The sequence below is a fragment of the Notolabrus celidotus genome, chromosome 1 (genome assembly GCF_009762535.1).
Source record: "Notolabrus celidotus isolate fNotCel1 chromosome 1, fNotCel1.pri, whole genome shotgun sequence".
Taxonomy (NCBI): domain Eukaryota; kingdom Metazoa; phylum Chordata; class Actinopteri; order Labriformes; family Labridae; genus Notolabrus; species Notolabrus celidotus.
In genome coordinates this window covers 9,854,740-10,141,511 of record NC_048272.1, presented here as the reverse complement: position 1 = coordinate 10,141,511, position 286,772 = coordinate 9,854,740, and the positions used below count along the sequence as shown (strand labels likewise).

General features: G+C 40.3%; 4 protein-coding genes across 7 annotated transcripts; 3 read left to right on the top strand and 1 right to left on the bottom strand.

Annotated features, from left to right (window-relative positions):
• The first annotated feature begins 67,085 nt into the window (after positions 1–67,085).
• Positions 67,086–250,561, top strand: cacna2d2a (calcium channel, voltage-dependent, alpha 2/delta subunit 2a). Its single transcript, XM_034673948.1, is given in 39 exon segments — positions 67,086–67,511; positions 72,484–72,565; positions 116,686–116,802; positions 162,940–162,999; positions 182,376–182,420; positions 188,142–188,258; positions 188,260–188,281; positions 203,684–203,815; positions 204,046–204,103; positions 215,341–215,391; positions 215,697–215,796; positions 217,170–217,331; positions 220,397–220,507; positions 221,299–221,377; positions 225,763–225,812; positions 228,021–228,110; positions 228,851–228,919; positions 229,518–229,592; positions 229,683–229,757; positions 229,899–229,970; positions 230,125–230,196; positions 230,380–230,441; positions 234,013–234,089; positions 237,306–237,366; positions 238,146–238,243; positions 240,447–240,537; positions 240,637–240,699; positions 240,887–240,990; positions 241,118–241,216; positions 241,437–241,528; positions 242,429–242,476; positions 242,568–242,639; positions 242,716–242,868; positions 242,991–243,043; positions 243,127–243,182; positions 244,606–244,729; positions 245,141–245,250; positions 245,504–245,586; positions 246,652–250,561. Coding segments are annotated over 39 exon segments (3,324 nt in total). The 5' UTR covers positions 67,086–67,395; the 3' UTR covers positions 246,775–250,561.
• abhd14b (abhydrolase domain containing 14B) lies at positions 250,297–256,353 on the bottom strand. Of its 3 annotated transcripts, none has more exons than XM_034674222.1 (5): positions 256,265–256,353; positions 253,974–254,188; positions 252,837–253,078; positions 251,601–251,776; positions 250,297–250,450 (listed from the first exon to the last, which is right to left on the bottom strand). In XM_034674222.1, exons 2-5 carry the CDS (start codon positions 254,185–254,187, stop codon positions 250,336–250,338), a joined length of 747 nt encoding a protein of 248 aa, XP_034530113.1. In that variant the 5' UTR covers position 254,188; positions 256,265–256,353; the 3' UTR covers positions 250,297–250,335. The 3 variants fall into 3 exon arrangements, with proteins under 3 accessions (XP_034530113.1, XP_034530130.1, XP_034530122.1); XM_034674239.1 differs by having other exon boundaries at positions 250,339–250,450; positions 251,586–251,776; XM_034674231.1 differs by lacking the exon at positions 250,297–250,450 and having other exon boundaries at positions 250,507–251,776.
• mst1 (macrophage stimulating 1) lies at positions 255,825–270,909 on the top strand. 2 transcript variants are annotated; one of them, XM_034674133.1, is made up of 19 exons: positions 255,826–256,535; positions 256,700–256,824; positions 257,217–257,361; positions 258,634–258,749; positions 258,835–258,949; positions 259,965–260,101; positions 260,734–260,854; positions 261,013–261,131; positions 263,336–263,510; positions 265,137–265,267; positions 265,389–265,491; positions 266,008–266,144; positions 266,266–266,298; positions 266,387–266,501; positions 266,596–266,673; positions 269,269–269,415; positions 269,505–269,611; positions 269,880–270,019; positions 270,612–270,909. In XM_034674133.1, the coding sequence occupies exons 2-19, from the start codon at positions 256,776–256,778 to the stop codon at positions 270,771–270,773; spliced, it is 2,130 nt and encodes a 709-aa protein (XP_034530024.1). In that variant the 5' UTR covers positions 255,826–256,535; positions 256,700–256,775; the 3' UTR covers positions 270,774–270,909. The 2 variants fall into 2 exon arrangements, with proteins under 2 accessions (XP_034529945.1, XP_034530024.1); XM_034674054.1 differs by having other exon boundaries at positions 255,825–256,824.
• Positions 270,910–274,474: 3,565 nt separating this feature from the next.
• Positions 274,475–284,215, top strand: si:ch211-161c3.6 (high mobility group protein HMGI-C). The gene is given in 7 exon segments (XM_034689054.1): positions 274,475–274,737; positions 275,933–276,058; positions 276,061–276,101; positions 276,277–276,360; positions 278,540–278,590; positions 278,740–278,778; positions 281,531–284,215. Coding segments are annotated over 6 exon segments (360 nt in total). The 5' UTR covers positions 274,475–274,737; positions 275,933–275,997; the 3' UTR covers positions 281,615–284,215.
• The last annotated feature ends 2,557 nt before the right edge of the window (positions 284,216–286,772 follow it).

Genomic DNA, 286,772 nt, shown 5'->3' with positions numbered 1-286,772 from the left:
ATGAAGTGGATCTCAGACGAAAAAGGCTTTTGTTATGAGTGTGGAGACAGTCGAGGTACTGAGGAGAGTCACTGTGGTCACCTCAGCAGGGAAAATTGCTGATTGGGTACCAGATTCAATCTTACACAGAATACTAATTATAATTTGTTATTTTTTTACAAAGTTGACATGGAGAAATGATGAGCAGGGTGGTTTTGAAAATGGGAATTAAAGGCACCGTGGATCCAAAGGTCCATTATGTAGTGTAGAGGATGATAAGATTAGCAACACTTGACTTCTGCTTTCTAATTTTTTAAAGACATTTTTTAAATTGTTAAAAGGCATCCGATTTTTTTTATGAACAATCACCTCGTTAGATACAAGAATGTAATCCTACATCAAATTATTTATTTCAAGTTTTATTTATAGACTGTTTAAATAAGATGGACTACACGACAGCACCCCTAGGCTGAGGCCAAAATCTTTAGCACTCCCCCTATTAAGTGACTGCAGTGTAGGTTAAAACCCTACCTCCTCCATGTTAACAGATGCGACATTTCAGTCACTGTTGTTAGTTCTTATCATACTAATTTATGTCAAATTGTTTATTTTATGAAAAACTTAGTTTTAATTAAAGCCTGGGTTGGTAGTCATGGAAAACTAGCATGAATTTGAATGTAGCATTTCCTCAGGACTCTGTCCTCCGTCAGAACACAAGGATTGACAGCTCTTTTGACAAATGTGAGCTCCCTCAGTGCTGTGTGCTCAGGATTTTAACAAAAAGACACTAAACCTTCCACAACCACAAATGTCCACTTTAAACTTGTACAATAATCTGTCACACTAATCGGAGGAATCTTTGCCATTTTATTGAATGTGTATTATAATTATTATTCTGGTTAGTGGGACATCAGTTTCACAACTCCACCAGCCAATCATACTCTACACCCGTACAAAAAGTCAGCACTGGTCACAATGGAAATTTTGGCTTCACTTTTGTACAACACAACTACAACATGAGTAGGTGGGGATGTGTCATCCTTCCTTACATATAATCAAACCAAATTTATCTAGAAACCTGAAGCATAAAATATTCAAAGACAGCACAAATACAGACAGACAGACAGACAGACAGACAGACAGACACACACACACACACACACACACACACACACACACACACACACACTTTGAAGCGAGATTTGGGTCAGTGTACATGCACAACGCAGGCATATAAGCTCACATGATTATCTCTTAAAAGTCCTGCATGCATGTAAATTTGTGCATCGTCTAAGTAGTGCATTCAGCTGGACTTATAGATGCACTTAGACTCATGTGATGTTTTTTTTATGCACTTCATGCCAGGTTTTATGGATGTAAATCATATTTTCATACAGTTCTTGTCAGTGCTGATAACCTCATGGAGCAGTTTTTGTTTTGCTTCAGATACTTTTTTATTTATTTTATTATTTTCCATAATGCATCCATTAATGATTAAACTTGGTCCACTCATAAAAATTAAAAACAATACAATCTGGAAGACGCAAATTGCTCAGTCTTAGGAACAACAAAATTTTGTAAACATATATAATATAGGAGTGAAAATATATCTCTTTTGTGAGGGCTGGGGAAAATACAATGGTAATGGATAGATACATTAGCTACTCAGCTAATGATAGCAAGCCCGATGTTAGTTTGTATTTGGGTGCCTTTTCTTTGTTTTTCGAGGGGTTTGTAGCTATATCACAGACAAATCCTCATGACTTTTGAAGTTGTATGGGGTGTGGTGGTACAGCTGTGCTCTGGTAGATCATGATTCAAGTCTGAGTTGGGGAGTTTTCAAATTTTTTTTATTCAACGTCATATGTTTGTTGTGTTTCATCAAAGGAGGAAGAACACTGTTACAAAGGAAACACAATTTGCTGTATTTATTTATTGGCACCATTGTGCAGGCAGTTGTGCATGTGCAGCACTTGAGTCCAAGAAAAAAGGTGTTACTGAACATAACGTAACGTAACGTAAAGCAACTCAACGTAACACAACACAACGGAACGCAACTCAACGGAACGGAACGGAACGCAACGGAACGGAACACAACGGAACGGAACACAACGGAACGGAACACAACGTAACACAATGCAACGTAACGTAACGCAATGTAACGTAACGTAACGCAATGTAAAGGCTGATTTATACTTCTGCGTCGCCCTACGCAGCAGGGGCTGACGCGGACATGAGCCCCTCATACTTGTGCGTCGGTGTATCCGTGTCGCGCAGCAATTCTCCTCCGAAACGCCTGAGGGCAGTGCGGTCTCTCTGATAGCCGGTCGCCTGCTTCCGGTCCCGCTACGATCTCTGTTTACTTTTCCACATCGATTCAGAGCGTGTTATGTTAATCTACAGCTGATACATGTTGCTGTTTATCATACAGACATGATTACATGAAGAATAGAGAGGAGGAGATGAAATACACGGCCGATGTGTGGCCGATGTCCGGGACCCCGGAAGTGCTGTGAATGCGGGAAAGACAGAGCCGTCGAGCGGACCAATCACAGAGCTTGCGGTCCGCGTCGGCTCTACGCGTAGTTACATTTTGGAGGAGGTGCACGTCAGCTACGTGCGTAGGCCTCTGCGTAGGTACGGGAGCTACGCGGACCTACGGCGTAGGTTACGCCGTCGATTCGACGCAGAAGTATAAATCAGCCTTAACGCAACGCAACGAATCGTAATGCAATGTAATGTAACCTAAAGCAGCTCAACGTAACACAGCTCAATGGAACACAATAGAACGGAACGCAATGCAATGTAACACAACGCAACTCAATGTAATGCAAATCAACGCAACGCAACTCAACGTAACGCAACTCAATGTAACGCAACTCAACGTAACGCAACTCAACGTAACACAACTCAACGCCACGCAATGTAACGCAACGCAATGTAACGCAACGCAATGTTTCGCAACGCAATGTAACGCAACATAACGCAACGTAACGTAATGTAACGTAATGTAACTTAATGCAACGCAAGAAACGCAATGTCACAACGCAACGTAACGTAATGCAACATTACGTAATGCAACATTACGTAATGCAACGTAACGTAACGCAACGTAACAAACGTAACACAACTTAACACAACGTAGCACAGCGTAATGAATGTATTATTAAGTCTCATTACGAATAAATCAAGTTAAACTAAACAGAATCCAAAATGATATCAATAAGGAAACACTTTCAGCATACCTATGATGTACAAGATGTATAAGGAAATAAATATCTGGCAGGTTCTGTAGGATGTCACATTCTAGTAACAGGTAAAATGTCATCAATCACATGGTAATGTAATGATGACAGTGCAACATGAATGGGCTTTGAACCTGAATCCCCCACAATCAAATCTTAAACTTCACCACAGAGCTACCAGGATATTTATTACATTAATAGAAAGCACCTGAAGTGAATATACACAAGCATATGTGCATCTGGAAGTCCGGCTGTGTGCACAACTTACACAGCACATGTACGTAGACACATGGAGGGCTATTTAAGAAATAATTCCACAGGCATATGTGTGAGTGTGTGTGTGTGTGTGTGTGGGTGTGTGTGTAACCCAAATCCCACTTCATAGACATATGACATGCAGGCACGTCAGAGACAGAAAATTGATGTTTTTGTAGTATTTCCTTGTGATTGAAATGAAATTTGAAAGAGCTAGGATGAATCTTAAAAAAGGAACAAAACCACCTTTCCAGACACCCTAATCTCATTTTTCTTTTCTATTTTATTCATATTACACTGAAGTGATTGACTTCTTATCATGTTTCAGATTTTTCTTTTGAAAGTTATCATGTGGTGTAGTTTTTTTCAGTAACGCTCAGATCCGAGCAGGAATCTTAAAGAGAGCAAGAAATAAACTTGTCTCTGCAAGGGGAAAGAAGCACAGATGTTATTTTCACAGATGATTTCACTTCTTTATATTATTATATGTTTGAATAAGGTCAACAAAGCAGTTTCAAGCCTCTGCGGAGTGTTTTGGTCTGAATTTCTTGGTCCAAATATCTGAATCTATAATACTCAAAGGCAGAAAGTGATTTAATGTGATTCATGACTCCTATTTCACTATCTTAATCGACTGTCTGTATTCTCTTGTTTTGATTCAGCCACTTTTATTATAAACAACTTCAGTATGGAGTAGAGAAACACAAACTCACACACACCTACACACACAGTTGTATGAATTGAAGATTAGTCTGCAGGAATCAGGGATTGTTGGCTCTCAACACAAATGTCATGGTGAGTCGTACCCTTTACTGGAGCACGTTATCTGCTCTGATAGCGTGGCCGAGGACCTACGCGACGCGATTGGATTTGAAAGGTCCCCATCCAAGTCGTGCCCGCCGGCTATCTTGCCTCCACAGTTCAGCAACACCAGCAACTATACGGCATGTCGCAAAGTTTCAAGGATCTGATCTGTCCCGCCTCATCTGCATCTCCTCTGCCCTAGATTAATGAGCTGTGGCTGGAGAAAGAGGAGCAGGGTCTCTTTGTGGTGGAGAGGAATCATGACACAGAATGGGATCATAATGAGAAAAAAAAAAAGGTTTACATAAGTAAGCTGCTCTTTTTTTGAAAGTTAAATAGTAGGAGATATGAAGCTAAAAGACGGATGTGGTTGGCAGTGTTCATGGCAGATGTATGAGTGTGCAGAAGTGCTGACATGTGTATCTGTCACTACAGGTCATGAGTTATGAAGCTGACAATGCCAGCTCCTTGTTCAAACCTCAGAGATCACAGGATGCCCTTGATGTCAGCTCGGATAGATGAATGGAGATATGCATTTCCTAAACTACACTGCTTTTAAAAAGCTGAAGGCATGTTTACTTTTATCTTATATATTTCTTACCATCTTTATTTTGAAAGGCACACTGTTATTAAGTTTATCCCGCATTACAAAAATGTCCCCTTAATACTCAGATTCTGTTATCACTGACCTACTTTAAAAGTATTGGCCTGAGGGGGGAATTTTCCTTGTAAACAGGTGAATCATGGATACATTATTATAAATTATAACAAAGAAGTAGAACAAGAGTCCCTTTGTTGAAGGCTTTGGATAGAACGGAATTAAGTTAAATTGTAAAATAGTTGTAAAATAACACACAATTACATTACTTTGACTATGAGCAGGTGCTCATTATGTGACTGCGTGAGATTTGATCTGCTTTGAATATAAATGTAAACACAATTTTAGCATATTTGCTTATTTTTCCCATGTGAATTAATACCTATCTGTTCATTATTATAGGTATCATGTTATTCTGATTTTAGACTGATGTGTAATACATGTGTGGTGTGGTCAAATTATAATTAATTATATTAAGAGTGTAGAGCCACATAAACAGCCCTGTGAGGCTATCTTGTTTGAGTGTGACATGCCAATCCCTTCCATTATCTTTGAGGTGTTTATGTTGTGTGATCTTATGAATGACACATCAGCTGTCATCCTCAGAGCAACCCGAACAGAGAGGCTAAAAGAGCCCATAAACAACAGTGCTCTTTATATGATTAACAGAACGTAAAACCTCAAGCACAACCACCTGACTCGTGAACTTTAAACAGTTTTAAAGTACAAATTATGCAACATTTTTACCTCCTGCAGGACCCCGCGCTTCTCCAATTTCCCATCAAAGGAAGAAAGCTCAAACTCTCAAATGAAAGTATAGGAAGGACACTCTGCTCTGAAGTGTGTGCAGCCTTTGGAATTCCTGTATTACTGAGATGTATCAGGTAGTTTACAGCTTTTTGGAAAGAACACTAAAAAAAAATCAAATCAAAGTGGATGCCCCTTACTTGCACAATTTTTGAGCGCTTTCATATAATAAATCATTTTTTAAAGACATGTTTTACAGAATTCTTTTGAAGGAGCTTCATTTTTGGGAACATTCCTAACTAAGAACAGACTGTCATCTCAACATTTCAGAGAAGGAGACAAGTTGGATTTCAGGGAAGAGAACACTGATGTCATATTTGACCTTTTTAATGAACTGCTTTTGTACTTACTCTTATTTTTGTCTGATTCGAGTGAGGTAACATCCTATTCTTCTACATAGGTGGGACATTGTCAATCTCCTCTGTCCACCTCAGATAAAAGTGTTCACAGTATGAGACACATTAGCATCCAGGTTAGCATTTGTCTTCTCAGCAGGGGGCAGTAGTGAATAGAGTTTCCACTGAGAGACACTGAACAAAGTCCACACCAAGATGTCTGGTTTCAATCAGGAGTTCATCAGTCTTTCTCTATTGTCCCCCCTGTAAATGCTTCGTTTCTTGTATGGGTAAAACTGGACTGTGATGGGTGGAATTATAGAGCTTCTATCTGCCAGTATTTCATAAAGCACAAACAGATGTGAGGCAGAGGTGGCCAGAATTTTACATTAAAGGACTGATGGAAAGTAATAATGTAATGTTTTTTCATTTCTCTTCCACTGTTATGTTCATCTGTTTCATGCATGAATTAAATAACATGTAAAGATATCATCTGTGAGTGTTTCACCACAGAAACCTATTTGCCAATTTCAAAACTATTTAATTTGAAGTATTTCCCTCTGCATGTTGTCGAAGTTTTACATCAACTTCACTTGAATTCTACTGAAGTTGAAGATTATACCATTGGGTGGTCTGTCTGCTGTGTTTCATACTCTTATCGTGCCAGTTAGCTTGATTTGCAGCTCTTCAGTGCTTCAGTGAAGCGGTGTGGCTCCACAGGGTGGCGGGCTGCTGTTGTTCCTAGGTGTTTCAAAACGGTGGCTCACAGGTTGCTCAACCACCATCCAAATCCTCCATTTCTGCACCTGTTTCCAAGACAACTGACATTTAAAGGGGCAGCTCTGGTTATTGACTGTTTGCCCTTCACGACACTCTGCTCGTACTTGAAAAATGTTTTGTTTTGACCTGTGACTGGCTTATTATTTTCCAGAACAGCTCAAACTGCAGGGGAACTTTTTCTCACGCAGAGGGGCAAAGGCTGCTGGAGGGGAGGCTAACAGGGACGTGACAACCCCCCCAAAAAAGAAAAAAGTATGGGATATAATACATTTATTATTAAGTTCAACTTTAATACGAAAACATACTCGCAACAATTTTATACTGGCAGTTACATTCAAGCTTTGAAATAATTAATCGTGTCATGGGTTGCTTTTGATAGTTTTGAATCTTTGTTTTAGTTTTCCCAGTAAATGCAGTTGTCATTTTTTTGTTGTGTTTTCATTCTTTCCCCTTGTGTTTTTGTACTCCTTGTGTGTGTGTAATGTTTCCCATTTTATTTTGTTCCTTATTTGTCTGGTTTAGTTTTACTTCCTGCCCCTGTATTACTTCCTGTGTGCTTCCCTCCTGACTGATGACACTAATTAGTTTCACCTGTGTCTTTTGTCACACCTATATTGAATACCCTGTATATGCTCATTTCTCTTTGCCAGTTCATTGAGTCTTTCTTACATCTTACCCGGTTCTTTCTTGAGAGTGTTTCTTGTGTGGATTATGCATAGATTTTGCTGGATTTTTAGACTTTGGACTTTGATTCAGGTAAGTTTCTGTTTTTCTCTTGGCTTTAAACCCTTTCCATTTTGTCTGCATCTTCATCTTCTTGTGTTTTGTTTTCAATCATGACGCATTGAATACAAAAAGTTCACGATCATAGATTGTGTGACTTCTGTTGTCAGTTTAAAATGAGAGGAAGTGGAAGATGTTAGCTGTTTATTCCGGCTGTGATGATACTAACAAGGTGAAGAACAATGTGGTTCAAAAATGGAGGACAATGATGATGAAGAAGAGGAAAGTAAAGGAGTCTGAACAAGCTGCTTTGATACCATGAGTTATAGTCTTAAACTGAAAGGAAGGAACTTCTGTCAACAGGCTAATGCTAGCTGCAGCTGGCAGGCATGTGTTGCTTTTTGGTCATTAACAAGCAGTGTTGTAAGTAACACATTACTAAGTAACGCGTTACTGTAATTCCACTACTATCTTCGGTAGCTAGTTGCATAATTATTTCCTTTTTATACTTGATAACGCCGTTACCGTCATGAACATTTTAGAGGACTCGTGTGCATCACCCGTTACTTTATGTCATATTTCCAACTGCTGATGAAGACAAACGATCTCTGTGGGCGGGGTTACGCTTACGTCAGCACAGTAGCATTGTGGGAGTAAAAAAGTGCAGTAAACAAACACAATGGCTAATAATGAGCATTCATGCGCGAGCTTTGAGACCTGGAAATACAAACATTATTTCTCCCTCCTCGAGACAAAGGAAAGGATATAGTTGTGAGTTGCCGTCTATGTGCAGGAAGGAAAACGTTGTCCAACCTCCAAGACGAGCAATTCCAACCTCACGAAGCACCTTACGAAACAACCTCCCTCGTTGCTGCCAGAGAGCCTGGTGCTGAACACACAGTCAACCCAGGTGAAGCTACCGTTAGCTTGGCAGAGCAGGGAGGACCCACTCCATCAAAACAGCCAAGGCTGGATCTTAAGTCACTGCCAGCGTCCCAGTACAGGGTTCCCACGCGTCCTGGAAAACCTGGAAAACCTGGAAAACAGTTGACCAGTTTTCCAGTACTGTAAAACACCTGGTAAATGGGGGAAAAAGTAAAATGTCCTGGAAAATCACATATAGTCCTGGAAAATGATTCCAACAATTTTACCTGACCCTATTAACAAAACACATCCCCATTCATTGAAAGTTGAGTGCACGCTGTGCTGGAAAAGACAGCGACACTGCGCAACTTTTTTCACATCTTTTCTCCTTCACTTCATAATCATGCATTCACAGAAAACAGGGGTATATTGTTTATGTTTTATGGTACATTTGGCTCAATTACCGTACTCAAGCTCAGTTGTTCTCAAAGTGGGGTCCTGGGACCCCTGGGGGTCTGCAAACCATAGCGTGGGGGTCCGTGAAATAATTTGAATACATTTCTAGTAAATCATAAAATTGTGCTGTGTCATTACAAAACAGCATATACACCATTGTTATGATACCATTTGGTGGCTCGAAGGGATATGTGAGTCTTGCTACTGTTACTTTTCAGAGAGCCAGCTCTTTTGACTCGGCTCCCAAAGAAGAGCCGACTCTTTTGACTCCCGAACGGCTCTTAATTTAGGATCTTTTGTAGCCGTATATTTTACCTTAATTTTGCAAAAACTGATGGTTTGTGTGTTGAAAACCCTTTTACGTACTGTGTTTTTATGAGAAGCCTTATAATTGCCAACTTGTGTGCATTTATTCTGTTACAAACCATTCTCACCCTGATCCTAGGGTTATGATTAGGGTTAAGGTTGTGATTAGGGTTAGGGTCAGGGTTGTGATTAGGGTTAGGGTTGTGATTAGGGGTATGATTAGGGTTGTGATTAGGGTTGTGATTAGGGTTAGGGTTGGGGTTAGGGTTAGGGTTGGGGTTAGGGTTAGGGTTGTGATTAAGTTTAGGGTTGTGATTAGGGTTAGGGTTGTGATTAGGGTTAGGGTTGTGATTAGGGTTATGATTAGGGTAGGGGTTAGGGTTGGGGTTAGGGTTAGGGTTGTGATTAGGGTTATGATTAGGGTTAGGGTTGTGATTAGGATTAGGGTTAGGGTTGTGATTAGGGTTATGATTAGGGTTAGGGTTGTGATTAGGATTAGGGTTGTGATTAGGGTTATGATTAGGGTAGGGGTTGGGTTAGGGTTGTGATTAGGTTTAGGGTTGGAGTTAGGGTTAGGGTTGGGATTAGGGTTAGGGTTAGGGTTGTGATTAGTGTTAGGGTCAGGGTTGGGGTTAGGGTTAGGGTTGTGATTATGGTTAGGGTTGGGGTTGTGATTAGGGTTATGATTAGGGTAGGGGTTAGGGTTGTGATTAGGTTTAGGGTTGGAGTTAGGGTTGTGATTAAGGTTAGGGTTGTGATTAGGGTTAGGGTTGTGATTAGGGTTATGATTAGGGTAGGGGTTGGGTTAGGGTTGTGATTAGGTTTAGGGTTGGAGTTAGGGTTAGGGTTGTGATTAGGGTTAGGGTTAGGGTTGTGATTAGTGTTAGGGTCAGGGTTGGGGTTAGGGTTAGGGTTGTGATTATGGTTAGGGTTGGGGTTGTGATTAGGGTTATGATTAGAGTAGGGGTTAGGGTTGTGATTAGGTTTAGGGTTGTGATTAGGGTCAGGGTTGGGGTTAGGGTTAGGGTTGTGATTAGGGTTAGGGTTGGGGTTGTGATTAGGGTTAGGGTTAGGTTTAGGGTTAGTGTTAGGGTTGGGGTTAGGGTTGTGATTAGGGTTAGGGTTGGGTTTAGGGTTAGGGTTGGGGTTAGGTTTAGGGTTAGGGTTGTGATTAGGGTTAGGGTTGTGATTAGGGTTAGGGTTGTGATTAGGATTAGGGTTAGGGTTGTGATTAGGGTTATGATTAGGGTAGGGGTTAGGGTTGGGGTTAGGGTTAGGGTTGTGATTAGGGTTAGGGTTAGGGTTGTGATTAGGTTTAGGGTTGTTATTAGGGTTATGATTAGGGTTAGGGTTGTGATTAGGGTTAGGGTTGTGATTAGGGTTATGATTAGGGTAGGGGTTGGGTTAGGGTTGTGATTAGGGTTAGGGTTGTGATTAGGGTTATGATTAGGGTAGGGGTTGGGTTAGGGTTGTGATTAGGTTTAGGGTTGGAGTTAGGGTTAGGGTTGTGATTAGGGTTAGGGTTAGGGTTGTGATTAGGGTTAGGGTCAGGGTTGGGGTTAGGGTTATGATTAGGGTAGGGGTTAGGGTTGTGATTAGGTTTAGGGTTGGAGTTGTGATTATGGATAGGGTTGGGGTTGTGATTAGGGTTATGATTAGGGTAGGGGTTAGGGTTGTGATTAGGTTTAGGGTTGGAGTTAGGGTTGTGGTTAGGGTTGTGATTAGGGTTAGGGTTAGGGTTGTGATTAGAGTCAGGGTTAGGGTTAGGGTTGTGATTAGGGTTAGGTTTGGGGTTGTGATTAGGGTTAGGGTTGGGGTTAGGTTTAGGGTTAGGGTTGGGGTTGGGGTTAGGGTTGTGATTAGGGTTAGGGTTGGGGTTAGGGTTAGGGTTAGGGTTGGGGTTAGGTTTAGGGTTAGGGTTGTGATTAGGGTTAGGGTTGTGATTAGGGTTAGGGTTAGGATTAGGGTTAGGATTAGGGTTAGGGTTAGGTTTAGAACCAGAACTAAACTTAAGCATACAGAACCAGAACCAAACTCATGCAAACAGAACCAGAATCACACTCAACCAGAACAGAACCAGAACCCTACCAGAACTGAACCAGAACCAAACCAAAACCGAACCAGAACAAAACCGAACCAGAAACGAACAAAAACCAAAGCAGAACCTAACCAGACCCAAACCAGAACCGAACCAGAACCGTACCAGAACTGAACCAGAACCGAACCGGAACCTAACCGAACCAGAACCGAACCGAATAAGAACCGTACCAGAACCGTACCAGAACTGAACCAGAACCGAACCGGAACCGAACCGAACCAGAACCAAACCAGAACCGAACCAGAACCGTACCAGGACTGAAACAGGACCGAACCGGAACCGAACCGGAACCGAACCGGAACCGAACCGAACCAGAACCGAACCAGAACCAAACCAGACACGAACCAGAACCGTACCAGAACCGAACCAGAACCGTACCAGAACCGAACCAGAACCATACCAGAACCGAACCAGAATCGAGCCAGAACAGAACCGAACCAGAACCATACCAGAACAGAACCAGAACCGAACTCAAGCAAACTGAACCAAAACCAGAACAAACTCAAGCAAACCGAACCAGAACCAACTCAGGTAAACAGAAACAGAACCAACTCAAGCAAACCGAACCAGAATCAAACTTGAGCAAACAGAACCAGAACCTAACTCAAGCAAACAGAACCAGAAGCAAACTCTAGCAAACATTATTAATGTCCTCAGGTTGGCATTGAGAAAAATCAGATGCCTCAGCTTGGATGGGCTGATCTGATCGCATCGGCTCTCAGAGCCGCAGCTTTTGATCATGACACATCACTAATGTGCTTAATCTGTGTTACAATTATGAGGGGGCCATGGACAATTTTCTCACCTGTAAGGGGTCCCTCGCTCCAAAAAGTTTGAAAACCCCTGCTCTACCTAGCAGGAGTGCAAACTCCCGATAGTGAAAACAAACAGAACAAAAAGAGCGACACAGCTGCACAGAAACTCCACGTTGTAGACATCGCTGATCATAAATAGACATCGCCACGCAGGAAGGCAGTTTACATTTTTTAATTCTCTGAGAGATCTTCAAATACAGAGTGCGTCTTTACACCGGTGCGATTTTTTCAGAGTTTACGGTAACTCAAATAAAAAAACGTGACATTTGCTTTGTTTTATATCGACCACTTAGCAGGATGAATATCATGATTAAGCAGGTATATTTTGAGTTTGAGTTGAGTTGAGAAACATTTGTGGCCATTTTTGTCATTCAGTTCTATTTAGGTCATTAAAGCACTGATCCTCTGATCATTATTATTATTTAATTATTTCAGTAAGGCAGCTTCCTGATTCTTTTGCAGGCTCTTTTGTTTTTTTCTTAGCTCATTTTGTATTTTTTGAGAAAAGAGAAAGCTGAGATGAGAGTTGCCCATCATTGTTACTTGGTTGCACTAATAAAGTGAAGTTCTGTACATCTGTGGTTGCATTATTCTATTATCAATTTGCCATCATTTTCATTGATAGCCATAGACTACATGTCTTTCAATGTAGACTTCCACTGAGAGGAACATATTAGGCTATTTAGGAACTAAATTAGGAACTAAATTTAGACGGTCATACCAGCTTGATCATCAATGAAAATGTCCTGGAAATGTCCTGGAAGATTATCTCTGGAAAAGAGTGGGAACCCTGCAGTATGTGGGTCAGGAAGGACTAAACAGACTTATTGTGAAGTATGTTCATTTTTTCACTGCTAATATAGTGAAGTTATTTAGGGCCAGAGCACCGCTGGTGGCGAAGGCCCTATTGTTTTTCTATATTGTTTTTCTAAGGATCGATTTTTTATTCTTTGTCTCGCGACTTCAAACGCATTTTTGGACTCCTGAACATGCATGAAAGCGCGGATATTTTTGCACACCCATCAGGCCTGGTGAAAAATTTACTAATTTATGGGTCTCACAAAACCGCTCGCTAGCGGCCCCTAAAATATTCAAAAACCCCTCCGTATTGGGGTTATTTTGAGCTACATGCTTAAATTTTTTTACGCATATTCATGGCATCAGGACGCACAAAAAAGCCTCTCACACCCATATCCGAAACTCAACAGGAAGAGCGCCACCTATTTTTGAAAATTAAAAATGGCTCCAAAAACGTCCAAATAAGGGTGCATACTTTAGCTATTATCTCCTAGAGCTTTTCTCCGATTCAGTCCAAACTAGGCACATTCTATAGTAAACCCATTTATGATTAATACAAAGTAAAGGCATCCCGTTCAGACGAAAGTTGTGGGCGTGTCAGACTTTGGGGCGGGGCATAAAAAAAAACCGTCGGAAAATGGATTTTTGTGACTTTAAAATGCACGTAATTTCACCTCATCCAACACACTCATCAGTCCTGGGAAAAATTGCGACATTTTATGGGTTTTGCAAAAAAAGTCGAAAAAATGTGCTCACTAGCGCCCCCTACAGTTTTCAAAAACCCGTCCCCATAGAGGTTATTTTGAGCTACATGCATGAAAAGTTCTACGCATATTCATGGCATCAAAATGCACAGAAAAGCCTCTTGCACCCATATCCCAAATTCAACAGGAAGAGCGCCACCTAGCTTTGAACATGAAAAATGGCATCCAAATAAGGTTGCATACTTTCGCTATTATCTTCTAGAGCTTTCCTCCGATTCAGTCCAAACTAAGGGCAACCTATAGTAGACACCTTGATGAGAAAAAACTTATCAGAACAAATTTTGATCAGACAAAAATTGTGTGCGTGGCAGACAAATTTTGAGGTTTTCTTGGCAATCTGCCTAAAACTAGGAACATTTGCACCACCCAAGCCAGCATATACTCTCAGATCTTGCTTTGACATCATGTGGTGGCAAATATCAGGCAGCGGTTTACATGTGGCGGTGGCTCGCGTAGGCGGCGGCTGCGGGTGTGCGAGGGCCCGTTCATCGCCGCTTGCGGCTTTAATTATATTTGCAAAACTAAAATAATTTAGTAATGCTTCAATTTAAGGTCTGTTGAGGCTATAATAAATATTTCAGAAATATCAAAAGTTTAAAACATTTCTTTTGTGTTTTATTGTTCCACTAATTACTTTTCATCATAGGTCTAATAGCTAAGATATCATGAAATCTGAAAGTTGTTTCCTTTCACACTGCCAATGCGACAAAATATGTACATGAATGAGAGGAATCAAGCGAAACAAAGTAATGCTTACGTTACTTTCTCAAGTAACTAATTACTTTTATAATGTAGTAACTCAGTTAGTAATTCAGTTACTTTTGAAAGTAGAAACTAGTTATTGTGACTTATTACTATTTTTTAGTAACTTGCCCAACACTGTTAACAAGAGATGAATCTTCTTAACTATAAAGAATCTAACCTGAGTAGTGCTGCAGTGGTGTTTGTCCACATTAAATCCACTGATGCTTTTTGTTGTGTCTAGTGTGGATTTTAATCCTTTATGGCTGTTTACCTTTTGTATGCAGCGATGTACGGAAATTAATGTGCTAGTGTTGTACATTAAGTGAGTTGCATGTCAATTACCTTCCATACCTAGGAAGTGAATCTCATTTTACTGTAGTTATATAAATTAATCATTTGTTGCACCAAATTTCATAGCTCTCTCAATTACATTTCTTCGTCTCATACATTTTATTTCTAGAAGAATTTGACAGAGGCTGTGTTTGAGTCATCCTCTCTGCTTTATGTGGGAAATCAGCCTAACTGGGGCAAGCCTGCCACTGTAGACTAACTGAGAAACAGGTTTATGTAGACGCAACCCCCCTACAGTGTAACCACCACACCACCAAATTAAAATGAAATCACAGACGATGAATGTAGTGAATGAGTTGTCTTCCCTCCTCTTCCTCTGATATTCTCGGTTGGAGGTCTCCCTCAATGCTGCTTTCAGTTATCAACACAGAGCCTGATGTCTCAACCAGACTCCTGTTTCCTTTGGGTGATGATGTTGAAATTATGCAGTAATAGGCGAAACTAGTCAAGCAAAAATAATGGGATTTCTCACCCCAGATTAGCAGCACATGCAGGTTTTGAAACTAGAGGAAATCCTTTTATTCTTAAGAGTGGCGCAAAAATGACAGAGTATGTTCTTTTGTTTAATAAAATCATCAAGAGTGAAGCTCTGCGGATATTTCAACAAAAATAGGTACGATTTCAGAACAAATCTTTGTAGATAATACGGGATGATCATCACTCTACCTGATTTAATCTTTTCGAATGTCTGATAGAAGATCTATATACACACTTTATTTGTGCTGTGTTTCAATATATTTTAAGCCTTAAGCCTGTCAGAACTTCATCAGACAGTGTGATACAACAATGGACAGCAGAATAAAGAACAAACCCATCCTGACAGGCCTTTACTTTTAACAGTTACTTGAATAATTTGCACCTTTAACATGAAGCTCCGCCTATTGGTTACATTTCTAGCACCAAAAAAACTCCCATGAAAGCCCACCTAGGTTTCCTGTTTATGCAAGTTGGCTGCTGACAGTACAACAGAACATTCCTATCTATCTGTTCCTATTTAGCTAGATTTAGACTAGCAATAGCTCAACCTACAGGTGTGATAGCCAAAGCTCTCCAAAGAGCTTCAGAGACACGGATTTATTTTGAAATAGCTTCAATGAGTATTTTTATCATTTACGTTATTATAATGTGAACAGGATGCCTTAATCTCTTTCCATTGTCAGATTTGAAGCCAAAATATTGTCTTGATTGTTGCTGACATATTGCTGTGATGGAGCCAAGGCTAGGCAGAAGCAATTTGGCTTGAAGAGCAGCAGGTGTCATGGGTTGCTTTTGTGTTGTGTTTTCTTTGTGGTTTTCTGGTTTTACTTTGTGTTTCATTGCTATTTTGATTGGACAAGCCTGGATTCTGTCTAATATGTATTTTTAGCTTAAATAACATAACTTCCTTTACTCCACACTCTATCAAGGAAATCAAGTACAGAGGTTATGCTTTCAAGAGGAACAAAGAGAAGGAGCAATTTCCTTTTAAATTTAGTTCTTTTCATAGAGACAAAGTTGGCTTTAAACATATTATTAAATAGATTGGATGGACACAGAAGCCTGGACCCAATTAAATTTTCTGAACTTTTAACTTCCTGTGAAATGTCTGCAGGTAAAGATATTTTTAGAGCTTCAAAACTCAGCATAATTCAAACTTTTATAAGATGAAGATTAGATCATATTTTAAAAAAGTACCTCATGCAACCTTAAGATCGATGTGTCATGCTTTACAGAGAATACATTTAGAGAACATGTTTGTGGTCAATATATATATATGTATATATATATATACATATATATATAAAGGACTAGTCTGTTTGTGACTATCCAAACACTCATCTGTGTCAATTTGCAATGTCATGGTTTTCCAAAATTGGGAGGGGCTGTTTTACAGTGGGATGAAGCACTTTTTATCCCCGCACTCAGCGTGTCAGGCAGCACACATCCACATGGGTCTTACTGTTACACCCAAAATAAACAGAAAGTGACATTTCACTGAGCCAGCATCCATTTAAGAATTTCTAATTAGAGCAACAAAAAAAAAATTAATTATCACAAAGACTTACAGCTGTATAGAGACGAGTCCCGCAGTTGTGACAAAGAGGCCTTATTTGTTCTGTCAGTTTATTCTGTCTCAAGCCACATCAGTCTATGAATTGCTGAGTTTAGTGGATGCTTTGCGTGTTGTTCCCACTAATGAGGCAGTTATAATGTCAAAACTCTGAATAGTGAAATCAAACAAGTGAATGAAGAGGACAGAACCAGATCATATACGCTGCTTTGCTGAATCTATTTCCATTTCCATTGGTTTTGTGCCAGAAAAACGAGCATTTTATCTGGTTAATGTCTTTCTGATGAGTGCAGACATCATATCAGAGACATTGTATCTGCAGGGCTTTCATTCTGTTGTGCATGATCCTCCAGAAGTTATATGTCGGAGGGATGTGTCCATTCAAGTCACTCCTTACAAAATGTCATGCTCTGTTACAATTTTCAAACCTCCTTTAGATGCCATGTGACATGTCTTATAAGGTCATGCATACAACATGTTGTCAGCTAGAAAAAGGTCCATGTGAAGTTAAGGAGAGACAGCTGAAAGCCAGGCAGACAGATACGAGACAGGCTAATTGAGCAAAAGACAAGCCACTTGATGCATATTCACCCCAACACACTTCTCCTGACAAGGGCTTGCAAGGTCACCGAGATGAAAAAGCGAAACCACAATCTTGAAGTCCCACTTTTCCCTCTCTGTGAGTTACACCAGCCTCCCTCCTCATCTCTTTGTTTTTTTTTTACTCTTTCTCTCTCTGTCTCTTTCACTCTCCTCTCCCTGTGTCGACTCCCTGATCGGGCGGCAGACAGCGTGTAAGTGCTCTAACCCAGAGAAGTCTCCAGGAGCTCTTGTGATTGGCTCTGCTTTGCAGCACAGTTCACAATCGATTAAGGCACGGTGAGCTCCCGTTAACAGCTTTTCTCTGCTGCTCCTGTGGCTTTGATACTGTCACAGAGACTCCAACTTCGCCCTTAACCCTTCAACCGCTGTCGTCCTCCTCTCTCGGTCTCTTTCTTTGTCTCTCTCACTCTCTCTCTTTACACTTTTCCTTTCATTTTCAAAGCCTCTGACTCTCTCACTCTATTGCCTCTCAAAGACATCCCTGACAACCCTCACTCTGGGCTTGTGCAACTCTCTCCTCTCTCTCTCTTTTTTTTAAGTTCTGACTGTTAAGTTACTTAAAGCTTCTTCTCCTCACACTCACCTTGTCCTGTCATCTTAAATTTCACTCAGTTTTGTGTCCTAAGGGAGAAAGAGCAAAAGACGAAAAAGAAACTGAGATATAAAAGGAGAAATGTTCTTTATAGCAATCATGGCATAAGTTGCCAAATAAAATGGATGATGTCTTGCATAAATTTGGATCAGGGAAACTGTATGCAAGGGTGTCACAGTCAAAGGGAATAGTGAAGCTAACCGCTCGATGCAATATCCCTTAGAATTAAACTCAAATTGGATGATTTTGCAATTCACAATTTGTGTCCAGTACACTTTACAGTGCAAGTGCAGGGAGTCATGAGCTTTTCATGTAAAAGCATGCAGAAAATAACAGTGTGGAAGGATTATAGTTATGCATATCAGACTTTATCAGACTTTATTTTTAAAGCGCTTTTCATACAATGACATTGTAACACAGAGTGCTGTACAAGAAAAACAACTTAAAATACAATAAATTAAGAAAAAGATCCCAGCCCCAGCCCCGACTCCAAACCCACCCCACAATCCTAAGGTTAACAACACAATATGCAACAATAGTATTAAAAACAATAAAAATAAAATAAATAAATAAAAAATCTAAATAATTTGCTGAACGAACTGAGGAAATGCTCTCATGTTATCTTAATGAGGAAACACTGGAGGTAAAATAAGATGTTAAAACTCAAAACAGGAAATTAAAATCACCAAAGAAAAATACATTTCAAAGATAATAAAAGACTAAAATATTAAACCATTAAAAGAAAATAAGATGCGAGACTTAAAATAAATAAATAAGTAAGTAAATAAATAAAGTAGAATAAAAGTGAATAAATTTGAAATAGATAATAAATAAATAAATAAATAAATAAATAAATAGATAAAACTGTTAAGAATAAAGATAAAACTTAGTTAAAAGCCAGACTAAAAAGGTAGGTCTTGAGTTTGCCTTTAAAAATATTTATGCTCTGGGCAGCCCTCAGATCCTCAGGCAGGGTGTTCCACAGGCGTGGGCCGTAATGATTAAAAGCTGCCTCACCGTGGGTCTTAGTTTTTACGTTTGGTACAATTAAATGTCCGCTACCTGAAGACCTGAGGGCTCTCACTGGCTCATATGATAAAAGCAAATCTGATAAATAAGAAGGTCCAAGACCATTAAGAGCTTTAAAAACCAATAAAATAATCTTAAAATCTATTCTGAAATATGAGTGTGTCATGAGCTTTGGTTTACCTTCCTGTCATAGACCTACAATAAAGGTTTACTTATTTGAGCTATAACTAAGTCTTTGGCTTGCCTTAACCATACCATGACCTGTACATGAAGTTTGAATTGTTTAATGGGTAAACAGTTTTTTCCACAGAGGATGGACCTTTATGGTTTTTGCCCACTGATTCAGAACATTTAGTTGAGTTCAGTTGTAAAATATTTGGTAAAAGTCTGAGTCTTCATTCAGCTTGGCTTGAGTCAAAGAACCTTGACATCACCAGACTGATTAGTATTTGGTATAGAGCTGCTCAGTCCAGCAATCAGCCATAACATTAAAACCATTGACCAGACATGCCAACACTCCAGATTCTCACGCTGTACTCCCGACTTGTAATTTCTCCCAATTCTGTTGCAGTTTGTGCCAAAGTTCTTAGACTGGAACCAAAATGCAGGAAAGCAGGCAGATGAACTATGCAGACCAAGGCATGGGTTATTGTGGGGTAAATGGAACCAGTTGAACAGATTGAATAGAGGCAGCTGAGAGGCTTAAATCCAGAAGGTCTGAGGCTGGGCAGAGAGTGGTTAGGCGCTGGGGGCTCAGTGGAGGAAGGCTCTGGAGATGGGGGAGCAGAATGTGAGGCACATAAATCCATAGACAATACAGGTAAAACACACAATGAAAAAAATTACGAAATAGGAGCTCACTAGACCATATGGTAAGCAGACACAATCTGGCAGCATGTGGGGAGAAGACCAGAGCTTAGGTGAGGCAGCAGGAGCAGATGAGGAACAGGTGAGTGAGTTGAGAGCCCAGCACCTAAAGACTAGACCAGCTGCTGTATGAATGCAAATGAATGAGATTAATTAATTAGATGAGATTAATTGATACTGATGGAGTGTCATCTGTCATCAATGTCTAAAAGTGGTGTGAATGGGTGAATGAGATGAGTGTTAAAGTGCTTTGAGTAGGTTGAAAGACGAGAGAAGCATAATATAAATACAAGTCCATTAACCATTACCAACAAGCCACTACACGCTACAGCCAATCAGAGCAGCCTGATGCAAAAAATGTATTCAAACTTGGCTTTGTACCTTGTTAATGATTCAGGTATTTATAAATGCACAGAAATGGATGTGTAAATAAGAGAGAGAGGCAACTGTGTGTGAGTGATTTGCATTGAATAGAAGTTGGAAAATGACCAGGGTCACCATTAAAAAAAAATGTCAAAAACTGGTTTAAAACTGAATAAAAAATTAGCATTTTTTTTCACAGACACTTTTAAGACGCTCATTAAATGGTTGTTTATACCACATATAAGCATGGACATCTGCTACTGTCAAAGTTGATTTTGAAGTCATATTTCATGTTTATAAGTTTGAAGTGCATCAAAGTCACCGTGAAAAAATTATAAATGAGAACAGAATTAGTCCCACGACAGCTGCATTGATGACTAACACTTACATTCGTCGGCCACAGTGTTCTGGTTGTGCTCCTCAAGCCGTCAGGTATTAACAAGCTGCATCAGCATCCAGAAGTTATTCTGCCATCACAGTCAGAGCTGCACAGCATGAGCACCTGCACAGTCTTCTTTTATCTTCTCTTGAGTGTGATGTTCAAAACGGCTCCTTTTACAATGAACCTTTCCTGTTAACATCACACAGCCCATAATGCACTGTAGTTATGGTCTTGTATGAAAAAAAAAAGCGTTGAAATTACATCCTTGCACAGACCGGATGTAACTGCCGCTAGAAAATTGCTGTGAAGGAATACCAGCTCAATACTCATTTGTTTTCCTGTCACCGCTGCCATGACCCGGCTCACAAGACATGACAAAACGAAGATAAATACACAGTCAACTAAACGGCGGAAGAGTTTGTTACACAAGAAAGTGTGGTTAACTCACACTGTAGAAAGAGGACGAGGTGTGTGTTTCAGTAAATCAGCGTGTTGGTTGTTGCTGAGTGGAAGGTGTGTGTGGTATGGTGTGAAAAAACGACCAAGACAGCCAAAGCCAACCAAGTTTAGGCGGTTGAAAAATGGTTGAAATTAAGTCCTTGGTGTTCTTGGACCTGTTTTTACCAAATTTTAAAGTTGTAAACCAGAGTGGGGATGTATGAGTTTTATGTCACTAGTAATTGTGGCAGCCACAATGGTTGCCTCTCAGCTTGGCCCCTGTCATGGGAAACTCCAGGGAGAACTGGCACACAAGCTGTAGGCTACAGTTACTGCAGATGGGGCCAGTTCTGGTTTAGATGCACACTGTACTTGGGAGGTTTTTCAGTACTTCACTTTGTCACCAGAAAGCCCATCTGCTTTGCACTCATTGCAGACGCAACAAAGACGTACTCTTCCGCCTGCAGAATTACGTTTATTACGTTGCAGAACTGACGATGTCTGCAGTAATCTTTAGCCTTGCTTGTGTGCCATTCCTCTCTGGAGTTTTTCATGACATGGGGTCGAGTTGAGCGGCATCCATTGTGGCTGTTACAATTAGTAGTGATATAAATCTCATACAACTCCAATAAAAAAAACTGAAATATCCCTTTAATGAGCATTTGAATCAGGTCCCAAGCACCATGTGTAGCTCACAGCTGTCACAGAACTTTTGAATGCTATGGCATCAAGAATCAAAGGGCAGTGCGAGTCATCTGTACATGTGCAAACCATAGACTGTATAAAATATGGATGTAGTATCCGTGACGTCACCTATCTGTTTCTGAAGAGCTGTTTTGAGGCGAATCGTTGGTGGCAGCCATATTGCTGCTGTCGAGCCAGTGTGACGTAAAGAGGCGGAGTTTGAGCCTCCTAGCCAACAGCTGCAGTGTTCCCACAGGCAGCTGTGCCTCTCATTGGAAGTGTTGCAAAACATGTTTATTTCTGCCATAAATATCGGCTTTTTCCCATTCATCTGTATGTGGTTTCTGGTACTTACGGAGCCAGCCTCAAGCGGATCCTCGATGAACTGCAGTTTTTAGGACTTCCGCATTGGACTCAAATTTTTAGACCGGATGTTGCCGCTTGGTGCAAACACAAGAAATAATCAACATCTACTGTGCATGATTTCCAGCTTGAAGAGGAAAAGAGAAATGGGTATTCAAAAGAAAAAGAAGACATGACCTCTTTGTGACTTCCCTGCTAGTTATAGCCTTGTGTTTGGTTCTAATTGTAAATGACACCAAGATAACTTTGGTCTCATTAAATCATTACCTTTGCTTTCATTTTTCCCTCTCTAGCAATTAAATTATTACTCTGATGCAGCCTTTCTCTTCCCAAAGTCATCCCCCCCTCTTTGGAATGACAGGAAAAAATATCTCTGTGGTTAGGCATGAGTTGAAATGCAACTCATGGAAAACTAAAATCAAATCGTGAAATTTACAGCTTTTTATGAGGCTGCTTGTATTGCATGCAGCAATAGAAGACAGCAATGCCTGAAGAAAATTATGTGTTTTTTCTCCCTGGTTTTTATTGTGAAAAGGCACTGAACCATTCTCTCAGAAACACAAAGGATGTGCAGTGAGAGGCCAATGGCTCGATCTGCCCAGACTGAGTGTTCCTTTCTTCTGCCTTTTTCTATTTTCTCTATTGTAGCTCACAGAGAGAAAAAAAGGAGCTTTAAGTGGCATTTAACTAGTGGCAGACATCGCCTGCAGCACCTAAACTCTCTACTGCTAGTTCTCTACATATGTCACCATATCTTCATACAAGATGTATTATCACAGATTCTGGATTAGTTCTGTTTTATGGGGCACATTTTTGAAAAGACTTCTGCAGTGATTCAACTAATTCCTTTCTAATCAGAAACCTCTGAAGAAAGTTTTTTAGTTTAAAAATCAAACTTTTACTTTTTCATCCTTCCTTTTTTTGTCGTTTGTGGACTCCATAAATCTACATTGTCCAACTCCCACTACAGACAGTGTTTTCTACGATATATTCACAGTGTTTCTCCCCTTTCAACAGAGGGCTTATTTACCTGAACATTAAGATGGCTGCACACCTGACGCTGGCATTTGTCTTCTGTGGACAGTCTCTCCTGTTACTGTTGAAAGCTTTGAGCAGAAACAGGCTTTCTTGATGCCTCTAAAGTTAAAAAACGGATGAATCATTCTGCTGACTCAAAATGTTTCCTTTGGTTCAGTTTGAAGAGTCATACTCCCATTATTTCTAAGCAACACCATCACAGTAAAGCACATTTTTAGTCAACTAATGAGCAATCACTTCCTTTAAATCTTACCCTGAGTAAAGGACCACTGAGCTTTCTCTTTATTATGCCCTCAGAAAACTAGGGATGTATACAAGTCAGACAAATTATCAGCAGATGATGGTCAATATTTTGTTATCATTTACTATTCTGATAACACAATGTTATCCAGTTAAAACAACTGATAACTGTATTAATTTACGTATAAAGAAACTTTCACATTCTGACACAGTAGCTGACAGCATGTGATCCACCATTAAACACAGAGAAGAAGAACAAGTGCAGCAACAAGAGTCAAAGTGGTGACACCAGCATGTTCTCACAGTTTCAGAGGAGGTTGAAACCACTGCAATCTGTGAAATGTGTGCCGCATATATGCAGAGAAGAGGACAAAAATTGTCAAATTTTGACTCAACAAATGTTATAAGTCTGAAAAGTCATCATCGCAACAAAGATGTATTCAAGGAATATGACTCAGCAAAAGCCGTAGCTAGCATTAGGGGCAGAAAGGTGAGTGTCATAGTGCTGATTCAACAGGGAATTTTGAAGCTGAAAGTTTAACCCAAAGCTGATGCAATTATTGACAAAACCACAGAAGTTATGGCACTTCTTGATGACCATCTGCTGCTTCGGAGATAGTTTATCCCTACCTGCCCTGTCTGATGTCCCCAAACGCATTCAGTCTGATCTACATCAACATAAGTGACACAAGGACCTCTGTCGTAAGTTCGATGAGTATGCTAAGTTTGACTGCCCAGTGGCTTGATGAAGACCCTTAACATGGTTCTCATTTTATTTTGAGAATTTCACCTTACTTTTTGGAAACCATCTGTGTTTCGTTAGCAAGTCAGACGTGACATATGATCTCGTTGACATGTAAAGTGACCGGTCCGATCTATAAGAGCTGAAGCTTGTTAGTTGTAAGTTTTCTGATGTGCTTTGTTACAGTATTTCTCAATTGCTAAAACACTAAACCCTATAGTCTGAACCAAATTCCTTAGCCTGAACCCATGTATTGAATCAGTCACTCTTTTGGCAAAACCATAAGCACTTTTCACCTGTTAGACACAACTTGCAAACACATTCTCAGTCACTAAAAACACATTTTCACTGTGATGCACTTGTGGTGCATAATGGTAAGCACAGGTAGCAAAAGTTAAACACATTTGAAGCACAGGTGTCAATGCTTAAACACAACCACTCAAAATTGATCACACTTGTGGCTAATGTTGTGAGGAAACCAATATAAGCCTGGATCTGATGTTTTTTCCCCCTGTTGCCAGGGAGAATGTGGCCTGTGATGTGGATAAAGTCCTGTGGCCTGACCCAGCACATAGTTTTGTGGATTACACTGTAATGTGCTTCTCATTTTTTATATTTGTTTTTACTTTATTTTCACTGGATATAGGTGCTTAATTCAAAGAGGATTTTTTTGGGCAAAATTCATTAGCCTACTGTGAACATTAAACATTACAGCTTCATGTCCTGAACATTGTGTTTTCAATTATTTTATGTAGTGTGTAAGACTTGCTCAGTATTATTTTTAATTTTGATTAACTTGGGGTGTGATCTGACAACATTGTTTGGTTTTGCAGGAAGAGTCAGAGGTTTGATGAATGTAGTTTGCAATTTTTTTTTGTGCTTATAGTGTTGAGAAAAGCGTGGTGGATGTTAAGAAACGTGTTTTAGCAATTGAGAAATACTGTAAAGTGAAAAAAAAATGACAATAGATGAGTCAGTCCTTTCCTTTGCTTATCTGTGTTAACAATAGAAATTTCAGTTAGAATTGGTAAGCATAGAATATTACTACATCTATCACTACACCTTAGCCTTTCTTTTCATCAGTAATGTATAAACTACCCATCATGAAATCAATCATAATGCATAAATCTGAGAAAATATCAACAATCATATCAGTATCCATCAGTAACAGGTTATTATCGGTTATTGGTATCGGCTCACTAAGATCCTGCATCTCTACAGAAAACCAATGCTAGTCCTGTCCATTTGTTCGTTCAGCAGCCATGGATTTACAAAATCGTTATCACATCATGATTTCTACCCTGGCTTTTGATCCCATTGGATTAGCTTTCAACAAGCTGAGCTGTCAACAGCAGTATGAGAGAAGCTTGAATATGAACTTCTGCATGTTCAGCATGGTTTCCATCCAAATGTAGCAAATAATTTAACCCTGTTTTTCTGGAGATGAGAAAGAATAAACAAGCTTATACTGAAACATAAGTATTAGTCATTTCACTATTTCACTCAACCGAACTGAACTATCACCAAATTGATTAATAATTTTGAGAATTTGGTGTTAAAAATGAATCCACTAATAATATAAGATGAACAAGTGGTGAGATTTTTTTTTATCCTACCTAGCTCAGGAATGAACTTTCAATCTAAACTCTAAAGTCAAATTGAAGAAGAAATCCATCATTTGCACAAAACTGTCACATCTACAATTTCCTAACAATACATGATTTGCTGCCAAATGGACTTTATGATGAGAACTCTTTTTTTCTGCACAGTGTGGTGATGATGATTGTGTTTCTTTGCTTGAATGTGTAAACCATGTTTCTACATCTCATGCTGTTACATGAGTCTGTCCTCCCCACACTGTGCGCTACACCCTGAATTCATCACAGAGAGAAGCTAACAGACTCGATGCCTCCATCCATGTCGTCACTGCCAAGATGAGAATATTTTCAGCTATCTCCTGAGAGATGCAGACTTGAGAGGGTTATAGCAGAGCGGCGTGTCTGCTGTGCTACAGGTGGTGAAGATCCTCAACACAGAATAACAGTGGACAATCAACCTAGTCCTGTCTGATTTGTGCCTGAAGTCCCCTGGGTGTTGTAGTTTGTACTGATCTCTTCATCGGTATGGCAGCTAAGCGCTCTTGATGGCAGGTGTAATGGAGGGATGCGGATATGGCGCTGTGGGAGCAGACATGACCTCCAGGGCCTCGCTCGCTGTGTTTGTTTGGAGATGGATCTTGTTGGGACCTTGCCGGTGAACGGTGTCCCCTGCCTGGCTCCTCTCTCCTCAGAGCTGTAATCACAGCAGACTGCATGTCACGGCGCCCTGCTCTAATTGGCCTGTCACTCTCTGTGTGCCGGGAGGGGGGGCGGCGCTGGCCTTTGTGAGGCTGCCATGGCGACTGGGCCATTTAATGAGAATGAGCACGCTGTGACTAATGACATCCCTGAGCCCATCGGATATACTGCAAATGGACAATTTGCTGCATCACTCACACACTCGCACAACAATACACAAATATAGAGGCACTCACCTCGGCATGGTCAAACCTCATTGAAGAGAGGACAGTTCTCAACATGAATCAATACATGACAAGTGGCCCTCAGTATTATGCTAAGGCTTCCATCCATTCTCATATAGTTTAAGCATTAATAGTTTTATCTAATATAGCTGCTGCTAATGTAATGTGGCGATATTAAGTACGGCTTAAGATACACATTAGCTATAACGAGGGCCATTGCTCAGGAGACCTTAATGGAAGACATAAGGGAGATCATCTATGACAGGGATATGGATTTCAAGCGAGCCGTGATAACACAGTCGGCCATGTTCGCAGGAGAGAGAAGGCAAGAGACATTTACACGGCAATCTTCTATCGCTGCATATTTTCCAGTTTATTGGTCCGTTAGTACATGGATGTCTATCAAGTACATCACTTCTTCAGCTGGACGGAAACCTGTCATTATGTTGAAACAATCTTTTGATTTATCAGAGGGTAACAACATGCATAAAAACAACAGCCATTCAAAGGTCAGAGACAGTCAAGCTAGCAAGGCTAACGCTAGCAAAGACTGAAGAAAATACTAATGATAACAGTTACCAGGTTTTTAAGTTTCAAATAGTCATAATTTTCAAATCATTGCAAATACAGACAACAGGTTGTCAGAAGCAGATATAACTTATCTCTAGAAATCGTAACTGTTGCTACTGTCTACTCTCACTATATCATTAGCATTGTTTTGTCTGCAGTATGCACCTGTATAGGTTTAAGAAAGTAATGTAGGCTTTATTTGAAGAGAGGACAAAGTATCAAAGCAAGCAACATCTAAATATTTTCCTTAAGTGGACCAAAAACACAATAAAAAGGAGGGTATATGTTTGACTGACCTTCAAGTGGCCAGAGACAATAGGTGCATCTCAAAGCTCTTAACTTCAATCTCCTCTCTCCTCTGCCGAACCGGAAGTAGTTACTGACCCGCCATTTTATCTTGCATCCCAAAGCTCTTAACTCAGCTGAAGGAGAGAGGAGAGAGGAGAGAGGAGAGAGGAGAGAGGAGACTGATCGGAGGAGGGATAATCCAGGAAACATGAGAGCAGGCTTAGCAGAAGTCTTTTCTCTGACAGACACGCCCCCTTATCAAATACCTCTCACTGATTGGATGCTGCAGCGACTCGGACTTAACTGAAACTTAACATCAGCTGAGTTTAATAACAGAGAAAAGATGGACATTTAAACAGTCACTAAGGATGCCCTGAAACGGATCATAAACATCCAATGGTGCTTGATGAGCTGAGATTTAAAAGTGTTTGATGTGAGTTTTAAAAATAAAATACTGAGATGCACCCAGTGACATCACATCTTCATTCCAAGCTTCAACCTCCAGTGTTGAAAAAAGAAGCTGATGCAGAAGTGCTAAAAACTGCAATTCCAATAGTTTCCTCTTCAGGCTGGCACTGGAAGAACAGACACAACATACACATGCATTCAAAAAAGCCCTTCTTTACAGCAGCAATAACCAGTTTAAAGCCTGGTATAAAAATGATTCTGGTCTGAATAGCTAATTTCCCCATCTGAGCACACTGTACGGGGGCTGGACTTTCTTACAACTCATCAGTTTTAAAAGTTTTAAGGTTATGAGTGTTGCATATTTAAGGACTGACTTGACTGACATGCAGGCACACTGTAGCTGTTAGTGAGGAAGCTAAAGATCTGCCTTACCTCCACCTCTTTGCCTATAGTTTGATTGTCCAAAGGTTTTGTAAAGTCAGCATTTTCAATATGGTGGATGCCGTTAATAAGCTTCAAAACTTAGCTTCAGAATCAAATGGTTCTGTCTATGATTCACACACACACACAGGCTGAAAACTGTAACCAACAAAATACATGTATCATTATTTAGCTGTCTTTGAAAGAGTAAATGTAATTCTTAACTGCAACCATTCATTGATTTAAAATGTAAATTATGTTTTTAACCTTAACCTATATATCCAACTGTACAATTTTTCATTTATTTACTTACACATTGCTGGTGTCAACAGTGTGGATTGCATACTGACACCTTCAGGCAATGTTGCCAACTCCTCAGTGAGGAAAATACCTATTGGCTGTCCTAAAAGTCGCTAGAAGTCGCTAAATGACGTCATCACTTAATTTGCGTGGTTTGAATTGTAATGGATGCTGCAGGAGGGATGTGTAATGTTGAGGGAGAGACAAAAAGAGAGTAAAAAATGGAGGGATGAACGCCTCCTGCTCTGAATGCAGCTATGAGGGACTCACAGCAGCATCCACAGCTCGTTGAGTAGAGGAAGAACGAGACATGCTCTCATGCCAGTCTCCAAAAGTCTCTAGAGCAGTGTTTCTCAACTGGTGGGTTGTGACCCAAAAGTGGGTCGCGGACTCATTTTGAGTGGGTCTTGGGCCTTTGGCTGGGAAAAACAAAGTAAATAAAAATTCCTGTGCTTTTATTTTGAAGGGCACTTTTTCAGCGGAGTACCGTCTACTCACACTCCTGGACAGTAGGTGGGTATAATGCCCTGTAATGCTAAGTGACACAGTGCATTTTACACTATAAAAGAAGACAATCAAAGGAGGTTTTTTTTCTTATGGGAAATAAGCATGGCTAAATGCAAATAATACAGTGACTACATTAAATATGGACTTTATCATATTGATAATAAAGGATGACAAAAACGTCAGTGTGTTGTGTGCACCGAGGTGTTGGCAAGTGACAGTATGATGCCATCAAAATTTGGGTCGCAGCTTATCGCTAAGGAGTGAAGGTGGGTTCCAAAGCCAGACCAGATGAGAACCACTGCTCTAGAGGGGTCTGAAAGCTATATTTAGTGAGTTTTCAGGTGGTTTCCTCCAAATGACTTACAGGAAATGACATATATCCCTAAGCCTGACAAACATACTCCAAAATAAAAGCTTTATGTAAATAAGTCTAACACCAATAATACTTATAGAGTAACCCATAGTTAAAAGCATAGACTGTAAAAAACTTAGTCGTAGTCTCTGATGTCACAATGGTGGTTGCCAAATTGGAAATGCTGACTCATCCTAAATTTTGGTCAAGCTAGAAAAAAGAGAGAGAAGCGGAAGGCAGCCTTTTAATCTACAACAACCCCACCTGTTAGTCAGCTAAGCAGTCAAATTACGCAAATTAATGTGTAACTCTTACCCATTATTTTATCTTAATTGATGTGTTGTGAAAAATTCCCTCTGGACAGTGCGCACAAATAAATAAAAGAGCTACATAACTCAAACCTTTTTTGAACTAGGCAGTAAACATGGTTCATTTTGCTGTTAAAAAAAAAAGGGTATTCCTCAACTTTTGCAGCAAATCTCAAGTGGTTACTTGAGGAACTACAGCTTTAGCATTTCTGCATTGGCTTCATAATTGAACAGTGGAAGTTGCCGCTTGGCTAATATGGTAAATGTGCATTAACAGCTTGTTATACTGCTCCCCAAAGACTAAAAACCACACCTCTGGTATTCTTGCTGGGTGCAGGGTGTGGCTGTATGTAATGCTTGCTCTCCCTTTAGCCCCATGTAGCCCCATCATAGGGCCTGCTTTGACAGGAGCTGAACTGCAGTACATTGGTTTAGACAGGCATATGGAGGAAATCAAAGAATGGGACCCTGCTGTTATCACACTCTGTGCACTTAGACTCATTATCATTAATTAGTGCCTTGGTGAGGCACCGTATCCACAGTTCAACATGCTCGCGAAATCAAAACATGAATCGAAATGCCAGGGAAAATCTGGCCCTCGCTGCAATCCCCAGTTAATCAGCAGTGATAATGTTTTGCTAAACTCTAATCTTGTCTGTGAATATTAATAAGGACTCTGAGGGATCGCAGCCGAGTGATGAGAGAGTGCTGGTGGCTCCGGTCTAAAAAATGGCCAAACCACCGAGACAGATTGTTGAACCACTCAACTCTCACTTTGGCTGTCTTTGTTTCCCTCAGTGGCTCTTCACTGTGAAAGTGGCTGTGTTTCACTAACAGCAGAGAGATTTTGTCAACAAACGGCCATTTTGCATGCAACACCAACACCGACATGAAACACACACATGGGTAAACACAAAAAGATGGCATGCATGAGATTAGAGAGTGCACCTCTCTGCATAGTGAAGCCTTTTTCCTCTTGAGCATCCCGGGATGATTAGGAGCGATATCTCTGAAGGGCATCAGGAATGTTTACAGCCCATGTAGCCTTTGAGAATCGATAATGACATGAAGACCCTGGGCAGGTTAATGGTGTGTGAAAGGACTATTATGTATAAAATCCAGATTGTTGCTTATAGAAATGGTGCATGCATCACATCATGAGTATTGAAGTCTGACTGCTGCGGCTGATCTGAGCCTGGCCTGTGACCCTCTTCGAGATGCAACGTCAAATAAGCAGAATCAATCATGGAGACAGCGTTCGGCCATTACGGACCAAATGAGATGACCAGTACAGTCATGCCTGTGGGTGTGCCTCGATTTAACAAGATTTTACAAACACACCGATGACAGTGGCAGATGAGTGTTCAGAAAGCACTGTCCTGGGTTAGGTAACCATAACAATAAACCATAGAGGACAAAAAGGGTAAAAGCACCCTGAGATCTGCACTGAGGGGCAGAGGCCGCCTGCTTCTTGTGACTAACCATCTATGGTTTGCTTTCTAGCAGGGGCATCCCAGGCTGATGGGACATGCAACCCCTTGGAGGTGAAATTTATTGGTATGGATTTTTTTTCTCCTGCTACTGGTGCATTGAATCAGTGTGACCAAGCAGGCAGGCAGAGGGAAATGGGGCTGTTCTGAGAGTGAATTATACGCAGTCACACACTCAATTTACCCCTGCAAACCTAGTTAGGTAGGGAGCAGACATAGCGGCGTACACATGCTGTGTGGTACCATGTATGTACGCTTCCATAAACACGTTCACTGTAAAATTAGTTAACATGATTAAGAACATTAAAAATTAAATTCAGTTTATCATTTCCATGATAAATTAAATTCTTTTGAGGTAATCTCCTCTAAAATGGGGGAATAGATGTGTTCAGAATTGAATAAAACATTAAAAATAGCTTTTTCAAATAAATCCAACCATTACTGATTTTAAATATAGGTATATGTTAGCTTGTGTCATTAAATTCTAGCGAGAACAAAAGCTCCTCATGCATATTAAACCCCGACTCGACGCCAGCCCACCACATAATTGACCGTGTTACAGCCGGCAGCCTCGCACACAGACAGAGGAGAACTAGGTTGCCAGGCTGTTGTGTTTGATCTAGATGACTGTGTTGAAACCTCTTAATGCCAGTTTATATAAAATATTCATCTTCATTTCGCAGGCCATGAATCATCAAGGTGTTTCTGGCCCTCCGCCCCCGCTCCTGTCCTGTGGCGGAGCAGACAGCTGTTTGAAATTAGACACCAGATTGTGTTACTTAAACCGCTAGCAGGAGTGATGCTGATCGCTCTCTAACCCAGCATGCAATCTGTTAGCACGCTGCATCGTGGGAATGTGATCATGAGTGTGCTCTTGTAGTATTTAAAGCCTGGCCTGCCTCCCAACCTACAACTCGCATCTAAACATGCCTACTGTGGTGCCACTGTGTTACAGCGGATAGAACAGACGCACTAAATAATTCAACTGACATGTCATACACCTCTTACTCAGGAGGCTGGGACGTTCACCTCTATCAAAACTGTCTCATGGCCACTGTCAGTTTTACCACTAATGTCGCTTTGTCGCGTCATTCTTCTGTTTATTTGTAAATCATTGCGTAAAGCCATGGTAGTGGCTCTGCAAGGCTGACACAGCAGTGCACAATGTGAAACACTAACATCAGCATGCTAGCGTGCTAGTGGGCAATAGATATTATGCTGCTGTGTGCAAATCTAATGCCGATAGAGATATCCTGAATTATGCCCCTGTTTGCTAATTCTCAAACCACAGTACTCAGAATTCAATTTCAATTTACCAGTACTGTTTATCTTATGATCTTGTGCTCTTTGCTTTGTTGGTATAACTTCAAGTGGAACTTCCAAAATGCCAACATTTTTAAGTTTATCTAGCATTTGAGCGTAGGACCGTTATGTTGAGATTTGTGAGTGTAGTTTGTGAAAGCTAATTAGCTGATAACAGACTGCTTTACTTCACTGTCCCAAAGAAATTTGAGGGAGTAAGAATGATTTCAGCAGTGATGATAACCCAACACCAAATTCTAGAAATGAGGATGCTAATTGCTAATATGGTGTAATCTGTAGATTTGAAGTAATCTGTGGATCTTTAAGGATATAATAAAGGATATAAAGTCTTTTACTGGACTTGGATTGTGAGGACCCTTTCCAGTGCAGCAGGAGGCAGGCATACCTTCAGACTTTCAATAATTTTTAACGTTAATGTTAACTTCTGTTAATTTTGAGTAGATTAACTGTTATTGGAGTTAACAGTTACCAGAGTTAAGTTTTTGATTATCTGTGCCCACCTCTGCTCAATATCTTTAACACAGATGAGTTGTACAAAAAATTCCCCCCTCAAACGGTGTGTACAAATAACTGTAAACTGTTAACCTGTTTCATTTTGCTGTGACGATTGGTATTTTAACATGGATGTTAATGGGATTCATTGACTTTGACAGCTTTAGCCAAGTCAAGTGGACACTCGAGGAACTGTTGCTTTTTGCACCTCAGCATTGGCAATCGGAGATTGGAGGTTGATGCTTGTGTGACTATTTGCTGTGACTGTGATATTGATTTAGTGATGTAAGTGAATTTTGTTTTTATGCATTTGATCCCATTTTTAATGTTGCAATTTGGTTTTTTTTAAGTCATAGTTTGGGGCATTTTTGCCTTTTTTGGATAGGACAGCTGAAGAGAGATGGGAATTGTCGGGAGTAGAGAGTGGAGAAAGAGACGTAGCAAATGGTAGAGGCCAACCAAGCGGCGTCCTCCGGTCTAAGAATGAGTCGAATGCGGAAGTGCTAAAAACTGCAGTTCATCGAGGATCCGCTTGAGGCTGGCTCTGGAAGTACCGGAAACCACATACACACCAATTCAAAAAAGACTATCTTTACAGCAGAAATAAACATGTTTACAGCCTGGAACAAAAGACGGGTGTAGTCTGGATAGCTCATTTCTCGATCGGCACACACTGTGAGGGGGTGAATTTTTTTCTAACGCGCCAATTTCGAAGATATTGAGATTACGAGTCTTCCAATGAGAGACCCAGCTGACTTGATTGACAGGCGGGAACACTGTAGCTGTTGGCTAGGAGGCTCAAAGCCTGCCTCTTTATGTCACACTGGCTCGACAGCAGCAATATGGCTGCTGTTGATGATTGGCCTCAAAACAGCTCTTCAGAAACAGATGGGTGACGTCACAGACTGTATAAAATATGGACGTAGGATCTGAGTCCAACTGCACTTAAACCGCAAGGCCAACACCCCCTAATGTTGCTGGATTCATTGTGCCATAATTTTTCCATTAGGATATGTGCATGACAATTATATGCTTGGGATCAGTGAAGTAATATAATTTGTTGTTGTTTGTTGCCTCAAAAATCTTTAAAAGTTGCACTGTTTCATAGAAGTAACACTTTTTATGTGAATAATGGTGTGAGTACCCGACTAAAGTATCCTCCTTAATGCATCCTTTCATTTTGTGCACACAGAGCTGAGCGGTTGTAATGCAAATCACAAAGCCCCTCGCTCTCTGCGGTCTTCTTATCGTTTTAGTGATCCTCACATAATGACGTTTAAGAAGAAAATGAATAAGTGTCCCTCGCTGACTGCCAGTTTTGGCAAGCATTTATTCAGAATAGATGAAAGGGTTTCAAATGACACATGAGCTAATCAAAACTGGATATTAAGTATTGAATTGTCGCAGGCCTCTCTCAACAGTCAATTCTTATAACGCTCTTTAATGTTTGGTTACATGAATCAAAACTCACATTAACCTTCAGCTCCTGTTTTCTCTTTCCCACCATTCACTACACATGCTGATTGTCACAGAACCTGCAAGCTAGTGTTTTTTACGACTAAATGTTTGTGCAAAAACAGACAGCGTTTTAGTATTGGTGAATGTGGCTTGTTTTTCCTTCAAAAGAAACCATTAGTCAAACAAACAAAGAGCACTGTGTGAGCAGACGTTACTGGCAGAAGCATTAAAATCCTCTGCAACTCTCTGCCAGGTTAGTAATTGCTCTTTTTATGGTGGTAATTATTTCCTCTAAGGTGCGCACTGTTGCACACTGCAATTATACATGTGCTGCTATCTCTGTGTGGAAGGGAATGTGGGTGGAGAGATGTGGGACGTATTCTGAAAATTGTGTGTGTGTGTGTGTGTGTGTGTGTGTGTGTGTGTGTGTGTGTGTGTGTGTGTGTGTGTGTGTGTGTGTGTGTGTGTGTGTGTGTGTGTGAGTGTGTGTGTGTGGGATGTGCAGTCAGAGAGAAAGGAAAAATTGAAGCTGCTGAGATCTGACTTAAAGTGCATTTTCTACCAAGACAAAACAAAAATCAAACAGCAGTCTAATGTGGCTGCATGTTTGGGATATATTTTGTGTATTCCTGTTTTCTGTGAAGTCCATGCTTCAGTAACACAACCCCGCTGAAAGGCATCGCACAGGACAACCAGCGTGTAAGCATGATAAGGCCAATAACCATGCAATTCATAATTCTGTTTCCTTTAACCCCCCTGTCCTCTCCCTGCTTCTCTTCCTCTGTTGTTGTTTTTCACTGTTTGCTCCAGACACTGTGACCCCTGCAGGATCAGGCTGCAAAACGCCATTACACACACACCTCTCACAGATAAGGTCTCCACAGGGAAACAGTGCAGACAGAGCTTCCTGATGTTTCTCAGACGCCGCGAGGATGTGGCGTGGGAGCCTCTGAGCAGGAGGGCAAAAATTCATATGGATGTTTCTGTGAAAATGCAGCAACAGCAGCACTCCCAGGTTACAGCTGATCTAAGGTGAAGAATGCATTTGCATATTATTCATTGAAATGTCTATCTGCACCTTTGTCCCAGTGAGTGTGCGGTAGGTTTCTCTTTTTTCCTGACATTTATTTATGAATAAATGCACAAGCACAATACCCTGCACTGCATAACACTACATTGTCAAATGTTCCCTACTGTTGAAGCAAATGGTGGGTTTAAATGCTTTTAAATGCTCTCGGATGAAAGGTTAGGACAAGGTTGGAGACAGTCTCAACTATGTCTAACAATCAAAAGGAATAGGATTTAAATTAGATAAAAGTGGCACAACTGAAACCAAATCGTATTTAGCTTCTTCCCTCTGATCTTGCAATGAAAAGGCATCCATATTTATATTTTCTCTTATGGAGGATTGGAAAACAAATATGCTTTTAATGAATATGACGTCAACTGTGGTTAACTTGAAAAAGACGAGCAATTAATTGACATTGAGCTGGTGATACAATGGCCAACTTTACGTTCAACTTCCTGTGTGAGTTGTATTGGTTCGGTTGGATAGTATTAAAAAGCTTCCAGCCAAGACATCCTTTTCTGTGTGATGCATTGTTTACAGTCCAATATGCAACATGTTTACACATTGGACTGCTGTTAGATTTGCCCCTCAAAATATGTCTGCATAATCAGCACAGTAATTTCTTGTTTTTTAACATCCCCTGCGGTAGCGCATGATCCTGTCTTATTAGTCTCAGTTACACAGTAAGCTACTCAGAGGCTTCACTCGTTCTTAAGTCAGCAGTATGAGACAGAAAAACAAACAATTTTTTATTGATTTGCTTGTAATCAATGGTTTTTTTTTTTTGCTGGAAGAACATCACCATGATGCTGAATTGAAAAGAGATAAAATGAAAACATTATCAGATTTGGCCTCAAACCGGGTTCCTTTAATTTCAGGCAAACCCATGAGAACTGGGAAGAGAGAACGAAAACCTAAAAAAACAATAAATTAAATGAAGCTATACAACACAGCTTAAGTAAAGGTAGTGCAACACATTGTTAGGCACATGACAATACAAACAATACAATGAAATGGACCAAAGTAGCTTTCAACACAAAGTAACAAATGTAACATTAAAACATACTTTGTGGGGTGCTTGTTATTGAAGGTGGCTTATTCTACGAGGATCTTCTTTTCTCTTGTCTTCTTTTTTCATTTCTTTAAAATAAACGTGCATATTTAAATAAACGTAACCCTGTCAACAATCTTATCTGGCACTTCTTCTAAAGTGCGTTCTGTCTGCATGCCGGAACACTAATAAGTGATCATTAGTTCAATACAACTAGATGGTAAACAAAACAATAGACAAAAGAAAATAGTGTAGACTGATGATAACACATGCTTTTCCTTACCTTAGGAAGAAGAACATTATTTTTTCAAAAGCTTGTTTGTTGAATAAAGATTGTGTCAATCATATCTGGTGCATTCCAGGGAGTCAGGAAATCTCATCGCTAATTTGCTTTTGGGACATGGTGTCAAGCTGATTTGTCACTCAAGTTGAAATCTACAAACTGTTGGCTGCGCTGACTGATTTTTTCCACATACACCAAAGCCTGTTGAAACATGTCTTTTCTGTATATGGCCCACAAGTACACAGTTTCGTTTGTTCACTCTTGCAGAAAGCAGCTGCTTTTACTGAACAGGCTCTGATAATCTGAAAATCAACATTTTGTTTGCAGTCATTTTAATCATGTGAAGCTGAAGTACATGTCCAACCCTGATGTTTTCCCTGTTGTGGAGTTGTAGTCAGCAGCATCTTAGTGTTGCAAATGAGTGAGAAAAACTGCAGGTCTAACTCCTCTGTGTTACAATTTTGTGAAAACTTCTTATCTTCATTCATTTAAAAGACTTTTCTTTGGGTCCCTGTACAATTAGAGCAAACTTTCACTTCTACAAGCCAGACCAATGAACCAGCTTACAGAAAGGTTATCACAAATGTTCTGTAGTCTGCATCCAAACCACGTCAGTGAACTACCAGAGATTTAGTTTCAGGTGATTTACAAGTGAAATCACATATTTTAGATTCCAGAGAAAGAGAAGATTTTTATTTAAAAGGTCCACTATTTGAGATAAACACAAAGTACTTGCTCTCTAATGAAAAGGAGAAGTGGTCAGTGAAGACACCCACCCCATCACACCCTCATATCTCAATATTTATGCTCTACTGATAAGTGACATAATCTACCATATGGCCCTTAATGTCCCCCACTTCTCAAACATTAAGAAAGATAGGGATGGCTGGGCAGCGAGAGCGAGCATATCACCGGGGTTATGAAGCATGCACATTCTTCCAGTGACGTAACATCGGGTTAAGCCTGGTTTATACTTCTTGGTTGACTTTACACTGCAGCTAAGCTGCAGTGACATAGGCCGCAGTGGCATACACCATCATCACCACTACATACTTGGGCATTGGAGTGTCTGCGTCGTTCTGCAATACACCACCTACACGCTAGTTGGCGGTGCGATTTCTATACTTGTCATATCACCAGTTACTAGTTCTGCAACATTCTCTGCTTTTTGTGTGACTGAATTAAAGTGTATTTTGCTGGAGTCAGATATGATAAATGTCAAGCAGCAATTGATTATAATATAATAATTGCAAAGCAAAGAAGAGAGAAGACACTGGAGGAGATGAAATGTACAGCTGCTGGATCAGTGCAGGCGGCAATACCGGAAACACTGTAAATGTAGGGAAATTCTGATGCTACTCGGCTGACCAATCACAGGGTTTGTGATTGTTGCACTTCAGTCTCCATACATTCTGCATAGGTACATGTTTACCTATAGGTATGAGGGCTACAGCGCAGATTCAATGCAGAAGTACAAACCAGGTCCATAGTACCTCAGGGCTCAACAGATAGCTCAGATAGAGAGGTGTAAGAAAGAGAGCAGTGAAGGCAGAGCCAGGGTAGAAGGCTGTATGGGCTGGAGCTCATCCCTGCTGGATTAGACTGTACACTCTACCACCCTCTACTCCCCCATTTTTGAGAGAAAATAGAAGACAGAGAACAGAGAGAATACTCTGTGGAGAGGTGCCAGAAAGAAAAAATATTTTTTTGATAAATAGATATATTTTCATTATTGTTTACTCAAACATGGAGCCCTGCAAGTGAAAAACTGAGGATAGGAGAACATATATAGTCACATTTTAAAATATGAGGTCAATAACCAATAGGATGTGTTTGACAAGTTGGAACTGAGAATTAGATGCATGTACAAGAGGAATCAACCCCTCCTCCTACTCTAGCTTTAAACATCATCAAAAAAATGACTGAGTCATGTCAGTGTTGGTGATTGAATGCTACGTTCACCCTTGACTTCTCTTCTGATCCTGGTGACAGCAGTCTGAGCCCACGGGGCTTTTATCAATCACTTAATGCGGTTGGATGGGAGGAGATGATATAATTGTCCCTTCCTCTATCTAGTACGGTATCATAACCTAATTCTGAGAGATAGCATCTCCTGGGAAGACTCTCTCTGTCGTCACACTGCTCCACATTCCCATTCATCTTCACTGAGAACTATATTTATCCTATTTCCCCCCCTCGTTAACATTTGGAGGATTTGTAATCATCATTCAACCTGAGATTTGCTGAGCAGCTGCCAATTAACCCGACTCCCCTCTCTCTTTGACCTCATCAGTATGCCATTAAACTCACACAGTCACCAGGGCCCTGTGCCGGATCACAAAACTGTACAAGCAGAGCGACGGAGGACAAATCTGTGCCAAAATTCCTCTTTGTATCCCTTGTTTGAAGGAACATGTAGCATTTCTGCCTTCGTTTTTTCAAGTGAATGTCCGCTTATGTGGGTGTATGCGTGAGACAGAGAGAGAGAGAGAGAGAGAGAGAGAGAGAGAGAGAGAGAGAGAGAGAGAGAGAGAGAGAGAGAGAGAGTTGGTGCAATGGAGTTGAGTGAGGTCTCGAGGTAATTCAGCCTTCACTTGACTTTATTCTTCAATGTATGTAAATTCTGTCCAACCTCTGTCCACCTCTCTGCAGCTACCTCTGTCTCTCTGATGTTCTGAATCTCATTACTCTGTGTGTGTGTGTGCCTCTGTGTGCATACATCTCAATGATGCGTGCATGCTGCATGTGTGCCTGTGGATTGTAATGCATTAGCTTGCTCCTCCCAGCGGAGTGCCAGTCTAAACTAAGCAGCGTGATGATGATGCTCTCTGTGAGCTGACACAACCCATTTGGCCAGCAGGAGTTGATCTACACCAGCGCTGCTCGTTTACAGTGTGGAAGGGGGCAGAGAGGGAGGGAGGGGAGGGAGGGGAGGGAGGGGAAGGTCTGTCTGTGTCCGCCTCACCCTCATGTCCTTGTCTGATAGAGGGAGAAAAAGAGGACACGACTTGATCATAATCTGTTGAATATTAAGCACACTGTATCAGAGCAGTTCTACTTGATGCTCTGGTATATACAGACTGCTTTAATAATGAAAAGGCCATATTTCACTGTTATTCAATGAGAGTCTTAGCAGTGACACAAACGGGTGCTATACTTACAAAAAAGAACTGCAAAGAACACCAGGAATTAATAAAATCTGCAAACAAGAAACATAAAGTAATCTTGTGGCGTATGCTGCTTTATGTGTTAAACTAGCCAACAATATAAACAAGTAGAGGTTAATGATGAGTCACTTTAAAGCTGTATTGAGGAGCTTTTAGCCAGTTATGAAACAGACTGAAATAAATACTGATGCCTCTCTATGATCTACGAAAGTAAAAGACACCATCAGGGGCAGAATTGATATCCATATCCTTATTTTTGATGCTTGTGGGTAAGGTGTTAGACAAGGTGATTAACAGCACCCTGTCAAAGGCAAATCTCATTTATACTTGCTCCATGACACAAATTTGCATAAGTGATTTGTTTGATTGTTAGAAAGACTGCAAGATTAGATTATTTTTGGTCAAAAACTCGACTTACATATTTACAAGCTAAGATCATTCCCCCTTGTCCACAGGGGGCACCAAAATCAAAACAAACTAAAAGTTCCTCACAGGAGCTTTAAAGTAGAATTATTCATCTTCCTTTGTTAAAATGTCCTTCAACAATTACCACTATGTTATATATTTGGTTCTAATTTACACAACACCCATAACACTCATCTGTAATCGGGTAGTTTAGACAGTGAAGAAAGAAGCTGGGAAATTCTTGACTCATCTAATGGTAAGCTACAAATCTATTTGTCAAGTTAGCTGAAGTTACATGTGGCTGTTTCATATGAATGAAATTAAATGACATAAATACACCTGACAAAACATGACTGACTCTATCCATGGACACATTTCTGCCCAAGTCATGTCAGAGATATGTGGTTGTGAATAAATTGTTTTTTTGTTTTTTTTAAGTTATATTTTTGGGCTTTTTGCCTTTATTTCATAGGACAGCTGAAGAGAGACAGGAAAGGTGGGGTAGTAGAGTGGGGGAAGAAATGCAGGAAATGGTCACGGCCAGGAATCGAACTGGTGACCCCTGCGATGAGGACTGTAGCCTCTGTATGTGGGGCGCTTAGACCGCTAGGCCACCAGAGCCCTTTGATTTTTTTTTACAGTGAAAACAACGATGGTGTTTCATTAGTCAAACATCATACTTATCAATAAGTACTGGCAGAGTATTGATTGAATTACTTTATGAACAATTTCCTGAATTTGTTACATACATAGATACTTGTATTTGTGAAACATAACTAATGCATACCTTTTTTTAAATATATATATATATATATATATATATATATATATATATATATATATATATATATATGGGATCTGAATATTGGCTTACAACTGTGAGCGCTCAAAAGTGCTTCTCATTTCACTGCTCTGGTAGGAGCTGCAGACCTGGTTTATATAGCTAACACCTGAGGTTGTTCTTTTTCCTCACTCCATCACAGCACAAACAGTAAAATCACCTATGCATGTCTGACAAAACCATTTTTCTGTGACTGTTTCTTCTTAATCTTAATATTGTTGTACATGTCAATACAGTAGTGTTCATGTATTTTTGTTATACTGAAGTGTAATGTCATAATCATGTATGGTTTTATGTTTTACTCCCATCCAGTCTGGGTTCAGATGCTGTACCATGCTACACCCACTGTGAAAATGATCAAAATATTACATTTTTGAAGTCATTAAATGTTGAATATCAGGGTCAAGTGTCATGAAGTTAATGCTGTTTATGGCAGCAGTACATTAAGAAAGGGCAGAGGGGTGATTTTATTGTTTGCACATAAACAAGGGTTCAGAGTATTGGAAATATGTCTGAATACAATTAATTCCAATACAACACCACTAACAACAGACTATGAACTTGGTGTTAAAACATAATTCAATTAACACCTTTATGACAGTGTCATCTAAACGTGAATATTACATGCATCATAAAAGACTTTATGGCAGATCTGTTGTGGACAATTGCACCTAGTGAGGAGTACACAGAGTAAAACTATTCATCAACACAAATAGACCTCCTCTGTGCCTCAGTAAACATGGTGCTGTGATGTATTTTACACACCTTAAACAATTTTTTTATACATCTATATATTTTTAAGGAATACGCATCAAATTTGTATCCTTTTTCTCTACCTCAGTTTTTCCATAAAGGACAATTGTAACCTTCAGCAAAACTAAAGGAAAAAAGGGTCCAAGAAAGAACATTGGGATTTTATAAGTGACTTTGAAAAGTATATAGAAAGGAAGTAATCATTTACCAAACCTTCATATTATGTAAATCCTTAGTTCCGATTTTAAAAATAACATGGTCAGTATGATGTTAAAAATCATATTTTTGTAACTTATTACAAATAAGAAGCAGGGAAAATAAACACTCAATGAAAAAAATATCTGAAACTTCTCCTAAGTTGTGCTTTAAATGAAAATAGGTGAATTAGAATTTGGGGTCATCGTGGGTTAAGATTATAATTTGTTACATGACTGAATAACTTAAAAGCATCTTTCTTATCGTTCCTGTCACTGAAGGCCGATCATCTGATAAGTTGACACCATAAATATTGCTGGAATCTTAATCTGACTCTGTTTATTTGTGTAATGACTCTTATCAAACACCAGCCGAGCAAACTAAGGCCTTAATGAGGCAATATCATTCAGGAATCAAGATCAGTGGCCCTGGAATCAATTTACCCCGCCATCTCTGCCTCCACGTCCCCCCTTTGCTTCTGCTGCTGTTAGAAGAACAAGATAAAGAAGGAGATGCAGAAACATAAAGAGTGCTCGGCTGGCTGCAGTTCAAACAGGACGACGGTTTCCCATTAGCTCTGTGAGATAAAATCCAGGTGGTGAAGTCACATTACGAATGACTCTGGCATCATCTGCAAGTTCCAGGCCATATCAGCTCAGGAAACTGTGTGGTATGCATCTTTTATTTATCATGAGGGTGCAGTAAGGGGAAAGGTGAATATATGAGGTCTGTCTATAAGGTCTGTCAGTCCCTGTTAGTTTGTACAGATGTTTGGAAAAATCTACTGGATGTTATTCAGCGCTTGAGCAGTGACATTTATTCATTTTTATCCATTGCAATTAAATGTTGCTTGGTCTTTCAACATTACAGCAGATCAGTATAATGTGCATGAATGTAAAATCTGTCAAAAGACAGACCGAGTAGAGCTAAAACGCGCTGGTGGAAAAGGGCCATAAGTCTTTTTCTTCCACTTTCCTTACATTAGTAGTTTGCTTTTTGGAGTGTATTAATGTAGCTCAACTGGATAGGATTATATGTTATAGCAGCAACATATATTGCACCACCAGTATTTGCTTGATCACAAATGATTGCAAACTAAATGGGGATCCATCGTAAAAGCATTGCCTTGTAAGTTGGTTAGTGGTCATAACACCAAAAATCCAAAACTAACTTTACATGTTGAGTTTGAGTTGAGAAAGTTTGTTAATATTCAAACGCAACAGCCATATAAAAGAACCCCTTCCCTCAGTGCTCTTTTAGAAGCTCAAACCAAAAACACATGGACATTTATTACCAGGAAAACAACATGAACATTAACAACTAGTAAAAAAACAAGCCATATTTTAGGATTCAGACAGCTGTGCGCAATAGTTGGTTCACAGAATTATGGGAAGCAATATTTATCTCTAACATGGTGTGTCTCCACTCTTGGATGTGGAAGAGGGCGAGTTCAGTGAATAAAAGTGACTTCACTGAAATCACATAAAGGCCTGCTCTGTGTGCCACTTGCCCTTTAGACATTAAGACTCTACCACATTGCCACAATGAAACTATACTGCTACCCCTTCATACTTGTACGTGGAATCTCAGAAGGGGCACTATTGGTGTCCCAGTGTGACTTTACATTGTGTAATTACTCAGCTGTTCCATCCTGGCAGCTTGGACATTTCCAATGATGCTTTGTTTTTTTTACACCTTTGTTATTCCCAAGGTGGCAGAAGAAGTGGATCCACTTCACCGCATCACTACACCTCTGTTTGTTGTGCATTTTTATACAGTCCTGTCTTGAACAGGCAGTGTAAAAGGAACTTTTGTATGTCTCTCTTTGACAGAACCAGTTTAACGACAGAGGAAGCTGTGCTAGTTCAGCTCAATTGAGGGGGCATTCACCCCTCGTACAGAGGCAAAGGCTTTTTGCCACATTAACACGGGTTTGACTCTGATCTTTGCTCATTTCTTGGATGTCAACCCCTCTCTATCTTTCCATAAATCAGCTCTTCACTGAAAGAGTGCAAAGGCCAAACAGAATAAAGAACCATCGAGTTAGATTTTTTCGGCTCTCACACAGATCACATGGTTTGGAGACCTTGAGGAGATATTTGTTAAATATCATATCAGAATCCCAAACTGAAGTCATAAAGGACTCTCTGTATTTGAGGAAAAATGAAATCAAGAAAATTGTTACAAGAAAGAGAAAACTCTTGCTTCACAGAAATCACCACTGCATGATTTTTCAGTAAAGTGATCATCTTTTTTAGTCGGTAGCTCTTCATAAGTCTTCATTCATCCAAATGTGTCATAAAGTAAAAGGCCACAAATTTCAGCAGAAACATCTGAACCCCAGATTAGAGACAGTCCTCTTTACATATCGACTCCACTTTCAACAACAATTCCACAATAACAACATTAAATAGTTTGATTAAATTTAAGCTGTGTGTAAATATTGAACTGAACATCTTCACAGCCTGGATAAGAAGTGGCCCTATACACTCCCACTGCAGCCACCTTTACCCAATCACCCCAACACTGCGGCTCCATTGTGTTCATAATTGTAATCCCCTAGACCGATGAAAGGGGCGAACTATGCTGGTTAATTAAAACAGCAATCAAATTTAGCCCTTAAACTGGCTGCAAAAAGGGACCTCATTCAATTAAATCATGCATCACTTTCTTTTCAATAACACAAACACACACACACTTACACACACACACGCACACGCACACACACAAATACAAACACAAACAAACAAACAAACAGTGAGGGGGTTGGAGTCGTGTAAATCCACACGCTTGTTGATTGCCGCCTTCTGCTGGGATTTTTTTCTTTTAATTTGGTAAACAGCAGCTGAGGTGGTATGGGGGCGAGTCCGGGGAGCAAAAGGGGGATTAAAGACCCTTCCTCTGGCCTTCTACTGGCACTTGTCATGCACTTAATTTGATGCTGTAATTAACTTTTGAAATCTCAAGGCGTTTTGCAGCATGTGTACCTGGGATTGCTTGCAGATAAACATTAAGCGGAGGCTAATAGGACGAAGTAGCTGAGTGCTGCAGAAAGATTTGTCCAACAAAGAGCGAATTCCCAGAGTCTCTCTGAAGACCAAATGATGGACAATACACATCGGTTGTTTGTATGTGACCATGTGCATTTGTGTGAGAGTAATTATATTGATGGAAAACCTTGTGTTCGTAATGTTACATTCCATTTTCAGCCTCACTTTGCAGAGCAGATGTTGTCCACCTGCTCCTTGCTATCTACCCGCCTGACTGAGAGAATATAAAACAGTCACAGACCTCCTGCGGTGCAGTCAAGGGTGTAAGGTTTTTTTTTTCCAACATATAGTTAGTCACATAAACATTCCCGAAAAGACACACATTTAGACGCACACACTCACACAGGTGAATCAATTTATTCACAAATCCAGCAGGGTTTAACAGAATGGAGAGAGTGGGCGACTTTTTTTTCATGTAGGCCAACCAATCATGCGATAATTGCTTTGAAATTAAGTACCGTCTGTATTTGAATGCTAATTAACTGATGAAAGAAAATACTCAATAAGTCATTAGCACAAAGCTAAAAGAAAATGTTGACCAAATGAACACTTTTTAAAAATGTGAAGGTCTTTTTACGTTTCCAGGCAGATAGATTAACTGTTTAAATGAGGGTAGTAATAAACTGCCATTGACCTTGATACGCAGTCACTACAGTGTTATTTAATCTATTTCTGCCCTGTTGGTTATTTATTGTTAAAGGCTGTAGATTCAATTTAGCCTAAAATTATCATTAAACATTTAAACAATTACTTTCAATCAAAACTATAATGTATTATAAGACATCTGGATTGTTACTAATGCAGATAGAAAGGGTTCTGACTAGAGAGCTCTCTTCAATACTGCAAGAGTACCATGTTTTTCTTAGTTCTGAGTTCCCTCTTTTTAGCAGCCCTTTGATAAGAAGTGTTCTGTCCACATCCTGCCTCTCTTAATGTAAGATGTATTTCTGACAATAGTGAAATAAATGTCCTCTTGAGAAAATGATTCTGTAAATGTATGGTGAGGACCCTGCTGAACTGTTGACATTTGAAGAAAGGAACAGAAGAGACACAACAGCAAGAAAATTGGCCATTTAGTTTGTTCATGATGTGTATGTTTGTGAGTGTGTGAGTGTGTGTGTGTGTGTGTGTGTGTGTGTGTGTGTGTGTGTGTGTGTGTGTGTGTGTGTGTGTGTGTGTGTGTGTGTGTGTGTGTGTGTGACAGTAACACAAAGGTGTCAAAAAGCAAAAGTGGAAAGTAAGAACTACTTTACTTGAGTACTGTATAATATAAAGGGTTTTTTTTAAAAGATGAAACCAGTTGCTTCCAGAGTTTTTGGCCTGCCGAACACAAGACCCAGCACATTAGCCACAATACAGCACTTTATTTTCAACCAGTCTTGTCCAAGCCACAACCTTTGGTCTTGAGAAATGAAGCTGATGCAGAAGTGTTAAAAAATTGCACTTCCTCAAGTGTCCACTTGAGACTGGCAACCCCATACACACCTATCCAAAAAAGCCCATCTTTACAGTAAAAATGAATGTGCTTACAGCCTGGTACAAACAAAGATTTTAATCTGTACATTGGTGATTTAAAAAAAAAACGTATCTTTTATATATATATATCTTTTGAAGATATTAGTTTTAAGAGTTGGCGAGTCAGTGTAGCTAGTAGCGAGGATGCTAACGCGGGACTTCCACCAGACCTGTGTCCAGTTCGTCTCTCATCTGTTGCAGTCCAGCTCTGTGCTCTCTCATCCGTCAACACCCACTGCTTGCGTTTTTGGAACGCAGCATGGAGGAGGACCACCAGACAGCTTGACTCATGTGACCGAGGTGATCCCGTGGTAACTGAATATCCTCCTCTCCTCATCCATGTTGTCTTTATCGCCCTCTAAAAAACCTCTGACATGATGATTCCAGGCCTGGCTCCACACATCATGACAGTTTGTTGTTGTAGTTGAGGGAAATAGTGTTTTATTCAAAAAATTAGCCGGATGTTTTAATTTGGTTTTGGTGCCTGACTTCCTGTCCCGCTCGATCTGCTCGGTGCTGATTGATGCATCATGCTCCGGCATCTGGCAAAAATAGAAGTATTGTGTATCTGATCAGTTGCATTCCGGCGTGCCAGATCAGAGACACAGCCGGAACGCAACTGAGCAGATCCAGTGGGAGTTGTCACTAGAATATAAAACCTATCGGAGCGGAGACAGACCGGACATGGATCTGGTGGAATTTGGCCGATCTGTTTCCGGTCTGTCTCTGCTCCATCATAGCATTGGAGCTGGGGTTTAAATCTAGTCAATGTGTTCACTTCCACTGGCTTCACTCCCCCTGCATCTAGGTCTGTTTCAGATCCGGAAGGCCGGAGTCCTCTGACCCTGATAGACAAGACTTCTATTTTCGCCTGATGCCAGAGCATGATGCGTCAATCAGCACAGAGCAGATTAAGCTGGACAGGAAGTCAGGTATCGAAAGAAAATTGGAAAATCTGGATGATTTTCAGAATAAAGCGCTCTGTGTTATCACCAGATCACTACAACAACTAACAATCATAATGAGCAGAGCCAGCCCTGGAGTCAACAGGTTAGAGGTTTTCACAGGCCAATGAAGGCAACATGCATGGGGAGAGGCTCATCATGGACTCGGAAAATCATTGATTCAGTAATTACTGCAGAAAAACACTGGTCTCATGACTCCAGCTGTCCAGTGGTCCTGCTTCGTGCTGTGTTCTGGAAACACAGCCGGAGGGTGTTGAGGGATGAGAAAGCACGGAACCGTAGACTTGAGCTAAGTTGAGTTGCTTCCACTCTAAACTCTCTTCTTTCTGTCTTCCTCTCAGGCCTCCATCAGCTGTTTTTGTAAAGCTCTCCTTGTGTTTGAACTCAACACTACTGTACACTCATTCATACACTGCATTCATGACTGATAATACTGACAACTATGTTTTGTATCTTCAGTTTACAATCAATAAAAATCCTTTAAATTTCATTTCAAGAGTAATTTCCTTTTTTCTCTTTTACTTGGAGCAAGTTTGTGACATTAGTTCGACTTGAACTTTCACTTAAATTCTGAGGAACTTTTGTTTGGTGACAACTTGAATAACCCCTGAGGACAGAGGGGACATGTTATCTGTTTGAGGCTGTAGTCTTGTACATGTGAGTTTAATTTTCTTCAACTAACCACTTACTTTATTCTCCCTTTTAATTGTCAAACACATCATTTTCATGTGGATCTGGCACATGAAAATGTAAACAAAGGCTCTTCTGGTCTGTGTGCTGTAAGTCGATTCGTTGAAGTGGTGACAGCCATTTAAAATAACAAAGAAAATTGGGTCCTGAAATGGGCTGTTTTCTTTTAATAGGCTGTGTTTATGAGTACAGTGAATTCCCTCCAGTTCTTAAATGTGTGTGTAGTTGTGTGTGTGTGGCTCTGTCTTTAAGATGGCTGTAGTGTCCCCTCTTCAGCCCAGTCATTAACTTGGGATTAGCCTGGCAGAGATGGGGGTCAGGGGTCAGCGAGTAAGTGAGTCCCCCTGCTGCACAGCCTGCTCCCCAAGCCCTGAATTGAAACTTAATGCTTCCCTCTTATACTTGTGACAGAGGAAAAATATTTTCTCCCCTTTACTCAAGGGTATTTGTGTGAGTGTGTGTTTGTGTCGTTGTGCACCAGTGCATCAGATTAGCTTCAGTGGGTTGAAGGTATTTCTTCAAGTTGTTAGCTTCTTTTTAATCTTCAACCTTTATTTGTTTGATGCTTATAAAGTGCACTTTTAAAAACTGCTGGAGAGCAGCGCAGCAATCTCAAAGTTTAAACAGAGTTGTGGCTATTTGGGCAGCAGGGAGATATATATTAGGTGGGGGAGTTGGAGATGGAGGAGTGGTTTTGGCTGGAGTTTCTGAAGGGGGCAGAATTTGTTTTATGAGGGTAATTGATGCTTTGCTGCAGGAGAAGAGGGCAAAGCAGGCATGAAATTGTGCAGAGGATCAGATCCGTATCGGAGCATACGGGAGAGCTGAGGGAGAACAACGGAGCCTGGCAGCCTCAGGGTGGCTGGATTAGGGTGCAGCGCTCAGCACCGAGGTACAGTTAAGAGCCAATTTTATTCTCTAGCAACCCAATCAGTGGAAAAGCCCTGTATCCTATTAGATTCAAGTTTAGGGTGGAGAAGCAGAGCTGCTGGAGAACAGCCATCAAGATGTTCATATAGCTGTCAGAAGAGTGAGGAGGAGAGATGCAGAAAATAGAGAGAAACCTGGAAATTTAAAGAAGGAACTTCACTCACTCTCAAAGTAACTGAAAGTGAAGCAGTGCTAACTTCAAGCTAGCATTCAGGGAATCTTCCAGCAATAAAGGCTAAGAAAATGAAGATCTAAGCACGGGGTCAGTTTGTCATTTTACCCCTGAATAAGCAGCTGATCTCTCATTGTGCTCAGGTTTACACCACATGAGCATGAGGCAGGGTCATTGGTTCAACTCCCTCTGTGTATTCTTGTAGCGCTGCAGTGTGATTGTGTTTGCAGGCAGTGTGGAGCTCGACGTTGACAAATGCATAGAGGGCACAGCTCATCAGGATTCTCCAGCTGTCCGTCTGTGAATAAGAAGAGGGAATTGGCTGTCAATCCCTAATTAATAAACTCTGCTCCTCTCCCCCCTCTCTGCACGCACTTGTCTGATCAATAACCATTGTGCAGCGCCTCCGATGGAAGCCATTCAGATTTATCTGCTAATATCCTGGGTGATAGCCTGAGCTAGACTGGAGATGACAGTAGGCTCAAAGCCTATTACCTCCTTATTTACTGTTTTAAATTCTGCTATAGTCGCAGCCCATCGCTGTCTCTCTCCAGTAACAAATAGAGGAAAATCTCTTCCCTCTTCCTGGGACAAGTCAAGGACAAAGCAGATGGAAAACATATGAGTGTCTCTCTTTGTTTTAGCTTGTTTTTGTTTGTAAAAACCTGTGTGTATGCAGATGGAGACATTTCTGCTTCAATATATTCCACAAAAGATTTGCAAGTTAAAATGCTGACCTTTTGTCCATAAACTGCAAAGATCTTAAATGAATACAATCACTCCTTGTCTCCTCTTCCCAACTTGAAATCAATGCTCTATCTCCTCCAAAAGTGACACTCCATTTTAAAACAAACCGATTAATTTCTAATTTATTTTCCAGTTATCCATCCTGCTGATTCCCCCTTTATTTTCAGTCCAGTCAGCACCAGTAGCTGTCCTCATCCCGTTCATCTGTCTGCCAGATTTGACCGGACAGATCTCCGGTTATTCACAGTGATGTACAGTTGTTGAATAAACCAGGGCTGTTTAGCAAGAAACCAGCTCAGAAGCACAGATGGAAGGCCTCACTTTAAAGAGCAGCTCTGGGCCTGACAAGCAGTGTTTACTCTGCTGTCATGTAGAGGGACTGAGAGTGGATTAATGGGGCTAAACCTCTCTCAGGTTTGCTGTTTATTTGAATTAAAAGAAGAATGACATCATGGTTGCACCTGCTGAATACTGGTTTAATCATTCAGTAAGGTCCCCTTCATAACATTATCTGAAGTGAGGGAATCCTCAACATGTTTAGAACCATGTATTTATTCAGACTGAAATATTGAATTTTTCCCCTGTATGTGTTTTTTTTGTACTTTGTTTCCCCGCTGCTAAGTTTAAAGGGCACTTGAGGTTATGACTCCACTCAGCATGGGAAAACATTTGTAAAATGTCTTCTGTGCCTCAGGAGGAGCTTCCACAACTTAAAAGGATGGGTTCCTTTTCTATTCCTACTTTGAAGTGGGGTTGTATGAGGTACTTGTCAATTGTAAATGTATTACCCACAGGGGATACTGGTCAGCTTGGCCCCTTGATTGACCCTTCATCCTCTTTTATCCACAATATTTAGCATTTTTGTTATCGCTGTCAAAATAGCCCATTTTTTAGTTTGGTTGTATTTTCTTGCCTTTTGAAGCCCATAGAACCAAACGCTCAATCAAAAACAATGTCTTTCAGGTGGTAAAGTAAAGTGTGATGGATTTTCTCGATATAGCATACACTTACACCACCACTATCATCTCTCTCTCTCTCTCTCTCTCTCTCTCCTCTCTCTCTCTCTCTCTCTATCTCTCTCTCTCTCTCTCTCTCTCTCTCTCTCTCTCTCTCTCTCTCTCTCTCTCTCTCTCTCTCTCTCTCTCTCTCTCTCTCAGACTGAGTCCTGTCTTTGAGATGGGACTGGATTTTACCTGTCTTGTTGTGTCTTTGTTAATAATTTAACATAAAGTATGTCAGCATTGTAGCCCAGTACTGTGCCGAAACTCTCACTGGTTCCTCAATAAGGAGCCAAGCTGACCAGCATCCCCTGTGGGTTAAACATTTATAATTGACAACCACATACAGCCCCACTTAAAAAAAACGCAACATACTACCCCTTTAACTTTGATGAAAATGTGTTATATCTCTCTTGAGTCAGCCAATATTTACGAACTTCAAGTGCAAACCTTTGGGATGAGAAGTAGGTTCCATTGTCATTCAACCATGGTCTTCTTGTCTTAGTTATTCCAGTACTAAAAAAAGTGATCATACTCATGTCAAGTTGCTCCCTCACATAATGAAACTCTTGACATTGCAGTGAAAAGAAGTCAAAGAGGATAATTCATACAACTCCAAGTTTGGTTAGGATTTTGATGATATACCAAACCTTGTCTGAAGGAGAATACTTAGTAAATGATCATTTACATTTTCTACAAGTTTAACTTCAAACATACACTAAATGTAAAGAAGTCACTTAGCAGTTGTGACTCTATGGATTTAGAATTACTACTTTGAAGCATTAGGGTTGGCATAAAGGCCATTTTGTTTGGCTTTCCATTTGGAGCCAGAAGTGACCATATATGGACACAAGGTTGGATACTCAAGAGGTAACGTTTAGTAAGTGGAGTTAGCTTAAATAAGCAGCCTGATTGTGACACCCACCTGTCCCTCAAAGTAGCCACTTGTAATTAGCACAACTTCAACCCTTATTATAATTTAGACAGGTAACAGTTTCCTTGGAGAAATATGATACAAAAACTAACACTATATTTGTCACATACTTAAAATATGTGCTGTATGTTGGGCATTTTAACATGGTACCAGTACTCTATAATGATGGCTCACTTTTAAAGCAATCATAAAGTTGTACAACTTTAAGTGTAATTTTGTTTTACATGAAATGACCATTTTAACCTCAAATAAAGAAGCTTTGATCATCAGGCCGCCTAACTTTTGCCTTGTGTTGAATCTGCTGATCTGACTCCTTTGTTTTTGGTAAAAGGTAAATGGACTTGTACTTATATAGCGCTTTTCTAGTCTGTCTGACTACTCAAAGCGCTTTTACACACTTGTCGCATACACCCATTCATACCCATTCACTCACTGATAGTAGAGGCTATTTAGTAAGGGACCATCAGTATTAGCCAATCTCATTCGTACATATTCACACAACGCTGAACAACAGCGGGAGCAATCTGGTGTTCAGTGTCTTGCTCAAGCTCAGCTGGGATCGAACCGCCAACCTTCCAATTGATAGACGACCGACTCTACCCTCTGAGCCACAGCTGCCCCGAGCTGTTGTTTTGCTGTGTCATATTAGTGCCATCATAACAGATACTAAAATATACAAAAAAGAACTCCAAAGTAAGGCAAAAATCTATCATTAAGGTCAGCCTAAAAAGACAGTCATGTATGACTTCATCATGATTAAATGCACAGTCATACGCAGGGCAGAGGGTTGTTGACAGGCTGGAGTGTTTTGTTCACTGCAGGACATGCTTCAGGTGGCCCAGACAGAGGAGTTTTTGATAAGCACTCTTCTACAATCATTATTCTTGTTCGATGGAGTTGAACAGCATTATCATGACATCCGAGAAGGCATTTGAATTCTAGGTGTGCCCTTGTTTATGCTCTATCACCCAATTTTCAGTGGAAAAACTTGTTGTTGGAGCCGTCCTGCAGAGTGAGTCCTCCTTGATGTTTATCTCTGCTGATCACTTGTGGATGATTACATAGAGCTGCCTGCGATACGACAGAGTCTGCACTCAAATTCTGTGTATGAAGGGACAATTGTGGCACCCAGGGGACGTATGCTCAGAGATGACATGCTAGTATCTCAGCAATCACTTTCACATTGATGTTGTAAGTTTTTTTTTAACTATCTGCAGAATCACAGTCTGTTAACACCCCAAGATCAATCTTCATCCATGTCAGAAGCTTGAAGTGTCATATCCGATCAGTATGTGATGTGTGTTGTTTGCTAAAGCAGTAATTACTGCTTATATCTCATCAATAACTTAGACATTGCAGCTAAATACAGAGCAGGTTGTTTATATAGACATATTTAGACTGTTGGATGATGTATAGTGGTTGAAATCATAAATACATACAACAAAAACATACATTCACATCCATTCATCCCCCCACACACACATCTAAACATACACAGACCCATTAATCTGCTTTTGATGCAGGTCTTAATCTCCTGTCTGTTACTCTGCTGGCAGGTCCCGCCTTCCAGCTTAGTCGTAACAAAAAGGCTAGAGATTCATGAAGAGGCTCAAACAGGATGCTAGCATCATAAAACCTGTTTGTATTTGTTGTAGCCTTGGTGACCATGCATGTGTGCACAGAGACAGGTGTTAAAAATGTGCCCAAATGAATGAATGAATGAATGAATTAATTAATAGAAGGTTATGTATGACATAAATACAAATGTAAGAAGATTTTTTTGACAGAAGTTACAAGAAAATAAAACACACAATTGATTCAGCAGAACCACTGTTATCATCTGAACTGCTTTGTTCCGTTTTCTTCTTGCCCGTATTACTTATAATTTCAGATGCAGACAGTTCTACCAAATGCTGCATTCAAATATTGTAATTTCCCAAACTGGAAACTGGAAGCTTGAAAGAGAATAGCTATAGAGACCAAAACAGTTTTTTTTTGTCTCAGGCTGTCAACATGTTTAATTCTGCTGTAAAATAAGGGCATTTAACAAGGACCCCAACAGGGCTTTCTTGGCTTTTAGAGCCATTCCCATGTGAACACTCAAGGAACTATAATTTTTTTTGCACTTACACATTAGCATTACGTTTTCTGCACCAGAGGTTGACACTATAGACTGTTGTTGACATGGACATAGTCTCAGTGACATCACCTATTGGTTTGTGAGCAGAGTTTTGAAGCCCAAATATGCTGGCCCCCATATTGGACATGATTCAACCTAACTTTTCAGTCAACCTTGCAAGCAAAGGGAAGAGTTGAGACAGACTTTCAGACACTTTTTTATACATTGCGCTCACCTGTTGATAGTGCCAGCCATGCCCCTAATTATGCCTACATTTGAAAAACGTGTGACCTTAACATAAACAAATGAGCTTTTCCACTTCAACAATTCACACAGGATTATTCATAAACGTATGTCTCCTTAAGATTTGATTTACACAACGTGTGGTAAAAGCTGGCTCACTGCATGTTGGATGGTATTGAGCAAATGACTCAGGCTTTGACATTGATCCAAAATGTAAAAGCCTGATGATTTGCTACTAATAACGAGGGACGGATTACTGAGGTCTGTTTACTTTTGCTCAGATGTCTTGATTACTGAGCCATTAGAGATAAGCTTCATCATGCTGCTCATGGATCCTGAATATCTCCTGCTTAAATAATCAGAGCTTAGTGGTGTAAGGTTAATAAAACATTGGGAAGGGGCTGGCAAAAACAGACAGCCCAGCAGACTAGAGGCAACACGAGAGGTGAGAGAAGACACCCGCCATAAAAGCTGTGGTGAATCATGTCTGCAGCCTCATGGGACCAGTGGACCATATCCCGGCTGTGATAGTTTGACGGATGATACATCACCATTGACTGCAAGATCTATTGTTATGACTGCAGAAAAGATGGTATCATGCTGCAGTAATATCCACAATATGACAAGCACTGATCCTCCCAACAAACTCTAGCTGCAAACACACACAAGCTCAAGAACAAATGATAAATTAACTTTTTTTCACAAAAAATTGTGTCAAGCAGATCAGATTAAATAAAGTTTTGTTCCCATTGTTTTAAAAATGCAATAGCTACATCTGATACTGATTCCTATCATTGTTGTTGAAGTACTTTGCATTCACCACTAGATGTCTCACTGCGTGCCTCTTTTCATGCCACAGTCCCGGGTGCACACACACGGAGTCACATGCAGGGTGCACATGGTGTGTTTAATATGACCAGCCTAGCCACTCTCCACATGTGTTGCAGTCTCCTCTGGGAGGACAGGAAAGCATCTGCCTCCCCCTGTCTGTCTAACACATTTTCTGGGAAAATAGCCCAAACCTGCAGCCCAGGAGGAGGGAGAGAACACACAGAGACACACATGCACGCACGCACACACACACACACAAGCGCACACACGCAAAGAGAGAGATAGAGAGAAAGAGAGATTCACCTATATGCATGAACAAAAAAATACAATCTTTTTTAAACTGTATGTTTGCACACTCATTTTTGCTGTATATTGTAGAGATTTTATTGGACTATATTGATAAAATGCTGCTCATCTCTACATGCTTAAAGAGACATGATAATAATACCAATAGCAATAACAATTTATGCAGAAAATAAGCACGTAAACAAACCATTAGCTGTAATAAGGGAAGACACTGCTGGCTTCATTAGGTGCTCAGAGGCAGCATCCTCAATAAGAGCTCAATGCTGTGTACCTGGTTGGTTAGTTTCTCTGTTTGTACTGATGTGTATTTTTATTTTGTTGTGCTGTGGGGAATAAATGCCCTTTGGACCATGGAGAGCAATGGATGTAATAAAAACAATTTGCTCTTTAGAACAGGTAAAAAACCATTGAAGGTACAGTACAGTAAAATATGTCATGTTCAGATAGTCAAAACATATGTTCTCAAGGTGTATTTGAAATACAGTTCAAGACAATTCTATCATAACAGACTGAACTTCAAAATTGCTTTGATGTCAACATAACAGCTGTAACAGTCACTGAATTGATTGACAATAATAATGTGTATACATTAACCTTCATCTTTAACCCTGAAATTGACAAAAAAAATCTCGTCCCAACATCTTAAATGTGAAGGTCAGCTGCTTATCTCTATATTATGTTATACTAATGTAAACACATTTGACTTTTCATCTGCTGGTTCAATAAAACACACAATGTAGATATATCATTACTTAGGTCTCTTGAAGATTTTGAAAGCCTTTTTCATTTTCCACTTTTGAGATCAACGATTCATAAATTAATTCTAAAAATATTTCCTTAAATGTTTATCATTATGATTAATCTTTTGCAACTTTACTCAATAAACATGTGATAGTCAAGGGATGAAACATCAGCTGTATGACTCTACATGATATTATAGTGACCCATAATAGAATGTAATTGTACACATAGCCTCATATACAGCACAGTTTTTCCAGTATTGTTGATCAATGTGTAGCAGCTGGTGACACTGGGACCTACACGTTAAAGTTTGTAGGAAAAAAATATTAAAGTAATAGGCTACATTGACTTGCTTTCTAAATTGATAATCATAAGCTTAAAGGTATTGAAAGAACAACATCACTTACAGGTAGGCCCTTTGTATGTACCTAAATGATGTAAATATATTTTGTGCACTCCTGACAGGTGATAAACCAAATTCTACGCTCCACCAGATTTTATAACCAGAATTGTAATTCCATTTTTAATTACACTAATAATATTTCAATGATACTTTATTACGGTTTGTGTAAGTGTTGCTCAAAAGGTACTGCAGTGGTATTGATATAATCACTAAATTTGATTGTCTTGCTGTCAAACAACGACTCTTGACACTGTCATTTTCAGCTTTTTTTTAACTCTTCTCCTAAGTGTACACAGGAGGCAGGCGATATCTTGGTCAGTATATGGTCCTTATCTAGTTAGGCGAATGAAACCATAAGACGACAGGTAACATCATTCGTTATAACCATAGACTGTATAAAATATGGACGTAGTATCTGTTTCTGAAGTGCTGTTTTGAGGCCAATCGTTGGCGGCAGCCATATTGCTGCTGTCGAGCGATTGTGATGTAAAGAGGCGGGCTTTGAGCCTCCTAGCCAACAGTTACAGTGTTCCCGCCTGTCAATCAAGTCAGCTGTGCCTCTCATTGGAAGACTCGTAATCTCAATATCTTCCAAATTGCCGCGTTAGAAAAAATTCAACCCCGTACTGTGTGTGCCAATTGAGAAATTAGCTATCCGGGCTACACTTGTTTTTTGTACCAGGCTGTAAACATGTTTATTTCTGCTGTAAAGATCTTTTTTTTAAATTGGTGTGTATGTGGTTTTCGGTACTTCCAGAGCCAGCCTCAAGCGGATCCTCGATAAACTACAGTTTTTAGCACTTCCGCATTGGACTCATATTTTTAGACCCAAGGTTGCCGCTTGGTTATAACACCAGAAAGCTCTTGAGTATGAGTAACGTCAAAACTGCAAGGAACCTGATTGGACAAATTTTGAATTAACCATTAACCAATCAGTTTTGAGAAACAGAGCGCGTTCGCCTCCAAGCCACGACGTTTACCAACATTTTCAAGCTTAGTCACACTGTAATCTAACAGCCAGTACAGAAATATTGTGTAAAACCATAGACTGTATAAAATATGGACGTAGTATCCATGACGTCACCCATCTGTTTCTGAACGCTGTTTTGAAGCCAATCGTCTACGGCAGCCATATTACTGCTGTCAAGCCAGTGTGACGTAAAGAGGCGGGCTTTGAGCCTCCTAGCCAACAGCTGCAGTGTTCCCACAGGCAGCTGTGCCTCTCATTGAAAGACTAGTAATCTCAATATCTTCAAAAGTGCCGCGTTAGAAAAAAAATCCCTCCCCTCACAGTGAGAGGACATTGAGAAATGAGCTATTCAGACTACACTTTTGTACCAGGCTGTAAACATGTTTATTTCTGCTGCAAAGATCGTCTTTTTCCCATTCATGTGTATGTGACTTCCGGTACTTCCGGAGCCAGCCTCAAGCGGATCCTCGATGAACTGCAGCTTTTAGCACTTGACTCATATTTTTAGACCGGAGGTTGCCGCTTGTGTAAAACCTGCGTGCTCGGTTGTTTGTGTTTTTAAAAACTGGCTCACATATCTGCATTATGTGAAAAGGGTTGCTTGCTGTCATTGAATAAGTGTGAAACAATCCCCTAATCCGCTGGACCAAAGTTACATACCACAGGTCAGATCTGTAGTCGGGCCTGAAAAGTTATACCCGACCCGACCCGAGCCCGACAGAATTCTGCCCGAACCCGTCCGAACCCGAATGACCTATATTTTTTTATAGCCCGAACCCGTTTACAGCCCGACTGCCCCGACATTATTCATTAGTGATCTGGCTAATTTTGCAAGTTTTGGGTAGGATGGTCTGTTGATCTTCCACCAGCCAAGAACATTGGTTTCATCTTCCATGACAGTCGTTTTAATGTAGCGAGATACCTCGTCGTCTTCCCAGTCAGCTCGCTGTACATTTTCCCACTCCTCAAAGTTTGCTCTTTTTGCCGGAGGATGAGCATGCTCATCTCTGGAGAGCTCTGGGTCTCGAGTCTCCACATCTCGTCGTGCACCTGCAGCACCGTGCATAGCTTTCAGAAGAGTGCAGGCATGAGCATGTACGGCCTCCCTGTCTGAGTGTGACAACATTCTCAGCTGGTTAAATTTTGGCCAGAGGAATGATGTGGTCTTATAGGGGTCCTGTATTATCACTTTACGCGTGAGCCAGTGCTCGTGCCGTTGGCGCACGACTGCTTGCTGAGGGGAGTCCAGATTCACCTGACCGCTCATTTATCGCGCGAGCCGAGCCCAGCCCGAGCGCGTGTAAAATGATAGAGATCATGACCAAACCCGACCCGACCCGACCGGATTAAGGGTCGGACAAATATCTTCAGCTCTGCCACAGGTGGTAAGGAACACCTTTGCTTGACGGCTGTACTGTAAGTAGCAAAGAAAGCTAACTCTAGCCCGTTTGATATCCATATATCCGCCTCGCCAGTCCTCAAAATGAATTGTTTGTTCTTTAGGTTAAAATGGAGAACAGTAACGAAAGGTAAAATTATATTAAATGTTAAAACGACTTGAACTAAATGGACATTTAGGATAGTGCTCAACTCAAATTGTAACAATAAAATGTAATATAATTTCACATGGTCAGCAACTAATAATTGTCTCCTCTCTAGAAGAATCTACTGACTTCTTGTATTTAAAAACATTCTTTAAGTTTCAGGAAATGCTGAAAAATGCTCATTAATCTTCATGTTCAGATGGTTTTCTGTAAAAAAATTGTTTTCACTCAGCAGTTAAGATGTAAGGATTTTGAGTTTGTTATTGCACAAGAGAAGAATGCCCCATAAATGCAAAGCTTACACTACATTTTTATGATTGCCAGGGTAGAAGTGGATTTATGTAGCTGATCAATAATTTGCAAATGTTAACTTCAGAAAGTGATCACTGTCAGATTATGAATCTGTTTCAGCTTGAAGTGAAGTCTGTGTTCTCTAACAGTCCAGTACAGACTAAAAGATCCAGGTCGACAGGCTGAAAAGGTTAGCTGTTGTCATGCTAGGTGATGTGTTGTATTAGAGGCTTTCAGTGTTGGTCCAGCCTCTTGCTCCAGGCCACCTATTTCCCCATGAAAGTTCACTCACTCTGTCTGTGGTAGTAAAATCTGCCAGTTTGAGTACAGCTGTGTGTGTTTATGTGTCTGTCAGAGTGTGACTGTGGAGAATAAGCTCCAGAATAAGTGTTATCTATTAATTCCTTCATTAAGCTCTTATCACCAGTTTTAATGCCAATTAAGATGCGCTTTAATGTGACGGGAGGGCGGGCAGGCGACTGTGCACTCCTCACTCCACAGTCAGAGAAGAGGAGTAGACCACGTTCAGACAGGACCACCCGCTCGCCTTATCAAGCCACTAAGGCGCTGCAGGCCTGTTAGTTTTGCCTCCTTAACACTAACATTGTTTTCCATGCTCTAAATAGCGACACCTTTACACTTCAATCACAGCAAACTGTTTGTAGGTGACTTTGATGTCAGCATGCCACTGTGGAGCCCCTTTTCATTTTAATGCAACACATTTCACATCATTTTTTTTTTTTACTTTAATTTTCTAAATAATACAGACGCTACAAATAGAGTCTTACTGAGGCTTGCCTGGACACAGGGATGAATTGTAAATCATTGTGTGGGGCAGAATTTACATGCTCCGCTGCATGGTGAAGGGCGTGTAGAGGTTGCAGCTTTCTATGAATGCAGTTAAACAGTGGTCTGTGTTTACTCACAGGAGAGAGACCACTCATAGGTAGATTTTTAAATTGATGCATATAGGCAGTGGCCTTCTGTGTTTCTTACATATGGAGCAAGATGAAACTTTTACAAACACACTCTGGATAAGTGTGAACATTTTCCTATGAGTTAAAACTGGAAAGCATTGACACATCTCTAATATACAGACTAGGCAGATGGCTCATGGGCAGTGAGGACAGGACAGATGTTGTCATGTTGTCCAGCAGTCAAGCTATAGATTACAGGTCTCCTGCTACAGCAGCTGGCCAACAACTGTGGGATGCTGCGTATCAACCATAGACTGTATATTACATGGACGTAGTCTCTGTGACATCACCTATTTGTTTCTGAAGCAGAGTTTTGAAATCTATTGTTGGCAGTTGCCATATTGGAAATGCTGGTGCAACCCAAGCAGCAACCTCCAGTCTTATAATATGAAGTCCATGCGGAATTGTTATAAACTGCAGTTCATCGAGCGTCCGCTTGAGGCTGGCTGCAGAAACACCTGAAACCACATACACACCAATTAAAAAAAGACAATCTTTAGAGCGAAAATAAAAAAGGTTAACAGCCTGGTTCAGAAAACGGCTTCGGTTTGAAGAGCTATTGGCCCACACTGTACGATACGCACATTATGATTTTTGCCCATTTAAGGACATGACTGATGACTGACTTGTCTGACAGTTGGGGACACTGTAGCTGTCATCGAGGAGGCTCAAAGCCCCGCTTCTTTACCTCACACTAGCTCGACAGAAGTTGGGTTACGTTCAGCATTTCCAATATGGCTCCCGCCAACGATTGGCTTCAAAACAGGGTTTCAGAAACAGATTGGTGACATCACGGACAGTTGAGGTTCTCGACCAATTTTACTGGGGGGGCCAGGCTGGGGCCAAGGGTGTTGTCAGAGGGACACATTCAACCCTGACAAAAAAGACTGATAAGGGCAAGGACTGGCTGAAAACAAACTGGCAAAACATCAGTGCATCCCTATATACTAGACATATATACTACTGTGTACTATATCAAAATGCAGACTGACAGCAGCTGTTTGGCTGTTTACATGAGTCCCTTAGCGCTAAAAGCTTTTTTTTTATTGTATAATATTTGTTTGGTGTGGAGGGGGGGCCAGGTTCAGTTTTACAGGGGCACTGGCCCCTGTTGGCCCCTCCCCAGAACCGCCACTGGTCACGGAATCTTCAAAACTAATGAGTTATAAAAATAATTCACCCCCGTAAAGTGTGAACCAATAGAGAAATCAGCTATCCGGACTAAAATCGTTTTTGTACCGAGCTGCAAACATTTAGTTTCGCTGTAAAGATGGGCTTTCTGGATGGGTGTGTCCTTGGCATCTGGTGATATTATAGTCAGCTTCAAACGGACAATTGGAGGAACTGCAGTTTTTAGCACTTCCACATTAGCTTAATTTCTCTAGACCGAAGGTTGCCACTTGTTGTCGACTCAGAGGGAGACAAAAAAGAGAAATGGACATACAGTAGAAGAAAAGGGGTAGGCAGAGAGAGGAGTCAATTGGAGATGAAGAGATGGATAGGACGTGGATCAATGATCATCTTTTTTTTTTTACCAGTAAAGTGTGAAAATAATGTATATTCCCAGTACAGTTTATGAGGCAGAAAGTGAACACGGATGGTCAGTTTACATTTAAGTAAGAAAAACAGCGAGTCTTTCTATTTAAGCATCCAGAAGCGGAGTATGTCTGGCAATTTTGCTTCAGAAATGGCTCGTATCATTACTTCATTATCAAAGTTATTGTTACTCCTTGTTGATAAATGGATTTACTTTCTGACTTATTATTTTAGGTTGAATCATTCAGGGATAACTGGATGGGTCATTGGGAAAACTTTGAAGGAGGACCTTTGTCACTTTGAAATGAATTATTGATTAGACGCTTGAGATATGTTACTTATCCAGAAAGAATATTATAAAAAATACACACACTTAAAAACAATAGGGAAACCATTATTTTCTCATGTTATATGTTGCCTAGAATATGGAGCTACATACAAGATTTGACAAAAAAAGTAGTCTTTAATTTGAATTACCATGTATTTCTGCCCAAATCTGCCAAATATTCTCTAACCAAGACTACAAATCTGACCCAGCTCTGGATGCAGACATGAAATGGCAATAGGTCCCCATTTTGATTTAAAGGTATAGATATAATATTGCTCCACTGACACTGATGCTTAAATCTGAAATAAGTTGGATTGACCTTGCCAAATCTGACCAAAAATGAATCCCTATACGAGCTCCCTTTAGTGTGCTAACTTCATCTGCTCTCTCCTCTCCCTGTGTGGCACTGATGACTCTTTCCTCCCCTCTATTTCCACTCTCTATCCTTCTCAATCCCAGCTTTGATGTATGCATGAGGGAGGATTTCCTGAAGACCAAAGAGGCCATTACCCAGGGGCCATTAGGCCTCTAGTAGAGCATGTCAATGACTGCTGAGTCTTGCTCTGTTTTCACATGCAGCCACTTTTCTATGTGAGTAGTGGTGATGGGGGGGGTGATTCTCTTGGGATGATAAAATGTAGCCTTAAATGTAAATATCTCTCTCATGGATAACTTTATTTGTAACACAATAGCGGTGTGTGTGTGTGTGTGTGTGTGTGTGTGTGTGTGTGTGTGTGTGTGTGTGTGTGTGTGTGTGTGTGTGTGTGTGTGTGTGTGTGTGTGTGTGTGTTTGTGTGTGTGTGTGTGTAGCCGGCTGTAACATTTGATACAGCAGTTTGTTTTCCTACTGTTGCACGTGAGGAGGTCGGGTCATTAATTGCTGCTGTTGTTCTTTCATGCAGACCAAGAGCGAGGGGAGTGAGTCATCATCATCAGGATGAAACGCTCTGACATTTGAGCATGAAAGTCCCAGAGTGCCTTGCGGCCCAACATTGCATGGGTATGTTTGTATTTTACAGTGAGAGAGGTATGCTGAGCGCTGTGGTCTGAATTAGATGTATTTGATATTAACAACGCGTTGAGGTCACCACATTACAAAGAAAAACAAATAATGAGGGATGTGGGGTATTCAAATATTTATGTTAACAAGGAGGTCTGTGTGGTATTTAGATGGGATCTTTGTGTTGTGCTGAGGGGATGAAGCTAAATAGGATGATAAGCTGTGAGGTGAGCAGAGAGTAAGCTGAAAAGGACACAGAGGGAAGATAACCTTGATTACTAGAATCACTCTGCTGATCTCTTCGGTATATCCCTGAAGAGGACAAGGACGCACTGACTCTTCTCTGCTGTGGCTGAAAAAAAAAACTCAAAGAAAATGTGAGGTAAATGAGTGACAATACATCATGCACCTGTTTTTACACAGAGCACTTGAGAGGATCATTGAAGTTTGCCGAGAGCATTGGGAGTGTTTCTCAAGGGCAGCTGGCTCTGTCATCTGTTGTGAATGCAACGCCCAGTCCGTCTGTAATCAGACATATCAAATCTTAGCATTCAGCATGCTGACCAGACTAGGTTTAACTCAGTGTGGTACCTCTCTTTTTCTGTCCAGCGCAGCAGAACATCAGTATACAGGCCACAGCAAGGGACAGCGGAAGGAGGTTAGAGAGGGAGAGAAAGATGGATAAGGTTAAGGAAAAGGAAGATAAGCGGCCAGTGTGTGTGTTTATGTCTGGATGTGTGGGCTGCGCCTTTGCTGGTGACTTCCCCAGGGCCTGGAGACAGGAGAAACAAGGAGTGATTAATTTTACTCCAACCTACTTGGCCTCCGTCTGGGGGAGCGGTCTCCTGAAAGTCCGATACAGAACAATGAGGCCCGTCTTCTTCCGCTCGACTCCCCCCGATCAATAACGGATTGGCATGTCGATCGCCTTTGGAAATGCTGCATGGCCAATGAGAGAGAGCAGCTGAAACCCGCCCTCTTGTCTACTTTTCTCACCATTAGGATGACCAGCTGAGCTTGAGGTTATTGATCCGTATGTTTTCACTAAGAGGATCTCTTAGCTGGACTGATCGATCAACTATAATAAAGAGTAGATGCTCTCTATGCAGCGTGTTCAGTGAGAGCCAAGCTGCAGGGTGGCAATCACCGCTTTTATCTGCCTGTCTTCTGCCAACCACCAGCAGTGCTATCACATGTATGCAGATGAAATTTAATTTGCATTAAAGGTATTGATGTGAAAAGTTGAGTGTGACGAGGCCACGCAGCAGACATTATTGCATAAATTGGTTGACAATCTTCTCTTGGCTGTATAAATGCAGAGCAGCCCGAGGCATCCTATCCAGCCATAAACATCTATACCCCCTGATGTTCTGTTTGCACAGTTAAACCCTCCCCATCCCTTTGTAGCTTGTTCTATCATGGACATGACACACTTTACATTAACTCAGATACAACAAGATTTACTTTTTCTTCTTCAGACCTCATGAACCAGGTAAATCGAGATAACTTTGGTTTGAATGGAGGGAGGTAACGAGGGGAAACTGTGAGTCAGCAGAAATGTTTATTGTGAGTCACCCAGCCTACATCTTTCTACCAGTATCTCTTTGTAGTTATCTTACTGATCACTGATAGGAAGTATACTAGTGAATTTATATGAGAGGAGTCATCACGTAGGAAATGATAATAAATCAAACCAGACTGCATCCTGCTTCTCCGCCTCACATTTGTTTTGAGGGGCAGATGAGAGGGAGTCTCTTGTCTAAAAAATTAGTAGCTCAGGGGTATAAAGCATATTTTCCCCCCTCCCTCTTCCTGAGGAGCAGCCTAGTTTGTTCTGACTGAATGATCCGTGACATCTATGTACATGAGCAGGGGGGACGCCGCTGTAGTTTTTCATCCCCGCCATCAGGTGGGTTTATTCTTCCTCCCCCACTGAGGTCTGTGCCCCGCAGTGTGTCCTCTCTACCAAAACAGCCCAGTCTTCCCTGTCAGCGAAGAGACAGAAATGCTGTGCAGCAACCCAGCAGACTGCTGTGTGGCTTTCTGTAGCAGAGCACCTGTGTGTCCCCTGCTGACTGACTGAGCCAAGGACAACACAGCCACAAGAGCAACTGTCGCCTCTCTAGCCGCCTCACAGACGAGCAGCGAGATGGAAGACTCGGCCAGGTGCAGCGAGGGGGCCGTGAGACCTGAACATGAGCCTTCAGATGGGCGAAGACCTGAAAATAACTTCAGTCATTAATGTGTTTTGCACGCCTAAACACAAAATCTAAATCTTTACTTTATGTCTTTAGACTAACCTAAATAAAGTATTTGTTTCAGTGAAAATGCATCTATCCTGCTGCGTGCTGCCCTCAAATTGGGAAGATCACAGAAGTGTAGGGCAAGGAAATCCGACAGGTACAGGTACAGGTGCATGCGCATATACACACAAGCCCCCCGCCCACCACACACACACAGCTGATGGAGAAAGATATCCACTTCCCCAGGGGGTAACTTCATGCTGAATTAGATTTCCTCTGAGGTTTCAGAGCATCCCTCCTCCGTGTTTACTATTAAAACGAAAAGTATCTGACCTATGTCCAGAGGAAAACATCAAGGCTTATAATCTGAGGCTTCCAGCTTCCAGTTATTAGAAACAATGAGACATGTACTGCCCTTCTGTAGAGTTGCATCTAAATTAACTGCTGACAGTATGACACAGTAGCAAGGTATTTCCAAAACACGGATATTCTTTCTCCTTCCATTCATTTAAATGTGCATCCACTGGACCAGATGCGCTAATAAGTAGAACAAATGTAGTTGGAGAGCAGCCCCAAGGTGATTGCTGAATGTTTACACTCCAGTTGATTCAGTCCGCCCCTCTAGAGTCAGGCCTCTAATTACCAAAATAAAGCCTTGATTTCTTGTTCTAATCCCGAGTTTGAGGAGGACACAGAGCATAGAGAGTGGACATGAGGAGGAAGAGGAGGTGGCCTGATGCGCGCCCCCGTCTGTCGCCCAGGAATAGACTGTTTGAACGGAGGAAGGACCGCTTGTCAAGAGAGAGTCAAGAGCCGCACATGTCCTGGATGAATACAGGAAGTAACATGATATGACCTTCAAAATAACATAAATCTTATTATTAAATATCCTGTGCTTATTCTCGAATGCCATGGCCTGCGCGTCAAGAGGAAGTTATTTAGAAAAGCAGTAGTTTCCTCAGTGGCCATGGTATTACATCGATGCTTACTAAGACCACTACCCCTGGACACCCATGCAGTAGCACTATAGTTGCAGTGAAGTGCTATATGATAAGACTATTTAAAGATTGTATTTAATCTGTATTATTCCATTTCGTTTCTGCACCCTGTGACTTTGAATCCACAGTCCAACCCAAGACGGCATTATTTTATTTTGACAGTCAAGAAGGGAACATCAGATAATTGTGAGGCTAGCTTAACTGTGTTTGGTTGTTACATTGTAGAGAGTGGGAGAGAAAAGGAGCAAATGTGCGCGGCGGCGGCGGAGAGGGAGGGAGGACAGAGAGTGCGCAAACGGGCAGCCAGGCACATCAGCAGCAGCGGCAGAGCATCTTCCTGATCCTCATCTCCCGTGTCTTCAGCTGCCAGCCCTCTGTGCGTCCCTGATTGAGATTTCACTGCCGGCTCAAGTGTCCAGGAACCTCCGCCAACCATCAGCTCCCACCAACACACTTTCTCCGGAGCTCGGTTATTCTTAGCTCAGCTGCGAGAGACTGTCCTTCCGGTCCTTCTCTTATTTTTCCCAGTTTCTTGAATATTTAATGGAAAATGGCGATCTGCGCGCAGTCGTACGGTATTTTCTGCCTCCTCACAATTCAAACTGTACTTATCATATGCGTTTCCACGCCGACAGACGGGACCCACCTCTTCCCCCAGCACTACACGTAAGTACCCTGTACCGTTTGGGGGGCAAACCGGGGTGCGGAGCGCGGAACTAGGACAGGTGGCCCCGACAAGCCTGCACATGCAGCGCCGTGTACCTCTGTGCTGCTGTCCCTGATGTTCACACAGAGACACAGATTCCGTCTTTGATGCTGCGTTATGAATCTCAAAGGAAGCCCATTTTATAATGTTTTCGTGTCGGGCATTGGCATTTAATACCCCGAGAGCTGCTGTCATAGTCAACGAGGGAACAGGCTGCAGGGAGTACGGACAGGTGCCACCGGCGACTAAGCCAACCAAGCACTAATTTCATAGATCATCCAAATGGATCGAAATAAGATGACAGTAGATGTTTTGCTGTCCCTGCATGGGGCCAATATCACATGATGGATAGCTTGTGCTGCAGCAAGGCTAGTCTTAAAAAGTCCTCCAGTGGACACTTAATACATTTATCTATATCCCACTGCAGGACACAACGCTGTTTTCAACTAGACACTTTTTAATTTAGATATGAAACCAATTTATAAATGCAGCAGGAGCGCGAGCGCTTTTAACTTACAGGTGAAGTCCTGATGTCTCACCCCAACTCCAAAACTACACTTAAGGAAAAGTGGAGCTAAATTGCCCTAACATTAACACGTGGGAATGATTACAGTGATCAAGAACAAGATGATTAAAAAAGAAATGAAAATATTGATGGTATAAACATGAACACCCTTAAAGGTGCCATGAAGGTGCTTCTGTATTAGAGTGACCGAAGGACTATCAAAGTGGCTGCGCATCCAGCTGTAAGATCCTATTTGTAAGACATTCAAAGCGAACACCTGTTTGGAAAATAGTTCTGCGGCTCTATTTGATTTAAAAATTACAATATTATATAAATTGCGAACATTGTGAAAACTTCTCCTTAAATGACTCCCCTTAGGCTCAAACATATGCCAGCCAACTTTTGAGTAGTTCGATGGGTCATAACAAAATTAACTTTAATTTTTCAAACTTGATGATTCGTCTTATATTTCAAATATTTAGGCTATTTATTTATTTATTTATTTTTTACAAGTGAACGTTGCGTCTTTTAATATCCCCTCTTTTTTCGGGTGTTCCCTTGTAGTAATGATGCTGGCGAGGCCACAGTGCAACAGTTTCTCACTCAAGTGCACGTGATGACGTGATGATCTGATGTGAACATGCTGTGTAGCCTGTGGCGATGATTAGTCAGTCAGGTTCACACAAACGACAAGACTCTAAATTGTTGTTCCCTGATGCATCCATCGGATGAGCGCTTAGAAATCTGTAGGGCATTGTTGTTCCTGATGGCCAAGGTGACTTTCAGAGGGAAATCGGTTATTAGCTTTGTATCACTGATGATTGACTCACAACCATGATTAGACGCATCATTGATTTGATTACTTGAGCATCATAAAGAATAGTGATGTGGATAATTTTTCACACATTTGAATGACTTTGCAAACAAATTCACATGGACATTAGCCTAGATTATAGTTGCAGTTTTTGCAAAATATATAGTGTATATATGTGAAATTCAATTTTTTTAATTTGCAGTGATTAAATGTTATGCTTATAATCTTGTATGAATATCGACTAAAAGTTTCCCCCCTTATACACCTCCTGTTTCCTTAAATTACCTGGACATTTTTTTCTAATATTTGACTACATTTCATTTCAGCGATATCAGTCCTTTTCTGTTTTCACTGATCATGCCATAAGCAGATAAAATATGATAAAGAGTCCATGTCTTGTCACAAGTAGTCCATATTATATTGAGTTATCTCTTGGGTTTACAGAACTGGGTTTTGTGTCACCCACATCAGTGTGCTATTTGCCTTAATTTGGCTGTAATCTAATTGAAGTGTACGGGGATCTTCTGTGGCTATCAATTGGGCCATATAGGTCTAACACACACACACACACACACACATACACACACACGAACACACACACACACACACACACACACACACACACACACACACACACACACACACACAGTAGAAATCTATTAAGTCTTGGAGATGTAGCTGAGGAAATTTTTACCTTAAAGATGCATACAATTTCCTGAAGTTTGTTTTGACTGCAGATCTTAAAAAGCACTGGTTTTGTTTAGTAGCTTGGATTCATGTTTAATTATTTAATGTAATTATTCAACTGTGTGTATCTGCACATTAATGTATGTGTGTTGGGGGGAGTAAATTACTGTCACAATCCTACATAATATTGAGGAAACCTGTGTCAGTATCTAAATGGACAGCCATACAGTCTTCTCCAGGAATATAAAATATAATTTACTTGAATGCATATGAAACTCAGAGCAATTTCCCCCACATTCTGTCATTTCCACACACACAAAAATATAGTCGACCTTTTGCCCTCAGAGATATTTTAGCATTTCAGCATTGCACTTGGAATGGCGAGACACATCGGAGCAGACTGAGCATGGTGACAGTGTTTGGCTGACACACACGGGTCATCCATCCAAAGTCATTTCATCACATTTGCTGCTTTTCCAAAATGTTTCTGGTGACATAGATCAAGCACACAGGTGCCAAATAGTTAAGTTTTAGTACTACATCAGACTACAAAGATCCAGAGAGCTTCAGTGGGCTTTAATGTCGTCAACATCCCTGCGTTGTGAAAGCAGGGATCTGACTTAAAAACAGAGGTTTCTAAGTGTTTATTGATTGATATAATTTAAGAAACAAGCTCAGTCAATGGAGAAACTTGAATTTTTGGGACGTTAAAATATTCTCCTTTGATTTACAATAAGTCCAAATGACTCTAAAGTCAGCATCCTACATTTGATATACGTGCTTCTGCCTTTCAATGCTGTGTCACATTTATGTAGTCTTGCTTGATGTAGGGCAATTATGTGAAGGCCCTGAGTCGTCTTTGCAGCCTACTATAAAAGCCTCATTGGAATCAGTCTGCATACTTATGTACAATTGATACTTTATGATGTGTTCAGTGTATTGTAATGGATTTAGAAACACCAGGAAGGAGGAGTGGTGAGGCTAATGGGCTCAGATGGGTCTCTAGAGTGGAAGATGTTTGGATGTAGACTGATACAAAGTAAACAAAGTAATCTGAGATAATTTTTATTGCAATATAATAATAATAGTAGTCAACATTATGCAGTTTGAAATATCTCAGAGATGGAGAACCATTGCAGCAGAATGGACCTGATGGTGGTGTGTGGTCAGCCATTAAAACTCATTTAATTTTCTTAATTGTGTTTGATTGGGTGGGCAAAATGGGCAAAATGAATATTGTAGTAACTGTCACTTTTGATTAAACAGTATTGGTATCACAGTATCCATATGTTTAGCTCAAGTTCACACCGATATGACGGATTAATTTTTAGAATATTATAAAAACAAGGATCCTGCTGATACAGATTTTGCTATCACTAATTTACACGTGTGAAACAGAGATATCATACAAGACTATTACATAATTGAATCACTGCATAGCTTCAGTTCTAGCTCAGTGAAGTGAACAGGATTCACCTTAAGCTTCTTTGCCATCCAGCCCAACTTGTACACAATATCATCCAACCCTCGTTTCGATGTAATATAATGTGAAATCCCTAACAGAATTACTGAAATGAGTAGTTCAACATCTGAAATATTCTGCTTTTCAATTTAGTTAATGTTGTAATTCTTGACATTTTCAAGCTTGCTCAGCTCCATGGTTTGTTTTATTTACATAACCAGAAAATAAGTCATGTCATTCTGTCAGAGCTCTGTTTATATATATTTATACACTGTATACGTGTTTGTGTGTGGACTAATGAAGTTGCATAAGAAGTCTGCCTGGCTGGAGGCAGAGGTAATGTCCCTCACTGTTAGTATCACTGCTCCTGCTCGGCCCTGCTCTCACTGTAAGCTTGTTTTCGTTTCATATCGGGGTGACCTTTTCATAGTCAGCGGCCTCTCCGTAATGGTCCTCATCTGAACTGTTCTTTTGGAGGCCCTCTTTGTTTTCTCCTAATCTTGTCCCCATAAACATACAGCCAGCATGTGCACGTTTTGATGTGTTTGCTCTGCTTTTACTCTCCTGATGAGGCTCGGCTCTGGCTTGATGATTACATAGCGGGCTCTGTCATTGCTCGGAAGATTTGTGCAATTTAATAAATCTGTCTTCCCTCTTGTCTTCTGAGCAAATCTGACATTTAAAGATGACATTTGTTTCCGTCATCATATTAAAAGACAAACGACTCTGTTGTGTTCTACTGTTGATGCTAGTGATTAGCTATCTGCAGGCTGCCGAAAGGAAAAGCCTGGAACAGAGTCAGTGGTTGGCTCTAAAGCACATGACAGAATTTATTCATCTGATTGCTGAAAGCGCAGCTTTCATAACAAGTTTTTCCTTTTTTATCTGTGTGAGAATTTCTTGTTGGACATGCACCGCTGTGGATCGTTCAGTGTGTATCTAAGTTGGCAGGTTAGCCCTTGCTGCTGCTTTAAACTGATCTACTGAAAATCTTGATCCATTAAGTCATTTGTTGCTTGCTGAGAGATATAGGAGTGATGAGCTCGAGCCGTTTGATCTCTTAATTCCAAACTTGGCTCCGGCTAGCGGAGATCAGCCCCTGCTTAGGGTGCATTTCTGTCAGACCTGAGCAGTTTTATTGCAGAGCCGCTGATCCCAGCCGAGCCAAGGCAGGCACGTTCACTGCCGGTCCTGCCAGGGACGACCAGATATATGCAGAATCTTATGGGGAGAGAAGGTGCTGATGGGTAACCCAGACATTAGGAGAGGTAGGCGAGGGATACTTCCCAATAGTGATGCTGAAAAAGGAGTGGCAGCTTGATTACTCAAAGAGGGGGGGGGGGGGGGGGGGGGGGCTCTTTCTGTCACAGTCTCACAAACACACTCACACACAGAGAAATAAAATGCTACTCTAATGACATGCTCAGGTGATGCAGATTGAAAATGTCTCATTGTATTTTCCAGAATGATTCACTGGGCGGGACGAATTGAGAAGGAGCTGGAAAAGGTTCTGCAGCACGTCACCGGGACTCAGCAGATGAGATCGGTAAGTTGACGTCAGGCCTGCATGTGACGTGTCCATATTTCCCTGCATTATTGATTCATTAAGATTTTGCTGGGTGAGGTTACACAGCATAAGCTCCCCAATAGTATGTGTTTGTGAGGCACTGAGTTTGTGTGAGCACTGTGAAAAAAGTTGATCTTTTAAAGGTATTGAGGTTTAGTAATCCCATGAAACAATTTAGCTCTGCTTTTTCCAGTTTAAATCAGCTTTTTCCAAGAATTTCCTTGAGCATAATCTCACTTCAGATACTACTGCTTTGACTTTTGGGAAATCAAATGTTATTGTGACAATAGACTTTAAAAGCACAGTGATGTTAAAAATTAAGAAAATTCCAATTCAATTAAAAAAGCTGAAGATTTTTTTAAAGCTGTTACAATAAATGACCTGTAGAGACAGACACATGTCACAGGACAAGGTGTGATTATTTGTGTCCCTGTATGAAGCTGTGTGTAACACGTGTCTGTCTTGTGCTAGAACAGATGGGTGAGCAGAGTGTGACTGACACTGTTTCATCATATATCTGCCATTTGCGCATGTTCACCTTGCTTCCAGGGTTTGTAATGCACCCTGAGATAAATGCTTCATTATTGCTGTATGGCTGCGTGAGATTCATCCAGCCGGTGTGGTGCCTGTGGTGGCTCTAAAGCAAGCAGTAACAGCGGTTGGAGTGATTGTTGGTGCAGCGTGCTTTGGCGACAGTGATGGATCCCAGAGAGGAGGAAGTGAGTTGACGGCGATGCTGCTGGTTTAAAGGTTAATGACCATTAGGGGGATATTAGGCAGACACTCAGACTGCATAACAGAGCAAGGTTGATTTTAAACTCTCATCTAGTGTCAACAAACCTAACAGATAGTGTTTATCCTTCAAAATATTTGCCTTTCTCAGCTTGTGAGAGCACTTTTTTAGTATTCCCACCAAGCAATGCACATTTTTAGGTAGCAGTAGACTTTGAAAATGATGCTACATATGGTTTCAAGGGGAAAATGTCATTATTTCATGAACTGTGAAGAGAAATCTTGCTCTTATATTAATGATGATGCATATTTGAAGTAGCTCAAAAATTAAGTAGACTGGCCAAACCTGGAAAGGCAATGTTTTCACCAGTAGGTCCTATATCTCTTACACAGCCACTTTTGAACTTAAAAATCAAACTGTTATGCAACCTCTTGTGCATGTTGATTTTGTTGTTGACCATTTTCATCTTGATGGTCTACAACTGTTATTTTCATTCCTTCACTGTTAATCATCTATTCATTATTTATTAGACAGACTTGTTATAGAATGTATAAAACATGGATGTAGTGTCCGTGACTTCACCCATTGTTTTCTGAAGAGGTGTTCTGAAGCCCAAACATGGGGGTCACCATATTGCAAGCACTACAACCCACCCCGACCACTCTGAGGCCATTCCCAAAGTTTTTTAGAAATAAAAGCATTAATATATTTATGATTAACAGACATATTCAGGTATGTTCAAAATGTACCAGAAATTAAAAGAATAATAAAATATGCTTATATGATAATAAAATACATGGTTTAACTATTCCTTTGTTGGCATTTTTAAAAGATGTCATCTGTAAAGACATCATCTGAGCTTAAGAAAAATAGCATTTGCAGTTTTATGCTCTAGTTTTAAAGCTATTTTAGATATGAATATAGTCATAGAAAGCAAAAGAACCTGTGCATCATTTTGGGGGGAAAAAGGTGATTAAAAAAAAAATCGTCTCTTAGAGCCAACACTATTTTGTATCTGATTGTTCTCCAACTGTTACCAGCTCTTTAAATTCAAAATGTGACACGTTGAAGATGACAATTTTTCACTCCTGCCTCACCAGAAAAAAGGCAGAAACTCTGATGTATCTGTTTTCAGGTTACATAACAAAGACAGGGTAGGAGTTCTGTGTGAGAGTTTCTAATTAATCATTTTGAGAAGGAACAGGAAAAATAGAATGTGTGGTTCCAGATTTGATTTTTTTTTCCATATCTGCAGATATTGTTCATAATTTTGACAATACTGAATTAGTTTATGCTGCATTGTATATACGAGGAACACAAGGAAATATCAGTTTTGATTTTATCAGTTTTGCTACAAAAATGCTGCTCTGTTTCTGTGATGGTCATTCATCTTCCTTGCTACCCGGGTGACCAGTCCCGCCCCATCTAGTTTATGATTGGTTACCTGGGGCAGCAACACCAGCATGTTGCCAAATGGTACAGCCTGAAATGTCTAGTAGCAGTGCCTGGAGCAGCTAAGCGTATGCTAAACAAACACCCTGAGTCCCCTGAAAAAAGCTCTGGGTGCAGTGCAGTTTCTCACTGTGTACTCACACGCTGCTCATCACGCTCTCTACTCCTTCTCCTTGGGAAAACTCTGCAAACAGACTACTGTAGCATGATTTTAGCATGATCTCACCACTAATGCTAGCAAGCTGACACCAGTGCGTTAAGATTAATCCTTCCCACTGTCTTCTGCTACAAACACTAACACAAACAAATGACTGAAGGGAGATTACACCTGAATTAATAACTTGAAATCTTTTAGGCTTTTGAGTAACAATTTGAGGCCTGAGCACAGGAAGCCACAACCCCTCTCTGCCAAGGGTAATCTGTATATACCATTCTGCTTGGAAAAGATGAGGTGTATCCTTGGGATGCATGGGTATCGAGTTTACTGTCAGATGTTAATACGTCAGGGACACATGACGTGTACCTGATAACATCACTGCATATAGACATAGTAGATAAAGAAAAATATTTAATTGTTCAAATGGGCATTTTAACATGGGCTATTATGGGATTCCTTGGCTTTTAGAGCCAGCCCCAAGTGGACATTATGAGGAATTGCAACTTCATGCACCTCATTGGCTTCGTTTTCAACACCAGAGGTTGCCTTGACTGATTTCAACTTTGGTGTATAAATGTTAGAAGATGCTAAAAAAAAAAAAATGTTCATATTTTCCAAGTCCAGGCTGCTGCCATCGCATTGCTTGTTTTGTGTGACCAACAGACCAAAACCAAAAGATATTGACTATTATCACAAAAGACAAAGAAAAAGAGCACACCCTTGCAAACTGGGACTGAGGAACCTCTGGCATTGTTGCAACAAAATAAGGTGCTGATTAACCTCAGTCAGTTGCTTATCGATTTTTTGTGTTGTAGCTGTTTTTAGAGGGATGTACTACATGTAGGGATTTAATTAATTACAGTCTCTCTTGACTGCTTGCTGTGAAAGTAACATGTACATGGCTGATTCATCCTGAGCTTACTGGACCTGCTGCTGAGATTGGTTGTTTACATGGCATTCGGTGTGTTGGTTTTTAAGTTCTGTGGATTTATTATCATTTACTTGTTACTTGTTTTCTCTGTAGGCCAAAACCAGTGAAGCCAGTCGTTCAAAAAAACCCTCACAGTCAAGACTTGTGGAGGGTGCCCACATGGCATTGTGTGCGTGTATGTGCTGGCCTGACGGTGTGCGCAGGGTGGGTGTGAAAGAACATTTATCACGGCCCCAAACAGGAGTCGTCACAGGGTGTGCTAAATGGCCCAGCATGCCTAGAAAAGCCATTTTCTAAATGGATGCCTCTCTCTATACGTGTGTCTGATAGAAATCTTCCCAGGGCTATGCCGGCTGGTAACAAGATTGCCTCCCTCTGCCCCCCCTTCCTGTCATGCGTAGTTTATTCTCAGGGAGAAAAAAAAATGTAAAGTGTGTGCAAATTATTTTTGAGTTTGTCTTACATGGGAAGAGACGAGGAAGTAAGTTGAATATAATGTGGTCTGTGCACTTGCTCTTGGTTGAGATTTTATGTTTTCTGACAACCGAGGTAGCAGGTGAAAGAGAGAGAAAGGCCAAGACAGGGCAGCACGAAAATAGCTGAACATGTTTAAATTGGTTGACTTGAGAAACAACACACAGATGTACAATGTTTTGATGTGTTTTTTGGATTATGCATACTGCACACAAGTTTAAGGTTACTCAAGTACACAAATAGTCAAGTTAATAAAATGTTTAAAATCACATTCTGAAGTATTCTGCCTAGGCTTGGTCAAAATGCACTTCCTTCTATACGGGGGAGTGGAAGGAAGATAGAGGGTGAGTGATGTATTGGAGGAGTTGGAAGTTTCGAATGGAAGAGTGTGGAGAGCGGATAGACAAGCAGAGTGGGCGGCTTTTAGAGCGGGGGAGGGAGGGTTTTAGAGAGAGAAAGGATGAAGAATGGCTTGACAATTGAGATGGATGTTCAGGCGGTTTTGTGTGTATATTTAGAGTCAAACTACTTAAGATGGATGAAATGATAGAAGGGAAAGACAGAATTGGTAAATTCAAATGTGAGCATACGGATGCTGTTTTTAGTCCTTATCCTCCTCATCATCCTGTGATCTGTGTGTTTGATGTGTTACAGTATATGATGATGAGAGGCAACGGTGGACACTGGCATTGTTTCCATATCCTCAGGCTTATTCACAACAGTCTTAATGTGCACGCATGAACAGTTATCCTACACCCACGTACTGACATAACAGAGATTTGATGGTTATCACAGGTGTGGATAAATAACATTATGTGTTACATTTTCATATATCAGGTGGATACACACGTGAAATGTTAACTGTAGACATAAAACTTCACTCATTAGGAAAGTTCCTCATATCCCTGTGACGCATTAGTATTAAGAAAGTAAAAGTAACCTATTTAAAATCGCACTGAAACATATATTTGAAAAAACTAATTAATTATACTACTTTCTATTGTCAACGCTTAAATAATGTAGCGTAACTCAATGAGACACATTTTCAGTTGCTCATGACAGATAAGTCTGATTTTATGTAAAAGACATGAATCCAAAGAATTATATTTTTTACACGCTCCTGACTGGGAGGAGGCCACGGGGAAGGCCCAGGACATGCTGGCGAGACTATGTCTCTCAGCTGGCCTGGGAGCGCCTCGGTATCCTCCCAGAAGAGCTGGTGGAAGTGGCCGGGGAGAGGAGTGTCTGGGCTTCCCTGCTGAGGCTGCTGCCCCCGCGACCCGGACCCGGATAAGCGGAAGAAGATGGATGGATGGATGGACACGCTCTTAAATGACTTCCCCCCAATGCAACTAATTTAAACAATCCATCTATACCAGCAAGTCCAACTGGAAGCTCAACAAGTTTCTTAAGTTAAGTCGTTTTGGAAAAATGGCAGAGCAACCATGGGAAAAAATAGGGTCAATATTAGCTGGGTATATAATTCATGGAGGGGCTTGAGATGTTAGTGTTAGCCTCCTCGGTTACATGGAATTATTCCCAGCTAGCTAATGAAACATAGTGCTGTTTTTATCAGACATGATCTTATTTGTCTGTGCTCTATCAACGGAAATGGAACCAATATTAAATTTTAGGCCAGATAGCAAAGTGACAGTTAGCAGGCTACCTTTAGCTTGCTTGCTAACGTATAACAAGCAAAACTATTTGAGTAGTTGTCTAACTTGCCAAATTATACCAGCTAACTTGATCCTTAAAACTTACATGTGTAATATCACATAATTAGATCAGCCATAACCTGACCATGACCAACTGCCTAATATTGTGTTGATCCCCCAATGTCAGGTCTTGGCCAAAACAGCCTTGACTCAACTAAACCTCTGAAGGTGTGCTGTTGTGTCTGGCAACAAAATGCTAACAGCAAATCCTTCAAGTCTTGTCGGCTGGGAGTTGGGGCCTCCATTGTTTGATGTTGGTTGTCCAGCACATCCCACATATGCTCAATTGGATTGAGAACTGGGGGATTTGGGCCAAGTCGGCCACCTTCTTTCATTGCTCTGTGGTCCAGTTCTGATGCTCACTCTGTGCGCTTTTGGCGGTAGACAGGGGTCAGCATGGCACTCTGACAAGTCTGAGGCTACTCAACCGTACATGCAACAAACTGTAATGCACTGTGTTCTGACACCTTCATATCAGAGCCAGCATTTACTTTTTCATCAACTTGATTTCTGATTGCTCTACTACTAGATTGGGCCACACTGACCAGCCCCTGCTTCCTATGCACACCAGTCAGCCTTGACTGCCAATGACCTTGTCACTGGCTGACTGGTTTTGCTTCCTTGGAACATTTGTGGTAGATGCTGACCAATGCAGTCCAGGAACACCCCATGAGAGCTGCTGTTTTGGAGATGCTCTGAGCCAGTTTTCTAGCCATCACAATTTTACCATTGTCAAAGTCACCCAAACTCCTTACCCTTGCCCAACTCCAGTACATGACCGGCTCCTCACATACGACGAAATTGGATACTGGCTATAGCTAACTTGACAGGCACTGGTGTCATCAATATCAAAAACTGAAAAACATTGCAGTGTATTGCAGAAGTGTTCTTGAAGTGATAAACTCATCCTGCAACAGAATGGAGAGCTGAGGGTTTATACATGACATAATTAGATTGTTAAAACTGATGTAACAATATGTAGCTAGCTAACTTGTCACAGTGGAACTTAGTTGTAACCTCTTCTACCATTGTATGGTAAGGTTGTTATTTCAATGACCTCTGCCAGTGAGCACTAAGATAATCTGAAGGGTCATGAGATGATTAATGGAGTTGAATGGGAAAAAAGAAAAGCACATTTTCAACTCACTTTTCGGATGATTTGACCTTTTTGGCCTTGAAGTGTTATTTAAATCGAACTATCTAAGACGTTAAAGGGGAAATCTCTTTTTGTGGAACTATTAAATAATAGACACTTAAACATGTCAAGAAGAAGAGGAATGAGTCAAAAGCCCCAAAAGGTCGGCACCTTGTGATTAATATTCAACATTAGGCTAGATTGTATTTAACAGGTTTATCAGAGGCATGTATGTGAAATCGTATTCATTGAAGTATAACGAGCTGCTATGGCTGTTAAATACAACTTAAGAGCACCTTTTTCCTTCCTGTCCTCCTCCAATGTTGTTAAATAGAAGCATACTATATTAGAAGTAGTGCCCCAAAATTACACCTAAGCACAGTACTTGAGTAAATATACTTTTCAACACTGCCTTACACAAACATGCACATAAAGTCACTTCAATTTCCACAGCTTTAATTTAGCCAGCCTCTTAAATAGGGATGCCGTACAACATGTGTTGAAGTCTCTCAAATTCTTTTTAATACGAAGAGTCTAATCAGCATGAATAATTGAGTCTGGTGCACATGACTGCCCCTGAACTGCTCCTCTTCATAACGCTGCACTGTGAGGATCTGTCTGTCTCTCGCTCTGCGCTGTTTGCTGCTCTTGATTACTGGAAACCTGAGACTGAGATCAATATATAACAGCACGAGTGCAGGGCCGGAATAAATGGATGTGGGATTTATCTAGTTTTCAAATAAGCTTAAACCTATTTTTTTATTAGGCTGAGTATGTTTTCTCGCTCTCTTACCTTCACTTTTGCAAAGTGTCCTCGTACCATCTGGTCAACACTACATCAGTAGTCCCACTGACCACATGCTGGCTGCAGGTTTATCTCAGTTCAACACAGACCTTCTTGCTACCAGCGCCTCCAGCCTGTGTGTGCATGCTTATGCCTGTGCGTGTGTGTGTGTGCACGGTGGAAGTCTTCTAATTTGAACATGCTGAAGCCGTTAGATCTATTTGATCTGCACAGGTATGTTTTTCTGACTTGGGGGAGATGATGTATCTAGGCCGAACACAGTTATACGTGTCTCCCGCTTCTCCAAACCTTCTTCAAGCTTCCCAGAAAAAGAGGTTACTCAAGGCCACGACAGCCGGCCTCCAACAAACAGATATCTCTATAAAAGTGCACTGGTGGATTTACTCACTATCGCTGACTACAGAAAATTCCAATAATCTGTCTCAAATGCCCAGCGCTATACTAGACATCACCCCTGCTCTCTCACTCCACCTCCCCTCCCCCCACCATCGTCAGTTTCTAAAGCTGATGTCAGCTCCACCTCTCTCTCTCCCTCAGTCTCTCTGTCGTTGTGCTTATCCATCAGTGGAGGATGATGTGCGGCTTGATCAGAACCATTTGTTTCTTGATTTAATAGCTCCTTACGCCTGCAGACAGTTTACTGGACGAGTTGAATGTCCCTCCGCCCTCCATGAGTAGTTACCTTTAAAGGAGAGAGAGAGTGCTCAGTTCCCACTCTCTCTCCTCTCCCTCCCCTCCCCTTCTCCTCCATCTTCTGGCCTGGACCTTACACAACAACAGTTGCAGCTTGTTATCTGGCTGTGTGAAACATCACAGGCTATTTCTGCACGATAGATAGTTTACTCTCTGGTCTCAGGTTCCTCTTTGCCAGCTTGTCTTAAGTGTCCTTCAGTCATTGTATTACAGTTACAGGCATCAACACACAATCATGCTTTGCTCTTATCCAGGTCTTTATATTATACTGAATGAGTAAAAAGAACTGCTCTTTAGCAGTTAACCTTGGAGAGTCTTATCTACTGGCCCAAAAACTTAAGTTTCCCCAGTGCAGACTGTAATTCATTTAAGGAAACATTTTCTGATTCTGAAAAACTCCAACATTATCCTGAGCTGTAAGTCCACACTTTACTTTTTGGTGTCAAAGCATGTCTGCCGTTTTCTTCTTTTTTCTGTTAGGAACATTGACTATATATAAAGATGCATGAAATGTCTCTATCTGATTCTGTTGTATAAAAGTGAAGCCAAAATATCCCAGCTACTGGCGCTGACATATTGTGCTGGTGATGACATTTTTAGCCACAGTACAGTAGGGACAGTAGGGATCTGCTGGGGGAGCCATGCAATTGACCACCTGCTGCTATGACTTGTTGATAAAACTGAAAAGATCCCTCAGGTTGGTACAGACAGTTAACATCAATCAAAACAACAGCAAAGCAGCAAACCAAACACTGTATGAGTGGGCTAAAGCTAGCATGCTTATGTTGTGATACAACTGCAGTTCGAGCTAATGCTGGCATACAAGCGCCACAGTAACGAGTGGACTGATTAGCCAGTGCTTAATCAAACATACGTATAGTTATAAATGTATCTTCACAATGTTGAACACCTTTAGTTATCCTCAGGTGTTCATTTATTGAAAGGTGTTCATTAGGAATGTCAACAATTAATCGAGTATCAATTAATTGATTGTCAAGAACTTACTCAAATGCATTTTTTTGTTTGGATTTTCTATCATGTGGAACAAACATAATGTGGTCTCATATTTCGTTCAGCTATCAGGGAGGTGTTTTACATTTAAAGCATGTTTCGATGTGAATTAGCTGACTACAGGGGTTGCTCACAGCTGAGACGCTCAGCTGGGGGCTGCGGCTGAGTGACAGATCTCCACAAGCACTTTTTTTTCTCCATCACTGGACTGATTATGACCCGGTTGTGCCCCCAGCTGACACCTGATCGCGTTCACATGCTTATTTTTCTCAAGAAGAATGAGTAGACAGAAAACTGGGCACTGAGTCTAAAGTATGTTTCTGTTCAGTTCCCTTGTTGAAGTCTGAGCCTTCACTTTTATGACTGTGTGTCCGCAGAGATTATGACCCTGCTCTACATCTTGATATTCAGTGTGTTTAACATTTTTACCACCTCAGCATGATCCGTAGCAATTAAATACTGTTAGTTATATACATTGTGTCGTGAAAGAAAATTTGATTCAGGGGAAAAAAACGCATTTGGCATTGTTTTTGACATGGAAAATGTTAAGGTTTCTTGATGATTAATCGATTATTGATCGTCAACATTTCCAAAGATCGATCATGGAAAATACTTTAAATTTACATCCCTAGTGTTCAGTTTTATTAAAACAGCACAGACAGGCTGAACAAGAGACGTGATTGTTGTTTGTTGAGAGGCTGATTAATTGATAACCATAGACTGGATCTCATTATCATTAAAAAAAAGAAAATGACATTGGTGTTTAAAAACACATTATGATAATATTTTTACCAACCTATGTTTCAAAATGACAGATGGCAAGAAAGTCTGATCCCTCTTTTTAAACAAAAATAAAGTGATTTTAACAGATTAAAATGAAGGACATCCTGTTACCATCAGATCTGAGCTGATGTTGGCATTTTTAATTCACAGAGGATTGGCATTTGAGTTGATCATCCCACCAGGATCAATTATGTCAGCTATCTTACACTGAGCACAATTTGCGGTAGAAGGCAAACATGAGTAAATCAGTATAACTGAGCAATTAGATTTGTTAGCCCATTTGGAGAAATATACTGCACATTCACAATAAGTCAAATCAGTCAAATGTTAGATGGATGTCCAGGCATAAGAAGCTACAGAAGAGGAACAAACAACATTCCAAAAAAGTCAACATTTTTATACAGATTCAAAACTGTCTTGTCAATGAGTAAATTAAAAAAATCAGTGAATCTTACGAGATATTTGCTGCCAGTTTTGAGTGCTTGACAATCTTCAACACTCCATGCAATGTGGGTGTTTTGACTGAAAACATCTATGTGTTAGATCAAGGCAAGGAGCTGAATTGTTGGAGGCGTGTAGTTACAGGTACTGATGAGATCTTGAAATACAATCCAGGAAGTGCAGTTTAAGTAATAGGTTAATGCTTTTTAGGCTTACATAATGCCAACACACTGAAATGTAAGAAGATGTCTTACTTCTCAGGAAATCTAATGGTGATACACTGGTCATTAGAAATACAGTTTAGTCTTGTTGATTTAGATCTGTCTTTCTGTTTCTGTGTCCTCATGCGTCAATCCCTTTTTCACTGTGGCTGTTTGCTCATTTAGACTCACACACTGACGATCCCAGCAGACAGGGGTCCTCAGGGTTACACATCAGGGTCATTAAAGCTTAGCCATGGTCTGTTAGCAAACAGCTTTTTACTTTGTTTGCACCCCACTTTTCTCTGTTTGTGTGACAACTCCAACATTTACTGTGTATTTACCCCAAACAAAAACAAAATAAAACACACCAAAAAAATAACTGTGGGACATTAGAGGCACATAAAACCAGTAGCAAGCTGAACGTTAAGCTGTCTAAGAACTGGTCAGCACCATTACTCCCAGCCTCCCAGCCTCCCCTGGGCTGACAGGAGAACAGAAGGGCACACAAACACACTCGATTCATTTTTCTGCCTCTTTATTGGTTTCCTGACACCGGGGAAGGTTACAATGATACCTCAGCTCCCTCGCTTGATGGCCTGGCAATGCTTGGCGGTGTTTATATAAATGAAAATACATATATCTGCAGAGTGCAGCCCTGCATGCAGATATCCCCGGGTTGGTGTTAGAAGGAATTATTTGAAATAACTGTGCAATAAAAATGGGACAGTTTAGAAAAACTAGAACTAGATTAAGTAGTGTCAGTGTCCTGTTGCTGGCTGCATAGTCTGTTTGTGTTTTTTATTTTGAAAATGTAATCACAGCTGATAATTTAACCAATATGTAGAAAAAGTTTTTGCTGTGCTTACCAATCCAAAAACTTTTATTTATTTGAAATCAAGATGGTCTTATACTGCTTATCTTGCAATGACACATTTTTCAAATCAATACTCCAGCTTGTTTATGCACACATGATTGTGTTAATTATATATTCTCTTATGTTAAAATGATTTTATTCTGAAAATCTACCACAAGGTGTCTCTTTATGTTTCAACTGCTAATGCTCAGGATTAAATTTAGCTGAATTAAAAGCACTATTGCAGCTTTTGAAAATATAGCGCTACATGCACCATCCTGCAGGGGTTTTTCTGTCTTCTCTGGACACATCTAACTAAAGCATCTCACGGTACATCACTGTGCATGTGCTTGTTGATTCCATTACAGTGAATTAGCAGGATGGAGCTGTGAAAGGCCCACTGGGGGGGAAACAGGCCCTAAAGTGTCAGCATAGAACAAACCGAGATGGTCGGAGTGTCTTAATCTCGCTGACATTTACTGTGGCACATTGGGGGACTGTGTTTGCGTAACTAATTGTTGCTTGATGAATTCAAGGAAAACAAAAAGCAGAAGCATTCATGCTCCTCGTGGCTTTTTGGAGGGGAAGAAAAGGAAGGCCTTGCACTCGTTTAAAGCAAGACAATATAGCATTATGTGTCAAAATAGGATTAGAGGTCTGCTAAAGCTACAGCACTGTCAAAGGAAGATGCTTTCTTTTGCCTACGCTGCACATCTTTCCTCCTCGTCTCTGTCTTCTCTGCACACACTATTATTTGCAGAATGTGCATGCGCATGCTTGTGTAATTTTCTGCCATCTTCTGTTTGATGTTTCAGCGAGCGCCTGACCTGTCTCTGCTAGTATCTGTGCTTGACAGAGAGAAAAAGCCGGGTACAGTTTCCTGAGTGGGTTGCTGTGGTAATGTGGAGTGGCGTGATGCCCTAGAAAATTCCAGGTGTGAAGTGCTTTATTCACTCCACTGCTGAGGGAGTGCTTCTCTCTGTGTGAAGTGGTAGGTGTGACGTTTATTTTCCATTGTGAACAAAATGATTTTGGGTTTTTTTATGTGTGTGCATATAAAGAGAGAGGTTGGATGTGCACCGAAGTCTCCGAGGTTTTGTCCTCCTCTTCTTCTCTTCCTCCTCCACCTGCGCCAGACTGTGATTGATTGGTCACAGTTCTGAATAACTTTAATTGGCTTGCCTCAGCAGTGGGTGGTTCTCAAACGTCTGAACCGCTGTGGAATACCCAGAAAAGCATTTTAATTTCTGATCTTGTAGGCATTAAGGACTCTCTACTGCCATCTGAGAGGGTTCTTGAGAAAAACTACCTACATCTTTCTCATTCTGCACACTGTAGTGTCTCCTTCCTTGTTCCTGCTTTCTTTTCCAGCAAAATTTGGAAATGAAGCTCCCCCTCCTTTCACAATTTATCCACCCCCTTCTTTGGCTTCAAACTGGACTCACTCTCATCTCTGCCTCTGGCCCTTTTCCCAGGGCTCCCTTGTTTGATGGGATTTGTGCTCCATCACTTCAATTGGTGCGTTACACATATCCTAACGCATGTGCATGACATACATACAGTTCACCCATACAGAAAACCAACCCAGGCTCTTGGAAATTACATTTATAAACCACTGTTTTTCTACAGCAAGTAGGTTCAGAGAAGATGTGATGCTGTCTCAGTTACAGTTGTATTCAGATGCTAAGGGAATGCCTGTTACATAATGTTCATGCTCTAAAATATGAAGCAAGAAATGAAGATTTATTGTTTCATTGTAGTTTTTAGGATCACAGCTTTTGGTTAACTGTGGTCCTGGTTACATTTCTCAAATAGTGGGTTGAAGCAAGAAGCAGGATGCATTCACAGACCCTTTTAACTACAATGCTCCTCTTTTTAAAACCCAATCACAAGCACAGGACTTTGGATGTGAACTCCATGTTCAAGTCCTCTGGTTTGTAAAGCTACAACACTCTCAATCAAACTACATGTTTCTTAAATATAAATATAACATGGTAGCAAACTGGAAAAACTATTGCTAATGAGAGCAGGTTATCTTTAAATCAGGATTATATCAAGCGGCAACCTCCAGTCTAAAAATATGAGTCCAATGCGGAAGTGCTAAAAACTGCTTGAGGCTGGCTCCGAAAGTACCGGAAACCACATACACACCAATTCATAAAAGACGATCTTTACAGCAGAAATAAACATGTTTACAGCCTGGTACAAAAAACGAGTCTAGTCTGGATGGCTCCTTTCTCGATCGGCACACACTGTGAGGGGGGTGAATTTTTTTCTAACGCAGCAATTTTGAAGATATTGAGATCACGAGTCTTCCAATGAGAGGCACAGCTGACTTGATTGGCAGGCGGGAACACTGTAGCTGGTGGCTAGGAGGCTCAAAGCCTGCATCTTTACGTCACAATCACTCGACAGCAGCAATATGGCCGCCAACGATGATTGGCCTCAAAACAGCTCTTCAGAAACAGATGGGTGACGTCACGGATACTACGTCCATATTTCATATAGCCTATGGTTTATATACACCCTATAAAATGCAACCTATTATGCAATGCACATAAAAACAACCAAAAAAAGGACCCGCTATGTCACTTGTACTTGACTAAAACCACCCTTTACCACCAGACAGGATCAGCTTTGCAAAACCAAACAAGGACATACCAGCCTGCTATTTTTAGCGTTTGACTATTTAAACTATAATGTAAGCTGCAAAGGTATCAAACGTTAATAGAAGTGACAGCAGGAGTTAGTTGAAGACCCAAAACCCTGAAACTCTGCCTTAACACATTTTGACTGATTAAAAATGATCATTACCTCCCTGCATTTATACGTCACGGTGAAATTGAGTAATAACAAAAAAAAAAAAATCCATTCTCTCAGAAAATATTACAGTTAAATTTTCTAAACTTAAAGAGATTATCACTTCTATCAAACTGAATAATCACGTTGGAACTAATCTTGTGTTTTGTGTTATTTTTGTAATAGCTTCCTTTCAGATAGCTTTAAAGGTTTGCAAGCACAGAATCGAATCAATGATTAATGCTTACATAAGCTGGTTGTTTATATTCATGGAAACAGTAGTTGGCTCTGTATTACTGGATAGACTTCTAGCCCAACAGTTTGCCCAGTGAACTGAAATCCAAGTACAGAGTTTGTATATTAATATTTCTGGCGCTCACACTGACTTCATGTTTACTTTTTTCTGTTGCCAGTTTAGATGTAGCGGTCCATTATTGCTAATATTTATTTAAATTGGCATCAACATTGCAATTACTCTCACTCAGCATGAATCTGTAAATGACAGTTGGCCTTGTTGAATTCAAGCCTTATGCACAAGTTTCATAATTGATTTATAATCACATAATCGACTGTATAGGTGTCATTTAAGAAGACTGTTTTTTTTTTTTAAAGGAATACAGAAGTCAGTCATACAGGTGTTAGTGAAAAATACAAATTTGATTAAGATGACCCATTAAAGAGAATCACTCAGACATGCTCGGTACATGAGAGTGAAAATTTAATTCTGACTTATTATTGCAGCACAGCAGCACTGTCTGCTTTACATAGGTATTGTGTGTGTAAGCCAGCAGTCTGTTTTTGCCTACAGGCAGCTTAGCTTCCATTGTGGTGTGGATGTGGATAGCATGTGAGTGAATGTTTGGGAATGCTCAGCAGTTAAATCCGGAAGACAGAGCGATGGATTTAAGACTCACTGACACAAGAAAGTTGAGCTTCCATTGGTGTTGTTCAGATATCCGGTTTGTTATATGAGCCGAGGTTTCTCATGTGTGTTTTGATCCACGGGTCTGCTTAAGTGGTCCCCTGAGTTTTTCTGGTGTGATGACTGCGACACGTGTATATACATGCACAACCTTGAATGTATGAGCTGGTTGAGTGTGTTTGTGTGAACTCTGGACCACCAGCTCATTTCACACACAGGTGGACATCAAAGGCGGTTTGAATTAACCCTGCGTGTCGGGGCCGCTCTACACGCCATACGCAATTTCACATCTCTGCTGCTCCAGCAGCACCAAACTTACGCTTCCCATTCATATTGAAATGAACAGATGGAGTTTTGCCACGCATCGAATCGCCATCCTTCACCGAGAGAAGATAAAACTTCAAAAGAACAGTGATACATTGGGATCTGTTTGCAGGTGGTTAGGCTGTGTGTCGTCGCAGGTGAGGTGAAGGTGTTCTGTGTCTCTGTGAAAGTGTGCAGCAAAGTGAAGGTATCATGTTTTTCTTATTAAAGCAGGTCAATTGTGTTTCCATTACAGCCCTCTTGGAAAGCCAGCTCCTTTTCTCCTTGATTAGACTGCAGAAATGATGTCATGGTCACACATACACAGGGACACACACACAGGTACAGACATCAAAGTGTGTGTGCCTCACCTTTTTCTAGCTTATTTTGAAATCTCTAACAGGAAGCAGTGGCCTCCATGTAACGTTTGCATCTGTGTTTGTTGATTGCTTTGACTGGATAGTGTTGCCTCCAAAACACTCATTTTCATATTTTCACCTCACCTTGGCAGCTAATTTAATTTTTGTATTGTATTTATTGATCTGGCCAACTTCAATTTCCTGCAGCGGTGTGATTCTGTAGCACGATGATAATGTAGATGAACATGCGACGATGGGGAGGATGGAAATGGTGATGAAGAGAGCAATGATGATAATTTCAGCAGGTGATTGTGATTGCGACGAGTTGTATGCTGATTAGAGCCGAGTCTGAAGATGGCTGGGGTCGCTGCAATGTGGGTGAAGCCATCAGCTGCACTGTGTATTTTTAATATCCCCCGGCCATCAGTAGGCTGCCACGACAGCCATTCAGTAAACACATTCATATTTCATTAATGTGGCCTCTCCTCCCCCTGACGGCATCTCATTGTCTCCTCTAGAGGTTGCTCGGTAATCCACAGAGACCTTACCTCATCCTACTATGTTACCTGCACCCACACACACACGCACTCTGCTGTAAGTGCTATAGTAGGGAGTCCTTTCTCATGCTTATTTAGCATACACTTCATGAGTCTATGACGGTTAAATTTAACTGTGTATAGGACCACTGATAATACAAATACACCTACATACATACTGTATGCACCTCTGCACTTGTATTTGCAGCATTGTGTGTAAGTACACTCATACAGGATTGCTCATGACAGTGACACACAAACATAGATAACCCTTAAATGAAACTACTTAAAAAGAGTGGATACCATTTTTAAATTACATTACTGTGGATGAAGGGATGCTACACATCTATATTATGTTTTGCTATTTTTGTAGAAGCTTACCCACCCACTGTTTTATCAGTGATTATAAAAACAGAGCCAAACAAAAGAAAACATCACGGATGAGCAGCGCTTACATAATTTGAGTTGGCCCAAAGGAGGTGCTAAAAGCATGGGCTGCAAAAGACGGGAACTGAGAAAATAAAACCCTCTTCATGTGAGACCGACCTTAAGTGCAGTCCATGATATGAACAAATGCTGGGTAATTCACAAGTTACAGTTTGTTTGGATAAAGTAGACTGATCTGCTATGGTTTATTCTTTCTAAGATGGTAAGCTATCAGGCTTAGTACTTGCTTGTTAGTTGGATCTGGATTTTTTTTCATATTTCCAGGACTCCTCCTTGGCCTGTGCTGAACAACTGGAGCGCAAACATAACCCCTTGTTAGAGGTGATTAAGGGTGCTTTCACACCTAGGTCATTTGGAAAAGTTTTTTCGAAACAGGGTGCATTTGGACGTGTTTGAACACAGCAACACCTCCTGTCAAACCCTGGAGTGGTTAGATTGCAGTGAGAAGTAGTGATGGGCAATATAGCCTGAAAGTTATATCAGGATATTTCAAAGAAATATAGGATAACTAGATATGACGATTTATTAAAAAGTACCAAGACAAGTTTTAACAGTGATTTCAGCTTTCGGGGTGCAAGATTATTATTGTAAAAAAAGAAAAGAAGGCAGACTTTTTGTCCCCCTGACACTGTGGCGTGTGGATTCCAAAACCTACCAGCGACTCATCGTTTTTATCTGTCACTTTTTTTTTTCACCAACATTGTGCAATGGCGTGTATCATAATAAACAATGCTTGTAGTATTCAAATAATTTTGTTGAATTTTAAAGATAAAAGTTTCAACTTTGTAATAAAATACTGATGCACTATTTGCTCCACTCATAAAGAGAGAAAAATGTTTAGTCCATTTATTTGAGTTTATTAGTTTGAGGCTGGTTAGTGTCTCAATTGTGCCCATATTCTCACAATGCAAAGTGCATTCAGAACACATGGCATTTGTTTACCTACACAGTGGGAAAATGAGGCTGAGATGTTATGGTGACAGGACAGCTCTGCATTGTTGTGGGCTTTGGCAGGCTTAACAATATAACAGTGTGAACACGAGAAGAGAAGAAGGCTTCAGGTGTGAAGCCTCAAAATAGACTTGAAATAGCTAATAACCATCCAGTCTATACACTAATGGTTGCACTGCCAAATCTATGTAGCAAGCTGTGTTCACATGTGACTGAGTTTTACTGTTACTTTGGGGATCCACTGCCTGAGGTTCATTACCTTGTGCAAGACTTCAAACTTTATCGGATTTGTTCTCCATTGTAACTTTTAGACAAACATGGACAAGAAGTCCTGGAATTTTCAGCACAGCCCATTACCACAGCAGAAATATTGAATTATAATAATGGGGACAGTCAGATATGTTCAAGTATCTCAGTAAGCCATGACAGTGTGACAGTAAGCCAACATACACAATACAGAGACACAGAAACTTGATCAAACTGTTATTATACTATCCCATATTTGACAGGTATATTGCCACACAAATACATAACATTAAATTATATCCATTTTATATTCAATCATTTTACCTCTAAAACCACTTCAGGCAGATGCTTTCACAAGCTTAAACCAAACATATTCAAACACGTATATTTTATTATCCACCAGTCAGTTAATCTTCAGTTTTTACAAGCACAGATAAGATAAATAAGCTTCAAAGCGTTCAGTGTACAAATCAAAATGTTCCTAACGTTAACGGCTGCCTGCTTAGTGTTTATCCTGTATTTTGTAGATGTAAGCACTGACATGGAATCTTGATACATGTGAATCACTTTGTCATCTGACATCCAGCCATCATTTACTTATTTTTTATTTACCCCTTTCGTTTTCTTTATGTGTACAAATCTCTGCATGACAAAGTCCTTTAAGAAAACAATCAATGAACTCTGAGGCATCTGATTATTTGTTTATGTTTGAGCTGACGAAGAGGTTTAAAGTTCTAGTAGTAAAAACCCATGTAGAGAGCGTTGAGACAGCTGAATTAGAGTGTAAGTTCAAAGGACAGAAATACAAAACTTTATACACCTTCAAACCAGAGTTCCTTCATGAGTTATCTATTTTAACTGTATGGTCTTCAGCCATTTTAAACCTTCAAAAAGTCTTATTCTCCAAAAAACTCACATATATATTTTCAACCTACCCACAGCCCAGTTAAAGCACAAAATTAAAGTGACAGTATTATATATGGGTCACAAACTGTATCTTGTGTGTGGAGTGTGGCTCCCAGTAATCCATAAATATAAGAAGTAGCATAGATTTGTACTTAACGGCTCAAGTGATTAAGTTAATGCAAGAGTGTCTCTGTTATAATGTTGAGAGCAAATATGAGTTCATTTTGAGCATATCAAATTACAATTAGGTTACATTTTTTGCACTCAAGGTTCGGGATCTAACGGTATCAGGAATTTACACGATATCGTAAGAACAGAAGTGTGTCGGTACCTCTGTGATGGTATGAAACAACAGGTCTCCTGGGCCAAAAGTGTCATTTAGTTTTACACCCAGTGGAGAAAGCAGAGGGAAACAGAACAGAGACCATTGTTCCATGCGTGCCCATTGACCTTTGTCCTCTGCTGCCTCAAAACTTGTACAGCAAAAATTACGGTGGTAAGGAACAGAGAGACAATTTTGAAATTGTGGATGCTCCTGTGGCTTTTAAATCTGACATGTGGAAGCATTTTGGTTTAACCGTCAATACATGAGAAAGGAGAAAAAGTACTGGACGAACAAAAACAATATGCAGACGCTTTCCAAGTGTGGTGACGTACACGTCAGAGAATACGAGTAATGCGCAACGCCACCTGACAGATCGTCACCCAGGAAAGAAAAGATGTAAAGAAGAAAAACCAGCCTGGCTAAAAGTCTTATGAAAGCATTTACAGCCTTACTTTCCCGTAACAGTGCGAGAGCTGAATATATAGCCAAAGATCTCAACAATGAAGTAAAAGGTTAGGGAACATGCTGGAGACAAAGTATAAAACCCCATCATGACCATACTTTAGTCAAACACTATTAAAGTTCTCTGGAAAGAGACAGAGGCTACAGTTACACAGAGCCTCAAGCAAGCAGAGAGCATCTCACTCACTGGGTGGACTTCAGGAGCTACTCAGAGCTGTATAAATGGCATTTTTCTTAAGTCTTTATTTGTATATTTTCTTGTAAATATCATGATAATATTGTATTGTGACATTTTGACATTATTACATCCCTACTAAGGTCCGTTACCAACCAACATTTTATGATTCAATATCATTCTAATATCTGAATTAGTAGATAACCTATACTACATTGTAACTCGTGTCATCTCTTGTACTTCATGTGTCAAACAGCAGTCATCAGTTACGGGAGTTTATGAGCTACGCCGCTCTTCGATTCCTGCAGAAAGCAATTACAACCTTGCAGAGTCAATTTCAGACAGATTTTTTGTGTAATTTATTCCTACATGTCATTAAAATGTTCCCGTAGTTCATGTAACTTACTGAAACCAACATTTGTTTGTGGCCATAATGATGGCCCTGTTGTCAACTTTTCTTGCATCAATCATCCAGCTGTGCTCAGTTGAACTGATGGAGTTGAATTGGTACGTTGTGTGTGTATGGTTGGTTGTTTGTAGCTGCTCCAGTTAAAGATGACGTTACTGGTCTTCATAGCAGGACAAAAGGGATAAAGCTGTTTGTATAGGGAAGGATTTAGCAGCGACTGAGGGGGATAAATAGTCCATCCACGACTGATTGTTATACAAATGAAAGAGTGTAGCAAGGGGTGTGTGTAACTGTGGAGCTAAGGTGTATGTTTGTGTGCATGAAGAAAAGGTTCAGTTAAATCACACAGAAGAAGACATAAAGTGTGTAAAGAGAGTGAAATCCTGTTTTTCCTAACCAGTGTGCTGTGTTTTGAGAAGATTTTCTGGCACTGACGGTGGCTCAGGAGTGTTCTGGGGGATTGGGTTATATTGGAGGTTGGAAACAGTCTCATCTGCCATTGATGTAAATAAACCCTGCAGGGACTCAGGGGTCTGTAATGTTAAATTCACTGTTAAATGTGCAGAGATGTGAGACCTCCTGCTGGGACTCCTCTCAGCACCTCAGCTCCAGCAACAAGACCAGTCGACATGAGCTCATGACACACAGACACGCACATTGCACACCGACTCTGTGGGCCAGACTCACTCCACTTTAACTGCTCTTTTTTTATAACCATGTCTACTCATGTCTATTTTCAAGCTGGCACTTAGTCACATGCTTTTCTTTGGCTCTTATGCCACTAAGATATGATTGAGTCGACCATTGTCTCAAAAGGCATGCGTCCAACACATTCAGAGTATCTCTGGAGCATGTTGACTGCTAGTCTGGAATTAGCAGCTTTTAGTCACAGCTCTCTGTGTGACTCAACCCTAAAGTCTCTGTGTGAGCTGATAGCCAAGACTGAGGTCAAAGGAGCACATCTCTATCTGTGTGTATGGCATATTTCAATATAACTCTTACTGAAGAGATGCTAAATAAATGCATAAGTTTGTCAGCCAACAGTTTTGACTTGTTTGTAAAGTGTGAGCTGATGCATGACCCATTAGAAATCTAATTTAAATCCAATTTTCACCAAGTGTTAGGTTGAATCCAAACCATACTACTGCAAAACACACGCCAAATGCTTTACAACAAGAAATCTATGACGTATAACCACTGATTCAGTTTACAACTCTGTTAACCTTGCTAACTTATTTCAAAACAGTAGCTCACCTTGCTATTCTATAAAGCCTGAGTGATAGTAGACAGCCTTTTGATACAACCAAAAGATATATTATGAGACACCCCCTGAAAACAGGACTTTTTTATGGCAGTCCTTGGCCTCTGCATAATTGGATGGTTACCATGCGCCAATACATGAATGAGGCTACTGTTACTGTGAATGAGCAGGATTTAGATCTAAAAATAGAGCTCAGTTCTGCATCTGGCCTTCTTCAGCAGATTTGGGGAGGGAAACGAATTCCAACACTTTGAGAAATATTGCCAAAACAACAGGAAGTAATGTGATATCTAATAGCCACACTAGTCTTCTGGGTGGTGGCAGATACAAAAGGTTATGTAAGAGAATGAAGCACTTAGGCTACTGGTTTATTTGTTATTCGGTTATCGACCCATTGACTGTTTGGCTCAGTATGGAATTTTTGGGGGTTGCTGTCAGTAATATTCTTACACAGGAAAAACATTAATAATGGGCCTGCTGATTCAGCAAATTCTTAAAGTGGATTAGAAATAGACCTTTTAAAAGTGTACGGTGCACCAGTGTCGAAGCAATATTACTCTGCAAAGGAAGGTACTCAGAAGGCAGATTTCCTCTGGAAATAATTAGACTAAAAAATGTTTAACATGATTATATATTTTCCACCACTTGTAGTGTGTAAAAAAATGCTTTTAAGCTGAAGTGCCGGCACACAGTACTGAGAATATTTTTAATCATACTGTTTTAAGTATGTGACATTCCTAAGCATCGTTTTCTGGATTATATGCGTTGGAGCCATGAAGGGAGTTCAAGTGTTTATATTATGTTATTTTGAGGTTTAGGGTAGGATATTGTTTGTATACTTTTTGTGGTGTTATTATGGTGTTTGTTTACAATATAGTTTATTGTGGGATTAGTTAATTAGGTTATTTACGGGTCATGTGTTAGGGGCCTGTGTCCCATTGTTTGGCAGGTAGAGAGAGGGGGTGAGCTGGGTCTCCGTACTTTTTGTTGACCGCTTGCTTTTCGCTTACTTTTCGCTTATGAAAGCTATTTATCACTTATTTTTCCTATTTTCTGTTTGTGCACTTTATCATGAGTTTATCATCTTTTTTTTTGGTAATAAAAGGTTAAACTTACTTTTTGTGCATTAGTGATTTTTGCTTTAGCGCGTCTGGCAATAACTAGGCCCAGCGTCAGCCTCTCAGCGGCTTTTGGCTCTTTGTAGTCGCTACAATGTGTTTCCACAAGAATGTCACCATATCAAATACCAATGTGTCTAGGATAAGTCAAAATCTCCTGTTAATATCACCCTGCTGACAGAACCTATGCACATACCCTACCTACATCAGGGATGCACAGTTAAATAGATTATAGATATGCACTTATTGTGACAATCAGGGCCGATACAATGTTTCACATAACAGTGAAGCCGATATCAGATTCAGATGTTTTTGCATTACTTCTTTGAAAATCTTCGTGCCTGTATTTAAATGAGTTATGTGATTTGATGTGTTTAAATTGTTGTTGTTAGTCCCTCTTCTTGAACTTTCTCTGTAAAATATCTTACAAACTGCATGTCTCTGATCCTTCCCAGAGAGGGTTTAATACTCTTAATACTGCTGAGATTTTCTTTCACATTTGACCATGAAAACAAATCCGAGTTTGTACAACTGGTGTCTTCTCCTGAGCAAAAAAAACCCTCTTCTCTGACTCAGCAGATAGGTATACTAGCTTGCCATGAATATGCGATTAGAAACTGATAAACATTGACTACTGACATCGGTGCACATTATTTGCAACTGGGCTGATGTCTGTTAGCAAGGCAGATACTGGCGAATACACTGTAGATGTTCAGCTGATACATCTGTACATTATGTATAAGTACTGGTACATAAAACCCCCCATAACTTAAACTTAGAATTAAACACAGGGTTGTTTGTGAAAATTTGAAGACAAAATATGTTTTTCATTATCTGTCTTTTAGTTACTTAAACACACTTAAATATGTTTCTTTGAAGTGCCAATCAGCCTGGAACTGGAGACCAATTAAACCATGCAGCTGGCTGATATTACCTCAGCTTTCATTGTGCTTAAATGGCCACATTCTGCTTCTTATAATCCTGCAGTGTGGGAGAAATGATCTAATATTTGAGGAGAAAATATTCAACCCAGGTATAAGAGCTACTGCCAGACTCTTGTGTCTGCCTTTTTTCCCCCTTCACAGACATAAAGAGCCCACAATGGCCGACTCACTGTGTTGGAAATTAAAACTTACAGCTTGAAGAATGAGAATTTTAAGAAACGTTGTCCTTTGTGCTGCAGCTTTTTCAAATTTATGCACCAAGGCGTAAACTTTCTGGCTCCAAAGAGGATCATTCTTTTCAGCCATCAGTCATGCTGGTTCACAGTTCCTCCAACTCAAAAGTATCTGACACACACAAACACTACGGCATACTTACAAGACAAAAATGATGAAACGGGGACATCTTTCATCATCTCTATGTCTCTGCTGCTCTGTGCTATGCTACAGGAGTAATAGGACATCCAGCATCCAATAAACTATAGTAGTTTCTATCATAACCACCTTTTTATGATGCTTGTCTTTATGAACCACTCTATGATAAATGCACACTTGGGAATTTATTTTTTTTGTTGCTACATTTTCAATATAAGATATCTATTTGGGATTTTAAACTATTCTTTTACAGGCTATAGAGCAAGTTTATGTAAGTGACTTTAGCGCTGCTATTTTATGTAAATGGCCGCCATTATCTTCCAGGGACCAGGGGAAGCTTTGGCAACCTGCAGATCACTTTGATATTGGAAATTTAAAGAACCATTTAGAATCCCTTGAGATTCCTCTGAGGAGAAACTGTTGATTTTGTTTAAAATGTTTTGATTAACTGAAATCACCTGCGGTGTCTTATTGTGAAATAACAGACCCTGCAGGTGTGTCAGAGATATTAGAAGCACATGTTTATTACTCTGGGTCTCAGCCTTGATTCTGAGAGGTTGTGTAAAACATGTTTTTGTTTGGTTTTACGAGCAGCAAGCTGCAGTCAGGATCCAGTGTGTGTTGTATGATAACATAGTAAGCAAGGCCCTGCATTGATCTCTTTCTTAATGGTGTGTTTTGTAGAGCTTTTCAAAGAGCAGCCTGTGTGTTCAAGGCATTGATTGTTGCACACTTTGTACAAATGCTGATTGACAGCTCTTTCTTGAATGTTGTCTTCGTTTTCACCACACAACTTTGGGGAATTCAAGTGGTCTCTCTACGCTTGTGTTTTTTTTTCTGAACCTTTTACATCAAAAATTCAGCTTCTTTTTACTGCAATATTGCAAGTGTTATTCGCTCATAAAATGACAGTTTTAGGTGTTAACAAAAAGACTTGGAGATTGAGATATTATCTTCATGGATGCTGTAATTGCCATTGGTGTCACTTAGAATTCTTGGCCCGCGAAAAAGATATCGTATTGGCCTCCCACATAACAGACTAAGCCAAACCTGCACACCTCATTTACACAAATGACCCATTTAAAAGCTTTTAATAAACATTCTTTGTAATAGTCTGAACATTTGGGTTAAATAAACACAAGAGAGAAAGCAGGATCTTCCTTCAGCATATTTATTTTGACAAATACCAAAAATGTTCACGTTAGCATGTGTACAGTGTGGTGTAGGGAAACACAAACTATCCAGCATGGCCTTATTTTCCCCATGTGAGGTGAGACACATTCACACTGTGTGAGATTATTACAACCAATGTAGGCTATCTGTACAATGTGTCTGTTTTTAAGATGCTTGAGGTCAATGGTTTTGTGTTGAGCGGCTTGATAAAACAGGGGATATTTAGTTAATCTTCACAGGCGTAAAGTTGGACATTACATCATGTTAGTATTACTTTTATGATTGTTACACTCTGGTCAGTATGCCCATCTGTTGCATGCAGTATCTCTGAGGTTATTCTGGATGATTTTCTGGACAAATTTTGTCATTGTTTTGGTTTATTGCAATAAAAATAATCACACATTTGCATAAAGCATGCATATTTGCCCACTAAAGTATTGAAACTTGGAAAATATCCCTTCAAGTTCCATTTACAAGAGATAAAAAAATGTGTGATTCATTTTCGATTAATCGCAAGTTAACAATTGACAATCATGCAATTAATCACGGTTTAAAAACATAATCGTTTGTCAGCCCTAATACAGATATACTGTATGTATGTGTGTGTGTAAATGTAGACACACCACCACTCAATAACTTTCATTTTTTATGAATTCTTCTATGCTTGTACATGTAAGTGAGGAATGCTATGCAAATGGATTTCCAAGGTCCACTAAGTAAAGCTAAAGTTAGGACTCATTTATATGCAAAAAATATGGCAAGAGTACTCAGACACTGAAAAAGGATGACAGCTTTATGAAATACAAATGCATGTTGTTACAGTAAAACTGTTGGGTAGAGGCTGGAAGGACGAGACCATCATTACCTGTTAAAAGTGAAGCCATAGAGAGCTCAATTACACACTTCATAAAACAGGTAGACACCCAACAGGAGTACACAGGCATGCTGTAATCAGTTACAATCAGTTGAACCTGTCAAGTTGGAAAGTGGTGGAGGAAACAAGGATTGTTTCTGAAGGAAGTACACTGTGATCATGGCCTGGTTACATTTGTATTGTATTTGATTAATTATACAAAAGATTTAGAGAAGTTGATTTTATTTCTCATTTTTACATTGTGCCAATAAATGCAATACATAAAAACAGGTGTTGTGTCCATACATAGACTTCCTTGGACACACCACCTGTCATTAGGGGTTGCTTAATTATAGGGACTAAAGATTGCGGCATGCAGTGATGCAGCTGAGTACAAAATTGTGTTCCCCCTCATGTGCCAGAATGTGTTGGCGTGACAATAAACAATCCCTGAATCCTTAAATCCTTGAATATTTACTACCTGGCTTTCTTGCTAATCACCTGGCTGTGTTAATACTTAAATCTGATTGGTCAAAACCACTCAGCAATGGTTCTCAATTCTGAATAGCAAGAGCAATTGCCAACGAGAACCAGATCATACACGTCACATTGAATCAATCTGAAGAGAGAAGTTGTGGCACATTTTGCTTCTTTTTGACACTCAGGCAAAAACGTCAGTTTCCATTGGCATTCTGAATTGGTGAACAGGGCAAAAATTGTAATATTAGCATCAAATGGATAAACATAGTGGCAGTTTATCAATGTTACTGTTATATGGCTTCAGTGGGCCTATAAATAGCATCTCAACTGGTATGTTTGTTGTTGAAATAGTCCAGGAGAAACACAAGAAACCAAAGACTGTAATGTTTGTTTTTGTTGTTTTTCTTCGATCACTTTTCACTGTGTTTATGTATTTTGGAAAAAGGTTTTTCAACATTGAAATTGAAGCAAATTTTTCAAAATTCACCTTTAGTTCCTTGCCACCATATTTTACGGTGTTCAGCTCCTAAAACATTTTGGAGTTTTAATTAGTTGTCACTCATGAAAGATCTTGGAGCTTGTTTTTGTTTGGAGGTTGTGGATGTTGTCAATAATGAACCTGATCCATGTGGCACTTTTGTTGATCCTGTTTTTTGTATTTGCAGGTTTAATGGCGCTATAATTGCTTGCTTTATGAATAATCAGATCAGCATGCAAAGAGGAGTAAAATTGCGGGCTTTCAGAAGCCAAACAGCATGCTGGTTCTGATGGGAGCGATCAGACCCAGTTATGTGGAAAGTGGAGGCTGAGCTCTGCAGAGAAACATTATAGCACTTGTTTGCTATCCTATGATTCGTGGTCACACAGGAAATATTAGCTCTGACCTGGAGTCTGCAGAATGAGGGTTTGACAGACTTGCAGTCAACTATGCTGCTATGTCAAATATTTAAATGTTTAAAGTCACACTTGAAGGCATCTTCAGCTGTGGCCTCTGGGGTTCTAAAATCAGACTCACTAGACTCAAATCCCTCCCCCTCCAACCAATCAGTTCTTCAAATTTGTCTTGAATGCCGTCTTGGATAAAACAATGTGTGCGGTTTTACTCTAATAGTTTCCTCATGTCAGGGCTGATAGCTTCTTCCTATATTTTTTTTATTCATAAGAAGACAAAAATAATGGTATGAGAGGTTTTCACTTTTTTTTTTTAACATCAAATGACCACACTTGTGATTCCAAGCTTTGACACATCTTAAAAGGACATTGCTAACAAGTGACTTAATTAAATTACAAACATTTTCAGGTTTATAAAATTTCAAGACACAAACATAGATGAGTAGTTAGCTAACTGTTGGTGACATTATAGCAATGCAAATGGTGTGTGGTTGTTTGATTCCTCCTCAAGGCCACCCATGTGTACTTTGGCAATAGTATTAATTTCCTTACAAAGATTATTTCCTAACCATGCTGAAAAGTAACAGTCTGGGAAATATTTCTTGAGCAATAAATAAACCCTTTGCTCAAAAGTTAAAAACGTATTGCTACAAGGAAATATTGATGTGTGGTTACAGTAGAAGCTGCAAGCTACTAGCCGCTTAGCTTGTGGAGACTCACTGTCACGACCTGATGCCAGGACAGTGAGTGGAACGCAAAACTCATGAACTTCATTTTAGTGTATCTTGGCAAAAATGCTTCATTTGATCTTCTCTGCTGTTTTCTAAATGGATTAGAGTTAGATTACAGATAGATTAAAGGAATCCTCAGGGGATTTATCCCTAGTTTTTATCTGACCTACCCTGCTGCTTTTACTTGTTTTATTTAACTACTACTACTAACAAGTGTCAGCATTTTACTGCCTGTTTTAACCCTGTTTTTATTCGTGCTGCCTTTTTAATATGTCATGTAGCACTTTGAGATTTGTTCAGCATGTAAAGTGCTTAATAAATAAAATGTATTATTATCATTATTATTATTATGAGAACTAGAGGGGTGTTATGTTCAAGCTAAATATTTAAAACATAATAAGAATAAGGGTGTTCACAATTAATTGAGTAAGGGCCTGTGTCCATCAATGCCGTTTTTTGCACAAACAACCTCAATTTCAGAGTGCTTCTCGCTTGTGCTTACTGTTGCCATATTACGTACGTTATCCAGCATCACTGCCGCTTCCCTCAGAGCATTTTGAAACAGACTTATCAGTCTCTGCTAAGTTTCATACCTCTCATTCAATGGAAATTGTGTCATAGCATTGGCAACATTTCTAGGCCTGGAAATAGTATTGTCTCCAAAACAAGTCAGGTTTGTGTCTCCTTCATACAGAACTGATATCAGAATATCATATATGGAGATACAGTTGTATGCAGGTTGTGTCTGGTTAAACTGGCATATAACCTCTTGACTGCAGTATTGTGTAACTCCACATGTGGGTGTAAACTTACAAGGAGGGTCCAAGCCTGGAGGTGCTGGCTCCACTAACATCAGCTACTCTTGTCGAACCAAACTAACACCATTTACCCAAAAACAATTAGTCTGTAAAGAAAACACAGCTCAGATCATCATGACAATGACTGCACTTTTAGATAAGTCAGAGTCTGAACTAACATTTCCATTTAATCAACAGGGAAATCTGTCACTATAAATAAGATGCAAATAGATATTTTTCTTATCGCTACATTCTGATTACATTGATTTTTGAAGTTTTGTTATTGATGCTGTTCTGAGCCAGAAGAGAAACAAGTTTGTCAGTATATACTTAATGAACAAGAAGCTTGGCAAACATAGATTTTGATTCACTCCTGCATTCAGAAGCCTCTGTGCTAGATCAAACTTAATGATTGCACACTGGATACCTTCTTTAAGTGTTCAGTTTACCTCTCTTTTTATTGTTTGACTTAGGGTTATTTTGATTGTATTATCTTCAGACTGTAGTTGCTGATGAATTGTGGAGAAATAGTCATTCTCCCAATATGATACAAAAAGTCCAAACAGAGACATTAGTGGATATTGTATTTATTGTTCATATTTTAATGTGACCTGCCTGATGTCAGAACTTTAATAAAAGTAGTTTAGTAATTGGTAAGTATTGTACTGTCAGGTGAGGGGGACTGCTTAATATAAGTGATAAAGTTACATGTGACTTACATGAGGCATTGCTGATGAGCTTTTGAATTAAAGGGATGCTAATTATATTTCCTTGTGATTATTTTTTATCCATCTTTTTTTTAAAAATCCATTTCCGTGTGCTGGTGTGGTACAGGCTCAGTATTTTATTAAGGCCTTGGTTGCTGTAGCGAGGGTGTCCAATGAAATGGTTAATCCTTGGCTCTCTTTCTGCACTGCAGAATGGGTAGGCATTAATCTAGCCCAGCTGGACAGAGGGAAATTAATGATCATTTACACTGACGACATAATCAGGCTTCACGCTGTCCTCCGATACTAAATTGCTTCTTTTGTTCCACACGATCTCTGTCTTTCTCTCTCCATCTCTCTCTGTCAGTGTCTTTCTATTTCTCTGTCTCACTCTCTCCGCTCTCTCTCCCTCTGTCTTTTTTTTTTTCCAGGTCGTTCTCTGTTATCGGTCATTAAGTGCTATGTTTCCATGGAAACAGCCAGTTTGGCAGGAATTGGCATGCTGTAAAAGCGTCCCTCTGATGTTCAATATGGAGAACTATCTTCCTTCCACTGAGAGCTTGTCCAGTTTAGTGTGTCATCGCAAACCTGTTAGTGCTGTGAGACGTGCCGAAGAGCTCAGGGAGCTTTTGGGTGTCGAGAACAAGGCTGGAGCCGACGTGTCTCAGTGGGGCAAGATATGGAGGGTTATTGAGGGTGCACCCCCACCCACATAAAGGCACACACATTGCATGCTGAAGACGTCCCCTCTGTCACTTATCTCTTACCCGGGGTTTGTGTAGCTGTTCCCCTAATGCCATCACTCTTAAGAGCAGTGACCCTGTTGGCAGGTGACATGGGGGGCTGTCTGTGTGTAATTAGGCTGCGCCTTGTGTAATGACTTAGCATGGAGCTCCTCTCTATCAGGCCCAGCAGACGGCCAATGTTAGCGTCTGACAGGGGGGAGGAATGGGGAGGGGAGGGTTTGACCATCACCGAGGGCAAGCCTATAGGACATTTGGGTGGCCTCGTCTCTCAGAGGGGAGGTTGAATTGAGTTCCTGAGTCAGTGAAATTCCCCCTATCGCTTATCGAGAGGCAAGAGGGTTAAATATTCAGTCTGGGAGGTTTGAAATGTAATCTGCACTGTGAGTTTAAATTGTCTTTGGATTCCTCCCTCTCTGCTCTGTTCTGCCTGTGGTAAGGCAGAGATAAGTGGGCCAGAACAAAATGGCTGTCATACTGACTGTCACTCAGGTATGTACTGGGCATGCACAGTCGTACATAAACTCAGCTTACTTAGTGATATGCTATACTTCAATCCTGCTTTCAAAAACATTATCACCGATAAACAGTCAGGAGATACTTCAAAGCCAACACCTTGAGAGTGTGCGATTCTGTCGTTATCGCAGAAAAACTTCAGATCTTTACAAGTAAACTGATGTTGGATTCAGCCTTCTTAGGATTTTTTTTTGTCTTGAAACGTGTAATTAGTTTTCACATATAAGATAATTACATTCCTGACAACAAACATCTCTTTTCCTTAACAAGGTAAATGTACCAGATTGCTAGTAGTAAGGGTCTTCTGATGATTCTAGGTGGGTGGTCTGATTTCCAAGTTTCTCCTGACCATGTTTCTTGGAACAGCTGTGATTTGAACCCAATGTTGCTCCTCATAGTTGTGAATTTCAAGCAACAGAGAAAAAACAATATGAGTTGCTTTGGTGAAATGTCTCTAACTTGGGTAACTTCCAATGATCAAAAAAATCTATAACAAGTGAAGTTGGATCAACAGGGCAATAAAGCGTGGATTATTTTACCAGTGTTAAGCTGTGTTAAACAAACACTTGTGGTTTAATAAGCTATGTAATAAATGGATCTTGTCAACGGACAAAGATGTTGCCTCATACTGACTTGATGTCCATCACGTTACTAAGACTGTGTCACGTTGTTTTGAAGTGTAAAAAAAAAGCAGAGTGTTTTGTTCATTTAATGGGCCTCAAACCATCAAGCCACACTCTGTTGTTTCGTTCGAGAATCTGCTACAACATAATTGGCGAGCCAGCCAGGAGAAAATTAATTGGCATCATTGGCACACCATTTCACCGGGGAGGCACTGATGGAGAAAATCTTGACTGATACCTATTCCAATGCCAAAAATAACTATGTGACTGATCAGCGATCCAAATGTGGGTATTTAATTTTTTTATTAAATGTTATTGCTTATTGTATTTTATTTGTTAATTTCCCAGTCTAAGCCAGGCACCATGACTAATCTTTTTTATGAAAACTTTAGTGAACAAAGTTAACTGATTCAGGCCGTGCTTTTCAGTCGTACAAATTTAGAGAAAAACCTGTAATTTAATCCTCTCTTACTTAAAAAATGTTCTTTCAAAACCATTACTGCTTCAGGAGTCCTTTTTTGTTTCTTTACAATTACAAACCCAGTAAAAAGCTTGCATACTTAACCACTTTTATGGACACGGAAATACTGTTGTGGTACAATTCAATTAAATACACAAGACGTTAAAAAAGCAGCAAAATAAAAAAATCTAAAGGATAGAAAATCTAGAGTATTAGCGTACCAGGCTATCACTCAGTCTGTTTTTTTTCATTTAAAATGTTTTTTTTTTTGTTGCCAGAAGCAAAAACCTCACACTAAGCTAAAACATGGAGCATATAAGCTTGTCATCATTAAAGTGATATTACACAACAGGTAGCGTTGATAGTCAGATATCCGTCTATATCTCATTTTTTTAATTTAATTTGATGCTCAGACCATGACCACATGGTATGGAGCCACAGAACATAAATTACAAATAACAAAACAATATAATGATGGCACACGGCATGTTTGAAGAACAACAGATCTTACTTAAACAATGGAAGGACACTCTGATACTTGCTTGATACATCGGTGCATGCTGTACTTTACCCATCTAATTTATATACCAACACCTCATCCATGCTCGGCTGCCTCTGGCTCTTAAATTTGCTCACATTCGGCTCATTATCCATTTCATATTAGAGATGTTCTACAAGCAGCAACTTAGCAGCAACAATTTAGGACGACTTGTCTTATTTACAGAGTGAAAGAAACAGTAAGACTGCAAGTGAAGCAGTATTGGACAAAAAGGCAGACAAAAACAGTTGAGGGTTTACACCTTGTTGGTGAAGTTTGGCAAAGATAGTGAAGGATGTGCAGAGTATTGGGAAATGCATTGTGGGAATGCTGATGCGAGGGTATGAGCTGCAGAGGAGGACAGACAGATGGCGTGAAAGAGCAGCGGTGCCTTTACTTTACTGGCACGGATGACCAAGGAGCAACATTATGAGAAAATGCAGTGAGCTACAAACCACAAATAATGCAATTGGACTTTGATTATTTCAAAACATAATGAACCAAAAACAATGGCTTAGCTTTATTTTGTTCAGGGGGCAACTCAAAATGCTTTTGTAGCTTTTCCTGTGGTGTGTAGAAGTTAGCAGAGAGCACAGGATGACAGGGTGTTAAGCTAGCCGTTTGTATCAATAGAAAGCAAGATGAGTTCACAGTTAGACTGATGGACAGGTGCCAGGCTTCATCAGTGGCGTGGAAAATGCGCAGTAATTAGTGAAATGAGGAGGAAGTGGAGGAGACGCTTCAGAAGGAGAAACCCCCTGGGGCTCGTTCTCCTCAACAGGAGGACCTCCCACTCAAATCCACCCAGACACGTGCACTACAAAACACAAGCATGCAAAACACAAAGTCACGCACATACTGAAACATATTGTGCACAGTTTCACACATTAGAGGTCTTTTCGATCCAGAAACAAGGAGCACCCATGCCTAAAGAAATAATAGACTCACACACTCACACACACACAAACATAGACGCACACTCCTCTCGTATTATTCTGCTACGGCTGTGACTTAATGCGAAGGGATGGGGGAGGAAATTAGGATGATTGTGTGTTTGATATACAGCAGCCCCTGCCTGAGACATTACTGTGACAATATGCTGGCAGTTTTAGAGCTACAGCAAGTATTGAAGGGGGGGGCTGGGATGTGGAGGGGGGTCGAGGAAGTCAGGAAATAAGAGAAATAGTGGCGGGAAGAATTATAGGGGGGATATTTTTTTTGCGGCTGTCTGTTCGAGAAAACCTTGCGGAAGGGGGAAAAAAACAATTCCCTACCATCAGCAAGTTAATAAAAAGGCTGCAGTTTATCTTTGTCTCAAAGACAAATACCCTGACTGAGGATGGAAGGGAGGAGAGGAGCAAAGGGGGAAGGCTGCCCCACATATCCTTGCGTCCTCGCACGCTCCAACAAGTCACTTACTATGGATCCTCCAGTCTCATACTTGCCAACCCCACCAACTCAGTCCTGTTAAATGCTGCAGTCCTACCCGGTTTCTGCATGACCCTTTGGTTCTGCTGACCGGGCTAATTAATGGATAAATACAAAGCCGGGCAGTTAAAAGATCGCTGAGGGCTCCATCTGTCCAGCTGGTCTTGTTTGCCTGTTGGTTTGCGCCGTCTGTGGCTTGGCATACTGAATATTCACTCTCACACAGTCCGACTGGCATGCATTATCAGTCTGAGTCATATTTTTTTATCTGCTCATTTGGAAGCAGAAATGGATAATTCGTGATGTAAGACACAGTGTTCAAGGTCAGTTTTACTAAGGATCTTGATTGCCTCATGGTCAGTTAATCTGGACTACCACGATGAATCAGTTATGGTTGGACGGCTTCGAATCTCCAAGGCACGGCAATCACTAAAACTAGATTTACAAGCACTTTCAACAGCCTCTAGATCTCGTATAATGTGACACAAGAGAGCTCAGGATGAAGATGATAATCGCATCACTTAGGATGTTGGTAAGATGCAGTGAAGCAGGGAAGACAGCAAGTTTAAATACACTGATTACATTTGAATGAGACCGTACAGTACCTGCAGGTGAATACGCCATCTCAGCGTGGAGATTAGACAAGCCTGAGTGTATTCAAAGACCCGTCTCTGTGGGATATTTGTTCACATGTTTGTGGTTGCGCTTGTGTGCACGTAAATAATGTTTCTCTTTGTTCAGACCTGTTTGTATCACCAGCTGACAATGCCTCTGATAATGTCAGAGGAACCAACCTACAATATCCCCTCTCTTTCCATGTCATCTTTCTGTTTCTTTCTCTCCATAATCTCAAACTCTCCCCATGGGGGTTTATGTAAATATTCAGCCCAGGCTTTGTTGCCTAAGACTAGTGCCCGGGTGCACTGCACTGTGTTGGCACTGACATCCTGTGTTGCATCTGAGACTGTGTTGGAATCACCATCCATTGCTGCAGCACTGGATGTCTCTTAAAATGTGGGTAATAACACAGCTTACATCAACAATGCAAAAGTATTGGATGTCAGTTTGAGAAAAGGACTGTTATCTAACAGTTGTTTGATGTAGATATTAATTAGCCACTCATTAAGCCTTACAGTTCATACTTTTCATTAAAATTCAAACTTTTCATTTTGGCCCTGCTGTTGATTTTGAAACTGATGTAAATTATTGAAATATCCCTTCCTTCAGAAGTAGACACATGCAGATCCAACATTTCTGCTGAGCATATTTAGATAAACAACAACTGTAAGTGTCAAAATTTGCACCTGTAGCTTTCCAGCTAATTAGGCAGAGGTAAGTGTATATCCTGCTGACTGTCTTAAATTTCCAGTGGTTAATTCACTTGATGACTAATTAACATGATATTGTACTCAAGAATGGAGGCTAAAGCTGCATGTTTTTCACAAAAAGTCAGCATCCTTTCCAGTTAATGATCCAGTTACAAGAACAAAACATGACATGGTATTGTTTTTGTTATTACAGTGCAGCTGTAGTTAGTCCCGGTATTTAAATTATATGAATAGATAACAACAGCAGCTCCACTTTCGCTTGCATACTTTTGAATTGTCAATTAGATATTTTCACTTTTTAAAGAGCAAAGGCTTTAATAAAGGGCTAGTTAGTAATTTTATTTTAAAGTGAGGTTATATGATGCACTTGTCAAAAGTGAGTGTATAAGCTATAGATGGAGGAACAGGTATGTGTTGCGTCCCCAAATAGTGCAAACCCAAACTAGTCTTCTCATGGCACAGAAAGGTGCTGATAAACAAATATATTTAAGTTTCTTGAAATACAATAAAATATGTATTGAAACTGACCATGTGCACAGCAGTTGATCTACAGTAGCTTCTGTGCCGCTTCTCGAACCAGTTTCAAAGGGGGGTAAACCTTAGACTGTATAAAACATGGACATTAATAATAATAATAATAATACTTTTTTTTTTTAAAGCCGCCTTTCTCGGTACTCAAGCACACCGCACATTACTCATATATATTAGTAAAAAAAATCCCACTCCCTTACAGTGCATACAAACGAAGATATTAGCTAATAAGACCAAAATCATGTTTTGAACCAGGCTGTGAATATGTTTTAAATTTGCCATACAGATGGGCATTATAACACAGGTGTTAATGGGAATTCCTTGGCTTTTGCAGCCAGCCTCAAGTGGACACTCAAGAAACTGCAGCTTTTTGCACTTCAGCATTGGCTTCACATTTCACCAGAGGTTGCTGCTTGAGCTGAACTGGCCGGGTGACCAGGATCCGCTGGGATTGATACATCTACTATTGACAAGTACTTCATACAACGCTATTGAACATAAAAACACCAACTACCCAACTATGTTGACACCTTACAAATACACAACATCACTCTTGCAACGCTTGCAGGTGTTGCTTTCCAAAATCTATTAAAGAGCAGGACAGACATGCCAATGTTAGCCTAAACTGTGATGGCAGAGCTACGCTAAAACACATAGAAGAAATAATCCAATATTAAAATTAGTCATGAAAAGAGCTGTTTATACTTTACTGTAAACAGCATACTCATGTTACATGGTTTGAGTGCTTTTTAGCTCTCTAATACTACAGTACTAAGCTAATTACCTTGTCAGCTACATTTTGCAATGCATATACAGTACATAAACACATCCTTACATCCTTTTCTTTTTCTTTTCCACATTTGCTGTGACTAGATATGGTTTCTTTGCTATGGTCAGGCATTGTTGTGGGGTAGCTTTAGTGAGCAGTCAACACATTCACTGAATGGAAACCCTGTACTTAAAGTTAAATTCTGTAAAAGCAAGCCAAATGCAGAACAGGCTTCACAATTGTAGTCTTTAGCCGGAGAATCACATATCATTTGGTGGCTCTGGTAGACAGTCATGAGTATTTACTATCAAAGCAGCTTGCAGATTAGTGTTTATATGTTGTCCATCACAGGCACACTCCTCTGTCTTTTTCCCCTCCTCTTTCTCATCTGGTAAGAAAACCTTCCTGAGACTCTGTTTTCACTGTATGTGTTTCTGTGCCTTTTGCATCTTACCAGACTTTTCTAGAGACTTCCAGTCTTGTTGAACTATGCGGTAAGCTTCTGGTGTGTTGTTTCTTATCTTGCTCCTCTGAGGGGCTGCTTTTCCCTATGTGATCTCTCTTATTGAACTTTTCCCGTGGCCCGTAGAAGCTGGGTCTGCTCGGCAGAGCCCACTAATATTCCTTAATGATGTGGCATCTGTCTCTGTCAGTGGCGGCGCTGCAGCAGCCAGACACGGCCTATTGTGGCTGACTTCACAGAGAGATAAGCAGTCCTGTCTCTTAGACACAGACGACGGGACAATAACATCAACACTAGCACAGAACATCAGTCCTACCAGCGAACACAGTAAAGTCAACAAATAAGTCTTTAAACAGCATGGTAGAGGTAGACAGAGATATTTTTCATTGGTTATTATTTTTACTTTTAGACTTTGCTCTTCTGTGGTCATGACAGGAGGACTGTTTGGGACAATCCAAGGTTTGTGAGATAAGAGTGAGTTTGTTGAATTTTTGTGCAGTGTTAACAAGTTCTTTGTTCGGTGCCATTGAAATGAAGAAGTACAGGGATTGACTTGAAAAACAGTGGACTTCTGAGAGGAGTGTTGGGAGCCGGCTGAATCTGCAAACAACTTTTTAACAGTCATTTTCTGGAGCGTTGCCACCCTCTGTCTTCCCATCTGTGTGTTTACAGTGACACTCAGAGCTTGGCATACTGTAACCAGTCATCATGGCTAACGATGAGAAAGTGAGGATGTGTGACATGTATGAGCTACACTGAGGGCGTGAATTTGAGTTTGCCCACGTGTGCATTTGCATGTCTGTGTGCGTTTCTGTGTGTGAGAGAGAGTTTTGGTGTGACAGTCGTGACTGCCAGAGAAAGCATATTGGTGGCAATTGGCACAGCTTCTTCTGTTGTATCCTGTGTGAGTGTTAGCAGCAGAAGGCTTCGATTGGCCGTCAGTGGCGCTCTGCAGAGCCACCTCTCCTCTTTTCCTGTGAGAATGACAGGCCTACACACAAAGCTGTCCAGGCGTCATAGCCTTGAGCCAACAGCAGAACTGATTAACACTGCTAATTTGCTCCACAGCCTTTCCAAACCATGAATTATCATTCCTCTTTACAAAACGGACAGCACCACAAAGCACTCACATCCATTTTACTCCTTTTTTTCCTGTTTGGACTCAGTTCTTTTTTAAACTATGAAATGCTTCATAGAGCTGACATTCCTGAATATATAATATCAATAGGACTTAACAGTGCCCATAATCCCTCGGTAGAAGTAAAACATCAATCATTTAATACTCTAAGGTAAATAAATAAATCAGTGGAATTTATTTTGTTAGAAATGGCTTGATTGGGTTGGTGGTTGGGCTCAGCTACCCATCTACAGAGACTATAGTCCTCAAATTGGGCAGCTTGGGATGAACTGTGACCTTCAGCCCTTTCATGCAGGAAATTCCCCGCTCTCTTTTCCCAGTTTCTTACTCTAACCACGTTCTTATTATTAGGGGTGAGTATTGCCAAGAACCTAACGATACGATATGCATCATGATACTTGAATCACGATACGATAGTATCACAATATCACAATATTGTGATATATTGCGATATTCTACAGAGTAAACTAAGAAAAGTAGGGATGGTGTATATGTAAATCCCACAATATTACTCTTGAATTGAAAGGGCAAATTAAGTAAAAACTATTTGATTGAAAACAACTTTTCCGGCTAATGTGAATTTTTATTAATACAAAAATATCGATATTAAGAGTTGAAATATCAATATCATATTGGCAGTCAAAGTATCGCGATATATTGCTGCATCGATATTTTTTCACACCTCTACTATTATGTATTACAAGGTGTAAAGGTCCAAAAATAATGTAAGTCTTAATCATACTGTGGGCACAAACACTGCAAAGGGGGGGGGCAGTGGTGGAGATAATTAAAGTACATACAGTAACCTGCCTGTGTGCAATTTTCAGGGACAATATTTGAACTTTACTGGAGCAATCAAGTTGTATGCCACTTAGTACTTCCCTATGCTCTTGAAAATTCAGACAAAGGTTTTATGGTTATTTGACATCTAATTTTGCAAGTTACTAATCAAAGTAGTAACAGTTTATAAACTGTTATTTTTTTAAAGAGATAAAGCCAAACAAGGTATAAAAATCTACTGCAATCAAACACATAAGTAATACTTTTTTTAATATTAGTGCATCAAAGACAGTGTTTCTACACCAGAGATAAAATTATGGTTGAGGTATTGTGCACAAAGACTTCTGTACTTCTACTTTTGATACTTCTGGCACATTTAACTGCTTTTATATTTACACTTTTACATAACAAGTATTTTCAATGTTTTTCTTATCTCTACTTTTATTCAAGCAAACTGTCTACTTGCTATATATTAAGTACTAATTTGATTTACACTGGGGGTAATAAAAGCAAATCAATCAAATGAAAAAAAATTGTATCTGCAACATTTTCTTATTCAAGATTTTTCTCACAATAAGCGTATTTCTCCTGTGTTGTATAAGTTCTTACTGTTATTTTTGCTGTTTATTCTGTATGAGTACCTACAAGTGGTGGGCCTCAGCTCAAACCCTTCATATGATTACAGGTAAAGTTGGCGGCCACAGTGCCCGGTTTTTCTCTTGTAGCTGCCCCATTACCTGCGAGTGAGTCAAGCTCTGAAGCCCTCAAATATAATTTCAGGCAGGTTGATGTGCTTATGGCCCTTCAGCGATGATGGTCACTCATCTCCAAACCTTTAGCTAAAGGGGGGATTTAAAGCCCCTCAGGCCTGTCATGGCCAGCATTACCATGTGCTGCTGCTCTGCGCCCGCTTTCCCTCCAGCCTAATGCTCATTGGCTGGCTGCTCCAGTCTGGGCTGGAGCTCTCCCTGGTTGACGGCACAGCTAAGTCTTCTCTCAAAATGGACAGAGGACTCACCTGCCCGTTACAGGAGCTCGTAATGGCCAACTTGTTGGAGGAATGAGCTCCCTACAGTATCTATCTGTCTTGATTTGTATTTGTATTAACCATGTAGAGCCATAAAAATAATAAAGGAGACAAACTCGGGCAAACATCTATAGTGATTCACATAGAAAATGGCAGAGTAACTGATAGCACTGCTGTTTATGTGGCAGTACACGATAAACAATAGATGTAGGTCATTGGAGAAGAGGACAAACTATGTAGGTGGATACGGTACACTGGTGTCATGCCTGTTTGCACAGGGAGCGTATAGCAGCTCAGGTATATGTTACTGATTTATCAGCTGGTAGACTTATGTAAATGTAGTTGTGGGCAGTGTAGACAAAGGTCACGACAAACCTTTGAAAGCTTTAAAATAATATGTTGTAGAGTACTGTAAACTCTGTAAAATCTAAATGGCAGGGCAAAAACGAGTTTTGGATGTTTTATTCAGAAATTTTCTGAAAGGTAACATTCTGCAACAGATTGTAGTCAAATGGAACTTGATATTCATTTCATGCTACATATGATCCATTGGACTACATAACCCTACTTTAGAAGCAGTCCATGTTTGGAAACTAATGGCTATCTTCTGAGTATTATAGAACTTCTAGTGTTCATGATAAAGGGCTTACGAACAGGACTCCCTTGTCTATACATCACTATAGTTTACAGTTCAACCAATAACTTTTGAGCTTTTAGAAAGCTTTAGAAATGACGTGGAAGGATGGAAGTTTGTTTATTTAAAAAAAACACCAAATAGAGCTCAGTCATTGTTAGGTGACTGCCAATGGGTGCTTGGATTGCGATTTGGTGCATAGTGTTCCACCCTATTTTTTCTCTCCACAAAGACTGTTTTCCTGCATAGAGCCAATGTCACTGAAAGGCTCATAGATAATCCCACTAAGTACATCTATTAAACAGAAAAATTAAGAAAATCTGATACCATAATCCAACCCGCACCAACACATTTTACATTTTTATGCATAATCTGTTGATAGAGATCAATGAGAAATAAGGCATTTCTGAAGTATTTGCTGAAGTCATACTGTTGAGGTGGTCTAATAGTGACTGTACTTTTAATTGAGACCTGGGTGTTGGCATGTATTTATCAACTGAGAAATTGCTGTGAGTCTGTGGCAGCTAATCTTCATTTTGGACCACAATGACAGTGGTTGACTTCATTTCTCAATGGTTTTGCTGGCTCTGTGTTTAGTGGAGGTAATTAAGCAGTGTGTTTTCTGAAGCTGTTAGATGATCGTAGAAGCAGAGGCTGCAGAATTATTCAGTAAACTGGAATCACCTTAAGTCTCTAAATGCAGAGGGGGAAAAGAGGGGAAAAAAAGGACATTTTGTGGGAAAGTTTCCCCTTTAGAATACTCCCTTAGCTTCTTTCCTTCCTGAAAAAAAGGTTCATAAAAGCACCAAAAAATGACTGTACTCTGTATTATGACTAATGCAACAATATATTTTGGAATCCCTGCAGGCAATATGAGCCCTATTGATCCCTGTCTTTGTTTTTTTGTGTATTTTGTTTCTGAGCTTAGAGTAGAGAAGCCTCAGTCTGTAATGTCCTGGTGACTGCCATGAATCTTCTGGGGAGAGGCAGGCGCAGAGAGCACTAGCACACATTAAGGGAATGAATATTGATTTAAAAACAAATTTGACATGGTTTTTTAAATCGACTTGAAAAATGCATTGCTTAAAAGAGTCAGGGGTTTGTGGACCATCAATGGAGCGGAGAAAACTTCGCTCTTGTTTTATGGTTTAATAAGATTCCCTTAATGGCTTCTTCCACCTTGACAAAAAGCCCTCTGAAATGGTGCGTGTCACTGTGTGTGTGTGTGTGTGTGTGTGTGTTTGTGTATGTGCTAATGTGTGCGTATAGTCATGTGTGTAAATATTCACGTGATTATGGAACTCAGGTCTGAAGAATGCCTCAATCAGAACTGTGGGATAATGACTTATTCCTTGGTGTGTGTGTGTGTGTGTGTGAGTCTGTATGTGTGTGTTTGTGTCATGGACTGTTAAATTGCAGACTAATGACTTTTCAGGATGAGTAGCTGAAGCACAAAATTAAAAGAATCAAAACAAAAAAGAATGAACCACCTGTTTTATTCATCAGAACTCATTTAAAAACATTTTTTTATGTGGTTGCATCCTGATGGAGAGAGCAGATTTCACCTTCACGTTTCACTTTGAGAAGTACTTTAAAGTGTTGTTTGAAACTAAGCAGGATCCCTGATCCCTGAAAGGCCGGCCAAAATAAGACACCAGGCAATCTCGTCAGAGTGCTCGGCTGGCAGGGTCCAAGCTTCTGGGGCCAGGTTTGCCTGCTCTGTTGGCCGGTGGAAGGAAAGTGCCTCTGGCAGCCTGCCCAGCCTTCAGCTCGACAGAGACGGATCATATGGACGCCTGTGTTTTCCCTTCCTAATTGCTGCACATCAACACATCAATGCCGCAGACACATATTTCATGACAGAAAGAAACCCTTACTTTGGCAGTTTAGAAAGAAAAAAAAGGGTTGATCTTGGAGGACTATGAGGAAGAATTAGTTTATTTGCTGAGTCATATTTGATCTTCTCAATTTAGTGTTTGTGGTGGTGTTGTTGGTTCCTGCAGTCTGTTTTTTATGATATTATTGATTTTTATATCCTTTTTTCTTGAGACAAGTTACAGCCTGGTTCAAAAAGTTCTTTGTTTTTTTCTTTTTTGCTTTTGCTGCATACTGCATGTCTCAGTTTTGTTTGAAGAGTTATATATTTGTAGAGACATATCAGTGATGCAAGCTACATTAATCTGTCAAATGTTACGTGTTTCCCCCCTGCTCTAAATATTTAGAAACAACAAATTATTTCACCATATGGAAAAGTAGTAAAAACGTCCCTTCTGTGTTCAATTTATAAGTCCAGTGTTTCCATAACACTTGTATGTGACAAAGATTAGCTTAAACAAGTCATGGGTCTTTTTTTATTACCCTCAAGATGCTCTGGCTTTGCTCCCTTTCTTGTTTCTAAGACTCAAAGCTTAACATTTACTTTTTCTATCCTTGATTTAATGTCTCTCTAATTTTTGTAATTCTCTGTGAAGTGCATTGCATTATATCACGTATGAAAGGTTGGATATAAGGTTTGAGTAAGTACTTGAGTCGATGACTGAGTGAAGAAGTGTTCATACTGTGAATCCAGCTAAAGGCAATTAAGTAGACACACAGCCTGAGCTAATGCAATATTTTAGCCGGTGTTTATGATTTCAAAAAGCCTAATTGCTTCAAAATATTCACCTACAACAGGCTTTTCCTCGGTTTTCTCCAGAAGAACTGTACAAAATGGTTTTATGGTGAAAGTGGGTCTTGCAGTGTCTTAGGGCTACAGGATAAGTGGTAATCCCTCGGGTGGTGCTCTGTTGTAGTCTACAGATCCTATACAGAGCGCAGGCTGCTGAGTCAGCCTTTACCATTCTTCCACGGGGAGCACACTAATCTATCTAGTATCTTCCTCTGTCAGCGGTCCAAGCATCTGTCGTTCTGCCTCTGGATGCCCCTCCTCTTCAAACAAGCAAGACCCTTCTAGCATCCAAACTAATTTCTCTTCCTTGTGTTTTTGTGATTTGCAAAGCTTGTGTCTGTTTAATTGGTTTTACCTGGTGTTATTCTGGTAATGCCCTTTAAGAGTGCTTTACATATTGAGTGAAAACGCTGTAATTCCTGCTCACACTTCACCCAGGGAATTGTGATCCTTCACAGGTTGCAAAAATTCCCCGGTCTGGTTGGTTTAGCATGGCCCTCAGTAACTTCAGGATTGGATTAAGTCCCAAATTAAGTTGTCGCCAAGCTGTAAATAAGGCTGCTTGTTTTAGTTCCAGAGGAGTTAACATTGTGGGGATACAAGGTGTTCACCCCGCAGTGAGGATCTGCTGGAGTTTGCGTAAATTTAATTTGATCTTGCCTGCCAGACTGCAGCTGGCTAGCTAAGTGCTTTGCCATTAGGGCTCTGTTCTGTGTTTAATTCTGCTACAGCGCTGAGGCTTATGGGTATAATGGCAGGCTGCGTACTGCTTGCTCTTCAGTAAATGTTTACCATCTCGTGTGCCACCTTGAGAATGAGCAAACAGCTCCTCTGTGATCTTCTTAATTAAACTAATGGTTCCGCTAACCTGACCTGTGGTTCCCTCTGTTCCATCTGCAGATCTATAATGAGAAGAAGAGCCAGTTCGAAATCAAGAGAAACAACCCCAAGGACCTGGTGGAGAGAGTGGCACGAGACATTTCCAAGCTGCTCAACAGTAAGAGGAAAGCCCTGGAGGTAAGACAATGATGTTTCATATAGAATAACACCTGTTCACATACACAAGTGCACAGATGCCCACATACCTGTTTGATATTTTGTGTACGGTCAAGTTGCTTTTCATATTTTTACATGCACTAGGCTTGTCACAAGGTATTTAAATGTACCAAAGAGCTAAAAGAATAAACCCCCGTCTGATTTGATGCACTTTATCCTCCTCATCTTAAAAAATGATGTAAAAGAAGAATCTCCTTTTTACGGCCAGGTTATCCAGCGGTATCTTAGTCAGGTCTGGGGCATGAATAATATTGAACATATGCTTGTTTAAGGAAGACCATAAATAATTTAAACTAGAAGGGCAGTTAGAGAGCACAGAGTTCTTCTAAGGCCAATAGATCAGTCTGCTGTGATATGCAAATCTGAATGTGTAGCCACTGTACACATCTGCTTATACCTAAACGGGATAAAATTTTGTTTTTTCTAGACTGATAAATTATATTATGTACTACTCATAATTATGGGTGGGTGTCACTCCATACCATACAATACCATACAATATGCCCTCTACTATAGCCTCTATAAACTTTTCACATTTTAAACTGAAAACACAACTTACATACTGATTTTATGTCAACCTGTATGACTGTTCCTGTAACAGCTACAGTTGTATTCACTTCAGTGTCACTGGTCTTTTCAAGTCTACTTCCATTCTTTCAGTAAGACTTCTGACATATGAGTACTGTTCCAAAGCCTGCTTTGTACTTCTGCATTCACTTTAGTGGCCGACGTCGTTGTTAGCACCACATACTTGTGCATCGGAGTGTCCATGTCGCTCTGCAATGCTCCAACGAAACTCTTGTAGGCAGTGTGATTGCTATGCTAGTCAGATCACCTGTTTCCGATCCCGCTACAGAAAACAGGAAATACAATGCTTCCTAGTGGACAAATCGCAGAGCTTGGGGTCCAAGTTGTTTCAACGCATAGTATAAACCAGTCTTGTGCATCACACTAGTGATGTACAAGACTGCATTTCCCACTAGTTGTCAATAAAATGGGCTGTGACCGTCACATTGGACTCAGTGAAGTCCACTAAACGTATGTGAGTGCAATTCTCTGCTGACTGTTAGAGTATCTTCCACTTTTTCGCTCATCTCAGCATAAAGAGCTGGAACTGCTTTTCCCTTGTTTCTACTTTTTGTAGGCTAGAGCATTGCTTAACTTATTTCACTGCTGTATTACACTCTGCTGGCTTCTCCTACTATACTACTCTCATTTTCTTCTTAGGCCAATTAACTTCCATTCACTTAACTTTTTTATGTCATTAGCGTTGCAGCGAAGAAACATGAAAACATGACGCAGTGACTCAGGGACGGGCAGGGGAATCTGTTTAGAGAGTTATACTTTTTCTATTAGAATATTGATGTTTGGCGCTTGTGAATTGATAATTGTATCACATAAGCCAGGGTGTATTAATATTGAATTTACTCATAACTATTACAAATGCTATTCATCATCATGTCATGTCATGCACCTAGAAAATAGTTTTATAAGCTGCAGTAATGTGCATGACCTGATGGTAATGTAAAGATTTGGAAGCTAAAATTAATGATGAGTTATCTTTTGAACGTCATTCATGCGTATTCCTTGTGAACAATGCAGACAGAGTGCATTATGCAAAACTAATTATCTGAGCTCTATGTTTCTCATTTACACAAGAATCTGTGTCTATATTATGGTAAATACCTGGAAATAGGATACCTAACATACAATGTGAAAAGCAGAAAACACAACATCATACCTTTTGAAAAAAAATCTAATTCTCAGACAGAATAAAATTATGGGCTTGTTCCATCATGCCTCTTTCTGTCAAATGGCACCGAAGTACTGGCAGAAACTTCTATTGTCAACAGTATCATCATCAATCGTTAAACTTCCATGTGTCTGATGGTTTTTCACATCCTTTGAAATAGTCTCTGCTGCACACTTTTAATTCTGCAGTCCATCCTTTCTCTACTTTTACGCACCGCATGGTGATGAACCTCCCTCTGTGTGGTCACACTGTGGGGTGTTGAAAGAAGCTCAACTTCATTCCTTCTGATTGAACTCTTGTAGAAAGCAGTGTAATTCCTCTTTATTGTTAAAAAGTTAAGCTGATTATATTTTGTCACTCAGACAAAATTGAGATAATCATCTCCATCGTTCTTCTGCCTGGCATCACTTTCAGGGGTTTTCGGTCTGTTTCATATTTTCGGCGTATATTCTGAAATGATGCATGAGAAGAAGTGTTATTTCAGAGGTTATCATTTCAATGTCCTGCATTTGGGGATATAATTATTCCCACTGTTATGCTCAGACAGTCCTGTGATTAGTTAGAAATTTGTTTTGCTCTCACAGTGGGGAACCTCTAACCCCTCCGAGAAGAAGAGACGGGGGGGAGCACGGAGACAGGGGAGACGAGTGACAGAGAGGGAAATGAGAAAAGTATACACAATCAATTTTTAATTTTTAAAAGCCAGAGATAAAGTTAAGGAGCATTTGTGCTAATCCTGGAAATTTGGGCTTTAAATCAAACTGTCTGAGCCCGCTGGCTTCTAATAGAACAACAGTAAGTCACGTTCAGATCTTCACATTTTTCACCGCATATAATCCCCAAATTAGCTAATTATAATCTGTATTTATTGCAATTTAAAATTAAATGAGTTACTAATTTGTCCTTTTTGGATGGTTTAGCTTTCCTTTTAATCAGTTTGTTGATCCTGACACATGCAGCTTCACTCACATGTACTCACTCACATTGGTGCTTTGTAGTCACTGTGACTGTTTCAAAGTGAGGTGTTCAGACTTATCACATACAGTTAAACTGTCGACGCTGCAATATACTGTTTGTTTCAAACTTCTCCTTGTATTTAGACGTGTGTAAAATGCCTAAGTACAAAAAAAAATTTTTGATTAATTAATGCTTTGTAATATATTTCTTTCCACTTCAATTTCCATTAAGACATTCCTAGAAACGTTCTGTTGTAATGAAATCCCTCTCCTGTGGGGGCACTGTGGGTGCTGCTGTACTGGAATTCATGTTGCTGCTGCTACTACATTATAAGCTGATGTTTTGACTAGGTACATATGGTCTTATATTTAGCTCAGCTATCAGGGAGGTGTTTTATGATTAAAGCATGTTTTGATGTGTATCAGCTGGTTAAAGGTGTTGTGCACAGTGGAGACGCACAGCTGGGGGCTGCGGCTGAGTGAGAGGTCCCCACAAACGCCTTTTATCTCTGCCGCCGGACTGATTATGAACCCGGTTGCGCTCCCGGCTGATACCTGACCGCGTTCACATGCTTATTTTTCTCAATACCAACGAGTAGACAGAAAAGTGGACACTGTGGGTCTAAAGTATATTTCTGTTCAGTTCCATCGTTGAAGTCTGAGCCTTAACTTTTATGACTGTGTGTCCGCTGAGATTATGAGCCTGCTCCACATGTTGACATTCAGTGTGTTTAACCTTTTGAACACCTCAGTACGATCCGTAGCTACTCAATACTGTCAGTTATATACATTGTGTCGTGAAGGAAAATTTGATTCAGGGGAAAAAACGCATGCGGCATAGTTTTTGACATGAAAACGTTTATGTTTTTTTTAATGGTTAATCTGTAATTGATCGTTAACATTTCCAAAGATCAATCATGGAAATACTTGAAATTGTAACCCTAGTTTGAACACATTTCAGATTTAGATGTTAAACTACACAGAGGAAGTCGATAAGTCATGTCCTGAATTTAAGCAACGATTTTAGCAGACACCACATGGGTAAAGCGAGACCCACAGATTGAAGACCTATTTTGTAATGAAGCTCATTTGCATATCAAGGGACAAATTTTGCCCCAATTGAATGCAAAATGGCTCATTTAAGTACCTGCAAACATCAGGTACACAGTGACACTATTCACTCTTCAGCACAATTTGTGGTGTATATAAACCTTTGCACGAGCTTTAAGAATCAGACTTTATATTTTCTCTTCTCATTTTTACAGGTTTAACAAGCAATAAAGCATCGTAGTCCTTAAGTGAATCAGGCCCAGAGCGTTCTCTTTATGTGTTATATAGTTTCACCACAAGGGATACCTAGTGGTACCTCCTGAGTCAGTGGGTTCATATCATTGAGATGACAAACGTATTGTAATGTCCTTTAAAAAAGCAGGGCGTGATGGCTGCCTTTGACCTTACCTTGTCTATTGTATCCATATCTGAATAGAGGCGCACCGACATTGTGGCAGCAGAAAAATGTACAGTTGAGGAAGCACCGCAAGAGTTTCCAACACATACATGGGTGGCCCGCCAAAGTATATGGTGACCAGCCTTTTTCTTTCTTTTTTTAATCCATTAAAAGATGACCTTGGCTAAATGGAGTGCCGCCTGCAAGCTAGTTCAGGCAGACAACTCGAGCTGCGCTCATTCATACTGACACGTCATCATCCTCCCTATCAGCTGATCTCAACATCCTCTCATTGGCAGTCTATTTAAGCTGCAAGTCTCCCTGTCTCTGCCTCTGCTTTGCAAGCGCTCCTGCTGTCCTGCTCAGTGCTGTGCGAAAACATTGTACCCACCTCCTCCCCGGCATTCACCTACGGGCTCCAAGAGGGGTTAGTCCTATCTCATTACTCCTAAATGTCTGCATTTAAATAATCTACAAGGAGTAATGAGGTTTGGAGCCCATATGCCAAACACAATACTGTATGCTGCAATAAACTTATCTTAAGTAAACGTGAGTTGTCTGACTGCACTGAAACTTTCTCATCTGGTGGAAGTTCCTTTGGCGCCCTTTCAAAATAAAATGCATGTGTTATCAAATTAGAAATTAAAGTATCCAAGCTTAATGCAGAAAAAAGGCAAAATAAAAGCACTACAAATGACATTTCAGTTTCTTACACCCTTCAAAAACTTCAAAAAATTGTATCCTGAACTAAGCATGGTTAATGGTATCATAGCCTGAGTTTCATCAGTATATGCATGATGAGTGTAAAGCAAAATTGAATTTGAGCCACATTTTCCACCACCTCATTCAAGGCTGAGTGTGACTTGGGGACTGCCTTCTTTCCTCCCCTCTGTTTCTGTCCAGATATGTTCACTCAGAGTGAAAGCATTGACATTTTTAACACAGTTGAATCCTTAGAAAAGGGCAAAAGTGTGTATCTTTTTAGAGCATGAGGTCTTGCGGGAAGACGAACAGTCATGCTTTGCAGCAAAAGGCTCTCAAAGGCAGGTTTAATTCTTCAGCTTGGATTGTTAAAGGGAGGGTGATGTTACCGTACGTCTCCTGTGGTCATGTTCAGGATTGGATTTGGAATGGCACTGACCCCAACCTCTTGCAACACACCCACACACAGACACACATATACACACCACAGCCTCCCCACCCTAACCTCCACGGGGCCACACTGTCACCTCACATCCTGTCTGGCAGATTCACTCAGGAGGGAGGAAATGAGGTGAAAAAAGAGAAGGGCTGGAATGAGAATGTCTCCCTGGGGCGTGGAAAAATCAAGAAAATGATGTTCAGAAATTCATAGATTTAAAAATGAGCAGCAAGCGGGAGGGAAGGAGACCGGGAGCAGAGCGGGACGAGGGAAGGGAGAGAGAAAGAGTTTGGGTAAAAAGAAAAAATCTTAAGACGAAAGCAGACCAAAAAGGAAAAAAGAGGATGATGAAAATGCATAAAGGGAACGAGCAGCGCAAAGAAATAGTCATTATGTCATTAGAGAATACAAACCCTAACAGAGAGTACGCAACAAGTTAATATGTTTCATTTAAGCAGGTAATGATTTATTTTTCTCCACCTAAAACTAAAAATTCAAGACTGTAGGCGCAGAAATTCATGTGGACTTATTATTCATACAGGGAGAAAAGTGAAAGGCATGTCTTAATGCAGTCTGCAGATAAGGAGGTCTCAAAACTCTGCTCTGCGCAGTATTGACGGCGTTTTATATTCCAGCCTGTTTCTACCCCCTGTAATGGTTATTTAGTCCCAAATATTCCCTGCCACACATTTACAAAAGGAGTTAATGTGTGTGTATGCAAGGAGAAATTATTCTTCTGCAACCTATTTAAATAATGCTGGAGGTAATTCTTTGTAATTCATGTTTATGTTACTAATGAGAAAATGCACATGGACTCTAAATACTCAGTTACTGATATAATGTGGGGGGGAGGCATTTGTCAGTGCTGGGGATTTGGATGCTTTAGCCTTAATTCCCAAATTAACAGCATATTTTAATCATTGAAATGCTTTGCTTGTTTAGTTCAATGTGCAACAGTTAGAAAAAAAGCTTTTTGTTTCATTTGTTTCCACGATTACTTTAAATAAAACAGCACTTAGCTATCGAAATACACTCTAAATATCAATACATTATACTTCAAAGCATGATGCAGTTAACAGTCCCCTTACCCTAAAAATGGAAGTAGCAAAATCTAACTTTTTTTTTGTCAAAAGCCTCCCCAGTGTTTATTCTTCGCCTTCCCTCGTCTTAATCTCCTTCACTCCACATCTCTGTCTGCTTTCTTTTTTTCCTCCCTCTGGCTTCCACCGTCTTCTCAAACAATGATCTGATTCTACGTTCCCTGCCAAAATTAAAATGTAACAAACCCCGATAGGCTGACAGGCTCGCATCTTGCCGTTGGAATCTTTATAAACTTCTTTGTTTTGTTGTTTTATTTATTTTTTTAATTTCAGGGACAGGTTGAAAAACGGTTCAGGAAAGCTTCCTCTGATGTTTTTTAGAAAAGATGTTTATTTCAGCGGCCCTGTGATCTTCAACTGACAACTGGACTCACATTTTTATTTGAAGGCGGATTAGCTCACTTCACAGGTAGTCAGGTTTAAATTTAGAGAGCTTCAATATACCCTCAAAGTTTACCCTGTCTGGATGTTTGCTGTTATGCAAGTTCCATTATTCCAGTCTTTAGTTTTAGAGCATCTTCTTCACCTGAAACTTCACTCTTCTAATAGACTTTATGGTAACATTTTAGTTTATAGGTCACTTCATTTGAAACTGATTGCCAGGAAAATTGACTCTTGTGTTAAAGTGTGCTCAATCAGTAAAACCGCAATCAATTTATTCAAGTTGATTGCTCTTTTAATTTAAGTAGCCTTTTAGTCAGTTCACAGGAGGTCACCCAAACATTTCAGTGTGCCTGTTAGCAAGAATAGAGTGCAAAGTACACATTAAAACAAAGTTCAAAAGATTGTTTGTCACATTCTTATTTACTTTTTTTACATACATTTCTTTTATTCTTTTTTTTAGTTCAATTTTTGGGCATTTTTGCATTTATTGGATAGGACAACTGAAGAGAGACTGGAGACGTGGGGAGTAGAAAATGAGGAAGATATGCAGCAAATGGTAGAGGCCAGGAGTCAACTATCACCTCTGTACATGGGGCGCACGCTCAGACAACTAGGCTAACAGTGCCCCTCCCATATTTAAAGAAAACTGTAATAAAGTGGAGTAAAACAAAACTCAAAAAACTCATTTTGAGATGTGCATTAACTCTTTGAATGTGTAAATAATAAAAAAAATATTTTTATAAGATTTTTCCAACACAAACTAACATGACTGGTTTTGTCCTCCTGACCTTGAAATTATAAGAGTTGCTGTCTTATTATATATTTTGAAATATGCACAATAGATGGGTTAAACAGTCTGTTGTGAATCCCACTGTTGGAGCTCAGCCACCTCTTTAAAAGAACCATTTCTTTCTCTTATACCTCTGAAATATAAAATAAATAGATTGTTATCTAATCTTTTTTATTCCCAAGACCTGGAATGATATTTGCAAACATAAGTAGGTATCACTTTCCTTTAGGCTGATAGCCCCAGAAGGAATTAATGCACTGATACACACTGGAACACATACTTCTGTACCCGTGTTGCTGTACTTATTAAATTATTTGAGAGGCTGTGCTGAGCAGGTAGCTGCAGCTCTCCAAGTCTTTGTGCACATCACAGGCACCAGTCTGCATGAGCGTCATTGTACTTTCATTGTGTCTTCCTCTGTGTATGTGTTATCACAGCAACAGGCTCACACCTGAGCGAAGCTACAAGAGTGCCTGTCTGACAGGCCTTTTAACCCAGAGCAGCGAGAGAGAGAACACAGCCCTCCATGTAAACTGTCATGTGTAGATGTGATAGGCCTCCTGGACTGATCTAAGCCCTCATCCCTTCCCATGCTCCTCTTTGTGATGCTCCATATGATCGCCACGAAGGCCAGAGATCACTCGGGCCCCTCAGAACCGTCGGAGCCTGCTCGACATCCTGTACACTGTCAGTCAAAGCCAGGCAGAGTGGAGCTGTCAGTCAGGCCGCTGCTGGGATTTTCCAGCCTCGGGGAGGCCAGGAGCTACAGACAGAGATCATGTTACATTCCCATCATCATCCGCACTGCAAAACTACCATTGTCAAAGCTCTTAAGTTATGATTTCACAGAAGGGACTGGAGGAATAGAGAGGGGACTAAGGTTGGTCTAATCCAATTACACAGATCTCAATACTATCCCAATACCACTTACAGGCTGAGGGGTGGCAGCCTCTGGGTTGCTTGCTGCTCGATTGATACACACCCGGCTCTCTACTGGGGCTGGTTTTTGAGATGGTTACGAGGTCAAAAGCATAAAGTAGGGGCAGGAAGGTGAAGATACAATTCTATCATATACTTACAGCCTAGGAAAAGTACTGAAAAGCACGAGAGGCTGAGGAAACGTTCCCTGCAAGAGTAGATACACTATGAAGGAAGACACATTGTCAGCTCTGATGCCTTTTAGTCAAACCAGTGTTCATGCAGAGATCTGTGCTTGACTTCACAGTTAGGAGAAATAAAGACTGACCCATATAAATAGATATGATTCACTCTGAGGTTTGTTTGCAACAGGACAGCAGCAGACATGCAGCAAGTATCTTTAGACCAGAAGAGAAGCTGACAGGTAGTGTAGTTGCACCCGGGATGTTCACGTCTGATATGTATATATCCAGCAGCCTCCTTCTTGTTGAAACATGCCTCTCTTGGAACAATCTAGACGGGATAGCTCTGTCTGTCTGTTTGTCCCTTTTTTCCCCTTCTCCATTGCTTAAAAAACACAGCAGCAAAAACGTACTGTAAACAGCATAGTTACCTTTGTGCAATACTGTTTAAACAATCATTGAAAAATATGATTTGAAACAAAAACAAGATACTTGTGCCCCAAAGTGTAAGTGCTTAGTGAGGAACCACCCCCACCACCCTGTTGCACCCTCATCTCAATCCTTTTGTCTTAATGATAAGTAACACAGCCTATCACACGGCCCTTAGTGGCTGCTGTAACCCAAACAACACTGCCACATTCAACACACCCAGGTTCTGTTCATGCAGGCTCCACATACTGACAATGCTAATACTAGCCACCGTTCCACCTGGCCCCTAATGGCCACTCCAAATGTTGAACTAGACAGACAGGGAGAAGCCAACACATCCACAGGGTTATCAAGTGGGCACCTTCCTTCACTTGTGTTTTGTCAAGTCAGGCTCAGCTCACCTCAGGGAGGCTGAACAGTTAGCCCCAGTGTCCAGGAACCAACACCCTCCATGCTAGCTCTCACTGCCCATCATACTCACACGCAAAACGAGAAGAGAAAAAAAGATAAACAGAGCAAAAGGGCTGTAGAGAGGTGTTAGACAGGGGACAGGGAAGGCAGAGTCAGGGTGAGATGCAGGTTTTGGCTAGAACTCGCCCCCGCTAGGTTAGACTGTATATTAGAATAAAAAGAAAGCTGATGGTAAAAGGTACTCTTAGCTTTGAGATGCCTCAAAATGCATGCCAATGTGTCAAATTAGAGGTTGCAGATAGTCACATTTTTGTGTTACGTAAGACAGTGAAGGGCTTACTCTTATTTGTTTCCTCTTTTTTGTGCTGTGCTAAGTGGCTATGACCTTCAGCTTTATACGAATAGATATTAGAGAAGTACCAAACCAGTAAATAAACACATTTTCTGAGATATCTAATCCTTCCACTAAAGATTGCTTTCTCTGTGTCTTCAGGTGCCCTCAACCATGTCTCAGATTCATCCTTAGTAAATGGAACTAGCTTAGTTGTCATAAAGAAACCTTAGAGGGCTAGCCCTGGAGAGTAGATCTTGATTTTCAGTGGTCAGGTTTGTGAAAGTATCAAAACTTATTTAGGCAGATGTTTCTAGTTCAGATCGTTGAATCAAAGGAGTACGTTACATCATCTATGTCATGTGTCAAAAGGAATACTTTTCCAAAGTAAACTGAGCGACAGTTTAAAAAAGTCTTTGTTGATGAGAGTCGTTTTTGTAGTTGGAGAGTTCGAAAACAAACGAGACATGACAAGCAGTCCTGTATGATTGAAAAGCAATCTAGAGTGAATTGAGGAAAATGGCAGACTCTGGGCGGTTCTCTATCAGCAATGACGGAGATGTCCTGTGACTTCTCAGTCATACTGATTGTGATTGTGAGAGATCGCAGGAGATCTCAGACTGGACACTGTGCAGGGACAGCAAAAGTGTGCTTGACAGAATTAATCAATCAGACCGCGTGGGCCTCCGTCTCCCCCTGACTGAGGAAACCAAGACGACACAGCCGGGTCAGGGATGGGGAGGGACGGGCCGCTCTGAGTCATCTGTCATCACGTTACATCCATTAATAATTCACTGGGACACATACACTCACACGTAGCACGCACAGCCAAAAAGCATGCTGTAAGGAGTGTGAGCATGCACGTGTTGGCGCTGGTGTGAACATTCAGATCTACTCACCTGTGAACTTTGCGACCTGCCAAACTGCATCTGAAAATACCCAGCAGAAAGTGAAGGAATTAGAGCCGACATTGAACAGTTTTAAAACCGCAAAATGGTAACAGCAGCCTGTCGGTCATGCACTCACTTTGCTTGCTCTTGGGCTTGTTTTTAAGTCAGTCATTCTGACAGTTCGGTGTATTTTACCCTGACGGAGAATGGGGCAAAAAAATGTAAAAAAAAAAAAAGAAGAAGAAGAAGAAGAAGCTCAGCTCTGTATGTGTGTGTGTGTTTTTTTTTAACTATGCCACCATCAGTTCAGGCTTCTAATAATTCTGATCTCTACAGCCTGAGGTAAGATTAGGATTTGAGAATATTGGGGGGACTTAGCGGGACCTCCGCAGGGGCGAATTGTTTAGATAAACAAGCTTGATTTTGGTGCTATTTTATGCATTCAAGGCATCTCATTTAAATCCAAAATACATATATGAATCATTGGCAAATTGAAAGCTGTACCTCAAACACTGTTGTTTAATTTGTACCAAAAGTTTAAAATCTGTCTTCTCTCTCTCCATCATTTACCTACACCTGTGTGTCTGTTATTCAGTCCGTCATATCCTAAATTAACAGGCAATTTTGAGTATCATTGAAAGGTTGCTTCCAATGCAAACTTCTCATGTTTCCTTATTTTTTGGAAAGGCTCCCAAGCCTGGGTTAGTATGTGTGGTGTGTGTGTGTGTGCGTGTGTGTGTGTGTGTGTGTGTGTGTATGTGTGTGTGTGTGTGTGTGTGTGGGTGTGTGTGTGTGTGGGCTTGCGCCTGCACAAGAGGGAAGCACGAGTGTCCTATTTGGTTGCAGAGCAGAGTTGTTCCGTGGTCCTGTAGCTGTGTGCAGCTTTGTTGATAATGATGCTAGACTGGGTGATGTGTTTTTAAAGTGCGTATATGCATTACTTGTCATCTTGTATACTGTAACTGCATGCTGTGTAAGACTTGACAGTGGACAGTGTTTCCCCTACCATTATATTAGGGGCGCCCCCGCCCCCCTTGGGGCCAGATCAAAGCAGAAGTTACCTCTCTCATAGATCAAGTCTATACCTTGTTCTTTTATGTAATTTATCTTATTTACATGACGGGATGTAATTTCTGTCTCTTCATGGTCACGCGTTCACAATTATCTGCTCTCTGTGTCCTGCCCGGCAGAGTTCTGCCCCGATGCGTACGCAGACACCTTTCAACTTCCAGTGATTCAAACATTTAGTTTCTCATAGATTATCAACCTTCATGAGCACTACAGATTTAGCTGTGTATTGTGAAGAGGCTCTTCTTCTAATAGAAGTCAGTGTTTCCATAAGAGAGATGTGGCTTTGAAGAAGTGAAAACACTAGTTTGATGGGGTGCTGGCTTTCACAAAACATCTTTTCTCTGACGCATTTTAAAGTTTCAACTAAGGAGACCGAGAAGTGTTGCTTTGATCTATTAGAAGTTTCATAATGATACTGAACTGTGTACTTGTTCACTTTCTTCAAAAGTCATTCATCATATGCTTGTTTGTTAGTGCTGGGCCCAAAAACAACAAGAAATCAACAGTTTAATTATTGTTACTTGAGCAACACAGGGAGTTTAACCGTCTCCTTGGAGTGTGTGCTTGATGACTTGTGTCGTCATCCCAGCGAGATCTCAGACGCCTCGGTGACTGGCTTTAATTGAACAGGCATCCGGCACAAATAACCAATTTATTACAGCTAAATTTAGCCCTCAGACTTTTAAAGGGCCACCAGCCCTAAAAATGAGGCTCCTGCTATCACACCGCTGTGAAGCTGTTGTGAGCAGTGAGGACTGTCACTCGGATCTGGATTGGCCCTTTAGAGTGTACTCGAGCTGGAGGATTAGCCAAACAAAACTGTGTTTTTGTCTAATGTGGGACTCGTTACTGCTTTTAACACTGCCACTGGCGATTCCTTTCAATGAGCCAGTGCAGTGCTGTGTTGTATGTTTCCTGCTGTGCCAGTAAATCGCTGAATACAGTACACATGCTCTAAAAGAGATTCTTTCGATATAATGCCAAGCTTTCTAAATCACTTGAAAAACTTGAAGATTCTGCCATTCCCAGCAGAAGCAGCAGCAGCAGCAGTGCGACAGCAGCTGGTGTGCACACAATGAATTACACCACTGGCAGCAAGTGATTATGTCCCTCCTGTTGGCGTGAAGCAATGACAAATGAAGAAGGTGTCTCTCACTTTCAGGGGGTGCGCAATATTCCTTGCAGCCTCGCTCACCTTGCATCTCATTCTTGGGTGACATATGCAGAATTATATGGAGATGTGTATGCTATAATCATCATTAAGCCTGCTTTAAAGTGATCTCATAACATAACTTTGTTTTTCTATTGATGTTAGTCAGAGTAAGGGATGTAAAATTTCTCGCAAGAGAAAATCCTTATAGGATTACCATGTGCTATCAATAAACCAAGCGGCAACCTCCGGTCTCAAACTATGAAGCCCATGCAGAAGTGTTATAAACTGCAATACATCAAGAATCTGCTTGAGGCTGGCTGCAGAAAGACCGAAAACCACATAAACCCCAATTCAAAAAAGACAATCTTCAAAGACAGTCAAAATTTAAAGCTGGGGTTGGTAGTCAGATTTAGATACACTTTTTGTTATACTGGTTAAAATTATCTTTATGTCCCAATGGCAATCAATACATAATGTGTTCCTTAAAAAGAGCGAAAAAAAAAGCCACTATCTACAGCCACAGAAAACCTGGGAAAACACCAACCAATCCCTGCCATTAGGGTCCAGATTAATGAAACCAATCAAATCCTGTCCTGCCGTTCTGCCTGCCTCCTGCACGTACATTTCCCCGGCGTGCACTCCCCGTCCCTTGCCTCTGCTTCCCCTGACTCTATTTTCTGCCACTCTCGCTTGACCAAAGGCCTGTCCCCTCTGACCCGAGGAGGTGCTTAGCTCAGGACTGTAGTCCGGATCAGAGTCTGAAAAGCTCTCACCACGGGGGCTCTGACAAGTAAAATAATTAATGACATTTAGTAAGTCCTACAGAAATTTATATTGTATTGTAGCGTCCGACCGGATGCTGTAGGGATGACGAGCCGATTCGTGAACACGTTGAGCTAGACCAGGGGTACTCAAATACAAATCTTAAAGGGCCACAAATCATTTTTTCAATGATCCAAAGGTCCATTTAATGAGGTTGGTCAGACCATATGCAATAATACTGTAATATTCGAAACAAAATGTCCTTTTCGTTCAAAACAACAACAGAAATATGAACTACAGTAAATGTGTGTTTTTGTGTCATAGATGTGTCAAGAGTCCTGATTGCAGCTTGATTTGATGATTTCAGTGCATTTATTTTGTAGTTCTTACCTCTGAATTTTGAGGAAATGTCTCTTCAAAATTCCTATGCTTCGTCTTATAATGCCGTTTCAAATTGGAACTCTTCAGGACAGCTATAGTCTCCTGGCATATTAAGCACATGGGTTGTGTGGTGGTTGTAGAGTGAGTGAATTTAAAAGTTTCACTCTATTCTTCTTTCAATCACTGATTTTCATCATCCGCTTTTCTTTGAGCAGCAAACTTGGAACAGACCGTTTACGTGCATTCTAGGGTTCTACAGCTGGCAAAGTGACAATATGCGACCTGCTCCAAAAACAAAAGTGAAAGTTAAAAATTGCACTTGCAGCAGTGGATTCTAAGTGACCCAGTAACAGCCTGTCTGCGTATCGTTGGCATGGAGACAAGTCCCGGTAAACACACGGTGACCCGACCAAAACATAGAGTGAACAGTTCCCCAAATAGGCGGCCAGTGGGCTGCCTATTTGGGGCCTCCGGGTTTGATGGACCTGAGGAAATGCTACATTCATGCTAGTTTTCCATGACTACCAACCCTTACTTTAAGCACAATTTATTCAAGACAACTAAACACTGTATCACATCCGTTTAACCAGACACAGCTTACACAACTTGATCACTATTTTTTGGATCAAAAAATTCGTCTTGTATGCACTTGTAATTCGATCCAACAATAATACAAATATTGATAACTCTTTAACTGACTAGTAATATTTTGGTTCCAACTAGCAAGAGTGACAAGGTTTAAATGTTTAGTCCACTTAACACACCTATTTGTACCTGTAAAATTTAAACCTTGGCCTAAGAATTACTTGCTTTTAAGATTTGGGGATTTTGTTCTACAATAAGAAATGTATGTTTAATGAAGTCTGGACTTGTTATTGGCACAAAAAATAATTCATAATCCCAAATCTCTACACCCCCGCCTTCCTCTCCCTAATCCATTTTTGTATTTACTCACATCAGAGGTTAATGTCTCACCCTGCCCTCATCATAGCATTAAAAGGTGCTTCACACTCTTACTATTAACCTCCCTGAGGCACAGCGTGACTCAGTTACAGCGAGCACCCCTCATGATGGCCTGTGTTCATTTGGGGAGCTTAATAAATTACAAGGGCTTCATAATGAGTGTGTCTGAGCAGAGCTGTGGGGAGGTCAGATGCTTTGAATAACTAATGAACCCAATCACCAGTCCAAACTCTTAACATGCGTAGAACACTATGCCTGTGCTGTTGTAGAAGGCATAGTTACATATTACCACCCCAGCCCTCCCACTTCTACCGCCACCATCACTGCTGCTACCACCACCACCACCACCGAGACTTGAACAAAGTAATTTGGTTTTCCATTTCCTGTAGGCCTTTGGAGATGCTGTTATAACTCTCACGTCCCATCAGGGAAAACATAGGAAGTAGGCCGAGCTCTACTTGGGTAAAAATAGAAGAGAAAACTTTACAACTTGCAGAGTGCACTGATTGGTAAAAGCATATAAAAATTCTGTCAGTGCAGTTCAGAGAGATTCTATCAGGTTCCTGAGGACATACACCAGTTATTGTATCTTTAACGTATGCCTTTAGGGTCCTTGAATATTGCTTCAAAGTGATGTTTTGAAGAATGATTCAATATTCCTTGGCACACCTGCAGAATGTTTGAAAAACCATTAAAAGATCATTCAAATGCAATATTGAAACAGAGGGAAATGTCTGTCAGAACTGTCTCTGCGGTGGGTTCATCACACCTGATGATCATTCAAATGTAGCAAGGATGGCTAAAGGACTGTTTTTATTATCTGATTTTTAGATTGCTAATCATTATCTGCTGTTTTATTGTCTCTGGGAAAAATACAGAGCAATTGCAAAATCAGATATCTCCCAGCAGGATTTAGGAAACACTCCAGAATGTCAGCAGAAATGACTTCTGATCCCCGTCAACTTCAATAAGATTAACATCACCTATCAATTATGATGTCCATACAAGTTATTAATGTAAACACCAAAACAAAAGACAGTTTCAGAGGTGTCTGAACCTCTGTCAGGCTTTAGTAGACATAATTGTATGTCAAAAATGCAATTTGGTGTACACAACACAAGATAACCAGGACGACATTGGGTCAGATTCTTCCTGCACACAAAAGTCCAGATTTTCTGATGGTTCTGATTATCATCTTGCCAGATATTCTTGTGAGGTTTGTTAAGTGTGATTTTATGTCCTCGGATCTGCTGGAAAGATCGTAGTCACACTGATTTGAAATCCTGAATATTAAAGGTGTTCAGTTTTCACCTGGATCTTTAATTTACCCTTGGACTTTTAGACAGTGGAATATTATCAATTTTTTACTTTCTTCATTTTGGTCTGACACTGATTTAATATCTCACCTTATTGTTAAATGGCAGTATGGGCATATATGTATGTATATTTTCTTTGTTCTGTCTGTTTGTTCTTCTGTTTTTTGGTTTTTTTTTTTGTCTTTGATAGCTTTCCATTCCAATTATGTGTGTGTCTATTACTTTCCTTCCTTTTTATATTGGTTTGTCTGTCTGTTTTCTTGTCTTGTTATATAACAAACAACTGAAAATAAAGTATTTAAAAAAAAAAAAAAAGGTGTTCAGTGTTCATAATAAGATATTCTGTAGTCTGGATGGAACCCTGGGAACAGATGAGCATTCTCTCTGTGGGTTGTCACGTGCATCACAAAATGATAGGCAATCTGAAAGCAAGCTGACTGAAGAAGGACACTCAACAAAGGCAGCCACGGTTAGTGATAATAGTAAATGCAAAGTTAGATGGACGTCAGACTGACTTGTTAATTAGCTTTCCTATCTAAACAAGGCAACCCCCCCCTCAAAAAATAGTGTGGTTCAACCTTAACTTCAAAATAATTACATTATTGGAAACATTTGAGTCCCAACCTTTGATTAGGCACATTTTTTTACCTTAAATTTTCTAACACAAAACAGTCATAATTCATTTCAGTGGTACCATTAATCCCTCAACAAAATGACAGGGCAATTAATCCAATAGTTTTTGGGACACTTTATTAAAACCCACAGAGTTCTAGCTCAGGTTGGTAGTAGAAGAAACATGCATGAATCAGTAAAGCCAATAGGGTTCATCTTTCACAAACCATGGTCTTAATATTTATAAGAAAAAGCTTATATCCTCTGATGGTGCTAGATGAAAACTCCGGGGATTGCCTTTTATAAAGCAGGTTTCAACCTCTGGGGAGTGTGAATCACTGTAACAATCATATGAAAATACATTTAGTAGTTTTTAATGTAATTCATTGTGTGACAAAGTGGTCTCATAACCAACTGACCAACAGGCAACAGTCCTCTTTAACGCTCACCGTCTGTTACCCAAGGACAAGAAATATGACTTGCTCTACTTGCTTACAAATAAACACAAAATTTGCATGTGTCCTCAGAGGTAGAGCCACTCTTACACATTAGTGCTTCACACATACACATGCACACACTTACACACAAACTCACATGTACTAAATGACACATCTCCTCCCATCATCTCCTCCCCAATCCCCCGGTCCCTGTCATTCAGATCTATGAACTTCCATTAGCAACCATCTGTTACAACCTGCAGCAAAGCCATTACACTTAACACACATACAGACACTCACACAAATGAGCAGACACACTTGCTTCACTCAACGTATGGCAAGCAACGTCTTCAAAGCCTTTAGAGAATTTGCTGAAGAGTTTTCCGTTTAACCTTCAAAGGAGAAGTCACCTGTGCACTTGCTAACACCTGCTGTAGCGTCACTCTGCTGCAGATGTACCAGAGGGTCAAATACACTCATCCTTACACACACACACACACACACACACACACACACACACACACACACACACACACACACACACACACACACACACACACACACACACACACACACATATACACACACAGAGTGGGTGGTCAATGTAAACAAACACACACACACACATGCAGGGATTGGTGGAAGCGGCGTGTTGTAAAAACAGATTGTTGTGTCTCTAGATTATACTATCTAGAGTTCTGGGTCATTTTATCACTCCCACTGATAAAGGTCACAACAACCCACCCACTGTTCCTTGGCAGAGTTTCACGTTCGACAAAATGTCAGAACCTGATCTGCTTCACGGCTGCACGTTGCCTCCAGCACTTTTCTTCACATCTTCAACGCACACGTTTATTTTAGCTCAATGTACCATTTTCAGCCCCATTTGAATGCTCCGCATTCCCCTTTTTTCCTCTTCTAAACAAATGTCAAAGTACAGCAGAAGATTTATACATTTTTGCCATGTTCCTGCCTCCCACAAAATCATTCATTTGAGTGACAATATGGGTTCCAGGCAGGAAGTAGGGGGGGTTGATTCAGCATCTAATTATCCAACTTCTTCTTGAAAAGGAAAAAATGCTTTCTGTGTTTAAGGAACTTGTTCACGTAGCAATAGCATCTGCTTCACTCCTTCATTTCCCCGTGAGCGAGAGACAAATGAATAGAAATGACTGCTTTGTGCTTTTATGCATCCGTCTCTCCAAGCTGCATAAAACATATATTTCCAGTCTCACATGTGCGATTTTGTATCTGCAGAGAGGGAAGAGAAAAGAGGAGATGGAGACACTTGAATCAGGATTCGCTAAAAAGAAGACTTCTTTCTGTTTCTTTTTTTTTTCAATTGCAAGGCAGAACTCTCATCTGTTTGTTGTTTTCTTTCCTGGAGGGCACAATTGAAGAAAGATCATTTCTATGAAAAGGGCTTTTCAAAAACGCCTCGGCAATCAAATACAAAATATATGTTATACCGCTGTGTGGTGGGAAAAAAATGAAACAAGCACCCTGTGCTTTGTTAGAACAGAAAATTGTATTTTCAATGACAAAACGGCACACTATGGTCACCTGCCTCTCATACTGAGATCCTTTGTAGAAATCAAAATGATTTTTATAAAATGCCATTATGGTTTGCTGTTCTAAGCAGGTCGAAATCTATCCCTCCACCCTATCAGATCCCCCCACATCCTCTTCACCACAGTGATTATCCGCCAGCTCCCTCTTATCAGCATCATCGGCTGAGAGGCCAGATCTGTAGATCTGCAAACTTTACAGACCACAGAGATAGAGACATACAGCTCTTTTATCTCTCAATTTAATTAATACTAAAGTAGTATTTATTCGGTTCATGAATGAAAAACACATTTCATTTGAACCTGATCTTGATTGGCGACCTGATGTTGGTGATAAATGAAATAACACTTGGATGGAGGTTGGCCTGATGTCCACAGCCACACTCTGACCTTGGGGAGCTTTAATTCCAGGGTTATGGAGAGTCGGGGTTCTGCCTGAGTGAGTCTCTTGTTTTCTTCCTTGAGGAATGGACAGGGAAAATAAGAGGCTTGTGTCCTGGAAGGGAGCTGTTAGCTCCTGACAGACCATTGATCGGAGGAACAGCAGCTGTTTTCACAGTATGACGCTCTTACATAACCACACACACACATGGCACGCACACACACGCATGCACGCACACACACACACACACAGACACACACACACACACACACACACACACACACACACACACACACACACACACACACACACACACACACACACACACACACAAACACACACACACACACAAACACATGAAGTAACATCAGATTCCTCTGAAACAGTAATACATTTCTGGGGCACAGAAAACACTTTAGTCATAATTCTTACTTTGCTGCAAAGCATGAAGACAGCCAGACAAATCTTGATTTGATCTGTTTTTTTTTTTTTTAAGATTTCAAAGTGAATGTGGAGTGTGAAGCATTTTTGAGATGCTGCCAGACTAGAAAGGTGCTTATTAAGTGCAGTCCATTTACTATTTTACTCTGACCCAGGAAAAAAGAAAAGATGGTGATTGCTAAACTGCCAAATAAAGTCCTTCAAATGGTGGTCACAAACTAATTGAGGATGTCATTGGGACTACTTCCATTTCCTTTTATATATAATTCAATATCATTTTCTTCAATATGAATACCCTCCTAACCAACCTAAAGAAGTTTACGGCCACCATCTAAAAAGACGCTGAAAACTGGTTTTAAATGGATATTTTTTCATTTGCAGTTTGAAGGCATTGATTAGGGGTGCCAATAGCACTGTTGACAGGCATTGGCATCATCAGTTTAATTCTGGTTAGCTAGTACACCTGCTGATTCAAGGACGCAAGAGGGTTTTTAAGGGGCCTTGGGAGGCACCTGTTTGCCAAACTCAAATTTATTTTCATGGTCAAATGTGAAAGAAAGTGTCATTACTGTGGGAGTATGACAGCATCTCTGAGAAAGATCAGAGACATGCAGTTTGCAAGACAAGTTGTAGTGATTCTTCCAGGAGGATTGACTTGTAACAAATTCAACCAATCAAATCCTATAGCTCATTTACAAATTAGACACCAATACTTACATTGATAGCAGAATTGGCTGAATTGTTGTCTTAAACGATGGTTTTGGCCCTGATTTTCACAATTGTTGCATCTCAATCGTCAATCAAGGTTCAGACTAATAATCGGGGAGTCTGCTTCTGTCACAAGATACATCACACATTCACACATGTTAATGCGTCTCGTTACCTTCAGAGCTATATGTACTTCTGAAAATGTGTTTGCTCACTGCATATCGTTATCACAATACCTAACGATCTAATAACACCTCGCATATCTTTCTAAATCTTGCAGGCCTCACCTTAAGTGACTTTTCGAGAAGTCTGAGTCTGAAAGCAATGGTAATAGGTAATAGGAGAGAGATCAATTAGGTAAAGAGCCAACAGAGCTTAAGTGCTCATGGTAAAAACTGAAAAAATAAAAATCAACCCCACTGGACCATTTTTGATCTGTCATAACGACTCCACTCAGTCTTATGGTAATGCTTATTCCTCAGCAACTGGATGAGCTTAGACAATTAGAAGTAATCTACAGAGAAGCCGTGTGCCAGCTCTGCAGGTGTTTCCACTAAAGCTATTGTGTAAGTCTGCAGTGTAGGACTGCGGGAAATGAAAAGTTTGACTATAACGCGCAAGACAAAAAGGAATGAGTTTGAAAGGATATGAGAGGTCATGCAGCTCAGATTGCTCACAGGAGGAATGACTTTAGTTTCCTTCTGCCTGAACTGCTTTTGTTTAAACATTCTCATCATGCTTAATATACACAATCCCAAAAACTTGTCCCCACAAAGTGAGGACACTCACACAGAGAGGTGAAGGGAAACAGAGGTCGGCCTGCCTTTATTTTGCTCTTCTATCAGAGCAAGCAGTTAATCTTTGCACGGCTCAAGCTTATCTGGGCGTCTGCCACCTTCGCCCTGCCCAGGGAGAAGGCAGCATACGCCTCAGATCTCTCTCCTTCTCCTCCTCCACTCCTCCACTCCTCTGCTCCCTCAGCTCAGTTCTCCTCGGCTGGCTGGAGGAGGTGGCTGCAGATTGAATTATTCTCTCCGTTCCATTTCTCCCAAGTTTGCATTCATTTGCAGTGTGCTGTCACTTCTCTTCTGTTGTGTTTATATCTTAAGTGGAAGCCGTTAAGAGTCTGTCTCAGCGTGTTGAATCATCTCATATCAGCTGTGGCATTTGCCTGCAATTGCACCTTTGGAAAAAAAGAAAAAGGGATTTTATTGGTGTTAGAGCAAATTTGCAGAGGCAAATGCAGATCCACCCGAGCCACACTGTTTTACACATGCTGTCATTGTCTGTGCATTTGGCTGTGTGTGTGTGTTCCCATACAGCTCCAAAATATTAAACTCATGCCTTATTTGCGACTTCATAGTCTTGGTTGGTGAAGTTTTTCAGCTTAAAAATGCAGGTATGCAGGTGTTCTTGCTTAAGACATAAAGTGTGTGACCATTTAACATGAATTCTCATTTTATTTTTTGAAATACAAAAAGTATACATCTTTAACATAAATTAATCCCACAATGAGTGACATTTACAACCCCTACGAGGAGCTTTCATTGGTTCTGAAACAGACTGATATTAACAGCGTTGCCTCTTTATGGCAAGGTCAACAATTTCTAGCCATTTCTAATGCCTGTAATTACTGTTAGAGGGGAAGATGAGACTATTTTCAGCACGCTGAAGAATGCATTTCTTTAAACCTTTTTTTTCAAGAGAGATATTCACAGTGAGTGATACATTTATCTGCTAAAAGAAAGAGTGATGAGAGTTTTTGTAAGAAAATGAGACCTGACCTAAAGACGCGGGCTTTGAGCCTCCTAGCCAACAGCTACGGTGTTCCTGCCTGTCAATCAAGTCGGCTGTGCTTTTCATTGGAAGACTCGTAATCTCAATATCTTCGAAATTACAGCGTTAGAAAAAAATTCACCCCCCTCACAGTATGTGCCGATTGAGAAATGAGCCATCCAGACTACACTTGTCTTTTGTACCAGGCTGTAAACATGTTTATTTCTGCTGTAAAGATCGTCTTTTTCCCCTTCATGTGTATGTGACTTCCGGTACTTCCGGGGCCAGCCTCAAGTGGAACTTCCATGAACTGCAGATTTTAGCACTTCCGCATTAGACTCGTATTTTTAGACTGGAGGTTGCCACTTGGTTTTACCTAAAACAAATACCACATGTTCTTTTGCACTGTTTAAAACAGGAAAAAATGCAACAGATAATGTATGGATTTTTAGATTTTTTATTAAACATAAACATAAATACATTCCCTCCCATGCTCCTTTTGAAATCCAGAAAGCTAAGCTGGTACTGGTAAGATAACCTTTTGTTGTATGCTTTAGAATACACAGATTGTAATTTCTTGTTCTTCACCCAATTCTGTTTTTTTTTCTAAGTCAGATTCCAAATTTTATATGTTACTCTTTTTTTTCATGAGAGAACTTATTGACAACAAAGTCAAACATTTTGCAACATTTTTTAATAAGAATTTAATTTCATGTTGAAAATAAAACAGTGATTATTCACCCTTATAGTCTTTTGTATTTCATCCCATTAATATGGATGTATGAACTATACTGCAGCCAGCAGGGGGGGCTACAAATGTTTTGGCTTCACAGTCGGTGAACACTTGTTACATCTGTTTTGATATACAATCCTCTTAGGCTCCAAATGACTCTGTCTTCACTAAGCCAGTCCTACATTTGGACAAGACAATCAATGAATCAATGAATCCATCAGTCCATCTTAATTAGCACTCTAGAGATCATTCAGGGACAAAAATCTGTGGTATTGAGTCAATGACAAAAGCAGTTGCATGACAAACTCCAAAGCATTAAAACAACCAGAGGACAAATTAATGAAAAGCCTTTGAAACAATGGAACAGGAGTTATTGGAACAGAGATAGTTGGGTGAATTTAAAGGTAACAATAAATCCAGTTACACAAGAAAAGCCATCAAAATGGCGCAAATACATAAAAAAATGTGAATAATCAAAAAGAGTAAAAAATACTTTTCCAAACATTGTGAAAAAAGAGGTTTGGTGGTTTAAAATCATCATCATTCTTAATTAATCTGAGAACATTTGAAGACATCTCCTCTCTAGCTGTCTTCGTCTCTCGAGTTGCTCTCTGCAGCCCTGAAGAGGAGTTCTTCTGTCAGACTCTGCTCACCTGCCTCTCCTTTGCAGCCCACTGCCCCTTCCCCTACACCTCCTCATCCTTGATTTGTACCCCACTGTCTACAGCTTTGACAGCCTGTCATAACATAATGACCTAACACTTTTCATGATTGGCAGGTGTTTTTCCACACAGGCCAATGAAGTAGAGGCTGCAAGACGTGGTTTTTATGCCCAGGTTACCTTGTTTCTCTGCTGACTGACAGGTGGCTCCCCCAAACTACACAGGAAGGAGGCCTGTTTGTTTGTTTGTTTATCGCCCAGTTAATTCACCCTGTGTGTGAAAAGCTATACAGCATCTGTCGGCTATATCTTTAGCTTATTGGAGGCAGTGACCAGGGGGATGGGGCGCTGCTTTCCCTTGCTGAATGAGTGACAGGCAGAAAGGTGTAGCACTGGGAGAAGAAGGTTGAGCGGAGATAGGAGTTTGCCTTGAGGCAGCATTGGTGAGAGGAGGCACTGGAGGGGGGGTCGGAGGGGGTTGCGCTTCAGAGAGACAGTGGAGAAGAATCTCAAATATTGACCTTGGAAATCCACCTCTATGATAATAATTATCTCACACTGTCCCCCTGCCTCCCTCTCTCTCCAATCTCTGCTCCTTCGTCTCCTGTACTGTCTCTCCCTCTCCTCCTGTATCTCTCTCTCTCTCTCTCTCTCTCTCTCTCTTTTTCATGTGTGTCCTTTGCTCCTGTAATCTTAGCGACCTCAGATAAAAGCAACCTGGCTCCTTTTCTTCTCTTTGATACACATTAATCCCTATCATTGATTACAAACTTACAAGCCGGGGTTCAGCTTATCACAATAAGCCTCTACCATTTGACCCTCTCCTCCCATACTGTACAGTTTATAGCACTGAACTTTATACATAACGCCTGACTGCTTGTGGCTCTAAGTTTCGTTTTAATGGATAAAGTGTTGACTAAAGCTGCTGTGAGGAGATTTCAGCTGCTTATGACATTAACCTAAATTAATGTTGATGCCTGCATTGATGGGTTTCATGTGACGTCACACAGCAAAGAGTATCAGGGACACCTAATACAGGAATCATTTGACTGCTCTTCTGATCTCCTCCTTAAAATAATGTACAGGCTAACTGTAGAGCATCTTGTGAAGCTATACTAAAGTAGAAGTTTCATAAATACCTGAATGCCCAATCTTCAGCAATTCAGCACCATATTTTAAGTATCAGGATTCTGAATTGATTGTGTGAGAACCTAAGTCTGTTATAAAGAAGGGCAGGCTAATAGGCAGCCTGATATGCACTCTTCTGCAACCTCTGTTTCTCCTCAGCTGTTGAGTTTGACATCGTAAGCTGATCTATGTTGCTCATTTTATTTCATTTTTTAAAAATACTTTATTGTGTCAGTATTATATATACATGATTTCCAAGTTTGAACTTTTTGAAACAAAACTTTGTTTGACATTTTGTGACCCTCCACCCATACAAAATTGGAAAGTAAATTATAAAGAAATATAAAATAAAAAGAAAAGGAAAAGAGAGAAAAAGATAATCATAATATTAATTTAAAAATAAATAGAAGAGACGGTTATATAAACATAATCAAAACTCAAATTTGAAAATATATAAATTCATATATAAATAACTCAAAAGAATAAAATAAATATACATATATACACACATATATACAGACATACACATACACATACATACATACATGCACATACACATATGTATATATATATATATATATATATATATATATATATATATATATATATATATATATGTACATACACATTTACACATACCAACACATATGCATACATATAAGGGGCATAAGCTTTTACATTTTCATTTTTACAGGCACATAACTTTATATCCATTGATATCCTGTCCTCGCACGTCGCTCATTTAGAGCAGGTGACAGTCTGTCATCCTACATGTTGTTATAGCCTACATATAGATTAAGCAAAGCCTGTAATTAAGATGTCTTTCTCAATATAACAATATAACTCTATTCTCATATATTCGCATATTTATTCTCATAAATTGATGTATTCCTTGTTTTTCTTCCTCTATCCTTAATATGACGCTTATCCTCTGTCGTAGTTTTGGGCTCCAGAATACTAAAGCCAAAAAGACTGGTGTGACAATTTTTATACCTACATTTATATCTTTTTTTTAGCAGACCTCTCCTAAGCTTGCTTTACAAGTGCAGTGAGCCATAAGGACAGTACCATCCTCCTCCAGGGTGTGAGATGGTTACATTGAGGCTTTGTGAATGCTTCAGCAGCAGTTTACAAGATGCGTAGGATCATTTTGAATAACAATCTAGTAAATGTTGAGCCTAAATATTTGGTTAACCCCCTAGCATGGTGTTAACATACTTAGTATCTGCTCAGTAACTTACCTTCCCTGGAAACAAGAGACATTTCTTCTTCTTCACATGAAAAACTTAAGAATCATGAACCTGTACTGAGGTGAAGTAGCTGTGAGCGTCAGTGTTCATACATGTAATGTAATGACCAATGTTGCTTTTGGTCAGCAGAAAGATGGGCAATGATAGTCTGACTAATCTTTTTTGATTGGAGCCGATTGATGGTGCTACGGTCCTGAAGATGGCCTCATATGAATAAAACGCAAGATAATGACTTAGGGAAAAAAGAGACCGTAATCATTGATTGATTGATGATTTATATATCACAATTTAAAACAGGATCTGAAACAACAGTCACAGGGTAGGTGTCAGAAAAAGTGATTAGAGGCAAAACAGCCTTTGTTTTTTTACAGTTTCTGCTATGGAGACACAATGAGTGATACAGTTGTCTTTTAACAGAGACTGAGACTTTTTGTTTAAGCATTTACACATGTACAGGACGAAATCAGTCAAAGGATGAAGCTTTGTTCACAGGGGTTGCCAAAATCAACACAAACCAAGCTTTAAAGGAGGAGCTTCAAAGAAAGGAGGAGCTTTAAATGAAAGGTTCTTTGAAGCATCCTCCACAAAACAAACACATGCCCCAAGGAAGAGTTCCTTTTCCAGCATCATTTTGAAATATTTCATTTGTTGTATCACAGCTGTAATTTAGTTTTCATGATGTAGTTTACCTCATGATAAATGATGAGTTTTCATGTCTTTACTTTCTTTTATTTGTCTCATATTGAATTATTTTATTATTCCCTCGAAAATTAGTCAGCATTTGTGGGAACTATCCCCAAACATGCACTTCTCAGTTCTTTTTCTATTACTAAGGAGTGTTACAAACACGCACCGACCAAAGTTCATCTGGATGCCAAGGTATAATCTAGTGGTAAAATAATGGCCTCTTTGCATCTTCCTGACATGATCCAGAAACATTGTTCCTCCTTGCTAACTGTACCGTTTGTGATGAGAAAGTGGAGCAGTTTTTTAAAGGCAGCCACAGCAAAGTGAGCAAAGGCTCAGGAGTACATCTATTTATTTGAATTGGTGCTAATGGCGGACTATTTAAAAGTCAATTAATTGCTAGGGGCCAAAAGCACAGTGGCACTTAATGCTGTCACAACTCTGAGGAGTAATTGGATGTGTTGATGGGATGTGTCTGTGTGTGATCGTGTGTATTCCTCCTGTCTGAGACATGGTGGCCTCCTAATGTATCACCAAATACACTCAACAGAAAGCAGCGTGTGTTCAGTGTGTGATTTTTCTCTTAAAGCTGAGCTGCTAGTTTGTGGATGTGTTTTAAATTTCTATTTTCAAAGGCGCTCCCTGTTTTCCTCCACTTTGCACCCTTATTTCTCAAATCTGCTTCTGTGTCTGTCTCTCGGATCACTTTTTGTTTTTCTCAGTTTGACACCACCACCCTGCCTCCATTCCCTCTCACCTTTTTACGCTCTTCCTTACTTTATCTTCCGGCTGTGCACGGCAAAGAGAGCGAGGGAGAAGGGCCTGAGATCGATGTCGGGCCTGCGCACACAGAGAGAGCGGCAGCTGGCTGAATCGGAGTGATCGATCAGGCACAGAGCATTTGCTCTGCCAGACTGCTGGGTCTTTGTGGATGGAGATTATTTCTAAATTATTACAGGAGGCAGATGCTTGTCAGAAGATGCTCTCTGTCAAGGTTAGACTGCTTCAGCACTGCCTCGCTCTCTCCAGTCTGTCATGCTTTCTTCATCTCCTTAAATTGGTCTGCTTTCCCTGCTTTTATCTTTTTACCTCTCCGTGCTCTCCTGCAAGGTGTTATTATTTTATATATTTCATTTTGCTCTGTTATATTATGTACCTGTCGTTCTTGCTACACAATGTTTTCCTAACTGGTGATACATTTAGCTGAGATAAAAGGTGCACCGTGTATTCCAATGAGATGCTGAAAATGCCATCTAGTTAATTGACTTCATAAATACAGACAGAACAGACCGAACAGGCTGCACCCAGCAATCATTCCCTGATGTTCGTCTGTGATGATATCGCAGACTGATACATTTGAAGCTGTGTCAAAATTTAGTTTCTTCTTTCTCTAACAATAAATGTGGTATTTATTTTGTTCCTCTCCTTTTAAAACAGACTCACTGCAGAGTTGCTCCATGCGTGCATGCGCTGAAGATTAATAATTCTAAGTTCCAGACGTCTTTAAAGTGTGTTTTCACTCTTGTTAGGCTGATTAGACTTGGGACGGCCGTGTACGCCCTGGGCTCTACCTCTTGTCGTTCATTTATTCTGAGCACTGCTTTATTCTCATGGTCAACTTAAATTAGCTTTAACATGACATAGCACAGCCCCTGATGATTGAAGTGAAGACATTTTCATCTCTACAACCCTCCATACAAATTAATATTTCTAACTGACAGCTATTTTATTTCTGTGTTTCTATACATTGGTGCTGTTTCTTGTTAATTTCTCTTATCTCAGGATTATACACAGTACTGAAGAAAGAAGGAAATGCCATCATAATTAAAGTAACCTGGTTAGCCAAGGGAAGCAGCAAATACTGTTGGTTTCCAATCAAACATTTACAGTGTCTCAAGCAGAATTCCAGGAAGAAGATATGTGCATGTTTTCAAGAGAGTACACATTAGTTTACTTATATTTACCCAAGAAGTTTATACTGCATTTGGTTTAAGTCCTACCTGAGCCTGAATCAATGTCAGTATGAAGTTGTTGTATACACTGCAGTAAAAATGCCATCACACAGTTTCCCACAGAATGATGCTGCACCTGTGGCAGGAAAAGTGGTAACAGGGGTCTATTGAAAACATTACCCCATTTATATGATGCCATCTCATCTATAATTTCTATAATTAGATTAGTTTATATACTGTTATATTGTGTTTGGAATCTATTTTTCTCACCAGACTTTCTTTCATATACACATTCACACACTTGAGGACTGGAGACAGATGGCTGTCAAACATGAGTCTGGTTCTGCTCAAGGTTTCTGCCTGTTAAAAGGACGTTTTTCCTCGCCGCTGTAACTAGCTAAATACTGTGAGGTGCAATGCTCATGGTGGATTAAGATGAGATAAGACTGAATCTGGTCTATAAGATGTTGGGTCTTTGTTGATAATTTAACATAGAGTATGTCTAGACTTGCTATGTTTGTAAAAGCGTCTTGAGATAACGTTTGCTGGGATTTTGAGCTATACAAATAAAGACTGATATATGGATGGATTGATGGATGGATGGATGGATGGATGGATGGATTGATTGATTGATTGATTGATTGATTGTTTGATTAATTGATTGATTGATTGATTGATTCTGCAACAAGCTTTCTTCTTTTTATATACACAGCGACTTGTCCTGCCCTGCCTCCTTCTGCTCTTTGCTTTCCTCTATGTGTCTGATCTTTAGCAATCAGCAACAGCACCTTTATGAAGACCCAACTAACATAATTACATTTTGAAAACATAATTACGTCATCAAAGCAGGTGATCCATGTGAAGACGAGACTAGTTAATGACGTAGCATCTCAGATATTGTGCAAGGACATCGGCAGTAACCAGCTGCACGTAACTTTTATAACAGCAGTATGAGAGAGTTCAGCATGAGATGTAGCACATTTAATCAATGCATTAACAGGAGGGATGTACTAAAGGACTTCTCTCTTGCTCTCTCTGTGGCAGGCCCTGCAGGTTATCAAACACAAGGGGCAGAGAGCAACAAGAGATTGTGTCATTGATTGCGGATGCCGATCTTGTACAGATAATTAAATAAAAATGTTAAAATAGACGACAAATATACCTTAAAGCGGCCTGCCCATCGACTGGAAACACTGCATTAACTGTGTACTTTACCGGACACTCAGATTTAGCTTGTAATAAGAAACCCGGCAGTATGTATGTGATGTGACTTAATAAGAAATGTTCTTTTTGTCAAGCTCTCTTATAATGAAAATCGAAATGGAATGCGTAGAACATGCAACACTTACTGCAACTGATGACGGAGCAGAAACAGTTAGCTTTGTCTATCAAATGGGAAAATTACTCATTTAAAATACCCTTAAAATGTCTTTCTCATGAGTTATATCTGGAAGGCTACAGGCTAGTCAACATTACATTCATGTTTTAGCTGATTGTGTTTCTGGCAAGTTACAACAATGACTGATGACAGGACTTTTGACATGCTGTGTACAGTCTTTGAATGCAGCTGTTGTATATTTACTCTTCTTTGTTTTTTTAACAAAACACTATGAAGACAGCATGAAAGACGCAAAAAGACATTTCTTTGATGTGTTTGGCTGAAAGCATCCAAAAGCATCAGCATGTAGATGATGACGTCAAAGTTGGTTTCTTCATTTGAATGTCTGTGTCAGACCTTCTGCTCAAACATAGCATTCATTTTTGTACAGCCTCAGGTTACAACAAATATGCACAAGGTCTACATGGTTCATGATGACTGATACTTTAAACTCCAGATGATAGTTCACTAGTAAAATATGAAATTACTTATACCCAGGCTCGTTGGTGAATTAGTAGCTCAGAATATGGAGCACACTTTCTCCTCGTGAGAGACATGAAAAGAAAGCTGTGGGATTATTCCTTCGAAAAAGACAGAAAGGAGAGTTTCAAATGAAAAGGAAGGATTGAGCTTTAATTTTTCTCACAATAACTTGGACACAATACCTTCATAAATGTAGTAGTATTTAGCTTCATTGTACTCAGGTGTGTGTTCAGGATATTTTTATAAGTTGTCCCATTTTGAAGAGTCCACAGAGCGTTATCAGCGGCAGCAGCTCTTGTGAATGCTGAGTGTCACCTCTCTTGTTGAATATTCAGAGAACCGTCTCTCTGTGGACGAAGAGTGTCGACTGTATCAGGACGAGGCACAGAGGACTGATCAAACATTTACCTTGTTAACCACATGTTGGATGCATTTACATATGAAAACTGCTAAGAAGCTAGTCATAATGAAAACATTCTGTTTGATTTGCAAAAGACATACTGACAGAAAAGGCTGTCCGTTCATAATTTAAAGTAGCATCAAAGTAGAAACCTGATAATGGATCCATGTCATGCAGATTTTTTTATTTAAATTGAATTGTGATATTAGATTTACATTTGACCTTCAGATGGGGTAACACATTGTGTTAGAGTCGTGCAGATGATTGCAAAGCAGATGATTGTGATGTGTTGCTGATGTTTTCAGACATGGCAGAGACAATGGACTTAGATATTTTTTGGTAAATGAAAATATTGAAATAAGACAGAGAACATATATTAGTCTTAATATGGAGCCAGTCTGATGACAGATTTTAAAGACAAACATTATTGTAGAGGGGGAAGACTCACTGATTAACAAAGTGGCGTCCAATATGATTTATTTTCCGCTGGTACCAAAACAGCCTTTCTTTTCTGTGGATTTTACAAGAATGTTGCACTGATTGTATTATTTAAGAGTTCTCACAAGCCTTCTCAGACAACAAGTTTTATACAAACCTTATTTTACTGTGCCAACCAATTCCAATGTGACAGCTTTTGCTTGTTGAGAGTACTGTAAAGTTTGGAGCTTGAGCCAGGTCAAAGCATTCCTGAATCACAAAATGCAGTGTTGACCAAACCATTCCTTCATTTTCAAGCCCCTCTTATCCTCACCATACACACCAATACATGAAAATACATCCATATACACTAAAACACACTATCAGACATATTCTTTTGTAAACAAATTCTCATATCTTTGGAGATATTGGAGTGTCCTGCAACAGAATTGCCACTTCAGTGTGTAAGATTAAACAGAAAAACAAACAAGCCACTTTTAAAAAGGAAGCAATTAAAAGTGACACTGCAACATGCGATTTTTAACTTTTATAATGTGTGGGTGGCTCTCTGTTGGCAGAGTTCAACCCTGGGTGAGGTCTGACCTCAGACGTCATAATTTCTTGACTTTGTTGAAGTAGTTGTGACATTTGGGGTAGATTCATTTCCAGTTTTATATTTACCTGACAGTCTTTTTACAAAATTGTATTGCTAGCAGTGCAGAACTGTTTTCAGTAAACCTTGTTTTACCCCCTGTCCTTACTCCACCCTTCCCTAGTTTGGGAATCACTGGCTTTATGTGTTGCATGTTCTGTTAAAAAAAAAAAAATTAAAAGCTTTTTATTTCAAGGCAAGGCAGCTTTATTTGTATAGCGAATTTCATACACAAGGGTAACTCAATGTGCTTTACATTAAAAGATTAAAAGCATTGGTAACATTCAGACAAGCATAAAAGAACAGACATTTAAGTCAGCAATACATGTGAATTTAATATTGGATGATCATATAGTCCAAGCAGTATTTCAGTCTGGCCGTATTACTCAGTGATGTTTTTGTGTTTCAAAAACATGAGCCTGATGTGGCCATTTTTGCCTAAAGTGGACACTCAAGGAAGTGCATTTTTTTGTACTTTGGTTTTGGCTTCATCTTTCAAAACAGGAAGTTGCTGCTTGTTCATTCTGTAAATCAAAAAGCTTTTAGGTATAGAGCAGGAAGCCCTCCATAACACTCCAACTGCCTCGCCTCTTTCATTTGTGCTTATCCCTTTCAGAAAGATCTTTGACATCCATGTTGCTGTTACCCAGAAGTAAGCCGTTACATTTTAAGAATTGCATAAGTTTAAAGCTGGTTGTCTAATGTGCATGACATTCCATATCCTGGCTATAAGCTAACTAGAATCATTTAAAGGCAGCAACAAACACTTAAGGTCTGAATCCTTCATTGAACTGAGTAAAGTCTGGATCACTGAAGAACATCAGACGTTTAGGGAACAGCATAAGCAACCATTTTAATAGCCTCATTGCATTACTTTCCCTGTTAGAAGATGATGACGCTGAATGCTAATGAAGTGTGCAAAGTGTTAAAAGTGTGAGCGTGTGCACATACTGTAGGAACACTGACTAATAGTGATTACAGAAACCTCATCACTGCGTGCTTTCATATGGCTCCACAGTACCCTGTAGGTATTTAAATGCCAGGGCACTTAGCTCCATTACTCTCTAGTTTAAAAAGATCTCCTCTGGGAGAGATAGACAGTATGGTGGGGGTGGAGGGGGTGGGGTGAAGGAAGGAACAGGGAAATGGAGGCAAGATGAAGCCCGGATGGGGAGAGAAAGAGGGTGATGAGAAGAAGGGAAGTGAGAGGGATTAATTGTTCACCCAGGAGAGGGAGATAACATCAGATGTTTAAAAGCCGCCACAACTAATCCTGTCATTTCTTGGACTAGAATAATGAAAATGGAGAAATGATATCTCTTGGAGAACTGCAAACTGAGCTAATCTGTATGCCTGTTACCAGCACGGGTGTGTGATTTTTAAATAGCCTTCAATTTATGTTATATTTTTTATGATGTATAATTTTCAAACGTGATGTCTTCTTAAGAAAACCTTTATTCACCATAGTTCTGATTGTCTTTGAGCTCCATTGTTTCTCTGTGATTTATTATTTGTATAATCCTTCATGATATATTTAGCATAATATGCATTGATGGAGCTTTGTATTTCCACTCATATCCAGGCATTGTAAACCTCATCCTGTTTTTTAAAAGGGGCATATCAGTGGTTATGCATGTTTTAGTCCATTGACTGCATATTATTTTTACATACTCCTGACAATTATCCAAACTAATAATAACACATGGTTTAGATTGATTCTAAGCTGAGGATTTTCCTTCATTTCATCCTCCTAATGAAAAAATATGGACTCTTCTGTAGTTAAACTGTTTATATTGCATAATGTGGCTTTTATTCTTCTAATGTTATCATGTTGTATTAGAATACTTGAATGAATATCAAGAGAAGAGTCTCAGGGTTGCTGTTCATCAAACAACCTTAGAGTTTTAGACTTCAGAATCTTCTGATTTACAGAAGAAACATGAAGTGCGATGGATTACCCTCACCAAGCACGTTTTTAAAGACTCTCCAAGTTGCACACTGAAAATAATGTAATCCAGCAGCTGCCCTAAAGGTAGGAAATCAGTCTAAAAACATATGGTGTGCCTTTTCTAATCAGTTGGCAGCACCATATAGAATACACAATGTCTGGTTAATGAGCTAAAACATGCAAAATCATCTGCACGCTGCGTCAAATCCTGGCACACACCACTCCTGGTGTTCTCAGTGAGGGAGCAGCTCTCTGCCCTACTTCTGTCCACGTTTGCTCTCCTATCCAAACATCTCCCTCTCTCTCACTGCATGACCCACACCTGCCGGTCTCTCCCACATCCCCTCCACCTTTCAGTCCCGCAGCTCTCGCCTTCCTCCTCCTGTCATATCTGTCACAGACGTTCAGATGCTGGTGTTGCTCTAGGCTTCAAATTTAATTTGGTTTCAATCTGCTGTAATTGCTTTGAGAGACGAGCGTGTCTGCATGTTTTTCCTCTCTTATGTCTGCTGGAATACCAGATAATGTGTGTGTGAGTGTGCATGTTTGTGTGTGTGCTACTGTCAGTATGTGTGTATGTGTGCTTGATGAATACGACTGAAGGTGTGTACTCATGTGTGCACGTGTGTGTAAATCTTGAACAATTGCCTGGCCACACTCTGTCAATTATACACTTTGTCAAACAGCAGCTGCTGTCACTGGACTCTCCGCCACTTTGATGAGGCTTTTGTCAGAACGCGTACACTTTCTCTTCATAGAGGAGGAAAAGCGAGGGAGGGAGAGAGGTAAATCTGCAACACATCACAAAATATCTTTTAGGTGACTTATCATGACCTTTAAGTTAAAAATAACCCTGTTATATCTCGGATTGTTGTGTAACCACTTTCATTACTCTATCAGCAATCTAAAGTAAGAGGGAGGATGATTGAAGTAAAGGGCAAAAACTGGACAGAGAAAATAAAGTGTTTGCCCTTGAACTGCACACAAAGCTGTGAGGTGAGGTGAGAGGAAGGGTGCTGAGCTGATGGACTGAGGTAATATTGCTATTGCTTTCTGTTTGGAAAAACACACCCACTGTCTTTTTATCTATGCTGTCAACTGCCTCTTTTTCACCCTAGCTAGAATGACGGTGCGTACTCCCTAAAAGAAACCAATTTGCTTAAAAGTACAACAGCCACCTCCCCATGTCATGTTATCTTAAACCAAGGAGACAAACAAACAAGGACCCACAAGTGTTTATTTTCCTGACAGTATATCACTGTTGTCTTTGTGTTGATGCTTTCAACATGATGAGAGAGAAAAATGTTAAAAGTGGTGCCGCTAGCTCAGTTCGTTTGGTTAGATAGATTTCCCAGCACGCTTTGAGCAGTGATACACATGAATGGAATGAAGAGGGGGAGGGGCATTTGTTTGCCTTCAGTGGGTATGCACCATCAGTCTAGTCCTTTTTAATCTTTTAATATATATAATATTAGTTTTAGATACCTGAAATTGTGTTAAAACTACCCTCAGAATAAGTGATTATCATTATCAAAGCCCTTTCTAAACTTTTGGTTACAATATTAGAGCTTCAAATAGTAAAAGTTCAGCTTATTATTTTTTAACTTTTCATTGCAAGCTATTTTCTAAAATGGAGGAATCCGTTTTCTTTATTTTTAAAGGAAAAAAATGTCAAATTCTCTAAAAACAGCTTATTAAGGGTGAATAATTCTATATTCTTTACTCTTCAACAACAGCAAACCACACATTGACTTTAGCTAAACATTTTGACATTTTCAGACCAATCAAGTCAACAATAAGTCTTGATTTGTTTCCAATGCTGCAGTAGTTAACAGAAAACTCCAATGTCATTGTGTGTGTGTGTTTGTGTGCGCGTGCAAGTGTGTGTGTGTGTGTGTGTGTAGGTGTGTGTGTGTGTGTGTGTGTGTGTGTAACATCAAGTACTTTTAAAGTAGTTTAAAAGATGAATTGTTAGTTACATAAAGGATAATGTATAGTGAATGTGTGGTTATGCAAATAAGAATCCAGACAGGGTGACAAGGACCCTAAGGAAGGAAAATGATCTTGCTCCACCTTTCCCTATCAGAGATGGTTGAGGTCCAGTGGCTCCTCAGGATGCTCTTACATGGTAACCATCATTATTTACTGACTCTTAAGGCCAGCTTGAGATAAAAAAACAAACTAACAACATTTTTACCACAACAATGATTTAGAACACGAATGGAGGTGGAAACAGGCAGAGCTGGGAATGCCCGACTCCTTTCAGTGGATTGATTTGATATGATGTATGCAGTGGTGGACAAAGTACACAGCTTCATTACTTAAGTCAAAGTATAGATCCTCCTGGTCAAATTTACCAAGTGTACCATAAATGCAGTCAAGAATACATAGGAGTACATTCAGGTACATTATGTTTATCGAAAAACCATGACTTTGAATCTCTAAAAACCATACCATGGAATAAAAACAGCAACTAAGTTACTCCAAGCACAGACACCTTAGTTTGAAATGTTCATCTGGAATGAAACAAATGTTACATAGCTCAACACGCTTTCTCAGGTTAGACAGTGAATCTTTGTGTGTTTGGGCAGAGTGGGAAACAGGGGGATCATTTCAAACAATACGTATCATTCTTCATTTCAAAAACCTCTAACACGGGCTGAAGATATGGCCATGGGTGCTCAGGTGGAGAATTATAGCCATCATTACCACCTCTAAATGAACTGCCTGATCTGAGTGAAATTTGCTCTGTGTTTGTCCCACGTTCAACCGTGGAGACGTACAATATACAGGTACGGCTGAGACAAACAGAACTACACACACATTTTACTGTCTTAGGGATCAGATTTCAGAAAAGAGACGGAAATTCATGAGCTGACTTCAAAGCAAAAGTAATGAGTAACTAGAGCATTGATAGAAATGTAGTGGGGTCAAAAGTACAATAATTGTCTTCTAAATGTAGTGGAGTTAAAGTAATAAGTCCCCCCAAAAAATAATACTCTAGTAAAGTACCGATACTCAAAAAATGTATGAATCAAGTATTGAACACAGTCAGGTAATTCATTATTAAAAATGTTGTATTTTCCCTTTAAATAATTGAACTCCCATTTTTATAGTTATTCACAAGAATGTAGGGGATGAAACCCTCCTCATTGTACTTGAACCTCACTTTAAACCCAGTACTGAGGGTCTGATTCAGTGACCTCTGGGTTACCTGCTGCTCAAATTAGTCACCCGAAAATTTTAATAGCTTACTTTTATTATACGGGCCTGAACCAGGTCAGCTGATTATTGTGAAAATAATCAACAGATGAATCACACTGGAAATAATCAGTACCTTAATATAGATTTCAGCAGGATTTAAAACCTGATTCCTTTGAACCCCCTTCTAATGTTTGATTTTTCATTTGTCACGGCCTCGCTCACTTCTGACCCTTTCCCACTGTGTTCCTCCAGGCTCGGCATCCACCTTTAGCCAGCCAGAGTAAACAGCGAAGTGAACACTAACATCTGTATAATTGATTGCCTGTTGATTAGTGAGAGCTCTCCGAGCTGATTGCAAGTGTATAGTAGTACATACATCTGAGCAGAGAGTGTGTGGGCTGTAATATGTGACCACAGGTGATTAAGGGTGTGTCAAAATGTGTAAATGCATTTAACACACATACACACATATAGTAGCAATAGCAGAGGCATACAAAAGGAGTCTCAGAATGTGCTATTGTTTTCGTGCTCATACAGTATGTTTGTGTGTGCATTCTCACTTATTATTATGTTTTGTTATTGCTGGTGTTTTTGTCAAGATGTGACACAAATGACAGATTGTGGAAATATAGAGTGGAGGGCTACATGCATCAGTCTTGCTCTGTTGTGTTTGTGTCGTAGCATGCATGCATATATCACTCTCACCTCTGATCAAGGAGACATTTGTCCTGCATCTTGATGTCTTTCACTTTGCTCCTCCCCACTCAGCTTTCTAAAGAGGAGGAGGACGAAGCAAGCAGGTCATCCATGCAAATATAACACACACATATGTGCACCTGTCAACAGATGTATAGAATATAGAATTCTAATAGAACACGCTCAGCTTCGTCTGCATTTTTTTTTTGCCACCCATTTTTCCAGACAATAGGAGTGCAATTTTCTCCTTCTCAGTCACCTGCAAGGTTGACGCCTCATGGGTTGCTAGAGAAACAAGATGTCTGATTTTTTTTTTTTGTAAATGGCACTTCTGGGCTCCCTTCCTCGCTGACTGCCTCTGTTGTCCGACTGATGCCGGTAACAGCAGGAAGGGCCATGCAGCAGTTTGGACTTGTCTCATACTATCTGTCAAACAACGGACAGTGAGCCAAACCAGCCAGACACTCACATATCACTGAGACGATCGGGGTCCCATCACACACTGCCCTGCCTGCACGCTCACCCTGGGCCCCCTGCTGGACCCTGTAGGTAAGACACCTGATTACCTGAGAGCAGGCAGGGCTGCGCATCAGTTTGCAGTTGATTCACAGCGATGCTCCTGCAGTGACCTTGTTTAAACTTTATGTTTTTGAACTTGTGCTGAATATATCCCAATATTCTGTGAGTACAGATGTGCCCATGTGTAGGGGAACAGTGTATACAGCTTTTTATAGCATTCTTACCATTAGAGGTTGAATTTAGTGGAAATAAATCATTATGTGCAGCACAATGGTCTTTGACCCCTTTTTGTGCCATTTTGAGTCTTCCACTTGGCTTTGAAGGCCCTTTGGTTTAAGTGAAATGCAGATTCTTTTAAATAGAATATCTCAAATGAAACAAAAAGTGCTGTTAATTAAAAAAGACTAATAGAATTTGCGTTGTTTTCATTGAGGTGCTCCGCCAGTCTTTATTATATTTGAATAAGCTCCTTTGCTCTTGTGAGATTGCTCCTACTCACAGACTATAAAAGATGGATGACTTGACATCTCCTCAAAGATGAATCCAAACGTTTAAAGCTGCTCCTGACTGACTGAAGTAGATGCCAAAAACCATACCTTAACCGGTCTCCCCAGCCGGGGGTCAAGCCAGCGACCACTGTGACGAGGACTAGCCTCTATGTATGGGGCTTGCTTAAACCACTAGGCAAATGCTGACCCCCCTTAAAGGGACATGTTTACAAGAATGAGATGAGACTTGGGCCAAACTACAAAAAAGATGAATACTACACGTCAGATTTTTCTGAAACATGGTTTCTGTCATTATAATTAGATCATATCTCACTTATTAATGTCATAGTGTTAATTATCCGAGAAGTTTCTTTTTTTTATTCTTTAATGAGAGGTGTGACAACATGATCAAATGTGAAAAACAGTCAGAGAAAATATAATGAACATTAAAGTAGATGTCATTAAAGTTTTGACAACTGTGAGTGTCCCATCGACCAACACCAGAGGCTGTTATGCTGAAGACTGTGTGGATGTGAAGGCTCTTTGCTGCTCTATTGGTAAATTGAATATAGGGTGGGATATCAGTTTCCTGGCTTCACCAGCCAACTCCTGCTATGCAGACTACGGCTTAAAATAATCCAAAATCCAAAGACGTCACCAGTGCAGGATATCAGCCTCTGTAATGGGGGTATTTTGGCTCTATGTATAAGTACAACAGGAGGTGAAGATGTGTTGTTTATCTTTATATACAGTCAATGGGTTTAATGAGCGAAATGCATTTCATTTTGAATATGGAAATCAAACATGCTCCATTAAAAGAGAGTTAGCATTGTTTTTATGGAGGTACTCATGCAGCCACTGATGTATCTGATTAGCTTCTTTCCTCCAATGACATTGCTCCTAACATAATCGAATTTCATTATATCCTTATTACAATCTTAGAGGTGGACTGATTAATACACAAGAGCCTATGATCAAGGTTTATTACTTTCATTGTAGCTCTTAGGAGCCATTATGAAGGAGTTTATCTGCTGCTCAGAGCTCCTGTATTGTTCCAAAGTAAAGACAGCTGCCTGTCTTGTCCCATTGAACTCCACACAGCAGCTTCAGCACAATGCTGCCAATCTACAGGGGAGATATGCTGTTCCTGTGAGCTTGTGTGGAGTGGAGAAAGCTGCTGTTTGATTTTTGAAAAGCTGGTGAGTGGCTGCCGCTGCCGCTGCTTTTGGTAGGTGACAGCTCGCGTCTTCCAGATCCTGTCTCCGTGGAAACAGCAGAGAGGGGTCTGGAATGAGTGGAGAAAAAGAAAGTGTAATACATTTCCGTTGTGGAGGGGTAGGGGTGGATTATGAGGGGTGGGCGGGGGGGGGGGGGGTAACAAAGGCAGGGATTATCTCAGCACATGCTACAATAGCAGCTACACACATAGCCTCTGCAAACGGGCCTGCCACGGGCTGCTTTGGATCACAGAACAAAGACAGGGTCTCCCACCCATCCATGCAGATCCTCTGTCAGAGTTGGCTAATAAGGACTATAATACCCAGATGCCAGTAGCAAAACTAACCAGGGACGTGGAATTAAGGGTCATTATTGCTCCTCATTGTGGACTTCATGATTGTTTGGCCACTCTGAAGGGAGGAGCCTTTTCTTACGATCACTGTCTTCACAACAGTGGACAAAAGTTTTGTCATGCAATTTTCAAAAAATATAAATATGTAATTTGATTTCAGGCTTCCTCCCTTTTCACCCTGCATTGCTGAAAAGTTCTATCCTATTTGAAGTCAATTAAAGTGTTGTGAAGTTTTTTTTTCCAACTCTGGGGTTTGAATTAATACGGCCTTAGAGGAGGGAAAAAAAGTTTGAAGGCAGTAAAGTGAGACAGATGGAGAGAAATGGAGTACAGCATGATGGCAGGATAAACAGCCGAGCGAGGAGGAGAGATAAAAGAATGGTGAGAGAATGAAGGAAGGTTGTGGTGAGCGAGGAGGGGGTGATCAGCAGCGGCGAGGGTGCGAGGCGAAGTGAAAGTGAGTTTGTCTGTGATGTTTTAAAATTCTGGAGTGGAAAGTCCCTCCATCTGTTATTGTGGGACGGTTCTGACTCAGTGATTTCTATGATTGGCCTTAATCCCGGCCGAGTGGAGAAGACAGAATGAAGAGCTTAAAGCAGACTGCTCTCACTCTGACAGGCTCCACTGGCTGCCGCTGCTGCTGCTGGAGCTGCTGGAGCTCATGAGCACACTCAGTCTGCTGCCCCCTAATGGACTAACTGCTGCATGACACTGCACCTCTCTGCACTACTACAGTGGCTCTTCATGCTGTGACAGGGTGGTGACATTTCGATGTGACATGAATTTGTCAGCAGCCATGAAACACAGCAGTTTCCACTCAATATGTAATGCTCCTTGCTATATCTGTTATTACCATGGCCTCACATGTTCTGAGGAACACTGCCTGCAGTATCATGCCCTTCAATCTTTCTCTCAGTGAACATACCACTGAGTCCTCTTACTGTCCTAGTATTTGCAATAAACACATTCCAGAATTCTGAATTTATCCCAATAAATAATACAAATATTCTACGTAAACAAGCAATGCTTTTGCACTCAGCATGTCTAAATATTACCACATGGATGGTAGCCTGGGTTTCATGGCCATGCTTTCACACCATTTAAATTCAGTGAGATGAAGCTAAAGCTATCAATCAGCCACCATCAAATAAATTGCTGCCAGTTTAGAGGGTAAAAAAATGTCTTCTGGATTTATTTTGGACTCCGGAGGAACAGCAGATGGACATAGAATCTGAGTTATAGCTAATATGAACTCTTCAATATTTTATTATTTCTAGCACTTCATATCATTATGGCAATTAAACTGTAATTGCACACAGCATATTTTTGCATATTGTTCAAGATTGGTCAGTACACAGAGTGAAGATGTAGTTTCTTCTTGTGATGTTGGATATTTGATTCAACAATGTGAGGAGGACCCTTAAAAAAGCAGTTCTATATTTAGCCGCCTTCCTTCAAAGAGATTAACAGCTTCCATTATGATTGTCACTGTACACGGCAGCCAATCACTGTAAAATTCACTAAGGGTCTTCCCTCCCTGCATAAGTCGCTCTGAGAAGGTTAAGTGACCTCAGCCAGAGTCATTTCACAGTCTTTTGGTCCCCAAGGTGACTTGAGCGGTACCAGAAAACCGAGCTGAGGGGGTCATTTAGAACATGTGAAGTAGCTCGATTCAGGGCTGCAATCACACGTACGGACCGTGTCGTGTTTCCTCAAGTGCCCTCTCACTCAAACACACACATTGTAGGGCTGGTTTTGGAGTGTCCCTCCAGATCACACAGACGACAATACAGTTTGTTGAGTGCCCTTTAAGTTAATGCTCAGTGGAAGCGGCCTAACAGGCTGCGGCAATCACACAAGCGGCGTCAGGGCGTCGAGTTGGCGCTCACCACAGCATGACACTGTCAATCCCTGGTGTGCTGTCATTCCCTGTGAAATAACATGACTTCGAGTGATTAAACTGCTCCCCTATGGAACAGAGCAAACCCAACAGTTATGAATATTAAAGATCCTAATCGCTTCATGCTGCGCTTCTTCTATATTTTCTTCCCCCTGCTGTCTTCCTGCTCTGTGAGTTCACAGTGAAAGAGCACAGCTTCTCACTGTCAGGGGTCTCGGACTCCAGCTCTATGGCTATAGAACAATTACACCATCACCTGTACCATTATATACACGGTTTGCATACCTCAAATCCACCATTGCATGCTGATTACAGCTGTGGGCTGTGGTGGCACTTCACATGCCACGATCTATTACAGAGTTGTGTTTATGGTTCTTGACCTTGCCTGAGGCTCGATGACAAACGGCCCAACATGTGATGCATTTCCTGTCAAGGTTACAATGGCAATAACATTAGAGGACCGTGCGCACGGTGTCAACTTCCCTGTTGTCTTTATGCCTGTATGCTGTAGTGTTATTTGCAGTTTTGTGTGGGCCTGCACCAAGCTTATCTGTGCTGTACTGTGCTGATCTCACTATGCTCATCCAGGGCTCTAAGCTGCTTGGGCTCCAGCCACCAGCATAGATGATATATCCCTGCCCCCCTCCCTCCCACATCTCTCACTCTGATTCATTGGCTGTTTGTGTTGCCCATCCATCTGCTTCCAACACAGAGGAAGGAAAGACACATGAAGACACATGGCTGTTTTGGAGCAGGGGGGACTGCATTAAGGGGAAGAGATAGGGTCCCAGAGAAATGGTGGCCGACCTGAGGGAGAGGGAGGAAAAAAATACTGAAGGGAGAGGCAGCGAGACAAACAGAGAGCTGGGGGAAAAAAGGATGTGTGGACCACTCAGAGGGAAAGAAATGGATTTTCTAAAGGGACAAAGTAGAGATTCTTACTGACAGATTAAATGCTGGGAAAAAGACTGAGCCGAAGGGGTGAAAAGCTGGTTGGATCAAAGATCATGACAGAGGGTTGATGGGGGAAATGAGTGGAATCAGTTCTGCAGGGCTAACTTATTTTAGTTTATTCTCAAAAGGAACTTTGCGTATTAAAAACAAAACAAAACACATCTACCAGCTGTTATGATACAAGGAAATCATATGGCTTTAGTTTTCAGGCTGATCTCAGAGCTGTAAATGCAGTGGGATTATTGTTCAGCCGCTCAGTGTTTATCCCTAATTGAAAAAACCTTGTGTTGATAGTTTCAACAAGAGATTACCACAGCTGCGCTGCCCTTTAGCAAGACTGACCCTCTCTAATGAAAAGCCACACAATTACTTCCTCTTCTAAATGGACTCTTTGGTGATAATTTCAATGGGCTAATTAGATCCTCCTCCCATTGTTTCAGTTGTCTTTGTCTCATTGGGGAATGAATGAAGCCTTATCATTGTTATTTAAGTCTTGTTCAGGTGATTAAAAGCGTAATACAGAAGCATACAGACACAGAAGACTTGAAATGATTGGGTCACTAATTGGGTCAGTAATATTGAATTATGTACGTATACTTTTAGCCACTTCACTCCTCTAATGTCCCTAAAGAACATCCTTAAGAGCCCAGACTGGTCCTCTGAGCCTGAGAGGAGCCAGAGCTGTGTTGTGTCCAAAAGTGGGCGGGTCTGCTGCGATGTAGTGGGTGTGACTCTTCATAGAAAAAGGACAGCTTTACCTATAATGAGAGTTTACATCTTGTGTGTTTTTGGTAGATAAAAAGCCTCCCATGGAAGAAGGCTGGGTTCTGGTTCCTTCAGACTGGCTTCACAAACGAACAAGCTCACACTGTAGCAGAGGTCTAAATAGTGTTAGTAATTTCAGAGTCCAGGGACTTGATGGCTGATCACACTTTTCTGGGACATGAACAAGTTTGCCCCCTAGAGGCCAGGGGAAACCTAGATACTGGGCCATGAGTGGGAGGGCTGGGGTGGGGGAAGGGGACAGGGAGGCTTTGCCATATTTCCAACCGACTTTCTATATGAGAAGCCTGTACATAAAGCTTCTTCGTATATAAGCCTAAGCCTCATCACACTAAGCACATTCAAGGGAGCTGGTGTTTGTTACTAGTTTGAGATGAGAATAATACCTTTTTTATCTGACGTATGGGTTATAGAAAGAAATCCAACATATCAACACTCCACAAATATCACTCAGTTTGAAAACTGGATGTCATGTCCTCTCTGGGGAAAAGATATCAAGAATTCATTTTACATTACTTTACATATCATATATTACATACATTACTCATACAGAGGGATATACTGTCCATATGCTTGTTAGCATGTGATCACAGACATTATTAATGCTTGAAATGTACGTGCTAAATTGTGAATCTATGGCTTGTTATTTCTGTAGTCTGTACCCAGTAAATAGATTTATGACTAGGCTACGAATCTCTCAGAAACTTGTATTATCTTGAACAAATGTTCTCACATTTCTTCTCAAAGACAATTTTCCTGCCTCCTATGAGACACAATTACTTAACCTTGAACTTAAAGCTTGAAGTTTTTAGCTGCCTATGAAAAAACATTAATTAACATTGAGCTACAAAGACATACAAGACCATCAGCAAGAAGACTGACAATTTCTACATTGTAGTTTTTAATGCCTGTAACCACTGCGAGGGAGTAGGTTTCAGACCACATGACTGACTGAGGGATGAGATTTTTTGTCAGAAAACACTACTTAAAAATGTTCTGGACAAGATAAGCAAAGAAATGAGAGCAATCACTTTGTCCACAGGGGGCGCCCAACTCGACACAAAAAGAAATTCCCTTTTGATGTCTAACAGTTGAATGTATTCAAGAAAGACGTGTGAAAAAATAAAAGACATGACCACTGGTTTACCTAACATGCCATGTAACAGTGTTGATCATTTTCAAATTAAAATAGCATGTTCATGAATATGAGATACTAGTTGGGGTTTTCCATCATATGTCAAAGTAACTGTGTTCCTTGAGCTGTATTTTCATGCGACTCAGACACTTGACTGCAGCTAAAGCTATGAATTTTGAATCAGAGCAAACATAACCCTCTCTCTAATGTTTGTCTTTATAAGTATAGAATATCTTGCTGCCAAACAAACTGTTACTAGGGAGAAGTTTACACAGTTAAAAAAAAACCCACTAACACCTTCAAATGTCAAGCTCAGTCTGTTTGAATTAGAACTGGTGTGGATTTGCTTCAGTCCAGCTGATAATATTAGTCTGCCCGTTAGCCTGTGGCTAACAAATTTGTTAACCTTCTGACCCAGTCCCCTGCCAGTTAAGCTGTCAGTCACACCAACCACACATTGCCTGTATTCCCTCAATTTGTTTTTTTTATTTGTAAAGGAAATTGCAGTTATGTTGCTTCTGGACATTTTTGATTTATCCAGGAAACTATTGTGTTTGAAAAATTTTTGAATAAAATACCCACCAGAACCTTCAACTGATCGAGGGTTTTGAATACATAAAAAAATTCTGATTTCTTCCTTTATTGGGATAAGGAAACTACAAATTGGACCGGTAAAATGAAGGGAAAAAAATGTTTGTGTTTTGCGCTGTATAGCTGTACTCATTCTTGTAAGGCACAAGGTCACTGTTCACAGCTTCCTATCTGTTTGTCTGTCTCTCCCTTGATATATGTACACACCTAAATCAATGTACGACTGACTTTTGACACTCACACTGCTGTTTTTATGTTTCCTTGTAGAAACTGGCCAGGGAGGCGGAGCAGCTTCAGCAGGAGCATGTATGGCAAGACGGTGTGACGGTAAAGTAGGGCGCCTGCTCCTCTCCCTTCTTCTCCAAGACCTCTTCTTATTTATTCTTTTAATTCCAGGAAAACTGGTTTATCTTCCTATCCTGTGCCTTTACCCATCTCTTTCCCAATTTCCACTCCTTTTAGATATTCTTCCCTCTTACTTGTAACTCTTTAATGACAATGTGATCAGCATCACAGAGACAATGTGGTAATAAAACGTACCTTTGTTCAAGCGAGAGGAACAGTAGCACACCGACACAGTCCCATTTGTATGCAATAACTTGCTTGTGTTTGGAGTTGATATTTTGATGGTCTTCAGTATAATCTGAGCACCTTCAGTTTGCTTTATTTCCACAGTAAGTTGAACATTATATCCTCTTGCAGCTGACCTTTAAAACACAAGAGATCCGCTTTTGAAATCCCCCAAAAAGGAGAAATGGTATTATTCTGGTTTGTGTGTTTGTCTCTGTGTGTTTGTGAGCCTGTGTGCTCCACTGACTCTCAAATTTACAAACACTCAAATGCCCCACAAACATGCATGCATACTGATGCACAGACACACACACACATACACACACATATATATAGCCTCATCCAACAGATACACATGCACATTCCCTCCTGTCATATCCTCTGTCTCCAGGGAGACGAGCTCACTGTCATGGTACACTTCCCACAAATGGATTTTTAACCCAGTGCCTCCTGGGGGATATTTGAGAAAAGGCTTTAACTGATTTAAAACGAATAATTATGAGCCCTACTTCCCTGCAAAGTCCATTTTTATTCATGGTTGCTTACACTCTGAAGCTGTAGTCTTGGGTTGGCTGGGCTGCTACCTCCTCTCTTCATCCCTCCTTTCCTGCTGGTCCAAGGGAGGACGCTGCAGTGCGACTGTCCCTTCGTCTTAGGCCTGAGGGGGGCTGATGCCTGCCTCTCTCTGCCCAGCTCCGATGCACCTCAATCTGCGGTGTAGCCATGCAGGAAGTGGAGCCGGGGTCACGGTGACCACACACGGCACACCTGTTCATGAGTAGCTGCATCCAATATGGCATCAATACCTCCTCAAGTGGAAAAGTCAGCACTTGCTTTAATCCACCCCGCCCCTGCCAAATACTCTTCTCCCCATCTGCTTCTACTCTTTCACCTTCCTGTCTTTTTCTTCCTCTCTTCCTCCTGTTTGACTTTCTGTACAGTCAACACCCTCTACACCTCCTTCACATTCATATACATTTGTTGTAATTTGTATGTGTTTTTAATCAGGCATGAAAACTGTTGGAATATATCATATTGCTGCAAATGCTTCAAATGAATCCTAATAGTTCGCCTCTATTAATAATGTATTGCAGCTGATTTCATTTGCCTTTATAATCAGGCCAGGTAATGAATCTCAGCAGGGGCGACTGTGAAACCATTTAAAAAACTCACAAAGAGGTAGTGGGGGGAGCAGGAGTGGGAGAGGTAGATATGCCACATCGTTGCAAGAGAATTTTTTTTCCTGTTTGTAGATTTTGCACTTTCCTAATTTCTCTTTGGGTGAACACTCTGCTGACTGACACTCTAATTAGATTAGGGCTGCATGCTCTTTGGGCATATTAGGAGAAATGCGTTGCATCTTAAACTAGCGGGTGGAGCAGTCTGTCAAATGAAGAGAAAGGTGTCTATGCATGAGAGACAGTGCGTTTTGATAGAATATTTTGTGTGTGTGTGCATGTGAACTTGCCTACCTATCTAACAGGGAACTTAAATGTTGTTGCATATTTAGCAACAGGGTACATTGAGGTCCTCTCTTCTTCAGGCTTTGAACTGAGACAAAGTCATGGAGTTTTTTTTTTTACAATTCATGCTGTAAATGTCTAAGACCATTCTTTACAGTCCTCTTACAGGCTTGAGCCAGGATTTTAATGACCCTTTCACACATGTTACTTTCATTTTTTTTTCATGAAAGTAAAATTGTCTCTTTTATCTTTGTATCCTGCAGTCACTACAGGTGGTCAGTGAAGAATGATAGTCCACTGTAGGTGAGGTAGGCTTGTAGGAGTGTGTTTGTGTGCCAGTGTGGTTTCCAGTCTGGGAACAGCATAAAGTGGTTGTTTATAAGTGAGCAGTTACTTATTTGTATGTGTTCATTAATGGCAGATTAGGTACCTGGCCCAGCCCATCTGCTCGCCTCGCCAAACTGGTGACATCATAGAAACTCAATGACACGCCTGTTCCTCACAGCGGCTGCCATCACAGCTGTTACCGTAGCAAAGGGAGGACCTCAGTTTCTCTCTCCTACACACACACACACACACACACACACACACACACACACACACACACACACACACACACACACACACACACACACATAGTTTCATGCTTTTCCTGGACCTAACTACAGGACCGGTTTTCGGACCGTCCGTCCTGACTGCTGGACGTTATGGATGTCAAAATGTTGATCGTAATAACTGTTGTGGTGGTCGTCTGGGGTTTTAGATCCATCGGAATGAAATGGTGTGTGAAATAGACATTAAAGTGTTGAATTGCCGTTCTCAAGGTCAGGTGCCCATCCCTGTGTGACACTCGACTATTGTGTTGGCAAAAGAGTCATCCCAAGACAATGCAGTCATTTCTGAGCTGTTTTGTGATTCTCATAGGGATGACGAAGAATCAGCAAAACATCTTCTTTGTTTTGTGTACTGGAAATTGGAAGACAAAAAGCAGAGCAACTTTCTGGATAGCATCAGCATATAGCTTATTTCACATTTTTCTGTTTGAATAAGGCTATGAAACAATCCTGGCTCTGACAGCTTTTACCCAGTAGCTGAATGTGTCTATATACAATGTTTAGGAAGGGATTTAAATGTTTTTTTCCCGCAGAGAAATTGCATTTCTCTCGGTGATATGATTGCCTGGGTGTTTGCCAGTTCAGAATGCTTTACTGCTTTTAATAGTTTTCCCTCCCTGAACACCAAGGAATACCAGCGTTAGGCACTTTTTAAGCAATATTCACAGTGAGGAGGTCTACAGGGCAGCTTGGCCTTTCACTCAGATTTAAATATTCAACAGAAACACACACATTCAAAGCACAACTATAAAACTTAATTAATACAGCCAGCAAGCAAAAATTAGTGATCTTATTTCATCCTTTGGGTTAAAACAAAAGACTTTATTAATTATCTATGAAAGACTGGCCCAGTAAAAGTGTTATCCCTTATTCTCTTAATAAAAACCTGCTCTTCTTCTTGAATAAACAGTCATGAACTTCTGAAGACAAAGTTCCTCCTCTCAGTCTCCAATGAGCAATAATGCCTTTAAGCCGCTTTCACTAACTATATTTGAATCACTTTTATTGAGTGATATTAATGATAAATGTTGGTGCCGTTCATGGAAAGGCTCTCATATGCTGGGTTTTCTAAAAAATAGTTAAGTGTTGGATAAAATGTGGCAAACACCAGATTAGACTTGAGCACCATATGCTGCCAGTGATGCTGCCAGCTGGAACCAGCGTAATGTGTGTGACAAGCTGTTGTAATATTTATTATTATAGCAGTTTGATATATTCTGACACTTGACATTTTGAGTAGCTTCATTTTCATACCATATATCTTTAATGAAGGTATTGATGGGCCTGTCAGGTTGTGATATATTTCCAATGTGGATATAGACAATTAGATGATTAAGCAGCTAGCTGACATCTGTAAGCCATTAATGATAAATCAAATCAAAATAAATCTGGACCCCTAAAGATATTTTTGGGGATATGGTCTCCATAAATCTTTTGTATCTAACATATGTTAAGTTGTCTGTTTTTGATTGTGAGGACCTGTTATAAAAAGAGTTAAGAAATATTTCTCATATCCTAAAATTAAAAAACTCAAAGCTGCTTATCTTGTGTCTCTTGCTGTTTGACTGTATGCGAAATGCTGGGCTTGGCCTACTTAAGCACAGGTCATGTGTGGGTTCAGTGACAATGACTAATACTGAGAGTTTAACAGTAATTGTTAGCCCACAGTTAGCAAATCTTTTTACATGAATAGTACAAGCAACATTCTCATGATTACATAATACTCCCCCCTCTGTGGGAACATGTGCAGAGTTCAACGCTTTTATTACAATCTTTTTAAACAGCTTTCAGTAGAGTCTAGTTTGGTTTGATGAAGCAGGCCCCTGTGCAAAACTTTAAAGCTGCTATAATCAATATTCTTTATGAAAATAAGGATCTCACAAATTGCTTGTGGCTTTTGAATGTCTTTGTTATCAGTGGAAAGAAGCAGTGGCAGTTTTTAGTTTATTTTTTATTTATCTATTTTTAGCTTATCTATAAAGTGGTGGGGTTCAAATCAGTGTCAAAATATTATGTACGGTACAGTGATGTACAACCCCATGTGTTGTAGTGTTACAGACAGACAGACAGACAGGCAGGCAGGCAGGCAGGCAGGCAGGCAGGCAGACAGACAGACAGACAGACAGACAGACAGACAGACAGTAAGTTCATAAGACATGACCAAGTTTCCACAGCTCCCCTATTATTCATGATTTTCAAAGGAGCACAGTCCGTTGTTGTGGTTGGATTCAGATGTAATGACTCACTACTTTGATGGTCTAAGTAACAGCCAGCTGTTAGCAAACTGACAGTACATCTCTACATGCTCACGTGAGTGACGTAGAGATGCGCAGCACAGTAAAGCACGACAACCACTGATCTCTGGACAGTGATACACGTTGATGTCAGATCTGCACTAGAGCTCAGATCAGTGTTAGGGGTTCACTGCATCACTTTACTTCACTGCATTTTCTTTGGGGATGTGGAGGCGCTGTGTGACCAGGTTAGTAGTAGTAACTGTAAAAAATAAATGAAAATGGAACAAGTAAGCTTAGTATGGCTGTAGCCAAACCAAGCTCTACCCTGCCACCTCCTCTGTCAGAGGACGAGGCTCTTAGACTGATTGTACACTACCTGCTCAGCACCAAGACAAAGTGAGCAGCTAGTTTTAGTTTATTAAAAGTTTAAATTTTTGGTGGTGGAGACCCAAACAAAGAGAAAAGTGAACAGTAGTTTAAGTTTTTAACGCCCATACCTACCCCATAATCCTAAAGTAATCCAGCTAATGTTGAAATCACACCCTTTGATTTTTAATTCCTCTGAAGTGCACAAGGAATTAAAAAATGATAAAAACTAGTTTTCTGGAGTCTCAATAAGTTGGCAACTTTTTAAAGTTATTTCAAACCAAACCATGCTGCTAATTTTATAAAATGCTAAATGATTTTCTGTCTGCATCATTTTCAAACCAATCAACAATATATTAGCAGCTACATTATCATCAATGGGTTGTTTAACCACTCAATTTACATCATATGCCGGCTACAGATGATGGCCGCTGTCACTTGGCTGAAGGAGAGTTGACACAAAGTGTGACACATCGGAACAGAGACACAAGATTGGACGAGAGAAAGGACGGAGATTGTGGAGATCGGAGGAAGACATGTACTTTCCATCAGATTGTGATGTGGCAGCTGCTGTACGTTTGAAATGCATTAGTGCTAATAGCTGTGCCATTAGGGGAGAGAGAGGCACTCTGTTGATGGGTTACCATGATGAAACCAGGGAGAGGGGGGTGACCAATAGAGGCAGGGAAGGGGAGAGAGAGGTGAAAGCGAGAAAGCAAGCGAGTGAAGGGAGAAGGTAAAAAAGACGGAGGAAACGGGAAACAGAGATGGAGCCATCTTCCAGGCCATTTACTGCAATCATCACTCTCTAATCAATCAAGCCTTTCATCATAGGACAACACAATCTCTTCTTCTGTCTCTGCCTGTGTCTCTCTTCATCTCCACTCAGCCACCCACTCTCATACATAACTGTGGTGTTCATGTGACCTCTTTCTCGCTTTTCATACATGTGCTCATATGAAACTCTGTAATATCGCCAACCTTCATGAAGTACATAAGCTACAGTGTTCTCCTTCTCAGTGCTAATCCCATTCATTGTTCTCAGTCATCTTTTAACCATACTAAAGCAAAATCTAGCCAGTATTTCAGCCACATTTTGAACCCTAAAGTTAGAATAGCTTCCCTCAGAGGTGGAACATGACCTTAAGTGCAAGGGGCACAGGCTAAAGTGGCAAGGGTTTGTTCACTTGACCAAGTTCGGCTCCTTTAATAATGCCTCTATTTGAGATAATTGGCCCTTCAGAGGAAATGAGTGAGAATCATTGTGGTGACTCTCAGCCCGGCCCTTGAAGCTACCGGCTCCATTAGCCACAGAATACATTAGTCTTAGGAGGGCTGCCTTTGACAGATTCAAATTTAGATTCTGGTAAAATAGACAAAAATGAGAAGAAGCCTCACCCTGTTTTTAAAGTTCGTCACACTCTACTCTTAACATGTCAATTCTCAGTTATTTCTCTCTACTTATCTTTTGGAAATGCTGTCAAAGCTCTGATTTTCATCAAGCACGAAACAGAAGAGAGAGGGTGCAAATGTTTTCTTGCTTTGATGCAAAATAAACTTTATTAAACGAATCAGAGAATAGGGATCAAGTTAAAGTTAGCAAGCGGGTAGTTAAAAGCAAGTTATCTGTAACTCACTCTATAGTCACTGACTTTCATGTTTTGCTTATTTCCGCAGTTCTAAAACATCAGCCTCTTATTTTGAAAGGTAGATCCAGACCTTTATAAGCCAAATGCAGAAATTGAAATATTTTTCTTTTCTACAGTCTTGTGTCAGCACCACAAACACCAAAACTCAAAGAGATCTCCATAGCTGAGGCCAGAGTGGGAGTTGGAAATACAGCTATGTGCCCTTTTTAAATGCGCAGAGCTTATTTCAAACAACGATAAGCATAGCCACAAGTTGTGTAATCACAAATAAAATACACCTATTTTCATTGTGAGCTGTTTTTTTTTTTTTTTTAAACTTCTTATGGCTGCTTAGAGACAGAGCGCTTGCAGCCTGCCGAGCACGTAATAGAACTCATAAACAGTGTTATCACTGAATCCTGAGCCATGCAACAGACTTCCATCTGCTCGCCACTGGAAGGGAAAGAAATGAGGAGGGGCTGTGTGGAGAGAAAGTCCTAAACAGTATACTATTTTACAAAACTTCCTCCATATCAAATGTATCTGACAGTGAGGGTGCCTGAGTAGAAGTTAACTTACTCATAGTCTGATGCATCTGTAATGGATCTTACACACAATACGGATCGAGCTGCATTTGATCAGCTGATCAGTTTGTATAAAGTCAATGCAGACTTTGAGTAAAGCGTCTCCCTCCTGTTCTCCTCTTGAGCTCCTCTATTCTCTCGTCCTCTGCTCTCCTGGTGCGTCCCCTCACTCTCCATCAGCTACTGCTCTTCTCACAGCTTTTATCAAGTCTTTGGTTGCTGTGGTGACCCAACGGTTTGGTAATTTCAGCTTCTTGATTGCAGACGGCTGTAATTTGTTTAAGTGGTGCTCTCCAAGGTAGAAATGTCCTTTTCTTCCATTTTTCCCCCTTCTCTTCTACAGCTCCTTTCTCTAAATCACCCCGTGCGTCTTTTCTGATCTCACCCGTAGTGTTTCTCTGCTGCTTCGAGAGAGACCTCTTGAAAACTCAGGCTGTTCCACACTTGAGTGGGGAGACTTTCTGCAGTCTTGGGTGACTCAGAATAGCAGGAGCAGTGAAGTATAGGAACAGTTCACGAGAAACTCCAATATAAAAAAAACAAAAAACAAGGGGATAAAAGTTCAGGTGTTTCAGTAAGCCTTTAGTCAGTAGGAGTACGTCCAACTGTGATGAAGCGCTAGCCATGGGGGAGGGTTGAGAAAGTGGCCCCCATGTCTAAATCCCACTGATCGATCTCCCTGCCTCACAGGAGATGAGAATCAATAGTCAGAGAAATCCAGTGAGCCACACTGCAGACCTTGATTTTCCCATTTCAAAACATGACCAACACCCATGAAATGTTATTTTAAAGGCCCTTCTGGTCAGGGCAGGGTAATTTAATAAAATGAAACAAAATTGGACAGATAGCACTTCTGTATTTCATTATTCATTATTCTTTTTGAATTATTACATTTACAATCCATCTTCAATAAAGTTGGGGCGCTGTGTAAAATGTTGATTAAAAACAGAAGTTGATGGTTTGCAAATCATTCAACCCCTATGCTTAAAGCTAGGTTTGGTAGTCACGGGAGACTAGCATTCATTTGAATGTAGCATTTCCTCAGGACTCTGTCTAACCCCTCTCCCCCTTCCCTTGAAGCTCCTCCAGAACGACACCCGAGTGCACGAGTGCCTCTGATTCACAACCATATGATGGTGACCGATTGAAAACTGGTCCTCAGCACATTGATTGTGTTTTGCACTACGTCAGCTCATGTCTCACTCAGCGGTAAGAAAACACCAACAGTGAAAATGAAAAACACAAACAAACATGAAATGTACGTGCAGGAGGCGGGCGGAGTGGCAGGACGGGATTTGATTGGTTTCATAAATTGGCTCCTGATGGCAGGGATTGGTTGGTGTTTTCCCAGGTTTACTCCGGCTGTAGATAGCAGCGTTTTTCCACTCTTTTTTAAGAACACATTATGTATTGATTGCCATCAGGACATAAAGATCATTTTAACCAGTATAACACAAAGTGTATCTAAATCTGACTAACAACCCCAGCTTTAATTGGCAATAGTCCAAAGACAACATATGAAATGTTGAAATGAAAAATGTTATTGTTTTCTGAAAATGTTTTGCTTATTTTAAAGCTGCTGTGAGGAACTTTTGATTTATATCAATTTTGGCGACCCATTGTGGACAAAGTGATACCTCTTATCTCTTGTTCTGTACACGAAAAAGTAGTGTTTTCAACAAAACTCACCCTAATGTCTTTTAACAGCCATATTTATCACTCAATGTGATTATTTGCCAAACCCCCATCGATGCTTGCTTTGTAACTGTGTGTTGATAACAAGCAGGATTGTCCTCCTTCTCTAGAACTGAGGATGTGCCCATGATTTCCAAAATGAATGTCAAATGCTGATTTGAAATCTTCTACTTTGCCTCTGTGTATCTTAAATGGGCTCGGGCCCATGCAGGGATTTCTACTGCAGTGTCATGTCTTTTTTTATGTAGTGGTTACTGAGGGGCACCAAGATCATGGCCATCAAGCATCATTTATCGGCCTTATAACTTTTGTGCAGAGATTTGTCCAGATCCTCTGAATTTTTTAATGATAATAGGCACTGTAGTTGATGAGGTTTTCATATTCTCTGAATTTTGATGTCAGGAAATTATTCTGGAATTGTTGAACAATTTCCGCACCCTGTCTTTGACAGAGTAGTGAACCTGTTCTTATCTTTACTCCTGAGAGACTCAGCCTCTCTGAATTCCCTTTGAATACCCAGTCATATCAATAACGTGTTGCAGATTGATGTAATTAGTTCGGAGATGTTCTTCCAGTTCTATTTTTTGGCATTACATGACATTACATGAGTTTTTTGTTGTACCCGTCCAAACTGTTTTGAAACGTGTTGCTGGCATCACATTCAAATGAGCATACATTTGTCATAAAACCATAACATTTTTAAATTCTAAAAAAAACATTGTATTAGTTTTCTTTGCACTAATTTAAATTAACTAAAGGATCAAATGATTTGCAAAGCATGACATTCTGTTTTAATAAATGTTTTACACCGTGTCACAACTCTTGTTGACTTGTGGTGGAACTTTAAAGAATTCTGATTACAACTTGGGCGTACTCAAGAATGTCTTACCCATATTGTCTCTCTCATCTACATGATGAAGTAAGAAAAGATGTACATTTCCAGCTTCACTGCATGAAAGTCTACAAGAGTGTTCCAGGAAAGTAAAGTATCCAAGCAGCCATGTTGTTATTGTGAGTGGTGACGGGCTGCAGCAGAGAGAGAGATACCTGCCCGAGTTTTGCTTGCTGCATTCTGTCCAGGCTGTCCTTGGTGCCCGTCTGCAGATATCTTAAAGCTGGCTTCTCTTTGTCATTTGAATGTTCAAATCATTGTAAGGGACAGCAAGGCATCTGATGGAAATGATTACAGGGTCGGAAATAACAGGTTTCCTTTGGCTGGCGCTGATTGTTGATTGGCCACTCTCAGTCTGCATGTAAAGAGGAGGAGGTGGTGACTTTTCAGGACTCTATGGACTTGCAGTGGTAAAATGGCTGCAAAAAGCTCTATTCAACCCTTCAGGAAAGATGGAACCTGGAAACATTTTGTTCAGATAAGTGGCGCTTCAGTGTCACCAAGCTGCATTGTGATTGGACAGGCAGGTCCGGGATGAATACGATTGTTTGTGATTGGTCAGCCCGGATACATATGCTGTAAAAATGTTTAGACTTGGATAATTGCATTTCCTTATCAAATCCCTGTGGAATCCCATGATAGTGTTAATATTGCCATGGCCTGTTTATCTTATTTGTCTTTATTTGGTGTTACAGCACCTCTTTCCTGCTTCCCCTCCGATGATCAGATTGGGGGCTTGTTTGGGAGGTGTTGGCATGCGTGTGTCATGTTGGATAGGCTTTTTATCTGGCACTATGACCATGCAGTGGGGTGATGCTATCAGCGTTAAAACCTGCTCCTCAATGGAGCCCTGTCAGCCAACAATGGAGAGCAGCATTACCCAGAGTGCAGCAGGACAAAGCCTTCTTTCCTTATCGCAGGGTTGGAATATTCACAGAATGATTTGACTGCTTTTACCAAGGGGAAGTGTCAGGCTTTGAAAGAAAGAGACAGAAATGCAGTAATGGGAGAGGGAGAAAAAGAGGGGGAAATGGAGGGAGAAAAAGAAGAATAATTCTGTGACCTGGAGGCTGTTTACAAAGACAAATTTAAGGAGCAGAAATTGCAGATTCATGGGTAGAAATTGGGGGCATGAAATGTAACACGCCTTATGTAACCTTTAGATTTTTTAATGTATTTTTAATTCTACAATAATCAAGTTTAAAGCTCTTCCTCAACTGTCCCCCTCTGTTCTCCATCTCTCGGGTAACTGCCCATCTTTAGAGGAGTCTTTGAAGTGGGAGTGCCGTTAGAGGAGGCATGCTGCTCCATGCGAAGATGAGCAGGACATTGATGAGATGTGCATGGAGAATGTCATTCACTTTGCTGAATTTGCACTGTGTATTGGAGCTTTAATCTGGGGGCACATTTGTTTATTGGCATACAAATGAACATCTGCATGGAGCTATGCTTGGACGCCATGGTCTCAGCAGCTCCCTAATCGCTTAAAAGCCTGGAGATGCAGAGCATGCCAATGAGAGAGCAAGAGAGAGGGAGAGGGAAAGAAGGAGAGAAGCAGCCGCGCCCAAGGCCTCTGTCATACACTCCTTTATCTGAGTTTCACTTTCACTCAGTGTTTCTCTCGCTTTCTTCTTTCTTCCAGGCCAACAATTTAATTTCCAGTTTGCTGCTAGACTCTTTATTGACTTGGCATTATAAAGAGGCATTTTGGTGACCTTCAGCAGTTAAGACAACAGCCATATTTTTTAAAAGCAGACACCTCAAACAACATGTCAGCATTCATTTGTGAAGTGATGTGACAGAGTAACAAATGGCCCGGTCAAGGACAGAGGCACTTGGCAGATGAAACTTTGAATATATAAACAAACACACTATGAAGGGAAGAGGCAGAGACTACTAAGAATTAAGGATGGGATTGAATTCTAAGGACCATCAAGTCTCATTGGCCTTGTGACGTTATGTTATATCTCAAGTCGAGCCATGCCATTGAAATCAAATCACTGGTGCTCAAACACACATCAGTTGTCTCATAAAGTTTTGAATGAAATTGAATGGCGAGCCAACAGGTGTTAAACTACACAATGAAGAATTCTGGTGGTCAGATGGTTTTGAGGAACGCTGCAAAGAGTTGTGAAGTTTCACTACATTTCACCTAGGCCAATGATGATGAGGGGGGGAATGCAATTCATGTTGCAAACATTTTCTTGCAATGGGGAACACAATCAACATTGTCAAGCACATCAGCATTGTGCATCAAATTAAACCAAAAAGCTTACCTTCGAGTGTCTGTGGGTTGAAAAAACTCTTTCCACTCCGGCAACTGTGACGATGGCTGCGGCTGTGGCTGCTACAGGACAGTTGTCGTTCCCCTCCAACCAAAACAGTCCATAGTAATGTTGAATTTGGCAGGGTTACAGCTAGGTAGCGATGTAGCTAACTCAACATGATGACGCATTGTTACATTATGACGTGTTCATAAGCTTGGGTCAATAAAATAAATACAATGCAGAAGTAAATGGAACTTCATCAATGAAAGCAATACCAGAACTCAAAATTACAAATTGTCTTCTCGTCTCTCCACTGAACAATGAAAAATAATCAATTTAATCGACCTCAGGAGAGACTTGATAATGGTCTTAATATCAATGAAAAATAACAAACCAAATCCCCTCTAAGAATCAAGAGCCACAACACATTTCAACAAGAATATTCCATTATTTGAGGATGGTTGAGTGATTTTGGAAATGTGCTTATTTCTATGTTTTTTGGTCTTGTTTTAGTTCAATGTCACCATTATAACTATTGAGTCTGTTTATGTAATAATGGGGATAAAGATATTATGCTCTGGCCTCACCATATCTGAACAATGTGTGAAAGTACTGCATTTAAGTCAACACAACAGCATCACAAAGAGAGTTTCCACCGGCCATCCACCCAGCATGACCAACAGTTTGAAGAGTGCAACCTTAGCTTATATTAAAAAGATTTAACAAGATCTAAAAATTATTACCATTAGAACAGAAGGGAATTATTACAGGCTGGTTGTATCGGACTTCATTAACTGTGGTTTATTCCACTTCTGTCTGCAACAGTAAAAGGTTCTGCTACTTGGACCTGTCAGCCGCCAAATCCTCCATTTAATTCTAAGCACAATTTAAGTAAATTAAAAAAGGAAAGTTGTTCTGTCTTTTCAAATCTTTGTGAATTAGCTGTATCTGTTCGCCTCAAGTAGAAGATTAGATTTAAAACTCCCTGAATCAAAGAGGCTCGCCCAAAGAACAAGAATTCATATTTTATTCACAGGCGTGGACCACTGCAATTCAGAATCAAAGTGGTTAAAGAGCTTTAAGATCTCTGACAAATTTCTACATGTCTATGATTAATTTACTCCCCATAAAAGGCATATTTCATGAGCTCACGTTTGACACCTGTTCAAACCTGTGGGCCGTACAAACTAAGAGAAAGGGTTGAACAAATTAGCCTCTGATGACTATATGAGATTTAATTTTGTCCTCTCTCCTTCCTGCACGAACGCCCTTGTGCATATACATCCTTTACATTTCATTCTCCACATGAAATTGGATGTCAGTCATCCCTCACTTAACATACGTGGATTGCAATGTGTGTTGTGTGTGTGTGTGCTCTGGAGTCAAAGTGTGGTTAGCCTGAGGATTGCCGGTGAGGTCTCACAAGCTAATACGGCCTATTGTTTATCTAGTTCGAATGTCTTGAGTTTCACACCGTTTGACACCTCGAGATGGGATATAAGGATGCCGTGGAATTAGAGAGACAGAGGAGGAGATAGGTGGAGACAAGAGAAGAGATTGGAGTGGAGGAGATAAGAACAGGAGTCAGAATTTATAGCTCCATAACAGCTTTGTATCAAACTTTACGTGAGCAATTCTTCTCAGCAGCCAAATCAAATTGTTTGCTTTTCACCTCCTTCGCTCTGGTTGCATTTTCACACAGTGAGCTTGTTTGTGTACACACGTGTGTATGTGTGTGTGTGTGTGTGTGTGTGTGTGTGTGTGTGTGTGTGTGTGTGTGTGTGTGTGTGTGTGTGTGTGTGTGTACCTTATGGGCTGATGTGCTTTGGTTAATGAAGAGCAGTAAATGAAATCCTTTATTGTGTTTGATATAATGTCAGCTTCCATTAGGGGAACTGGTGCTACGAATGATTGCTAGACTATCAGGGCCAGGAGAGGAGTGCAGTGTGGTGTGTGTGTCTGGTGTGGTGTGTGTGATGTGAGTGTGGTGTGTGTGTGTGATGTGTGTGTGGTGTGTGTATGCATGAAAGACCTTGTGTATGTTTCTGCGCGCTTGTGTGCACACCCTAGGGCACGGCAGAGGCACAGAGTGTGTTCTGTAATTATAAAATCATTAGCAGGTGTCCAGAGGAGATATGAGTATGACTGTAATCTGTCCCCACCCATGATGGAGCGCTTGTCATACACTCAAATGTCAACCTGTCTCAGGCAGCCTGTTGAGGGAGCTCATAGATTCAAATTCAAAAGATTCAGAGGCAGTGATCACACTCAGTCATCACATGTAGCCCTACATATGACAGATTTTTATGTACCATACATTTTTCAATTGTTACCCGATGCTCTCCTGGACAAATCAACCATCAAAGTCCTCTTCACACACAGCGAAGTCTAGTTTTTAAGGCGCTGAGCTCCTCGCTGAAGGAGGTTTTGAAGTTTAAACGTGTAAGCAGTAGATGACATTAAAATAACATGCAGCACATGCCAATGACAACACAATAATCATGCATAAAAACACCCCTGCAGTTAGACGGAGTGACAGGCCCACAGATAAACAAAAGACAGGCAGCCATGTATCTGGTTGGACATAAAACCGAGCAGACATTGTAGCCCTGGCGAGGAGACAAAGTCACATTGTGATCTGGAGCTGAGGGCGGTTTCTATAGCAACAGTAGGCATCTAACCTACGCGCCGCTGCTTTTGCTGAAATCTGAAATTGGCGAGAGGAGGCTGGTACTGAGGATGGAGAGATTGGGAGAGATGAAGATAAGGCAGGGCAGGTTGGAAGAGGAGGAGGAGGAGGAGGAGAGATGGAGCAAAGGGAGGAGAGGGAGAGGAAGCAGATTGAGATAAGGGTGAGGAGAGAGGGAAGGAGGAGAAGAGATGAGCTTGGGGAAGATTTATGTCAGGGAGGGGCTGGAGATCATCACCTGACCTCGGTGTTTGTCCCCTGTTTGGAATTTGTTGGTCCACTCAGTGTGATAGATTTAATTTACTGATAGCACTTTGTGTCAGTGGGACTTTCTTCGACTTTGTGTGTTTCTTTATGTGAGTGTGAGCGCTCCGCCTCGTACCTGAGCTCACCCTGTCGGCACATTCATCGCACATCAGTATCAGTATGTGTTTACGTTCTGAATGTGTGCATTAATGCACAAACAGGTTGCACAGGGCTCAGCAGACACGGGTGTGGGATAATTGCTGGCTCTGTGTTGTATCAGATGTGTGTTTAACCCAGACCCTGAGCCCGCAGAGACCTGTGACCAGCCGCAGCAGATGGCAGTGCCACCCTAGGGGCTGCTCACAGGGTCATAGCAGCCTCAGACTTGTCCACATGGAGCCCTCCTGTGTGTCTGTGTGGTGTGTGTGACGGAGAGTGTGGTTGGAGGTAGATGCTGTTGCAGTGAGTGGTTTCAAGTACTCATTTAAAGGTAATTGGAGGTTTCATTTTCACGATATAGCAAAGCTCAATGTATATAAGTTCAAGTACAGCTGATTTGTTGTGTCCAATGGCAGCCATTTACCTCTGACAGTGTGCTCAGGTGATTATATGCTAATTTAAACATACTTAATTGACTGTATTTAAAATCTACCAGTTCTACCAGTCCAGTTTTGGATCAAGCTTTGGATTACCATGACCTGGATGACTGAGAACCTTCACAGACATGTATGTAAAATCTACACACTGCATCTTAATAGCACATATTATAAGCACACATAACACATATCATTTTAATTAAAATAATTGCCAACAACCATAGTTTCTTTTATTAGCAACTCCTTAGCTAACTGGTAGATAATGAGAAGATGAATGACAATCAGGTAAGACAGGAGCTGTATACATAGAACTTCCTATGAACTAAGAAGACACTGCAAGAATACAGCGTGTCAACGCAAAAAGTATAAGTCAGGAAAACTAACAGCCAACAAGTGTGCAGCTTCTGTCTTTTCTGCTCTCCATTAAATAATGACCAATCATTTGTTTATACTGAGAATATTTCCAAAGGCATTTAGCATTGATATAAGGCAAACAACTGTCATCATGGTATCTGACTCTGCTTCCACCGCCATCTTGGATATCTTTAAACATTACACAGTGACTACAGCATCTTTTGACATCATGTCTTGCCTCCAGAAGTTTGTACATTGAGAGCCTGCACTGTACGTAAATAAGCAACTTTAACATATTCAGGGTCAGGCCGTCCTGTAATGTTCTAGAATAGGGATTGGCATTTCAAGGAAAAATATGATTCAATAGTCACTGCTAACTATTTCCACAATCTTGGAATAGTTCCCCCCATGCAGATATTAGGAGAGAGAGTGACCCAGTAGATGACTTTGTAGATATACTATATTTATATATGATATACATATGGATATGATCTAGATATTCTATTTTTACTTATAAAGTTGGCCCTGAACCTAATTTTTCATTCATTTTTTCATAGAAGTTCCTCCCAGAAATCTTTGGAGCTGTAGAAGTCTTTTGCATTTTTCTCCAGTTCTGAATATCACAAAGCCGCACCCATTTACCGGAAACTGACACTTATGCTTTCTTACGTTATTTTGGGTGTTATTATATTATTATGGAAGTTTGTTTGTTATTTAACGGTAGGGAGCAGCTCTCAGATATCTCCTACAAACCACTGTCAGGCAACTCTCCCGCACTACAACCAGGGGCTAGTAAAAAATAACACAGCAAAGATACATTTTAGGAAGAGATAATAGTAACATGAATCAAATATTCACATATGAAGAGGTCTCAAATGACAATATAGACTGCTAAACATCTTAAAATGCCTCTCCATCTATTTGCAGCTGTTACTACATTTTAAAAGTCTTTCAGTGATATTTAAACATTGCTTGTAAATGCTGAATGGAAGGACTTGAAAATCTGGTAAAGATAGCAACATGAGGAGACATTATGTGCTGTTAATACTTTTACTCGTGCTGCTGGTACAAAGGATCTAGTGTACATGGCTATTACTGGATGTACAGGCTGCAGGTTTAGCACAAGTAAGTGATGTGTACTGGGTAAACAGGGAGGTAAACACAGCTGTCCAGCTGTGCAAACAGACATGATGCCATAACAGAAGGCAGACAAATAAAAAGGAGAAAAAAAACACAGAATGACTCAGAATAGCTGTGAGCACCACGAGCCACCAGAACAGCTTTGACTGTGCTTTGAATGTACCAGACTGTAAATGGTTTTTGTAAACAAAAGATAATTCTGCATTTTATTCTGGTGGTTCAGAGAGCTGTTCACAATGCTGGTCTGGAATAGATGTTCACCTGGGTTCAAATGCATAGACTACAAATGTTGTGGGAGTAGTTCATGTCGTATTCATGCTCATCAAACTCTCCTCTGACCCTGTGTGCCTTGCATTTATTACACGTGGGTTATCCACAGAAATCAAAAACAGTGATAAATAATAGGCACAAAATGAAGCAGCTATGGTGAAGTACAAAAAAACACTACAGTGTTGGACCTTGCTCTTAACTCTCTCTTCAGTAACGTGAGGTATGTTTTTTTAAGGTTTTATTGTATGAGATATGCTGCTGGACAGTGTCCCCTGGGTGAAAGGAACCAACCTTTTATTTACAGGAAGCAGTCCTGAATAATGAGTTGTAATGCCGCAGCAGTGAGAATAAAGTCTTTAGAGGCAAGGGGACCAGTCTAAGCAGGACTGGGCTTCAGATCAATCGTGCTAGTAGACACAACAACATTGTTGCTCTGCTACAGTCTTTCTCTCTCTCTCTCTCTCTCTCCCCTTCTCTTTTCTCTCTGCAGAGGCTGGCTATTTTTAGCCCCGGCAGCTCTTTCCCCTCTGCACCCACCACCACCACCATCAGTGCCACCCATCTCTCTCCTCTCAATTCATCCCTTCACATCACCCCGACCTCAGCCTCCATTCTAACCCTTCAACTTAACCCAGTGCGCTCCCAGAACGATCGGCTCTGATCCCTCTACTCGGCTCCTTTCCTTCCGTCCTCACGCCTCATCTCTCCGCCAGAGCTGTGGAGGCAGAATGGGGGTGTTGGTTAAGTTGAGGAGACATATCAGGAGGGTTAGATTGTTCTCGTCCTCTCTATCTTGTCCACACTCATTACCCAAAGACACAAGCTGTGTCCAGGGCTGGTTCGCCCCATGTTTGATGTCAGTGTGAGTTTTGATCACGCTGTGTTTCTTTGTGGATTGTTAGGGACTGAGCCGAGCTGATGACTGACTCTCTGATTAGCACTGGAGGCTAGCCAAGACCTCGGTCTTGGTGTGTGGAGAGGCTCTCAAGCCGAAGGAGCTAAAAGAGGGAGATGGAGCCTGACAAAGGAAGAAGGAGAAAGAGAATACTTGTGTGGATAGGTTTGAGTGTGTTTGACAAAAGCTGAAGCAGCAGGGGAGAGATAAAAACAGTAAAGAATGCAGAAAAAAAGAGGCAAACAATTTGAGAGAGAATAAGTCAGGTTGAGTAAACAGTGGTTTAAGACTCCCTTTACCTGTACAGTCGACTCTCTTTCTCTGTTCCCCATCATCAGACCATGACCAGCGCTCCTCCAGCGAGGGCGAAACAGTCGCTGTTCTGCCCTTGAGAGCGCGTCCTCAGCCAGCCTCCTCATGATGATGAGGCAGGCCCCCACGACCGCTGCTCACTGCATGCGGCCCCTACCCGCCCTCACGCCTGCCTCTACGGGAGATAAGGACACCGGTGCAGAGGAGAAGAGGAGGGCAGAAGAGGGCAGAGGAGGCAGGAAGAAAACCGAATGTGGGGTCTTTGCTCAGGGTGGAAAGGACAGGCTGAATCAGAATTCAGCTTGTCACTGTTAACTTGAGTTGTAATTAAAGCAAAATAGTGTAACACAATTGCATAAATTTACATTGTTTTCCTTTTTCCTGTTCCCTCTTTTCTTCCTGTGAGAGCTGTTTCCTAGACAGAAAACACAGCCAGCTGAGGTTGATAAGAGTCCCAGAGAGACTCATATTTTGGGTTTATTCATCTCTTACTGCAAGAACCACTTTATTTCATTTCATACCACACTGCCACACACACATACATTATTTAACAATCTCCACTACACATCAAAGATGTTCCTCCAGTGTTTTGAACACGTTTGAACATGTGCTGCATGCATTGCATCTTATGAACAAAAGCATTGTCCAGATGCATTACATCCTTCAATTTCTCTTACAGCTATCCACTCGCCTTCTCATTACTGTCACTCCACATCACACTACTTCTCCTGTGTTCTGTGATGCTGATTATATTCTCATGCTGAACGGTGTGATGGAATATAACCATGACTCTCTCTAGCTGACCACCGCGAGGAGTCGGGGCTGATATAGTCGCTGCTATATCTTCTCTCATCACCTTTCTTTTCACTCTTCTCTTCTGCACAGGAGAATGCCATTTCATACTACGATTCCAAAGCGGATTCAGACTATGTGAGTACAGAACGGACTGCTTACCCTCCGCTTCCCAGTCTGCCTGCCTTGAGACCCCCAGATTCTACCCACTCCCCTGTCTTACCCCTTACCACCCTTTCCTGCAACTCCAACCCAAACCCACCCCTACCCAACCCCACCCTCCCATCCCCTTCTCCTGGCCTCGTCGGTGTGATGCTCCCCCCCTCCGGTCGCTGGCCCCTGGGCTGTCTGTGTGTGTTAGTGAGGTTACACTGCTTTATGGTGAGTCGGTGTGACAGAGCAGAAGCAGTCCGACGTGCATGTGACAGTGACTTCAGCTGTCCTCCCCCGATCCAACATCCAGAGTTTCTCCATCCCCACTGACCCACTAACTGCCGACCTGAACTGCAGGGTTGACACACCTCTATGTCCATCAAGACACACAACACAGGAATGGTTTCACACTCACATACAGCAGGACCACATTTCTATCAAGTGTGTCATTCAAACTGAAGAATATGAATGATATTCAAGGTAAAACCTGCAGGCTGGGTAACACACACTCTACAGAAAAACTCTGCAAGTCACTGCCGTTTGGTGTCACCATGCAGCAGCCTTTAGCCTCTCCTGAGGGTAGGTCACACTCGCAGCTCGTGCCCACTGATTGATTCAGTTTCAAGGAAGAGTGCAAGAATCCCTGCTCGATCGCCAAAGCACAAAAGACGAGAAGAGAGTGAGATAGAGAGAGGAAGAGAGCGAGCGAGGCGGAGGAGCAATAAATCACGGTGTGATTTTCTCTTTGTGCACGCCACTCGTGTGATTAATGACACAGCGCTTTAGGGCCTGTCAGCACATCTAATTGGAGGACATCAGTCATCATTAACATGGGACGCTGAGGCTGAGCGGGTGACACACCCCTGACCCCCACTTCACCAACCCCACACCACCTAAAGACAGCAGCAGAGGTCAGGCAGAGGTCATTTGTCATCCCTGCAACCCTAACAGTCACCCACCAGTGCCCCTGTGTGAATCTTGATTCCCCCTAAGGTGACCCCTTAGAATAAGGCTCTACCACTGCGTTAGACCCTGTGCTATTACAGAGATATGATTAGAATTCAGGCTTAACAAAGGTAAGTGATCAATGGGCTCTCTTATCCAAACCTTGCCTTCTCTGTTCCCTATCCTCTACTCTATACCTTGTTCATTTCCTCCCTGTGGAGTGTATCCTCAATGTTAAGATAAAATATAATTATTTTTGTATTCATTTCTTTATGACTTGTGTCAAAGATTTTTTCAACTTTTATTTACAAATTCCTGTACTTGACATTCTGATAGATACATGTTCGTTATATCATATTACAATAAAAAAGAGTTTCCAATACTCTCACTCCTTAGTTATTTTATTTTATTTTTTATGCAGGTATTTATTTATTTAATCATTTATTTTATTTATTGATTTATAAATGCAGTTTGCAATTACAGCATCACATTGACATAAGACATCATTAACACAGAGCAGTACATCAGACACACAGACACACAGACACAAACACGCACACATACACACACACACACACACACACACACACACACACACACACACACACACACACACACACACACACACACACAAATCAATTCAAATGATTTGCTCCCCTCCCAGCGATTCAAAGAAATTTGTGAAAGCAGCAATCACGCAAAAAAGGAAAACTAATTATCAATGAAATAATGATAAATTAATAAATATCACATTTGAAAATGCACATTAAAGCTCCTATATTTAGCCCTGGGTTTGTGTCAATCAAAGCAATCCCTGGACAAAGCAGTACATCTTATGTCTTTGCTGATTTTGTCCTGTGCATGTGTAAGTAGTCTTTTAAACAACAAAAGTCTCCTCCTGTCTTCTTTAACCAACCAAATGTTTTATTATCAACAATCTTGATCATGGAAAATGTAGAACAAAAGCAGCTTGTGCAGCATGCTGTCACTCACTTTGCCTGACACCTACCCCTCAGCAGCAGCTTCAGGCATCAAAAGTAACGACAGAAAAATAATAAATCTTCCTCCTGATGGTCTCCTTTGCTTTTGTAGGTCATTTAGAACAGTAGTATTGATTTTGGTCTGTTTCATCACCAGCTAAAAAAACTCATCACAGGAGCTTTAATTATAATTTTAAGTAAAAAGTAGATATTATTTTTTAGCCAAAACTGACCAACTCATGATTTATGTTCAACTCAGAGCACTAGATTAAAAATTATGCATGTTTCTTCTTTTATGATTTTTTTTTTTTTTAATTAATTCTACACAGTCTGTAGTATCTTACAAATGGCGTTCCTTCTCTATGGTAATGTTGTCTACAGGTTGAACAAAATGTGACTTTCACATTTCTCAATTGGTTAACAAACTTGCATATTCTTCCATAAACAGATCAAATCAGCCCTTCAAGTCTCTTTCCCTGTAAAAGGTTATAATCTACGCTTCAGCAGGGAGCGGACAAAGCATCCTGGGTAAAAATGCAAATATACTTTAGTCTGCATAATACCACTTTCTCTGCACTGCATTTTTCTGTCTGGCAGAAAAATGTTGTCAATCATGGTTCTAGGTAGTAATTTACTTCAAGGACAAACGTAAAAAATATACATTATTACAAGACTGTTTATTCTAATGTTTAATTAAATTTAAGAGAGCTTTTATTGTTGTTTTTCATACTACATGTTGATATGTGAAAACAACAATTTACCATTTGCAATGTTTTTTTCTGAAGGATTCAATGTTTGTTTAAGGGGCTGTCTGCCTTTATCTCACTCCTCCCCTCCGTCTTTCCAATAAACATACACACACACACAGGGTCATAAGCGACACGCTTCAGGTTAGCCCTGCTTGGCTGAAGGCGGGAATGAAAGAATCTTCAAAATGTCATCTCTGGCCTCTTCAGCCTTTAATTAAACCTTGAGAACGGGGAGATAAAATTAACAAATTGGGTAATGAATCGAGCAAAACAGGTGGTGGATGGTTGAAGAAAATGAACCAATCAGTCTTTCCAGCGTGGATTTATTCAGCTCCTAATTAGACGCTGCCTCGGTTAATTATGATTGGGCTCATCTGAAAAAAATAGAAAAAAAATCCCTCCCCGCCCGACACTGACAGAATTAGTGTCAGACTGAGGGATAAACAAACACCTCAACCTCTCAGTTAGTGCAGCTAAAAAGCCAGAATCCCACACCCAATCAGGTGATACTAACTTATAGACAAGCTGGGAAATATCAAGCCCTTTAAATCTTCTGCACAACAACTCAGTACTAAATCATCATTAATCGAAAGCTTAGTGTATCAGCGTGTGCAGTAAAAGCTCTGTATGCTGAGCAGCAAAATGAAAAATAGGCTCCACTCTTAGTTTTAATTGCAGGCAAATTTAGTCAACAGTACATCTAATTGCATTTTCAATCTGTCATATCATTACAATTGCTTTCAGGGCTGTGTGCTGATATTATGAAGCATAAAGCTGCTTAGAAAGCTGTTCCCTGTTAAGACCTGTCGCAGTTTCCCTAAATTTTAAAAGAATTAAGTGAGATATTCACAGAGATCATGAACAACTGAAAAAATGATACTGCCACAGCCCAAACAATCATTTCTTTGAAGAGGGATGTCTTCAACCTCTACAGACCTGCAATTGCCAAACTGAAGATCAGGTCCCAAAGGTGTGGACTAAAAACTGCAGGTAGAAAGCTTTCTTTAACAAGGACTTCAACTGACTAAAATAAATCACATTTTCAACTGCAGTACTCAAGGATCCTTTAGAATAAAGGGTATAACATCAGCAGGTTCTCGTCTCAAAATCTTTCACCCATACAGATGATCTGGTGATCAACAGTCTCTTTGTTTCAGTGATGCACTCCCGACTCATTCCATCGAGAGACTGAAAAGTTCTTCAGCTTCATCACTTAATGGCCTTTAATTTTTCATGTAAATCTTTGTTTCTTTATATTAAACTTGTCTGCCACACATTTAAATCAAAACAATTCCCAGCCATCACTGCCAGTTTTTGGGGTAAAATATGAAAACATTCAAGTCAAGAAATTCCAAACTGCTTCTACTAAACCTTGATTTGTTGAGGTACAACTATGAGCCATTCCTATTTATTGTAGTTAAAATCTTGTCCTTTGGGGCGCTGGTGGCTTAGTGGACTAGACGCCCCACATACAGAGGCTACAGTCCTCGTCGCAGGAGTCGCCGGCTCAATTCCTGGCCGGTCGACCATTATCCTGCATGTCTTCCCCCGCTCTCTACTCCCCACATTTTCTGTCTCTCTTCAGCTGTCCTATCAAATAAAGGCAAAAGTCCCAAAAATATAACCTTAAAATCTTGTCCTTTGTCCTTAAAGCTGGTCTCTATCATAACACAAATATGTCCCTTATGGTGACTTTTAATGGGACTCTTGCACAAGCCCCCCCCCTACACACACAACGGTCCCAACAACAGCTTGTAATTGCATTTTAATTGTCTATTAAAGTTGGCCCATCAATCAATTTCAAACCTGGACATGGGGTTTTGATTAATTTCTCCCAAAAACAAACAGTTTTTATCATGTCACATCCAATTAACCATGCTGCTTTATTAAAATATACAATGTGTGCGTTGCAGTTTCACAGTTGTTGCTCGCTCAAAGATTTAACCTGCGGTAAGATAATGCTCCTCAGCAGTTAGAATGTGTGAAGTGATCAACGGTATACAAATTTGTAAGGACAAATCCTTACAAATATTGAATAAGTGATGATTTACAAAATGAGGAATAATAGAAGCCTGGAGCCAGACTGTGATTTGGGCCAACTTCCTCATGGCAGTGTATGAAAGAGCTCCGTGCATCAACACACTTCAATGAAAATGATATAAGAAAGACACAACCAGGAATCTACCTCCTTTTAATTCCTAGATGTAAATTTGACCTGTTCACTTTTCTGTCTTCTTAGAAAGTACTCAAAGGATTCAAACTGGAATCACATGTAGAGGGTTCATAAACTATGCCTGAGCATTGGGTTATATCTCTCTGCCATTATTTTTCTCTCGTTCTACAATTTCTTCCTTTTCCCATTGGAACAGACACAGATTGTACTCCATTGATAAGGTATCAAGATAAAAAGCTTAAATGTCATTTTTCCTCTTTATCTCCTGGCTTTCTTTGATATCTGCCACTTTGCTAATGCAGAATGTGTGCCAAGCTTTTTCATAATATACAATATAAAGACGGAGAAGCTGAAAATGCAGGAATATTAAAAACCCACTGTATTATAAACACTTTAAAAAAAAAAATACAGGCGAAAGAAAAAGAGCATCTAATATGAATACACTATCCTTTGAGTGGGTGGGGGGGCTAAACAGTGATTAAGTGGTGTTGGTTTCCAGTTATTGTTAGGGTTAATTTGTATGGCACCTTGTGTGTCTGTGATAGTCATCTCGGTACTAATGAGTCTCTCTGTTTGCTCTGATACCTGCTGTTGTTCTGTGATGAGAGCGAGAGAACAGAACCAGCCAGACAAAAGGCGGAATAATGACTATTTTTGTTTTTAAATGTTGTGATTTTCATGTGTGAATCAGTAAGAGAGGAAATTAACTGTATGTAACGGAGCCGCAGATGGGCGCTTTAAAGCCACAGCATGGAAGGTGATAGAACGCAGTGCTATATTTGCATGTTTCCCCTCAGTTTTCTAGTTGAGTGTCTCACTTTGTATATGTGTGTGCGTGTGTGTGCATGTGTATCTGCAGGCAGAGGATGGAGAAGATGACAACCCTTTGGAGAGTGCGACATCTTTGGAGCTGGAGTTCGTGGACGATCCCAACTTTAAAAATAAGGTCAACTACTCCGCCAGTGCGGTCCAGATTCCCTACAGACATATACAAAGGCTGTAAGTACCTAATATACTGCTTCATTAACCATTACTGTTGTGTTGTTGGACACTGCGTTGCCTTTATATGACCAAAAATAATTTAAACCTCAACAACATAATTGCAGTAAAAAGGATTGCACAAACAGTGTTGACTGCATCTTGGCTTCTGTAATGGGATATATTTAAGATCCAAACTGAATCAGTGTGGATGTATCATTTCCAGTGGAATGTTATGAGGAATTGTTTCTGGATTCAGCAAGTTTGCTCAATGTAAAAGTAACATCACACACACAGGTTTTCTACTGAATCACAGCATGATGAAGCTGAAGCAGGAGACTGTTTACCGTTGCCCACGTCTCTCTCACCTGTGTTTGCAGAGAGGAGGTAAAAATAAACACATTAAGCCACACTCTGTCTTCAAACCTTACACAAATCCCACGGTATCACTCTGGAAATTTACCTTGAAACACAAGGTGACTAGTCTAACAGGCAGCGGGTGTCTTTAAAGTATGAACATGAAATATTCACTCACTCTGAGTGCAGAGTGAATCACTGAAATACTTCAGTGATTTTCAAGAAGAATTCTTCGAGACAAATTTTCTGATTTTATTGAACTGAGCGATGACTCAGCAGTACAATGAAACACAGGATGAGTCCTTGGATTTTTTTTTTTAATCACACTAAGACTTTATAGCATGTTTTGAATAATCCCAAACAAATGTAGGGTTTTATCATCAAGGGTGTCACCTTTAGTCAGCAGCAGAATTACTACTACTTACAGAATTACGGCTTAACAAATACTTAATACTGTTGTAATGGTCGGTCAGACATGTTGGTCATATGTTGTGTTTTATCTGTAGTTCTAGCTAGCACTAGCCAGGCCGGGGCTTCTGCTATAGTGGAACAATGCTCTGCCACCCAGATGTAAACGAGCACAAACGATGGATGGCATCTTGTAGAGCAGCTTGGTTTGGCAGTGTTTTACTGTAGAAAAAAGTTGTATGTAGGCTGTGTCAGATTAAACTAGCATATAACCACTCAACTTGAGTGATGTGGGACTGGCACAGGCATGTGGGTGTTAATCTGGGAAGGAGGACTCGCGGACCACACCTGGTGGTGGTAGCACCGTTAAGGCTGATTTATACTTCTGCGTCTCCCCTACACAGAAGGGGATGACGCGGACATGAGCACCACATACATGTGCGTCGTTGTGTCCATGACGCGCTGCAATTCTCCGCCGATACGCTTGAGGGCAGTGTGGTCTCTCTGATAGCTGGTCGCCTCCTTCCGGCCCTGCTACGATCTCTGTTTACTTTTCCACAGTGATTGAGAGCGTGTTATGTTAATCTACAGCTGATACATGTTGCTGTTTATCATACAGACATGATTTCATGAAGAATAGAGAGGAGGAGATGAAATACACGGCCGATGTGCGGCCGATGTCCGGGATCCCGGAAGTGATATAAATGCGGGAAACACAATGCCGCTGAGCAGACCAATCACAGGGCTTGCGGTCCGCGTCGATTCTACACGTAGTTACATTTTGGAGGAGGTGCACGTCAGCTACGTGCGTAGGCCACTGCGTAGGTACGGGAGCTACGCGGACCCCCGGCAAATCACAACAAACGTTATCTCAAAAAGGTTTTACAAACAAAGCAGGTTTGACCGTACTCTATGTTGAATTATTAAAGCTGGGGTTGGTAGTCAGATCTAGAGATCTAGTGTTCTTAAAAATGAGGGAAAAAAGCCTCTATCTACAGCCAGAGTAAACTTGGGAAAACACCAACGAATCCCTGCCATTTGGATCCAATTTATTAATCCAATCAAATCCCGTCCTGCCGTTCTGCCCGCCTCCTGCGCGTACATTTCATGTTTGTTTGTGTTTTTAACTTTCACTATTAAACATTTTGGTGTTTTCTTACCACTGAGTGGGACATGAGCTGACGTAGTGCAAAACACAATCAATGTGCTGAGGACCGGTTTTGTATCAGTCACGGTCATATGGTCACAAATCAGCGTCGCTCGTGCATGTGAGCGGGGGCGTCATTTGGTGGAGCTTCGAGGGGGGGGAGTTAGACGGAGTCCTGAGGATATGCTACATTCAAATTCAAGCTAGTTTTCTGTGGCTACCAACCCTAGCTTTAACAAAGATACAACATCAAGTCAGGATAAGACTCAGTCTAAGTTACAGCAGCAAGGAAAAACTTCCTTTTAACAGGCAGAAACCTCGAGCAGAACTAGACTCATGTAAACAGACATTTGCCTTGACTGAGTTTGGGAAGTACCCATAGACCTTATGATCCTGTGTTTGACCATGTTAAATACATTTGGCTCCATTTTGACTGTATTCTGGAGTTTGTTTCACTTTAGAATACTTTGTTAGTCAAATTTTAATTTCAATGTAAGACATCCCTGCTGGAAATGTTTGTATTATTGAATTCTGTGCTTTTGACACTAAAAATAGTTATACCTGTGCCATTAAAGATGTCTCCACCTGGTTTCCAAACAAGTCATCCGGCGTTGATAGATGAACAGTGCTCTGTTTTTGGCTTGACCTCATCCCCCCTCTCTCTCTCCCTCTCAGTATGCTAGCTCTTTCTCACCCTCCAAATACTTCAGCCACCACTTTAGCAAGCTAACATAATTTCAAATGACAGAAGGTCTCACACATCGAGTCTGAGCTGTATTGTGTGTTTTTTTTCTCTCTGTGGTCATGGTCTCCCCTGCTTGTGGACCCTGCCCTTCCTGTCGACACTGTGCTCCCCTGCAGACATGACACCCTTTTTATTCAGCATCTGCCAAAAGAACAAAAGAGAACATATGTACCTGTCTGGACTCCTGATTTTACTTGGCATGTTCCCTCTGTCATCCACCTGTAACCTTTCAGACACTCTGTCTGCCACTTTACAGACTCAGAAACACACAGCACGTGCAGAGACAGCCATTTTCACTGTGACATTTTTTCCCTCCTCCTCTTTCCGTCTCGTTCTTCACCCCTCTTTGTTGAACCGGCAGTGTATGGCACCTGTCTGTAACAATGGCCCCCAGCTGTGTCTCCAGACAAATCTTGTCAGAATTAGACGCTCTTGGTTCAGGAGGAGATGTCAAAGGCCAAAGCTAACTCACAATAGAGCAATCAGGCCTTCACATTGTTCCCGGAGCCATTTTGTGCCAGCTCTGGTTCCCCTGTCTGAAGATATGAGTCAGAGAATAAAGGCCTCTTGATTGAGCCTGCTGGAGACTAGAGGAATAGGGTGGTGCGGTGTATAGAATTAGTTTTTCCCACTTCTGTTCTCTGGAGTATGTTTACTATTGATGTTGTTTAGTTAGCTCCCTTTGGGTCGTCTGCTGTGCTAAGATTGCCAACTGCAGATTTTGTGCCAACTCCATTATGGATATGATTGCTGTGTTTTAGTGGCTGGTTATAAATAAACTGTGATGGAAACATGCTGCTCAAATGTACCGTAAATCTTAAGATTGCTTTTGCAGCCGGACCAAACGTGCCGAGCTCAGATGAATATATTAGAACATAATTTTGAGATGTCGAGGGCGAAGCACAATTTCCATAAAGTTAAACGAGAGGTCCACTGATTTACACATCAAAGTCTGTTTAAAAGTCTGTGGAATATATGAAGTTAATATACATGTAAAAAGAAAATAGTTCTATGAATAGCTTTTGTGGATCACAAGAAGCTGCCTTAAATCTTACAAATTGCCTCATGTGATGTCACTCGAGTCATTTGGGGCCTTAACAACATATTTAAAATGAAAAAATCCATCAAATTCCTCTTCTTTGGACTATTCCTCCTATCTGCTTGAGCTGCTAGCTGCTAAGCTGCTAATACTAGAATGTCCTATTATACTGTCAGTAGTTGAGGTGCATTATGGGTGTTGGCTGCAAACTTTGGCAAATAAGAAGGATGTCTGAAATATCTCAGGTTCTTCTTAATCTGTCGAGAATTTCAATATGTTTTGGATGTGCTAAATTGGTTGGAGACTCTTTCATCTAGCATCTAACATACAGAACGTACAGATAACTTACATGAAGTTCATGCCTTGGGAGCAGTGTTGTCTTGAAAGAGACGGCAAAAGGGGTTATTATCTGCATGTCATGCTCTGCTCCGGTCCCATCAGTGGGAGCCTGCGGGGCACCTTGGAGAGGATGTCTGAGGAAGCTAACGTGGGTGGATTGTTGTCCTCTGGGTCTGAAGAGGTCTGGATGTACAGTATACCTGTGAGTTTAGGATTAGCTGAGGAGAAGCGGTGTGAGTGGGAAGACTCAACTCTTTATTTCCTCAGGGGGAGGCCAGAGGTAAAGCAGAGAAAAGAAAGCTGTAGGAAGAATGGAGCACAGTGCAAAGTGCAGCATAATGTTCAACAGTTGTTGTCAAGTGTTGTTTATTAACGCTCACTCTCTGATTTGTTGGAGTGATTGGTACACATTGTTAATGCACTGAAAATGGCAGCCGCTGCAAAATGGGTGTCCTTTGAGATGAATCGAGATGGAAGGAAAGATAGAGTGAAAGGGGATGAGAGGATAGTAAAGGAGAAGAGACACTTTAATAATAGAAAACCATTTAGGGTAAAAAAAGGCACTTTTTTATTGTCATCCTTTCAGCAGCTAAATGAGGCAGTGCATGCGTCCTGGTTTGATTTGTCTGCTAGGCCCCATGTCCGTTTATTGAGATTGAGAGTGTTCCCTGGGCGCAGTAATGAACCATTTTATGATTCATTATCCCACTGCTGATTCCTGCTGCCAAGTCTGCAAACTTTCTAATTAGCTTAGGTCAACATTCATACAGTTTTCGTCTAATTATCATCGCTCATTACAGAATGGACATGGCAACACAGCCACAAAGGAATAAATTGATGTGGCTGGTGTCGTCTGTGGAGAAACAGGTTGTATTCAATTGGGGAATGTTATAGAAATGGTAAAGAATAGGCAATGATTTGTGGAATGATTGCAGAGGGAGTGCCCGAAGAATATAATCTATAATCGCTGAAAGGATGACAACAGCAGGGGAATACAAGAATTATTCTTTAGTGATTGTTTTGTAGATTCTGTAGAATCTAACTAATAATTTGACCACACTGACACTATGGATGGTAAATGCTAATCCATATTGGGTCACTACAGTTGCATGAATATCATATGTTAAAAAATATGTATGTTTGTAAATCTGTCTTTGGCAATTATGCGTACAGTGTCCACACAGAGTCAGTGTTGATATGAGAATAGGCAGCCACTGTTCCCAGCAGGGAATAAAGGAAACCACCAGAGAATGTGGGAAGTCTTTTCATTAAATTTGAAGTTTTAAATCCGCTACATGCAGTGCCTTTTCCAGCGGCCTAACGTCATGTTGTCACTTTGCTATTGTTGTCTGGCACAGTGAGAAACTTGGTTGTCAGAAATGAATGTCGAGGACTGGCTAACTGTGTGTGCAGATGAAAGAGCACAGCTTAACTGTTTTGCATGGAGCGATTAACCCTCCCACTCATCCCACCAACCACAGACACAGACAAACACACATTTACACACACAGGCATTATCACCCTGCCGGGCTCTTGCCTTTGCAGTCCCTCTAGCCATTATTTTTGTCTTAGTTTTAGAACTATACTTGTGGGTTTGCATGTTTAAACTTACTTGTATCAGACTATTTTTTCACAATGCTAATATTTTCAAAGTGCACTTTCATTTCCAAGATTACTTTGCCAACTTCACTTAACTACTGTATTTACGCTGTCTTATTTTCATCCCCTAGTCATTGTTGAGCTCTCCAAAGTTCTGACCTTAGGCTCTTCAGTGGCTAAAAGCTCCAAGACATTTACCAGCAAGCAGCTAACTTTGTCTGCCATTTGTTGCTGGGCTGGTACTTTAAAAGCTCCTGCTACAGCTGGAAACAGAGTGAACCAAAACAACTGCAAGCCTCAAATCCAAAACAATTAGCTAAAAGATGCTAAAGTGTTAGTTTTTGTAGGATAGGATTATTACAGTAGTCATTGATATTGCCATTTATTACCCGGCTTTCTTACTGATCTTCCAGCTGTGTAAGATGCTTGATTCTGATTGGTCAAAACCATAGACTGTAAATAAAATGGACAGTGTTTCTCTGCCTTTTCCCATTGATCCTATGGAGTTTCCGTTATGGCTGCTGTCAATCAAAGCAAACCCGGAAGTAAAACCCTGTTTTTTAAACTCCAATAACTAACGAAATAGAAACTTTTCAGAAAAAAGAGGCCTTGAACACAAAACAGTCAAATAATAACTACATATCACCACAGCATACAGATGTGAGAAACGTTCGTACAACGTGTATTTATTTTTTAAAGTTTAACTGCAGCCCCATTCAAATGAATGGGGGAGACAGAGTTTTTGACCTTTACTGCAGCCAGCCACCAGGGGGAGCAGTTTTTGCGGAAGCTTCACTTCCAGCCAAGCGAGCTGCACCCCTGGTCAAAACCCTTTGACAAGCCATTGAAGACAGTCATTAACTTTCACTAACATGAGCAACACTAGAGGAAAACCGATGACACATCAAGTCAAATCAATCCACGGAAAAGAGTTCCAGCGCCATTTGCTTCTGCTTGTTGACACCATAGACCGTAAGGTGAGATAAAACCGTTAGTTTAGGTTAACTTAAAATACTGTCTATAGAAGCTCTTAGAGTCAGCTTTAGTAAGGCAGTCATATTTTAAACTTGATTATTAATGTGATTTTTTAGAGCTGTCAAACAGGCAGCTTTTATACAGTCCTGCAGCACCATTATTATTGGACAATAGCATAAATATTAGGAACAGTACTATGTTATTTAGTCTATCAGTCATCACAGTATACAGTTGTACGTTGCTGTTGTTCTGATCACTCACATGCTCTGGTGATGACATGAAACATTCATCTGCACCCGAGTTAGAGCTTTTCACAGACTGTATAAATGTCAGTATTACCATCTTCATCAGTCAATAAAGATTAGAGTTACTTCCTGTGTCAAAAGGAATTTTCCAGGGTGCAAGTATAGCTCAGTGGTTGAATTTCAGCCCCATTGTACAGAAACTACAGTCCTAGAAGCAGCCCTTTGCCCCATGTCATTATACTCTGTCTTCCGAGTGTCCTTCTATGTACACTTTGATGTTCAATACTTCAAAAACTTAAACACTTAAAAAAAGGATCCTAACAACAAATGGTTCTTCCTCTCGCTGAGCTAAAAGGCTGTGAATGGTCAGCAGTAACACAAAGAATGAAAAGCGTATATATTGGTCAATAGGCTGACACATCCAATTAATTCCGAGGCTTAGTTAATTAGGAGAACAAAAATCTGAAGCCAATGTCATTACGTGACACTCGTACGTCTTGCCCTTTGAATGTTAGCCACTTATTCGCTGCTGCGATCTTGAGTCTGTGTTTGCTATTGGGAGCTCCTGGAACAACATCTGGTTCTCCTTCGTAATCAGCACATTTAGTGTTGTGTTTGTAATGTGCAGTGGAAATAGAAGGGCATGAGTACAGGGTTTCATATAAATAAAGCCACCCCTGAAGTTTCTCGTCTTGTTATACATTGATCAGCTTACTCTGTGTTGGAGGGAAAAAGGCGACTTTTGCACACACTCAGGTCTGTTCACTTAAGTAAGGAGAAGTCGTACTGAGAAGAATGAGAGTTAGGCTTTTGTGATTTTGTCAAGTTATATGTTCTTGCTGTAATTAGTGATTGTTCTCATTTCGACTACATGCCAGGTTTTCCACCTTAAAGTTATGCGCTGTGGTTATTTGCAGTGAGCTGAGACTGAATGTAATATGTCATCTTTGTTAGTTTGTGCATGTGTGTGCGTGTTTGTTGATGCAGCTTGTATTTGTTTCACATGCCCCAGGTTTCCTCCAGTGGAGGAAGCTTCCCTGTCAACCAACTCACGCCACACTGGAGTTTAACTCAGCCCCTTTCAACATCAAACCCGATTTAAATGTGTGGAAAAAAGCAAAACTGATTTGTGAAATAAGGGACAAAAAAAAAGAAAAAGAGTGAGGGTGCTAAAAAAAAAAGAAAGGAAGAAAGCAATAGAGAGAGAGGGGGGATAAGGGAAATGGGATTTAAAGTTTAACCAAAAGAGAAGAAAGACAGTATAAACACTGCGGGCTGTATTTCTGTCATTCTTGACTTTACAGACTCCATCTTCAGCCCCTTTCCCCTCCTCTCCTCTTCCCTCACCCATCCTCCCCTCTAGTGTGTGCCCAGTGAAGGGGCACTATCATTTACCCGCACACTAATTAGAACAGTCAGCACGGCAAACTCCACGTCACTCACCAGCAGGCTCACAAATTACATTTCATGTGTTTGTTATTTACCGCTCTTCGTTAATTAGAAAAGAAATATTTGGAGGAGCACTCTGGAGGTGTGGTGAAATCTCTCCCCTCTGTCTTATTCTGCATATTGCTTTATCTTACCCCCCACACCCCTTTCACAGCCTGAGATTACTTTTTCACAAAACTGAGGTCCTCATTGAAAAATACACTCAAACTAAATGCTATTCCTTCGCGAAACAGCTTGAATCAGCCATGTGAGTTTTAATTTAAATGCGTTAATGCGGCTGTTTCGGCTGCAAAGGAATTCTTGGAAACAGTTCCAGCACGCTGCAGAGAATACAAATTAGTTTATACAGTATCTCCTGGACTTATTTTTCTGAAGCAAGCAGCCACAAAAAGACACATTTTCTCTGAGAAGGCTTAGAATTTGCTTTTTGCTTGTCTGTTACGGATGTGTGAGTGGCTGCCAGCTCCTGTTGCTGCCGTTTCCTCTGCATGATGAAAGGTTTATGGTTCAGGCTCTTTCAAAGTCGGACAGGCTGCAAAGAAGAAGACACAGGGAGGGAACAGGAGGAAAACAGAAGGGGAGTTGAGCTGACAACAGGGAGAGACAAGAGTAAAGTGGTATATGCAGATTAGGGATGACCACAATTAATCGATTATCGATTAATTGATTGTTTAGAAATTACTCGAAACATGCATTTTTGTTATCAATTTTCCGTCACGTGGAACAAACATCATGTGGTCTCATATTACACTCAGCTATCAGGGAGGTGTTTTAAGTTTAAAGCTTGTTTGGATGTGAATCAGCTGTTAAAAGTGTTGCGCACAGCGGAGACACTCAGTTGGGGGCTGCGGCTGCACGTCAGGTCTGCACGTGCGCTTTTAAAGAGGATCAATACAAAACTGCTGCCAACAAGAACACGGGCGCGAAGAGTGACAGCTTTAAACAGGACATTTTAACCTTTGGATACAAAGGCAACAGACAGGTGGGAAATTCAGGTACGCTATGTTTGCAGACCAGCAACATCAGATCCGTCTGAGCTTTTCTGCAGCTGGACTGATAGTGACCCGGTTGCGCTCCCGGCTGACACCTGATTGAATACACATGATTATTTTTCTCAATAAGAACGAGTAGACAGAAAACTGGACACTGGGAGTCTGAAATACTTTTCTGTTAGTAGTCTCAGCCTTCACTTTATAAGACTATGTCCGTAGAATATTTTAATGAGCCTGATCGTTGATATTCTGCGTGTCAAACATGTACCCGTATTGAATCCCGTCAGTGATATGGATTTTGTTGCTGTAGAAAATATAATTTAGGGGGAAGACAACGTATTTGGTCTTTTTTTTGACGTAAGAATAATAATGATTTTTTTTTATCAATTAATCGATAATTGATCGTTAACATTTCCAAAGATCGATCACGGAAAATACTTAAAATGTGCATCCCTAATGCAGATGCAGGGGTGCTGGTTGTAAGTTCACCAAACATGCTTGCTTGCTTGACTAAAACAGTTTACCTCTTATCTCTTAAAGTTATTTTAAACGGCTCATAGTGTAGGATTTAAATGGTACAGCGTGAGTGGGACATCATTTTTGAAAAGAGGAGAAACAAACATTTGTTAGGCAATATATTGTAGCCCTGATGTAGCCCAAGTATCAATACTTTAGACCCAAAATAACACGTCGCTCTCCAGATATCCAGTCTTCTTCCTTCCTTGTCTGTACTTTCTCGTAACTTATGGTATCACATAGGGCTGCCACAAACATTTGTTTTGATAATCGACGAGTCACCGATTATTTTTGTGATTAGTCGACTAATCGGATCATACGTTATTTGCAGCTTATCGCACCAACATGCAGCTGCTCTTATATAACCATCATTTGTTTCCAGCTTGAAGTGGTTAAGGTATGTGCCAACTAAAAATAAAGACAGACTTTGCAGCTTGTAGCAGCATTTCTGAGATTTTTAATGTGATAGTGCAAAATAAAATGAAGGCACAATGGTAACAATGTTGTCCATTGAAGAGCAACGTATTTTTTTTAGCACTGTAATGTGGCGTTATAAAATATTAGGTATCACATTTCCTATTCAAACATGACATTGCTGTCAAGTAAATAGCTCACTGTTGACGCCATGACATGCTTCCTTTTCAGATGCTTGTGCATCGCCGTGATACTACCATGGAAGGCACGTTCTTTGCATTGCACATTCTTCTCTTTTATTTTGGAAAAATCCCAAACTTTCAAGCTCCTTAGCCGGCTAGCCATGATACTGTTTGGGCATAACTTTTCCGGTGACATCACGGCTGACCCCGATTACCACTACTGCGCATGTGCGTCGAGGACAGAAAGGCAGACAAGACAGCGGAAGGTACAGCGGCAGTTTCGAGAGAAAAACAAAATGCCACTTTTCAAAACTCTGAGCAAAACACACAAAACTCAGTCTACCTCTATTTGCTGATATTTCTCAAATGTTGAAGATTTTCTTCAACACTGCTGACAAATACAACTTTTAGAAACAACATGTGTGTTCTTATAACTGTTAAGAACTCACACTCAAAGTGAACAGGACAATGTTTTTTTTACCAAATTGATGTTACTACCAGAAATAGTCTGAGAGGCTTTAAATTGTTTGAAAATTCTGTTCTGTTTTGTTCTTTTTATGCATTAACTAAAAATACAGTGAATAAAAGATGACCTTTAAAATGGGACTTTGGGAAATCATGCCGTCTGGATATTAACTCACTAAGATACCAAACAAGCTGCAATTGTCTCAGTGCCGCCTTTTCTGTCTGCTGAAGTAATGTCACCTATATGTCAAAGTAAGTAGAAGTGAACTGTGCCATTTAGTCACTCTGTTCAAAAGAAGCATATGTAAATGCTTTATGATAATGTTTATGACTCCTCAAAGGGACTTAGCTAATAGCTCTGGCTCCTTTTCCATTATGGATTTCTTATGAGGGACCACTTGTGTTGCACTATGATGTATTACAGCCCGCTGTGCCCTTTTTTCTTGCTCTGTGTGCACATTGAATACATGAACCTATTTATATAATGTTGGATTAATACAGGGCGTAAGGCGCAGATCTGTTTGGATGGCTCTTTATCTCAGTAGATCAGTGTGAATAATGTTTGTATGAGGTGTTGGGGGTGGGGGTCATAGGAACGAGGTGCCGGTGGGGGGATTGAGAAATGATCTCACGCCGAGATGCTCCATAAATCCCACTCATAATTGTTTCCCTACTTGGTGTGCTGTCTTGCTCCATAAAGGGGCAAAGCCAAGGGTGCTCTAAATGTCAGGGGAGCGGCACGCTGATGAATTACCTTTTAAACATATCAGAGAGAGGCACGTTTTACGTGAAAGATGAGGCCAACACATTCCTCTGAGGCCCTGTCTGCCAATGTGAGCAACCCCCCACCACCCAGGGGAAATTTGTCTTTTTATCAACTGTCCAGAGAAGTCACGGCACATCCTCGCAGAATAAATCAAAGAGAATTAGGTTGCTGTGTTCCCTTATCTCTGGTCAGGCCGTTTTTCTAAACAGATCACCAGATGTGTGTTTCTGTGTGTGTGTGTTTTTGCAGAGGTGACTTACATCTGCAGCTGTTTAGTTTGTTTATGTTGGGTAACACAATCACACTTACACTTTGGTTTGTCTTATAACCCTTGATTAAAAAACATGACTTATCAACACTTGGCTTGGTTGACATTGGATTTTCAGAACATACTGGTACTTTTACCGATACAGGTAAAGATGCAGGAAGGGAAAATGTATTGGTTACCACCACAGTTGTTGATACATAGAGAATCTTGGATCTGCAATTAAAAATAGAGCTTTGATGTGCAGATATGAAAGTAATTGTATCCCATGTAGTCATAGGAACTCTGGAGGACAAACTACATCATAACTCAATTTTTAAACAATCCTAAACAATGTATATCTGTGTATTAGCTCATTTGAGTGAGTGTTTATATTAGTGCATGCTGTTGAAGAAATAATTGACATTACAGCATTGTGAAAATATTGGCTTCATAATATCCATCATTCGGTTTATCAGTCAAACTTTGATAGAAAATACGCTATGGCAGTCCTGGGCAGTAATACAGCTGATAATCTGTTTACATACCCATACTTCGCTTACTGCCTATTAGTCAAGCTAACTGAGATGACCATGATGCCAGTTTAAGACAGAGGTCACAGGATGTGTCAGTGCCCTTGGCCTGTCTGGGACAGCTATCATTCCAGAGCTGCTGCCTCTCCAGATAAGAGCAGCCGGGACTTCATTGCACACGGGCTGCAGCTCCCTCAACCTGCTGTGATAGCTCATGCTTAAAAGGATAATACTTTTAACACATTACTCAGTCCACTCTTTGACCACGGATTATTGCACAGCCTCGATGAAATTGAAAAGCACGGGTTGGTTCTCTGATAATCTCCACATAAACATCAGTCAAATATGGCCACCGGTCTTGCCTAAATGAGTCTGAGAGAGTCTGTGGCAAGTTTTGAAAATTCACATCAAAACAGCAAAGATGCTGAGAGTTTAACTAATTTCTGTCTCCAGTTCACTCTTTGTAGTTCTTCAGACTGTCTGGACTCCTGGAAAATCTACACTTTATGTTCTGAGAGAACATGAAGCTGCTTTACTTCCTGATTCTGGCAAGGTGGAATTAACTTTGCAGCAGAAATGTCTCTGGCAAAAACGAGAGCAAAAAAGGTGACATGGCATTTGACTGAAAGTAGAAAATATGAATTTGTGATAACTTAAAAGTTCTAGTCTGCAATCTTAGTGGATACACTGCTGTCTTCATTAATCTGAGTTTAAAACCACCAGTAGTCTTTAACCTACCAAGCATGAGGCAAAGGTTTATTGACATTCGGTACTTAATATCAAAAGAGTTCAAATAATCAATTCCTTGACGTCAATCACATCTTGAATTCTTCTATTTTGGTCTTAGCGGTTTAAATTGAAGTTTGTGTTGTTTGTTTTTTTCTCCTTGCCTCGTGGGCGAGAAATTGCCTCTCTGAGCTGTGAAAGCAGCCACTCATTCGTGTTAATTTCTGTGTTGCTCTCCATCAATCGTCGTCCTCTCCCCTCTCTCCCTGGGTTTTTATGTTTATCCCCATCTGTAGGGCTCCCTCTATCCTCCCTCATTCTTCCTTTGTGTTTACGTCTAAGAATTTTCAGGAAAAAAAACATGTCGAGGAGCTCCCCTTGGTGATGGCAGCAATTTGGCTTTCATATATTCCTATCCTCCAGACACTTCTTAGTGCTGCTGTAGTGAGTGTGCCTGCGTCCGTGTCTGTGTGTGTGTTTGCGTGCATTTGTTTTACAGGATGCTGGAGAGTAATGAAACTTGGCTTTTGTTTTAGAGAGAGGAACGTGGAGCTGAGCATTCAAAACAACTTTCTGTATTTCAGGTATGATGGGATTGTGACTTTATAGAGGCCTTTAAAAGAGGTGAGCAGTGGATACAGTAACGATTTCTTACCTCTAAACCGACAGCTCCTCAAGGACAGAGCAGCAATTGAAAAGCATTTGAAAAGTGGATAATGATCATTTATTTGTTTGGAACTCAAAGGAGGGGATGAGATAAGCTGGACTTGTCGGTTTGGAGGCTTGTCTGGCTTTGGTTGGCTGAGTAATTAAATCAGAAGCGAGTGAAGTTCTCCTGCCTCCTCTTGTTTCCTCTTTAATCAGTAGGCCATTAAACCTCTGCACTCCCCGTCTTCTGACTCCCGCTTAGCTAATAAACACAGACTGAGAGATTTCTTCTGTTTGTTTGTTTGTGTTTGTGAGAGCAACAATGAGAAAAAAAACAATCTGGATCGAACTTTGACAGAAACAGAAGGAGGGTGTAAACACAATATAAGTTACAAGAGTCTGAGGTGAAAAAAGGAACAAGACACATGTTGACATGTTTGTGGTGTTATTCCACTTCAGGTTGACTACATGATGAATGCTCTTCTCCGCAACCATAAATCCATTTTACCGAGTGCCGCTGACCTGTGAGAAATATCTGTGACCCTGCGTTTTCACTCACAACAAACACGTCAATGCGCTTAGGAGCATGCACAAACAAACCAGCACTTTAGCTTCACAGCACCCACAAATCCCTCTGACACACTCACACACATACACACACACACACATATTCATGAACATTTGGAGCAATATTTTATATTTCTCTGCTATTCAGACATGGTTTCTGCCTCCACATGCTGCGAGTGACACATGTCCTCCTCCAAGGTCCTCTCAGATTCCTCCTTAGCGCCCCTCACAGATCATCCAGATTAGACTGATGCCCCGTTTAGACGTCTACCGCCGGCCGAGCTGCCTGCATACATCCATTCTTATGTGCTCAGCTTACGGCCGCCGGCAGGGACAAGGTTGTTCAGCAAGGAGAGCCGACCTTTAGGTTGCTAACAGTGAAAAACCTGATGTTATGACCTGTGTGATACACTAGACACCAGGGGTTATATTTTGAGTTTTTAATTAAAAAATTATGAAATGTGTCAGTGTTTATTCAGAATTTTGAAATAGAGTTGCTAAAAGATTAATAATACATAACTGGGCTTAAATCGGATTATATAAAATTATTTTCAGCGCCTGTAGTTAGGGCACTTATTTTTATACTTACTTTGAGGGACGATGGCAAATAATCAGTACTTCATTTACATTTTCTCTCACATTTTTATAACCAGAAGCACATTCTGAGTTGAGGAAGAGGACCTCTTTTTATTGGAGCTTAAAGTGTCCTCTTGCACCCTGAGTCATGGAAAAGTTTGGATGCATGCCAGCATCAAAGCCGAGTCAAAATCAGTTTAAACTTTATCCTTCTCTAAAGAAAAACTTGGAATTTTTCTGTCTAAACTGGCCAGTTCAAAAAACAATGGGCCATATGAGGGGCTGTCAAAGTTCTTGGTGCAATGATTGCAGGTTCAACTCTTGACTTGCGACCATTTGGCACATGTCACTCTCACTCTACTCCCCACATTAGCCGTTTCTCTTCAGCTGACCTATCCAGGAAAGGCTTAAAATCATAAATCATAAAAAAGAGTCTCAGGTGTATTTAGTGGTTCATTAATGTGATTCTGATTTTGTCTGTGCCCCCACAGCCCCAGTCATCCTGAATGAGTTAAACTGGACCCAGGCTCTGGAGCGGGTCTTCATAGAGAACCGTCAAGAGGACAACTCTCTGCGTTGGCAGGTGTTCGGCAGTGCCACGGGAGTGACTCGTTACTACCCAGGTAAGCTTCAGGGTGACGAGTCACCAGTCTGCCTCATAACTCACAGCAAGATAAAGTCTAAATTGACCCTGGGGCTCCTCAGCAGCAGAACATTGGCAATTTCTTATCAGATGGCTGTACTGGTAACTCGATAGACAGAATGAAATTATGATGACTTTGATCTAATCTGATCTGAAATATCCTACAATGCACCGGACAGACTGTAACTTATTTTCTCCTGCTCTCTCCAGCCACTCCATGGAGGGCACCCAACAAGATTGACCTGTACGACGTCCGCCGGAGACCTTGGTGAGTGCCATTTCTGTCGGAACATATTTTTACTTTCATTTTAATTATTGCTCCTCTAATTAATTGCTCCCAGCAATTTCAGGAAGAACACAGAAAAAGCACCCATTATCATCATCATTTTCTTACTTTGAAGTAATTTGAAGATACATTTAATCTCTTTCAATGGCACATTTGGACTCTTAGGGGCATGAATGATGATGAAAAAAATTACAGTGGTATTGTCTGTAACCCTGAATGTGCTGTTCTTCAAATATTATTGCACAGAAGTCTTCTAGTTCGGACCATACCCAAGAGAGAGTTTCAGATCTTTAACGTTTGAGTTACAGATAAAAGAGATATGAAACACAGCATTAACTGCAATAAATGACCAAAACTCTGAGGGCTTTTACAGCCTTACATCTGGTCAAATTATGTACACATTTGCATATTTCATATATAGATTAGCTGCATGAAAGCAGTCAAGATGAGTGTCTGAAAATGTGTTTTTTTTCACTTTAGATGAGTCCATTTGAGCGCTGACAGTAAAGAGGATTGTGTTGCTCAGAGCAGACAGCCTCTAACCAATACAAACAGCAGCAGCAGCAGAAAATTGCAGAAATTTAACTTGTCATTGTAACACCTGTGCTGTCAGCAGCAGCACTGTCATGCTGTCTTCAGAATTTGACAAGCTGTTGTGATCTGATCTGTTTCTCACACAAGCTGAAAACACTTTAGATTTTTTTACTCGTGTGCTTGAAAGTATGCCCAACTTTAACCTGCACACTTTAACGTGGCATATGGCTTTTGTAAATATATGTAAGATGACATTTTTTTTAGAATTTGATCTGCATGTCTAACAAATATTTGAAATATAACATGATTTATCTTCACTGCTTGCACATAAGTACTTACACAACATTCATGCAGCTATTATAAAGAAGCTAACAGCAATTTTAAAGGACATATTTCCAAATATCTCTCCTTAGCTGGCTGCGAAAGTCATATTTACTCATAAAAGGTCTGAAAATGTGACCACAGGTGACTTAAATCCAGCCTTTATAAGATTCCTGTACAGCGTTTCATCCCTCATCTCACCCTCTTTGCTTCATTTTGCCCAGAGCTGAATAAAGGATATTGTTTAACAGAATAAGATTCACATTTTTTTGACCAGTGTTTATCTCAGTAAGTGATACTGTTGATGCGTTGGCTACAAGGACAAAACAAGATAGGGGTTAACGTTGTTGATTAAAGTACCCACATACACCAGTGGTTCTCTGCAGCAGCTGATCGGTGCACTGCAGAGTGCCGGGGCGGTTGAGTGTCCTGAACTGGACAGAACTAGGCTGCCTCGGTCCAAACGTCTCCCACCCTTTCACACACCCACCTGCCCCAGCTTCCCGCCCGTCCTTCCACGTTCAATCTACCTGCCACTGTCACATCGGCTTTGTGGCAGCTCTGCCTGTTGCCTGGTTACAGGTTGGAGTGAACTGGACATAATCATGACAGCAATGTTGATTAGACCTGACCCCGTTTTCCATCTCTGTCGCGGTCCGGCTCAATCTGAGTGGCTGTTTGAGGTCAGGCCAGGCTTGTCAGATGAAGTCAACCTGCTGAGAGCAAACAAACAAACGACAAGCATAGAAAGCCCTTGATCTCTGATTAACTTTGTATTAACTCAAAATCCCAAACAAACATTAATGGCATGTTGAGGTGTAGCCAAACAGAGAGAGAATCTGATCATCCTGGAAGAAAAACTACTTACAACTTCTTCATCAAGGTTCAAAATTCCGTTTATCCATCAATAAAAAACGACTTTTTACTGAAAGATGGGAATAAATAACCTGTAAAACAAAACCATACAATAAATAAAAGTATCATTTTACAATACTTCACAGCCAGAGAGTCAGACTAATCCCTCTAAATGAATTAAAACTGAGATTCGCTTAAGTTAAACCAACCTCAAAAGCTTTTAATAAAAATATTACTCCAGACCCCCTTCTTGCTATCTTTGGAACAGTAGACACAAACCCTTCCATAGATAAATATTTAGGGCAATCTATTTCCTTATGTACATTGTTGGCTAAATGCCTTATTTTATAAATATGGAAGTCAGAAGCAAGTCCTTCATTTCAGCAATGGCTCAAAGATTTGGGGAATTTTTTGCATATGGAAAGATTGCGATACAAATTGGCTAACAGAGAAAACACTTTCATGAAAATATGGAAGCCTCTTTTGGACAAATGGACGACCTCTTCCAACATACTTCCCTCTCAAGCTACCTCACATTGCGCTAGAACCCTCCTAACAGCGTCTTAGATGACACTTGTGTTTTTAGAGCTACCACCAACTCACATTGTAACATGCTTACGTTTTGGTTTGTTTGTTTGTTTGTTTGTTCTTTGTCTTTTATTTTTTTGTTTTGTTTTCGTAATGTACGAATGTATGACTCTTATATTTGTGCTGTAAATTTCACCACCTCAACTACTGTCAGCATTATAGCATCTTTATTTTATTCTTATTTGCTTATTTATTTCCATAATGTGCTTAATGTTTGTCTTGTTTTTTTTGTCTTTTTTTATCTATGCCTAAAAATCAACAAAAAGAAAGTGAAAAAAAATAATAATAATTTAGAACAACCACATAATGTAGATACCAAGAATATTCAGATGGAAATTTAAGATTTAGATGGTTGATTTTGAATTTAGGTAAAAGATTTAAACCAAGTACTTAACAGTTCAATGTATATAATCATGAGAATAATGCAGCTTTTTTACCAAAGTAATGAAGTTAAAACCAGATGTTTCTGTATCGACAGTAGCAGTGTCACAGTAGTCAGTGCTATTAACAGTAAAAATGCTTAAGCCCCACAAGTTTTACTATGTGACTGTCTCTGTCTGATCTGTAAGCACAGCAACCAAAGGCTCCTGAGTTTAATTCTCTCACACCTGGTTTGCCTGTGGGACTCTACTCAGAGACAGAGAGCGATGTATGGCATGCTGAGCGGCAGCCGCACGTATGACAAGGTTGGACGGACAAAGATGTGTAGTTTTTGGCTCAGAAGAACACCTTGTCACCCCTCTGGTCCTCCATGTTTGTCACTTCTGTCGCGCTTCTCCACATGTCGGCGCCTTTGACATTCCTGTGGCCCGTTGCTTGGCAACTCGTGCTCCGCCGTGAGTGGCAGGGCTGTGGCGGGGAGTGTCATGACATGTCAGGTCAGACTTGTGTGATTACAGTCCAACATGTTGTCTCCTCCACTGACGTCCTGAGGAGAGGCTGAGGCAATCATAAATGTTATGAAATCAGTCCACGTATGTTGAGTGAGCCCATCATGTGTGCCTCTGTGACAACGTTAGACAAACAACTTTAACATAAACAACAACATGAGCATTTACACAACAAGTGAAACCTCAAATTAAGCAAAAGCTATTATATTAAAAGATTGAATGATTTTAAACATCTTTATGGAAACAGAATCTAAGCTTCAAATTTCGGCATCGATGTTTTCCATGACAGCAGATGAGTGACATCTGACAACCAGCATTGCTAGGCGACACCCTGCCTACTTGCAGCATGATGCTTGACAGAAGTAAGTCAGAGAAGAGTTAATGAGCATTCATAGAAGACATGTTTTCTACACATTTAATCGCCTATCTGACGAAATGTACAACTTTTCTGAAAAAAAATACCCCTAAGAAAATAATGGTAATATTTGTGGTAAAATTAGCTCTCGTTAGCTTGATTTAAACCCAAGCAAGTTTGCTAACATTAGCAACTATATGTTAATGTTGATTCCTGAGCATTTAAGACGGATACGGTAAAAGGATGTTAAAGTGAGTTTGGCTTTATTCTCTTGCTTTTGACATAGCCTCTTAATTTTCATCAAACAGTGTTGACTTTTAATTTTTTGAAGTTTCCCTAAGCAACACTCAGTATCTTGGAGGACATGTCCAAATTTGTATTTTTGGAAGCTAGACACCCAGGCAGGGTTCCCACACGTCCTGGAAAACCTGGAAAATCTGGAAAACAGTTGACCAGTTTCCAGTACTGGAAAACACCTGGAAAATAAGAGAAAAAGTAAAATGTCCTGGAAAAGCACGTATTGTCCTGAAAAATTTATTCTAACATGACTGCGTGCCACCTGGCATGATTAAAAAAACACATCCCCATTCATTGAAAGCTGAGTGCACGCTGTGCTGGAAAAGACGGCGACACAGACCAGTCGGGCTGCGCAACTTTTTTCACATCTTTTCTCCCTCACTGGGTCATAAATATGCATTCACAGAAAACAGGGGTAGGCTATAGTGTTTATATTTTATGGTAAATTAACCTTGTGGAGTGCTCTTTTGATTCAAAGAGTCCTATATTTAAGTTAAAGAGTGACCAGCGGAGTCGGGCAGAGAGCTTGGGGGCCTGTGCCTCACAACTTTCCCTGCAGGCTGAGAGCTCAATGACCATACTGTAGCTAATAGGAGTGCAAACTCCTCATAGTGAAAACAAACGGAACAAAAATAGTGACACAGCTGTACAGAAACTGCATGTTGTAGACATCGCTGATAACAATGGACATCGCCACGCAGGAAGACAGTTCAAACTTTTTAAAATCTCTGACAGTTCAAAACTTCACTGGAAATGTCCTGGAAAATGATCTCTGGAAAAGAGTGGGAACCCTGCCAGGCTAACAAGGTCAAAGATTGAAAGCTAGCTTGGCAACATTAGTCTAGACTACTAGCAAACTTCTTTTTTTTTCATTACAACAGCTTATGATTTATCAACAACTTGTTTAGCACTCTGTAAGCAACTCCGAGTTTTGTGTTTAGTGCCAAACACAAAGGTATTTGAACCACTCAGATAAAGTTACTATTAGTTTTTGAAGTTGACAATTCACTCTACTTTAAGACTACTTGTGCAGTGAATGCTAATTTGAAAGTTAAATTTGAATCACTGCAAAGTCACTTTATGTGTGTACACAATTTTTACATTAAAATAATTTGGAACTAAAGGATAAATTGAGGTTTAAATGTAATACCAGCAAAAACAAATGAATGCTATAAATGTAGAGTAAATAATGTTTAAGTACACTCCCTGTGTCACACTTCCTCCCACACACCTTTCAGCACTCCTCCCCTACTTCAGATCGCACAGGCTGATATGCATGAGAGATACTGAAGCTTCACAAATCCTACTATAAGAACTGGAAATACACAGATGCAATCGCAGACACACGCATCAGTAACATTTACATCGATGCTTGCTCCGGGAGGAGACCCCCAGTCAAAGATGTGATTTACTTTGGAGAGTGAAGTAGCAGCCAGGATTCACGGCCAGTTTGCCACATAACAGACCTGTAGCCTTCCTGGGACCGATAGTTGGTGACCTGGCCAGAGCGGCCCAGGTGCTCCACTGAAGCAGGGAAAAAAAAGATCTGAAGACCGCCTGCCTCTACAGATGGGCTCACTGCCCGTTTGCTCCCCCATCCAACAGCCTCCAGGAAAATTAATGGTCTAGTCAACACACTTAATTGTCTCCAATTGTTCTGACATTAATTATTAACATTTGTCCATTATAATGTCTGTTCGCGTTATCAAGGGAGGCGAAGCAGAGGGTGAAGTGAGGGAGAGGGCAAAGAAAGAAATAACCAGAGACAGGCATGGAGTCCTGTTAGCCAAGCGTTGCAAAGATCCCATTAGCTCCCGGGCCCACAGCAAGCATGTAGTCTATATCACATATTGATTTCTTCAAAAAGTCAATCTAACCTCTTTGTAAATATTATGACTGCTGGTCAATCCTCGAAGCTGAGGCTCCCCAAAATACCATTCCCAATATCTAGAGCCTCGTCCTTTTTTTCATTCTCTCCAACCCCACTTTAGACAGAAGAGAGACCAATGTGTTATTAGTGAACCTGAAGGTGACACAGGGCTTGGGCAGTGTCAGTCCAGATAAAGTGTTTGACATTTCAGCTCGAGCCAAATGTGGGAGGACACAGCAGGAGACTCTTTACGTCTAACAGAGCAACAGTAACAACCTCATGCTTGTCTTCTAATAACTGATGCTGATGTATTCCAATATGCATCATTAATTCAGAATTCTGTAAAAGTAAAGTGGTTGTAAAATTGAGCATAAAATTTCAGCTTTTTCCGAAAATATGGAAATGTGAATCTGGGCTCAAACACTTCCAATAATCAAGAGAAAGTGGAATAAATAAACAGCAGACAACATCTATTTCTCCTGCAGGCTCTCAGGGCGCCATCCTCCTATATTTTTTATCTTAATTCAATCTTTATTCGCCTGCCACATCCACAGGAGCACTAAGAGAGCAGCAGTCCATAAAATAATAAGCCCATCAGCACAACACAAATCCACACACACATGGGAGCAAGCACATAAACACACCTACACACATGCTCATATTAGCAGCAGTTTTTCTGTGTTAATATACAGCTCTCTCATTATTCTGAGATTGTTCTGCTTATATTTACTGTATGTGCTGTGTGCACGTCAGAGGTCAAATACACAATCTGAGTCATAGATACATACACTGATCCTTGTGATTTATATATAATGTGCAATGTGGCATATATAGGTGGTTCAAATCTTCTACATGAACACACTTTTAGACATCTGCCAGCACGCACACACATCTGCAAACATACATTAAGCTTTCCTGCACTGACTGTAATACAATGAAATGATCCCTAGCCACTCCATGTATCATGCTACATGTATCTATTGCATGCGTCCAAAATGTATGTCGCAGATAATTCCTCCAATTTAAATGTAATGCACAACACTTTGTGGAATGTGTCAGGGTGCATAAACACAATCTCCCAGGAGAGTTACCCCCCGGCACAGTTAATGTATTGATTTTACAGCGGTGCACCATGATAAAACTATTTCATGAATTCCAATGAGACTCCTTTACTAGACTGCTGCAAAAGGAGCAAAATACAATCACCACAACGCAGAATATGTCATTGTGTTCATTGCTTGTATAATGCATTTCTTTTAGATTTATGGCTAGTGGTGGCAGGTTGTAAGGGCGGGTGGGTTTGGTAGGTGTTGGGAGGGGAGGGGGGCTCTATGAATGTTGCTGCTTTAATCTCCCTCATTTTGAGCAATACCTCGTTCCACCTCAGTGTAAAGAGCACATGTCTACTGCACACACAAATCAGCCTTTATCTTGATTGTAGAAGCTATGATGGTATGTACATACTCATATCAGGACATATATGATGTATGTTCAGACTTTCTGGTAATACATATCACTACTCTCACTGGTGCAAGACAGGCTTTTCAATTTATTTGGTTGATAATGTGTCAAAAATGAAAAAAATAAGGACCTGTTGTATCCATTAAGACATGAAATTCCTCCATTGTGTGATACAATGCAAACATCTACTATTCACTTACACATTATTGTTCGAGGGCTGAGTCCAGGGCCATTTTCCTTATTAATGAAAATGGCAATTCCAATTTTGACTAATCAGTTAGTTTGGTCATCACAAGCTCTCACAAAACAAGCTCATACGCCTCATATTGATTTTTCTTTGTATGTGTGTGAGTGAGACCACAAACAATGACATAAAAAAAATATAAAAGATTATATTCATAACTATACAGAAGCAAAAAAATAAGTAGGTCTTCACATTGGATTAAAATTCCCACTTTGTGTGGAAACACTTTATTGAATATTAGACTGGTCTATAGATGTAGAAAGAAAACAAAAGACTTGATTTGCTGTACAGGTAACAAGAGCCCTCTAAATTAGTGAATTCAAATGCTAATTTTAAATAAAAACAAACAGTACAGAGTCAGTTTGATGACCCCCCAACAAACCATTATGCATTGCAACATCTAATAGTCAGCACAAAATTCAGAAACTTGTCCTTTTTTTTGTTATAACACTTTTTACACTGAACAGGTATAACCAGGTTGAATCAATAGTCCCATGTATGTTGTGAGTTGGACTCAAATAAAGAGCTTTCACTTCAGCTTATTGTCTGTTTAAAGCTAATAAAATTGAGTAAGACAGAACTGATTTAAATTAACACTGATGTATGAAAGCAAGTGCTCCCTCTGGTTCTCTGGTTCAGCACCAGTGGTTTTATAATGACCAAACTTTGAGTGGACAGGCACAGAGGGCGTGAGCTGATATGTTGTATTTACCAGCTGATGGCTGATGATGGTGTCGCGATGGGACAGAGTGGGCTACAGGGCTCAGTTCAGCACCAGCCAGGCCCATCTGCTTGTCACCTGGCCTTGGCACGCAGGAGACTGGGTAATGACAGGGAAAGAATGGCATCAGTGGGCAGAAGCTGAGAGGTAATTACTGACTGGAATCCATGCAGAAACAACACATCTGGATCCATGAGTCAAAATGTGGAGAAATATACACTGATACCGACCTCATTCCTTGATTTGTATCAGTCAGAACCGCAGATATCAGCCTTGAGACTGAAAATCCTTGACTCCATCCCGCTCTCTCTGATCCTGTTGTTCCCTGCTCAGAAGCACAGAGAAAATTCAATTGTACTTTAGGCAATGGAAAGGGAGAGAATGAGAGCACTGCTGATACACCAAGACAATCTGTGGGGAAAATCAGCCATGGCAGCACTATGGCTCCAGCGCTGAGTGACGCTATCCTGGCTCATGTGTAACTCTTCTCTACTCCATCACTGCTCACACATTCCTCCTAAAGCCCATTACTGCTGATCAATGCTGCCTCTTTCACAGTTAGACGGGAATGATCTGCTTGAACGTGATATTTTCTCTGCAGATTTCAGGGTCACAGCTGGCAGAGTTCTCCATTGTGAGATTTTAACATCGGGAGAGGAAGATGACCTGTAATGACTACGCCTAATATAAGTCTGCATTGCCTTACAATTAACATTTAGCCCCTTCCAAATAACTTCAAGTCCCATTAAAGGACTATTCTCCTCTGTGAGAAATAGACTGACCAGAGAAGTTAATGAAAATCGGAAGTTGGTCTGCAGGCATCAGCCGTCAGCAAATGACCCTCCTTCAATCTTCAGATGAGGTGTCTCCGCTAGTCTGTGAGCCTGAGGTGGAGATGTGGGCCACATTCTCGCAGAGTTTCCGTCCTGCATCAATGATCACTTTCACAAACTGCACCCTCTCGAATGGAAAGAGGCCACCCGCCACTGTGTGGAGTCTCGGCTCTCTCTTCCTCACCCACATCCTCCCTCAAATTAAGATTTCAGTAATTAAATTGATAAAAGTCATGCATGCCAATATGCCTCATGGTTCCAGACCTGATTTCAAACGCCACACACTCATGGAGAGCTGCGTAAGTTCTACCTTTGATGTGGCATTCTTTATTATTGAAAATAATTGGATTCTCTCCCCTCTCTCTCCCTCTCTCTGTCACACACATACATTCTGCCCATGTTCACTCTGGGCATGCTCAGTTAATCGACCTCTTGTGAGGCAGTGCTTGTGCCGACTCTCAGTTCCATCTGGGGGTTTCAGGCAGCTTTTTCGGCAGAGCTGGTCCCGGGTTGTGTCTGAAAAACGGATTTTAGCGGCACAGGCGGTGTGCTGGGGGACATCACTTCCACACGGGGTCATAGGTCAGTCTGCAGGTTGGAGTGGCGCCTGCCAGTGAGTGGGAGCGGTGAGACTTGTGGGAGCGGTGGCAAAGCCTACCGGGGCTCTGTTACTCTACCTCCATATCAGCTTGGCTGCGCATAAGAAAGGAGCCGCTCTGGCCCACAGGCAGCTGGCTTCTCTCCATACTCAGCGGAACAGCTGATAATCAGCAGAAAGAGACCCCTGATGATTACTCTGCCTCTGCATTAGACGCCTGCTAACTGCTTGCCTGCTCACTCCTCAGAATGTCAAACTAGTACTCACATTTGAGCCCCTCCCCCGTCTTAATGTGTCATCGTAAGGCCTATAATGTCCATCAATGTCAGCCCTCTTTGTATCAGGAGTAAATGTAAGTTTAATCGCCACAACATAGAACAGAATTTTTTTGATTCTCCTCTGTACGTCATCCTCTATCAGCCGTGGACATTATGGCGCCTTGTCCAGGACACAAGTTGTCTAGCCTCAGTATTTGAGCTGCGTCTGATCCTCGTGGGCCCAAGCTGCACCATGGCCGACACACACTCAGAACAGCTCAGAACAGCCCTATTTTAGGCAACTCTTTGCAGCAGAAGCAGAATGGTCTTAAGCAGCATGTGCCTCCCCCCAACAAAGCAGCCGCCAAAGTAAATAATGTGTTTGATGCCCAACTGATGAGTCATCAAGGGAACAGAACTTCAGCTTTCTTATTTTACTGACAGCACTTAGCTCAGCACGGGTCAACTCCACTCAGGCTGCTCCTTGACAAGTTAGTATAAATTTCAAGTGACTGAATATTAAGCATATTAGACTGTGTGAGTCACTGAAGCGTGACTGCAGAAAGTATTATTTTACTGAGACATTTATGCTCATTTAAAGTCCTCAAAGCTTTTGTCTGGATGAATTTAAATAAGACATCTGTGTCGACACAATGTTCAGAATCCCAAACAGGTAAGACAGGAGGAGCTGGAGTACATGTCACTACAACAAAGAAGCATTTTATAAGGATCTGTTTGTTCATGTTGATTTATATGGCTATTCAAAATAATCAATCCATTAGGCTGTTTTTAAATACAATTCTCTCTTCTATTTTTTGTAATTAAAAGTAACATCAGTGATTCTAATAACATCAACAGGATTGTTCACTTGTACTGGCCTCAAGTCAAGAAAAAGAATAATTTCACTTATCAAGGCAGGAATTAAACATTACATTTATCTATGGCAGTATCTTTCCTTGAGATTATATCACTTAATATCTCTCTTTCAGTATCAGACCTGTAAGATTTTTTACCCTTGTGGCTGCAATGCTTGGCTTTTATTACACAATGTCAAGCCATTGTTGTGAATGTGTAATAATATACTTAGACCATAAACTAGCAATTACTTTGGCTTATGCAGTAATTATTTAGAGGAGGTATTGTAATTCAGTTAAGAGGAGTATCTCTGTTGAAGTCAGTCGACAGTAGCCGCGGCCAACACTGAAATATATAACAACTTATTAACTCCTCTAAGCACATAAGCCCTCTCTGTATTCTGTAGCTTAAGTGGGCTCAGCCATGGTCCCTCCATATCATTGTGGTGAGGATCCTTGTGACTTTGGCTTCTCTCTTTGGTGCAATTCTCAAAGATTACAGGGGCGAATTAAAGCCGGTTCTTTGTGTCTTTTTGTGCAGGTATATCCAAGGTGCATCATCTCCAAAGGACATGGTCATCATTGTAGATGTGTGAGTATCTCACTCCTCTGTGTCTCTCACTGCCTCCTGTTTCAGCATTTCCTCCTGGCTGGAGTGGGAAGGGCGCTAGTGCCACCTGTTGGACTGAGGAAAGCCTCAACTGAGAGGAAGCAAGATCATTTACTTGGCTTGATTTGAGACCACTTGGCATTTTATTTGCATGCCTAAATATGAGTGGATTTTGTTCTGAGATAAAACAGTTACTTGGGTCACTCAGGATTTTTTTGGGAAAAAAAGAAGCTGAGGATTCAGATTTGTTTTTTTGCTAATGGGGCTTTCGTATGTCCTTTCTGCAGGAGTGGAAGTGTGAGTGGACTCACTCTCAAGCTGATGAAAACCTCCGTGAACGAGATGCTAGACACTCTGTCAGATGACGACTACGTGAATGTGGCCAGGGTGAGTAAAAACCTGCAAATCAGGATTTGCAGTCACGGATACAAATCACTCCTGAAAGCAACAATGAAACAAATATTTGTCGTATACATTAAGCAGGTAGTAATATAGCAGTGAGTCACTGCTCATACTAATCCCAGCTGTTTGCTTGCAGTAGAAAACCTGCATTCCCCTCATTATTTGCTTTTCCTCCACCGCCGTTGTCCATACACAGGATTGGGCCATTTTCCAGCTTTCTCTCCGTCTCTCTGCTGATTACCAAGCTTTCTATTAGGACCAGTGTGCAGAGAAATATTAACTTTATCCTATATTGCAGGACAGATAACACACATACGCACTCACATAAACTCACATAAACACATCCACAGGCTCGGTGTGGTGGCTCTGTTTGGAGACTTCCCTCGGTAATCCTTCATAATCCATTGCTTTTAGCCACTGTATGCCTCTAAATCCCCGCTCTAGGAGCAAGGAATGAGCATGGTAATCTGGGTGGGAACGCATCTGATTTTCACCCTTAATAAAAAAGTGAGGGTTAACAAAAGCTGCCGCAGAATTATTTGCAAACGGGGAAAATTAATAAGCAAAAATTAACTGAAAATAATCAAACTGTTATTTCAAGCCTGCATCACACTGATATATGTCAAACAGTGGCCTCTTCTCCTACATGTAGAAATAATTAGCTCTGATTCCACAGGCTTTGTTTCACATGATGACCACATTTCCAGAAGCTGTGCGATAGATGTAGTATTTCCAATGTCTTAAGACACAAGAGCTGTGCTACTGAAAAGTGACAAACATTCTACATTAGCTCTGATTACGTAGGTGCATTTGATTTCTTTGTTAGTCTATTTAAATAAGACACAAAACCAGCGCATGAAAAATGTCAGCTTTCTCACGCATAATGTTTGACATCAATCTTGCTGTTGAAATGTCAGTAGGTTTTTGAAGTTGACCTTCAAGAAGAAATCTGCTAGAAACCTGCTATTACAGACATTGAGCTTAATGTTATAATCACTCATAGACTCTACACACAAGTAGAGAAATGCACACTGATACACCACACACTGACCTGCACACACAGGCACACAGTTTTAGACTAATGTGCTGGATGAGATGAGACAGGTGATATTACCTTGGCTGGGTTTCTGTCAGTGGTTTGCACTGGCTTTTAGGTGCACCTGTTCTTTGTATGGAAAGTTATAATTACCTGTGTTTAGTGCCAGCCAGGGAGTAGCAGGGCAGCTTACATCTCCACACACCCACGTCTGCCTCCTGCTTCACACTTATGATACAGAGAGGACACAGCATTACAGCCCCATATTCAGAAAAGACAGTATTCATAAACCTCATGTGTGTCTTTGTATTTTCTCTTCTAGTTCAATGAAAAGGCTGATGCAGTTGTTCCGTGCTTCCGGACTTTGGTTCAAGCCAACGTTCGTAACAAGAAGATCTTCAAGGAGGCTGTGATGCATATGCAAGCCAAGGGAACCACAGATTACAAGTCTGGCTTCACATTCGCCTTTGAACAGCTTCTCAATGTAAGAGCCAACAAGCTTTTCAGGGATGGGTAAAGCAGGGAGAATGTTTTTTTGTTGTGTGTAGCTGAGGAGCTGTGTGCCTGAAAAAAGGCTCCAGTAACATCCTGGAACCATGTTCTGTAGCTCCAGCATGTTATTATACATCCAGTCAGGGTCACCGTCTAATCTACTTAATAAAAGAGAATTAAAAGTGATAAAACAGAGCTGACGGTTTCTGGTCCAGGTTGGTATGAGACATTTCCAGGGTTCTGTCATTGTGGTAGATGGGTCTGATAATAACTGCTGTTGTGTTTGAGTCACGCTTACGTCTGCAGCAGCCGGCGCAGTAGTGACGTCTGTCAGCAGCAGGCGTCCACGTGCTCCCAACACAGGTGCTGCCTCAGCTCCGTATGCTGCTGTGTATTTTAAGAGGCTGCCACCCTAATGGGCTCTGATGGGTTGATTGATGAGCGCAGCCCAGAGGAGATCAGCCACAGACACTTTATATTCCTCTGGTGGGCTCGGAGGCATCGAGCCAAGTGCCAGCTGCCCCCCTCCCAGCATCCCCCCCTCCCTCTTCCTCCTCCTACCTTCCCTTGCCAGCAGAATGAGAAATAAAAAGGCCCTTTTAATCGCTGTCTGTGGCCATGATTGGTGACAGAAGCACAATAAAAATATGTAATTGTAGCAATATTATTTATCTTTATTAGAATCTTGTCAGATTGACATGCCGCTGGCTTGCATATCAATGGCAGCTGCTGTGCAGGCAGGGGGGCGAGGAGGAGGGGGATGTTTGAAAGCTGAATGCTAAAAACTTGATGCCTGGCTAAGAGTGTATTGTGCTGGAATGCTTTTGAAAGTGTTTCTGACAAAATCAAATTTAACGCTTGACTAATGATCTTTACTACAAATGAGTTCTTAAAATTCTTGCAATGTGAGGAAGCCTATATAAGCTCCACAATTTATAAATGTTCAATGAAAAGTAATGAATAACATCTTAGATGAGTTTATTGCAACAAAATGTGAGGCGCTGACATACTTAAAGATGTGGATAATGACTATTATTGGTTCCTCTTAATAGAGGGATTGCCTGGGTAAATCCCTGTTTTACTCTTATAACACAATGTATCAGATGACTGCTCTTAAACATAATATCAATGAATGTGGTGTATCCTGCAACAGGCATTTTCCAAGCCATCAGTATGAAATTGAAATCATGACCACAAATGTAATGGCACAAACATTCAAACATTAAGCACAATGGTTTTTTAATGATTTTAAAGGAAAGTCGTGGCAAATTTCAACAAGTGAAGAATTACATCATTAGGAGAAGACTTTACTTAACAATGGTGTTGTGTAGGTAAAGAAATTATAAAGTTCAGTGTATGAGACACTTGTAATACCTTTTTTGTCATCTTAAAAGTGGGCTATGTCTATCATCCCAGTGTGACCAGTGAAAATGCTGCCTCATTTTATTAATGTATCCCCTTGTGTCCTTCACTCGCGCTGTTTACTTGCATCTTAACTCCTTCTGCAAGTAAAGAGACACAAGGGAGACACATAGAGGCAGAGGAGGCATATTTACCAAATGAGAAATCATCCTTTCCCTGCATCAGATGCTGATGACAAGTGGTACAAACATCCAGGGAACCCCTTATTTAAAATAAAAAAAACCTTTGAAAATCTTTTTAGTTGGTTTCACACACAAACAGATACCTTAGTCATAAGAAAGTTCACATTTGTTCATTGAGATATGAAAATTATTAAACACGACTGATAATTTGTGTTATTATTTATGGTTGTTAATTTTAACAGTTTAATCTTCATATAAAGTCTTCTAATGTATGAACAGACCAGTTTTTTGTAGTATGATTCCTATGGCTCTTTATTTACTTGCATTAATGTGATCAGCACAATAAAACACAGCTGAGCTGTGTCAGTTTATATTCACATTATTGTTAAATAAAGTGAAAACAAAAAACAAACTTGTACTTTATACAATGCCACCACATTGTGTGATTAGAACAGCTGGTATATAGCTTTAATGTGCATCAAAATATTGTGGAGTGTTAGCATTTTTTAAATCATTCCTTATATCAGCACGCTGTGAGAGTAACATTTATAAAGGATATATAAATAATGATCTTCCCAGAGGTGCAGCACCAATCATGTTGGGTTTTTGGTCAAAAGACCAGTGTTCCGCTAGAAGCCTCCTCTCTCCTCGATCATCGTTTCCTCCAGGCACATTAAAAGGAAGATCCTTCATCATGGCGGAGAGGAGGCTATTTCATGGTCAGCTGAGGCGAGAGAACCCTCAGATGCGCAAATTCAGAATTGAGTCGCATTAATAGTGAGGTGAACCAGTCTAATAGTACCATGTGGTAATGTGCTACTTGGCTGTACCACGCCTGTAGCTAACAAGATGGCCAAAACAAATAGTAATAGAAAGAGCAGTAAAGTTACAACCTAACTGGGATTTGTAGACTTTGCTGAACTCAGCAGAGGTCTTCAAAAGAGACAGTTGAGACCTTTAAATGTCAGGGGGTTCCGAGTAACAAACAGCTTATACCTCTGTAGCTTAAATTTGGATACGATTGTTGATGAAAGTTTTAAGCATTACAGTGTATATCTAGTCAACATTGAATTAAACACAACACAAATTGGATATGAGTTGATTTTGATGAAAAACTGTACTTTGATGAAATCCTCTCCTCAAGAATACTTTTTTTTTTTTGCTCAGGTGCATTATATGGATTAAGGCACCTCTACAAACCTCCACAGTTTCATCTTCTTAGTCAAAAATCAGAGCTTTAACAAATGCATTAAATCTAATATTATATTAGACCCATTAAGATATCAGTGCAACATTAAGATATGTAGTATGTAATATTTGTGTTTTGTAACATTCCCCTTTTCTTACTTGACATTTTACCACAGCACCACGCTGCTTCAAGTGATGTTCTGGAACAATCACTTTCCCTTTATATTCATGGGTAATGTCTCTCCTTCTCTCTCTCTCTCTCTCTCTCTCTCTCTCTTTCTTTCGTGCTTTCCTCTCCTCCCTCCTCGCTCTTCATGTGCCACAGGAGAGCAGTGCCCCAAGGGCCAACTGCAATAAGATGATAATGATGTTTACAGATGGCGGGGAGGATCGTGCACAGGATATCTTTGAGAAGTACAACTGGCCCAACAAAACGGTGAGTCTGTCCCCATCAGGCTATTATCTATGGCATCTGCCCGCTCTGCCAGTCTGAGAGATCATGCATGTCCAGAAACTGTCTATCCCATCCCGTCTCCCACCAAATTCTGATGACAGTTTCTCATTATTGCACAGGCAGACGTGTTCCAGACATGCCAAACACTCCAATCTGTGCACACAACTCCAATCTTTCCTCACTTCCATTTTGGTTGTTTTGATTCCGGATTTTTCTTCTTGTGATTCATCTCTTTGGCCTTTCTTCAACTCTCTCCCTCCCCCTCTCTGTCTTTGCCTGTTTCCCTTTCTTTCCATCTCCTTCCATCTCTTTTGTTGTGTTGCTTCCAGTGTTAACAGCTCTGACCTGCTGACTAATTAGCCACTTCATCTCCAGAGCACATAAAATAACAGCCAATACACGCTCAGTTTGTGTCTTTGTTCCAGTCTTGCCTCCACTCCAGCCCCTCCTGTCCCACATTTCACAGCCCCACTGATATTTATTGTGATAGCCATTACTACCCAGCTCCCTCGTGACGGCTGCTGTCATAAAGGCATAATCTGCAATTTGACAGCTCTCTTCCTGCACTCATGTGAGAGACAGTGGTGTGAGTTGACTAGAAGGCCGGTCTAACCATGCTCAAGATTTTTCTCATGTCATCAAGAGGGAAGTTTCCATCATACTCTTTATTTCTATTTATCATCTCTGCAGGAAGTTTATTTCACTCTAGCTCCAACTTCATTTGATATGTATTTTTATCCCCTCTCTCTTCACTTGTCTCTTTCCCCATCCAGGTCCGTGTGTTCACCTTCTCTGTTGGCCAGCATAATTATGATGTCACTCCTTTGCAGTGGATAGCCTGTGCCAATAAAGGTAAGTGGATGATGTGCTTTCTGGCAAAGTGAATATATAAAAACTACGTGTGCTGGCGGTGGCTCTGGAGGAAGAGTGTATTGTACATTAATTTATGGATTGGTGGGTTTGATCAAGACATTACATAAAAGGGAACAGAGCTAACTTGCCATTGCACATTTATTGAGCAAATATTAATACAGAAAAATGTACTCACTGTATCAAACATGACCATGGCAAGAGATGTTAACCCATTATTTAATTTATTACAATGTTACAATGTTACAATGTCATTTAGCCCACACTTTTATCCAAAGCGACATACATACAAAAACAAGAACAACTCAAGCAAAGATCTAGAAAAGAGGAAACAAGATCAGTAAGAGTAACAAAGTGCTTCAAGTCCATTTGGATGCAGGTACTGCCAAGCAGTGCAAAGGCAATGCACAAAAGTAAATACGTTTGTTTTTTGTAAAACAAGGAACATCTACAATGAAGATACTAAACAATTTAAGACCTTCCATTATCATCATCAGCAATTAACTTGTCATCACCACAATAATTACCAAAGTACCAAGTGCTGGGTCACTCAAGAGCTGAACACAGATTCCCTGAGTAAAGCAGGACAGTGAGAGTCAACTGTAGCTGCAAGACACGATCTGCCACTGGGGACAACAGTGGAGAATAGTCTAGCTAAGTACAGAATATTAAGTTGTATTTAACTTTTATTTAACTAGGAGGGAAAATTCATTGAGATTAAAAATCTCTCTTTCAAGAGATTGAAGTTTACGACAAACAATGCACAACCATACACACAATAAAATACAAGATACATATCTCTGATACATTCAAGCAGAGCATCTACACCCAGATGTGTCTGCTTCCTGGTGGTTCACATACCATGTTCACACTGAGAGGCAATTTGACAGAGGTTGGGTTCTATCTGGTTCTTCCTGTTGACTGCTTGAATATGGTTGTAGCCTCAGTGATTCACCCATTGGTTTCTGAAGAGGTGTTATGACGCCCAAATATAGCGGTCGCCAAATTAGAAATGCTGACTCCAACTAACCTCTGGCTAAGCTAGAAACAGGCACAGATGAAGAGTTTAGGCTGTAGCGTTGCTGGCTTGCAAACAGCTGCAACACCCTTTATAATGCATAATTATCACAGACTGTTTAAAATATGAACGTAGTATCCGTGACGTCACCCATCTGTTTCTGAAGAGCTGTTTTGAGGCCAGTCGTCAGCGGCAGCCCTAGTGCTGCTGTCGAGCAATTGTGACGTAAAGAGGCAGGCTTTGAGCCTCCTAGCCAAAAGCTACAGTGTTCCCGCAGTCAGCTGTGCCTCTCATTGGAGGACTCGTAATCTCAATATCTTCGAAATTGCCGCGTTAGAAAAAAATTCACCCCCCGTACAGTGTGAGCCGATCAAGAAATGAGCTATCCAGCCTACACTGTAAAGATCAGCTGTTTTGAATTGATGTGTATGTGGTCTCTGGTACTTCCTGAGCCAGCCTCAAGCGGATCCTCGATGAACTGCAGCTTTTAGCACTTCCGCATTGGACTCATATTTTTAGACCGGAGGTTGCTTGGTCATTATGCATAACAGTTAGACGTAATATAATCAAAATTAATATGATTTTTTTTTAATGCACTCCTGGTACATATTGCAACTTTAGAGGTTACCGCTTGGTACCAGTACACTACTTAGCTCGAACTATGTAATACAAACTATAAACGTTAACCTTGTAATAACTAGATTTAAACAACTCCCCTCCATTGACTTGTGATGTCCAGATCATGTACTCCATTTCTCTGTGACTTACTTCACTGCAGGGTGTGGTTAGAGGTACAGCATAGTACACATTTGATATCACCAATCAGTGACGCATGCTGTTGTCAGAGGAGAGGAATTAGCTTGAAGCTTTCTATCAAAAGAGTGCAAGCGAAGCACTTTTTTCCGTCTTGATGTTCTAATACTCATTAACTATTTATCTTGTGAATATTATTAAACAAGGTGAACATCAAATCCTGCCTGCAAAGTAAGAAACGCATCATCACTGAGTTTTTCCAGTTGTCTGTCTCACTCTGATATAAAATCGATATTTTATTAATCTAAAGTAGCCACAGTCCCTGAAATAACCTGGCGAGCAGACAGCCCTGCCTGTGACAGACAGCCTGACAGCACACATGATTCAGCCTCTCCTCCTGTCAGCTTCTTTGTCTGCATGAATCTCATCTCCACTCCAGCTCATTTAGTCCTAAACCTAACACAGACTGTTGTTGTTATGCTCAGTTTTCTCTCTCTCTGTTTTGTGGTTGATTTATTAATGTTTCTCTGTGTTCCACTTTATCTAAAGCTGCTCCTTTATGAGGCCCTCAGCTGTCTGTATGAAGCCTAGGCTAACTGCTTCAGTTGATTAGCTTATTGCCAGCGGAGCCGAGTGCTTCAGAAGTATCTCCCCAGAAGTTGTTATTAATTAGCAGGAGGAGTCTGGTAGCAGGATGATTACCATGCCATCTCCCTGTCAGACTGGGGAAAGTCCTGGATTACACCTCTGTGCCAACACGCTCTTTGCTGTTCACGACTGTAGTGATTACCATGGTACTAAAGCCTATGCCAACATAAGACAATAGTGTTGACACAGCAGCCTCAATGGAGCTGTCCTCTCATATCGTCACTACTTATTACTCTTTGGTATCTCGCTCCTACAGAGCCAGCTCCCTGACACTTCCACAGGCTCTAACCCTTCACCTGTGACATACACACATTAGACAAAGAGCAACACACACACACACACACACACACACACACACACACACACACACACACACACACACACACACACACACACACACACTTACACAAACAGAACTAGGCCACTCTGAGATGCTAGCTGTTGTCTCACTTGAGCTTTACTGCCATCTTAAGAAGACAGTAACCTCTCCGTGACTCTGAGGACAATGCAAACATTCCTCTGTGCTCTCAGACAGTGAGACAAAATCCAAAACAGAGGAGAGAGTTATCTTCAAAGAAAAAAGGTGAAACAGGGGATAAAAGCAGCAAATATAACGTGCCGTAATGGTGATGCTAATACTTTGACAAAGTGCTGTTTATAATCCATAACCAGGATGAAATATTCTTTTAATGCACAATGGTCATTCATAATAAAAGAAAAATCCTTGAGCAGCGGAACTGCACCATGAAAAATGGTGTACACGTTTATTTCATACACTAAGATGAGTTTAAAGGTGCTTTAACTAAAATCTCCGGTATGAACCAGATATGAATTTAAGAACAATTTAGTAGAAGTAAATGTGAAATCTTTACTCAATATTGTTATGAAGCATGTACGTAATTTAGATTATTCTCAATCTACATGGCAGCTAATGCTTAGAAAAAGCACTTAAACACAACAGAGTAAAAAAGGCATGATTATTTTTTGCACAGTTGATGTTTTAGAATTCATAGCTTTGACAAATAGCTGCATAAAGTCAGACATTTTTTTGTATTGTTCAAAGCAGACCTGAACGACTTCATAAATCAGAGGATGATATTTGTGAGAGAGACATTATGTAAATGACTTCTCCAAGGAAAATAGGTTATTGATTAAATTCATAATTACCCCTCACACAGCCCACCTCTGTTGTTAACTTGCACGCCACATATTAGATCAACATTACACTCTTATTTTTTACTTACCGGCTTTATTTTCCCCGCCAACACCTCCCACCCAAGCTTTGCCCTACAAGCAAACAGATGCCACCTCTCTGGCACGCTGCCACAAGCACAGGGACAAACTGCAGCTCTGAACAAAACTATGACAAATAGCTGTGCCCTGAATGTGTGTGAACAATAGACTGTGTGTGCAGGGGAAGTGTGTGTATGTGCAAATGAGAAAGAGGAGGCGAATCTCGACACAAACACTGTGGCAAAGTGCATAATGTATCAAAATAATGAGAGTCATCTCAGCCTTTTAACATTCTGGGGATGCTGTCTCCATTTCGCGGCTCTTTGTATAAACACTCATGGCTTTAATAACTCAGGGAGCGGCGCGGTTATTGACCCAGTCGGTCACTCTCCTACATTCCTAATCAGCGGCAGCAGTGCCTGGGGTTCAGCATTCCCAATGAGCCTCCACATTTACATCCTACAGCACGACCATGAGTGTGGAGAGGTCAGTGCCCACGAGCTCTATCATGCCTGCTTGTTCCAGCATCATCACTTTGAGATGATGGCATTACATGTACCTAATAACATGGAAGAGATTAGACTCCAATCTACAAATGGATTGTATTGAGTCCACACAGAGATGGCTTAACTCTGGCAAATGCGGAGAGAATATGACACAAAGCAGCAGCTTTCTGTTACAATAGTGTATTGATTCTCTTCCTCTTAATCTGCAGGTTACTACTTTGAGATTCCATCGATTGGTGCCATCAGAATCAACACACAGGTATGTTGCATGGATCATGTACACACAAAAATGCAATTTCACGAAGAAAACAGCCCAATTCTTCTTTCTTTGTTGCTTTGATTTCAATTATACAGATTTAAGGTTTGCTTTTAAGTTTTCTATAACAAAGGGGACAGAAGAGGACGCAGCTGGATGACTGCAGAAAGGAAGTGACAGTCGGAGATGTAGTAATAACAAAAGCAATGCTGTCTCTTTGAAAGACAAGACCCTTGCATCTCTTTCTAACTCTTTCTTTTGCTTTCTGTTTCAAACCAACACAAACACACAGACACACCTTGGGTTCCTCACACACCCAGGGTCCTGCTACTCCCCATACTTGCTGCAGGCACTACGAGCTCTTTAAGGCCGCTGGGAAAACCTCATTCAAGCCGTAGAAATTGACTCCCTTGCAGGGCGGTGGATGGGCTACTGCAGACCCCTTCCTCTCCTTCTCTCCCCTCCTTTTTCCTCCCCCTACCATGGCCTCAGAATATATACTGTCAGCTGTTCCATTAGCTTTGGCATATTTATATTCTGAGAACTGCCACTTACTCTAATAGGTTTTCTGAAGGTGGGTGACTACAGCTCTCTGTGTGTAGGCCCAGAAGTCACATTATTTAATCATACTCGCCCTTCAATGCCACACATACTCATCACACAGGCTCTCTTGACTAAGACTACAACATCCAATAAACAGATGGACCACTTATGATTAGAAATTTTATAATTCATACCTTCTGGTGTCATGTAATTAAGTCCAACGAGGGAAAAAGTTAAGAGAAACAGCAGAATAATAAGTGTTTCTGTTTATTTGGGATGTATTTGTGTAAGATCTCCAGTCTTAAGATAACGTGTGTGTTAAAATATGTTGTACTGATGAGTTTATTCTCTGTGATAGAGGTAGTTTGGGTATCCCAAGAAAAGATAGCATTTAATCAACATTCAAGAATGCCAGTGGAGTCTCTCTGGCTCTGGTTCTCGTGGACCACATATCTCCAGTTGCTGACTTTTTATATTTCCTAGATTGTTCCAGCCAGGCGGAAAATTTCCCCTATATCCCGTGAAAAGGTCTGGCTGTCATCGTCCTGATGGAATATCTCCCTGTGGCGCGTTAAACCGGACTTTTATTGAGCTAATAATAGAATAGGTTACGCCTGTCAGCACCTCACTGTTCAGGCGATGAAAAACAAACGGTCAGGAGCATAATACTGAAATAGCTGTGTGCTTATAAAGAGCAGAGCCATTGTGTATTGAGGGTAGACACAAGGGTCAGAAACCTGCGATAATATTTCCTTTTTCAGCACAAAACGGAAGGAAATATGTCACCATGTTTGAATGAGCAATATTTAAAAAAAAACAGAGAGCTGCTGCATTCCCTTGATCCTGATTTGATATTTAGATATGTTGTCTGTCTTTATGTTGTACATAAAAGAGACATTTGCAATCATAACACACCAACAACTAGAAAAAACGCACAGATGGAACATGGAGCTTTCTTTCATGTTGGCAGAATTAAACAAAGTGTAATGAGAGATTAATGCAGCTGTCTCCATAATATCACGCTAACACTGAAGCCTCACAAGAGATCATCTCCTTCCCATCAGGGTTTTTGCCCCCCCTTCAGACTCTGCCACGCTTCATGTGTCATGAGGTCAATCACTCAGTAATTTTACCAATTACACTCCATCTCCAAATTGACATGGATCCATAGGTTGTTTACAAAAAAAGACATCTCAGCTGTTGTACGAGGTTTCTCCAGAGAACAAACAAATATAGTGAATATGATGTATTACTAGTAGACTTAACCCCTCACCTCTATCACCACCGCTGTGGGACATTCTCACAGTGCCGGCAATGACAGCACAGCCTCTGGGAGAATGGCCTGTTTGCACGTTGTGCCATTGACACCCCTAATGTGTTTTTAATAGCTCCTTCATAATGATGAAAAACGGCCCTGAGTGTCTCAGGACTGGAGGCTTTATGGCTCGGCAGGACCGTGATGCTGCTGCTGGTGGCCCACTGGTTTATGTGGTAACAGAGTGGGGGCCGGTCAGGGTCTTATAGTTTTATGACAGATGAACGTTGACGGGCTCTTCCAGCCCTCTGCTTTTAATGCCTGTACATGATAACCACTATAAACGTCTGTTTGATTATATGTCTATTGTGTGTGGTCACAGCAGCGTGTGTGGGTCCTTTCATTTTTTGCAGGAGTATCTGGATGTGCTTGGTCGTCCAATGGTGCTGGCTGGGACTAGAGCCAAGCAGGTGCAGTGGACGAACGTGTACCAGGATGCTCTGGTGAGAGAGAACTTAAGATCAGATTTATTTTTATTAGCTGTGACAGCTACATGGATTCTATTTTCCACATGTCTCCTCTAGACTAATACTACTTGTTTACACATTTACTTGGATTCAGCCAATGATTATTATATTAAAGATCAATCTGAGGATGATTTTCCTGATAAAAATATGAATCCTTGGTTCACAAAGTGTCAGAAAAGTTTTTTAGTTTCAGTAGATACTCATGTGTTTGTTTTATTCATTTTTAAACCCGAAGATAGTCAATGAAATATTATGTAAAAAAGAAGAATTGTGAGATCTCTATATTAAATGATCTGAAAAGAACATTTTATTAAATTTTTTGTCTTAAATGCCCCTTTAAAGACTAGCCAAATATTAAAAAATATCACAATTATCTTTTCTTTGAAATGACTATCTCCATCATTTGCTACTTTTGTGTGCCGTATATAAAGAGTTTCAAGATCCATGCTCCATATATGTTGAAATTAAACATAACATTGTTTTTCAAGGACAAGAATGTGTTACCATTTATTTTCAAAAACAGCAAAACCTTTCAGGTAGTTTGGCGTTACACAATTTATTGTCGACAGTTTGTGTCTTGGAGAATCAGTTTAAGTTGATAGTGTTGCAAGATTTGGTTTTATTTATTTGAATATTGAAGCATGCAGTAAAGATGTAATGATCTTGAAATTCAACACAACATGTGTTTACATGACTTCTAACATGTTTGCAAAAAGGGTTTGGGCCTCGTCATCACAGGAACAATGCCTGTCTTCAACCTCACTGTGGATTCTGTGAGCTCTCAGGTAAAACCACCGCTCCTTTGTTCAAGCCTGAAATAGCTCACTGACACAGCAGTACAGCATGACTCATGTCCCAGCCCAACCTTTGTGCTAATAATTACCTCCCTCCATTTTTATGTAACAACATGCTTTTATTATCATATGGCCAAACATCACACACGTATGAGGTTGGTCAGATGGAACAGGAGATGAAGCGGCACAGAGGTTGTTCTAGTTTTATTTAGCGTCTTCCTTTGCTGCTGTTGACCATCATCAGTCATTTGTAATGGCGTCCAGCCAGCTGTGCTCTTCAAGGCAACACCTCCCCCCTGAGGAGACAACACACATCGCATCTGTAGTAACTGTTGTCATTTAGGGAACACAGATGTATCCAGCCTTTAGTCTCCATGACTAAAGTGTTTACTCTGAGCTGATCACACAGGCTTAAAGCAGGTGTGCTGCTGCAAACACACTCAGTTAAAGATATACTTGAAGAGCATGGTACGATCAGATTGTGCAGTGAGCAAAGATGGAGAGTAGTAATCGTACGACAAAGTCATCAGCTTGCTGAGGTTATCTGATTGGAACTGCAAACAATCACCTTGAATGTTTCCTCCTACAGAACCAGCTTATCCTTGGAGTCATGGGAGTAGATGTTGCAATTAACGAAATCAAGAGGAAGACACCGACCTACAGAGTGAGCATATAGTACACGTTATGTCTCTCATGTTGTTTTAAAAATGATTTTTATCAAATCAAATTTCCCTTTCCTCTTTTTTCCATACAGCTTGGAGCCAATGGTTACACCTATGCTATTGACCCTAATGGCTACGTGTTGCTGCATCCCAACCTGCGACCCAAAGTAGGTTCACTCTGACCATCTAACACGTTTACAGGTTCTTTATTTTAAAGCTAAATTTGGATGTTATTTCTGCCAAATGACTATAACCCTCCTCCTACTCCTACTCCTCCTGTTTTCCCTCTGCTTTCTATTTCTGTTCAGATCATTAACTTCAGGGAGCCCGTCACTCTGGACTTTCTAGATGCAGAGCTGGAGGACAGTAACAAGGAGGAGGTAAAAACAGCCTCTCAGGAACATCATCATTACTCTCTTTCAACTGATGTATCTAATATATGTTTCATGTAATCATTCTATTGTCACTTTTATAGAACCGAATGCTTTTTCACACTGCATCATCTCTCCTCATGCCTCTTGTCTCCCTTTTCAGATCCGACGACAGATGATTGATGGCAAATCAGGGCAAAAGAAAATCAGGACGCTCATTAAGTCAGTTGATGAGGCAAGTCATCAATATATGAGGCTCAATCATGATCCAAAGTGGCAACTTCCTGGATGGTTTTGTATTGAATCTGACTCTCTCAGTATGTTCAGGATCTGTTGTTTTCCTCCTGTGACGGTAAGAGGCGTGTGCTGAGGAGCTGAAAGTGTTATAAATCAGTCTATTTGTGGGTTTTTTTCACAGAGGTACATCGACGAGGCCATGCGGACGTACACGTGGACACAAGTGGATGGGACAGATTACAGGTATGTTGGAAAGAAAATACGCACCACCTGGCCTCAGAGCAAAAGATTGCACGCCTTGAGTCTGTGAGTCAAACTTTGATACTTTTCTCTCTTCCAGTCTAAGTAAGAAGCATCAGTTTTACAGTTTGTGATGTTCCTCATCAACCAGCAGCGTTTTTTTAAAACTTGCTGTCATTAGAACACATTAAGAATAGACTTAACTTCTCATTGAATAAAGGCAACTTGCTTGTTTGCCTTCCAAAGTAATTCATCTGAATCACCCAAATTAGAGAGCCATTTTTCTTCTCTCATAAATATCTTCAAAAGTACTCCAAGCACAAATTAATTGCATAGTTTATTCATCTCAAAACTTGGTTGAACATTTGAGGTTGCATCATAATGACATTTCCTCCAGGCAACACTTTGCATATTACAGTTTATTATATTCAATGGTCCTCCAAATGTCTGATACATGTTTTTTATTACATCTGCTGGCAGCATGCCCAGTCCTGGCTGAGTCCATGTGAGCCTTTCTCTCCACAATTCTATTAATATTCAATTCAAAGGGAAATTCAAGTGTAGTTAACAATGCTTCTGACAGACAAATCTGAGTGTACCAAGTCATTCAAAGATCCTATCTGTCATGTATGCTTCACAGAAGAGTTCAAGGCAGAACATGAGGCCTTTCTTTGCTCATAAAAATGTGAGCATTGGATCTTTCTTCAAAGATAAATTATCTTTATGCTGCAGTAGACTGTAGCTGTGGCTCAGTCTGAACCTGATACTGTCACAGCCTGATTCTCTATCTGTTCTAATTAATCCTCTTACTGCAGCATGTTTTAGCTTTGTACGGCAACACAGATTAAAAGATGGAACATGTATTTCTATTTTCTTCCATGTTTAATTCCTGCATTGCTAGAAGAGTAAATATTTGGTTGATGAAAAAAGAAGTAGATCAAACTAAAAAGCCAAATATTATTTAGTTGAACTGGTGATACTTCAACTATGAAATTTGTTTATAACCTCTTCTAGTAAAAATCCAAAGCTTGATGTTTTTGTTTTGCAATATATTTGAACCACTTCGAACATTGAAGGAGTCTTCACATATCTCTGAGTTGAGTATATTTGATATGAACAGTAAGGGTCCTGACTTGAAGATCCCCTCGGATTTGCAGTATTTGTGTCCATGTTAACTTGCTGCAGTCATCCTGTTAGTTGTCGTTTGCCGGCAGATTGCTGCGTTTCTCTGAACATTACTGCCACCTGAAATTAAGGACAGAAGCAATCTCAGACACCATCTGCTTTCTGCTGATTATGATCTATACTGTGAACAGGAGCTTACTTTTTAGGGCTCCCAGACATGACCGCCTTTTCTTTGCATTGCCATTGATAACAGTCTGACTAGAAACCCCAGGACTAACCCTGACCTTCTAAGAGCAGAGTTTTAACTGCACTTATATGCAGATACGGATTCATCTCAGCAAATTAGAATATCATGAACAAGTTCCTTATTTTCCATCAGTTATGTGTGTCCAGACTCATCATATGTCAAATAAACATTTCAAGCATTTTTCTATTTTAATTGTGATAATTGTGGCCTACAGCTAAAAATAAACAAAACAAAACATGGCTAAAAATGTTAGGATATTATTTTTTGAGTTTTAGTAAAATACTGTTCAAACAGTATAGAAACTGCAGATTTCTCAGCCTAGTTCAGCACACGCAACTACAATCATGGGGAAGACTTCTGAGTTGACATTTGTCCAGAAGACGATCATTGACACCCTCCACAAGGAGGGTAAGCCACAGAAGGTCATTGCTTAAAAGGCTGGCTGTTCACAGACTGCTGTATGGAGGCGTAGTAAAGACAAGTTTTCTGGAAGGGACAAGTGTGGTAGGATGGTAGGAGAAGATGCCCATGTGACAGGAATGACCGCAGCCTTGAGAGGATTGTCACGAAACGTCAATTCAGGAACTTAGGAGAGCTTCACAAGGAGTGGACTGAGGCTGCTGTCAGAGCATCAAGAGACACCACACAGAGACGTCCTCGGGAAGGAGGCTACATGTAAAAAGGACTGGACTGTTGCTCAGTGGTCCATAGTCCACTTTTGCACTTCATTTGGGGATCAAGGTCCTAGAGACTTTGAGGAAGTGTGGTGAGGAAAAGATCCAAGGTGTTTGAGGTCCAGTGAGAAGTTTCTGCAGTCTGTGTTCATTTGGAGCACCATGTTGTTCCACAGTGTTTTGCCATGTCCAAAGTCATCTCAGCCAAAATCTCCTTGTGGAGCTTTATAGAGATGCTGATTTCCTTTTCCTATAAGACTTAGCACCTGCCCACAGCGCCAAAACGACTACTATCAAATGGTTTGATGCATGATGCATTGACTCATGGTAAAGGAGGAGTGTAAAAATGAATATGGTTTTCAGAAGTCGGACACTTCTGTATTTTTAAATCCCTTTTTTGATGGATGTTCGAAAATATTCTAATAATTTGACACTGGTTTTAATTATTGCTCTTTATATGTTATGAGTGTAGAATATATGAAAGTTAACATTTTATATATATATAAATATATATATACTTTATTTTCTGCTTTTCATATTTTAAACAGACATGACATACAAACAACCACAGTACATACGAATAAACGTATGAACCCCCCACCCCCCTCCCTGAGGCTCAAAAAGAAAGAAAAAATAAATTAAAATTAGCAACAAAAAAACCAACAACAACAAAAAAGTCACAAAACTAGACAGGGTCTTCCTACTACTAATTTGTGTCTACTTTTAAATGTGATAGAACTGTACACACAGATCTATGGAAATAGAAAAATAACAAAAGGGCAAAATATTGCTAGATGAGCAGGGCACTTAATGTAAGGGGGAACCTTCGATGTAGTCTGTAAAGGGACTCCAGGTCGCAGCAAAGTCCCTGCGTCTTTCACTTTACTTATATCTGAGCCTGTCCAGAAGCAGAAAGGAGAGCACCTCCTTCAACCATTGTGCAAATGATGGGGATTCACTTGACTTCCAGTTAAAAAGGATTAGTCTGCGAGCAAGTAGCAAAGCAAATGCCAAAGCATTAGCTTGTAAATTTAAGTTAACTTTTTAATCAAACTAGAAAAAAAGAACTATTTATGATATTGTAATTTGTTAAGATGGCATCTCTCCTGCTTTACATATGGACACTGGTATATGATTAGACTACAAACAGAAACCAGGCTAATACTTCGGGTTCTAAAGTCTAGTTGTGTGCCTTCAGATTCTGCATTTTTATGTTAATAGAGATCATAAAAGGGGTAGATAAGCATTACCAGGAATGTATAGCAGTTTGCCACATTTACATCTGGACACATATAAAACAGAAGTCTCTAATAAAAACATTGCTTTACCATCTGTCAAATAACTCGCACTATCTAATGGCTATCATGTATGATATGATTCGTACGAAACATGACTCAAAAGACGTAATAACACCACTGGACTTTTGAAACTAGCTGCATCTCTTAGTGAGCATGATATTTGTGAGTGTTTGTTACTGCAGTATGTGCATTCATCACATGTCTCTGATTTTCTGCCTCGTCACCCTCAGTCTAGGGTTGGTTCTGCCCACATATAGTGAGAACCACATCAAGGCCAACCTGAGTGACCAGATCCTTCAGGTGCAGTGTAAGTACCTGGGAATACCCAGCATCCTTCGCTCTCTGTCTCTCCCTCTCTTCTCTCTCTCCACTCTGTCCTCCTCTCTTTCTCTCTATGACTTTATGATCTTATAGTCAGTCCTGGATCCTCCAACATCATCATATGGAGCGTACGAGCAGAGTCTCCTGCCCCCCTCCCCCTCCTCCTCCTCTGCCCCCCCTCTCAGCGCTCTCTGATAGGCAGGATCTTACCTGAGTCCCTCCGACTCCTCTACTGCCCCCCCTGTTCCCTCCTGTCTCCATGCTGTGCTGTAAAAAATGGTGATGTTTTTTCTTCACACTGGCTGAAGAAAAAAAAGAACTGAACTGACAGAAAGGTGAAAGCTGTGGTTTTACTGTGTGACTCAGGTGAAAATAATGCAGACCTCTGTGCTATTATTTTTTTTGCCAAATGCTCTCGCCTCTTCTCCACCAAGTAATGATTCTGAAGCATCTGTGTTCAAAGTATTTGATGTTCTGGAAAACTGTGAAAACATGCATGCTTTTCACTCCTTATGATGAGTTTTATGAGTTTGGGACTTTTCCTTCTGTGTGTCTTCTTTCTTTATTTCTTTATTTTTGTATTTGTCTGATTACGTAAGATGTCTCTCGGCTTTGGAATCATTCAGTGTTTAAACTCCCACAAGACCCGGGTCGAGGGCTTTTCAAATGTGGGAGTTTGGGTTTCTGTGGGTCTGAATGGGGACACTTGTTGTCTCTCTCATTCCTTTTCAGCCCAGACCCTGTTACTCCCCTCTTTTCCTGTTTCATTTGATTTACTTTGGTTTGACTCTCACAGTGACTGTTTTCTGTCTTTACTGTTTTCCTTTCTTAGATTTCTATTTTTACTTTCTTATTTACGTTTCCTGGTTTGCTCTTGCAAAAAGGATGTTTGCTTTTCATTTCCTTTTTTTCCTCTCTTGTCTTGTTTGACTTAAATTAGTTTCTTTCTTTCAAGAAAACAATATTTTTATTCAAACAGTAATTGAATAAAATATTGTCTGTGATCCCCTCCTTCCCACCCGATCCCCTGTTTCTTTTCTTGCTCACTCCTTCTCTGATGGATCCACACAGTGCCATACACCAAGGGCAAGTATACTCCATATTGGTCCACGTACCCTTCCTTTACTTCCTACTCCCTACCGCTGCCTCCTCCCCTCACCTCCCATCCTTTTCCTCTTCCCTGCTGCCCCCCGACCCTCCCTTCCTCCCCCTCCTTCCCCCTCACCTGTCCCAGCCTGCTTGCCTCTGTTCCCTGCCAGTCTAGCTTTCAGGACTTGCTCCACTTTTTCGCTCCTTTTTTCCTTCTTCCTCCTTTAATCCCTCCTCCTTCTCCTCTTCACTCTCTTGCTGCAGCTCAGATCCCACATCTCTCACGATGGCTCCTCCTCTGCCCCCTCCTCCAGCCTCACCCTCTCTCCCTCACATACCTGCTGCTCAAAAAAACAATTTAAAAAAAGAACAAATAAATAAACACCTACTGCGCCCAAAGAAGACAAAATATCCATGTTCTCTGTGAAGACTTGTTTTTTGTCCTCCTCTTCTCCTGATTCTTTTTCTTTTGTGGAAAGTTCTCAATGGGTTGTGTCTTTCTTCTTTCTGCTTTCCTCTTTCAACCTCTTTTCTCTATCTCATTCATTTTCTTTCACCCTATTAATCTCTTCCTCATCTTCCATCTCTATTTCTTTCACCCTATTTTCTCTTTCTGTCTTTCTTTCTGTCTTTACTGACAGTGTCATTAATTCATAAATGTCTTAATTAGGTCTTTTAGTTTGTGAAAAGTAACAGAAAGGGAAACAGCTTGATCACATGATGAGCTCTACATTCGGTAAAAGATAGTTTTGTTTACCGTACATTTTTTTCTTGATGATGAAAGATTTTAAGCAAACTCCTTCACCCTGTCTCACGTACATACATACAATTGGGAACGTTAATGTTTGAAATGTTGCCGTTAATTGTAAACTGTGGACAGTGTGCAGGAGTTTGCTTGCATTTTTTGATAGATTTATTCTTTTCCCACCTACCTGTCGTCTGAGATAACTGAAAAAAAGTATTTTTTGATTGAGTAAATAAGTAAAAGTACTTCTCAGAAATAGTGATTTTAATAGCTATAATAATACAACAGCTAAGGCATATATCGTTATTCCGCAATTAGAATAATTAGGGATTGTTTGTGGTCATAATGTTTAACGGAAGCTTTACTAAATTAAACTCTATGATAAAGTAAACACTGATTTAACAGTTAGCAGGAGTAGAATCTCGTTTGTAGCCGGAGACGTTGCAGCCTGCAGACCGACCCCTCAGGGCTGAGCTGTTTCCTGCCCACCCAGGTCCTCCTACGTTGTCAGGTGTCAGGGTTCAGCACCTGACTCCTATGTCGTCCCTCTGTACTCCCTGTCTTCATCAGCTTGTCTCCCTCCCTCCTCACCCCTCAGACAGCCAGGGGCACGGTCCAACACTCCCTCAGTAAACCTGACCCTGGATGTGCAAGGCATTGTGGGCGGAAAACTACCTGGGCACCCTATTTAAGCTGTAAAATCAAAACACTTCCTTCCTCCTCTGGACGCAGTGAACGGGTCATAATGAGGAAGTAGCGTGCTGGATTCACCTGTTGAGGCTTTAACGCTGGTTGATATGTGTGCTCTGTTTTGTCTTTCATAGATGACATGAAGTTGCCCTTTCAACATGCCCTTCACAATGCAATGCATTTCCACTCATTATGTGTCTCTATGAGCCGCCTCCCCTGCCAGTCTGAGGGGTGACCACTTCCATCAGGACCTCCACCCACCTCCCCTGCAAAAGTTGGCCATGTTGATGCCTGCCTGATCTTACAGCACTCATGGTTTTTTAATCTGTCTGAGAACTTGCTTCCTGACACGTCACGTCATGCAAGTCAGTTCTCTGACATCCCAAACATGTTAGATTGAAACCAAATCAATCAGGAAACTGTTACTAAATACAAAAAGAAAAAAAGAAAAAAAATGTGTGAGTGCGTTTCAAATTAAAGCAGTCATCCATTGAGGGTCAGGTTCTATTTTTAGGCACCATATTGGCTAACGCTAGTGTTTCCATGATACCTCAGTGTTGCTATGGTAAACTCCCCCCCTGCGTCCCCACACCTTTGAAGAAAAGCTGCTGTTTACCCACAATCCCCCACTGCTCTGCCCACTGCTCTTCCTGGATAATCTTCCCCTTTCTGTTGCAGATTTTGAATCACTGCTGCCAAACAGTTTTGAGTCTGAAGGACATGTATTCATTGCTCCCAGGTAGCCCTGTGTGTGAACGCTTGCTGTCGTTGGTGGTCATCAGTTTGGTGTCTTGTCTTCATCTCTTTCAGTTCCATAAATCCTCCATTATTTTTATTTGTTGATGTTTTTGGCTCCACACTTCTTCTAACTATCATGTGCTTTCTGCTTTCTTTTTGTGGTGTTGAGTTGCACTGTGTGAAAGTGGTTGTTTTTCTTCATTCATTTTGTATTTTGAGTGGTGCGTGAGCATTTATTGACAGATTTAAGGAAACATAAAATTCATCATAACCGTACCAAATGCTTTTTCTTGCATTGACCCATTTCCTCCCTAAATTTATCCTCTATTCAACAAAGTATTTGTAATGCAACAAATCTCCTGTGCATGCTGCACCTGTGGCGCTGTGTTAAGCAGAACAGTGTCTTGGTTAGTGATATCGTAATGATAGAAATAAAGAAAAAGTTCCAGCAAAAGCTGCATCATATGAAAAAACAGACTGAAATCTTGTTTGCATGTGCTGCTATGAACCCTCACAGCATGCAGCTGCAGCCTAAAGTCTAAAACACTGTTCAAACTCTCTCTTTCATTTTGATGCTCTGCTCTGAGTTACACATTTAGTTTGAGTGGAATTTAAGCTTCAAGACATGCATGCTGCATGTGTCAAGATGTGTTTTCATGCATCTCTGCTTTGTGTTTTGTGTTTTCCTTTTAAAGGTCAAACAAGGCAGAGTGTAAAGGTTGTATAATTAGTTCATTTTTTGAGTCTGGTCTGAGTAGAGATGTCTTACCTGTTTCACAGGGAGTACTGCAATGATCTGGAACTTTCTAACAACAACACCGAGTTCCTGCTCAACTTTATCGCCCTCATGGAGAAGGTGACCCCGGACTCCAAACAATGTGAGATTCCATTTTATTCACACAAAAAGCTTATTAATTATTCAAAGAAAAATAATTAAAGATTGAGTGCAATAGTTAAGGCTGTGGATATTATACTGCATACTTTATATTTTTATCACCTTTGTTGTAAATATTCACTGCTCCCCACAAACTATTTTCTCTTGGCTTTAAACTGAGCTTGAATGTTTTTTTCATGTTTTTAAGATTGTTGTTATTCTCAGTATAAATGTGTAAATTTATGTTCGTGAAAGTCTTTAGAATGACACAACTTTATTATCCCCAGATTTCTAATTCTGCCTGTAGGAGAAGCAGATCTGTGTGTTTTATAACATTCATGTGATGCAGGCCAGAGACCATTCAGATAATATGGTGGCACTATGCACCTTTTAAAAATGTCACATTAAAACAAAGTGTCATCTTTTACATGAACCTTGAGTTTTGTGCACACATTGAAAAGCGTTGCATTATTTATCTATCTGCACGAGGGCAATCACAAGGAAACAATTCAATGATATGTTAATTCTACTACAGGAGACTTGATGGTCTCTACAGTCAGGTGGTGAAAAAGCATGTCAGTATCTGCAATCACTTAACATGATTTGGAAAATACTGGCACACCACATGGTTGTGGAATGTCGTGCATCCTTAATGAAAAGCATTGAACAAATGAGGTCTTATTTATTGATTAAATGATAAAACATAGAATTGAGGTCTGTACACTGATCACTCCCAGTTCTATATAGCTCCACTGTTGTAAAACCTTAATTTGCCTTTTTCCTGTTTTTTGAAAGACACTTGATCAGTGACCCTTTTTTAAAGAGAAACATCTTCAACCTAAACAAATGGGCACAGTGCAGCAGTGACAAATGTTAAGAGATTAAACATTGATGGTTTTGTCTTTTCTCTGGATTTGATTAAAATTATAGGATACTGCCATCCCAATGAAATGAACACTAGCATCTTAAAGCGCAAAACTACATGCCTGACCAATCTGTTTCATTTTCTTGTACAACTTTGTAAAATAATTTATCTGATGATAGGCAAGGCAAGGCAAGGCAAGGCAAGGCAAGGCAAGGCAAGGCAAGGCAAGGCAAGGCAAGGCAAGGCAAGGCAAGGCAAGGCAAGGCAAGGCAAGGCAAGGCAAGGCAAGGCAAGGCTAGGCTAGGCAAGTTTATTTATAGAGCACCATTCATACATATAAACATTCAAAGTTCTTCACAGAGTTAAAAACAAAAACCAGTACAGTAACAATCAACAAAAACATACAGCAAACACTTCAAACATTAAAATTTTATATGCGGCCAGTTATGTTTGATCTACTCTCTCTCTGTGTACTTATGTAACTTAACGTACATAGAAAATAGTGTTGGGTCTTGTTGTTTATTTAAATTAGGAGGGATTATTATAAATAATCAGCCCCCTTTAGTGCTCTGAAGTCCGTAAGTTGCAGAGTCTTAGTGTCCCGCCGGACACAGAATCGCAACGGGTCTTGTCTTAATAGAAATTAACCCTTTAATTATTCGATTCATCTCAGAACTTCTTCTCAAGGATTAAGACTCACACATTGAATCTTTTCTGTGTCAAGTCCCAGCCCGCAGCTGGCTCAGACCTCTTGACACCCCGCAGGCTGCCCGTATGCCCAACATTTAATTGTAGATCCAAAATCAGTTTAATTCCATAACGCCATACCTTGTCAGAAAATACCCAATTTAAAATATGATATTCAACAAACATAGCATGAAAACATAAAATATTTTGAAATATAAGATCGAGAAAGAAATAAAGTAAGTTTAGTTACAAAACTTCATTAAAACTCTTTTTTTTTTTGTTACAGAAATAAAAACTAAGGTTTAAAAATGGGTTTACATCCATTATTGAGCAGTGTAAGCACTCTCTGGGAGGTTATTCCAGGTCTGTGCTGCATAATAACAAAATGCTGCTTCTCCATGCTTTGTTCTGACTCTTGGTATTCTATAAAGTCACCAGTGCTTATCTTGAGTTTGATTTTAACCCATATTGGACTGAGTGAGATTTTCTAATCATCTGTCTTTGTTATATTTTTTAATTATTCAATGCCTTGAAGATCCAGTGTGTTTAGGAGAGAACAATAGACATCCAATGTGTGTATTGCTGGTATTCTAACAGATGAGAGTATTCTGTTTGTTTACGCCTTTATCAATCTTCTTAATCTGAACACATTCAGGTGACAATTTGCTTCTTCACAACCTCATTCTGGACACTGGCATCATCAGACAGCTGGTGGAGAAAGTGTGGAAGAACAAAGACTTGAATACGTGAGTAAAACGAGTCAGTACTGAGGGAGCTTCATCTGTATGTGTGACCCTAGAAAACATTAACTTTTAACTTTTGTCTTTTCTCCATCCTACATTCAGATACGGCTTTCTAGCTGTGTTTGCAGCAACGGATGGAGGCGTAACAAGGGTGTTTCCCAACAAGTATGTGCTCTCCTGATGAGGGCTCTGTCTGCAGCAGGGTTACAGCTGCTCTGTAGTTGTGCTCCTCTTTATTGTCTTACAAAGTTGAAAAGTGTAAAGACTTAAAACGTTCCATAAATACTTGAGGTTAGCAAGAGTGTGGTGCATCAGAGATTTACAGCTCCTGTGTCTCTGCTCTTAATCTCAGGGCTTCAGAATCCTGGGAGGAAGATCCTGAGCCGTTTAACGCCAGCTATTACCGCCGCAGTCTCGACAACAAGGGCTATATCTTCCGGGCCCCTTATCGAACAGGTGAATGATGCTCAGCGTCGCGGGTTGTTTATCTCACACTGGGCCTCGTAATGTGTTGTGGCTCTTTGTTTCTAACACCCTCTCCCGCTCTCCTGGCTTATTTGTCCTATTTGTTTCGCTCTTAAAGCCAGGGACGAGCTGCTGAACCCAGAGAACGACACTATAGGGATCCTGGTCAGCACGGCGGTGGAGATCACAGTGGGAGGGAAGACCATCAAACCTGCAGGTTGGTACAGAACGCATCCTTATGATTACAGATATTAAAGGGAATGTTTGAGAGCAAGGCGCAGATAATTACACGTCTGTGTTTGTATTGATTGTCACTTTGCCGTTCTGTCTAAGCTCTGCACCTGTTTGTCTGGGCCTTTTCTTTGCAACTGACTATTAATATTTTTGCATTTTGAATCTTTCTTAATGAAACTTTCCCTGACTTGTTTTTCTCTCAGTGGTTGGAGTCAAACTTGACCTGGAGGCCTGGACGGATAAGTTTAAGATTCTCGCCAGCAACCACACAGACAACCGTCAGGGCTCAAACACGGTACACTTCACTGAAACACCTCACTTATAAGTCTTCATAAGTCTTCATCAATCAATCAATCAATCAATCAATCAATCAATCAATCAATCAATCAACAAACCCTTATTTACGTTAGCTCAAGACGCTTTTACAAACATAGGAGGTCTAGACCACTCTATGCCAAATTATGAACAGAGACCCAACTTCAAGACAGGGTAAGACTCAGTCTGACCCCACCTTAATCCACCATGAGCATTGCACCTCGCAGTATGTAGCTAGTCACATTGGCGAGGAAAAACTTCCTTTTAACAGGCAGAAACCTCAGGCAGAACCAGACTCATGTTAAACAGCCATCTGCCTCAACCGAGTGCGGTCTTGAAAGAGGGATAGAGGGGAGTAAGAGAGAGAGGTGATAGTGATGAGACGAGTACGGTAGTAGAAGCTGTTGCCGCTGGAGTCCAGCACGTCCGTATCAGCTGAACTCCAGAACGTCTGCAGCAGGAGGATGCCTGCGGCAGCTCAGAGGGACCTACGAGACAATGGAGCTCAGGGACTCCAGAAAGGTCTATGGTTAGTAACTTTCAATGGGACAGGCAGAGTTAAAGTAAGTGATGAGGGGGTTGGGGGGAAGGGGGTGAGCTAGGATCCCAATGTGTCAGTGCGCCAGTTCCCTCGATAGTCTAGGCCTATAGCAGCATAACAAAAGCTGGTCCAAGCCTGAGCCATCTCTAACTATAAGCTTTATCAAAAAGGAAAGTTTTAAGCCTACTCTTAAAAGTGGAGAGGGTGTCTGCCTCCCGGACCCTGACTGGTAGATGATTCCAATGGAGAGGGGCTTGACAACTGAAGATTCTACCTCCCAAGTCTTCAGCTGTATTTTCTAAGATGTCTCTGCTTACCTTGTTTTTTCCTCTGTGACAGTGTGGTCCGAACCGTGTCTGTGAAATGGACTGCGAAGCTAATAGTGAGGTAAGTGTTTCTGCAAATCTTTGATGATCTTCCTTTATCCAGCTTGATCTACTGTATCACTGTGTTTTACACTCTGTACCTCTGTGTGCAGGATCTCTTGTGCTACTTACTAGACGACGGCGGATTCCTAATCATGTCCAATCAGAAGGATGACTGGAACAAGGTGACATTAATAAATCCATCTCAGCACTGACCTCAGTTTCATGGCTAATCTGACCGTTGTTTCTTTTTCTCAACAGGTCGGGATGTTCTTCAGTGATGTTGACCCCTACTTGATGCACGCTCTCTTCAACAACTCTTTCTACAACCGCAAGCAGTCATTTGACTACCAGTCTGTGTGTGAGCGGGTTCCTAACAGCGAGGCTGGAGCTGCTCCCAGAGGAGTGTTTGTGGTAAAAACATAAACTTTAGAAATAGGAGCGTTAAAAAAATGTTGTGAATAAATGTCATAAAAATGTTAATCCACTGACACGGCTTGCATATTTTCACACACATTCTCTCTTTTTTTCTGCAGCCTACAATCGCAGATTTTGTAAACATTGCTTGGTGGACGTCTGCAGCTGCATGGTGAGAGTCTGGATGGACACCCTTAATTACACACTGCAGAATAACTTTCTCTAACGTATTACTAAGATCCTTTTTTTCCTCAGGTCCTTGTTCCAACAGTTCATATATGGACTGGCATATCACAGTTGGTTCGTCACAGGTGGGTACAAACAGGACACAGTCAGTCATTGAAAGTCCACTTGAATATAAATACATTTCCACACCTACTTTTATAGAAAGGCCTTTTAAGAGTAAATTTGCTGATTGCCTGTTTTTAATTTTACTGTTATTTAAGATTTTAATTTGTTTTGTTGTGAATCCAGTTTTACTGTTTTATTGGCTTAATTATATTACTTATTTTAATGCATAACATGATTGTGTTGTATCTTGCACTTTTAACAGCTCAGGTTCAACACCTAATGATTTTCCATGCTTTTAATGTTATTTTAATCTGCTGGTGTGCATTTTTACCCTTGCAGTAAAGCAACTGTGTTTTGAAAGGTGCTATATAAATAAAATGTATTATTTATTATTATATTATTATTATACTTATCCTACTTCATGCATGGAAGTAGGATAAAGTCATCAAAAGATCACACCACTCTCATGTGTAAGAACTATTTTGAATTTAGATCTTGCAGCTTGGCTAATCTGGGTTTCTCATTCTACATTGGTCCCTTCAACATCATTTACTAAAACCATGTGCTTTGTTAGACAGATAGACAATCAGAAGTGTGAAAAACAAGTTGACATTTAAGAAGGGGTTTCACTATCAATTTCATGTCTCAGCCTGGAAAAGAAATTAAGGGATGTTTCCAGAATGTTTAACTATCGTTTCGAGTATCTAAAGTGTTATGAGGGACATCAGATGCCTAATCATAATGAAACAATATTAAGATTAGCATTAAGTTAATGAAAATTATGAATTTAAATTTTTTTATGTCCCTGCAGGAAACATGTTTGATCAAATCTTAAGTGTTTTCTAATATTATGTTTTCAATCATTGAGCTGCACCTTTTTTCTCAGCTTTTACAATAAGTGATGCAACAGGGCTAAAAAATGCTTAAAATTAAAATCAATACAATAAAAATGTTATAACAACGCCTCAAAAATTGTTTCCATCACCTTCTGATCCATGAACTGACCCCACCAAAGACGCACTTGGCACCATCTAGTGGACTCAAAAAGAATGCAATCATCCCAGCACTGCAGCGTTCTGTTAAGCTGCTGTGATTTATACAATAAAAGACCAGTCAGGTTGTCTGCGTATCAGCAGCATATTGCAAAGCAAAGCATTGCAGTGTTATGGAGTATCATTTTTTTCCCCCTGCCCCTACAAGTTATGAGCCAGGAGTCTGAGTGCACCCTCTGATGGTTCAGTGATATATTCATCAGTAACAAGAGTGCAGTTTTTCAGCCTGACTGCACACACTGAAAGCAAAAACCATGCAAAGAAACTTTAAAGGAGAGAAGTTTTACCTTTTTGTCAACATACATCTTTTTTATGTTCAGAATCAGATCTCATAAATCAGTTGAAATGACAAGTGTGACTGTGATGTGTCTGTGCTCTGCTGATGCTGCAGATGAAGTGGACGCTGAAGGATACGACTCCAAGGAGCGTAGTTGTGTAATGATCCAGACTCAGTACTTCTTAAGTAATCTCAGCAACTCCTACAACATCCTACAAGACTGTGGCAACTGCTCCAGGTCTGTACACAGCATAAATCACACACACAAACACACACACACACACACACACACACACACACACACACACACACACACACACACCATATAGAGCTGACAGCAGCACAGTTAGAGAGACAGATTCATCTTTCTGTGTGAGCTAATAAACTCTGCTGATGATTAAAGCGTCTCATCCTTAATGAAACGGTCATATCATGGGCTAAATGAGCCTCATAAGAGTGTCTCATGAATCTCACTGATCCATTAGTAAATGAGTCTGTGATGTAAGTGAGCAGGGGGGGTTGTTGACAGAGTGCTCTCTCTCTCTCTATCTCTCTCTCTCTCTCTCTCTCTCTCTCTCTCTCTCTGTCTCTCTCTCTCTCTCTCTCTCTCTCTCTCTCTCTCTCTCTCTCTCTCGCTCTCTTTCTGCAGGCTGATTCACGCCAAGAGGATAAACAACACCAACTTGCTGTTCGTGGTGGCAGAGAAGCTGCCATGCAACACCTGCGAGATAGAGAAGCTGTCCCAGGAGGAGGAGGAGTGTATCCTTGTTCACTTTGTTCACCAGCTGGCAGAGGAGAAGACACACTCTCTAATCTCTTGATTTTATCTATATATCACCGTACCTGTGGAAGCACAGATGTTTCACGTTCATTTCAAGGTTGTTTTAGTCACAATAGCGTGAATCATGACCAGTCTTTTACTCCTGGTGGGCAAGTGATAAAAACACAAAAGTAAAAATAAAAAAGCAGGAAAGAGGATTTTTTTATATTCCTTAATTGAGTCAATTTTCAGTCAAGGAGGAGAATCCATGTGAAGAAGTGATGGTGGCACGCTATCGAAAAGGACCAGCCACCTGTTTCGACAATAACAACTCTGTAAGATTTTAAAACACAATATTCATAGTCGTTACTATAAAACATATAGAGTCCTCTGTTTACTGTATTTAAGTTAGTAAAATACAATTACATGCAACTTTAATGTTCACCAATCGACTTCCAAAAATTATTGTGGGGAAAAATGTTAAAAATATTTAAAGCAGGTGAGAGTAAGGATAGATTAAAAACTCTTTTTTACAAGTGCATACAGAGTCTAAGACTCCACAAGGTCCCATCCAACATAAACTGCTACGTTAGAAATCATTTAGTACTGAATATATAGTACACCAATTTTACTGCGCACCATTGTAACTGGGTGTCCAAATTCTGTGTGTAAAGCATTGACTTTATACAGAGATGGTTAATGTGTCTGCTGTTGTACAAAAATGAGGCCAAAATCCTGCTGTAGCAGGCAGATTGGTTTTAAAGTTTGACCAATGCCCCATCTCTTAAAATGGAGGAGGCGGGCTTTAAGGACTTAACTGCAGCTAGTCAATAGGGAGAGATCAAAGCGTTTAGGTTTCACTTTTTTGTGCTGTCATGTCATCCATTTTTTATACAGTCTATGTCATAAATATCTCAACTTAAATTCCAAAGTTGAACATATTGCACATTGCACTTTAAAGTGACATAGGGACTGATTTTAGACACAGCCGTAGCCCTGCCCCTTACCTCCTCTCTAAGACTTGAACTTGTAGCTATAGTTTTGTTTTTGCACAAATTAAATAAATAAGATATAACATGAATGTGAGGCTTTAGAGATGCTGCTAGGTATGGTTGTGTTACAGTTGGAAAGAGTGAGGCCTACTGGTTGCTATGCTGATGCTAAGCTAAGATGACAGTCTTCTAGCTATATATTTGGCAGACAGCCATGAGAGTCGTATCACATTTTTGGGTCAAAAAATGTGTCATAACATGTTAAAAAGTATCACAAAATGTTGAATTGTTGTCAAATTCAAGAACTCTGCACTTGTTCTTGCTGTTCTAAAAGTTTTAGCATGCAGTAACACTACACGAATATTCAGTACATTATTAATGCTAAAAGCTCCATTCTTTCCTCTGCAGGAGAACACGTCAGACTGTGGACGAGGACACTCTTTCCGTCCATCCCTCTACACTTTACTGCTCCTCCAGCTGCTCCTGCTCTACCCTGCCGTCAGCCCCCTCGTCCACTCACTACTACATTAATTCCATTCTGCTCCGCTTCACTTCGTTTTAACCCCTCCTTTACCCAACCTGAAACCCTCTGACCCCACCTCCTCTCCCCTCAGCCCTTCCCTTGTTATAGTCATAGGTTAAAATGGGACTTCCAACCACAGCAAAACGGAAGCCCTGAGCGCCGCGCTACCCAGCTCGCTTCAGTTTGTGTCGCTTAGTGACAACTGCCGGACGTTTTGTGTCCTCAGCCAGTTAACCTTCATCTGCAGGAAGAGGCACCACCATGGTGCCGCTCCACCTGGATCATCAGAGGCTATGCCAGAAAAGAGAAAACAAACCCCTCCGCGATCACCCCACTCCTCCGGCCCAAAGAAGGGAGGGGACAGAGGACAGGTGGACGTCCTCGTCACAGGCCTCCCACCTCACACAGACTGGAGAGTCGAGGTTGTCTGTCTGTCAGACAGACAGATAAACAGGGAGGAGTCTTCTCCTCCTTCTTCTCTCCTCCATCTCAGAGTCTCAACACTCTGTCATCCACCCTTGGTCAGAGGCTGTGGACCATTCAGCCGCCTATAGCCACCATAAAAGAAAACAAAATGAAAAAAAGAACTGTCACGTATACAAAATGTCAAGTATAAACCGCTGAAGTGATGAGTATTCCAAACATACAGTGTATTTAGTTTTTAATTTGAAAAGGAAGTCATTAGGTGTTATCTTAAAAAGACATGAATTAATTTATGCACTATATCTACTTGCCAAAATGAGATAGACTTTCATGTGGTCTTATTTTTATAGCCAAAACACAAAGGAGGAAATGGCTTCTGATTTAGATTCAGGATAAACCATGAGAGGAAGAGGACACACTCAGAAACTGAACACTGATTCATTTTGTGCTGCGCCTAATAATAACAGATTAATGCTTTTAAAAGATGTCCACTGAGGATTATTGTAATTACATGATGCTAATCGCATTTCATGAAGTGCTTTTCTCTTATAATATCTATTTAAGGCGAGTGCTTGGTGACAGCTGCAAAAACATGACTCGGTGTTTGGTTCCTGCATACTTCTTGATGTCGTGTTCTCCTTCCTGATCAATCGGCCATTCTGACCTCTGGTTTGGACTGATGTTAAAAAAAAAAGAAATCTCTGTGCTCTCTGAAGCTCAGCTCACCTCTGCCAGTCTTCATGAGGCTTCTCCAGTAACCTCGACTAACGCTCCTGATCTGGATTTGTAAATGTGCTTTACTTCTGTTCACAAACAGACACAGCGAGATCTCTGCCTCATGACCTTCTCATAGTCGTTCCAGGTGGGTTTTTACTTCTTCTTTTTTATTATTTGGGCTTTCTTTCTTCTTTGGACTGATGCTTTTTAAAACTTCAAAAACCATTCGCTGCTGGGGTATAGGGGCTTATCGACAATTTCCAACAAAAGTGCAGAAAGAGGCAACTAAATATGGTGATGACGTGCAGTAGTAGTCTGGTTATAACCTGTCACAGTTTCTCATTTGATCATTATGATGTGTGAAAAGTCATTTAGACTCCCATGTTTAGGAGCCACTCTGTTTCATAGTGCCTTGATGCACTTCGTATTGGACCACAACAGCTGTTTAAGAGTAGAGTTACTGTATAGTATCTTTATAAAGCAGCCGTATTCAAGGCTTTGGCTTGTGAGACTGAATCTGTTAGCTATAACAATAGCTTTACACAAAGTTTAATGTATCCTCCCTCCAGAGCCACCTGACTGCCATCATATGGAGTTACTATACCGTATCTTTACAGTGCCACGTAAAGAGCTACGATACACCTTCAGTATACAGCAACTTAACTGGCCATAGAGCGTTCTTAGGGCCACCTGTAGTTCTGCCTGATCTGTATGTGTTTGTGTGTGTGTGTGTGTGTGTGTGTGTGTGTGTGTGTGTGTGTACGTTTGCATTAAACAGCCCTCAGAGGGAATGTCTTTTAAATGAGTTTGTGTGAGGGATGACAGTTGTGGTAGCAGAGCTGTTTTTTTCTGCCCCTATGTTGCAAACATACAAAAATCCTGTGTTGTTGTGGTTTTTGGGGAAAAAAAGGTGGTGGGGGGGGGGGGGTGGGGGGGGGGGTGTTTAACTGAAACAAAAATAATTCATCTTAAAACTTCAGTCTGCGTAAATATTAATCTTTACAGAGCAGAGGTGTCTAAACGAATGTGTAGTTCATCAGTGTTTTCTGCTTCAGATGCAACATAGTAAACAAAGCCTCTCAAAATGCCTTAGTGTTCCTCAGCACGGAGCTCTGATATTGTTTCCCACTTCTCATCTGCACTCTTTATCTCACGCACACACAAAAAGAAATCCTCCAAAAACACACACTCCCCCTGAGTTTTCTTGGTGTTTTCTGCAGTAAGTGTAGTGAGCTCTGATTTCAGTATTTTTACGTCTTGGAATGATTCGTTATTGATCGATGCCTGTTTGATTTTAAAAGCTTAGAAAGCAGGTGGGAGTGTTAAATTTTACACACACACAAAAAAGAAAAGAAAAAGGCCTTCAACCTTCGATGTTCACACCCACCCACAAATTTCACTGTATTGCTCAGGTGGGAGGATTTACACGACGATTTGAACCATAACTACACACTCTGTACAGTTGTTGGTACTATTTGATGTGACAAACATGCTGGCACAGTACCTGCAGCGAGGCAAATGCTAAACAAATCTGAAAATTTCAAGTTCAGCTCCTATTGATGTTTGTTTTTCCAAATTCAGCAGGCAGTTTAAAGTAATCTGACGCTGGCTGCAGTTTGACTTTCCCAGCGTTTGTTTGTCTCTGTCCTGTGCCATTGATTCCGTCTGTATATCCCAATTTTCACTGTCTGTAAATGAGCGCTACACGTGCCTGTGGAAATGTACCCCCTGCAACTTCCTCTCTTTTCCTGACCTCTATGCGCACACTGAATATGTAGGCCTACAGTTCTTTTGCACCTTCAAACACACACAGCTGTAAGCAAACATTTAATGACACGTATTCAAGCCCAGCGGGGAGATGTAACACACTAGGCAGAAGTAAGCCAAGGACTTCCCGGTGTGCTTTTATTTTGGCGAGGGGGCAGAATGTCAGAGGAAAGCTCAGGGAGTGGGTCTCCACAGAGCAGCACGGGCCTGAAGGTCTCAGAGGATTCATGTGTGCAGCCCGATTAAAAGGGGACACACAACTTCTGTGGTTCAACAAATTTACTTTTGCCAAAAAAAAAAAAGAAAGAAAATTGGGCCAGCATGGGGATGAGAGGGAGGTGTCAGCTTTAGGACAGGACCCTGAAATAAGTGCGGGGGACGGTTTTCATAAAGCCTCTTGCCTCCTCCCGACCCTCGCTGCATCTGTGTTGGTGCGTCTCTGTGGGAAAGACACGTGTGTATGTGATTCTGTAGTCTGTAGTCTGGTGCTATGTGACCATGTTTGACAAAGTGTGTGAAAAAATAACAGCAACATTTAGAGAAAAAAAAGAAGAAAATCAGTCAAATTTAAGTGAAGTAAAAAAAAAATATATAAGAATACAGCACTGTTGATAAGTATGAGATCTGAAGTCGAAATGTTTTTTTATTTAGTTTGATTTTTTTTATTTTTTTTTATTTCCTGTGCGTGTGAGTGTGAATGTTGGTGTGCGTGAAAGATTTAGCTCCTTCTTTTCTGGGCACTGGTCCATGTCGCTCCATTCTTTTGTACAGATGAAGCTAAAAAAAAAGAAGAGGGCAAAATTTGTAAAATATTGTGTCTGTGACTCCTTGTAAAATATTTTCAAATTGTTTATTACAGAGAATCAGTTATTAAATAATGTTCATATTTTTCACTTCATTTCTGGGTGTGGTGTTTCATTTTTTCAGTCAGACATGGGTGGAGATCGGCCGTTTGTTTGTGTTACAATTTCAAAGTCCTCTGTGTCATTCTCTCTGGGCCCTCACTCAACAGAGATCCTGATAGTTTGACAGATTTCTAATGAACATCGTATTAAAGTAGACAGCTAGGTTTTTAAAGTTGGGTTGTACAAGGTACTTGTCGAGAGTAAGTGCACTACATATGTTACTTAATGGTCAGCATGCTTTCAGTCAGGAGAAGCCTGTAGAAAGAGCCACCAGTACCATGTACTCTAACCATGATGAAACAAGACACTGGGAGAGAGGGCTTAGTGCAAGGGAACACTTGTCGCTTAGTGTGCTCTTAATTTAAAGTTGGAAACATTTTCACAGGTTCGTTCTTCTCCAGGTCAATAATTCATGAACCAAACATTCCTATTACAACTCTGCGACCATATTAATATAGAAAGGGAACTACAACCTAGTTTTCATCAGTACGAGCCGTCCTGCAAGCTCGACATCATACATTTGTTGCAATGCTCAACTGGCTGAGACTCTCAGGAGTTTCTCTGGATCTTGCATAAGATTCTCAGGATTACCCTCCATTCTTTTCTCTGTGCTTTCACAGTGAGTCGAATGCATTAGCTTAATGGAAAGGTGTAACTACTTTTTCCTGATTATGTGCCTCATTCTTAATGTTTTATGTAAGGTCGTTGTATTATTGTGATCCCACTTGGTGCTCCATAATGACCGAAACATTTGCTTAAATGAAAGTTGTCCAAAATGATTTAACTGTAGTTTTGTTTTGAACAAATTAACATCAATTTCTCATCTGAACCCCTCCCTGATTCTTTCAAACTTTGATACTTTCAAACTCTCACCCCTCATCAGAAAAGTCTTGATTCAAGTTTTATCACTGACATTACTTAAAAAGTTAAATCAGGTCTTATAGGAAGTTATCTGCTTAAATTTCTCTTGAATCAAAAATGTGTCAGTCAATAATTTGCATCTGTACTGAGAGAATCTTCACAGTGTGTTCAGGAAGTCTGTCAGAGCTTTGTGCCAGGTGTCTGGGTCGTCCAGGTAACAGGGGTGACCCGCTCCTTTCATCACCACCACGCTGTGATTGGCCAGATTGCTCAGGTTGCGGAGCGACAGTTCTCCCAGCTGAGAGTCCTGGTCTCCGTAAACAATCAGTGATGGGACCTGGAGGAGACACAGGGGAGATACAGGAGACATAGAAGGAGAACCTTCAGATGAGCTATGTCAGGGCGACTATGTTTTTTAATTAAAACCAGTTCAGTTCTTTTTTTATTTTGAAACTCAACCCACAGGATTATAGAAGTGTTCTCATTTTGACCCCATGTTTGCAGACTTAAGAGAGGTATTTTTAAAATTAAGTGTGGCGCTCTTTTAGTTCATTATGTGTGATTCATTTATATGTCTAGACGTGAGAAGAACAAAGAAAAATGGATAAGAGTAGAAGAACAGAAAGAAACAGGAAGACATCTTTATACAACAAAAAACGCACTTTCTATTTCAAAGCAAAAGTCCTAAAGTTTGAGATTTTTAGGACAAAAATAAGACAAAAATAGTTCCAATCAATGCAACACAGAGCATACTCATACTTTTAAGACACCATCAGTTATGTTGTGAGCCTCCTGCACAGCCACAGTCCATTAGGTGTATGAGGTAACTGTACTGATAATAACAAAGTAGTCCTATTAGACTCTTATTTTTAACATTTTAAATCTTGTACAGACAAATCTAACGCAACCTGCTAACTATTATTTCATGAACCTTTAAACTCTCCATTTTTATTTTTACTACTCTCTCTGTTCAGTTATGTAGTTAGTTTTTCTGCTAAAGATATTTTCCCCCAGTCTTGAAAATGAAGCCATCATGATGCTCTCACCCTTATATGCATTCCTTCTTTTTTTTCTTCTTTTTTTTGGGAGCAAAACTTATTTTGGAAAAAAAAAACACATCTCCTTCATGGATAAAGCACCTTCACATAGTTTGCCATCTAAGATATTATTAAATTGGTGGGAGCTGGATGAAAGCCAAGAGCATCTCTGAAAGTATCAAGTGACATGATATCTGCTCCTCTTGTGTTTGCATCTTAAATCCAGCACAAAGAGAAGAGCGTGTGGAGAATGGGGCTGACATTCACGGTCCCTTGAGTTATCTATTAAAAAAGAGCAAAGGAGGAGCAAACACGGTGCTGCTCAGCAGGAATATAAAGTAGCGACACATCAGACTGTACCTTCACACTCTGGTATTGCTCGGCTGTGAATTTGTCGGTGCAGATTGGAGCCACGGGGATGTAACCCCGGATCAGATCCTGGTGCTGCGTGAGGAAGGGGAGGGAGTACATCCCACTGAGGGAGGGGCTGATCACCACCACTGGGCTCAGACTGAGCCGCTCACACACCTCCTTCAAGAAACCTGCAGGGGCCAGTTCTCCCACCGCAGCAGGGGCCTCTGCTGACTTTGACCGACCGAGCCCTGTGAATAAAGGCGTGACACATGAAGAAGAGACGCATGAAAGCTTTACAACTTCCATTTTCCCCCATGTGTTCACACCAGCACACGGCTACATCAACTACCTTAAATTTGTCCCCTATACAAAATCTTCCTATAAGTTCAGGGGTTAATCCAGGAGCATCACATAAAGCCTCTTAGGCTGTCTCCTCGCCTATGTGTTCAAACTAAGGCTTTCATGGTAGTTACAGTCACAATACAGCACATGTGCACTTCAGTTACCATGGTTATGCTTCACTAGTATCATCCTTTAATGTTACTTGACAGTATTGTTGTCAGTGTTAGCTAGCTTCTCCAAACTGGACAACAAAGAGAGAACAAAAGAAGAAGACACACTAGAAAGAAGATAAGAACTGTTTCTTTGAAGAGTATAGCAGCACAAGTATGTCATCTAAACTATATTTGGCACTTTAAGATTTTTAAGACAAACGGTTGAATATATAATATGAATATATATAAATACGTTTTCTAAGAAGTTGTGTGTTGCCTAAACTGTTGTGTTACACAAGTTCTTTTACGCCTTCATCTTTTTATGGTACACTTAGACATTGAGGGGTTTTCCTTTGCAACTTAGTCATTATGCTTCTTCTTATAAACCCCAGTATACAGAAACTACGACTGAATAATCTGCCTTTCTGATTCTGTAGTTTTCATCGTGTCGAAATCATCTGGAGAAAAATATCTGTACATCCTTTGGGACAATTTGAACAGGAAAAACCAAAAACTAATTCGGTGTATCTTCAGTTTTGCCAGTGTCCCAACAAGTAACAATCTATCTGTCCTGAATTTGTCTGACAAGGAGCCCATGACTGCAGACGTTCTGTTCTGCTTTGATCCAACCTCTTCCCATCAGACTAACCTGGCAGGTCGATGGCGACCGCTCGGCAGCCCTCTTTGGCCAGAGTGTCCAGAGTGCCAATGCTGAGCCAGTTTTCTGAAGAGAAACGGATACCATGAAGGAGTAAAACTGACATCCTCGTCTCCCTCAAGGACGGTTCACTTTGTCTGAAGAAGAGCGGCGCTGTGCAGCTCTGCACCTGAATGCTCCCCTCTGAGAGCTTCACAGCTGACATCCTAGACAAAAACACACAGCACAAAACTGCTTATTTCACACGCTTTTAACTTATCAGAACACACATAATGAAGCCTATATTTCTACTTTTCAGCTATTTTTTACTATTTACTTAAGTTTAAAAACTTTAAAGCTACAGTGGGGAGTTTTTAGCTGGTTATAAAACAGACTGAAATTTATACTGATGCCTCTATCTGATCTACAAAAGCAAATGAGACCATCAGAGGAGGGATGTTTGGCAAAAGGTATTCGGTTGGAATTGAACCATGACCCTCGCTTCAAGGACTATGGCCTCTGTACATGATTTAACCTCTAAGCCTAACCAGTGGCACATATGCAGGCATTTTTTTTTATCCTTTAAACTTCTACAATGGGTTAGGTGTCAGACAAAATGATAAAGAGAAGGCTGGAGAAACAGCCTTTCCACAATTTCCATTTCAAAGACTCACAGTTAGTGACAAAAGACACTTACAAGAAAGAAGGATGAGATTTTTCAATTAAGAATGTATTTTACTCATGTAAAGGAAAAAATCAGCAAACAGATAAGAGGTACTGATTTGGCCACAGGGGGGCGCCAAATTTCACAAAGACCAAAATTCCTCATAGAAGCTTTAATAAAGACTTTATTCATCTTTTTATTAAAAATTGATGATCTTACCAGCACTATTTCATGAAAATAAAAGCAGTTACACCTTTAACAGCTGCGATATTTATATAATGATCATTTTAAAGCATTATAATTATAGTAGAAAATGTATGACAAGCATTATTTTAAGCGTTTTGTCCTCTTTCCTGCTTAAATTGTAAATGAAGTGCCTAATCTTAACTGAAAGAGTCTTCCACAACTCTTCATAAACATCTATTAAATATAGACTGCTTACAAATGCTAATGTTGGTGACCTAAAGTAAACTTTACACTTTAATATATCAAAAAGATCGTCCCTCATACGGTAATGGCTTACAATCGTAAAAGATGGAAATACTCAAGCACAAGCATCTCTGATGATCAGTTTCCCCCACTGTCCCTCAAAGTGATTAAATGTGGCTTCATTTAGCTGGTCTGCAGAAAATTAGCCTACCTATACGAGAATGAGACTGTGTTTCCTGTGCCATTATGAATTAACGTACTGCTACAGTTGCTTTTGATAAAACTGTTCACTAACCCTAAACTTATGAGTCATCCGGCAAAAAGAAAGGCAGAAAACTCATTACATTTTCTATATTCAAGGTTTTATTTGAAGGTTAGCTATTATTTTTGTTGAGTTTTTTTTTTTTACTGTAATGAGTAGAATTCACTATTTTTAGATAACTTTTGTCATTCAACTTTTTTATTGCATTTTTTCAGTATTTATTTGTTCACCATAAGTTAACAAATTATATATAAGTAATACAAAAGCAACACAGAGAAGAAAAAGATAATAATAATAATACAAAATATCAATAATAATAATAATAATGAAATAATAATAATAAACAGTACAAACAAAAAAGGAAGGTAAAAAAAAGAAAACAAGGTAAATACAACAAAAATAAATAAGAAATATTTTTAGATTAAAAAAAAAAACATTCTGGAAGACATCTCACCACACCCCATTTGTGTCTCGCGACCCCCCAGGGGTCCCGACCCGCACTTTCGGAACCCCTGCTGTAGGCTGAGCTAGAGAAAGGGTCAAGCTTTTAAAAGGAATAACTTCAGTGCATGACAAAGAGAAGACTAACAAACAAATGAAATGAACGCAGCAGCCTCCAAAGTGACCATAGCCTGTTCAGTCAGCACCTGTCTGAAACTCTGTCGACAGATTCAAAGTTAAATATTTATTTATTGTTCTACAAGGTGTTTCTTTCAATTACTCCACATTTCCCTGTCTCTTTATAAAGTGCGCTTCTACTGTAGGCTGTTATGACTACACAGATCACGTGTGTTGTCCGCTTCAGTGTTTGGATAAATAAAGTAGAGTTAAGTAAATGCAAAGCTGGCGAGTTAAAGCGTCGGACCGAAGTCCACATTAGATCATTTTATTTGTGAAATCGAACTCAAACAAACACGGAGAGAAACTAATCCACCGTCTTCTTCTTACCTTCCTGCCTGCAGTCTAAAACCAGGATCAACTTCTGGACCAGCTGAACTTTCCCTTGATATCCCGGAAAACTGCAGAAAATAAAACACGCTGTAAAATTATTCTACTGACGTCTAGCGTCTGTACAGGGAACTGCTTTAACAGCAACTGCTCTCTTACTGTGTTTGAAACGAAGAAAAACACTGAAATATCTTTCACAGTGACTATTTGTGGATCATGAAAGAGTAACTGAACAGGCTGATGTGCCACTCTTCATTAATGATTGATAAAGGTATTGATCAGCTATGTTTTAGGGATTAGGCCTCTGTTTGAGTAAGGGCTCAGTGTCCGCATAAAGGTGGATGTGTCCAAGTCTCTCTTCATGTTTTCGACGTTTTTCTGCCTGGGTTTTTTTACTCTATGTTGAACTGTTTTATCGGTTGTTTTAACTTTTAGTATCCGACATCGTCAGGAAAAGAAAACTCAAGATTTTATTCCAGTTTTATAAATCTGCCTCTGTCGTCTACAAACAATGAAGCTGTTGCTGCTGTGTGCTCTCCTGACAGTCGGACTGACCTCTGGTAAGATTTTTTAACTTTAACTGTGAATTACAATCACATGTAATGTTTTGTTATGACTGTATGCTTCCATTATAAATATCTACATCACTTTAAATGTTAAAAGCATGTTTATGGGTTCATAAAGAAACCAAATAAAATCAATCAACTCTTTACTTTACCCGTTTGATATAATCTTATCACTACATAATATACACTTGTAGTAGTCCTGTGTTGCTGTTCAAGTTTGTTTCTCCTCTCTGCGCCCACATAGTGTCTTGGTCCAAAGGTTATATGTGAGCAGGCTCCTGCCCAAATGTTGCAGGTGGTACCACTGAGCACCTGGGCTCCGTTGTAAACCTGGACTAAACAGAAAGACTCTATCATTAAAGTGTTGTTGTGTTGGGTGTAAACAGGCTACCGCAGTCCCCTCAATGACTTCCAGCGCTCTGAGGGCCGAGAGCTGGTCCCCACTTCCTGGAACTCAGCTCGAGTCCTGCTCTTACCTGGTCTGGACCTGGAGGACTGCGCCACACGCTGCTCACAGTCTCTGGACTGCAGGTATCAAACATACGATTACTTCAGTACAGCAGGTTGTGATCCTCACAAGCCACCTTTGTGCAAAAGGAATTGATAATGGAATTACAGTAGAGTTATATCTGTTTTAAAGTGAATAACCTCTGAAGTTGCAGAGTGGCTACAGAGTTTTTAGATATCAGTGTGTAAACTTATTTTTTAACTGTACAGTGACATTGAGGACACTTTCATTTACATCCCTGTTTCCATTCAAAATGAGCTTTTTTACTCAGATACACTGATCAGCCATCACATTATGACTTTGTCAGGTGAAATTAATTTCATTGATAATCCTTTTTTTCAATGTCACCTGTCAGAGGGGGGAGAAAGTGAGCATTTAGTCCTCAAAGTTGACATTTTTGAAGCAGGAAAAATGGACAAGTGTAAAGATGTGAGTGACTTTGACATGGACCAAATTATGATGGCTAGATGGCTGGGTCAGATTATCTCCAAAACTGCAGCTCTCGCGGTGTGATCCTGGTCTAGAGAGATCAGTATCTACTAAAGTGGTCCAAGGAAAGAAAACCAGTGAACTGGCGACAGGGTCATGGGCGACCGAGCCTCATTATTGCCCAAGTCCTGATTGTACAGTCCCATCCAACAGAAGAGCTTCTAGAGCTTAAACTGATGAAAAGGTTAATGCTAGTTCTGATAGGAAGATGTGAAACACACAGAGTATCAGTTTGTTGTGTATGAGGCTGTGTACTGCAGACCAGTCAGGGAGTCCATGCTGACCTCTGTCCACCAGTAAAGGCTTCTACAATGGACACGTGAGCATCGGAACTGGACCATGGAGCAATGGAAGAAGGTGGCCTGGGGAAACATGACAGAGTTGACTTGATATCATTTTAATCCAGCATCTGTGTGATGTGCTGCTCAATGGAGGCCCCACCTGGCAACATCCAGGACTTAAAGGATCTGCAGCTAATGTTTTGGTGCCAGAGGTGCCTTCAGAGGTCTAGTGGAGTCCATGTCTCCTCAGGTCAGGACTCACCTGAAGACATGGGAGGCTACACAATGTTAGGCAGGTGGTCATAATGTTATGGCTGATCTGTGTATGTGTGTAATACCTTCATGATTGTCTGACTACTCATGACTCTTGGTGGCGAGTGTCAAGAATCAAGCTTCTGACGTCCTAGCTGCTTTTTACAACAATGATTTTAGATTTTTGGAGTTTGGGTCCACGGCCTTCTCTTGTTTTTGTTATATCCTTTCAAAATGTTACCACTTTTTCATAAATTCGTCCATCTACTCCAGAGCATTCAACTACGAGACCCGTCCGATTGTCACCTGTAAACACCTGCCCTGGGTGAGAGACGGAAGCAATGCAGAGGTGAAGAGAAACGTGAATTGTGACCTTTATGAGAAGAAGGGTAAGACTGAACGTGCTTCCACTGTGTGATGTTCCAGGAATTCATGAGTGGATGTGTTGTTTGACTTGTTGTTTTTATTACAAAGTCTATGTCAGGAAGTGCATTGTGGGTAAAGGAGAATACTACAGAGGGAAGGTGTTCACCACAAGAAGCGGACTCACATGCCAGCAGTGGTGGTCCAAGTTTCCGCACGATCACAGGTGAGACACTTCCTGAAACATAATATGTTAACCTGCTAAAAGCTGATCAACAGTAAACCAACAAAAACAAGCAGGAAGAAGAGATGTTTGCAGCCAACAAAGCAGACATAGAACTATTTTGTAAAGCTCCACCAGTCAAATTTTTATAGGAATAAAACGTGTTACTTTTAGTGGGTGTATTATGAGATATTCTTTTATTGACTGATGGAGCTTTTCAGTCACTTTAAGGACATGGTTTTAATTATGTGGCCTATAAATCATACATTTTCAACTGTAGGTAGATGTTTTCACCAGACTAGTTCTGATTCACCCACTATAAGCCACAAAACAACAGATACACCAAGTGAAGGATTACTGTGTGGTGACATTTGATCTTCTAAGATATAAACAACACAATATTTTCCTGAGGAGTTGGTGGACAGCAAATCTGAACTAAAAACAGGAGTAATGATTATTCAAGCACAATCAATGTCTCGCACTGGTTGTGTTTGTGATTTCTTTGAACTGATGCTGATAGAGCAAATGATGAGCTGTACTGTCCACAGTAGAAACATCATGTGTAGAGATGTGGGGTTCTTTGGTCGGAAAACACTACTTTCAAAGTGTTCCTTGCAAAATTAAGGATTTAAATCTAAACATTTAAAGTTTGTTTCTTTAACTATTAGATCACCACACTTGACTCAGTAAATTACTTTTTTTTGTTTACTGATGTTTGCTCTGATGCAGCATGGTGCATTTGTCAGGTGGTCACAAATCAAATTTTATTTTATTTTTATGATTTTCTTTGCTTGAGGTCAAAATGATGATACATAGAAAAAATATTCAGCTGATTTTAATTCATATTTATTTAAAAATGGGGATTTTGTTTGCACTTAAAATGACAGTCACAGTAACATATCTATTCCATTGTTTGCAGTGCAGAGTGTGTTAAATAAGCACACATGTTACTGTCCTGAAACATTTAGGCCCTGTTAAATCACTGAAAAAAAATCACACCTCGCTGTGTTTGTTTCAGGTGGACTCCCACAGCTGCTAATGGTCTGGAGTTAAATTACTGCAGGAATCCAGACGGGGATCGAATCGGTCCATGGTGCTACACAACAGACCCTGAGAGACGATATGAGAGCTGCAACATCCCACAGTGCAGAGATGGTACATCACAGTTTATGTAACCATTCTGCATGAAAAGGGTGTAAAAGTGTGGCATTTTATTGACACATCATAAACTTTTGAAAGTACATGTATGGAAAAATAAACGTAAAAATGTACATCATGTTGTGAGAAATTCAGAGACATAAATCACTCATCAATATGAAGTCTTTAAAAAAGACATTTTAATATCTCATGCTTATTAACTCATCTGCTTAAAATAAGATATTTAATCTAAATGACTAAAAACTGAAACAAAGACCTTAAACAAAGAAATGTATTTATTCCTGTAAACTTGATGAAAATGCTCAGTATGTTTTTTTATATATATATATATAAGTTTCATAAAAATACAAATGTAGCATTTTTTCTCCGGCTGTGCTCCGACTTAAGGATGTTGACTTCGGCTAAAGAAAAGGTTGTAATTATCAAATCTACAAACTGAACACAGACTGTGTTTCTCTGTAATTAGACCAAATTGCACAGTGCAGAAGCATTCAGAAGAAATGACAGTTATATCAGCTCCTTTCTAGGAAATTACTAGGTTATCAGGCCCTGTGCAATAAAATGTTTCAGTGTGTGATGTTTTTGTTTGCTCTTCTCACCTCTCTGCCTCTGTGTGTGTGGGTTTGCAGAGGTGTGTATCACATGTAATGGGGAGGACTACAGAGGGCAGGTGGACCACACGGTTAGCGGCAAAGAGTGTCAGAGATGGGACCAGCAGTACCCGCACCAACACATCTACCAGCCTGAGAAGTATCTATTAACATGATTCCTGTATTTAAGCAATTAAAGCCATCGTGTAAACTGATGTTTTGCAGTTTATTCTGAATTAGCATGAAAGTCAGTTTTATACATGCTCTGCAAATTCTCCCACAGCTGCTGAGGGTTTTGTTATTGTGTGTTTATTTCAGATATCCTGATAAGAGTTTGGATGATAACTACTGTCGTAACCCTGACGCCTCTCCGGTGCCGTGGTGCTACACCACAGACAGGGAGGTGGAAAGAGAGAACTGTGAGATCAGCAAGTGCAGTAAGACAATATATATTTTTATTTAAAACCACAAGAAATTGTATTGATAACATAACAGGGAATAGAAACAAAAGGCTATAAAAAGGGGAAAATCGTGTAATTATGTGTTTGTTTTATTTCCTTTTTTTACCTTAACTTAAATATCTTACAAAACAAGACATTTAAGAATATCTAGTCAGAAAGGTGGCTGACATTTTTTGACTGCTTGTCGAACAGCTGATTCAAAAATCAAGAATGAATCAGTTTAATAGTCGCCAAAAGGATGTTTTAGTTTTGTACCATTTTCCTTCTCGACTCACACCTTCTTTCTTGTTACCTCTGCTTTGTTTTTCTCATTAGTTTCCTCTTGTACCACAGAGGCCACTTGAGCTAAATTAAGTTGTTATGTGGCATTAAGAGAAACAATTACTGAGTCTCATTAAGCCGCTGTAATTAAATTAAGAAAAATCACCTTTCTGTTGTTTGTGCAGATTACTTCCTAACTTGTGAAAATCTCTTATTTGTGAAACACATGGTCTCAATGATTTTCTTTAAGAGTAGCTGCTGCTAAAGTGTGCAGATGTTGGTTTGTTTACGATTGAAGCCCTGCACTGAGCCATATGCTCTCAGGTTAATTAAAGGTTAATTACTTTATTTCTTTCTTGTTTAATTTCTCTTTCTGCACCTTCTTTTAATCTAATTTACTTTCTATATGTTTTTACTCTGTTCAAACACTTTTTTCTAGATTGGAAGGGAAGCTTTGTGTATTCAAATGTACTTTGAAATATGTAAAGAGGTCTATGACAGAAGGTAATGAGTATTTTCAGCTATTTTTCATTGTTTATTTTTTGGCTTTTAATTGCTTTATTTAGAAAATAAGAAAGTGGAAGGTGAAGAGAACTGGAAAGAGAGAGAGTGGGAAATAACGTGGCAAAAAGCCATGGGTCAGATTTGAACCTGGACCAGAGGACGATAGCCTCCATACATGGGGTGCGAGATTCACCCACTGAGCTAAACAGCTGCCCATGCATGGTTTCATTAACATCATATATTTGTTTAACAAATAGTTATAGTTAGTTATTATCAATTATCTTTAGTCTTATAATTTCCCTTTGTTCCTGCTACTTTAAATGTTGGACTTGCTGAACTTTTAGCTCCAGATCATAAGTAAATAAATAAAGTTGAAGGCAGGGAATCTGTGTTTTCTCCTGGATTTCAACATCAGTTGTTTGAGATAACACTGGAAACTCTGGCATTTCAACTTAGGACAGAGATCACTGTGGACCAAAGTCTATAAGATAGCACCATCTTGTGGTGCAGGCAGAGGTGAGCCAGCCTTCAAAATCTGTCTTCATGATCAACATCATAAATCCAGAAAAAAAGGGGAAACAAAATATTGTATTTTTGTGTTTTTAATTTGGTATCTTTAAGATGACAAAACCCCAGTTTAAGTTCAGGATTTTTCCTCTATCAAGTGCGTTGATCCGTAATTTGTATACATGTCAGAAAATTCCAGTCAGGGAATTTAAAAATTAATCTTTAAATCTGGACATTCAGATACTGAATACAAAAAAATGAATTAAAGATAATAACTAATAAATGAGAGAAATGGTACTCAAAATAGGATAATGGAACAAGTGCAGCTCAAATTTAGACAATCAAGGTTGTACCTCACATGTCCCAGAAGGAGGTAGAAAATATCTTAAGGATCATAAGGATCATAAGAGCAAGTCAAAAACTCAAGAGGACACTAGGCTGAAAGATTTGATACAGATAATGAAGACAAGCTGAAAGAGAGAGAAAAACCATGAGATAAATACAAAAGCTGAGGCTGATGAGGAAAAGGTAACATACAGTCAGGGTGGGGCAGGTACTCATAGTGAGGAAACACACAAAAGCAGGAGGTGAAGTGCTCGAAGAAGAGGAGAGGGGAGCAAACTTGATAATGTAGCACATGACCAAAGGAGCAGGACAACACAAGATGAGATCCTGAGGTTTAAGATGAAGGGAATAAAATAGCATAAGTATATAAGCATACAAAGATCAATAATCATTTATGTCAACCTCTTTTTTTTATCTTGATAGCTGCAGTAGGAGTTAGCTCTTACATGATGATGAAACTTTAAAATGATGATGGTTCCCTCTCGTTGAAATATTACCCATATGAACAAACATGTGCTTGAACAGTTCATTTATATCCTCTTCATTGTAATCCCTCCCTCCAGCTGAGGTGCAGGTTGAGAAGCGTCAGCGCTCCAGCTTCACCACCAACTGTTTCCGGGGTCGTGGGGAGGATTATCGAGGCAAAGTCAACGAGACTACCTCAGGTATCCCCTGTCAGCGGTGGGGTGCACAGTACCCCCACGAGCACCCCTTCTACCCCAACACATACGAATGCAAGTAAGTGACCTGCATGTAAGATGTGCAGTGTGAGAGCAGGTGAAGGTTTATTTTCATGCACTCACAACCTGTTGGTATGAAAGGGCTCGATCTGCTTCACACATGAATATTGATGACAGGATGTCACTGCAGTGGAATATGTTGCAGTCATTTCTCTGCTGACAGTTGACAGCGGATGATAGATGGTCAGAGATCCACATTAACGCACAAGCTGAAATCTGAAAAGCAATGTGGATGTGTAGTGAATATTAGATTTATTTTATGAATGTGAATATTCATCACGTCAACTTTGATCATGAACACTTCAGTCATCAATTATTTGAAGAAGTTACACGAATTATGTCAGAATAATGTAGAAGTCTATGAATAAAACTGGATAGAAAAACAGTTCAGTGGAACTGAGTATATGGAAAATAAATTAAATGTATTTTTAACTGTAAAACAATAAAATCTAGCTACATATGCCTATTATTTATATAATTGGGTAGAAGTAAAAGGTTTGTACATTTTTCAAACTAAAAAGAAATTATTTAACAGTTTTTTGCTATGGTACTATGGGTAATCAACTCTCAATGTCATTTCAGTAACTTTTGCTCAAAATACATAAAATAATGCTCCTTATTTTAGATAACAACTCTGATTCAAATTATTTATACTGGCTGGAAGTATCTAGATATATGAGAAGCTTTTGATCCCTACCATCAACGCAAGATTTGGCTTATTTTTTATAAATATAATTCACTTTTTCTTGTTTTGAAAACAGTGAACACAGAAGAACACTAAATTAAAAAATAAATAAATAAATAATAATAATAATAATAATAATAATAATAATAATAATAATAATAATAATAATAATAATAATGATAATAATAATAATAATAATAATAATAATAATAATAATAATAATAATAATAATACAGAAACAAAATGTATTGTCACATAAAAATAAGTAATAAGGCCATCGATGAAAGGAAGACAAAAATAATTAAAATGTAAAAGTAATAAATTTAGTAATCATTTTGCACAGGGAAAGCACTGGGATCAGTGCATAGCAATTAGTCACATGCCCTTATAACAATCATATACATGGCAAATACAATTCTCATTCCCTATCATCACAAGGAACATGATAGAAGTATCAGATTTGGCTTCTTTCAATTGTATAGATTTACACTGATCATCAGCTTACTTCAACTACTATATTTACTTTGAGGTTTGAATCACTACAGAGTTAAGATCCTGCAAAAAGTCATTCATATAAAAGGCAGAAAATCTAATTTTTTTCATCAGTTGGAGCTTACAAGAGACGAGCACAAATGTAATACTGGAAATAGCCAAAATGTAAGCCTCTTGTCCTTTTTCATCTCTTCGTACACAGTGCAGTATTTATTTTGGTTTTAACCTGTGTCCATGCAGAGCAGTTCAAATGTTTTTTTGTATTTTGTTTGATATTGTTTTTGTGTTTCTGTATCAAAGTGTATGTTGGTTTGACTCTGCTCTTTTTATTCATATGCGTTTGATGTTTTTGAAGTGAACAAATAGGAAGCTGTGTTATGCATAGGTTGTTTTACAGCAGAATAAACCTAACTGCTCCCACCTGACTGTGTGTTTCATCTTGTTCAGAGGTTTGGAGGAGAACTACTGTCGTAACCCAGATGGGTCGGAGGCTCCCTGGTGCTTCACATCTGTGCCTGAGATGAGGACGGCTCTGTGCTTACAGATCAAACGCTGTGCAGATGACATTGAGGCTGAGGGTGAAACGTCTCTTTCTGATTTGAGCAAAAAGAACAAATTAAACTGCAAAATTCAAAAAGCAAACTCAGTGGATATGACCAAATAATAATTTGCTCTTGATAATAACGCCTCCATTTTCAGATTGCTACCATGAAAATGGGAAAAACTACAGAGGCATGGTCCGCAAAACTCGTAAGGGCATCACCTGCCAGAAGTGGAATATAAATACACCTCACCAGACCCGGTACGGCAATCATTTCAGAATTAATAAACCTCCCTCCACAAATAGTCCTACCTACTACTTCTGAGCATGTTTTGAATGTTTAGTTTAGCTAAATTAAGTACACAAAAACAGTAAGTACTGAAAGTATCCTCCACATTGCAAGGAGCAGAAAGAAAGGGAGATTTCCTCAAATGGAAGCATAGAAATTATGATGATGTTAATAAAAAAAGCTCCAGAAGCACTTCACAGAACAAACCTCAAGGTTACATTTTCAACATAATAAAAAAACATGTAGTATTTGGTACGTTCCATGTACAGTGAGGTTTCACTGTATTTTGAGTTGCTTTTAGGGATTATTTGCTTGCAAATAATGTTCATGTTGTCCTCAACTGAGTGGGTTAAGATTTCACACATTGTCAGAGTTGAATGCCTTTTTTATTAAAGAATAAAAATTATACAATTTCTTGCTGCACCTACAGTATTTTTGACATTTAAGAGATACCTAAAGCTTTAAAAACGACATATCTGATATTCTAGGATTAACCCACTGACTCACCCTGAGGCCAATCTGACTGAGAACTACTGTCGTAACCCAGATGGGGACCAGCATGGACCCTGGTGCTACACCACTGACCCCAAAACTGAGTTTGACTACTGTGCCATCAAACAGTGTGGTACACGACTCAGCTTCTCTTTGCCCTTCTTAAAGATCGTCAGGGCAGTTTGTTGCAATGTGTTGTGACAAATGAGCTAGATTGCATGTCATAAATCATCTGTTTCTTGTTTCTCCAACAGCTGGAGAGAGAGTGTCCATGACTGAACCTGTAGGTGAGTTTCTGACAGATAATGAAGCAGCATTGTGAAGTTTTTGTTGATTTCTTGAGATGAAATATCCCCCTTCTTGATGTAAACACAGAGGAGGGGGAGTTCAGTGGGTGCGGCAAGCGAGATGACCGCGTTCCCAGGACAAGGATGCGCATCGTGAACGGGATTCCAGGGAACTCTCCATGGACAGTGAGTCTCAGAGACAGGTGAGTCTAGCAGCTGATGCAGGTTGAGCTGTCCATAAAGACATCAACACTCTTGTGTGCTTCATGTGTATGATCTTCCACCTCTTGTGTGCAGGAAAGGAAACCATTTCTGTGGAGGATCCCTGGTGAACCCCAGATGGGTGATCAGCACCAAGCAGTGTTTCTCCTCCTGGTAATCTTGAGTTTTTTGCAGTGGTAGACAAAGTACACAGCTTCATTACTTAAGTCAAAGTATAGATACCCGAGGTAAAATATTACTCTAATACAAGTGAAAGTTGTTCAGTCAGAGTATTACTTGAGTTAAAGTTCTAAGGTACTTGCTTAAAAATCTCAAAACATTGTATTTTCACAAAGCATGAGTGCAGTCAAGACTACATAGAAGTACATTATGTTAAATTATGTTTATTTAGAAACCATTACTTGAAATCTCTAAAAACTATACCATGGAATAAAAACAGGAACTAAGTTACTCCAAGCACAGACAACTTAGTTTGAAATGTTCATCTGGAATGAACCAAATGTTACATAGCTCAACACTCTTTCTCTGGTTCGACAGTGAACTTTTGTATGTTTGGGAAACAGGGAGAACATTTCAAACGATACGTATCATTCTTCATTTCAAAAACCTCTAACACGGGCTGAAGATATGACCATGGGTGCTCAGGTGAAGGTGAATTATAGCCATCATCACCACCTCTAAATGAACTGCCTGATCTGAGTGAAATTTGCTCTGTGTTTGCTCCACGTTCAACCATGGAGATGCACTAAATACAGGTAGGACTAAACCACTGAGACAAACAGAACTACACAAACACATTTTACTGTCTTAGGGATCAGATTTCAGAAAAGAGAGAAAAAGTAGTGAGTAACTAGAGCATTGATAGAAATGTAGTAGAGTAAAAAGTACAATAATTGTCTTCTGAATGTAGTGGAGTAAAAGTAATAAGTGTCCCCCCAAAAAATAATACTCAAGTAAAGTACAGATACTCAAAACATTTACTTAAGCACAGTACTCAAGTAAATTTACTTTGTTACTGTCCACCACTGTTTTTTTGTAAGGCAAAACAAAGAAGTCCCTGATAGCTTGTTGCCAGTCATATTTACATTTGTGCTCATAAGTTTACACACCCTGGCAGAATTTGTCAATTTTTGGCCATTTTTCAGAGAATATGAAAGATAAGAGAAACACTTTTTTTTCACTCGTGGTTAGTGGTTGGGTGAACCCATTTATTGTCAAACAACTGTGTTTACTCTTTTTATATCATAATGACAACAGAAACTACCCAAGAAATCATAAATTCTGCCAGGGTATGTAAACGTATGAGCACAACTGTACATTGTATGAAAGGTGGCCTCCTCTTGTGGCCAAATTAATTATGACAGGGAGAAATAGAGGAAGTCAGAAAATATGGTAAACAGAGTCGACTTATGTGAGAGTTCAGAGTGGGTGGATGTGTCAAACATTAGACTTTCACCCATGGGACAAAGAATCAAGCCCCATGTGGGTAACAAAGTTAAACATTGAGTTATACATTTGTAATATATTTAAAGGCATGGATGTGAAATTACTTAAACAAGTGCCTTTATCTTATTCATTTAAAGGTACAGTGTGTAGAGATGGGAATATTTAGCAATATATAGCAGTCCCTCCCTTTGTTCACTCCTCCTATTGGCAAAGCAATGGTAGCCTTTGAGAACACTGCTGTGATACATGAGAAGTATGATCCTCCATGTGTCAAGATTTTAATATTTAAACCTTCTATCAATACAAATTATCTTGCCTACAACAACAACTTGTCCCCAGTGGAAGATTGTGTCTTCCAGCTACAGTTGATTCGCACTGTCCTGCTCTACTCTGGGAATCTGTGTTCAGCTGTAGAGTGACCCAGCACTTGGTACTTTGGTAATTATCGTAGTGATGACAAGTTAATTGTTGATGATGATAATGGAAGGTCTTAAATTGTTTGGTTGCTTCCTTGTAGGTGTCCTTATTTACTTTTGTGCATTGCCTTTACACTGCTTGGCAGTACCTACATCCAAATGGACTTGAAGCACTCTGTTACTCGTACTGATCTTGTTTCCTCTTGTCTAGATCTTTGCTTGTGTTGTTCTTGTTCTCGTATGTACGTCGCTTTGGATAAAAGCGTCTGCTAAATGACATTGTAACATTGTAACATTGTAACAAACACTCACACTCACATATTTTGGGTGACCACTTTCTTAATACACAAACACAAATGACCCTCATTAGTTTGCTTGTGCTACTTTAAAAACATGGTGGTGCAAGATAGCTGCCTCTATGGAAGGGGACTGGTTCCTTATGTAGATATAAAAGGCTCATTGTAAGTTTACAACAACTAAAGGACTTTTATAATCAGGTGATTTGTCCATTACAGGTGCCGCTTGTAGTCCCCAATGTTCACATAATTGCAGTATGTTTTTTGGGGGAATCATGAGAGCCTACTGATTCGTTCACTAAGATATGGGAATTGGCTTTTGGAGGATTTTTATGGCCTGCATCAACTGTTAACAGGGTACTTCAGTAGGCTTGAATAGATTCATGATTTACCAAAACCGACCAGTGAATTTTAGAACCACAATTTAAGTGTAAGTATTGAAGTTTAGCCTCACAAAACTGCTACTCGACTTTCAGTCTCTGTGGTAGAGCAGTGTTAAATTGCTTGAGTCCCCTTTGAACACATGAAACAAAATATGTTGTACTGTGTGTATTTCCATGCTTAGGCTCCTTGTGTTCTTGTGTCTAAAGCTACGTGGACCTCCCTGGCTACACGGCCATGATGGGAACACTGTTCCGAGATCCCAGTGAAGGCGAGCCTGGTGTGCAAACCATCCCTCTCACCAAGATCGTCTGTGGACCCTCGGAGTCTCAGCTGGTCATGCTGCAACTTGAATTGTACGAACTGTGAAGTGCATACTTACTCCAAAGAGAGACGCATACAATCAGACAAATGAATATTTTCCCTCTAACTCTTCTCTGTGTAGCCCGGCCCAGTTTAATGAGCGTATCTCTCAGATCTGCCTCCCTCCTGAGCGCTACATTGTACCCGAGGGGACGTCCTGTGAGATTGCAGGATGGGGCGAGACCAGAGGTAAGAACACTCCTTTTGGAAATAACAACTACAATAAGCTTTTCTAGAGTGGCTAATTGCACAATGAATAATATTTAACTTTCTCAGAATAAGAATCTTGTTTCTAACCTTGATGTAATGTTGTGTCCCAATGGGCAATCTATTCAGACTGTTGAGCAACAGATGGTGTTACTATTTCCAGAAGCATCCAACTGTCCAGCTTTCTTTCCTCTTCATCATCATTTTGAAATCATTATCTGCCAACTCATCTTTCTCACCATTCTTTAAGGGACTGGAGATGAGACTGTCCTCAATGTGGCCCACATACCTGTCCTCAGCAACAGGGAATGCAACAAATACTTCAGAGGTCGAGTTCGAGAGAATGAAATGTGTACAAACTCCTTCCAGGGTGGAGTGGGCGCATGTGAGGTAGGTGCCCATGCAAAAGTGTGCATGGTTCAAAGATTTATTGTCCATTTCAAGAACAATGTTATATTTTTAACCAGAGATCTTTGTTATTCAATATTTTCTTGTTAAAAAGTTTAAAATTTTGCCTTTTCTGGATAATAACAAACATCTCTTATAGGAATGAAAGCTTTAAAAGTTCTGAGTTTTAAAAGGTTTTTTTAGTTGTTTTTTTTCCCCTGGCTATTTTCATGTTTTATGCTAAGCTAAACTCACTGGCTTTAGGTTTTGGAATTATATTAACTGCTCTGATGTCAACGCTGTATCAATCTTCTTCTGTAACTCTTAGCAACAAGCTAGCAAGTATTTCTTCAAAACTATTTACTTAATGGTGTTTAAGACTAACACCATTTAGTCCCCAGAATAAATTCAAATCGCCTTAAGTAAAGAGCACAGCTATTTATAAGTTGCTATAAATCAAACACTCTCACCATATGGATAATGGAGGTCGGGCTGTACAAGCTGTGACTGCAACATGTTTCCAACCTCAGCAGTGACACTCAGTCATAACAGAGACAAATAATGACTCCACAGTGTTGTTCCTGTGTGTCTGCAGAGAGACTACGGCGGCCCTCTGGCCTGTCAGAACAGAGAATGCTGGGTACTCGAGGGTGTGATCATCCCCATGAGGCGCTGCGGACACCCGGGGCAGCCCAACATCTTCATCCGTGTGTCTTTCTATGTGGACTGGATCAAGAAGGTCATGGAGATGGCTTAGAGAAAGTTTCTGCCATCGATCAGGGACTGATCAAATACAACGTTGAAGCCCTCAAAACCAAATATTCACAAAATGATGTACATTTTTATCTCCTCTGATGTCTGTCTCTTTTGCATTAAAAATATTAAGAATACAACTAAATTGTTAATCAGAGTTTATTACACAAGTTACAACCTCAATAGTTTGTAAAACAAAATACTTAATCAGGGAGAAGATGCAAAAACAGCCCTTTAAATTCATAGAACATGTTAGCTTTAAATTAATACAAACAACAAAATAAGCAGAAGGCATTTGTAGTTTTAAGACATGATGTAACTTTAGTTACAAATGTTTGGGCAGATATTTTCTCTAATTCTGACTTTATAAGCTTTATAATAATGTTTAATAAATGCATCATATAACACCCCTAATATAGTTATTAAAAGGTGTCTGTGGAACTTGCAACATCTGTGAGTATAACTAATTTTATGAAGACTTATTTATATTATTACAACTTTGATTAAATGCATTTTCATGAATTATCTGTTCAAAAATCTTTATCAACATTCGGTACATAAAAACACAATTATAAAAAATTATTTGCTTCACATTTTAGTACATTTTTAACCATGTATAAAGTCTTTATGTATTGCTTGTCATTGCTAAATGTTAAAGGTGATTTATTGGATGTTTTTGTTTTTGATTCACAGAAATCCTCAAAGGATACAGGTAAAAAATGTTATGGTAGCCCTTCAAGTTCAGAGGATAACTGTAGCTAACTAACTTCCAATAACAGCAGAGGTGTGGGGGCTATAAAGCACAAGTTCTTATCATCCCCTGGAAATGCACCCTTTAACACAAAACTGTACAACCCCCCCCACCCCCACCCCCACCCCACCCTTCTCCTCCTCCTCTCTAGTGTTGAATGGAGCTCTGAAATACCTTCTTTGCCCCCAGCCTCTAAAGAAATCCCTCCTCTGCCTGTCTTTTGATGCCTGCCCCCACCTCTAAAGACGTGCCTTTGTGCCTTATGCAGAACTGTATGCGCTGCACATTCTTTCTAGTTCTATAGGAGGATTTTTGTAACCCGGTCCTGATGAGCCCACGGAATTCAGCTTAAATAAACCTCAAGATCAGAGTCCAACCGAATCTCTCCTAGACACACCAGCCTGCAGAAGGCCACTGAACTCTCCCTCTCACACACACAAATGCAGACCGACACACAAGTTCACTCTCATGCAAACCCTCCCCCTTTTCTCTGTCTTATTCCCCCCATTCTGTTTCTGTCTCCTGGAAATTGCTCTCACCGACTTTTCTCTTTTTTCTCAACAATCAAGAGAAACTGACATTTCTTTTTTTCTTCTTCTTTTTTTCTTCATTTCTTTCTCCTTTTTTTCGGCGGAAATAGTTTCTAATAAGACTGAAGTGTTCCCTCCAGCTAATGACGGCCAATTATCCCCCTGCTGCAGACAGCTACGTGTGGAAATGGCAGGTTGACAGTTATGTTTTCAGTGTCATTCTGTTCACTTTCATTTAGTAATCTTTATAGTGATGACTAATCAAAAACATATATGACTGAAACTTCTCAGCAACTGTTAGTAAAGTTTCTGAGAATCATGACTAAAACATTAAATAAATGCAGCCACAAAACATGCAAATAGTTCCTGTTATTTTGTTAATGCATGTTATGGTAACTGCATGTGTGTGGGCAGTTTGAATGAGAATTTGTTTCTGTAGATTCAAGATTATGATTTTTTTTTCCCAATATAGCAACCAGCTTTCACAGAAGATATAGTTTCAATGCAAGTCTAAGTCACACTGTAAAACTGATACTTTGAAGAGTTCAGACGGAGCCCTGTGCTTCATGTTTGTAACCTAAAACTTTATATTTTGGTCTCATGCCAGCACGCTCACCTGACATGACTCCATGAGCGCCCCAGCTTTAGGCGTCCCTGGAATGTGTATTCACTCACTGAGGTTCAAATATTTCCAGCGCTATTCATCAGTTTGTGCAAATTTACAGAGCTTTGTTCTGAAGATTAAAATTGAAGATTTATGGTTTAACTTGGTCAAATGGAGGAGGCATGTTAAACAAACAAATATGGAACAAAAACAAAATCCAACATGTTACCTCAAGGAGTGCGGAATTTTTCATTTCTTATTTTGTCGGTTGAAAATTTTTAATTAAAAATGTCTGCAGAAGTTTGGAGGTAATAAGATAAGATAAAAAATATTTTAATGTTCTGCACAAAAATAAATGATGTATACTTACATTTACAGTAAACAATAAAATAAGTGGATCAAACCAAGCTTGATAATTTCCGCCAATAAACAATACACAGCAGACAGCTACCACGAGTTCACTTTGGTCTAAAAATCCCCATTTGACATTTCTGTCCTTTGTTCTGACTGCAGCATTGTATCTATAACACTGTAGGTGAGAGTGAAACCTCTACTCTAAATAGACCTATATATCGTTTCTACTTAATTTTTTTTCCCTACTGTTCTGTGGGGAACTTCCCAGCCCCCGGACCCAGCTTTGGGAACCCCGGATCCACTCTACCCTCATGTCTGATGCCTCTTTCTCTCTCTCTCTCTTTCCCTGTCTCTCGTTCTCTTCCTCTCTCTCTCCCCTCTCTTGTGGGTGGTCCGATGAGCCTTTCTGGGCGGGGTCCTCTCTGTTTCAACCCTCCTACCCTCGTTCTTTCTTGAAACATGCTTTAATAGAGAAAGTATGCAATGCATACTGCTCAGCTACAACCCCCAATTATACTGCAACTGGGGTATTCGTGACTGGACGTCTGGGGGGATCACACACATTTCCGATTAGAGGAGGAGGAGAGAGAGAGGGGGGGCAGAGAGAGAGAGCGAGAGAGAGAGAGGAAGGGAGGGAGAGAGAGAGAGAGAGAGAGAGAGAGAGAGAGAGAGAGAGAGAGAGTGAGTTTACCCTTTCATTCCAGCCAATGAGGCGGTCGATACACTAACATTTTCATAGTTGTGCACGAGCACAAAGTGAGCTGACGGTGTAAACTTCCAGGTAAAACTGCAAACCGACTCAAGGTAAGTTCAGCTCTCCCCCTCTCTCTCTCTCTCTCTCTCTCTCTCTCTCTCTCCCTCTCTCTCTCTCTCAGCCCTGTGTTGCGTTTGTGGCCGCCTGCATGAACAGGATCACTCAGGCTGAACATGGAGCCTATAGCCTGAATGCATATGTGTGTGTGTGTGTGTGTGTGTAGAGTAGGCTGCGTGTGTATGTTGTGGCTGGCTTTGAAAAGAGAGCTTTTGCACCTGTGTTCCTCGCCTTTGTCCTTTTCGGTTAACTTTTCTTTGCTTGCTCCTTGTCCATCCACTTCTCCTTCTTCTTTGGCGGACCTGTTATCTCTGCCAAAACCAGCACATTTAAGAACGATTGCGCAAGTGATGGAAGCAGGGGGGATGTTGTTTAGGAAGCGCAGACTTTACGTTTTAGCACACTGATAGCCTCGAGTATTTTTGGCGTTTAACTTGAGCCCGATACCTCTGAGAAAGTGGGAAAGGTTTAAGCGCACGGACAAACTGCACGAGCGCTTTACGCACCTACTTATGATACTGTAAAAGAATGTGTTTTTTATGGTCTCAATTGCCGCCCATATGCAAAAAGTACATTGAGTCCCGTACTTGACTGCCAAACAGCCGAGTTAAGCGGACGGGTGTGCTGCTGCAGGAGAAGAAGTGCAGGACGCTGTTTTCAGGCTCCAAAATGAGTTTAATAGCGACCAAACGACGTCGTGCGTCGCGTTTGGCTCGAAGTCCTTTCTTCGAAGACGTCGATTTTCTCAAATTACTCTGACTTCCTGCTTCAGTGCGGCCGGTTTGATAGGCTGTGTTGGCAATTAGTGTTTGGCACATTCCTGACGGAGCTAGAAGCTGTGGAAAACGACCACCACGGGACATGAAACCAGCCAGGGTGAAGTTGTCATTTGCCGTTTTAGTGTATTAACAAAATCGAGTAAGTTATTATGAAGTAATTGGAAACATAAAATTACAACAATGTGTTTTGTTTACAGATAAATGTGTACTTAAAATCAGACCAATTATTAACTAAAGCTAAACAACGAATAGGCCGAATGAAAAATAAGCTGATCGAAGATTAGTCGATCATCAGAAAATGAATCATCAGCCATTTCGTTAACCGATTAGTGCTTTGAGATTTTTTTTGGCAGATTTCAGTGTTGCTGATTTGTCTTATGTGCAATTGATTATTTAAGCTTTGAACTGTTGCTAAGGGACATTTTGTCACTATTTAATTTCCTGTATCTGATAACATGTTTAGATATCTTCTTGCTAAATTGTGTTTCATTTGGGTTGTAAATATGGGAAAAAGGTCAGATAAATAAATGATGATAATAATAAATGTCCACAAATTCATGAACCCATTGAAACATTGTCATTAGATGTAGTAATGAGAATGAATATATCAAGTTTACTAAGTAGAAAAAGTTCACCATTAAGAAACTTCTACTATAAATGTTTTTGCATGAAAAGTAATGTTTAGGATTTCTTTAAAAATACTTTTTCCTATCAGTGACTAATTGATCAGTCAACTGTTGGTAAACTGAAAACTGTGATTTGTCAGTAGTGATTGCAGTGATTTTTTTCCTTGTCGAATGGTTGTTTTGTCATACTTATGTGTGTTTGTGGTAGTGAATTATGGTCTTGTTTTACAGTTAAAGTTGTAGCAGCATCAGCACGCCTACAACATGCTCAGCCCCATTGAGAAATTCCTCACAGAGGACAGATGGAAAGGCAGTGTGCAGTACAGTAGATGTAGATTTTGGACGGTAGATTGAGTTGTGAATATCTGTGCTACTTTTAGTCGCTGGACACCACTCTCATGTTTCCCTGCGTTTGCCAGAGCCCTGTCTGTGTTCCGATCCACCGGGTGCCAAGGCTTATGTTTAAGCAGTTCCCACGCTTGCTCTTGGAAAATGCCCTGTGTTATTCTGAGTTATCCTTTTAATAATACATTAAGCACTAATTGAAACTCACTGTGGTTGTTGTTCAAAGAGGAAAGGAATGAAAGTGACATGACAAAGCATATTATAAGAGATGATTGCTGCACTGCATTGAGAAGGAGCTCTTTTTTTCCACTTTTCATTGCTCACATCTGTAGCTTCTGATACTTAGGTTCTTCTCCTCTTAAGCCCTTGAGGCCGCTCCTCCAGGCTTTGATGCCCGCACTCTTTGAAGCAGGTGGACAGACGCAGGCATGAGTAGCAGTGGGACCAAAGAACCGTCTCCTGAGCCGAGCACTGCCCTGTCACCTCCTGAGCTCAGCGCAGGGGCCGGGGCCGGCCACGCAAACAGCAACAGGTACAACTTCAGTCTTAAAAAGAGATGTTGATCAGCTCCTTTCTTTCATTTAAAACATAAAGAACATCACTTAAAAATCAAAAAGTCATTATGAAAGATAGGGCTAATTGATAAAGTGTCTGCAGAAACTTATGCCTTTATTTTTGTCTCTACATTTCATCGCTGTCTCTTCCAGGAGCCTGTTGGACCACCAACTCCAAAGCGACCGAGAGGACGGCCGAAGGGCAGCAAGAACAAAGGCCCCAAAACTGCACTGAAGGTTGTGACCGATCATAATATCATGAAACTTTTATTTCAGATTTTTAACATGCACTGCACTATTTTATCAGAGGTAAATTTAAACGTATTTTCAAAATACTCCAATTAGAATGACCCCTTGCTTCAGAACTCTCAGACTTCAATCCTACAATAGCACGTGGTGCTGCCTCCATGTTTAAAACTTACTGTGTGTGATCTTAGGGATTATGAGTTTATCTTTCCATCTGTATTACATCAATCCAACAGATTTATATGTAATGCACAATGCAAAGATTTATATGTCACTATAGGATACTGATAGTCAGAGATTTTAAGGGAAAATATTAGCTGAAAACAGAGAAAAGATAAGATATCATTAAATCACTGCAGCCTGTTGGTCAGTACTCAGAGATGGACTCGTCAGTGCAAAAGCAGCTGTTATCTTTCAGAGGCGTGAATGACTCAGTCATTGAGAAATTGGAGTAAAGTGTCAGAATGCACCTACTAATCAATACATTATTACTGTATACCAATACCATACATTATTATTTACATTCTAAGCCTCAGACCTCTGATGCAGTCAAATTTCACGGGGATAATTTCAAACTTGTCCCTCTATATTTCTTAAATGGAAAGTTCAAGTTTTTTCACATTTTTCATCTTTAAAAAAATATGTATTGTATTAAAAAATGTATCATGGGGTCGAAAATGAGCCCCATCTTACAAGTCAAGCTAAAACATCAGGGGGTTTGTGCATCGTTGATGTTGATCAGGGTCAATGCAGGTAATTGATAATAAAAAATGTGACTTTTTGAATTAAGTCAAAGGTTGTGGATGAAAAAGATTATATTGATGGAGATTATTTAGTCATAGATTTGTAAGAAATAACTCAGAAAATCTCAGATATCAAGATCAAACATTTCAAACTACAGGCCTAAAAAAAATTTGTATTTCTTCAATCTGTCAGTTGGCAAAGTTGGATCAATCTCATCACACCAAAAACACCCCGTCTTACGAAGTATTGTGTCTACATCAAATTATACTTTGCAATCAGTTTACAGCTGATTGATGAAATATCATCATCGCTTCCCGACCTGCTAAAAGAGCAACTATGGCCACGTCCGTTTGTGAAAAATGCAGCTGTTTGCAGAGTTATTGTAGATTTTTCCAGTTTCCCTCCAAGTGAAGATATTGTTTTTCCTTTTCAAATCTTTTCTTTAAGATCTTCTGGAGGCAAAGTCATTGTTTGACACTTTTGGCAGCTTTCCACTCAGACACAGAGATTTACAGGAACTTCCTGTGAATGTGTTGCATGTAGCAGAAATAACACGTATCAACTAGTCTTATTATGACTTCCATGGCTTTAAGTTACTTCACTTGTCTTGCACACAGGACCAACAAGAAAAGCAGGGTTAAACTTAATCCGTATAAATTAAGAAGCAATTACATTATTACAACAAATCAGTAGAAAATATTTCATGCAGGAGCCTGCTGTAACACATGCTATTCACACATTTTGTTTTGTTTGGATCAATATGCGGCGAAGGCTTATGAGTATTCAGGATTGAATGTGATTAACAGCTATGCAGATGCTGTGCATGCTTATGTGTCATAGGATGATTTGACAAAGAAAATAATTGATGTCCCTGTTCATCACTAAAAGGCTCAGTTGTTGACAATGACTGCGCAAGAGTGATGATGCCCTTAAATCATGGAATACCCTCCAACAGACTTTAAAGTTGATATCCATTTCCTCTTTTGCAGAGTTTAAGACTTTGATCTCTGACCACTGTGTTTCAAATTGTATCTGTTTTAATTAATCTATTTTTTTGTGAATGATTGTGTGTTTGTTCGTTGTTTCTAATGTGCCTGTGATCTCGACGACATTGAAAAAGAGGGAAACCTCAATGTCTTTTTCGAGAACAAATAAAGGTTTTGAATTGAATTGAATTGAATTGAATTGGAGAGTAAAATCATATCAAAGGATTAACTTTTGTATTTATATTTATTTATTTATTTTCTCAAGTTTTAAATAGATAACGTGAACCATCCCTGCAGAAGTCTTGCATTTAAAAATAGTCTCTGCAAAAGTCTTATAACGACAATACTCTAATTAAACGTACAATAATCTTCATTTGTGGATCAATTTGACAGGTTAAAATCTGAAGCTTCCTTTTAATCATTCTTGTGCTCTTTCTTAGAAAGTAGAGCCTGTTGGAGAGAGACGACCACGTGGGCGACCGAGGAAATGGGTATGGAGCAATCGTTGACAGTTAGAGACATAATGGAGTTAATTGTAAATTTATGTGTGAGGCCTCCAGAGCGTCTGCTGGAGCTGTGCAATCGTGTAGGGCAGCTTTTCCTTCAAGTTTAATTAATTCTGTTCTCTATCTGTCCACAGCCCCAGAAAGTAGTTCAAGGAGTGACTGAAGAGCAGCAGGTGAGGGAAACCAAATCTTTAACGGGTGGTCCAGTTTTTGTTTCGATGTGGCATTTCATACCACAGGTTTCTACGACAGCAGAGTCAATTTGGTTTGAATGGCCCTGTGGTTAAATGACCGAAACAAGGGTTGTGTATGTTTTAAACTGAATACATCTCTCAAAACCTCCCAAAGTCATGTTCAATAATACATTAAAAGTTTTTAAAAAATGAACAAACTGAGCAGAAGGTTAGTCACAGAGTTCTTAAATCCTTGCAAATAGTAGTTAATTTGGAGTTAACTTTAAGCAAACTGAAGCTAATGTCATTCTGAGATTGTATGACTAAGGGTGTGCTCAGTTGCTGATTCAGTTAAACAGAAATCTCATTTTGTGTCACACACCTAACTTTTGACTAATATCAGTCACATTTGTGATGCAAAAGCTGAGCTGATTGACTGAGATGTTCTCATTTAACTCTTCAGAAATGCAATAAGCTTGTGATAAGCATTAAACCTGAACTTCATATCAAACTTTTCAGTTAGTCACTGTGCTAAAGCAGAAAACAACTTGAGAATTCATGAGTCAAGCTGTTCCACTTTTTAATTTTGATATGCGCTCAGTTTCCACTTTATAAAACATACTAAGACTAATGCAGACAGGCTTTAAGTCAGTAATGTTTACTGAAGCCGTGGAAAGCCTTTTATGTCAATGCTGGTATCTTGAGACCACAAGTTAAATATTTGTTTAAAAAAAATGCTTTCTTTAAAGATACAGTGATAATGAACTTGGTATGATGGAGAAACAACAGTTTCTTTCTTCTTATTCCATGCAATGTTGTAAGCGATTGGGATTTCAATCATCTCAGCATGTATAATTGATGATTAGACAGTTGTTACAGCTGGTTTAGGCTGAATATGTCTGTAAAGGACTACATACAGTAATACTGATCCACGCATCAGAATTTAGTTGAAAATAAAGGTCTAACACAGACTGTTCAGTTATGACCGTGGGAGCTGGAATCTGATGTGTTCGCAATAACAAGGCCCTCAAACTAGAGTTCCAAAAAAAACGTATAAAGCGCAATCTTGAGAAAAACAAAAAACCTTTTTCATGTCATAAATGAACACATTTATTTTAGGAGTATACCCTTTCTTTATCTTGATCAGTCAAAACTCAACACATTGTTAAAAGATAAGAAGTGTTGGTACTTTGAGAAAATATAGAATAATTAACAATCCCTAGAGATAACAGGATCAAAATGAACTCTCCGTTTGCTGTAGTATATAAAAATGGAGTGGACGAAATAGTAAAAATGCCTTATGAAAAACACAACTAAGTGTGATTTTATTATGACATGAGGCCATTTGAAAATGCAATTATGTTTTGCTTCATTAGAGCAACTGTGATGTACAAGGAACTTGAAGAGAAGACGATGACAAATAACTAAAAAACTTACAATAACCTGAAAGCTTTACGCAGCTCTCTAAAACACTGAGTATATCTGCTTCAATATCATCTTTACAAATCCTAATAAGATAATTATACAAGCATGCCCACATACGCATTTGAAAAGTCTTGATGTATTCACACATTCATGATATCTAGATCCAAATGGACATGTTGTTCAATGTATCTGTGTGGACTGTACATGTACAGTGTATATGTATATGTAAGGAGGGTAAGATGTCACTCTGCCTTCCTCAAAGAATTTCTACTAGTGTTTATTCGTAGACTGTGGTACGCCTAGGTATAAACAAGAAACAGGTGTAAACTGCTCCAGCTGCTGTTTAAACTATTCTGCCTTCAGCAAACTGATAAACACATTATGACCACAAATCCAACAGAGCGAGAGGCTACTAGAAAGCTTCTGCTCTAGGGCCATCAGGATGATGCACTCACTTCTCTGACCTCTCTATATTCTAGTGCTTTGTCCAAATCAGATCAGATCAGATACTTCCATGTTTGTTTCATGAACGTACATTTAGCATTTTTGCATATTTTTATAATTTTTTGTATTTTTATCCAGCTTTCACAACAGTCGTTGTAGATAATTAGCATTTCACCTCTTATTAAATTATTTACGAATATTAAACTTTGAATCACATGGGACCAATATAAAAACACAGCAGCACAACCAATACACATGTTTTTTTTCTGCTTTACCTGAACTGACTCTATGAGGATATGACGAGTTCTTGGAAATGTACTGATGCCGGTTCTGAATTCCCCAGATACACCTCCAAACATCCTTTCTTGACATCCAGTTTTTGTGATTTACGTTATACGCCCAGTGTTTCTGAGAAACTTTGCTTCTTTAAGCCATCTTGTTCATTTTTTCAAACACAAAAATTGCGAAACAGCTCTTCACCAAAGCGGGCAGTTGTCTCTCTGCCCCTCGCCCGCCTTATCGCATCCTCTGTTCAGTTAGGCAGAGATGCTTCAAGAACTGAAACCGTTGTGACAGACTCCCTTTTCACAGACGCACGCACACGAAGGGGAAGAATGAGTCAATGCAGAGAGGGGAAACCTGATCTAACTGCTCTCTTCCTTTGTCTTCTTGGTTTCCTGACATAACCCGTCGTCTTCCCTCACATTTTTGAGGTCTGACAGCTGGACCGACTTCCCTGCACGCTATCACTCAATGAAATTACTAGACTCAATCATGTATTCATTTGTTCTCTCTAGTATTGATTCATTAACTCTGTATAATGAGTCACAAGACCAAGAGATTGGATAATAACACAGAATGACTGGGGTTTTGGTTTTTCCAGGGTCCTTCAGAGGAAGCTGAGGAGGGTCCTTCACACCTTGAGCCCTCGTCATCTCAGGTTGCAGAGCAGGAGGAAGGGGAGTAGAAAGGACGCCTCTCTACCTACCTCAAGGTTGGCCTCAAACAAACAGGGGTTCAATGTGACTCCTATCTGTGATGGGGATTCAGGAACACCTACACACACAAACGCAAACACACAATACAAATCATTGCAGACAGCCGTTTCTTCTCCCAGTATCACACTTGGTTCACTGTTAGAGATTAGTTTTAGCATTGGAAGAATTTGATCATTGGATATGGCATTTTAGATAAGTTCAGCATCTTGAGAAATGCATTTTTCGCTTTCTTGGCAAAAGTCTTGGGGAGGAGTTGATTTCCATATAACTGAAACATTTAGCTACTATTAGCTGCTAATTAGCTTCGCCTAGCTCAAAGAATGGAGGGAAACAGTCAGCCTAGCTTTGTCTACGGTAACAAAATTCACCAAACATCTCTCACTCTTTAACATGTTACCATCCCATGTGTTTATAACTGTAAAAACCAAAGTTGATCAGACTATTTACAGTTTTAACAGTTGCCATATGCCTTTAACGTCAAGAGGTGCTGGTGGTTGATATTGTTTAACTTCTGTCAAAGCAAGGCAACTGTTTCCGAGTCAATGCCCTCATCGAACATGCTTTTTCATGCATTTTTTTATCGAAACCTACAAAAAAGAATAAGAGCAGTTTATATGCTTTTTCTAATTGTGGCCTGCTAATAACAGAAATCCCCTATCCTTAGCCGAACAAGGGTTTTGAAGTGCAGTAAACTTGCATATCTTTACCTTCATATACCACTGGACAAGGATTGAAAAAGACAAATGGTATTGAAGATTTATAACTGGCAGCGTTTAGAGTGCGCCTGCAAAAATGTAAGGCACTTAAGGCATCTAAAATGTGAGTTCCCTGTTGTGTTTTAGGAGCTTGCAAAATGCTTCTGCCTTCAAAAACAACTGGCTCAAAAAAAAGGAAATTACTTTTGCCGCAAAAAACAAGCGCTGTTTGAATCCAGCCTAACTCCAGGCAAGAAAGCCATGAAGAGTATTTCCCAAAATGTTCAACTTTTCTTTTAAAGACTTCTGCCTCCCTGAACCTCTCACTGTTTGTGTGAGTGTTTCTGTGTATGTATGTGTGTGTGTATGGTGGCTGAGTGGAGAGGGGAAAGGGCTACAGGCTAGATGAGGGGCGTTAAAGAAAGGAAACAAACTTAACCAGTTTATTAAAACATGTTTCTAAATCCTAGCATCATGAATTGTCGTGTGAAATGGGAGCAAGACAGTGACATATTTTATTAATGTTACATTAACATGGTGCTCTGAAGTTATTGTTATAAAGCAGACATGAATGGTTTGATTCCAAAATGATAAATCTGATTAAAGAGAGAATTGTTTTCTGGTCTTGATCATACTTAAAATGCGTTGAATTACATTGCATCAAATGTCAGTTAAAAAAAGTGTTCAGTTTTCAGGTTTTTTTTCCTTCAATCTTGCAGCTATTTTTTTAAGAAGCACCAAAAAGTTTGTACTTGATGTCTCATTTTGGAAAGAAAACCATTCATATAATAAGTCAACAACAGTGTTGACATGTCATTTTTACCACACTCAGGATTTACTATTACAGTGCTTTTACACCATATTGAAACCTCAGTACAAAGCTATTCAGGAACATGTTGTCAGTCTACTCAGTAATAATTATTGTGCTGTGTTTGTTGTGCATTTCTGATCTGTATTTGACATTACCAGTATGCCTTGACACAAAGACCTCAATGAAACCTGTTGCCCTCAGTTTCTTAAAATCTCATTCTACCTCATAACACAAAGGACAGATGATCTCCATCAAAGCAAAGCTCCACTCCCTCAGCAGCAGCTACACACACACACACACACACACACACACACACACACACACACACACACACACACACACACACACACACACACACACACACAACACACACACACACACACAGTGTAACACACAGCTGTATAACACAGACAGGCAAAGGGTTTTAAGGCTTTTATACACACAGAAGCAGACGGTACACTCCAGCAGAGGATTGTACTACCAGTGTACAAATAAAAGTGTCTTTTCTTAATAAACAAAAAAACTGTATTTGTTTAAAGCTGAAGTGAGACTCAGATTGTTCTCCTGGGAAATAAAAATGCAGCCAATAGTTTACAACAACTTGATGAAATACTTGCTTTTTAGTGTGTAGTTTCCTTATGAAATACTTTTTTTTTTTTCGTTTGTTTGTTTTGGGTCGCTTACCTCCTTTCTCATTTTTACTACATCATGTATTTTCTGATTCTTACACTGTAAATTGTATTGTGTGACACTCTTAATTCATGTGATTTTAAAGAAAGGGCAGCAAGTAACCACAGTGCTGAAATACATGACACAAAGGGAAAAACCACAAGATATCATCCACAGTTCATTTTTATTATAACTCGCCCAATACATTGAGTCATTAATTGATGCTCAACGCTTAATCAATTGCATTCTTTTTTGACCAAGAAAAAAAAATTAAAGCTCCTGTGGGGGGAACTTTTCAATTTTGTTTGAGTCTGGTGCCCCCTGTGGACAAAGTGAAACCTGTTCATAAGAAAGTGAAAAAAATCCATTCTGCCCCTGTTCTGATTTCTCCACCTTTCTGTAAATGTGTGCTGAAACGAGCCGTTGCAGTTTTCAGTGTTTTTCATACGTCATAACGCCATCCGGTCTGTAACGGAAGACAGAGCTCGGAGCTTGTTCAGCCCATAGACTGTAAAAAAATACAACTCAACTCCTCTTTTTTTCATTTTTCATTACCTTCACACATATGTGCTAACAAGGAGCTTAGGAGGGAGGCATGCTAGTTGTAGGCTGTCTTAATAACACAAAAGTCGGTTTTACTCCTCACGTCTGCAGATTTGAACATCTAGTGGATGATTTTTATTTTTCATGGAAAAATGCTAGCGCTAGTTAGCATAGCCACATAGCTACTTGTTCGTCTCTGTGTACCAAGACACACGTCGACATACTGACAAATAAAACAACAAGAAACACAAAATCTGTGACCAATCATTCAGAAAGGTCCTGCTCCAGGTGCCTCTCCGTCAGGATCAGATTCTGGATCAAATTCAGAGGGTTGAAGTAACGCGGGTCTCAGAGCAGCCGTGTATATTCAGCCAACATGTAAACATTACATCAACGTGCTGGACAGCCGAGGGCACATCCGCTTCCTGAGGGGGCGTGGTCAGAGAGCTCATTCTCATTTAAAGGCACAGACACAGAAAACAGCCTGTTCTGAGCAGGGCTGAAAAAGAGGGGTTTACAGGCATGCCAAAATCTGATTTCAAAGTGCTTTTTGAGCAATAAACTTTAAAGATATGTTTTGGGGACCTCTTAGACCAATATATTTTGATGAAAAAGAGCATAACATGTCACCTTTAAAGAAAAAAAAGGACACCTATCCATCACAGGCAATTTTGGACATGACAAACAACTGTATAGAAATTGTCAGTCTTAATGCTAATGGTTTGGTTTGTTTTTGTAGCTCACAAAGAGGCATCAATTTTTAGTGTCAGTGTGTTTCAAGCTTAAAACTCTCAACAGGAGCTTTAAGTCTTTCACTTCCTTTCAAATGCAGATTTAAAAATTGAGACAAACAAAAGAAAAGGTGAGTGTCAAACACTGACAGCTGTGACAATTATCTTAATGCAACAACATAGTAAATAGAGTAGTTAGAGCCAAGTGAAGTCAGCGCACCAACTCGGTATCATTTATTAAACAACATTTATCTGAAGTTTGTTAACACTTGCTGACATGTAACCTAACAGAGTTGACTGTGTGAGGCTGTAGATGGAAATTGAAAAAATAGTTTTTTATGCTTATTAATACTGTGTTTTGTGTCTCTTTTTTCCAAAGTTATGTAGTCTTGTTGTGGGGTTCATGATATGAAATATGATTAAAACCAAACAGACTTTCTTGGACCTTGATTGAAGAACAATATATCATAATCACAGATACACTCAAATCTAATTTTTTTTAGTATCCGTTGCAACAGTTTTAAGACGGTATCTTTACATAGTAGAATGATGGCATTGCTGATCAACAATATAGGCTTAACTTTAAAAAGATGCAACCTTTTTTTTTTTCTAATAACAATGAGTTGAGTACTATGAGGGCAGTTTTTGTTTTGTTTATCACTCAGGTTTACACACATGTTTCTAAGATCGCTGCTGTCCCTTATTGTTGAGTGAAATATTGTTTGTGCTCAAAATATTGTAATCATGGTGCTAAAAAAGAAACATAACTATCTGCCTACTGGTAATTTGGGAGAAGGTACACACTAGGATTGATTCCGTAAAAGTCGAGAACTTTTATGACTTAAATTAGTCTGTAAAAACTTAACATACTTAGCTTAACATAGCCTAACAAGTTCAGCTTCATATTGTTCTTGAGAAGTTCATTTAGGTATGTACTCAGCTTCCAGTTGATTTCTTCTAAACTGTCCTGAGTTTGTTGAGTATGATTTTCTTCATTTAAAACATCTGTGCTAATACTTCAATTTCCTTGTTTTACCCCTTTGCCATTCTTCTTGGTAAACATTTAAACAACTTGAACTACATATCACTTATTATTTTTTATTATATGACTTGAATATCATTGATATTTCACTGTATGTATGAGTTTTTTCTTCCTTTTAAAATTTACTTATTTTATCACTGATGATCTGTGTATCCCATCAAATGTATGTATTTCAGCATTGTTGACATAAATTGCTGCCATAATTCATTTAAAGACAGATATATATTTTTTTGATCAGCTGTATTGACTTGACTTTGTGTTGCCCTCTGGACTACCTCTGAAAACTAACAAGCCGGGGACATCTCTGAGGAAAGTTATGGATGTTGTACTAACCCTACAGGCGATGTGGATCATGAAACCTTAATAGTCAAACTAGTACTGTTGTAGTCCACTCATCTCATCCCACTACATTCATGTCATCAGAATGAATGGAAGTCAGCCTGTAGGGTGCCTCTTAATGAAACTACAGCTGACACGATGTCTGTTAATTTACATGAGCTGTATCTGGATATTTACTCTCTATTATGGGGACAATGTTGTTCTGTGATCTTACTGATACTGATATACTTACATACAGTACTTGATCCGTTTTCAACTATTGAAAAGTTGAAGTGTAACTTGAGAAATCATCTTGTA

Bases quoted from the DNA above. Each gene is read 5' to 3' on its own strand.
- mst1 (XM_034674054.1), top strand. From the start codon at position 256,776: ATGAAGCTGTTGCTGCTGTGTGCTCTCCTGACAGTCGGACTGACCTCT. The intron at 266,145-266,265 runs GTACACGACTCA...TTTCTCCAACAG, and splicing joins CTGTGCCATCAAACAGTGTG to CTGGAGAGAGAGTGTCCATG. The intron at 266,674-269,268 runs GTAATCTTGAGT...TTGTGTCTAAAG, and splicing joins AAGCAGTGTTTCTCCTCCTG to CTACGTGGACCTCCCTGGCT.
- abhd14b (XM_034674222.1), bottom strand. From the start codon at position 254,187: ATGTCAGCTGTGAAGCTCTCAGAGGGGAGCATTCAGGTGCAGAGCTGC. The intron at 251,777-252,836 runs GTACAGTCTGAT...TGTCTCCTCCAG, and splicing joins AGCAATACCAGAGTGTGAAG to GTCCCATCACTGATTGTTTA. The intron at 250,451-251,600 runs GTGAAGATTCTC...CTTTTTTTTTAG, and splicing joins ACAGACTTCCTGAACACACT to CTTCATCTGTACAAAAGAAT.